Source organism: Aedes albopictus, chromosome 2, assembly GCF_035046485.1.
Source record: "Aedes albopictus strain Foshan chromosome 2, AalbF5, whole genome shotgun sequence".
Taxonomy (NCBI): Eukaryota; Metazoa; Arthropoda; class Insecta; order Diptera; family Culicidae; genus Aedes; species Aedes albopictus.
In genome coordinates this window covers 36,661,297-36,949,654 of record NC_085137.1, presented here as the reverse complement: position 1 = coordinate 36,949,654, position 288,358 = coordinate 36,661,297, and the positions used below count along the sequence as shown (strand labels likewise).

Sequence of the window (288,358 nt, the reverse complement as noted above, 5' to 3'; positions counted from 1 at the left end):
TCCATTCAGGTAACAATACCTAAATGGAATCTGATTGTGTTCAGAGCAGTTGGAGTGTTTTAGATTTGGGATAAGGTTGGTTTAAAGGAATTAAGTTGCAAGTTTAGGGGAGTTTATGGCGTGCTCAGGGTGGGGGGCAATGATGGGGGGGATGGGGTTGGTTTGAGACTGTTTAAGGTTTCCTCAGAACTTTCTTGAGCATAAGCCATCGAATCTACATTCATAACTTGTATGCTTAAATGATTGAATAAAAGTCATGCTTACTTAGCCTCATACAACTTTGTGCTGACAAGTGGTAACTTCAATGTTTGTTTGAGAATATCTAAGAACTCCCTTGAGTATAGGTCATCTACAATCGTATACAGTCTGAAACGTCTTGAATCTCTTCGGAAACCACCTGAAACGTTTAAGAAACGCTTTAAAGCGCCGCTGAAATCTCCCTGAAGCTTACTTAAGTGCTGTGATCCAAAAAGTATATTCAGAAACTGTAGGCCCCCTTAACCCCCCTCAAATCCCACTGTAACACCCCTGAGACCCTCCGAAACCCCCGAAAACGCCTGCATAACGCCTCTAAAATCAGTCAAAAATCCTCTGAAGCATCCGGAAACGCCCTCGAAATCCCCCTGAAACCCCCTTTGACACCATGTAACGCACCTAATACCCTCTGAAACCCCTAAAACACCTACGTAACGCCTGAGTTCATCTTCTTCTTCTTTTTTATGGCTCTACGTCCCCACTGGGACTTGGCCTGCCTCGCTTCAACATAGTGTTCTTTAAGCACTTTCACAGTTATTAATTGAAGGGCTTTCTTTGCCTGCCATTGCATGAATTTATATATTGTGAGGCAAGTACAATGAGATACACTATGCCCAGGGAGTCGAGAAAATTTTCCCGACCGGAACGGGAATCGAACCCGCCATCTCCGGATTGGCGATCCATAGCTATAACCACTAGGCTAACTGGAGACCCCGCCTGAGTAACGCCTCTGAAACTCGCTAAAAATCATCTGAAGCTGTCTGAAATGCCTTCGAAATCCTCCAATCCCTCTCGGACCCCATGTAACACACATGAGACCCTCAAAAACCACCGAAAACGCCTTCCTAACACGCCTTGTTAACGGTTGTGAAACTCACCAAAAATCATCTGAAGCTGTCTGAAATGCCTTCGGAACCCCTATAAAATCCCATCGGACCCCATGTAACGCAACTGACCCTTCGAAACTCCTCGAAAACACCCATGAAGCCCCCCGGTGCATCGCCTCTGACAAACCCCCCCCCCCCCCCCCTCCTGCAACTCTCATGAAACCCCTCTGAAACCCCGCATGGCTCCCTTTAGGGTGTCTCAGGCAGTGGCGTAGCTAGGAATTTGGGGGCCCGGTGCGGAACCAAATTTGTGGGACCCCATGATAAGTCTATCCTTTTAACTCTCAAACGATCACGCCGTTGTATTTTGTACAAAACGTTGAAAAAAATCTCGACTTTTGTATTCATTCAGCATTAGCGTGATACTCGCAGTGGTGTCCAACTATCTGACGGAAGGTTAGTGTATTCTGTATTATAAATTATATTCTATTCTATATATTATGTTTTTTTTTCGGAGATTTCTGCAAGGATACATCCCGGATTCCCATCCACAAGCCTAAGATTTTTTTTTAAGAATAATGTCGAAATTTTTACACATTGTTTTAGGAATTGCATCAAGTTATCCTTTAAGAATTCATTCAAAGATTGCTTAACCGTTTTCTTTTTAAAAAAAATTTTTCTTGAATAATAATTTGTCTTCAAGAATCTTTCAAGTGGTTAATGCAAGGGTGTCATTCAATATTTCTCTAAACACTCCTTCAGGAATTCTTACAGTGTTGTGTCCGAGGATGTACTTCAGAGTATTTCAAAAGATTCTTGCAAAGGCTTCTTCGAGTATTTCTCGATACATTTATACAGGAAGTTCACCAGGGATTCTATCAATAATATATCTGAGGATTTATTTATTTATTTTTGTATTAATTTAAGATCAAAGAATGCTTAGGAAATTTTAGAATAAATCACTATGAAAAATTCTCCAATGTTTATTTCGGAACCAGATATTTCTTCAAGAAATTATATCGGAATTCCGCCAGAGGAAGAGAAGCCCTTCTAGATTTTCTTCAAACATTCCTCCATGAAGATCCTCTAAATATCCCCTCAAATGATTTTTCCACGGACGGGAGTCAAGCATTTGTCCTAAGATTTTTTATCCAGGAGTTTATCTTGGTATTTCCTCAAGTATTCTTCAATGAGTTTTTCTAAAGTTCCATTAAGAAATTCGTCCTAGAAGCCCTCCAAGTAATTCCCAAAGAATCAATTGGATAATTAAAAAAAATATCCTCCAAGGATCGCTACAGAAGTTCCTCTAAGAAAATTCTTAGAGGAACTTCTGTAGGAATTTCTTCCAAAAATCCAAAAATCTGGATATCTTCTCATGAATGATTTAATTCGTTAACTCTAGGAGTTTCCCAAGGATCCCTTTAGGAACTCTTCTAAAAATTTCTATTGCGACTCTTGATAAGACTCCTTAAAATTCTTTCGAAAAACCTTCTGGAAGATCAGTCTAAGTTTCGATCAAGCCATCTCATTTAAAAATTTCTTCAGGGTCTACAATATAATTCCTTCAGAAGTTCCTCTGGAAGTACGTTTAAAAAAACCTCTGAGGATTTCTGGTAGGGTCAACGTGCCTTAGTAATCTTACAAATTCATCCTATTCGATAACAAAGCGATTACAGCACCGATTGATTACATAATATTTGTTATCATTCGTGCCACTTCTAACAAACAAGCGCTTCATTCCTTTGTTTTCAGTAGATGAAAATAGGAGCGTATATGCTTATATAGTAAAGAAACAGATACCTGATTTGACAAGATAAAATCAAATAATTTCATACGAAGTTTCTCAAAGGACTCCTCCTCAGAATTTTCTTCAAGAATTCCTCTGCGAAGGTTTTATGAATCAGATGAAGCACCCCTTGCTTAATTTATTCAATAATTTATCCAAGAGCTCTTCAGAAGAATACTTTTGGGCTTTTTCCAGGGATCGCCTCAGGAATTCTACCATGGTTTTACTCAAAATTCTAAAGATTAATTTTTGCAAGCATTCTCATAAAAATTCCCCAAAGAAATTCAACTGGTATTCCTTCAAACATTTTTGTGATTTTTTTAGGAAATTGTTTGTGAACTTCTTTAAAATTTTTGGCAATTTCTATGGCAATTCTTTTGAGATTTTTTTTGGCCGTTCCATTGTAAATGCTTGTTTTTTTTTTAACTCGCAATAGTGTATCTCATAGAATTTCAAATGTAACAATAGACGGAATTCCGTAAAAAAATATCGAATGAAATTTTCAGAGGAATTACCAAACGAAATTTCTGAGAAACTATCGGAGAAATTTTCTAAAATGTCCGCCTCAATTTACAAACGAATTGACTAAGGAATTTTTAAAGTACCTGCCAAATGGATTTCGGAAGGCAATTTTGGAAAGAACTACAAAAGCAATTGTCAGGTATACTAGCAAAGGGACTGCCGATGAAACTGCCAAAGAAATTGCTGAAGGGAATCCCGCAGGGGTTACCTGATAAATTTCTTAAACTATTGTCCAAAGAATTTCGATATTTTCAAAAATAAAAACCTAAATAAACTTCGAAAATTATTGCATAGAAATTACCGAATGAGTTACCGAACCGAATTTCGAGGGAATTGCCAAAATAGTTTCAAAAAAAAAATGTCCAAGAAAACCACTAAAATAATTCTATTATAGGTAATTTAGGATGAATTCCAATAAAAATGGTCAAAAGGATTTCCAAAGGCTTTGCCAAAAAAAACTCCGCCAAAGGTGATAGGAAAAAAAAAAACAACGAGAAGTTGTAAATGGAATTTCCAAAGAAAAGCCATTGCTGTAGCATTGCCGAGAACTGATATTGAAGAAGTTTTCAAAGGAATTGCCTAACAATTTCTCAAAAGAATTGCCGTAGGAATTTTCAATGAAGCTTGTAACAGAAATGAAACTTGTGACTTGCTACCAAAGGAATTGTAAACACAATAACTGAGACAACTTTCAAATGAATTGCCAAAGAATTTCTTTAAAAATAATGAAGAATGAATTCAGAAAAAAAAACTACTTAAGGAACTCCCAAACAAATTTTCTAAGAAAATTTTCAGGGTAACTGCCGAAGGAGTTTCCAAAAAAAAAAATTTCAAAGATATTCTTAAACGAATACCTGCACGGGTTTCCAAAGTAATTGCTGAAAAAGATCAAAAAAAAAAATTCCGATTGAAAATTCTTATAAAAAAATGCAAGAATTCTCACAGAAATTCGTCCAAGAAATTTTATTGGAACTCTTTCGATAAATTCTTTACGTATTCTTCTATGGTTTCCATCTATTGATACCATTTGAGATTTACTTAGCGATAACACCAATTTCGTCCGGATTTTCTTCACTATGCTTCTAAGATTTTTTTTTTCTAACGGTTTCATCAAGCATTTGTTCCAAATGAGAAACTCGAAGATTTTTTTCTTCGATATTTTTTACGATTCATCTAGGAATCACTTCAAGAACTTCTTTACAAATTCCTCCAAAATTTGCTTCGAAAGTTGCTACAGCGATTGCTTCGGGAACTCCTCCAAGTGTTTCTGAAGCAATTTCTTCAGTAACAAAGAATTTGATAAAGAGTTTCATAAAGATTTCAACAAGCGATTTCTTTTGGGCTCCCCCAGATGATCCGTTGAGCAGATTTCCCAGAGGAATCCTTGAGGAATTCCTTTAAAATTTGTTTCTGGAAATTTCTGCAAGGGTTCATTTTGCAATGCCTCAAATGGTTTTTCTTGAATTCCTTTCAAAGATTTCTTACGAAGCATTGTTCAAGCATTTCAAATATTTCTTCAGAAATTCTTCCAATAATTGCTGTATGAAATCGTCCAAAGATTCCTTAGGCATTTTTGTCAATTCCCCTTTCACATTTCGTTCATGAAACCTTTAAGAAATTCCAGTGAAGACTTAATCTTTTTCTCCAAGGATTTTTTGAAGGTATGTTACAAAGATTTTTTTTAAGGATTTCTCAAAGTTTTCCTTCAGTAAATCCTGAAAGGGTGAGCGCATTCATTCCCAAAGGATTCCTGCACAAATTCCCTCAGAGGGTGTTAAAGAAATTCCCCCAAGGCTTCCAGCAGAAATTTCTCCACGGAAATCTATAAGAATTCTTTTGAAAATTGTTTTTTGATTTGCATCAACGAATTTGAGAGGAATTCTTCGGGGTTTATGCAATTGATTTCTTTGAAAAATAATCTAGGCATTACGTAATTAATTCTTCCAAAAAACCCTTTGCTTTTAAAATTTCTTCAAGAATCGTTTATTTTACGTAATTCCTCATAGTACTTCAAGTACATACATACTTCTCCAAAATCCTCCAAAATCAACCCAATGATTCTTTCCTAATACAACTTGGAAAAGATTCTATAAGGATTCCTTTAAAAATTCCTCCAAAAATTCCTGCAAGCATTTCTACAAGAATTCTTTCGGGAATTCCTCCGAAATTTCCTCAGAAAATCTCACAAGGATCCATTAAGGAGCCATACCTGATCAAGCATGATCTCAGAAATACATCAAAGATATTTTCCATGAGAAACTCCTGCAAGATTCCTTCTTGTAGAAGCCCCTAAAAGAATCCTTGGAGAAATTCCTTAAGGTTCCTCTGAAGGTTTCGATAAAGGGGATGGTAACATAAGGCTGAATTTCAAAAGGCTGAATACGAAAGGCTAAAATTAAGAAAGTGTAACATAAGGCTGAAATTATATAAGGCTGAAAATTGAAAAGGCTGAAAATACGAAAATTCATATGTAAGTTACAGCATTTCTTCCTTTTTTATTTACGCCAAAACTGAGATAAAGCATGTTTCTCAGATTGGTCTATCGTGTAACAGGCACGAAGATACTCAATGCCAAAGGGAATCAAGAACATTTTGGCTCGAAACAATGAAAAGTTCTTGATCCTAACGCGAATCGAACGCGTAACCCTTAGTTACAGCAAAGATATCCGATTAACAATTAGTTACAGCTATTTTTGAAACTGAGTTTAGTGATCCACTTCATGATGATGCATACCAACTAACATAAAAAGGTACTGATAATATTTATATAGTTATTTTTCCTTCTTTAAACATGAGCTATTTTTTCGAGTCATGTTGTTTTGGAGACTGTTGTCATTACGGCTACTAACAATATCATTAGAGAATTTCCCTTCTTTAAAATATATGTTATTCTTTTGAGCAATTCTGTTTTAGTAATGTAGGCGTTCAATAATACATAGGATTATGACCAGTCGTAAAACTTTTCGATACAGAACAAAGTAACTGAAGCATGTTCCCCCAAACATGAACTAGGGGACGGTAGGACGGTCAATCGTCAAGCTCAAGCAAAACCAATGCGAGTGCCACGGCTGGGTAATCGACCAACAAACAAATGTTCAAGGAGACCGTAAAATTAGAGTGATACGTCTGTTTGAGTTGTCTGTGTCCTTTTGTACGTTACCTCGTTAAAAGACTTCATGACATAGTCCTTGAAGGACTTTATGAAGGGATCCGAAGAGGTATTCCTGAAGGAATGCTCGAAGGAATTCATAAAAAAAGTAATCCTTGAAGGAATATTTGAAGGATTCCTTGATAAATTTTTGAAGATATTCCTAAAGAAAATCTTGGAGGTGTTCCTTAAGGAATCAATTCAAGTACATATTCCAAAATCAATGCTTAGAAGAATTTCTGAAGCAATCCATGAAAAAGTTCTTAAGTAAATCTTAGAGGAATTTTTGTAGAAGTCTTTGAAGTAACTGCTAAATAAATCGTAATACAAATTCCCGAAGGAATACTTGAAAAGAAATACATTATGAAATCGCTGGAATACGTTGATCAGGTTGGTAAACTCATTCTCAAAGCACACTCATGAACTGCTCCTGTGTGAGCAAACTAGCGCGCGATTCTGAATCGTTTTCTCACTTGCGAGTTTTTCATGCAAAATCTCTCTCTCACGAGTCAAGCACCGAAATCTCGTTTGCTTATAAAACTAATTGAAATCAATTTGAACGACATTCAATGTTGTTGTACGCTAGATTTGCTTTTGTTCTACCATACATTCCTAAAAACTTCGATGTAAATAGTAAGAAATAAAGCAATGAGTGAAATCACGAGTCGACTCATGCATGATATTTTCGGCGGTGAGTTTGGCGAGTCAAGAATCGTGCGTGAAACAACTCATCCATGAGATTTGAGAATTTGAGCAACAAAACAATCGACAAACTATGGTTATTACGGTTTTGACTTGACATGTGTTCAGATCATAATTTTCATAACTGCGGCCCCTGATTTGCTGCTACCTTAAGCTAAGTCAACAACTATGTTTGGCCCTGTTATTAGGATATCAGGGACCTTTTCACAATGCTCATAAATTTCACTTCCATATCGGCACTGAATTTCGTAAAATTCAATTTTAATTTAGCACATTTTTCTTGTAATTTTGTGGCCATCTGTGTGCCACATTCCAAAAAAACTTTTGATGATCACGAAGGGGCCCCCACTTACCTATCAGCAGTTCTGCGAAGTGTTGAACTTATACTTGTAGGAAACTTTCGCCATTTAAAGAACTTTATTCAAACTAGTGTTAGACACCTTCCTTGATTTGGAGGCCCCTAAATTTGGGGGCCCGGTGCGGACCGCATCCATCGCACCCCCCTTGCTACGCCACTGGTCTCAGGTGTTTTGGACAGACCGTTACGCGTATATAATTTGGATATTTCCATTTGATTTTGCCGTAAATGTCCAAAATCTATACGCGTAACGGTCTGTCCAAATTACCTGAATTACCCTTAATCTCCACCCAATTAACCACGGTGCTGAATCCTTATTGCATGCAGTTATACGGTGAATTTAGTGCAATCATTACTTTACATGCAAACTTAAGGTTGATTTAAAGTGGAAATGGGCAATTATAGAATCAAATTAAGATTATAGGGTTGTAGCATAATAAATGCAACCCTACCAAATTACCCTAAAGTCATTGAGACATACTCATTTCCTATTTTACAACAGTATGCCTTTCAGTCATAAATAATCTCTTACAAACTCACTTCTTGAAAGACCTTCTCAGAACCATAAACTGTAAGCTGACCTGGAAATAAACCACCCAAGCAGCAACCCTGCAAACAACCTTTTCTATATTATTCAAACATATACGCTAAGGCGAGTGTTTGCCAGATGTTTGCCAAATAAGACGACCTAGGCGTCTTCGCTCACGATGCCTCTTTACGCATAACTTTCTTTAAACCAAAATGCAAGAAATAGAAACACATTCAAACTCAAAGTCGTTGAGTCAAGTCACTTATATCCGAAGCCCAATCTCCACATGGCTCACCGTGACTAGTGATTGAACCTTTGCACCGCAAAAACAGTAAAGTGTGACCAAATATCGAAAAAGTGAAAAAGCGCTAAGTGTAAACCAGACAATTAAAAGCGCTAAGTGCCAGAAAAAGCAATCATGGCTTGGTTTTCGGAAACCTTTATTACAAACCAATCAAGTGCGGTAACGGAAACACGAATCATCGCGGGCACTGCACGGTGTCAAAAATTCGATTATTATCGAACATTCATGTACCTCAAATTTTTCTTCGAAAATGATCAGTATTTGGGTTATATATTCATAATCGGAAAACTAGAAAATATTTCATCGGCGAAAAATTTTCCATACATTTTGTATGGGACGTTTTTTGGGCAAAAATAGTAATTATTGATTTTTAGTATGGAAAAAATCCAAAACCTCAGCTAACTCAAATTTTCCCCGATAGAATATTTTCAAATTTTGCATTCATACATTATAGCAGAAATTCTAACATTCTATGAAGAAAAATCCGAGGTACATGAAAGTTCGATAATAATCGAAATTTTGACACCGTGCACTGTACTAGGTATGGCCATACTAGTGACGTTATACCTGTTATTCCGCGTTCTGTATAAGTACAGTAAAAAATCAACTGAAGCCCAAGTCGAGCGGGCAGTGCGACTAAACAATGTCAGAACCCAAGAATAATAGTGCCGAACAGTTCAGAACGATCGCAAATTAATATGAACGATAAAGTGAACTACAAATTGTTACAACGGAACAGAACAATCAGCAGAAAAATGTGCAACGAAATTATGCCAACTACTCGAATATTGAGTGCGCGAAACATATGAAACGCTAAAACGATCGATGTGTTCCTGAAACAACTTTCCTGTGCAGAAACAAAGTGAAGAAATCCAACCACCTAACCCCCGGGAGGCGTGAGTCGAGGCGTAAGTCCATCATTAATGTTAAACCACCAGAAGCCAAGGCGTGCGGCATGCAGTCCACAACATAGATGAAACAGGTATGAGCAAAGCAGATTTAATACAGTGTTTTTCTGCATTAGTAAAAATTGAACAAAATTTACGAAAATCCATTAATCAAAATATACTAGATAATACACTAGAGAAGCATTTAGATACTGCTAACACCTTATACACTGAGTTAGAAAAACTACTAGAAAAACATCAAAAATCGATACCAGATAGGGAATTTTTTAGCTATATAAAACAAGCGAGAAACGCTTTAAGTTATATTACAGAAACAGTTAATTGTCGAACGTCAAGAAGAAAAAGCTTAACCATGACATTACCTACATCTCAAGCGAATAATGCATTTGATGCAAAACTTTCTGCATCGATTCTGACACCCTACGATGGCGATAGTAATAAATTACTAGCCTTTGTAGATGGAGTAAAATTTTTAAAATCTATTACCAAAGAAAGCGATTATCCAATGTTAAAATTTTTCATTATGACGAGAATATCGGGTAAAGCGCGAGACGCTATACCTAACGACAATGTTGAAAGGTCAATAGATCAAATTGTCGACCTAATTAAAGACATTTGCGGAAGTCGGGAAACCACAGAACAAGCCCTAGCCAAGTTGAAAAGTGTGAAAAGAAACGTATCTCGACATCAATATTGTCAAGAGATCGAGGAACTTTGCCATAAATTGACCAGTAGCTATATTAAAGAGGAAGTTCCTCATGCTACAGCAAAAAAATTGGCTACTAAGGCAGCCGTTGACACTCTAATCAATATTGTACCGAATGAAAACGCAAAAATCATATTACAAGCAGGAAAATTCGCATCCATAGAAGATGCAATACAAAAGCTAAATGAATTACCTGAGTCTGAAGGAAATCGAATGATGACTCAAATATTAAATATCAACAGAGGAGACAAACGTTTTTCACAAAACCGACGTTCCTACAATCAAAGAGATAATTGGAGGCAGGCACCACGAAATAATCAACACTTTCGTGGGCCTCAAATGAGCACGCCCCGCTACAATAATCGACCCACTAACGGTAATATGCGTATGCCTCGAAATGCATACAACAGAAATATGAACACTCAAGGGCGACCACCGCATCAAATTTTTTACGCTGGCACAATGATGCCACCTCAATCAGCCCCGTTGGCACACGGACCACCAATTCAAACACACTGGAGTCAACCCAGACTGCCTACGCAGCAAAACCAGGTAAACCCGAGCACAAACCACCCTTTTGTGCAGACTCAGTGGCAGTCTATGCCATGAATATAGCTGCCACTAATTTTGTAATGTTAAATATTAATGTATCAAATAAAATCTGTTCATTCATCATTGATACCGGAGCAGATATATCAGTTCTCAAAACTAACGTATTAAACGCAAACCATTCATATAATTGCAATGACAAGTGCTCAATTTCTGGAATCTCCAATGAAAAAGCTCATAGTTTAGGCACAATTGGAACATTGTTAAATATTAATGGTTACCCTGTGTCAAATACTTTTCATTTAGTAAATGACGATTTCGCAATCCCAACCGATGGAATAATCGGTAGAGATTTCTTAACGACGTATAAATGCGAAGTTAATTATGATACATGGTTACTAACAATACATACACGACAAGCATTCTTGCAGATACCGATACAAGATAATTTACATGGATCATTTATTATCCCCGCACGATCAGAAGTAATACGACACATATCACAGTTGAACATTGAACAAGATATGGTAGTTGAGTCGATGGAAATAGCACCGGGAGTGTTTTGCAGTAATACAATCGTATCAAAACAATGCCCGTGCATTAGATTAATCAATACATCAACACAAAATGTCATTATAAACGGGTTTATACCAAAACTTTCTCCACTACATGACTATCACATACTAAACTTTAAAACAAAAAATAATCCTAAGAATAATAATAGAATTAAATTGCTGGAAGATGAATTGAATTTCGAGTCAGTTCCATCATTTGCAAAATTAGAGTTAACGAATTTATGTAAGGAATTTAACGATATATTTCATTTAAAAGACGATGTACTTACGTACAACAATTTTTACAGGCAAAATATAAATCTGGCTGATCCTTCGCCAGTTTATATAAAAAATTACCGTACACCTCAAGTTGAAAGAGAAGAGGTTTGTCGGCAAATAGAAAATTTATTGCAAAACGATATTGTTGAACCATCGATTTCAGAGTATAACTCACCAATACTTTTGGTTCCCAAAAAATCAAATAATGAGAAAAAATGGCGACTTGTGGTTGACTACCGTCAACTAAATAAACGTTTACTTGCAGATAAATTCCCTTTGCCTAGGATTGATGACATACTGGATCAGCTAGGCAGAGCAAAATATTTCTCTACACTTGATCTCATGTCTGGCTTTCACCAGATCGAGATTGACGAACAATCAAGGAAATATACAGCCTTTTCTTTCGCTGAAAAGGGACATTTTCAATTTAAACGTTTACCATTTGGACTTAACATAAGTCCAAATAGTTTTCAACGAATGATGTCCATTGCTCTCAGTGGACTCAGCCCTGAATGTGCTTTCCTATACATAGATGATGTAATCGTGGTAGGCTGCTCAGTGCAGCACCATCTACAAAATTTACGAAAAGTTTTCAATTGTTTCAGACATCGGAATCTCAAGCTGAACCCCTCTAAATGTATTTTCTTCCAAAAAGAAGTAACGTTTTTAGGACATAGAGTTACAGATTGTGGCATTTTGCCCGACAATACTAAATTCAATTTAATTCGAGATTACCCAGTTCCTAAAAATGCCGATGAAGTAAGAAGCTTCGTCGCATTTTGCAATTACTATCGGAGATTTATTCCGAATTTCGCTCAAATATGCTATTGTTTAAATAAACTACTTCGAAAAAATACAACTTTCACTTGGTCTCAAGAATGTCAGGATTCGTTTGACAAGCTAAAAGTTGAGCTTACAAGACCAAGAATATTACAATATCCTGACTTCACAAAACAGTTTACTCTAACAACTGACGCCTCAAATTTTGCTTGTGGCGCTGTTTTGTCCCAAAAACATGGTGATGATGATCTGCCTGTTTCTTTCGCCAGTCGCGCGTTTACAAAAGGCGAAGCAAACAAACACATCATCGAAAAAGAGCTATCCGCCATACATTGGGCAATCATGCATTTCCGACCTTATCTGTACGGTCGCAAATTTCTTGTTCGTACCGACCATCGCCCCTTAATTTACCTTTTCGGAATGAAAAATCCATCTTCAAAATTAGTTCGAATGGGATTGGATCTCGAGGAATTCGATTTTGAAGTTGAATTTGTACCTGGAAAGAGTAATGTAGTCGCGGATGCGCTTTCTAGAATAAAAATTGATATAGATAAACTTAAGGAAATTCAAATTTTACAAGTGCAAACTAGGTCAATGGCAACCAAACCTAGTTCAGCCGTGGTTAAAAATAGAAACGGTGAACCGGAGCCTGATCAACTCCGAGTCTACAATGCCGTTAGTAATGAACAAATATTCAAAATGAGAAAAATTGCTTTTAACTTGATGCAAAATAATACAATACCAATTGGTTCTTTATCATTATTTGAGAAAAATTTCAAAAACGGTCTGACTCTAGCGTTAGGACTAAAATTGAATCTGACAGAATTACCAAACATATTTAGAACCATTGAGAAGGGTACCCTCAAATTACTAAAACAACACAATCAAATAAGTATAAGTAAAGAAAACGTCGCTATATCAACCAGCGATGTAATCTTTAATTTCATAAGCATCACTGATTTTATATCAATAGGTAATAAAGTTCTAGATAAAATTTCTATTATTCTTTACAATCCACCTCAACATATAACAAATATGCACGAAATACAACAAATAATTATTAAAAATCATAGTCTACCAACTGGAGGACATGTTGGAATTGCTAGACTATACAAAAAATTGAAAAACATGTATACATGGCGTAACATGAAATATACAATATCAAAATTTGTAAAATCATGCGAGCAGTGTAAGGAATACAAGCATTTTTCATCCGTTAAACAAAAATTCGTAGTAACTTCTACTCCCACTAAAGTATTCGACGTGGTATCAATAGATACAGTTGGACCTTTCACTATTTCAGAAAAAGGTAACAGATATGCAGTTACGCTGCAATGTGACCTTAGCAAATTCATCGTAATAGTTTCAATCCCAGATAAATCTGCCCAAACAATAGCCAGAGCAATAGTCGAACATTGCATTTTAGTGTACGGCCCAATGCGTGCCATTCTAACTGATCAAGGTACTGAGTATAAAGGAGTTTTTGACTCTGTTTGTAATCTGTTAAGAATTGATCATACATGTGCAACAGCATATCACCCACAAACGCTTGGAGCTTTGGAGCGAAATCATAGGTGCTTAAATGAGTACCTAAGAATTTTCGCCAATGAAGCTAGAGATAATTGGGATGATTGGTTAAGCTACTATTCCTACTGTTACAACACGACACCTAATTCTACACATGGATTCTCTCCTTTTGAAATAGTTTTCGGCAAAGGACCTAATAAGTTCGAGTTTTTAGATACAACAATAGATCCTGTTTATAACCCTGAACTGTACACAAATGAACTCAAGCAAAAGTTACAAATAATTCACAGATATATTCACGATAAAATTAATAATGAAAAACAATCTAGGACATGCAAAATGAACAAATCAATACAAGAAACACACATACAAATTGGAGATCAAGTTTATTTGAAGAATGAAGGACGTAGAAAATTTGATTCAGTCCAGAGTGGACCATACACAGTCGAAGAAACAGATGAATCTAATGTAATAATTCGAGAAAACAAAACAAAACAAGCAATTAAAGTACATAAGAACAGAATTATAAAATTTATAAAAAAAAAATCAAACATCCATAAACTTAGCAATAAAAACATACCATTATACTTTTTATAACACATCGTGACGAAGGAACCTATGAAGTCTTTAACTTTTGAATAGCTACGCTATTCTTCCTTAAGGGGGAGATGTAGCATAATAAATGCAACCCTACCAAATTACCCTAAAGTCATTGAGACATACTCATTTCCTATTTTACAACAGTATGCCTTTCAGTCATAAATAATCTCTTACAAACTCACTTCTTGAAAGACCTTCTCAGAACCATAAACTGTAAGCTGACCTGGAAATAAACCACCCAAGCAGCAACCCTGCAAACAACCTTTTCTATATTATTCAAACATATACGCTAAGGCGAGTGTTTGCCAGATGTTTGCCAAATAAGACGACCTAGGCGTCTTCGCTCACGATGCCTCTTTACGCATAACTTTCTTTAAACCAAAATGCAAGAAATAGAAACACATTCAAACTCAAAGTCGTTGAGTCAAGTCACTTATATCCGAAGCCCAATCTCCACAGGGTAAACGTACTAATAGTGGTGCTATTAGTAGCTCCTTGAAGTGAAATAATTGAAGAAAATTGATAATACAGTGACCCCACACCGATGAATCACCTTAATTTTGTACACTATTTATGTATCACCATGTTGATCAAATGAGGGATCCATAAACTGTGGTCATTTTTGCCGATTCATAAATTGTTGGGTCACTGTACCACAAAATAAAAAGTCTGAAAACGTTAATCGGTAGTTTTTATTGGAACTTGCTTGGAAAAAATGTAAAAACCATCGTTTATTTCAGTTTTTCTAATAAATCACTAAATAAAGCTTTTAGGGTACCTTTACTAAGACGCCTTGCATCCAGTCGGCCGGAATTGTCGCGGTTTCCCATATATTGTAGAATAGTCGATGCAGTAGTTGTGCAGATACTACGGGGTCAGCTTTGAGCATCTCAGCAGATATGCGGTTGACCCCTGCGGCTCTATTCGATTTCATAATATGGATGGCTGTTTCTATCTCCTGCACTGATGGAGCTTCGGTGTTGACACGAGTAATGCGTCGAACCCTTGGCGGATCATGCTGAGGTGTTGATGGCGTGACCGACACTTGAAAAAGGTTTCCAAAGTGCTCGAACCAGCGTTTCAACTGGTAAGCCGGGCCAGTCAGTAACTGCCCAGACGTGTCTTTCACGGGCATGTAGCATTCATCTTGGCCCCACTAAGGCGACGTGAGACATCGTAGAGGAGACGGATGTCGCCTGTGTTTGCGGCTTTCTCGCCTTCGTTGGCTAGGGAGTCCGCCAACGCTCTTTTGTCCCGTCCACATGAGCGTTTCACTTCCTTCTCGAGAGCCGAATAGCGCAGACGGGCTACGGCTTTGGCTCCTCGTGCTTTCGCTCGCTCTATCGCGGCTTTGGCGTTCCTTCGCTCTATCTTCCTCCAGGTATCATCTGTGATCCACTGCATCCTTCGGGTGCGTAGCTCACCCAAATTATTCTCGCGATGCAGGCGTTCTTGATGGCGCTCCATTGATCTTCTACGCTTCCACCTTCTGCAATATTCGCAGCACGGTTCTCTAGCTCGTCGACGAAGGACATTTTCACCGCAGCGTCTTCCAGTCGGCGTGTGTTGAACCGGCGCCCGATTTTCTCCTCCTGTCGCTGGATCCTTGCAATGCGCAGTCGGATCTCGCCGATTAGGAGATGATGATCGGACGCAATGTCGGCGCTACGTTTGTTTCGCACATCAAGAAGACTCCGTCTCCATTTTCGGCTGATGCAGATGTGGTCGATTTGATTTTCCGTGACGCGATCACGGGAAGCCCATGTCACTTTGTGCACTGGTCGATGATGTCAGAGCGATCCCCCAATCACCATGTCATTGTTGCCACAAAACTCTGCAAACAGCTCACAGTTCTCGCCTATTTCTTCGAAACCATGGGATCCCATGTTGTACTCATAGTCCGAGTTATCGGAACCAACCGTCGCGTTGAGGTCGCCCTCAAGGATTATGATATCACCTTTCGGAGTCTTGTCCACGACAGCATTCAGTTAACTGTAAAAGTTCTCTCTAACTTGCAATTCGGCAGCATCGGCTGGCGTGTAACATTGGATCATGGTAAGGTTTCGAACCCGTGTTCTAAATCTGGCTACAAATATCCTCTCATCAATAGGTTGCTTAGCTAGACGGGAATTAGATGAAACCCCTATCCACCAATTCTTAATTGATTTTAATTAAATTTTTCATTGTATGGTATAAACTACATAATTTATCATTACAAGTGAAAAATTTCAACTGTTTCGGTGTAAGCAATCTTTAGGTAAAAAAATGAGGTCAAATGTTACACCATTCAATCATCGAAACATAAAACTTTCCATTCCTTCTCCACATTGTTCACTAGTATTCTTATATCGCCTTTATTTCACACTCAACACACAATTTATTCAAGGTTCCCCTCTCCATGAAAGAATGTAAAGCTCGTCGAAGGAACCTTCTTCAGGATCCGCGCCGTGGGAACCAGCTGCTAGTCATTGGCATCCCTGACACAGAGGGGCCCGGGGGAGCCCGGAATAAATCACACTTTGTTATCACGGATGGTTACCGAGCGACAAAGCACCGAATGATGACTAGGTAGGTATGCGACGAAGGACGTGGTGAGCACTCCAGCACCAGCCTGAGAAGAAGTGTAAATGAAGTGAGCACATGCATTAGTCCGAGATTGATGATTTCCATATTCCGTAGATCCATCACACCCGTTCTATTGGCTGGCTGATACTGTAGGTACCACAATCCAGAACCAGAACATGCGCTCCGGTTCATCGATCCAGTTCGACGTCGAAACATTGACAGGTTGTGCGACCATCTGCGGTTGGTTGTTACGGTTTTTCCATAACGGTTCAGTTCGGTACTCAGCTCGCTCGTTCTAACCCGGTGTAGGGGAACAGAGCCCAAAATGCCAAGATGGGGTAAAATGGCCCAACGCATAAAACCATTCCTGAATGGGACTTGATCATTGCTATAGGTGAATGGTGTCAAGATACGTTTGCATTAAACATTCTTCTAGAAGCTAGGCCGCCAAACCCACGGAAAATCTTTTGATTTCCCAATGAAAATTTGCAACTTCCGGTTTTTCGTGCTTGCGATTAAGGTTTTCGGGTGATTTTATTACCAGCCAAGTGTTTCCAAGTAGATTGAGGCACCCATGGAGGCGCATGGTTGTTGAAGTCTACGCTATCCATGTTAGGGGTCATTCAAATATGACGACCATCGTTTAGCGGGGAAGGGGGTGACGCTCCTTGTATTGAGTATACGAAAAAACGTGACAGAGGGTTGAGAGTAAGTCTAAAATGCCAGAAAACTGATGGACGTAATTTTTGAATGTTTTCATGAAGTGGCATCTTACCCCATGGCAGATGGGCTTTTTGCACCACTTCCGTTTTACGAACCAGTTTTTGAAATAACAAAAAATCGATGAAAATGCAATAATTTAGTGAATATTTTTGTTGAAGCATCGAGCAAATATTGTCTAGTTGCTGTTACCACTTTGAAAGCCTAACAAATGAGGCTATATATCATTGAAAACGATGAAAGTTTGAAAAATGGCATATTGCCCCACTTTCCCCTACATGGTTTTTCTCCCGGTATGATGGACAATGATGCTTGAAATGTTTTCATTTTTGCTTCGGCTTCCATGATTCCTTTGTGGAGGGAAGTGCTGCCGGTTCGGTAGGTAATAGAAATTTCACACAATAATGGTAGATAACGAAGTTCATCATCCGCGCAATCATTACTAGTGGAATGAAAAAGGTAGAATTTCGAAAAAAAAATACTCTATCAATTTGTCAAATTCTGTATAAAAGTTTTAATGTTTCAACAACAAAATTCGTTATTCAAAGCTATGTATGATGTAACTTTGTTACATCAAAGAGCAAAGGATCTTCAACACATCACAAACATGTGCGATCTATAAGCTATTTCTTCAGCAGCCTGCATACCAGATTTATACCACCAACAACGCATGCAATTTTCCGTCCCATTTGCTGCGCCACCATGTTTATCCCGTTCATAATCAATGAATAACTGCACAACTCCAAATCACGTCCCATAAAACCATTCGCCACCGTGCGGCGTACCTTTCCTGATTCACATTTTATTTTCTCAATTACATTTACGACCATTTGTCTGCCTTATATGTATGTAAGTCGGCAAGAGCTCCTAAGCTCCACGTTGGTACATATGTGTGGAACTGCTTTGCTGCTATTGCTGCTGCACTTTTGCCGAGTGTGAAATTCGATAACAGAACTTGCTCCTTACTTTTTCCTCCTACAACGAACGAAAGACGACGACGGTATGGAAGTCAAAGGTGGGTACTTGACGCGGAAGAAACAACCCGGTAGGTAAGGTACCTTCTGGAAAAATTTACGAAAATTTATTTATTTTAAACTGCTTTCATGGTAGCTCGTAAATTATGGAAGAAGCGCCACTGCCGTGGTGCAACAACGAAAACGCTGTGGTACCGTGGCTTTGGGTGCAATTGATCAGCGGAGTAAACCTTTCCCGTATTTCTGTAGTATCTGTAGTAAACCTCTCCCGTATTTCTGTAGTTTTTGATGACATCGGCGATGGAGCCCCACGCTGAAGATCTATTTGTGAGGTAACGAATTATAAATCGCAGGTATTTATGCATAATAACCAGAAAATGGGCCAAAACGATCAATGTCGCTTACGTCACTTTGCAGAATTACGGCAGTGCAGCCGTTGAGTGTCTACTGATACACACTAGGTTCCACTGGCGTATAGCAACACAGACTTTATGTTTGAGTTGAAAATTTGGAATTAGTTCATTGACTTATCTGACAATTTCATCATGAATTTCTTGAATTCGTAAAAGAAGCCCTCACCTGGAGGAACGCTTGAACGAACGCCAAGTGAATGTTATCAAGGAACTCCTGTAGAAACATTTTGAGGAAAACTTTCAGGAAGAATTCCAGGGATAAATTTTAATAGCGGTGATAGTGCCTTTCTCGTAGAATACGTTCTCCAGCTCCTGCTACATCCATCAGCATAAGCTCGAACTTCTAATAGTTATAGCAATTAGATTCTTTAAGAGCACCGTGATTTCAAGTGAAATTGATCAGTGGGGTGATTCGTCGACGTGAGAAACATTTCTATTTGCCAAAAATGATGCTTTAAAATTAAAATAAGATGGGAAAAACACCATCATCTGACTCAAGGGTTATGGAATGATGAGTTAACAAATGTTACAGCAAATTCATTACTTATTTCTGTGTGAAAGACACTTCAAACTATAATTGTCATAATAATATCGCACATATACATTCGAATCTATGTTACTAGTTCTAAAGACATCGCTTAACCCGATTTTTTAATCAAAATTTACATACCTAAATATAAACATTTATGCAGTAAAGTGAATTATTCAAAACTAATTGCACATTTTCCAAAAGCATTGCATACTTTCAGGCGTTTTCATGAAGTTAATCAAGAATTATCAAAAATTTTACCTAGAACAATAAAACATTCAGTAACTTGTAAGGGTTTTGCGATCCTTTTCGCATTCTGGGATCTCAAATTCAATTGGAAAAAAAATATGTTTAGCTCTCACAAAGCCACTTCACTGACTAATCAATTACACCCCGAAAGCAAAATTATTTCAATTCCGGTAGTAACGCGAATTGTTAAGAAATTTCTGTAAGAAACTACAGAAATTTCTTGTTGAACTCTTGAAGCAATTTGTGGCTAAATTTATGTCGGATCATCTGTAGAATATATTGGAAGAAAACTTTTTGAACTAATTCCAGGGAAAACTTCCGAAATAGCTTTCTTTGAAATATCTGAAGGAGATGTTTATCAAACTCCTGGTGAAATTTATGGCGGAACTCCAAAGGGATTCAGTACATGAACTAATAGAGCAATTACGCAAGGCAGTTCTGAAGAAGTTCCAGGAACTTTTGAAGGAATTCCATGCTTGAAAACTTTCAAGTAGAACTCATGAGATTGACTTCATGAGCTATGCAATTCTACTGCAAAACTTGCAGTAGATCTGTAAAATTCTGAGAATTTCCTAGGCAATACTTTAAGAAATTGCCCCGAAGAATTTTTTATAAATTATTTTCGATCTTTTCTTGGTTACATTAGCGTAGAGGAACTTTTGTAGGAATTGTTGGAATACTTTTGGAGGAATATCTGAACAAACTTCTAAAGGAAGAAAAGCGTTTATAAAAGATATTTCAAACATTTGAAGTAACATATTCATACATTTTAGATATTTTTTTTCGATAAATAATCCGTTGGAAATGTGTGGATGATTTCAATCACTGGTATTCAAGAATATCAGAGCCGAATTCTGGAATAAATGTTTCGTCAACAGCATGATGGAATCGCCTCTAATCGTCGCCCAATCCATGCGACGACGTCGTTGAAAAGAATACTATCAAACAACCTGAGAACTGAAACTGAAAGAGGTTTTAACTACCAATTCCAGAAGATTTCAGATGTTTTGATCATAGCAACTTAAGCTTATACACTCCGTCATAAGTATAGACTCACAAAAAGTATTGCAACAAAATTGCATCACCCTCACTCACCTCGATAATAAAAACAAGAACACCTACAAAAATGACGACTTCACAAAAGTTGTTGCTTTTGGGCTTCTGAATAACTTTGCTGAAGACAGCATCTTATAAGTTCTCTGGTTTTGGAGATATCGAGGTGAGTCAATGTGATGCAATATTGTTGCAATACTTTTTGCGAGTCTATACTTTTGACGGGTAGTGTATCTGCTGCCCTCAAAAACATAGGTCCCCTGAACGTTGAGTGCTCTTAGGTCCTCTTTAACCACAAACAGCCATCTTGTGCGCTACAGAGGCGCCGGCCTGTCTCTGGTTCTCTACTAAATATTATCTTCTCCTGTCGTTTTTTCCGGTATACTTGCCAAGTGCCGAGCCCAACTCAGCCTGTGGTGTTTTATTAGCTTTACAATATGCTTTTTTATATGCTTGGTAGAGCTCTTGATTCATGCGACGTCGCCAAATAATGTTCGCAGCACGTTACGTTTAAACAAAGCAAACGTTCTCCATCCAACTACCCTCAACGTCCCCGTTTCGTGTCCGTACAGCAGAACCGGTAGGATCAGTGTCTTTTTTACCCACTTCGTTTCTTGAACGCTCGATCGTTTATTGACAAACTTTACTGAGCCGAGGAACAATAATAAAAATGTGTTATTCTACAATATTCATAAAACGAACACCAACCTTTAGACGGCGTATATTATGAGCATTTTTGAAATTTTGATTTCGTGGACAATCATCCCGACTTTGGCGGGCCATTTGTTGTTTTCTTCCGACCCAAAGGCAAACGTTTGAACATCGTTCAAATCAGCAAGGATCTGACTAAGCGGCATTCTTCCGTTGTCTCCATTGACATGGTCGGTACAGCTAAGCTTCGGGTGACAGTAGGCGACCGAAAACAGGCTAATGAGATTGTGACCTGTGAGATATTTACGCTTGAGTATCACGTGTACCTTCCAAGCGCCCAGATTGAGATTTCGGGGAAGGTCGCCGAAGGATCTTTGACCTGCGAAACGATCATGCAAGGCTGTGGTCGTTTCCATAACCCTTCTCTACCTCCTGTCCAGATACTGGATTGCCGGCAACTGCATTCGGTCTCCCAGGAGGGCGAGAAGAAGGTTTACACACCATCTAATGAATTTTGTGTGACCTTCTCCGGATCAGCATTACCAGATCTGCCGGCGATTGGCAAACTTCGGCTACCTGTAAGGCTGTATGTACCGAAGGTAATGAATTGCATCAATTGCAAGCAGCTGGGCCATACCGCCCAGTACTGCAGCAATGAACCTCGCTGTGCAACATGCGGGGAGAGACATGTGGACGGTGCGTGTAAAACGCCGCCCAAGTGTGTTTATTGTGGCAGCGACCGTCCACATGATCTCATTGTGTGCCCGAAGTACATACAGCAAAAACATCACCAAAAACGATCGTTGCAGCAGCGTTCAAGGCGAAGCTACGCCGAAATGCTGAGAAAAGCTGCTCCGGTCGTTGAATCGCACAACATCTACTCGTCTTTGTCCCTCGATGATCAGGGCTCTGACTCTGAGGTCGGGAACGGGGTTCCCTTTGTTTTCAAGGGTGAAACGAGGAAACGGATGAGGCTCCAAAGACCCACCAAAAAACCTCGGAATCTGCCTAGCAGTGACCCCCAACCCACCGTGACAAATTCGTGGAGTGTCAAGAAAAGCACCAAACGTTCACCACCTGGATTCAAAATCCAAGACGAGACTTGCCTTCGCTCCCGGGAACATCAAAAATCCCAGATGTCCCACGTTTTTCGACTTCTCAGCCAGAAAGGCGGCATTCGGAGAACCAGGAGCAACCCCTTGGTGTTCCGATGTTTACACTTTCTGGCATAGTAGACATCATTCTGAATCTGTTCAATGCTTCCGACTCAGTGAAAAACATTGTTAAAGGGCTTCTTCCTTGTGTGACCCCGCTTTTGAAGCAGCTGGCTTCTAAAATACCCCTCCTTATGACAATCGTATCTTTCGATGGCTAATTTAACCACCGAGGTCGAAGATAAGATTTCTGTGCTACACTGGAACTGTCGTAGTACTGTACCGAAATTAGACGTTTTTAAATTTTGACTTAGCAATTTACAGTGCGATGTTTTTGCGTTATTTAGACATCTCATTTTTGAACTGTCATATCTCGGAAACCAACGAACCGAATTGAATTAATTTTTTAACGTTTATCAACAATATATTGATACTTAATACGACGTTATAAAATGTGATATTTTCTCACGGCGAATTAAGTTATACCGGATTGAAATTTTTACCCATATAGAGGAAAACAAGTCAAATTTACAATACCACACAAAAATTACTAAATGTGTTCTTCCTTCAATTTAAATAGGCTCTAATATATCTGAATAGAGATAACTTGAGAACAGAAGTGGTAAATCTTTGGATATCAACACTAAAATTTATTGACATTGATGTAAAAAAATTACATTTTTTTGAGAAAAATCCAAAAAGTGTCAATCCATGATAACTTTTTTCAACGCTTAAAAAGTACCTATGTTTTAATAGTTTGTGAAGCATTTACATATGGTAAGTGTAAGTTCAAAAGTTCATTCAATTCGGTTCACTGGTTTCCGAGATATGACACCTCAAAAATCAGTTGTCTGAAAATTAGTGTTTTACCTGAACGGTTCTAACTTTGCGAAATATTAATCAATCGAGCCCAAATTTGTACCAATGATGCACACATAATAGGTTGACAAACAGTCAAAATTTGAGATTTTTTGAAGCGCTCTATGAAAAGTTATAGCTTGTTGAACTTTTTTGTGAGAGAAAAAAAGTTGCCTATCCCAAACATTTTGGCCATCCCCTGTATCTTCCACCGAGAACTGCGATATCTCGCAGGGATCTCGCCCACATCTGCTCGGTTATGCCTGAGCCACGGCTGCTCATGGGAGATTTCAACTCCCATGGTACAGGCTGGGGGGAACTGTACGATGACAGCCGTTAAATTTTGATACATGACCTCTGCGACGACTTCAACATGACAATTTTGAACACCGGAGAAGCTACGCGAGTGGCGCCTCCAGCTAAAGATGGCAGCCCTAGAGACAGCCGATTAGGCCTCTCAATCTGTTCGAGCTCACTATCGCTGGAGTGCACATGGAAGGTTATCCAGGATCCCCATGGTAGTGATCATCTTCCGATCGTTGTTTCTATTACCAATGATTCACATCAACCTCCATCTATCGGCATTTCCTACGACCTCACGAAACACATTGACTGGGGGAAGTACGCGGAAGCAATTATCGACGGTAAGCAATCGGTAGATGTCCTTCCGCCGCAGGAAGAGTATCAGTTTCTATCAGAACTGATCATCAGTAGCGCGCTTCAGGTACAACGTCGACCAGTGCTAGGTCCGTAGGCTCGCAGGAAACCCCCCAATCCGTGGTGGGACAGCGAGTGTACAGAAATCTATCGCGAGAAATCCGCGGCGTTCAAAGTATTTCGGAAACGCGGTTCGATCGAAAACTTTAAGCGGTACGCTTCCCTTGAAAACAAGTTTAAAGCTTAGTCAAGGCGAAGAAAAGCGGTTATTGGCGTCGGTTCGTCGAGGGTTTGTCGCGCGAGACATCGATGAGAACTCTTTGGAACGTCGTCGGTTAACGAGGATCGAGAAAGCTCTCCTCGGTGAAGCAGATGAGTTTTGCCCATGGTGACTTGACAGAGTTTCACGAATTAGCTACATGGGTCTCCCCCAGGGTTCATGTCTAAGCCCCCTTCTTTACATTTTTTATGTCAGAGACATTGATGATTGTCTCATGGAAAATTGCATGTTGGGACAGCTTGCGGATGACTCTGTTGTTTCTGTAACGGGATCAATAGCAGTTGATCTACAAGGACCACTACAGGATACTTTGGACAATTTGTCTACTTGGGCTCTCAAGCTGGGTATCGAATTCTCTCCGGAGAAAACTGAGATGGTTGTCTTTTCTAAACAACACAAACCGGCTAAGTTTCCGCTCCATCTGATGGGTAAGATAATGACTCATACATGTCTTCTCAATATCTCGGCGTCTGGTTCGACTCCAAATGCACCTGGGGGAAGCACATTGTGTATCTGTTGCAGAAATGCCAGAAACGAATCAACTTTATGCGAACTATTACCGGAACATGGTGGGGAGCGCACCCGGAAGATCTGATCAGGCTGTACCAAACAACCATTCTGTCGGTTTTAGAATACGGTAGCACACTTGCTGAAGCTTCAACGGGTTCAGTACCGTTGCATTCGGATCGCGTTAGGTTGCATGAACTCGACTCACACAATGAGTTTAGAGGTACTTGCTGGTGTACAGCCTCTGACAGACCGCTTTGCGGAGTTGTCGTTCCGGATCCTCATCCGATGCGAGGTTGTGAATCCATTGGTCATAGAAAATTTCGAAAAGCTGCTCGAACAGAACCCTCATACTCGATTTATGAGTATGTACTACTGGTACATGATGCTGGAGGTAAGCCCATCTCCGGTTAACACCAATCGTGAAAACTTCTCAAACTTCGACAGTTCCTTTGTGGATTTTGATCTGTCCATGAAGGATGAGATCACCGGAATACCAGAATCTTTTCGTTCCGTGTGTATTCCACAAATTTGTGCAAGCAAGTTCGGGCATGTTAGCGGGGACAGACAGTTCTTCACAGGTGGTTCGAAAACCGATGACTCGATTGGTTTCGGTATCTACAATGAATTTCATAGCGCCACCTTCATGCTTCAAAAGTCATGTTCGGTATACATTGCTGAGCTAGCTGCTATATACTACACCTTAGAGTACATTAGCACTCTTCCACCTGAGCACTACTTCATTTTTACCGACAGTCTAAGCTCTCTGGAGGCTGTTTGGTTTTGTTGTTCGCCCCTGTCTGTCGTCGTCCCCCTTCCGTTTGTCCTCTTCTTGTCGCTGTCTACCGATAAAGTCCTTTATTTTTTGTTCCATTACAGATCTGGACAATTTGTCCCATCAATGTTTTTAGTATAAGTTAGCAAATAATTTAGTTTTAAACCCATAAATTCCTCCTTTCCTTAACCTCGAAACAGCCGCGAGTACTTCGGCTTCCCAAACTAACATAGTATTAAGGCAGTAACAAATTGTAAAATGTAAAATTAATGTAAAAACAATGATTTCGGCTCAGTTATGCCCATGTGGCGCCCGAGCCTTCCAAATAAACGAATATGTAAAAAAAAAATAAGGATTGTTCTGTTTATCTCAAAATGGTTTTTGGAATATTTTAAATCGGATTTACATTTTTTTTAATTTACTGAAAAATTGATGTTTTAGGGTAAACGTACCAATAGTGGAGCTATTAGTAGCTGCTTGTAGTAAAATAATTGAATAAAATTTATAATACCATAAAATAAAAAGACTAAAAACTTTAATCGGTAGTTTTTCATTAAAACTTACTAGGAAAAATGTAAAAACCATTGTTTGTCTCAGTTTTTTCTTATAAATCACTTGCACCAACTATGGGTACACGGTTCCTATAGTGGTGGTAAAATTTAACATTGGTTCCTATAGTGGCGCATCCCATTGAATTCTTACGGGACCCACCACTATAGGAACACTACCACCACTATAGGTGCAAAGGAGCAACAATTTTAAGGAAAATAATTGTTTAAAACAGAATAATTAAAAATAAAATAAAAAATGTTTTTTTGACAATTCCTGAACACAAAACAGAATTAATGTCAATAATTTGGTATGATGTATCGATTAAAAATATAATTTGCGAATTTTTCGGTCGAAATAGTGCTAAACTGCCACTACAACCACTATTGGTACTACCTCCACTAAGGGAGCGGTTACCCTAGTTTCCTTTCAGAAGTCATTGTTTATTTTGTATTAAATCGCTACAATCAACATATTTTATATTTTATCATAGTAAAATAGTTTAAGGGAGTCGAATACACTCTAAAATTATTTTCCTCAAGATTACACGGAAAATAAAATTTATGATGAAAAAAAAAATGATTAGAAATGTTTCAACAATAATCATATAATCTCAAAATGTTTTCGTCCCATAAAATCCGTATCCTAAAAAGGCTTCCAAGAAAAATATAAAAATGTGGGGATATTCAAAAAAAAAAAAATAAAAAAAAACAAAAACCGAAATTCACAAAGTAATTAAAAAGAATCATCTTCCAAAACATGTTAAAATCGATTTTAGGTGACGAAAAATGATATTTAGATCAAAATAAAAAATGTGGGTATTAGAGGGTTAATAATATGTTTTGCGAGCGCATTTCTTTCTCGGGGCAGAACTGGAGCCAGTACCCGAACGAGATGCCGCATATTGAAGCCGGCGCTGTACCGTTTGTGGACTTGTCAGCGCCTCCTGTATCGCCTTGGCAGCTTTTTCCAGTTCTTTAATGCCCTTCCTCTGACAAGTCTCTCCTGCTTCCTCCAGTTTCTCTTCTCCCGAATGCAAAGTCTCACCCATCTATTGCTTCTTCTTCCATGATTTCAATGATTTCATCAACCACTGTTTCCACTGGTATAGCTTCTTTTCTTGCTAAAACGTCACAGTATGTGTTCAGTGTTGTCATGGTAAAATCAGAGCTGGTTATTCAAGGATTTAGAATTTCAGCGCCCCTATACTGGTACGTCCCCAAAGAAATGAGTTCACTATCGCGCCATTTAATATTTTTTCCGGGAAAACCCCTCCATGCATTATTATTTCATGATTTTTTTCTGTAATTGTCGCGAAAGGACTTGCAGGAATTCTCTACGATAGACTCCAGGGATATCGCCAGGAACTCCCTTGGGGATCCAACAAAAATGTTCTGAAATATTTACAGAAAAATCATTCATGCAGATTTCTTTGAAAACTTAGTCAGGGTTCCATCCAGAGATTTTTTGAAGAATTTCCCCAGGAATTTTCCCTAAGACTTCTTCAGGAGTTTCTCAATGAATTTCTCAAAAGATTCACTTTAAACTGCTAAACAGTTTCCTCAGAAATTCCATCCGAAATTCCTGCTGCGATTCCTGAAGGGATTCTATAGGACATTCCATCAAGGATTGTTACAAAAGCTCATGCTTGTTTCCTTCATGAAGATTTTTCTAAAAGAAACTTTTCGGAATTTATTGCTTGCATTTCTTCGGAGGTTCCTCCAAGAATTACTGTATTTATTGAGGGATTTTCTTGGGCGTTTATTTGTATTTCAGATTTTTTTAAAGTTCTCTCAACAACTGCAGCAGAACTTACTCTAGAATCTATTGGTTAGCATTTTTTTTGGGAAATTTTCATTTTTTTTTCTATGAATACCTGTCGGGGTTCTGCAGTTTTTCCAGGTATTATTTCAAAGGTTTCTAAAAAGATCTTTTTTTTATTTCGTCTGTGGTTCTCTAAAGAATTCCTCCAGGGAATGCCATCAGAAATTGTATATGTAATAATCTTTTCTAAGAATTTCTTCAGAGCTACCTCCAGCAGTCATTCCAATGATTTTTTCAGAAAATCCTCCAAAAAACCCTCAGAGATTTGTTGAGTGATTTTTCAGGACTCAAAAAAATATTCAAGCATTTTTTCACAGAAGCAAAAAAGTTTTTTCAGGTATTCTCTTAGGTCCGAGGTTTTGCCCAAAAATTACTCCAAAAAAAAATCAATTAATTTCTTCTCGGAGTAGCCAGGATCACCAGGAGTCTTTAAAGGATTTTGTGATACAATCCTTCAGAGATTTCTTAAAGAATTTCTAAAAACAAACTTTTGTGAATTTCTGCTGGAATCACTGAAGGAATTTCTCAAAGAATTCTTAAAGAAACTCATGGAAGAATTTCCGAAACAATCCCTGTAGGATTCGAAGATTTTTTTTTTGAGAATATCTAAAAAACACCATGGAAGAAATTTTGAAGAAATCCCTTGCTGAATTTTTCGAAAAATCCCTAAAGTTTTTAGGAAATTTCTTGAGATAAATACACACAACAAAAATGAAATGAATGAATGAATGCTTTTGTATTAATTTCTAAAAAAAAAAAAAACGTGGATGAATTATTGTAGCTCTACTTAGAAGAAATGCTGAAAAAATAACTGAGAAAATACAAGGAGGAATATCTGGAGGAAGTCCTGATGGAATCTCTGTATGAACTCCTGCAGAAATCACTGTAAGAATTTCTGCCTAAATCGCTGAATCCTGTAATGCAGTAGTAATGATGGATAAATCCCTGAAGAAATTTTTGGATACATTCATGTGGGAATTTCCAGTGGAATCACTGGTGAACTGAAGAAATACCTAAACAAATTTCTAGGAATATGCGGAACATTTCCGGAATAAACAACTGGAAGAGTTTATTAGAGAACTTCTAAAAGAATTGAAAAAAAACCCTGGAGAAAATTCTGAATCTTGGAAATTTGGAATCCTTGGAGAAATTTCCGATGATTTTTTGTCACTAGAAGATTTTTTAAAATAATTACTAGTGGAGTTTCAGAAGGAATCCACTCTGGAATGGAAGAAATGGAACTCTGGAGAAATTTGTCAGCGAATACCTTAAGGAAGCTTAGAAATATGTTTTAATGAATCCCGAAAAGAACTTTTGAAAAAAAAAGTCGCCGAAGATGTTTCTGAAACAAACTTTTCATAGAGAAACCGGATTCATAGAGTAATTTCTGAAGAAATCCATGGATTAGTTTTTGAAGATTTAGAAGATTTTCTTGGACTTGGATTCCTTGAACAAATGTATGTAGGAACCTCAAATGGAATTTCTTAATGATCAAGAATCCCTGGAAGAGTTTCATAAAGAATCTTTGTAAGCATTTTCAAACCAGCCTGGGGAAGATTTTCTAAAAAAAAAAAAATGGAAGAACCTTTGATTTTCTGAAAGAATCGCTGCAATCGTTTCTGAAGGAATCCATGGTTTCCAAAAAAATCTATGAAGGAATTTTTAAGGACACCCGTGGAAACTTTTCTAGATGATTTTTTTTTTAATTACGATAATTCCGAAGTAAATTTAAGAGGAAGCTCAGAAGCAATCCATGAAAGATAGAACTTAAAAAAAGAATTCCTGGAGGATTCTCTAATGGAATCCCTGGAGAAATATCTGAAGGAATCCAGAGAATATTTTATGAAAAAAGTTCCTTGATTAATTTTTGGGCTAATCTCCAGAAAATTTTGGAGAAAATTCTTAAGGAAACTTAGGATTTTCAGAAGGAATCTATGGAAGTATTCTTGAAAATTTCTCGAAAAAAATATCCCAAGGCATTCGTGTTTTAAAAAACTCCCTGGAAGATACTGAATAAATACCTTGAGGATATTTTGGTGAATTTCTGAAAATATCAATGAGAAGCTGAAGAAATCCCAGGAGAAAATGTTCGAATGAAGCAAAAAACTCTGTGCCCTCACAATTTAGAAAGGAATATGTGAGGTTAGCCTTGAATATATTTCTGAAGATATCTCAGGACGAATTACTGAAAGAATTCCCCAAAATATATATCTTATTTGTGAGCATTTCTGAAGTAGAGTTTTTTATTGTACGTGTGAGGGCAATGAAAATTGGAAAACTCACAAAGAAAACTTAAGTTTCCTACATAAATGAGGTCACAAAAAATCAAAGCCGGGTTTTTATATTTAAGAGGAGAAGTTTCCATTACGTAAGCAGGTACAAAAATGTAAATATTCACCCTGAGCTATTACTCTATGTTTTTGAGAGCGCAGGAAGTTTAGGATGTTTTATATGTGATTGCAGTACATTAAAGACGGCGGAATAAGAGTTCCCTGGTATGAAAGAGGTTATAATTCATACAAATTGGGGAAGTACAACATGTTGAAAAAAATGGTTTAGGTAGCAATTCTTATTTTATGAAGTCGCAAATAGTTTAGTAAAAATATTCACAAAAGCAATCACTGAAGGTAACATAAGGCGCTCTTCCATTATTCTAGAAAAGAGGTTGATTTTATGTGGTCGCAATAATATCTAAAAAAATCACAGAGATGACATTCTTATATGTACATAGAAAAGTGGAAGAAAAAAAATCAAATTCCTAATGTAATGGGGCGCTAAGGACGGAACCAAATCGTAATTTCTGAATAGACAACCGAGCGTGCCGCTGTTGACAACTCAATAAAAAGATGGAAAAAATATCGGGTCATTCTTAATGTGTGCACTATCTAGAATGTGATCAATCCCTCCCCCAACCACGGTACCCGGACGTTCATGTGGAAAGCATGTGGAAAAATGGATTAAACCGGATTTCGAAATCGAGCTCGTGACGGAAAGATGCTAAATTCGGAAACCGTTTCACACATTGTGCCGCCGCCGCGGTGCTCTGCTGCGGAAATGCGCTGGGGTAAAAAGTTTTATAACTTAATTTCGGAATCGATTTTGCCTCCGCCACTGCCTTTCGTCCATCCGTTTGGCCCGGAGATCAACGATTGTACGCGGGGCATCATATGGTTTGTTTGAACTATAAGGTTTTCGACTTTGCTGCAAAGTTCAACCAAGAGAATCGCATTTATTCGTATGGGTCTGTTTGCAGAAGGATTTACGGGAACCTGTGGGGCCAAATCTTGCTCAAAGTTTGCCGCACGTGTTATGGAATTGGGGAGTTCTTCAAACAGAGCAGCGCAGCGCAGCGCCGAAGTGGGATAAAATATCGACAATCGCTCGCAATGGATGGCTCTTTCGAGGACCGACCGGTTCAAGATTGATGGTCGGACGAGTGCTTGAAGATCAATCACCGTGATTTTCGGAGCAAACTGGGTTGGAAAAAACGACGAATTCCGCTTGAGATTCATTCCGGTTATGTCCTGCGAAATTGGTGGTAAATTGAAAAACGAACTGGACAGAAATCAGAAATGCGGAAAATTTCGTTTTATGTCGCACTGTACTGATGGTGAACGCGAACTAGAGAATCACGGGCTACGTGGCAATCTTTCAGGGGAGTTTTTTTTTCGGAATTGCCTGTTTTGTGACGGTAGTTCTTGATGGTAGGATTCCCTCTTTTTATTGTCTGTTGGATTTCATGCAGACGAAAAGAGCAAACGACTGTGGGAGTGTCGCTTGCAGTTCTCCATTGGTCTTCCGTCCCAACCGCCACCGGGCCACGATTGTCTTCAAAAACTAATTAAGGTTCTATTTAAGTTTTGCTCGTCGTTTCAGATACTGTAGTTTTGCAACTGTGAAATGGTGCACATTTTTTCCAAGGCGCAAATAACATGGCACTAAAGGAAGCAGGAACAGGGGTGAACTTGTGGTGGCTATTCTGATTGCGGTAGTACATATTTGCAAGTAGTATATACTTGCAATTGTAAATATTTTTTGCTGTCTTTGTTAAGGCTTTCACAAATTTCGATTTTCTATTATGTCGAAAAAGCCACGGACTGATATGTCGCATGCATGGGTTTAGTTCACTTCTGTATTTGGTCACTTCCGGCGGGATACCTGGAACCGGTTCCGGGACACTACCGGTTCAAATATGTACTGAGAATATTTTCCTGCTGACTGTTCATCAGGAAATCAAAAAAGCCACCATTTGATATGTCGCATGAATGAATTTGGCCATCTCCAGCGGGACATCTGGAACCGGTTCCGGAACACTACCGGTTCCGATATGATCTGAGAATGTTTTCCTGCTTACTGTTGATCAGGTTATCGAAAAAGCCGCGATTTGATATGTCGCATGCATGGGTTTAGTTCACTATTATGTTTGGCCACTTCCGGCGAGACACCCGGAACCGGTTCCGGGACACTCCGGTTCAGATAAGGTCTGAGATCATTTTCATGGTTACCATTCATCAAGTTATTGAAAATTCCGTAGTTTGATGTGTCGCATGGATGGGTTTGTATCGTTTTCATATCTGGGCCCTGCCTGGGGTATCGGTCAGGAACACCTAAATGGCCATAACTCCGGAACGGCTGGACCGATCCGAACCATTTTCAATAGGAAACAATGGGACCAGATTCCGCGTCGAATGAACTGTTGATCATTAAAATCGGTTGAGGTTTACTGCCAAAAAGTGATGTGAGTTTATTTGTACACATACACATACACACACATACACGATTCTACCCCATTACCCCGAATGCCACTACCCCGAACGCCATTACCCCGAACGCCACTACCCCGAAAGCCATTACCCCGAATAAGCCATTACCCCGAAAGCCATTACCCCGAATGGGTCATTACCCCTAATGCCACTACCCCGAATAGGCCATTACCCCGAACGCCATTACCCCGAAAACATATTTTTAAATGAGTTATTCTGATGATGGTTTATATATATTTTTCGTAAAGGATATTGAAAGAGAAGCCATTGTTGAAAAAGAAATAATTCAATAACATTACTGACAGCTTCAATACCAGAAGATACTGTTTGAAAGAATAACCTCAAAACAACATAAAGGAGTTATGCGTACTCTAGTGTGCGCAACTTTTCTTTGGGCTGAAAGTCTCTATAATAAAGATAAATCAATCAATCATTCAACTTTTCTTTTTTTTCTCACTCACTCTCGTAAACAAACACGAGAAAGAAACAGATAAAAACCCAGTTTAATCCACCTAGTGGTGATAGTGCCTTTCTCGTCGAACATGTACTCATGATCTTTCTTTGGTTGGGATACTACTGGGATGATTTTGCTTCAGAATGTTGGCTTCAGCCTTTTGGGGGAATCGAAAACACTAGTTTATGATTTTTCCGACGTTTCGATCTGTATGGAGCCTTTTCAACGGTTCAATCGGTCAAGGTTTCCTAGTCAAGATGGCCTTGCCTAACTTAAAAATGTCATACGGAAGTTTTGGTATTTATTGAGTCCGTCCGGTTTGAAACCGTCGTGATGTGGACAGTCTCCTACCTATCGGGCGGTTTAGAATTCGGTCCCTGTTTTTGGAATCTTCTACTATTGTTTGTTTAGCTAGTTTCTGTGCTAGGGCCATCATTCTGAAGCATGATCTTTCCGTCGACGTAATGCGAACTGTTCCTGAATCCTGAGAATACCTTATTTAGAAAAGCAATAATTTTAATAAAAATGGGAAATTTATTAATTGAACATATTCCGACGTTACGTTAAACGTATAGACTGGGCTGAAAAATATCAGAATTTTCAGTTGACTGCTTGAGCACCTTCACTATCACTGAAGACCGATCAACATCAAGGCGATAATTACAAGCTAGGATATAACGTCTTTCACAATCACAGATGACTTTACGGCAGGCCTGCCCAACCTTTCGTGGCCGCGGGTCACAAGTGATACTCCATACCAGTCGATGGGCCAGACATTAAATTTCGACATCAAATTTCGAAAGCACGAATGCAACAGTGAAATTTTGTACATCCGATTACCCGTTCTCACGGCAAATCACAACACTGACATCATTTGGGTCATAAAAATGTGAGCAAGAATTCTTGATTTTTCGCAAAAATCACCCTGAATACTTTTTTTCTGAATTTTGCCGAACTGCAGGTTGCAGCAAACAATTTGCTGACATTCAGCAAACTTCCCTGATTCGTTCAGTAAACTCTGCTGTTCAGCAGCAACGTTTTTCTGAAATTCAGTAAATTTTGCTGAAATGCTGCTTCAAATTTGGCTGTATTTAAATTTTTTAATCTTTGAAAATTTTTAACAAAACACTCTACCTATTTCGAGTTTATTTTTAATATTAAATTTTATTTAAATATGAAATATCTTCAAATATTTCAATCCTTGGGCCAAGCTTCATTCATCGATTCCACGGGCCGTATGTTGGACTGCCCTGCTTTACGGTCTTCGACATAGTTTTTTCTTCACACTTTAGGCTATATTTTATTATCATAGGTTACCAAATTCATGTAAAATTTGACAAAAAATGCAAGCAAGTGAAATTGCCCATACCAAATCCCATAAAAAAATTCCCAGTAGTTTTAGACGGAAAAGAGGATTGAAAAAAATTTCTCCGGGGTTGATGCGATAATTTTCTTATATAACGTTGACCTATCCTACTGTATATTTTTACACCTCAGTGATTTGATGAGATTGCTTTAGTACAGACAAACAGACATATGATTTGTAACATATTGCTATTATATTCATCGTTACGAAAAAAATAATCGCCAAATGCTAATCAGGTTGCGTTTCACTGCGGCTTGATGTTGGTAGTGAGTAGACGTCAAACGAGCAACAACGATTAATATTTGTTTCAACCGTTGAAAACAAGGAAGATGGAGAGTGAGTAGAGTAAGACGTCTGTATGTATGTGGCCTTAGTTCAGTCAAGATTTTGTTTTCTTACACATATGTATCGCTTGCATTGACTTTGTTCATTTTTGAAGTTCCTGCGAAGCACCCAATGCTGGTTTTGCATCACTATCGGTAGCCTCTTATGTGATCTGAGCCTATTTTCTTGCTAATCGTTCCTCATGGTTTAAAAAAAGACCGCGGTTCGATGTGACGCATGCATAGGTTTGGTTCTTTTTGGTATTTGGCCACTTCCGGCTGGACACCCTAGATCGGTCCTGGAACACTATCGGTAGCCTTTATAAAGATCTCCGTTCTAGTCTGAGCCTATTTTCTGACTAATCGTTCATCACGTTATTTAAAAAGCCGCTGTTTAATGTGCCGCAGGCATGGGTTTTGTTATCTACTACATTTGACCACTTCCAGCGGGACACCCGGAACCGGTTCCGGAACTCTATCGGTTGATCCAAATATGATCTGAAACTATTCTCTTTTATTAAACGTTTATCAGGTTGCCTGAAGAGCTTGCGATTTGATGCGTCGCATGTAAGGGGTTGGTTAACTTTTATACTTGGCTACTTCCGGCGTGACATCTGGAACCGGTTCAGTAACACTACCGGTTCCGATATGGTCTGAGAATGTTTCCCTGCCCACTGTTCATCAGGCTATCGAAAAAGCCGCTGTTTGTTGTATCGCATGCATGGGTTTGGTTCACTTTCATATTTAGCCACTTCCGGCGGAACACCCAGAACCGGTTCCGGAATACTACCGGTTCAGATATGGTCTGAGAATGTTTTCCTGCCTACTGTTTATCAGGTTATCGAAAAATCCGCTGTTTGATGTGTCGCATAAATGGTTTGGTTCACTTTCATATTTGGCCACTTCCGGTGGGTCAACCGGAACCGGTTCCGGAACACTACCGGTTCAGATATGGCCTGAGACTATTTTCCTGTTTACCGTTCATCATGTTTTCGAAAGTGCCGTGGTTTGATGTGTCGCATGAATGGGTTTGTAGCGTTTTCATATCTGGCCCCTTCCTGGGGTACCGATCCGGAACACCTAAATGGCCATAACTCCGGAACGGCTGGACCTATCCGAACCATTTTCAATAGGAAACAATGGGACCAGATTCCGCGTCGAATGAACCGTTGGTCATTAAAATCGGTTGAGGTTTACTGCCAAAAAGTGATGTGAGTTATTTTTTGTACACACACATACACACACACATACATACACACACAGACATCACCTCAATTCGTCGAGCTGAGTTGATTGGTATATGTGACTCGACCCTCCGGGCCTTCTATCAAAAAGTCATTTTTGGAATGAACATATAGCCTTTCCAGTACACTTAGTGTTCGAGAAAGGCAAAAAGGGGACATTTTGCCTCTTCCATCTCGATCTTTCTTGAGTATATCAAAGAGAATGAGCGAGAAAAAAGAAAAAGGTGCGCACGTAAGTGAATGCATGTTAGAGCTGATCTTGCATGAGATATAACGGTCAGCAAAGGTCTGTTAAATACTGGCTGTCAATACTGGCTCATTAGGCCGAAAAGACATTTGGACAAACTATCACTATGCCAAATGATCAAAAGGCTAGATCAAAATAATACCGATCGAAAAATTGGCCTCGAAAGAACAGCCTATACCTAGAAGAAGGCAAAAACTCTTAAGGAGGAATAGACAGTTTGGTAATTAAACTCTGTAACAGTGTAGCTTAAAAAACAACAACACATTCTTAACAAGAGGAAAAATGTGGTTAATAGGTTGGTCGCCCACAAGGTCTGCATGGTTATAACTAGAAAGAATAGCCTATAAATTAAAGAAGGGCAAATCTCCTATGGGTTCATTCATAAACCACGTAGACCAAATTTCGGTCACCTCAGACCTCTTCTCCTCCCTGTCATATAATTTTGTCCATACAAAAATTTAGAAAATTGTATGGTGCGTAGACTATGGATAGACCCCCTTCCTCTAAAACTCTACCTAAGAAAAAAGAAAATCGCGTTAAGTACTGTTCCTTTGAATTCCACTACGAATTTGCATCCTTTGACAGATACGTATTTCGATCTCAACTGTAAGGTCGTATTCAGTGTCTTGTACTTGACTCGAAGTCGAAAGAATAGTCCAATTTTCAAAGAAGGAAAAACACCAGATAGAATTAATAGATTAGTCGTCAATCAACCCGGTAACGATGTAACTAGAAAGAACAGCCTATAAATTGAAGAAGGGCAAATCTCATATACAGTAAGCAGTTCAACTGCCAGTAAACTATGTAAGTGCACCTAGAAAAACAGCCTTTGACGAAAATAAAAGCTACAGTTTAATCGCTAGACAAAAAAAGTCCATTTGGTCCAACGATGCTGGATTTACTTTGCAAGTACTGCAAGTACTAAAATCTTGAAAATATTTGAAAACAGTTTTAAGGCTTGACGTTCCGGAAACTGATCATCAACTGATACAATTAATTAAAATAAGAAACAAAATATCAGATCATGTTTAAATAGCATAGCATAGCATAGCATAGCATGAATACTTGCACAAATCTTGGATGGAGTTGTAAAGTTGAATATATCCATTGACATTGCTGATGTCGCTACTATCTACAGTGTCGGACAAAATAATAAGACCAGCGGTCCTATTTCATACAAAATGGCCAAGTTTGACGATATGGTACTCGATTTCTAGTAAACCGATTTGCCTGAAACTTTGACAGCTGACTTGGAATAACGGGAATTTTGATTTGTATTAAATTGATTGAGTACTGTTCACTACTTCCAAAGTTGCAGATATACGGTGCGACAAAATTCTAACAACAGAATTTTATGATTGTTATTTGTTGCCAATTTAATAAAAATATCCCCAAGTTTAAATGCCATCCTTAATTTTAGTACTTGTTTATCAATCAGCAAGTATCAGATACTCTCAAATATTCTTTGGTAATGGTAATCTGAAAGTGGTCCTATTATTTTGTCGTTTCGTATATCTGTAAATTTTGATGTAGTGAACAGAACTCAATCAATTAAATACAAATCAAAATTCACGTAACTCCATGGCGGCTGTCAAAATTTCAGCCAAATTGGTTCACTAGAAACCGAGCATCAGATCGTCAAACTTGGCCATTTTGTATGAAAAATGGCTGGTGGACTTATTATTCTGTCCGACACTGTATGTATTGTACAATGTCATAGATTCACTCAGCTCCACACACCTGGCCAAGTCCTTGCAAGCATTTATAAATCCCTTCATCAACTTAGAAAGAGCCCAGAACTTAAGCAGCTCCCAATAGATGAAAGGATGTTGAAAATAGCGAATTTTCAACTTATATGCAGTTATATAGCAAATATATACTGAAGTAGAATTATTTATAAATAAATAATATTAGAAAGATCTCACCAATTGTTGTGTGGTTTTTGTGGCACAATGCCGATCATCTTATTGTCTTGATTAATATTCTTCCCTGCAGATAACAACACAGTACTCAGCAAAGAACAACGCAATATTTACTCAAATATCAGATCATGTTTAAATGTACTAAAATTAATTAATATAATGATCTCAGGTTTTCTTAGGAATAAATTTTTCGAAAATATGTGGCATTCTGGAAAATAGTATAGAACCAATTCATCATAGTAGGGCCAATGCATACTGATAGACTCAATCAAGATAATGAGTTTATATGTCAACTGAACCGCTTCATTCTAGCATAGCCATGAACATTGAGGCCGAATAAATTATAGATCGACCGAAGAGCAGGCCTCGGAAGAACAGCCTATCCTCAAGAGAAAAAAAAATTGGACCAATTTGGCCGCCACTTAATTTTCAATAACATAATTTGAAAGAACAGCCTATTATTCAAAGAAGAACAAATCCACTATGGAGTTAGTGGTTCGTCTGTAAATAAACTATATAACACTCAAACTCGAAAGAACAGCCTCTGCTTAAAAGAAGGAAAATGTCTATAGATAAATTACCAGGCTGCCAAACAACTCTGCAAAAGTACACGGTTGGACTCTGCAAACTCAAAAGAACAGCCTATTTTTTAAAGAAGGCAAACATTTGAATAAGTTCAGTTTTACCACTATAGGGAAGGGTGGAGAAGAGTATTCATACACTTGTTACTGATTAGCGTTTTCTAACTTATAACCATCAACTTCTAATCGGCCATCACTTTTTTGGTGATCTCCTGGATGATTGGGGGTAATGGCCCATTCGGGGTTGTGGATTTCGGGGTAATGACCCATTCGGGGTAGTGGCTTTCGGGGTAGTGGCCTATTCGGGGTAATGGCTTTCGGGGTAGTGGCGTTCGGGGTAATGGCGTTCGGGGTAGTGGGGTGGAGCCCACATACACACATACACACACACAGACATCACTTCAATTCGTCGAGCTGAGTTGATTGGTATATGTGACTCGAGCCTCCGGGCCTTCTATCAAAAAGTCATTTTTGGAGTGAACATATAGCCTTTACAGTACACTTAGTGTACGAGAAAGGCAAAAACCGTTGTCTGTGCTTACGTTAATAATATGTACAACTACCCTTACACATATACATCCTAAGATTAGAAATACTATTAGCTGTAATGAATTTGAATTGATCGTAAATAAGTCAGAAGTTCTTGCACCTCCGCCATGGCCGGACCGTTTTTTTATTCCTTTCAAACACAATATCACACAACGTATCGAGGGTCCTATCCGCTGCGCGATCAGCCGTCATTTAGAATATTTTCGGTTGTTATTTTTGAACACCGGACATTTTCTACATATCAAATTTACCCATGTATCATTATTTTAGAGCCTAAACCTCTATTAAACAGCCACCATCTTGATTGTGAGACGCCATCTTGGATATTTTGGTCGATATTTTTTAACTACATACGGGCATCTTCCCGTATACCCATTGAGGTATACGTATACCCATTAAGGTGGCCCACACTTATACATATTTCATATGAAAAACAAAAATTTCGAAAAATGACAAGTCTTACCTCCTAAATTAGTTGTTTTGGACTCCCAGAAGCTACGTTAAAAATTTGAGCAAAATCAATTAAGCCTAAGGGGGTGCTCAAAACGCTTGAAGTTTGTATGGAAAAACTTGGCCAAATGTATGCAGAAATTTTAAATTTTCGAATTTTGCCGCTTCAAGCGTTCAATTATCAAACACTTTGGTATTATTGTAGGTGACTATATGCCAAACAACTTTGTCGAAGACCGCAAAATGATCCAACGTCTGTGAGAAAAGTTATATCCTAGTTAAAGTGAGGATAAACTTTATTGTTGTTTTTCCAATACATGTAGGTAAAGGAAAAATATCAATAATGAAATTTCAATACTTTGCCTCACTTTGCCTAGGGTATAACTTTTTTCACAGCCGTCGGATCACTTCGCGGTCTTTGACAAAGTTCTTTGGCATATAGTCACCTACAATAATACAAAGGTTTATATTTATTGAACGCTTACAGCGCCATCTAGCGGAAAAATTCAAAAACTTAATATTTCTGCATACATTTCGCCAAGTTTTCCCATACAAACTTCTAGCGTTTTGAGCGCCCCCTTAGGCTCAACCGATATTGTTCAAATTTTGAACGTAGCTTCTGAGAGTCCAAAACAACTGATTTAGGAGGTAAGACTTGGCATTTTTTCGAAATGTTTGTTTTTCATATAAGTGTGGGCCACCCTAACCCATATTAAATGGTTTAAGGGTCTGGAACACCATTAAACAACCACCATAGTGAATTTTGAGCTGCCGTCTTAGATTTTAAACCGCCATCTCGGATATTTTGGTTACCATTTTTGGACTCCAGATATCTCCCTCAATTCATATATACCCTAGTATATACCCATATTGTGTGGTTTTAGAGCCTAAAACACCGTTAAACAGTCGCCATCTTGAATATTAGGCTGCAACCCTGAACTTTGGGCCGACATCGTAGAATTTCTGGTCTCCAGTGTTGAATTCCGCACAACATTCGTCAACCAAGCTAAAGGCTACAAAAATCGCCGCAGTTTGATGTGTCACATGATGGGGCTCTTTCAGTTTTATATGGGCCAGTTCTAACGGTGCCGGTCCGGATCACTGAAATGGCCATAACTTCAGAACGACTTGACCGATCCGGTCCATTTTTAATAGCAAACAATGCGGTAAAATTCCGGTCCGATTCGAGCTATAAATCGAATGGGCTATAATCCGGCTATAATCGAGCTGTAATCCGGGCAATAGGAAGTGCCTTAAAAGTGAGTGAATTTATTTTGCGCACAGACATACATACATATACACAAACAGACATCATATCAATTCGTCGAACTGAGTTGATTGTGACTTGTGGGTACATATGATATGTCAAATAAACGTCGAGGAAGAATTTTTAAATAAAGTTTTTCTCATTGAAAAAAATACATTTCTTCAAAAAAATTTGGGAATTTTGCTAAAATTTAAGGAGATCATCCCTAAAACTCGCCAATATCTTGAAATTCATCAATCTGACGCAAAACCTGTATTCAGATGATCGAATGGTATTGTATTCAGCTTTTAATTTATGGAAAAAGATTTAAAATTGGTTGAACAAAACGCAATATATTTGAATTTTAGTAAATTACATATTTTGAAAAGTTGTAAAACTTGATATTGGGCTGAAACTCAAAACCTGTTCTAGTTAAATTTTTTTAAAGATCGAAATCAGCGCTAAATTGTGCTTCAAAAACTTTGGTCGTTGACAGAAGTTCACGACTTTCGTTTTATTTTGTAAACTAGTGTAATGAATGAAATATGCGTAAACATTCATCTTTTTTTTCCTTCGCGATGTGTTTTCTAGTAAGACTTGCAACCAATTTTGTCAAAAAAAATTATTCTATTTCTGACAACAGAAAACCACGGACCGTCTTGATAAAAACGTAACGGAAAAACTCTTCTTAATATTAGGCGATTTTTTTTTCTAACATTTTTTTTACTGACTACTGATAATACTCAATTGTTCTTTCCACGATTGTCCTCGGGTGGACTTCATGAATTCATCTCTCTTTCTCTTAATTTCTCATGTAGTAGTCTAAGGACAAATGTACGGAAGAAATTTTGGAAAAAAGTTGTGAATGAACCTTTGGAAAGATGTTTTCCGAAGGAATTCCAGAAGCGTTTTTCAAAGCAAATCCTTTAGGAGTCGCTAATGAAATCCTAGAGTTACTACACAAGGATTTCCTGAAGAAATTTACAGAAGTGGAAAATCTTTGGACATCAACACTAAAATTTATTGACATTGACGTAAAAAAAATTACATTTTTTCGAGAATAATCCAAAAAGTGTCTACCTATGACAGGGGTTCCCAACCTTTTTGAGGTGGCAGCCCTCTTTAAGAATTGTCAAAACATCTGGGGCCCAATGAACATTTTTAGAAAAAAAAAATATGAATTAAGTGAACGAAACCGATATTTTTGGGTACAGTGACCTAACAAGAAATTTGCTGTAGGGATTTTCAACTATCTATAATACGTTTTTTATTCGACACTCACATTTCGTAAACAATAATACACATTCAATAAGAGTCGTAGCTGAAAAATAGCGGCACAGCCGAAATTTTTTTTTTGAAGGCGTTTTATACTGAAAATTAGTTCCTAAAATTGTGGCGGTATACACAATAAAAAATTGGTATAATTTGCACAAACTAGAATAAAAATTCAACAATTGTTTTGGTAACATAGCGGCCCCCTGGACTGGCTTCGCGGCCCCCAGGGGGCAGCGGACCACCGGTTGGGAACCCGTGATCTATGATAACTCAGGCCGAACATTTCAAAAGGTCCTATCTGCATTTGAGAGGCTCTCTTTGTTCACGTTCTCTTTCAATTATTGCAATGTAATGTTACACTTTTCAACTATTTTTGCAGTACAAATCAAAAGACGATTGTTTTGACTATCGTTCAATGCAAGGAGAGAATCATAATACAAATAAACACCTGAGATATTAACGAAAGAGACGGAAACCAAAGAGAGCCTCTCTTCTGCAGATAGGACCTTTAGACATGTTTGACCTAAACTTTTTTCAACGTTCAAAAAGTATCTATGTTTTAATAGTTTGTGAAGCATTTGTGTATTGTTAGTGTACGTTCAAAATTTCATTCAATTCGGTTCACTGGTTTCCGAGATATGACAGCTCTAAAATGAGTTGTCTAAAAAAATAGTGTTTTACCCGAACGGTTCTAACTTTGCGAAAGATTAATCAATCGAGCTCAAATTTGTACCAATGATGCACATATAATAGGTTAACAAACAGTCAAAATTTGAGTTTTATTTATGCTTTCTATGAAAAGCTATAGCATGTTGAACTTTTTTGTGAGTGAAAAAAAGTTGCCTATCCCAAACATTTTGGCCATCCCCTGTACTAGCACTGATGATTGATTATAAGAACTTCATAAAACTTTAACAAGAATAGCTTGAGGCATGTGATCTTTTAGCTGTCTTTCTCAAAAGTGCTAATATGTAGTGCATAATAAATGAAATCTTTTACCTAGGCATTAACGTTTGCATTAAAAAAAAAGGACTTTTTTCACCCATTTTTCATGAAGTTGTTTTACACTAGAGAGTCATATTTAAAAATTTTCCCCGATTTTACAACTTGTTTACTATTTCCATTCCAATTTTCATAACGATATATGTATTAATTGTGAAGTTATTCCAATAAATCCAACAACTCAGATTAATTGCATTGAATAAACGCAGCATAAACTTTTAATAAAATTTGTTGATGTTATGTGTTGAAAATAACTTCAAATAAGTCTTAAAACTTATTATAAGATTAAATGCCTTAGTGAATCAAGTGATTTTATGTCTATTTTCAAAATTATCTTGAAGAAAACTTGAAAACCGCATATGAACGGAGATTGTTTTTTCTTGATAAAAACAAATATAAGTGTTTCATGAATTCTTCATACTCTTATAAAGCTTCCAGAAAAATAATCAAATCTGAAAAGAATTTAAATTGTTACTTGGGTAGCTAAGTTCATAATTGAAAAAGCCCATAGAATTCCCGCACTTACAACCCTGTCGTGCTGCTCTAGCCAGTCGACCTTCCCTGGTTAGAATCTCAATTTCACTTTACCCCAGTTTTGCATAGTTGGACAACAGAATAATATTCCTGTATGTGCTCGCTCAGTTTGGCCGAACTAGAGGAGACTGTTGCACTGTGAAGAAATAAGGCAACAAAAAAAATGCGCAATCAGGCCTCGCTTTGCTTGCCAGTGCCACCGACAACGCAAGCATTCCGCGGGATGCGCTCTGTTTCCGCTATTTTCTAGCTGACGACTCCTGATGACGACGACGATGCTCTAGCTCTAGCTCCGACTCCAGCTCCATGCAAAGCAATTAAAATGTCTAACATTTTCCAAAGTTGGACAAGTTCTCTTGTGATGCTTTTTTTGTTGTTGTTCTGCTTGGAATGCATGGGTCCGTCTTCGGTACTTAATTAAATCAGCTAGGTTTCTTTCGTTCCGGTGCTGCGATGTTTAACCGTTTGTAATCAAAAATGGATCAAAATAGGACAGGTCTGATAGTTTGCCATTGGACAACCGTAACATTTTGCAAACTGCTGGGAAATGAGCTTCGTCATCCTTTCCTGAAGAAATGGTCCAGTCAAAAAAAAAATGATGGTAACCGTCCGCTGAATGCATTATGCAAGTGTGGTTGGAGTTGGTCGTGGCAGAAAATTGGATTCCTCTCAGCAGGACAGCCGCGCCGGCCGGTCCTGCGTTTAACTGATGCCACCAAAAGTATCCAACAGTCTGTCTACAACCATTTTGAATGGAATCTTCCTACCACTTCTGGGAGACGATGAAATATACTGAACTTCGTTCCGATTGCACTGGTAGTGCAATTCAGTGGAGGGTGTGTGGAAAAGAAACGAAGTAGGAAATGAAAACAAAATAATTACCAAGCGTTTCGGTGGTCTGACAGATTCGGCTATTTTTCTTGATTTTTTGCCTGTGTAATTTTAGGGTAGACTAATAAGTTGTGGATCATGTACCTTTTTAGATTTTAGGTAACTTGGAACGAGCTCACCGATAAATATCTGCTCGAATCTGCTCCAACTACAGACGGCAAACGATAACGCGCACAAATCCCAAAAAAAGCTAAGGCAGCAAGAAGCAACTTAACCTTTTTAATTTAAACTAGACAACATCTCCAAACAGAAAAGCAGTCTGTTTCGACTTGAATGCAGCACATTCTCCATTTTTGGCGGAACTGGAGACCAGCCAGGAGTAGGTCGCAATAAAATTACAACCACAGTGCCAACTCCTCCATTTCCGCGTCGGGTAGTTTGCCTGTCTGGTAGAAGCCTCAGCGTGCGCCGCATCCAGTGCAGTGCTTGCAAGTTGCAACTACGCCTCACCATGTAAAAGTGTAGGTACCAAATAATAGCAGAAGTAATAAAATTAAAGAAACATGCTTCCATAAATTTAACTGTTCATTAAGATATACAGCGCAGCCCATCGTTTGTGGACCGGTTGTGTACCAGACTGTAGTCCGTTTGTATCACTTTGAATGAGCGCCGGGAAAAATTTGAGTTCTCGACTCGCATCCAACAGAAGGTCCTAAATTACACTATTAAAAATGGTTCTTTTTTTGTGGGCAAAAAATAGCGCATTCCAGTTAACTTGTGGCTATTTTTTCGGGAGGCAAAGCTTCATCAACTCCTCCCCTGGTTGATGGCACCCCGGCGATTGTGAAAATTATACCATTCGATTTTCTCGCACTTCATCGCCTTCGTTTGGGAAGTAACCTCCATTCCCACGCCACTTGCCACGAAACCGAGAATGGTGGTGTGTGTGATTTATGGTGATGTGAAAAATTATTATAATAAACGATGTTTGGCGTGATTTTGATGCGCCGCGTAATGAAGCGTGAATAATGACACTTTTATGTACGGCTGGTGAACTGGAAAAAAGGATCCCCCATTGCCCTGCGATGGCACCGTGTGGTCCATAAAAAATATGGAGGGTGTTGCAGGACAACCAGAACGTATTTTTTCCAGATTACGGGAGGCTCATCTTCGTTCTAGCTCCAGCGAGGGTCTCTTAAATATAGACTATGCTCCTCTGGAAATTGAATGAGAATGGTATCACCGATTTACATAGGGAAATAGAAAAAATCTTCGAATTATTTTGCAGAAGGAATTCCCGAAGGAATCCAGGAGGAATATCCAACGGAATTCCTAGACGAAATTCTGAAGCAAATCCAGGAGTAATCCCCGAAGCAATTACAAGAGAAACCTTTACAAGAATCCCAGGGGGAACCCCTGAAGGAGTTCTGGGAGGACTTTTCGAAGAATTTTGAAGGATTTTCATTACGAAACCCCGAAGAAATTGTAAGAGGAATGGGAAGTCCAGGAGAACTTTCCGAAGGAATTCTAAGGGAAATCATAAAAAAAAACCCAGTTAGAAACCCCGAAGTAATTTCAGGAGAAATCCCCCAAGGAATTGCAGGAGGTATCCCTAAATTAAGTCTAGGAATTTCGGTGGAATTTCACTAGGAAACCACGACGGAATATCAGGAGAAATCACGGAAAAAAATCAGGAGGTATCCTCGAAGGAAGTTTAGAAGGAAACCCCAAAAGAAAATCTAGAAAGAATCTCCAAAGGAATTCCAAGAAGAATCCTGGAAAGAAGTCCAGGAGGAATTCCCGAAGAAATTACTGGAGAAATCCCTGCATGAATTACAGCGAGAATTCCCGAGGAAACTTCGGTAAGTATCCCCGAAGGATTTCCAGGGGGAATCCTCGAAGGATTTTCAGCGGAATCTCCCAAAGGAAATCTTCTCGGGTAGGGAGAAGGATTAGCATACCACCTAAAGACTTACTGGAATAATTTCAGAAGGCAATTTTAAATGAATACTTGTAGGATTCCTCTATGAAAAATCCCTCATGAATATCCTGGAGGTATACCTGATTATAATACTAAGGATATTATTGAAGGAACTCCTACAAGAATCCCCGAAGGAACTCCTCTAGGAGTTCCTGAACAAGCTTGTGGAGAAATCTCTGATGTAACTCCTGGCGGCATCCGTGAGTCCTCCTGGAAAAATCTCAAAATCAATCTACAATCTGGAAGACCCCAGGAGCGATACCTGGAAGAACTTCTGGAAGAATCCCTAAAGGAACTTCTCGATGAATCCCCTAAGGATGTCCTGAAAGAATCCTAGAAGCAACTCTTATATAGGAATCTCTGAATAAACCTCTGGGGTCTGGGGAACCCCTAATTCTCCTGGAGGTATCCTTGGATCCTTTTGTCGGCTTTTCGGGTCCGTATGAAATTGATCATTAATATTAACTTCTTTTCCCGATCAGCCTAGATAGCTGTGTAGTGTCGGTAGCGGTTAGTTCAACTGGCTAAGAATAGCACTACGGACCGCCTGTTCCAGTGGTAGGAGTCCACTAATCAGGTGACCCCTAATTCAAGGTGTTATGCGGCTTTCCCGAGCAGAAGAGAATAGCAACAGCATAATAGAATGTGTTATTTTCGAAAAATATCTGAGTAACGGAAAGAGTTATTTTCATGTTATTTACATAACATATCCTGTTATAAACTTGTCTGTCATAAGCGGCAAAATAACAAAAAATATAACAAAAAATGTTCCTGGAAGACCTGTTTAATAGCATATTTTGTTAGTTTTAATAACAACTTAATAACAGCGAATTTTTAAAATATTTCAATAACAAATTTTGATATGAATAAGTTATTGATAACAATCTGAAAACAAAATTAGCTTTTTTCTGTTGTGGATAGGAACTCCTCCAAAGTCCCATATGAATTCAATGAGATACGCAACAATGGGATCTATTGTTAAATGTTTCATTCATAATCGGGACGCTATTGTTGTCGCAAGCGAATCATTATCAAAAACAGTGAGAAACAATAGTTTTCGTTTATTTTCCAAACAACTTAAGATGAAAAACTACCGACGTTTTGAAGCCCTTTATTAGGTGGTTCATTGTAAGATAAATTCACATCATTACCTCATTGATTGACACATTTATCCAAGTGAATCTAAGTGGGCTTGATGCAGTGAAATCAATAAAAATAAAATGTCTAAAAATAATCAATAGAGTTCTTCTTCTTGATGACTTATTTTTTTACATTTTTGTCGAAAATGTGTTGTTCGTCCTTGAATTCCACCAGTTGATCCAAAATGTTTAATAAAATGGCTAACACTCTATTACACTCTCTATATTCGTATTCATACCTAACTGAAACTGGGACAAAAAAAAACAGGTATACTTTTCAAAGTGCTTATAAAACAAAAGGCTGATAAGTTGGCTCTGTCACAGATAAAACGTAATGTCGGAAGGAAGAGGAACAAAATAATATTTTCTCTAACAGTTCCTCAGGGAATGATGTGAACAACGAAAATCTCGAATGGTGTAGCTTTGATTGCAAAGCTAGTTATGTTGTAATAATAATGATCAAATATTTGTACAGCCTCAATGACACAATAATAACTGAACTTGTGCTACAACAAAAAATGTTATTGAAATGTAATTTAAAGAAAATATACCAAGAGCACGATCATAACAAAATAAGATTGCCCAACAGAACATGTTATGGAACGGTGATGACTTAATAAGTTAATGATAACAAACCGAGATATAAAAACAGGTTTTGTGATTCCGTTGTTATTATTTTGATATTTTCCTCTGCTCGGGTTACGCTTACCGTGCCTAGGAATGAATGGTTAGGGAGGTCTTATAAAAACCTAATCGCAAACGGAGCCTGTGGAGTACCAGGGCACCCTCCACAGTATTTTGCCCTTACTGCGCTAACCGGAGCAATGGTGCAGTGGACCTTGTGTTTCTCCGAGACAATCAACTGCCCTTCTTCATTCTCATACTTGAGGCTGAATAAGGGCGGGATTATGAAGATGTTATTAATTAGTTTAAATTTTCACCTATATGGTTTCGCATTATGCGTTTTACACAGTGTATTCTGTGCATTCTCGCCTTTGGCGCACTCAAATCGATACCGATCTGGTTTTATTGTTGCTGTTCTTTTTTGTGCTGTGATTGTTAAGAGTTTAATCTTGCCTAGTTTGGGTAGTGGCTACGGTTAGGATAGCTCAGATCAATCTTCAGCTCAAAAGAACAGCAACGATCTTTGTAGACTTATGCAAAATGGTACAGCCCAAGTGGCGTTAGTCCAAGAACCTTACTTTCGTAAGGGGAATTTCTATCTAGGAAACCTTGTGAATCCGGTGTTTGCTACTTTCAGTAAAATTGAAATGGCAAACTCACGTGTCATGCCTCGAGCATGTGTGCTTGTCAACAACGAAATCGTTGCTACATTCATCTCTGAGCTTACTACTAGAGATGTATGTGCTATCACAATTGATGTATCTGTTGGAAACCTCAACAGGAAATACGTTTAATGTTCGGTTTATTTACCGCATGATGAACCATCCCCTACGGATGCTTTCAAGCAAGTCATTGCATACTGCACTTCAAAAGGCCTTCAGCTAATTGTTGGTAGTGATGCTAATGCTCACCATATAATCTGGGGCAGCTCAGACATCAATTTGAGAGGCTCTAGTTTAATGGAATACTTGAGTAGTACAGATCTTGGATTACTTAACATAGGCAACCACCCAAGCTTCTTGGTATCTGCTAGAGAGGAAGTGTTAGACATAACTCTTTGCTCTAGCAGAATTAGTCACGAGCTGACCAATTGGCATGTGTCAGATGAAGAATCTTTATCTGACCATCGCTACATCTTGTTTGAACATGTGAATGTTACTTCGCAAACTTTGCGTTTCAGGAACCCCCGGTCAACCAACTGGGATCTCTTCACCGATTAGGTTGCAGTCAAATTTCATGGATATTCACCATCAATTGACACTCCAAGTGATTTAGATGAAGCCGTTGATACTACGGCCTTCATCATGGAAGCTTTTGAAGAAGCTTGCCCTCTGCGGTCTGTGAAGACCACAAGAGGAACCCCTTGGTGGAACTCCGATCTGGCGAAGCTCAGGAAACAATGTAGAAAGAGTTGGAACAGACGACGTACGGCTGGTTCAGAAGCTTTCAGGTCGGCTCGCAAGGCCTACCAGAAAGCTCTTCGGTCTGCTGAACGATCCGGCTGGAAAAACCTTTGTACAAATGTTTCCAGTCTGAGTGAAGCTAGTCGATTGAACAAAATCTTTGCAAAATCTAAGGATTTTCAAGTGAACGAACTTCGTTTGCCAAATGGTGATTTCACTTCCTCTGATGAGGAAGTTTTGGAATGTTTATTCAGTACACACTTCCCCGGATGTGTGGATATTACATCTTCGGATGAACCTGATGTCTTTTCTTGTAGTTATGATTCTTTAGCTTCGGCTCGGAGTATTGTAACTATAGAATCGATTGAGTGGGCTCTTAATAGCTTTGCTCCTTTCAAATCTCCTGGGGCAGATGGGATTTATCCTATTTTGCTTCAGAAGGGATTTGATCATTCCAAACATGTTTTGAAACAACTACTTGTTTGCAGTTTTGCTACAGGGTATATTCCCAAATCCTGGAGGGATATTACTGTAAAGTTTATTCCGAAAGTGGGTCGTGCGTCGTATGAAGAAGCAAAGAGTTTTAGACCTATCAGTTTGACCTCTTTTCTTCTGAAATGCCTAGAACGCATTGTCGATCATCACATCCGTGATGTTTATCTGGCCAATGTGCCTCTTCATGTGAACCAACATGCTTACCAATCTGGTAAGTCCACTGTGACTCTTTTACACAAGGTTGTTTACGATATCGAGAAAGCATTCGCTCAAAAGCAATCTTGTTTGGGTGTTTTCTTAGATATCGAGGGTGCCTTTGACAACGTGCCTTTCGATGCCATATTGGAAGCCGCACGGGGTCATGGTATATCTCCAATGATTTCCAATTGGATTCATCAAATGCTCAAAAACCGACATCTCTTCGCGACATTGTGTCAAGCGGCGATTAGGAAATTGAGTGTTTGAGTGATTCCACTGTCGAAATTTCTGCTGCCAGGCGCTGGAGATTGCCAAGCAGTTTGCAGTCGAAATATGCCGTAGCCCAGTGAGGAAACTCTCAAAACCTCACTGGTGGCTTTTTCACTGCTGCTGCTGACGCTCCACACGGCTTGCTAACCGGGTCTCCGCTATGCTGCTGCAACCAAACTGCCGAGTTGTGTCGTTTATGACATCCGTTTTCAGAATGAGCTTCCTTCGGTTCACCCTCTGCTTTTATATCCTCTGTACGCACATTGCGACCAATAGGAAAGGCTGAATGAAGGGGAAATTGTTTCTCCTTAACCTTACAGGACGCGCGCCATAAAGCAACCGAAACTGCATCGCGCTCACGCTGTATACGAAAAGCAAGGTTTTTTTGGTAGTGTTGTACTTTTACAACAGCGCGCGCGCTGAAGGGTTAAATTGCAAGGAAATCAACTTTTTCTCAGTGTTTCTCGATTCGGTTTTAAAATCAATATATTTTAAAGTTGTTTTTTTATATATATTTTTTTATTACACCTGTTTTACTTATATTCTACATCCACTTTTGTGGAATCTCGTAGCAGATACGCTATTGAGGCAACTCAATAATAGCGGTTTTCCTACTTATGGTTTTGCCGACGACTACCTAACATTGTTAGTTGGTATGTGCATCAGCATCCTTTTCGACCTGATGCAAAACGCTCTTCAGGTAGTTGAGGGTTGGTGTCGCCAATATGGCCTTTCGGTAAATCCGAGTAAAACATCTATTGTTTTCACGGAAAAGCGAAACCGTAATGGTGTTCGACCTTTACGTCTCTTTGATTCTGATATCAATGTGACTGAACAGGTAAAGTACGTTGAAGTCATTCTTGATTCCAAGCTTTCCTGGACACCTTATGTTGAGTTCAGAATCAAGAAAGCTTGTATGTCCTTCGGGCAATGCCGGCGAACCTTTGGCACAACTTGGGGGCTAAAACCCAAGTATATCAAATGGATTTACACAACTGTTGTTTGTCCAATATTGCACGCAAAACAAGAAAAGCTACCAAAAATTGAGATATGCCTTTTCTACCAATTTATGTATTAAAAACGTACAGAAAATGTGATAAATCATAATCCATTCGTTGTATTAAGATGCACTACACGGTTCCATAGCTTCCATACCACTACACACAAACACCTCCATTCAAACCCGAGAAGTTGAACCGGGTTGCGTCTAAAAATAACTTTCGCTTCGCTGCTGAGCTTCGCGTCCTATTGTCTACATGGAATTTTCCACTTGCAAACAGCAACCTGCTGGATGCGGGCTTTTCAGTGCACAATGGGTCTAGAGTCGTATTTACGAAGGCAAAAATGTTTCTGCCAAGTTCTGTCATTTCTTTTTTTTCAATATTGTGAAATGATTACGGTCAATCAAGTGTGGCTTATCCAAAAATCTGCTGATTAATTATTCTCTATACAATATCAGAATGTTTTACAAAGTTATAGCAAATTTACAAAAATAACACATTCGATTGATTTGATTGATTTGTCTTTATTCAAAAGACTTTCAGCCCTTGGATAAAGCATTCGAATCATTAGAACTTTTCGAAAAGTTTTCAATAAATTGCAACTTTTTTGCCTTCGGTCATATTTTAGTCGAGTCCAACGATACATGAAGACCAATACATTAGTCACAAACTTTCAAAATTTAATTTAATTCGGTTCGCTTAGTCCTAAGGTACAGTAATTTGATAAACGGAAGTCAAAAACTAGATATAGATAGAAGGGTTCTAATTTCGTGTAAAGTTGAATAATCAATCAAGCCCAAATTTGCACCAATTAAATCAAACTCGTTGAGGAACAAGTAATCAAAATTTGAATAGTTTTGGTGGTCTTTATAAAAGGATACAACTTGCTAAAAATGTTTTAGGCAATTTTTAAAACTTAGCATAAGTCAAGTCAAAGGTTTTTCAAAGAGCTATATATTAGTCATATATGTGCAAAATTTCATTTCATTCGGTTCACTTAATCCAGAGATATAGCAGTTTAACTAAGAATACTCAAATATGAAACATTTTACTAGAGTCGCTCCAACTTCATGTAAAACTATCCAATCGAGCTCAAATTTGTACCATTTATAGCTAATTAGTTGTGCAACTAGCGGATAAAATTTGAGAATATTCCCTACACATTATAGAAAGTTACAGGTTGCTGAATATATTCGAGATAATAAGTAAAAGATACATGCTTCTACTAATTAGCAACTGACGCCGTCTACTGACAGAATCCTGAACTAATCAGCTAATCAACTGAAACGCCTTCATAAACCAAACAACACTGCCGAAGAAACCAACTTTCTAAGTAATCAGAGTTCTGAGATATATGAAATATAATAATTAATTTATCGTCAGTGCTAGTGGTGGAATTTTGAATCAAACGGCCCATCACCAGTAAAACCTTGGCTGGCCTAACAACTTTGCCAAGTATACCGAATATTTAAGTAATCATGGTGCTCAGATGTACGGTATGGAAATTTCACCAGTGCTACGTCTTGCTGTCTGTGATATCTGTCATACCAGAGACAAACCGACGTAACACTGATGAAATGTTTATATTAAATATCCCATCATCCTGGTTACTTAGAGAGTTGGTGTCTTCGGCAATATTATTTGGCTGGTCAAGAACTAAGAAATGATGAGCCGTTTGATTCAAAATTCCACCACAAGGCAGCGCTAGTGAGCAAACAAATATTATATTCCATATATCTCAGGACTCAGATCACTTAGAAAGTTGATGTCTTCGGCGATGTTGTTAGGTTGGTTACGGCCGCTCAGTTGATTAGCTGATTGGTTCAAGGTTCTGTCAGTAGGCGGCGCTAGTTACGAATTAATTGAAGCATGCAACTTTTATTTATTATTTCAAATATATTCAGCAAGCTGTAACTTTTTCAAAAATGCACCAAATATTCTCAAATTTTTCCTGCCAGTTGCACAACTATTAAGCTATAAACGGTACAAATTTGGGCTCGATTGGATAACTTTACATAAAATTGGAGCAACTCTAATAAAGTAGTTCATATTTGAGTGTTCTTCGTTTAATTGCTATATCTCTGGATCAAGTGAACCGAATGAAATGCGACATTGCACAATTATGACTAATACATAGATCTTTGAAAAACCTTTGACTTGACTTAGACACGTTCAAAGAAAACAAGCTTACAGCTTGTTGATTACTTCACGAAAAAATATCAATCATTTGAATGATTTTGCAAATGTGTAACTAGCGCCGCCTAGTGGACCATTAACTGTAAGCCCTTGACTCACTTAACAACGTTGTCGAAGACACCAACTTTCTAAGTGGTGAGAGTCCTGAGATATATGAAATTTAGAATTTGCCGTTTATTGGTGGAATTTCTAATTAAACTATCCATCACCATCCATCATGGCATCGCAAATAAAATTATTAGAAAGCAGATTTTTGAATCAGTTTAACCAGACGAACCACCCTAACATAACAATTATAGGGAATAGGGTCAACAATTGAAAATAAACTTTCTAAAACACAATATGTGTCTAAAAACTTAAAGCTGAAGCTTAAACAGTTTTGTCTTCGCAAATACGGCTCTGGACCCATTGTGCAGTGTGGCGGCTGTATCACTTCCATCACCAAGCCACGTTTGTGTTGATGATGATGGCTTTCAGCCTCTTGTCTTTTCATGTGCAGTTATAGCCGTGCTGGTTAAAGCGCAGGATACAGTGTGTCACCATAATAGTGTCTCGGTTCGATTCCCGCCGCCGCCCGTATTTCTTTTTAAACATGTATTGGTATTTGATGATCAGTCTAAAAATGAGCATGAGCATGAGCATGAGCATAAATGACCGCACAATTCGTAGTTGCTACTCCGTGATTGACCAGAGCAATCGAAATTGCACAAGGAACCAATGAATAGGGCTTGGGACTAGCTTACTATTCTCAATGTACACAGGTCGAGAGCTCTCAACTTTAATAAGGTCAATAACGGCGCCGGCCACGTCCTTACGGTCATCGAGGATGGAAGGGAATGTTAGTAAGACAAACGTTGTTATAAAGACCGGGAATCGCTGCATCTCCACGTTTGTCTCAGGAAGGATTTTTTTGTTAGTAGGGTAAGGTACATTGTCAGTCCGGGAGTCACCTATGGTTGGTGATATGATTTGACAATGGATCAATATACACAAACCGCCGTTAACAACCGACCACTTTTCGACGCAAGAACTAGCCAAAAAGAAAATTCTATCGCGCGTCTCCACTCCACTAGGGAGCAGAAACCTTTAGTCTATTCCACACAGAAATACACTGAACGCAACTCACTTGTCGGCGCCCGGATTTTTCCTCGACCGGCGAACCCGAAGTAACATTTTTCACTCTTTTGTGTAAATGCAAAAAATGAAAGAAAATATTTATTATCAACTAAAAGTGTATTGGAAACTAGCGCCGAAGGGAAGCGAAAAATTCGGAACCGACTCGAACCACGGCGCGCGCACACTCGTCCCGTCTTCGGAGCCCCGCAGAGGGAAGAAGAAAAAAAAAATCGCAAAAATCTAGCAAAGCGAGCGCGCGAAACTTTGCTGCTGCCGAACTACCGCACACTACTGACTGCTTGGCGTCCCGTCGTCGGAGCCCCACAGAGGGAAGAGGAAAAAAAATCGCAAAAATCTAGCAAAGCGAGCGCGCGAAACTTTGCTGCTGCTGAACTACCGCACACTACTAACTGCTTGGCGTCCCGTCGTCGGAGCCCCGCAGAGGGAAGAGGAAAAAAAATCGCAAAAATCTAGCAAAGCGAGCGCGCGAAACTTTGCTGCTGCCGAACTACCGCACACTACTTTGATGATCAGTCTAAAAATAGAACAAATAATGAGAAACCAGTGCGACAGAACACACGCACACATGCGAAATTTTCCTTTTCCAGATTCTAGGAAGCCAATACAATTTTTGGTATACTGCCACCTACCAATTTTTGTATTTGCAAGGCCCTAATACAATATTTGTATATGTTTCATACCCAATTGTATTAGAATCTGCCAATCTCAGGTTGCGTGTGGCGTATGGATGTCTTGTGTGGTGGCAAAAGGGCGAAGTGAGAACGGTCCAATCAAAATTAGGCCATCTCCAAAGGATGTGCCTAATGGCGATGTCTGGAGTGTTCTCTTCAACTCCTACGGCAGCGCTCGAAGTTCTCTTTGACGTTGCCCCACTACACATTCATCTCAAACAAGAAGCACTTTCTTGCACTTACCGCCTATGGGTACTTGGTTTACTAGAGGAAACTCCTGTGAACCGCAGTTCAACACACACCTCGTTGTTTCCACTTTTGGTGAATTGGGACAAAGTTGTCCTTGCTCCAAGTGATCTTACAATTGCTTGTAATTTTCCATATAGGACATTTTCCACGAAATTCCCTTCCCGGGAAGAGTGAACATCTGGTTATCTGGAGAGAAGTATTTCAGACGGCATCGTATGTTACACTGACGGCTGCCTTCTCGAAGGTCGAGCAGGTGCTGGTGTTTATTCTCGTCAGCTAAGGCTGTATCAGTCTTATTCACTTGGTAGACACTGCACCGTTTTTCAGACCGAAATCTTTGCTCTTATGTGCGGAGTGCAATCAGCACTTCAGCAGCACGTAATGGGCAAAGTAATATACTTCTGGTCAGATAGCCAGGCTGCTATTAAAGCACTTGCTTCGGCCAACTCCAGGTCGAAGATAGTTATCACTTGTCGAACTCAAATCGAGGAGCTGAATTCAGCAAACGCTGTTTACCTTGTATGGGTACCTGGCCATTCTTCCATCGCTGGAAATGAATTGGCTGATGAGTTAGCTCGCACTGGAGCATCACATGACTTCATTGGCCCTGAGCCAGCTATTCCGATATCGAAGTGTTGGGTAAAGCTTCAGATTCACACCTGGGCTGCTACTCAACACAGACAATACTGGAATAGTTTGGAGTCATGTCGTCAAACCAAATTGTATTGTACTGAGCCATCTCCAAAGGTGGCGAAGTATCTTACAAATCTGTCAAAGCAGAATTGCAGCATGCTGGTCAAAACATTGACTGGCCACTGCCGACTCAGTTATCACATGGCGAATATTCAGCAAGCTGATTCATTTGCCTGTGATAGCTGTGAATCCGATTATGGAACTTCGTATCATTTAATATGTAACTGTCCTGTTTTTGTGCAATTGCGTTTCCGAGTACTCGGTAAACACTTATTAAGTGAAACTAACTTTAGAAACCTAAATCTGCAGGACATTCTGCTGTTCTTGACCCGCTGTGGTAAAGAGCTATACCCAGGTAACAATGACAGCTGAATAACAGCTTATTCAGCCAAAATTTTCAAAAAGAAACTTAAGAGCGGCCTCTTCAGCTGTTGTACAACAATAATGTTTGTTGGGTAGGCTTTCTTTACGCTTTATGCGATATCACAGTGCCCTTTTCAGGGCGCTGTTTGAACCCATTGTGGTACGCTTATGCGATATTACACTGTCCTTTTCAGGACGCCATGTGAACTCATTGTGGTACGCTTATGCGTGTATGAAGACCCTATTCCGTTACCTGTCCTTTTCCCTGTCCCATCCTTTTTTCCTTCCCTTCTCCCTCAGGTAAATGATGAATAGGCTCGTGTTTATGGCGATGGCACAAATTTCCCAAATGGAGGAGAACGTGCCTCTGGAGCCGACCTACTGATACCTGATACCTGGGGAACCCCTAATTCTCCTGGAGGTATCCTTGGATCCTACTATAAGATTCTCTGTATGAGAATCCTGCAGATATTTCTGAAGGAACTTCCGTAGTAATTTCTGAGAAATTTAGGGGGAATCTCTGAAGAAACATCTGCTTGAATCCCTGAAACTTCTGAAGAAATCTCCGAAGGAACTCCTGGACTAATTTCTAAAGACCTCATGCAAGAATTGCAGAAGAAACTTCTTGCGGAATTATTGATGGATATCGAGGAGGCATTTAGGAATCCTCATTAAAGAGTCGCTGAAGGGACTTCTGATAGGATATCTGAGTGAACTCTTGTTGAAATGACTTAGGGAACTTTTGAAGGAATTCCTAATGAACACCTGGAGGCATCCCTGAATCCTCCTGGAGCTATGAGGGAGATCCCTGAAGGAACTCCAGGAGAGATCACCGAAGGAACTTCTGGAGCAATTCTTGAAAGAACTTCTGAAAGACATTCTGAAATTTTTTCATGAGGAACCCCGAAGTAATTCCAAGAGGAATCCCCGAAGGAACTTCAGTAGGAATTCTTGAAGAAACTCTAGGAGGGATGCTAGAAGAAATTCCTGTAGGAACCCTGAAAATCCTGGAGTGATCGCTGAAGAAGCTCCCAGAGCGATCCCTACAGAACGTCAAGAGAAATCCCTTGTTGTAATTCTAGAGGAATTGCTGAAGAAATTTCAGAAGGAATCCCTGAAGGAATTCTCAGAGTAATCTCTGGAGGGCTTCTTTTTATTAATTCCTGAAGGGTCTTCTGGATTAATCTCCGATGTATCTCCACTGGAGATTCTCCAGGAGGCATCCTTGAATCCTTCTGAATGGATTTCTGAAGGAACTCCTGGAGTTTTCCCTAATGGTAATTGTTTAAGAGTAAGCCCACTTGTTCTGGCTACATCACTGGATTAGATTAGCATCTCACCACGATATCTCTCCATGGGAGAGGAGAAATATTGTGGTGAGATGCTAATCTAATCCAGTGATGTAGCCAGAACAGGTGGGCTTACTCCCAAACAGTAATGCTATCGAGATCTTCCTGAGAGATTTTCAATGCTGAAAATAAAATCAATGATAAAACTACTGGAATAATTTTTTGTAAGAATCCCAGGTGGATCTCCTCTGGAGGCATCACTGAATCCTTGTGAAAGAATATCTTAAGAAACTTCTTTAGAGATGTGAATGATGAATAAAGAATGAAATCTAATGAAAAATGAAAAAAAGCTCAAAGAGTTTTATATTTTAATGGACATCCTGTAATTTCATTTGAATTTTTTCAGAAGTTCTTCATAAGAATCTTCTCCAAAGTTTGTCTAAAACTATAGAAAAAATAGACAGATCAAAGTTCCAATGACCAGACTTTAAATTCAAGTCCAACTTTACCAAACACCGTAACACCTTAACATAGGTAAACAAAAAAGAGATTTTCACATGAGGCGCTAAATTTCGTGAAGGACTACTTGTATCACCAACCTTTGGGGATGATTTGTGGAAAAATAGCCGGATTTTTCCCGTTATCTCGCTTCAGCATACGCGCAGAATCTCGAGGCAGCGTTGCTAAACGAGGGCGATCTCGATGTGACCCCTCTAGAGGACTGCTGGAGAACAGTAAAAGCAGCCATCAACGACGCAGTCGAGAGCACCATCGGGCTGGTGGAAAGAAGTCGACAAAACGAATGGTTCGACGAGCAGTGCAGAGCGATTTTGGAGGAGAAGAACGCAGCACGGGCGGTAATGCTGCAGCAAGAAATCCGGCAGAACGTGGAACGTTACAGATAGAAGCGGAAACAGCAGATTCACCTCTTTCGTGTGTCTGTGCGAGGTGTGCGAGGAAATGGAACTGTTGTGTCGTTCCCTTTAAACACGGAAGTTACCGTGCCGTGAGTCGAAATAGGCAGGGATAAGGACGGAGGTCTCTTGACGGGCAGACGTGAGGTGATGGGAAGGTGGAAGCAGCACTTCGACTAGCACCTGAATGGCGTGGAAGACGTAAGCACGGGAGACCACGACAACGGAGGGAACGACTACGCCAATGGACGGAAATTAGACAACTCCCACGCTGAGGGAAGTTGAGGATGCCATTCACCAGCTCAAAACCTACAAAGCAGCCGGTAAGGATCGTATCTCAGCTGAACTCATCAGCTACCGGAGGAGTGGAAGCGGTTATCTGCCCCATTCGCAAGAAAGGCGACCATTTTGAATGTGACAAGGCGCTGTCCATAAACTACGTAGACTCAATTTTGGCAATCTCAGACCCCTCTCCTCCCCCTCGTAGACTTTCGTTCATGCAAAATTTTCGAAATTTGTAAGGACCGTAGACTTTAGCCAAACCCCCCGTCCCCCTCTCAGAGTCTACGTAGTTTATGGACAGACCCCAACTTCTGCTGCCTGCAAAGTGCTATCCCAGATCGTCTTCCGTTGTCTGTCACCTAAAAATGAATAAATTCGTGCGAAGTTATCAAGCCGGCTTCATCGACGGCCGGTCGATAACGGAGCCGATCTTCACCGTACGGCAAATCCTCCAGAAATGTCGTGAATATCAGGTCACAACGCATTACTTGTTCATCGACTTCAAAACGACATACGACAGTATCGACCGCACAGAGCTATGGAAAATTATGGGCGAAAACGGCTTTCTTGGAAAGTTGACTAGACTGATTAAAGCAACGATGAACGGTGTGCAAAACTACGAAAAGGTATAGGGTGAACTATCCAGTTCATTCGAATCTTGTTGACAAGGTGACAGACCCAGTCAACCAGTGATCGTATAAGGTGTTGCATAAGATGTTAAAGTGGTGGCGATATGCGTACATTTTACATGCACCTAAATGGAGGCATGCACGCATATGGCCTCCACTTTATCATCTTACGCAACATCTTATACGATTACTGGTTGTTTAGGGACTCTCATGCCCACTCTTCAACATCGCTCTGGAGGGTGTAATGCGACAAGCCAGGCTAACAGCCGGCGGGGTATGATTTTTACAAAATCCGGTCATTTTGTATGCTTTGCGGACGACATGAACATTACCGCCAGAACATTTGGAATGGTGGTAGAACTATTAACCCGCCTGAAACGCGAAGCAGTAAAGGTCGGTCTGTTGGTGAATGCGTCATTAACAAAATACATGCTGGCAGGCGAAACCGAACACGACCGGATCCATCTAGGTAGTAATGTGACGATAGACGGAGGTAGTGGAGGAATTCGTCTACCTCGGATCCTTACTGACGGCTGACAACAATGTTAGTGGAAATCGTGCCTACTACGGGCTCCAGAAGAATCTGTGGTTTAAAAAGGTTCACCAACGTACCAAGTGCACCATGTACAAAACGCTAACAAGACCGGTGGTCTTCTACAGACACGAGACATGGACCATGCTCGGGGGGACCTGCAAGCACTCGGAGTTTTCGAGCGACGCGTGCTAAGGAAATCTTCGGCGGTATGCAGGAGAACGGTGTGTGGCGGAGAAGGACGAACCACGAGCTTGCTGCACTCTACGGTGAACCCAGCTTACAGAAGGTGGCCAAAGCCGGAAGGATACAGTAGGCAGGGCCTGTGGCATGAATGCCGGACAAAAGCCCTGAAATGTTGGTGTTCGCGTCTGATTCGGCTGGCACAATACGGCGTGGAGCGCAGAGAGCACGATGAGCGGACCAGGTGGAGCGTTGGGCGTGACCGAGGATGGAGAGCGGCAGCCACTAACCGAGTATTGTGGCGTACTATTGTTGATTATGTCTTATCTTAAATGTGATGTTGAGCAAATAAATGTATGTATTACTAAGGGCACGATGACCCTTTTATAGGATTTATTTTACTTTATCGACTGCCAAAAAAAAATATTCTTTTAAGTTTAATATTTTAATGACCCACACGGTACAACAAACTTTGGCTTCAAGCCATTGGCCAGAGCACTCCGTCCTCGGTTGGACACTCTGCCAGTTCACCACCCACTTGGTCAATGGGCTTCATTATTTTGGCACATTGAGTATGATGAGGGCCCGTCGTGTGTGATTGGGGGGACTGAATACTCCTACAATACCATGCCCTATAGTCCGCTAAAAAGTGGTTCTACGTTGCGTTCGAATGAGTGGCAGGCAAATTAAATCGCTCTTTTGTTATGGTTTTAGGCATTGGCCCTCTTGGCTTGGAGGATGGTTCCGTCGTTGTCTGTTTGGAATCGCTCGAATGAATGGCTTTCGCGGATGGTGCCCTTACGAGCGTGAATGATCGCATTTAGAGAGTTACAATGTGCCAAACATGTGACACCCTGTTGAAGCTGGTGAAAAAGATTCTGGGAAGTGTTGCGTGCATAATTATCAACAAGTATAAGTTACTCTTCTGTAGCGGTTCAGAGGAATTCTTGTATTAGGTTATTTATAAATTTTAGTGTCGAAAGTAATTAGGTATTTAGCAATGTGTTTGCTTTAGGGGCTGTCCATAAACCACGTGGTCATTTTTTTGGGACTTTTCAACCCCCCCCCCCCCGCGTGGTCATTAGTCCATACAAAAATTTTTATTTGTCCATACAAAATGGTCATTGGCCGAACCCTCCCCCCCCCTCATGACCACGTGGTTTATGGACAGCCCCTTATCTGTTTTGCAAGGGTTTGTTGTACAGTTAAAAGCCTTACTTGACCTCACACCTACAGCAATACACATCTATACATGGGACATACAAAACTGGTACCGTCAAAAGCCTAACCATCATCCCGTCCCGTTATCAGTGATAAATTATTTGCACCATCGCACCAACCCCTATTCTGAATGACCACCATGTTCGGTACTCATCTCATCACGGTGAGGTTTTCGCGTAATCGCGAGAAATTATTCCACGTTCCATCCTGGTCTGGTTGGTATCGGTTGGCATTGGCGTAGTTCCAGCATCACCATTAGCTTCCCACATCCCCTCATATTGGAGTGTGACCACCAATAATGTCAAACTCCCAAGTCTACGATCCATTGCGCGAATCTTCAGCGTATGGATGTGAAGTGGGTCCAGCCCACACATGTACCTACCAAGCATTGCGCTGTCGTCATTTCATCGCATCATGTAGTTTCCAGTGTCATCAACAGGATCATGATCACAACACATTGCACTGAGTAGGGGTCAATGTAGTAAAGTGTGCTCTTTTTGGAGAAGAGTTCTTTAATTTCATGTCCAAACGAAACCATATGTCTGCTTTAATGGCTTAAGAGTGCGACATCAGGCTACAAAAAATCCTAAAGGGCATTTTAAACAGCTTTCAAGCTGCTTGAAAGACTCACACTGAGCTTAACTGGAACTTCGAATAGAAAGTTTCAAAAAGGTGCATTATTTGCATCTTAACCTGTTTAAAAACTACTTAAAATTGTCTCTGCAACTTATAATAGCTGGTTTATTTATAAAAACTTCATGGGCAATATTTTTATACTCAATTCCACAAAACAGAGAATACTTGAATCTCTACATATCAACATTAGCTACAGATATTCACATCTTGGAGACGGGTAATTTATCCCATATACCTCTAACACTCCCAACTGGCACCTAGGACTCTTTTGGACTATTTCATACACCGAATGCTTAGCTTCATTTTAAAAGCAAACAGCCTACAGTCGAAGCTAATACTTCAAGAATGCGGGGCAGTGACGACGGCTTTGCCGAGCTTCTCGTTAAACACAATGGTGCGGCTATGTTGCGAATAATGTCGGTTCCACCATATCCATCCACCATCAGCAGCCGCAGCACAGCAGCACACACGTTCGCGTTCACATGATGGGCTTCATGGGTACCCGGCAGGACCAGGACCAATCTCGTTTCCTAGTCGCAGCTGACTGCCGTCACAGCCAAGTCCGCGTTAAAAGCCGCCTGCCTGCCTGCAGGGCCTAGGGCCAGGAGGGCCTCGAAGTGTTTTGTATAATTTTGTCTGCAGCTAAAATCTGTAATGCAATAAATATTATCCTCCTTAATTTGACAGCGTTTATGTCGTTAACACGCTGATTTATTTGCCCACTGAAAGCATCATCGTTGATCTGCGGGGAGGTTCCATCTCATCTCATCGCTGTAACGTAATGGAGCATCATCCAGCAGCAGCAGTTGAAGTGAGCAGTGGGATTTTGAGTTGCTGTTGCTGCTTCTATTGCATTTTGGGTGTAATGGTCTAGCGAACTGATGTGTGTAACTAGGACACGAAATCTGACAAGTCTGTTTGTTATTGCTTGTTGTGCTGTAAGATGATTTATGGAAAAGCTTTTTAGAACGCAATGGAAATGGACAAACATGTTAGATGTATTATATGGAAATACAAGAAAAATTGCCACCTTATTGAGAACTCATAGCAATACAGTATAACCCATGGAAATTCAAAAGTTTTCAAAGACATTGTTCATCTTCTTCAAACCGATAATCCTCACTTTTATCTATTAGAAAACATAATCAAAACCCTAAACTAACAATGAATGGCATGGTAGCATTGACTGATTCAATTCCGAGAGCACTCTGAGTCCCCACGGGTTGTATTTGTTAGAATGGGAACTGGGGTTTTTGTTAGACGGAAAGGATGGGAGATCTGGGAGTCACCGTTGGGTCGGTGATGCGATCCATGGATAGCGGATATTTATGTGTTCGTGAGGTGATAGATTGTGTGGTGAATACTATGAATACTTAAAACAACATTTCCAAGGTTTCCAAGCTCATGGCAATTTTCTATGGTTTTATTCCATCATTAATTCATGAATTCCTTCCCGACTAGAAAATTTTAACAAAAATATAACATAATTATAACAAACCATGATATTTATAACTCATTGTGATATAATTCTATTTTCAAACTATGAATACAATTACTCATTACTGTTTACAAAATGTAAGTGTCCAATCAAAAAAGGTATCATTGACCGTTGAAAACCCCTCCCAGAGACAATTTCTGGCTACGCCACTGACAAGACTAATGGATCGTGTTTCTATAGATTTGAGATACTAACCCGTTAACGACCAAGGTGTCTCACAATTTAAATCTTCAAATAAATTTGTTATCAAAGCTCAAGTTCCAATAAAATAAACATGATTTGATGGAAGAGCTGTACCGCGCTAAAGACACACGAAAGTTCTTACTTACCTTACCGGTCAGGCTAAGGCCGGGGTGGCCTCTGCTGTACATAGTAGCCGCCTCCATTCCACTCGGTCCATGGCTGTTTGTCTCCAGTTCCGCACTCTGCGTAGGGTCCGCAGATCGTCCTCCACTTGGTCGACCCACCTAGCTCGCTGCGCTCCACGTCTTCTTGTACCGGTCGGATGACTCTCGAGAACCATTTTGGTCGGGTTGCTATCCGACATCCTGTTGACGTGACCCGCCCACCGTAGCCTCCCGATTTTCGCGGTATGGACGATGGTTGGTTCTCCCAGCAGCTGATGCAGCTCGTGGTTCATTCGCCTTCTCCAAGTCCCGTCTTCCATCTGCACTCCGCCGTAGATGGTACGCAACACCTTCCGTTCGAAAACTCCAAGGGCGCGTTGGTCCTCTGCACGTAGGGTCCATGTTTCGTGCCCATAGAGGACGACCGGTCTAATCAACGTTTTGTAGATGGTTAACTTCGTGTTACGGCGAACTTTATTCGATCGTAGAGTTCTGCGGAGTCCAAAGTAGGCACGATTTCCTGACACAATGCGCCTCTGAATTTCTCTGCTGGTGTCGTTGTCGTCGGTCACCAGTGAGCCCAAGTACACGAATTCTTCAACCGCCTCGATTTCATCACCGTCGATATGAATTCGGGGTGGCGGGCGCGGTGATTCCTCCCTGGAGCCCTTTGCCATCATGTACTTTGTCTTCGACACATTAATGACTAATCCGATTCGCCTGGCTTCCCTCTTTAGTCGGATGTACGTTTCCGCCATCGTCTCAAATTTACGAGCAATAATATCAATATCATCGGCGAAACCAAGCAGCTGAACGGACTTCGTGAAAATCGTCCCACTCGTGTTTATCCCCGCTCTTCTTATTACACCCTCCAAAGCAATGTTGAACAGCAAGCACGAAAGACCATCACCTTGCCGTAACCCTCTGCGAGATTCGAAGGGGCTCGAGAGTGTCCCTGATACTCGAACTACGCACATCACTCGATCCATCGTCGCCTTGATCAACCGTATCAGTTTATCCGGGAATCCGTATGCTCTAACTGCGCGTAGAACGCTTCTTTCTCGTCATCGGGTCTCCCTTCGTGTGGGCAGTGGACGTTGATGATGCTGTAGTTGAAGAAACGGCCCTTAACTCTCAACATGCACATCCTTGCGTTGATCGGCTGCCACCCGATCACACGTTGTCGCATCTTGCCCAACACTATAAATCCTGTTCCCAGTTCATTGGTGGTGCCACAGCTTTGGTAGAAGGTAGCCGCTCGATGCCCGCTTTTCCACACTTTCTGTCCAGTCCAACAAAGTTCCTGCAACGCCACGATGTCGAAGTTGCGGGGATGTAGTTCGTCATAGATTATCCTGTCACATCCTGCGAAACCTAGTGACTTGCAATTCCATGTTCCAAGTTTCCAATCGTAGTCCTTATTTCGTCGCCTGGGTCTTTGCCGATTGTATCGAGTCGTATTTTCTCCTATGTTATTCGCAATGGGGATTTTTACGGGTGGCTTATTGGGCCTACGCCAACACTCCTGTCTCGCCGGAGGGCCATCGTGCCAGTTCTGTTTAACGTCCCAACCAACACTGGGACGACCACGCTGATGGGGCTACCACCTTGGATCTAGCTGGGCGTGGTGCAGCGTTTCTTACTCAGCCGCTGGATGCCAGAACAGACGCTGTTTGAGCCGCACCTCCTTGGTGAACAGACACTCGGATCGTACCTCCTCAATCTAGCTGAAGTCAGAAGGACAACAGTGCCCAGGCTGCGCTACCAGCTAAGCACACAACTCTTAGCTGGCGGTCTTTGTCATCGTTTGACCCGTGGAAGCATGAGGTAGGAACTTGTGAGGACCAGAGCTATATTGGACGCTCTCCTTATCGACTCACCGTTTTGCAGCCCACACGAAAGTTCTACGAGAAGCTGAACCGCTCGCGCAGAGGCTTTGTGCCACAAGCCGACATGTGCCGAGATAATCACGGGAATATTCTCACGAGCGAGCGTGAGGTGGTCGAGAGGTGGCGGCAGCATTACGATGGGCACCTCAATGGCGACGTTGCAAGTACCGAAGGTGGCGTGGTAGCAGATCTAGGAGTATGTGCACAGGACGAAAGACTTCCGGCCCCTGACCTTCAAGAGATTGAGGAGGAGGTTGGCCGGTTGAAAAACAACAAAGCCGCTGGAGCAGATCAACTACCAAGCGAGCTTCTAAAATACGGTGGAGAAGCACTGGTGAGAGCACTACACTGGGTCATTACCAAGATTTGGGAGGAGGAAGTATTACCGGAGGAATGGATGGAATCGTGTGTCCCATCTACAAAAAGGGCGACAAGTTGGATTGCGGGAACTACCGCGCGATCACACTACTGAGCGCTGCCTACAAAATACTCTCTAAAATTTTATGCCGCCGTCTATCACCGATTGCAAGAGAGATCGTGGGGCAATATCAGGCTGGATTTATGGGTGAACGCGCTACAACGGACCAGATGTTCGCCATCCGCCAGGTGTTGCAGAAATGCCGCGAATACAACGTGCCCACACATCACTTGTTCATCGATTTCAAAGCGGCGTATGATACAATCGATCGAGAACAGCTATGGCAGATTATGCACGAATACGGATTCCCGGATAAACTGATACGGTTGATCAAGGCGACGATGGATCGAGTGATGTGCGTAGTTCGAGTATCAGGGACACTCTCGAGTCCCTTCGAATCTCGCAAAGGTTTACGGCAAGGTGATGGCCTTTCGTGCTTGCTGTTCAACATTGCTTTGGAGGGTGTAATAAGAAGAGCGGGGATAAACACGAGTGGGACGATTTTCACGAAGTCCGTTCAGCTGCTTGGTTTCGCCGATGATATTGATATTATTGCTCGTAAATTTGAGACGATGGCGGAAACGTACATCCGACTAAAGAGTGAAGCCAGGCGAACCGGATTAGTCATTAATGTGCCGAAGACAAAGTACATGATGGCAAAGGGCTCCAGGGAGGAATCACCGCGCCCGCCACCCCGAATTCATATCGACGGTGATGAAATCGAGGCGGTTAAAGAATTCGTGTACTTGGGCTCACTGGTGACCGACGACAACGACACCAGCAGAGAAATTCAGAGGCGCATTGTGGCAGGAAACCGTGCCTACTTTGGACTCCGCAGAACTCTACGATCGAACAAAGTTCGCCGTAACACGAAGTTAACTATCTACAAAACGCTGATTAGACCGGTCGTCCTCTATGGGCACGAAACATGGACCCTACGTGCAGAGGACCAACGCGCCCTTGGAGTTTTCAAACGGAAGGTGTTGCGTACCATCTACGGCGGAGTGCAGATGGAAGACGGGACTTGGAGAAGGTGAATGAACCACGAGCTGCATCAGCTGCTGAGAGAACCAACCATCGTCCATACCGCGAAAATCGGGAGGCTACGGTGGGCGGGTCACGTCATCAGGATGTCGGATAGCAACCCGACTAAAATGGTTCTCGAGAGTCATCCGACCAGTACAAGAAGACGTGGTGCGCAGCGAGCTAGGTGGGTCGACCAAGTGGAGGACGATCTGCGGACCCTACGCAGAGTGCGGAACTGGAGGCAAACAGCCATGGACCGAGTGGAATGGAGGCGGCTACTATGTACAGCAGAGGCCACCCCGGCCTTAGCCTGACCGGTAAGGTAAGTAAGATTTGATGAAAAAAATGGAAGTCTATGGTGTAGTTCCAAAAAAATTCTTCATTGTAGTTCCTCAATATCTGATAATTTTCTCAAGTTCTGTTTCAGCACAACTTCTACGCTATCGTTATATTCTGATCCGTATAGATACAATACAGCTCTAAACAAGTGAGAGAGATGATAAACACTCAAAAAGAATAGAAAAAGTACTTTGGAAAATAAATTGGGGCAGAAATATAATCCGTTAAACGCCTAAAAGTATGCAAGGCATGGTTCTTGTAATTTCATGTAATTTCGACTGCAGTGTTCAACATTTCTCATTTTTTAACAAATCAAATAAAGAGAGCTCACTATGTATAGCATAAGCAAACGTTAGAAATAAGATTTTATACAGATAATGATTTCTAATCAAGTAATTTAGTTTTTCCTTCAGCAAACTCTCTTTACGTACTCACCGTATGTAAACTTTTCAGAAATTTTGGATGTTTTAAAAAGAAAATCGTGTCAAGTACTGTTCATTTTAATTTGTATCCTTTGACAGATACGTATTTCGATCTCAACTAAAAGGTCGTCTTCGGTGTCTCGTACTTACAGGTATTCCACTAACGCGCTCAGTTTCATCATCATTCCATGTTTTGATATGAAATACAAAATATACACGGCTTCTCCACTTATGTTTGTACTACTCCATGATTTTTTATTCGTGAACAATATGTGGGTTTTATGGTGTTATTCTAGGCACTATCAAAGTTATATAAAAAAAAAAAATGTTTCGGCTACATGAATGCCGGACGACAACCTTGCAAAGTTGGTGTTCGGCACTGATCCAGTTGGCACAATACGGCGCGGAGCGCAGAGAGTACGGTGGGCGAACCAGGTGGAGCGTGACTTGGCGAGCATTGGGCGTGGCCAAGGATAGAGAGCGGCAGCCACGAACCGTGTATGATGAAGAAATATTGTTGATTCAGTTTAATCTTGAATTTGATGTAATACTAAAAAAAAACGGAGTGATGATTGGCTCAAATACTGTAGTCCAGACATGTTTAGCTTACAAAATATCACATAAACGCTTTTAATGAACAATACAGTGATTACGGTATTTTAATGTTTTGCTTACATTTCAAATTAGAAATCTGCAAGAAGAACAAATACTTCCTCTCTATTAAATATAATGTATGCAAGTCAATGCAAGCAATGTGTCACTATGTATTATTGACTAATGACTATGCACAAGTTACATGTAGCTTCTGCGACAACTGATCAAACACGAAAAATGTGTATCGGTGGACAGATCGAGATCAGTATTTATCGAGATGGTCTATTCTCGCCTCAGTTCTCTTCAGTATTCGCACTTGTTCAGAACGATGTTCCGAACCACTATCGTATTAACAGTAACTATTCTTCACTTTGCTTCCAGCCACAACGTTCCTCCATGGAATGGATGCTACGCTGTTGGATGCTTAACGCAGGAAGGCTGCTCTCCTTGGAACTTCTATCAATATCGATGCTACCGTACCTGCTACTACAACCGGTATTGTCCACCTTCACCCCCACCCCAACCGAGAAAGAAATGCTACAAGATTACTCACGAGGCCACCGGAAAGTCGTTGGCATCCAGTGAAGTGTTCAATGACACAACAAAAATGAAATATGCAACAGTTTCCAGCAATCCACCCGGCAACTACCTGTGGACAATGGAACCTTCTTACGGAGGCGTTTACTACATCCAAAATTTTAACAAGCTCGAGTTTCTGAAAGCGGATGCCAACGGAACGTACCTAGTGCTCAATGAACCTCTCGATCGTTCTTTCCAATTTCGTCCGATCAATACCAAAGAAGGAGCATCGATGATGCAGCTACAGGCGGCATTGAACAACGGTTTCCTATTTGTCCATACACTTGGTCAAGGCGGTAGCACTGTTCAAATCACCACCGATCCATTCACCAACTATTACCAAACGATCTGGCGGATTATAGAACTTTATTGTTGAAATACATGTATGTGTGTACCCTGAATCTTCAAATCACTGGCAAGTGTATCCTTCGAAACGCCACTGACACTGAGGCAATCCGCATCGAGCCGTAGCCTTGACCTTTCCGTCCACGCCACCACAACAGTTCGCCGCATACAGTGAATACTTCCCAGCGGTGCTCACAATCTCTCCCTCTCTATCGTGCAGCCTGAACTGAAAATCTGTCGAAGAAAGCGCTTTCCCGGTTTTCTTACGATTCGCATACTGTCTCAGCACTGCAAATTCATCATTAGGATCCAGTCCCAAACGCAAGCCGGACTTTCTGTTCACAATGAAGAAGTTCCCTCGCTGCAGCGACACCAGACTCCAGTAGGACGAGTCCGTCCGATTGTAGGACAGCCAAACGTGTCGTCGATCGTCTCCGCGGGGCTGAAGGTACTGATTGGTTTGAACGTTGACAATGTGCCAGCAGTTTTGAGCCGGCGCGAGAGGAATGTAGAGACTGATCGCTATCGCAATAATGGTCCAGAACTGAGTAGGTGAAAAATTAGCCATTTTATGTGAATGTTTGTTGCTGGAACTCCAATGGAAGTTTGAGCCGAAAATGGGACAGACAATACATTTTAAAATATTTGGCCACGGCTGCAACAGTTAGGGGCTGTAGAAGTGAAGTGTTGTACTTTTATGTCTGTAACGTGCCACCGCTTATAGAAGCGATACTTTACCATTTTATTGTTCTATTTTATTTTCCTTAATAGCACCTGTAGACCCAGAAACACTTATCAATTACTTTGTTCATATGTTTACCTAGGCTAGAACAGGCTTCCAGTAGAGAAACCAGCCGTTGCACCTACACATGAAAGTAATCAATTTTGATGCGCTATTTGTTTAATTGCTTGGAACCTAAATAACTCATCGAGAAAACGGACAAAAATATATGCTGAAAGTACCCAGGATCGATACCCTGCCCTATTTAACATCTTATCGTCTCAGTTGGGACGTCAAGCCATTAAATAGAAGAAGTCAAGTCAGAAACTATCAATGTTATAGGTGGATGCCATACAGGCTTTACATAACATATCGGCTTCCATCATTCGTTTACCAAATTTAATAACAGAAAAGTTATTCGCTTCGTCAAGCTTGTCCTTTAGCTCAGGCAGAGGCAAAATTCCAAAATGCGAACTATCAAACCCATCGTTCCTCGCAGAGCAGACAAACAGGACCAAGTTGAGCATCTGATGCTTGCTATATACCGGAAACCATGCTCCCTCAAGAGGCAAACTGTGTAACTACCTTTGGCTGCTGCTGCTGCTGTCGCTACTTCCATATTGCATATTCCATATTGATTGTGATTCACCCAGCAGCGCGCACCCGGCGAAGATGCGACGTTTCTGCATCGCGTATGGTTCTCTGTGGCCCATCAGGTTTGTCATCGCGTTTCGACGCTGCCCCCATCGTCGCCGCCAAACCATCTTGAAGTGTGGGAGAAAAATCTGCTCTTTTTCAGCAGTGAACCATGGTGCAAATAGGGGCATTTGCGTTGTTTTGCTGGCAAAAAAAAGTTATTGAAACGATAGGGTATCGCGCCACTTGGGCGGTGGCTTCCATATTCGTCTGTTTTCCACTATAACTCAGTCAATTTTGAATAATGACTTGAAATGTTGTACACGGGTAGATACTATACCTATCTCACCGCATTCCAAAAATTGTGTCAATTGGTTCAAATTTGACTGAGTTATAGCGGAAAACAGACGAATACAGTAAGGACCCGATTTTGTCAGCCCCATTTCGCGGCAAACTTTTTGCTCTCATTATCTTACAGTCAAATTTTAATTAATTTATTATTGTTTATCATCAACCTACAACTGAGATGCAGAACATACAGGGATGAAAAGTTTGAAAAACTGTTTAAGTTTTTTCAGAGAGCAAAACATGTGTTCCGAAAAGGGGCTGACAAAATCGGGTCACTTATGTATAGAAGCCACCGCCCAAGTGGCGCGATTCCCTAACTGTTGTGCTGCAAGATTATATAGTAAGAAACAAGACGCAACATTATCAGAGTCAGTTAGTTGCCCTTACAAATTTCAGCAAAATTGAAAATCCACTACGAATTAATTTCGAAAAGTCTTGAAAATTTTACTAGAACCTCTTCCACGAATTCCTTCAGAATTTCCTATATATTTTTTTTTCGATTTTTTTGTTACAGGGTCTTTTTGAAAATTCTCTAATTTTTCGATAATTTTTTGAACAAATTATCCACGGGTTCCTTCAGAAATGCGTTCAGCGTTTCTTAAAAAAAAATCAAAAGATCGTTCAGGGATTTCCTTAGAAAATTTCCCTCAGACTCATACAAAGATTCCTTCAGAAATTCATCGAGGGGTTCCTTTAGAAATATCCCTGGAGATTCCTTAAAAAATCCTGATGAGAATCCTTACTTAGATCTTTCAAGCATTCTAACTCGTTTAGAAATTCGATCAGGAATTCGAACTTAGCATCTACCAAGTTTTCTGTCAAAAACTATTTCAGGGCTTGTTTAAGAAATTTCTTTTGATATTCCCTAATGAAATTCTCAAGAAATTTCTCCAAGAATTCTTTTAGGTTGACTTCCTTGGGCTCCTTTTGAAACACCACCAGGAATTTCTTTAGAAACTCTTCTAGGGTTTCGTCGGAAGCTTGTCCAAGGATTCCTAAAAAAAATCAAAGACTGTTTAATAAATTCTGCCCGTGGCTATTTCAGAAAATTTTCCAGAGATTCCTTCAGAATTTTGTTCAGATATTCCTTCGGAAAATCCACCAGGGATTTGTGCAGGAACTGCTCTAGAGATTGCATTGAAAATTTCCGTATGAATTTGTCCATGAGTTTCTGCAGGAATTTATTCAGAAAATTTGGCATGAATTTACCCAGAGATTGGAGCATTATTACTCTCAGGTAAGAATTCCTCCAGCGATTCCTGCAGGAGTACATACAGAGATTGATTTGAGATGTCCTCCAGATATTCTTCCATGTATAACCTCAAGAAATATATCCGACATTGCCTCTTAGTTCCAAAACATTCTCCACGCATTTTTAAAGAAATTTATTTGGAAATATTTCCTGAGAATGTCTACAAATATCTTTCTGTTTCTCTTCAGGATTCTCTAAAGAACTTTTTTAAGAAACTCGTCCAAAGATTTCTCCAGGAATTCTTTCAGAAATTACTTCAAGGATTTTATTAAAAGAATTTTCCTATACTTTCCTCAATATTTGAATTCTAGGAATTTTATCAAGGAGTTTGCAGGTATTTTTCTATGAAGATCATAACCCGTAACGTGGGTAGATCACCTCATAATGGTGCGTTACGGTGTAAGATCTACCACAACACATTTTGAATTCGTAATTCTCCAGCTCGAATAATTTAAATGCAGGAAAATTACAAGATCAAAATTTGGTTTACTTTTTGTGTTTTGTTTTATTCTTGTATTTTCACTACTAATACTCCATTTGTTTCAGTGTTATCGCTTGATTCAAATGATAACTTTAATATAATAACTATTTGTTTCAGCGTTGTTTAGGTAAATAAAGTTGTAATATTGATATATAATAATATTTATGGGCTGAAAGTCTCTTTAATAAAGACAAATGAATCAATAGTATTTATTATTTCAGGTAAAATCAGGTAATTGATCCACTATATAATTAATTATATTCAAATTACATGATACATGGGATTTTGGGAGGGGTAGCCTAAGGAAGCTAAATGAACTGGTTTCTGGACAAATGCTCGTGCTTACCCTGCTACAACAAACCATCAGGTAGATCATTCCCTTCTGGTATGACTTTGCAGCCATAGGTAATCCTTGCGCTGATGGTGGGTACTCAATCATCATCATCATCATTTCTCCAAGAAGTTTTCTCCTAGAATTCCTTTGAGACTTCTATGGATTTTCCTCCAAAGATTCATTCAAAATTACTTCTTAATAGTTCTACTGAAGATTTTTTCAGAAATTCTTTGATGGGTTCTTTCAGAAGTTCTTGCTGGGAACCTGTAATTCTTTTGAAGAGATATTTTCACTTTCTGAGACTTCTGCAGGGATTTCTTCGAAAGCTTTTTCATGAAGTTTCCTAAAAAAGATTATAAAAAAAATATTTATAAGGATTTTTCTTGGAAGTTTAAAAAAAATACTTTGGTGATTCCTGCAGAGGTATCGAGAAGGATTTTTTTTTTAGAAATTGCTGCGGTTCCATCAGAAATATCTCCTGGGATGGCTTCAGAGATCTTCGCAGAATATGTTCAGAAATTCCTCCACGCATTTTCCAGAATTTCATCCAGAAATTGTCCAAAAATTTTTAAGAAATCCCTAATTTTTTTCTAGACATTCCTGGAGATATCTTTAGAAACTCTTAAAATGAATTCTTTAAAAGTTTTCTGAATAACACCTAGGAGAATGTCTGAAGAAACACCTTGAGGTACATTATAATTCTCTGAAAAAATAACATCATGAGAGATTTCAGGAGGAACCCTGTCAGTAATTGTAAGGGAAAATGCTTGAGAAATTCCTGTAGGGATTCCTGGAAAAATACAATACGAATTTCTGAAGGAGTATCTTTAAAATGCTCTATATAATTTCTGGAGAGATTTGTACACAGAAATCCCTTGACTACTACCTTAAGGACAAACGTCTTGGAATCCCGGTTCAGCAGTGCATCAAAACTTCAGGCGCACAAATCTCAAGAAGCAAGCTTTAAATAACAATGAATTTTATTATTCTGTTCTTGCTCACTTGTAATAAGCTTAAAATACGAAGAACAGGTGCGCTGGTTTTGTTTACGAAAAGATTTGCGCCCTCAAAATCGTGAGGAGGTGGCAAAGTCGGCCATTGTGACGGACATATTGAGATTCTAACAAATCTGTCCTTAAGGCGTTTTTGTAGGAAATCCTGCAGAAACAAAAAAATCGGAGGAATTCTATAGAAAACCACTGAAGAAAATTTAAAAAAATGAAGGAATCGTTGAAAAATTTCTAGAAGAACTGCAGGTATTAATAGAGACATTTCATGAAACATTCCTTTACCAATTCTATAGAATTGATTTTAGAGTAATTTCTGCAGAAGTTATTGAGAGAATCTTTGAAGAATTCCTGAGGAAGGTCTGAATAAATCCAAAGCAATGGCTATAGAATACCTGAAGAAACAATTGGAGAAATCGTTGGAGGAAATTAAGAAGAATCTCTTGAGAAATTTGTAGAAGATTCTTTAAAAAGGGCCCTAGAAATATCATGAATAACTAAAGTAGTCCCAGAAGGATACTCTGGAGAAATTCTAGCAATAATATCTAAAAAGTTTCTGGAAAGATTTCTGAACTTCCGAAGGAAAACCTAGAACGGAATTTAATATTTTGTAAATAATAATAGAAAGACAAATCGTTTTCTCTTTTCATGCGCAATCATAATCACCTTAGCTCTCCGATTGTATTAATGATGATCTGATGCCTTTCTGAATAAAAAAAAATGCCACGTCTGATTCGTAAACTGTTCTCAAGAATTCCGAATGTTAGGCCAAAGGCCATTAGACCAAATGTCATTAGGTCGAATAGGCATTAGGGATAATAAACAATAAGCAATTGCTTATATTGCTTACTCCATCAGAGATTCTCCCTTCTTTCAAATAAAGTTGTTCTTTCCAGTAAAATTAATAATTAATAATAGGTTGTTCTTTCAAGACACGCTGTTGAAAATTTTGACTAGCAACCAAACTACTAACCAAATGGAGATTTTTCGTTCTATTACCCAAGCAACACACATGTTATAATAGAGTTACGGCAGCGCAAGTTTTGGTTGTATAGAAGTTTATTTTACGTAATTCTAACATTGTGTTGAAATAACGTAAAATAAACTTCTATACAACCAAAACTTGCGCTGTCGTAACTTTTATATAACATGTGTGTTACTTGGGTAAGAATGGCTGTTCTTTAGAGTAACACAGTTAATGAGTTTTTGGTGGACAGGCTGCTGACTCTACCTTTAGAGATTTATCCTTCTCTAAATCAAGGACTTTTTTTTTTGAGACGCACCGTTAAATTGTTTGTTGGTGGTCTACTGCTAACTCCGTAGGCGATTTGTCATTCTTTTTAACTGTGCTCCCCTTTCAAATCACATTTTCTGGTGACCAAAATGATATATACAATTAAATTTTTTCCTACTTTTGAGAATAGTTTATTTACTTATGAGTTGCAGTGCTACAGTGTTATTTGGTGACCCAGTAACTTGCTCATTCTTATTAGATATTTCTTTCTTTTAACAATAGGCAGATCTTACGATCAAATGGGTCTAACAACTAATCAGCCCAGTGATTAATCACTTCATGTCAATTCAGTCTTATGTGCCAGTATCATAATTTTGGAACTGAACCTGTTTCTCAGCTTCTACACGTCCGCCATTATTGACTGAAAGCATTATATGTTAAAATGTTGCAATTTATATCCCGTGTAACCGCGTAACCATTATGTCAAGTAACATTCCTTAGTGATAATTTTATCAGCTTTCTCTTCTTTTCAATGTTCTAACTAGCTTATACTGTTATAACAGAAATCAATTGATTGATTTGTATTTATTATAGAGACTTTCAGCCCTTGGCTGGTTCGTCTCTCCACACAGAAATCAAAACAATTATTATTTTTGTATCACAGGTTTCCCTATTCATCAAACATACGCTGTTTTTTACAGATATGCTATTATTTCAAATCAGATATTTGTCCTTTTTCTCAACAAAGGCTATTTTTTTCATAAATATTATGCATTATGCTGATTTTAGAATAACAACTGCAAAATTACTATTTTCAGAGAATTTTCCTTCTTTCATACATAAGCTGTTCTTTCAAAATATACCCTAACAAAAAATTGAATTGTTGATATGAAATAAGTTTTAAATCTTAAATCTTATCATGATCAGTTAATTTTTTCTCTATTTTTAACGATTTTCCGTGAAACGGTACATTCCGCCAAATGATTTTCGGTAAAACGGTGCATTCCGCGAAATGGTTCATTCCGCCTAATGTCATTCGGTGAAATATTATACAATCAAAGGGGGTGTCCGATCATTTGGCTGAATCATGATCAATAGAATTCATAGGAAGTTTTTGACATTCCAACTGTCAATATGATCATCAGAATTATTTCCTTCTTTTAATGATAGGCTTTTCTTTCAAGTGTTTAGATTAAGGATAAGATGGCGTTGAAACTCCCAATATTTTATCAAAGATTTTTTCTTCTTTGAATCATTTGGCTGTTCTTTTTGAGGCGGGAAACAGTGACATGGACACTTAAGGACGAGGTATTTGGAGTACATAGCTCAAAATTTCTAGAGCACCGTTTTTTTAGAACCGTTGAACGGATTTGGATGAAAATGCATCACGCTAATTGTTCAGTGGTTGTCCACAGCGTGATGCATTTTAATCCACATCCGTTCAACGGTTCTAAAAAACGGTGCTCTAGAATCTTTGAGCAATGTACTCCAAATACCTTGTCATTTAGTTAATCATTCATTTTCGCTTTACTATTATTTTCGGCCAAACGGCATTCGGCCAAATGACCCGGAACCCTATAGGGATCTCCGCAGGAATTCTGTGAGGAATCGCTAATGGAATTTTCGGAATATTACTTGTAGGAAACTCAGGAGAAATTCCAAAAGAATTCCCGGGTGAAATTCTCAAGAAAATATGCGAAATCAATGAAGAAATCTCGGAAGATATCTGTGAAGAAATCCCTGAAATTGGGAGGAGTCTCGAAAAGAAATCCTGGGAGGTTTCAATGAGAGAATTCGGAGAGAACCCCTAGGAAGAATTTTAAAGGAATTCTTGATGAAATCTTGGGAATAATCCGTGAGCTCTTCACGGGAGCGATCCTCAAGGGAAAACCCAGGGAAATCTCAAAAGGAAATGCGCATCAGATCTCATAGGGGTGCCTGGGGGAAATCAATGAAGATATCCTGGAAGAAATACCTAAAATAATCCTGAGAGAAAATCCTGTTCCAGTCTAGGGGATAATACGTGATGGATTGTGGAAGGAACCCCCGACAGGATTCAGGAAAAAATCTGAAGAAATTCATGATAAAATCCGAAAGGAATCGTCCAATGAGCGACCAATGAAATAATTCAGGAAAAAATCCTGAAAGGAATTTCGGAAGAAACCTTTGAAGGTATGCCTGGAAAATTACAAGAGCTCTGGTGTTAACCTAGGAGACTTTTTTAAATAAATCTCTCAAAGATCTTGAAATTAAAGACGAAATTTCGCTTTCATTGAATAATACGATCAAGCACGGTATTCTCATCAGAATTATACTTTACTCGAACTCGAACAACGAAGGAATAATGAGAAAATTCGAAATAAGTAAAATGGTAAGTAGTTCTAGTTTGACATTTGAGGTCGACCTTGATGTGATGGAATTCGACATTTTTCGCACTGGAAATTCAAAAGTGTTCCTGTCTGACATACACGGTGAAAAAAAAATCACGCAAAGTATGTGTTATAAACTAGGGGCGGGACAAAAGATTTAAAAATTAAAAATAATGTATTTTTAACCTCGGCCAATAAAATCGTCGAAAAATGAGTAAAGTGGTTTGAACCAAGCCCGTGCATAAGGGATGGGTTTTGGGGGTTAAACCCTTCCCATTGCTGATGCCTTTATACACTAGGCGCTTCTCTCCCCGTTGAAAAATTAGGAAAAAAAACCCTCCCTTGACGCCTTTTCTGGGCACGGGTCTGGTTCAAACCAAAAATCTAGATAGGGCTTAGGGAGCCTATTAGTTCATTTTTTTTTCACTAAATAGGGTTTTTGACCCCATTCCCGGCACTACAGGTAATCAAAATTGTGCATTACCTATGATCACAACGCAGGGTTTTTCTTTAATCTGAATTAGATACCTTATTGCGTGAACTTGTTGTTAAGAGTGATTGTTGTGATGATTTTCTGACAGAAAGCTGATTTTGAACGAGTTTACTGCACCTAGCCCAGCGCATATTTCCGGCATCAGTGCCAAACTTCCAGCAAAATCAAATATGAAATTACTTCGGCACCCATCTTTGTGCTGATAAAGTGCACTCGTCTCCGTGTAATAGTTGCTTTGTGCACTTGTTTGGCTTCAGAGTAAACGTGTAGCTAATTGACTGTGAATCCCGTTGCGGAAATGTTGCGGGAGATGATTACACAGCGCAACATTTTTTTGTCTCAAGAGCAAACTTATGTGTCTCCGAAGGATTTTGGGCCGCTGAATCCGAACCCGGGCTCAGATTTGCTCCAACAACAACACGTCACAATTTTGAGCTATACCTCAATTTATAGGGCAAAATATTCGATTTTAGGTTTTTTTGACTGCAAACCATTAAGCATGGACATATTTTTTTAAGCAATCAAAAGGTTAATTGGTAAATTGACATCTAAATTAACGACTCATGCAAAATATTTCGTTTTACCTAATCAAATTTGAAAGATTTAAGCATTTTATGTGAGTATGAAAACTTGCATGCAACTTTTGGAGGGTGACTTGTATGGGAAATATCGTACCTAACAAAAATCGGTTATAATTATCAAATTCGATTTGGTTAAACAAAATATTTAGCATGAGTCGTTAATTTAGATGTTAATTGACCAATTAACCCTTTGATTAAAAACAATATTTCCATGCTTAATAACTTGCAGTCAAAAAAGCCCAAAATCGCATATTTTGCCCTATAAATTGAGGTATAGTTCAAAATTGTGACGTGTTGGAGCAAATCTGAGCCCGGATTCGGAATCAGCGGCCCAAAATCTGTCAGAGACACATAAGTTTGCTCTTGAGACAGACCAAAAGTTAATTTTTGTTACGCTGTGTTACCCAAGGAAGTGCGTGCCGGGAATTGACGCGGGTGCTCAAGTAGTTCGAAACCCTACGTATAAGTTTAGTTCATACGAGTAAAATTATGAAAAAATTTCTCAAAAATTACAGAAATAAGTATTCGAATTAAAAAAAAAGTATCAAACAATTGGCCGGGGCTCTGCTAAACCGAACTAAGCGCCAAAAAGTTTATTCCGAGATAATTAAGCTTAAAGTTCAACCACTCACAAATAAACAGCAGCTAAGATAATTTGAAACTTTTCCACACACATGTAACTCACAAGGCTTTATTAACCATCAGAGATGAAGAATACATGAAAATTATTTGAAATTATTGATATAATTACATATAATTTCTCAGTACTTTGCACTCAGTTCACTCTGGCTGAACAAAAACATTGAAATATGGTATATAGTTCAGTGTGGCTGACTGTGTTTCTTTGTTTCAGAGAAACCCAGTCGGATTGTAAAAAAAAATCTCGATTTTTCATCGTCTGAAGTTGAAGTCGATATCACTCACAATCCTTAACATGAATCAGAGAGGACGCATATAGTATAGTAGAACGGAGGTCTCAAAATAGTTTGAAATATGAACGGCGAAAGCCCTCCCAGCTCAGCAATTGCCACACATGTTTTTTTATAGGCCATGCATTGTGCAGGCACAGAGCAAGAGTGATTATGTCAAATGATGTCCTTGCATGTCCTGAAGCAATTTACAATTCAAATTTATGCTGGTCAAAGAAAACCATAAAAATGTTCTGCCAAAGTGAACCAAGACAAAATAAATTGCAAAAATACGAAAAAGATTCGAACTTGGATCATTTGAGTGATAACCAAGCGCGTTACCTCTAGGTCATTTTACCTACCTGAAGGTCAGTCGATAAGTCAGAATCAAGCTCTAAACATTCTTCTCAAGGATGGTTTTCGTGAAAACGCCATTTTTCGATCAGCCAAAGCGAACCAAGTGTTTGATTTTTTTCAACCTTTATTATTCTTATTATCCTTGTTATTCAATGACGGCTCCTGTGGTAAAGTATCAGTATAAGGTGTATCGACATAACGCAGGTATTCAAACCCAGTTGATTTTTGAATTGTTGAGAATAAATTGATTCTAAAATGTAGTGGATTTGGTTCACTCTGGCTGAATGTGATTTGGAGAAACGGCGATCAGGTTCATCGACATATAATTGGATCCTCCAACACCCGTATTTCTAATTACGTGTTCAATTCTCTCACAGATTGTTACTACGAGTCGGTTAGAAGTTAGAAATCTGACGGCGATGAGGAAAACTTGAAATGTCCATCATCTAGATCAATACTAAAATATTTCGCTGATTCTATGAAATGGTTTACAGTTCACTCTGGCTGGGTGCTATTTCATTTTTTGTATGTTCTGCCAAACAGAAATTTTTAATTTATTCCACGAAGAACTGTAAGAATTACTGGATTTTTACACTGAAGGTAGATCATCATATTCTTCATGCAATGGTTAAGAAAACTCATTTTTTCAAAAAGTGGTCTTTGGTTCGGTTTAGCAGAACCCCGACCAATTGTCCGTACAGCAATTTTTTCGCCAAAATAATGTTTCATTCAAATGTTCATAACTTTTTTAAACGTCAATCAAAAACGCTGAAATTCCTATCATTCATAAACAATATATTAAAGATCCATTGGTAAAACTTTGAACGACATTGAATAAGTTTTCTGAAAGTTATAGAACTTTTAGTTATGCTTGATGGTATATCAATACTCTATATCTTAAAGAATATTGGATGAAATTTTTTCAAACTGTTTTGAAGAAACACTAACACATGAACATTTAATACGCAATCTTGTTAGGGTTAACTTGTTCACTACAAAAAATATGAAAAATCTGCTTATGCAGTTGACGATGTTTATAAATTAACCATATTTTACACATATAATCTGCCATCCGTTTTCCTCTAACAAAAGTGCATTAATTGAACGAAAAATGCTTAAGACCTACTCTGCATATGTAGTTTAGTACATCCTGTATAAAAATATTATATTAAGATTAAGAATATTTAGCACATTACATTAAGAATTTAAAGAAATTGAAAACACTTGGCACTTAAATTGAACAAAATATGATAAATTTCCAAAAACAACTCTGAACATTTACATATTTTTCATATTTTTATATTTTTTGTAGTGACTATAAAACCTTAAACAAAGTTGGATATGAAAGCCTTACGTATAAGCTATATCACAACAAAAAATGAAAAAAATCATAAAGTACATTTTAAGATATAATGTCTTAAAAATTTGTTCAAAAATCTTTACTTTCAAAAAGTTTTACTAAAAGTTCTATACTTTCAGAAATCTTATTCGATCTTGCTCAAAATTTAATCAATGGAGCTTTAATATATTGTTTATGATCGGTCAAAATTTCCGCCGTTTTGATTGATGTAGGGTACAGGTTCCCTTATTAAGCATGTGGCTCCCATTTTAATCTTACGAAAAACAAAGAATTGAAGCGCTGTTTGTTTTGTTTCTTATTTTTGTATTTTTTGTTAGAAGTGAGCATGCATGAAAACAAAAAGAACGGAATCAATCGGTGCCGTAATCTCTTGTTTTCGAATAGGATGAAAATGGGAGCGTGAGATTACTGATGGCACACATACCCTACCTATAAAAAGTTATGAACATTTGAATGAAAAAATATTTTGACGAATAAGTAAAAACGAAAATCGTGTAGCCCAGGTTCATCTTCATTATTTTGACGAATAAATTGCTGTACGGGAAATTGCTTGATACACTGTAGTTTTCGACATTATTAATTTATACCAGTTAACTTGTCATCGTTCCCCTCCGTGCGAAGGGCGAACACGGCAACCAAAAGTGCTGCGGAACATCAGTATCAGCGACAAAATACCGTTTTGTATTATCTTTTAAACTTCAATTTGAATAAATATCAGCTCTATAAAATATGCAAATTATATTTTCAAGATTTTTACATTTAAAATTTCACCCATGTTGTTGGACGTCTTTGGAAGGGGAGTAGTGGCCCGGAAGCACCCACCCGGGATCAGAAGGAAAAAGATAGTAGTGCCACGGTGGCAGCAGCAGCAGCAGCAGTAGTTAAGAACGGTGTGGCGTCTGCGAAATGTCGCCGTTGGAAGCCATTTGAAAAATCGGCAAAAGAACGAGAATCGAGAACGAAAGACAGTTTAGAGGTAGTTCGTCCTCCCCACTACTGAAAGGACTATCCTCCGCTCGCTCGCTTGGTTGCAGCAGCATCGGTAAAGGGACTAAATGGGAACAAAGCGAAATTTTATTTTCTTTAGAATGGAGAATCACTTTAGTCTCAATTGGTGCATGGGTGGAATGCTTAAGTAGCAGCGGATTTCGGTTGGTTTTCACGTAGTTGAGACTGGAAAGCTGGGGCGCTTAAGTAGATCCCCCGATGAGGATTCCGGGAGAAAAGTGATTGGAATGCTGTGACAAGCATGCTGTTCTGCAGTGAACTATCGATGGGATGAGGGGGTTTATGGCGAGTGAAATGCAGGTGAGCGGATACCTTCGAAGGTATTAAAGACGGAGCTTACTTGCAAATTTGTGAAACATTTTTACCAAGGGTTGGTTTTGCATGACTAATAAATTCCTTGTTAGTTTCATATATTCAAATGATAGTTCTTGAAATGGAACGGAAAACATTTTTCCACACGGAACCAAAGTAATTGTTTTTTTGTCTATATTTTGAATCCTTCAATGTATCTATAAATAGCCACAAGATTTTCAGTAATGTTCTTGAATTTCAAATTTTATCCTTTCAACATTCACTCGAGCATCAACGTCCCGCCGAGCCAACATTGCGAACAATCCACCCCATAAACACCCTCTTCATACACTGTGTAGGTATCAACACACCTGTTTCGTCGCTTGACGACCAGCGATTAGCAGCTGGAGCATGAACATGCTCGCTGAATGGTCTGCACTAACAATTTCCTGACCCCCCTCTGTACCCTTAACTCCTGCTGCTGCAGCAGTCTATACGCATTGCCATTTTCATCCTCTGAAAACGATTCCGTTGTAGGTAGAAGCCGCTTTAGTCAAAGAACATCGGCATCACATCGAATTGCCCTCTGACACCACCGGCAGAGACTAACCACCCCCCCCCCTCGTCGCTCTCGGCCCCAGAAAGTTGGTAAGAGGTAATCAAATAGAGTCGAACATAGTTACAGTTTACTTTGCCACATACACTCCTATGGAAGTCTGGAAAGCGGCTTATAGTAAGGTTGGTTACACCAGTCGGCTACCACAGAAGCAGCAGTAGCAGCAGCAGCAGCACCACCGTTGTCATCATTGTGTCGTCGTCCGGATTGGTCAGTTGCTGGGGATTCAATTCAACCATACTGGACAATGATAAGGACGAACACCAAATCCTGGACATCATCGGGTAGGAATACTTCGGATGATGGTGCGGGGAGCAACAGATACAGAAATTGAAGAGTGAAACAATTGAAAGCAAAATGTTGTCAACACGAAACGGGGATTACACTTTAGTTGGAAACCGTAGGCGATCCCTGGGTGGGCAGTGAGGCCGTCGAGAATTGTTGCACAAGATGTCAACAAACCTATCTGATCAAGTAGGTAGAAACAGTTTTAGATTTATCAGTTATCTTGCCCTACAACTCGGTGATATGGCCAAGAGGTATAGATTGTGCCTCTCAATCAGCGGACCGGTATTCGAATCCTGTTAATTATTTTACTTTCATATGTTTCATCTGTCTATTCGGTTTTAGCGATTGCTAGGTCGCCTTTATTTGTGATAGAAGACGTAAATTTGTGTCAAACGGGCCGCTCCTTTTATGTGCATCCAAGAGAACTTAAATTTACATGATTTTTTCTTAGAGTGTAGAAAGCACTTTTTGAGAAATTCCAGAAGGAACTTCTGGAAGAATCCCAATAGCTCTTGATTAATCTTAGAAGAAAATTCTGAGGTATCCCAGACGAAACTTCTTAGATAACCCACGAGGAAAAAAATGGAACAATCATCAGCATCTCAAAAAGAAGAATCTCTCAGGAAGTTTTTTGGAATTCTCCAATTTTATTTTTATTATTATTTTGTTATTGAGAAGAATCCAATAGTTCTCTCTGAACTTCTTTCAGTAGTTGTTTCTTTGATTCCTTTTGAAGTTCCTCATGGAATTCCTCGAACTGTTCCTTCGAATATTTCTGAAGGAGCTTTTTCTTGGAATTCCACCTTTTGAGATTTATCTCAGTGTTCTTTCGGGGATTTCTTCAGAAATACCTTCTAGGACTCAACCAGGAATTCCTTCTCGGGAAAGTATTCCTGGTGGTGATATCCCGAATCGCGTGGAGGTATTCCAGAAATAATGGAGGAATCCTGGATAGAACCTCTTAAGGAATCTCAGAAGAAACTCCTAAAAGAATCCTAGAAGTAGCTCCTGGAACTTCTATTGACTCTTCCGGAATTCCTCCAGGAACTCTTTCCGGGATTTTGCAAAAAAAAAATTCTATATGAATGCCTTCAAAAGGGCATTTTGGTATTCAATGGAAATCCTCATGCAGTTCATTATGCGCTGTCCATATTCGTATATTCATTTTTGGCCATCTCAGACTCCCCTCCACCCTCGTAGACTTTTGATCATACAACATTTACGAAATTTGTATGGAGTGTAGACTTAGGCCAGACTCCCGTCTCCCCTAAGAGTCTAGGTAGTTTATGGATAGGCCCTTATGAAATTCCTCATGGATCAGTGTGTGATGGGATTTCGTCCGGGTGCCGGTGTCGCGCGCTTTTGCTTCGGTCGTTCGATTTTTCTTTTTCCCTATTCGGAAATGAGCATTACGTTGTGTCGCGTCTTTTGTAGCAACATTGAACGATCACCTGACGTGGGTGATCAGTTGTTTGCTTCTCATATGAAGTGAACAATAGTGCGTCAGCTTGCATGTTCGGTCGTGTCATTTGCAGTTAAATATTTGGGGACTAGCTTCCGCGGTTCGATTCGAAATATTATGTGACCACCTGACGTGGGTGATCGATTGTTTGCTTTTTGAATGAAGCGAATAATAGCGTGACAGATTGCATATTTTGTCGCGTCGTTTGCAGTAAATAATAAGCAACCACCTGATGCGGGTGGTCGATTGTTTGCTTTCCGCGTAAAGCAAACAATAGCGCGGCCATCAGCATGTCACGAAGGTCATATTACTTATCAAAGTGAATCCAGACCCAACGATACCTTTCCTACTAACAAACACTCCTTCCTGCAGCCTTTGGTGGAGTCGCAGCGGTAAACGCGGGCCTTCACTTAAGGACAAACGTCTTGAAATCCCGCTTCAACAGTGCATCAAAACTTCAGACGCAGAAATCTCAAGAAGCAAGTCTCAAACAATAGTGCATTTCATTATTCTGTTCTTACTCACTTGTAATAAGCTTAAAATTAAAAGATCAGGTGCGCTGGTATTGTTTACGGAGAGATTTGTGCGCTCGAAATCGTGAGTAGGTGCCTAAGCCGGCCATTGTGGCGGCCATTTTAGGATTCTTACAAGTCTGTCCTTAACAAAGGTTGTTACTAATATTCCTTCCCTCTTCCAACCTGACTGCAAGGACGTGGCCGGCGCTGTTATTGTACTGTTAAAGAGAGTCTCTGAAGCGTGCACAGTGAGAATATTGACCACTCCCAGTCAATTATTCAGTTGATTCATTGTGCAACAGTCATTGGTTCGGCTCAATCACGGAATAGCAACCATAGATGTGTGCAGTCAGTCTAAGCTAAGCTAAGCTAAGCTAAGGCTCTTATGAAATTTCTCATTAAGTTACTTTAGAAGTGCAGTTTCTATGCGAATTTCTTGAGGACCCTCTTCCCGACCGTATACCCCGCCATCTACCCTACCATCTTCCCTAACCCTCTACCCTTCTATTCATCAACCCGGTCGATTGATACCCATATTGCATAGTACGGATACAGCACTGCCTTTAAATAGCATACATTCTCAAATTTTTTACCAACGGCCATCTTGAATTTCAATATATAATTTCATTTATAACAACCTCTGCAACTAAAGGAATGTGAATACCAAATTTGGTTATAATTGATTGAGGCATTCCAAAGTACTGCCGGAACATGCGGACATACACTGTGGTGCATAATTGATCTGACAAACGCCAATTTTCATTTAAAATGATCAATTTTGAGATACTGTTAGCCTCTTAAGCAGCTAGAAAATTCCATTCGAAACTCACAGATCGATAAAAGAATGTAAACATGTATGACAATGTATGACATATGATGCACATGATTGGAGCATGGGATATCACAGAATGACATATCATGTAAATGTCATAAATTATCATGTAAACTTCCATTATATGTCATGTAACTCAGCATGAATCTGAGTGTTTACATGACATATAACGCAAATTTACATGATATATCATGTAAACCATCATAACAGTAAGTTTACACGACTAAAATGAAGTTAACATGACGTGTAAATCTCATTATTTTTATCTGTGCTTTTTCTGCACTTCGTGGAACTTGAAAGCTGCCTAAGATGCTACTCGGAACTTTGTTGGAACATTCTATTTCCTTGAAGTTCATTTCAGTAGCTTGATGTTCTGAGGATTTATTATTGTCATTTTAGCAAAAAAATATCATTAACATTATGCACAGAAAAAAATAATGAGGTTTACACGTCATGTAAACTTCATTTAGGTCATGTAAATTTAGTGTTATGACAGTTTACATGATATACCATGTGAATTTGTGTTATATGTCATGTAAATACTTAGAGTCATGCTGAATTACATGACATATAATGGAAGTTTACATGATATTTTATGACTTTTACATGATATGTCATGTAAACTTCTGTGAAATCCCACGCTCTAATCATGTGCATTATATGTACAGAAATTTACAGTATCTTTTCGATCTGTGTGTATAAGCAAATTTTCATACACAGATAAAAATAATGAGATTTACACGTCATGTAAACTTTATTTCAGTCATGTAAATTTCCAGTTGTGCTGGTTTACATGATATATCATGTAAATTTGTGTTATATGTCATGTAAAAACTCTGAGTCATGCTGAATTACATGACATATAATGGAAGTTTACGTGATATTTCATGAGATTTACATGACTTGTCATGTAAACTTCTGTGGAATTCCACGCTCCAATCATGTGCATTATATGTCACAGAAATTTACACTATCTTTTCGATCTGTGTAGACAAATAAAGCTGCTTAGAAGACTAAGGAGCAACCTCCAACAAGCTGCTTAGCTTATAAAGTACCCTCTTATCTGAACTTTGGGTTACTTGGGTAACTATGGTTTGCTTTGGTGGATTGAGCACAATTTTGACACAGAACTACAAAGTTTAAAATGTTTTCGTTTGTTGGTTTGTGCATAACAAGGCGTTCAAAATGTGCAATTTTGCTATCATTTCGGAGCCACACCGAATCCACATCCCCCCACCAGAAAAGGTGGAAACTGGACAGGGCGAGGACCGTAGCAATCTGAATAGTGGGAAAACACCCTTTTGAAGAAGAAGTATACCGCTCAAATAAAGGTTTCATGGTTGCTATCGGAATCATTATTTTTAAATGCTACACATCCTCAAGATGGATCATAGAGCAGTTCAACCAGATGTTGAACAAGGTGACAAAGGAGTTAACCGATCCAAGACCAGTCATCAGATCTGGCGATTTCAATATTTGGGCGGTCGACTGGGGTAGACTCACAAACCCAAGAGGAAGCAAATCTCTGGCAATACTGAACGTAGACATCGCCAACAATGGTTGGTACATTGTATCAAACACCTATCGCAGGGAAGGTCGACAGTTCATCATAGATGTAACTTTCCGCAGCCCCGGCCTGTTGAGAGCAATAACCAGGAGGGTAAATGAGGAATATACCTCTTTGGCCATCAAGCAATTCGGTACCATATTGGGGCAAGATGCAGGTAGAGTCAAGTGGAACTCAGCTTAACGAGTGGAGGTGAAAGACAACGAACTTCAATTAGAAGATGCTTGGGGAGGCTCTGAGGCTGGAGTAAAACTCACTGAAACTCCGGGCATACCAGACGATAGCGACTCGTCTCTTTCCCGAATGTGTGATGCAACCTGGGAAATCCAAGACATTGTCGACGCCCGTGTCTACTGGTGGAATCCGACGATTGCTGATCTGCGTGCACAGTGCTTCCGAGCCAGAGAGAGGATGCAGAGGGTCAGCAATAATGGTGAAAGGGAAGACCGAACGTTGCTTTATAGAGCAGCAAGAGCTGAGCTTCACAAAGCAATTAGGCTCAGCAAGCAAGCATGTCTGACCACCACCAACAAGAGTCCATGCGGTAGCATGTCTAAGATAAAAAGTCCTCCCACAGGCTCCCGGAGAAGATGAAAATGATCATTGCCCACACCGTACACCGACCAGGGTGTTCATAACGACGAAATCAGGGTAACGAACGAAAAGCTGATCGCAACAGCAAAAAACTCGCCAACAGAAAATGCTTCAAAACTGGATGGAATTCCAAATGTCGCTGTAAAAACAGCAATTTGCGATAATTCTTATACAGAACCACAATATCTAAACCACTTTATTCAGGAGGGTAGTTTTCCCGATATTTGGAAACGGTAGAAGTCAGTGCTGCTGCTGAAGACAAGTAAACCTTCAGGTTACCCATACCGGATACCGTTGGCAAATTGTTGGAGAGAGTGGTCCTAAACAGGCCCACGAAATACACGGAGAGTTGGAGCGGTCTATCAGAAATGCAGTTCGGATTCCGGAAAGGCAGGTGTACTGTAGATGCCATCAGAACGGTGGTGGATGCTTTACAGACGGCGCAGAAGCAACAGAGAAAAGGATACCGTTACTGCGCGGTAGTCCCCCTACACGTCAAGAATGCTTTCAACAGCTCCAGCTGGGCAACTGCTAATTTGGTGCACAAGTTTTTTACAGAATCCGGACTGATCTACGAAACAGACGCCGGGAAGAGCAGTGTGGCTATTACAGCGTGCGTTCCTCAAGGATCTATTCTCAAATTCCTCAAGGATCGACTCTGGAGATACTAAAGCTGAACCTACCCAGAGGAGTGAAGATCGTCGACTTTGCGGATGACGCGGCAAAAGCTCAGGGCACCGCAAAAGGGTAGTAGAAGTACTGGCCACGAAGACGATAGGTGCGGTGGAAGAAGCTTTTTCTAGCTTACCACAAGACCCAGCTGGTTGTCATCAGTAATCGGAAGACAGTGCAGCATGCAGGGATTTTGGTTGGCGAGTGCATTATCGACATGAAGTGCGAGGTCACGTCACGGGATGTTTGACGATCGACTGATCTTCATCAACCATGTTGACTACGTCTGCGAGAAGGCCAGGGTGGTAAACAACTGCGATCATCAGCTGCAAGCGTCTGGATAGATAGATAGATAGATAGATAGATAGATAGATAGATAGATAGATAGATAGATAGATAGATAGATAGATAGATAGATAGATAGATAGATAGATAGATAGATAGATAGATAGATAGATAGATAGATAGATAGATAGATAGATAGATAGATAGATAGATAGATAGATAGATAGATAGATAGATAGATAGATAGATAGATAGATAGATAGATAGATAGATAGATAGATAGATAGATAGATAGATAGATAGATAGATAGATAGATAGATAGATAGATAGATAGATAGATAGATAGATAGATAGATAGATAGATAGATAGATAGATAGATAGATAGATAGATAGATAGATAGATAGATAGATAGATAGATAGATAGATAGATAGATAGATAGATAGATAGATAGATAGATAGATAGATAGATAGATAGATAGATAGATAGATAGATAGATAGATAGATAGATAGATAGATAGATAGATAGATAGATAGATAGATAGATAGATAGATAGATAGATAGATAGATAGATAGATAGATAGATAGATAGATAGATAGATAGATAGATAGATAGATAGATAGATAGATAGATAGATAGATAGATAGATAGATAGATAGATAGATAGATAGATAGATAGATAGATAGATAGATAGATAGATAGATAGATAGATAGATAGATAGATAGATAGATAGATAGATAGATAGATAGATAGATAGATAGATAGATAGATAGATAGATAGATAGATAGATAGATAGATAGATAGATAGATAGATAGATAGATAGATAGATAGATAGATAGATAGATAGATAGATAGATAGATAGATAGATAGATAGATAGATAGATAGATAGATAGATAGATAGATAGATAGATAGATAGATAGATAGATAGATAGATAGATAGATAGATAGATAGATAGATAGATAGATAGATAGATAGATAGATAGATAGATAGATAGATAGATAGATAGATAGATAGATAGATAGATAGATAGATAGATAGATAGATAGATAGATAGATAGATAGATAGATAGATAGATAGATAGATAGATAGATAGATAGATAGATAGATAGATAGATAGATAGATAGATAGATAGATAGATAGATAGATAGATAGATAGATAGATAGATAGATAGATAGATAGATAGATAGATAGATAGATAGATAGATAGATAGATAGATAGATAGATAGATAGATAGATAGATAGATAGATAGATAGATAGATAGATAGATAGATAGATAGATAGATAGATAGATAGATAGATAGATAGATAGATAGATAGATAGATAGATAGATAGATAGATAGATAGATAGATAGATAGATAGATAGATAGATAGATAGATAGATAGATAGATAGATAGATAGATAGATAGATAGATAGATAGATAGATAGATAGATAGATAGATAGATAGATAGATAGATAGATAGATAGATAGATAGATAGATAGATAGATAGATAGATAGATAGATAGATAGATAGATAGATAGATAGATAGATAGATAGATAGATAGATAGATAGATAGATAGATAGATAGATAGATAGATAGATAGATAGATAGATAGATAGATAGATAGATAGATAGATAGATAGATAGATAGATAGATAGATAGATAGATAGATAGATAGATAGATAGATAGATAGATAGATAGATAGATAGATAGATAGATAGATAGATCGATAGATAGATAGATTTCATGCCTAGCATGATGAAGCACGTGGCGGTTCCTATTCAGCCATCGCAAAGCACGATGATGTTGTAGTGAGTATTTTTTGTCAATGCAAAAAATGTTGTATGTAACTCGTTGCAAAACTCGATTTTTACAGCACTCGTCGTACTTGTCCTACTCGGCAAGCCTCATTGGATATAGTAGTTTACGCAACAAGGTGAAGAATGATGATTTTTACAGCACGAGTCGTACATTTATCCAACGAGGCTTGCCGAGTTGGATAATTACGACGAGTGCTGGAAAAATCGAGTTCTGCACCGAGTTGCGTACAACGTTTTTTGCAATTTCATAAATTATCCTCGAGGATAGTTTTCAACAAAATTTTTTCATCAAACTGCACACTGATGTTCATAGCCAATGTTTAAACAAATCTGATCATAATAGGTTATACTGTGCAGTTGTCACATTTTTTCAAAACTGCGTCCAGAAAGCATCAAGAAGTTGACCAAAACTGAAAACAGTGCTGTAATGGTTCATTACGCAACGCAAATCAGTGCTGTAATGAATCATTACAGCACTGTTAATTTGGTGTCGGAAAGTAGGCCTTTTCCTGTCAGATTTGCGTGAGGTAAAACAGCCTATTACGATGAGAAATTGCAAAAAATAACTGTTTCATAAATGCATGAAGATTTTCCCACTTTCCTGGCATCCCTGATCGCATTATGAACGGAACTGCTGCTACAAAGAACGGCTTGCTTCGATTCAACCGAACGAACGCATCACACACGCAAGGCAGCAGATTTGCTGCGTTCGTCGCCACTTCACTAAACAAGCATTTGGAACAGTCTGCATTTGAAATTGCTCGCTCGCCTTACATGCGTTTGGCCGCCTGTCTAAATAAGTTGGAGACGCTTCTCTCCCTACTGAGACTGGACTGAGGAACCGATGGTGCGGTGTTTGGATTTTGTAAATGGCGCGGCCATGTTATTGTTCAAGGAAGCGAAATGTGCATCGACAGTTCACAACATAGGCAGTTTCAGTTGGTCGGTCGGTAGTGGTTTCAGTGGCTGTTGTTCCTGTAAACAGGACAAGAAATGTTATCTGCCACCATGGATGGTCGGTCAGCCATACAGCCTTTTCGAATTAAGCGCAATTTCTTGATGGTTTAAGGGACTGTTCGTTACCTATGTAAACCCAAGCGTAGACCAAATTTAGAAAATTTTTGAAGACCCTTTCCTCTAGACTTTTGCGTAAACGGCAAAAAAAATGCATCGTGCGTTGGCTTGGACCAAATGATCTTTCTTCTTAAATTTTTCGTAGCTCATGAACTGCCCCTAAGAAAGGAGCTAATCGTTCTACTTTCAGCTGATCGGTATCTAAGTTGTAAGCTACTCTCACAGATATGTAGACGTTCAAGATAAAGCAAAAGTAAAACATTAACTTGTGGGTGGGGTTGAATCTCGCGATAGTCATTCTATCCTGGTTTAGCTGCTGCTGGATGTTCATAAGATTTCGTTTTATTTCACCAAAGTGCAATTACCTTTGTCTGTTCTCTGTACTTATATTCTGGTAAGCGGAAGTGCTCATTCGAGTATTTGCAAATAAACGTATGTAATTCAACCAGTTGGGTTAAACAAACATCACCATTACCTACGAGAGATTCCTTTTAGTTGTGGAATCTGGGAGTCTCGTCATACCATGGCGGCTGAGACATTCTTGCCATTTGCATAAGTATCTGGTGCATGATAATTTGGGGGCACGGGCGGGAGTGACATAGCAGTATCTACGAGGGGCACCGTATATTTTCTTTGTTCATCGTGCGCTGTTTGGTTTACTTATCAAAGGTGTACAGGAATGTCAACCATCGGCACCGGAATAGAAGGAGTGAAAGCATGTCGGGCTTGTCAACAGTAGGAAATGTGTTATTTGCCTAAGTGGTTAACAAAACGATTACCATCATTTCGATCGCTCGAGATGGAAGTGATTGCGAACGATAATGTCGATTATTTGATCGGTTTGTTAGATAGGGAGACTGGTAAAGGAATCCCCTTTATGTATTTGATATTTGCTTGTGAAACTTTACTCGAGATTTGTACATCTTTGAATCAGCTTAGCTTTATTATCATTAAAAACGGCTACGCAGTCTCGAAATTAGCAAACGATGTTTATTACTTGCCCAACGTATCGACACGGGGTTAGTGTCGTAGCGTAGCCGTTTTTAATGATAGTTGAAACGATACAGTCGAACCTCCACTAGAATAGAACATTTTTATTTTTCCCAGGAATAGTGCTTAGATAAAGGGGCCCATATAGCCGAGGCGGTAAACGCACGGGTATTCAGCATGACCATGCTGAGGGTGACGGGTTCGATTCCCGGTCGGTCCAGGATCTTTTCGTAAAGGAAATTTCCTTGACTTCCTTGGGCATAGAGTATCTTCGTGCCTGCCACACGATATACGCATGCAAAATGGTCATTGGCAGAGGAAGCTCTCAGTTAATAACTGTGGAAGTGCTCATAGAACACTAAGCTGAGAAGCAGGCTTTGTCCCAATGAGGACGTTACGCCAAGAAGAGAAGAGAGAGAGAGTGCTTAGATAAACTACGAAATCACTCAAATCAATGTTTTGTTGCAGCATTAGCCTTGTTACCCAGAATTAACGCAATTTGGGGAAAAAATTAGTGTACGTCATATCGAAGCACAAAAAACGAAATAACTTTTTCGTAAAAACTCAAGTTTTTCATTATTGTTTTTGTGAATTTCACCGAAATCATTATTTGGGATTAATTTCATGTCGAATACATCAATACTAGCATAAAAATATTAAATTTTTCTTTGCTTCGATATAACGTACAAAGAGAAAACGTTTTTGTACGTTATATCGAAAAGTACCTGTATATGACCGCAACGATGAAACCGAGCATAACATACGTGTTTACAACCAGCGAGGTTGGGGCAGCACTGGCACCAGCGACGAAACAATCTGTGTCGAAAAGGTAAAAAATGGTAATCAATTTAAAATTGTTTTTCTTTATTGACACATAAAGGATTGAAAATAGAACAACTCGTACTTTACTCGGTATACTATAAGCATCGTCTGATATTCAGCAAAGTGTCTAATTTAAGTCATCTGCTGTTTGTTATTTCTATCTCATCCATAAGGCGAATAATCTACACACACAGCGTACAGCATCATATGTATTGTATATGACTGAACATTGGAAAAGCTATATTCAGTAACGTTATTTTGAGTAAATTAAGCTTTTCGATTAACTGTGAGTAAGAAGGTAGCGGAAAAAGAAGTATTTTAGCGTAGCGTACACCACCAACACGGTATCTACATTCAGGCGCAACCATTTCATCGCACCGCAATGAATAGCGCTTAAGCTTTATTGTACGCAACTCGCACACATTTATCTGCATTAAAGTAATTTGTTTGTTTTTTTCGCTTCTTGTTAACTACAGCAGAGTTTATCAATCTATCGATCACGGCCCGCTGGAGTGCTTTTCTAAAATCTTCTGTGTTCGTAGTTAAGAAAATCGAATCAAATATTTCTTCTTCTTCAAGAGACGAACCAGCCAAGGGCCAGACGAACCAGACAAATCAATCAATTTTTCTTCTTCTTTATGGCTCTATGTCCCAAATGGGATTTGGCCTGCCTCGCTCAACTTAGTGTTTTTTGAGTATTTCCACAGTTATTAATTGAAGAGCTTTCTTAACCCGTAAAGTACCAGGACGAACCAAAAATTTTCAAACTGCTCGTTCTCAGCAGTACATTGACCGATTCTCAAAAACTTGGACTTTTATTGAAGGGGAATAGTTGTACTAACTTTTACTTTTGGTGCCGCCCCGCGAAACCCCTCCCCCCTTTCGGGGGAGGCAAATATGTCTGTGTTTTTTTCCTATTCTTCTGCTAGTTTGAGCAAATGCTTCAGGTTTTTCAGTAATTTCGATAACCAGCATCCAAAATCCCACCGGAGAAGTATAATTTAGTTGCATGACAGTGTCCAACATGGTTGGGGACCATTTGGTTTCGATGTAAGAGTACCAGGCCCACCGGAACATCCGGAACATCCGTAAAAATGGCCATTTGATGAAAATTCCTCTAGAGCTATGCGATTTTTTCCAATACAATCAAAATTCTTGGTCTAAGACCATAGTCAATGATTCGTTCCTCTTATGGACCACAGTGGCCACTTATTGGCCCACCGGAAGATCCGGAACATCCGTAAAATGGCCATTTGATGAAAATTCCTCTAGAGCTATGCGATTTTTTCCAATACAATCGAAATTCTTGGTCTAAGACCATAGTCAATGATTCGTTCCTCTTATGGACCACAGTGGCCACTTATTGGCCCACCGGAAGATCCGGAACATCCGTAAAATGGCCATTTGATGAAAATTCCTCTAGAGCTATGCGATTTTTTCCAATACAATCGAAATTCTTGGTCTAAGACCATAGTCAATGATTCGTTCCTCTTATGGACCACAGTGGCCACTTATTGGCCCACCGGAAGATCCGGAACATCCGTAAAAATGGCCATTTGATGAAACTTCCTCTAGAGCTATGCGATTTTTTCCAATACAATCAAAACTCTTGGTCTAAGACCATAGTCACTGATTTGGTCCTCTCTGGACCACAGAGGCCATTTATTGGCCCATCGGAAGATCCGGAACATCCGTAAAAATGGCCATTTGATGAAAATTCCTCTAGAGCTATGCGATTTTTTCCAATACAATCGAAATTCTTGGTCTAAGACCATAGTCAATGATTCGTTCCTCTTATGGACCACAGTGGCCACTTATTGGCCCACCGGAAGATCCGGAACATCCGTAAAAATGGCCATTTGATGAAACTTCCTCTAGAGCTATGCGATTTTTTCCAATACAATCAAAACTCTTGGTCTAAGACCATAGTCACTGATTTGGTCCTCTCTGGACCACAGAGGCCATTTATTGGCCCATCGGAAGATCCGGAACATCCGTAAAAATGGCCATTTGATGAAAATTCCTCTAGAGCTATGCGATTTTTTCCAATACAATCGAAATTCTTGGTCTAAGACCATAGTCAATGATTCGTTCCTCTTATGGACCACAGTGGCCACTTATTGGCCCACCGGAAGATCCGGAACATCCGTAAAAATGGCCATTTGATGAAACTTCCTCTAGAGCTATGCGATTTTTTCCAATACAATCAAAACTCTTGGTCTAAGACCATAGTCACTGATTTGGTCCTCTCTGGACCACAGAGGCCATTTATTGGCCCATCGGAAGATCCGGAACATCCGTAAAAATGGCCATTTGATGAAAATTCCTCTAGAGCTATGCGATTTTTTCCAATACAATCGAAATTCTTGGTCTAAGACCATAGTCAATGATTCGTTCCTCTTATGGACCACAGTGGCCACTTATTGGCCCACCGGAAGATCCGGAACATCCGTAAAAATGGCCATTTGATGAAACTTCCTCTAGAGCTATGCGATTTTTTCCAATACAATCAAAACTCTTGGTCTAAGATCATAGTCACTGATTTGGTCCTCTCTGGACCACAGAGGCCACTTATTGGCCCACCGGAAGATCCGGAACATCCATAAAAATGGCCATTTGATGAAAATTCTTCTAGAGCTATGCGATTTTTCCAATACAATCAAAATTCTTGGTCTAAGACCATAGTCAATGATTCGTTCCTCTTATGGACCACAGTGGCCACTTATTGGCCCACCGGAAGATCCGGAACATCCGTAAAAATGGCCATTTGATGAAAATTCCTCTAGAGCTATGCGATTTTTTCCAATACAATAAAAACTCTTGGTCTAAGACCATAGTCACTGATTTGCTCCTCTTATGGACCACAGTGGCCCCTTATTGGCCCATCGGAAGATCCGGAACATCCGTAAAAATGGCCATTTGATGAAAATTCCTCTAGAGCTATGCGATTTTTTCCAATACAATCGAAATTCTTGGTCTAAGACCATAGTCAATGATTCGTTCCTCTTATGGACCACAGTGGCCACTTATTGGCCCACCGGAAGATCCGGAACATCCGTAAAAATGGCCATTTGATGAAAATTCCTCTAGAGCTATGCGATTTTTTCCAATACAATAAAAACTCTTGGTCTAAGACCATAGTCACTGATTTGCTCCTCTTATGGACCACAGTGGCCCCTTATTGGCCCATCGGAAGATCCGGAACATCCGTAAAAATGACCATCTGATGAAAATTCCTCTAGGGCTATGCGATTTTTTTCAATACAATCAAAATTCTTGGTCTAAGACCATAGTCAACGATTCGTTCCTCTAATGGACCACAGTGGCCACTTATTGGCCCACCGGAAGATCCGGAACATCCGTAAAAATGGCCATTTGATGAAAATTCCTCTAGAGCTATGCGATTTTTTCCAGTTCAATCAAAATTCTTGGTCTAAGACCATAGTCGATGATTGGATACTCTTATGGACCAAAGTGGCCACTTTTTGACCCTTTGGAAGATCCGAAACATCCGTAGAAATTGTCATTTCATGAAATATTTTCTAGAGCAATGCGATTTTTTTCAAAACAATCGAAGTTTTTGGTCTAAGACCGTAGTCAATGATTGAATATTCATATTGATCAATGTGGTCACTTATTGGCCTGCCATTGTATGAAATTGTATATTATGAGGCAAAGCACAATGATATACTATGCCCAGAGAGTCCAGAAAATGCTCCCAACCGGAAAGGGGTCGAACCCGCCGTCTCCGGACAGGCGATCCATAGCCTTAACCACTAGGCTCACTGGAGAGCCCCGAATCAATTCTAGATATTTAGACTTTTGTACTTTACCACTGACCTTACCAGCAACATGCTGCTAAAGACTGCCCCAGAAAGTATGGACGCACCTAGTCTTCAATTGTCTGGGCCTGATCGATGGTTCTTGTTTAGGGCTTCGTTTTGGCTGTTTCTGCTTACAATAGGTTCGAAAATTCAAACGTTCTTTGCCACGATGAACATTGGAATTTGAAATGTTAACTTTTTTGATCATACCCCACTCTGTGTTAGTTAGAAGGTTTTTTCTTGTGCTCAAACACCTTCATTATTTGTTTATCCAAACAAGGGTTAGCAGGATCTTTATTTTTAACCCAATTATTGCCTATGCTTAAACGTGTTATCCCCACCGTGGTTTCTGATTGCTGCTTGTACGATTTCGTCACTTACTCCCACCATATTTTGATCATTTCCTAAGTGACCTTTCAAACTCTGTACAACGTTTGTGTACATTTTCTCAATGATGTTCCGCTGATAGTTCATGTATTTTGAAACACACTGGGGGCTGTCCATAAACCACGTGGACATTTTTTTGGGACTTCTCAACCACCCCCCCCCCCCCCCCCCCGCGTGGTCATTAGTCCATACAAATTTTTTTTTTCGTCCATACAAAATTCTCATTGGCCGAACCCCCCCCCCCCCCCCCCCTCATGACCACGTGGTTTATGGACAGCCCCCTGTTGGAATCGCAAAAACCGCTATACAAGTGCTGAGAAAACAGGTTGATCAACAGGATGTAACTTTCAAAAAGCACTAGTCATCAATAGTTTTGAAATGCCAATAATTTCTAACTGCGTCCATACTTTCTGGACTGGTCTTTAAGTGACGCCCAGCTTTCAAGTTTTTTTTTATCTGGCATGGATGCCTGTTCTCTGTACCTTGGCGTGAGATGTACCGTCGAACACACCACAAAAGAGGAACATTTGAATGGTTTACAAAATATACTATCACTATTACATTTAATTTAGAAACCCCCCCGGACCAAATCCTTGATTCGCTACTATTGGGATAATATTTTCAACAATAATTGCTGTTCAAACTTTCTCAATTTTCAACCGTTTTTAGAAAATAAAAAAATCTGATTTAAATTTTTGATTTTTGAATAAAGATATTTTCAAAGTCACGCAAATTGTTAGTTTTAAGAATTCTTTTATTTTTTCTTCTAAATTTTAATTTTATGGTCCGTTACTATCTTAACTACTTCAACAATTTTAAATCTTCTAGCGTGCTTTTGCAGATATTTTTGTTGTTTAGAAATATTATGAAGAAACTTTCCCATCCGGTCATCAAAAAATACGTCGATGATCTGTTTCTTTGATGATGATTAACCTGGGCTTGTTAGGGGAATATCTGTAAATAAAAGAAAATCGCGTTAAGTACTGTTCCTTTGAATTCCACTAAGAATTTGCATCCTTTGACAGATACGTATTTCGACCTCAACTGTAAGGTCGTCTTCAGTGTCTTGTACTTGACTGTACTTGAGTCGAGTCAAGTACAAGACACTGAAGACGACCTTACAGTTGAGGTCGAAATACGTATCTGTCAAAGGATGCAAATTCTTAGTGGAATTCAAAGGAACAGTACTTAACGCGATTTTCTTTTATTTACTGTTTCTTTGCATACCACAAGAGCTGATACACGACTTTCTTCAAGCGTTTAACTGCTACTACCCCAAACTCCAATTCACGGTGGAGGTAGAAGAAAACCAACAGCTTTTCCATCCTAGACGTGTTAGTCATTCGGCACGAGAACCAAACGTTATTAATCGATTGGCATAAAAAACCGATCGCATCGGGCCGATTTAGGCAACAAAAATGTCTACAAAAGGATTTGAAATTGGTAAAGCAGTCAAAAAGCTATCAAATCCTTTAGCTACATTTTATTTGTAAAATGAAGAAAATTAATCTACGTTCTACAAGTTTATTTGAATTCCAATATTAAAACTAAAAAGATTAAAAATCGGTTTCTGAATTTTCATCCGATTTTCAATCTTTTTATATTTATTTATTTTCAAATTCAAGTTTATAGCGCTTCTAGTGAAAGCATCCCAAGTAACAATGAATGCTGAACAGTGAGAGTATTAGCTGCGCAGTAGTGGCTGATTAGTGGTGGCAGTGGCAGAACACAATGACTGCTGAATATTGGTCTGAAGTATGGCTTTTTCAACTTCTTCAATCAGCAATACATAGATGGCTGAATATCAAGTTGAATAGAATATCCATTCATCTATGTAAGGGGCCGTGCCTAACTAACGTCGCGCTTTTAGTGGGAGGGAGGGGATTTGCAAAACATGAAGATCCTTACAAAAAATGTTGAAGTCCCATACAAAAAGTGTGACATAGGGGGGAGGGGGTTTAAAAATGGTCGATTTTTGCGTGACATAATTTGTGTATTACTCCTAACCAGCTTTAAAGCATACACCAACATGCAGAAATAATCATCTGCTGTTCAGCCTTCAATCAAATAATTTTTGACAGCTAACCCAAACATAATTTTGTGAAGTCCACCCCAAGTAACAATTTCAATTCCTTTTAGATTTGATTATTTTTATGGAAGCTTTATCACAGCATGACCAATTCATGGAACATTTGTAGTTGTTTTTATCAAGAGAAAACAATCTTCGTTCGTTTGCGGTTTTTAAGTTGTCTTCAAGTTAATTTTTAAATTCGCGCATAAAACAACTGAATTTAAGAGCATTAAATTTTATAATAAGTTTTAAGGCGTATTTGAAGTTATTTTAACACATAACATCAACATATTTTATTAAAAGTTTATGCTTCGTTTATTGAAGTGCATTTCATCTGACTAACCTCCTTTAAAAATTTCTTGAAGCCTTCTATTCTTGAGCTAGAGCCATTACTCTGGAACAAGAACTACGCGAAATAATAATAAGACAACGAATTATTTTATCAATCCAAATAATGAATGTAACAAATTGGTTGAAAAACCGCGTTCTCATGCAATTATAAACACATAAACATGTTTACTCACTGATAATTTAGCCATTCTTGTACTAAAAAGTAATCATGTCAACGAAATAATGATTTTACGGCCAATCAAAAATGCGAGTAGCTGGCTGTTGTCGTCCTGCCTTCAACCAGTTCCTTACACAGGCCACAGCTATGCGAATCGAAAATGAAATGGGTACTTACTGTGACTCTGCTCAAGCTCATGCCAAATAGTGTAATTTTAGTAAGTTGCACTTCATTATTCAAATAGAATTGGAGCATCTTGACGCGAAACACCGCGAAATGAACAGAGACAACTTTCTAGCATCGAAAACGTAAACAAACAATTGTCAAAGGCTGTTACTCTTGAGTAAAACGAATAAGTTTCATTTAAGACTAACAAATCTGCCTTAAGATCATAACTAGTAAAAACAATCTTCAAAGAAGGCTGTAGCTTTCATGCAAGGTGACTTGGTTCCATCATTGTTTTGAGGGGGTTTGGATTAAAGGTAATAACAATTGATGGCGACTACATGAGTTTTGTTCGCTTGGAACGGCAGCCATGTTTAGATAAAATTGAAAAAGTGGCGCAGCCTTTTGTTTTTATAGGAAATTTATGTCTTCGTATATTAATGATTGATATTATTTTTGGGGCGCTATCAACGAAAAAGTGGGTATGGCACGGAAAATTTTGATTCCCTGTCATCAATGATCTGTTAGGCAATTTTAATGCTTTAGCAATTTCAGTTTGATGAAAATTAATTTGCAGTTCAATTAATATTTCATCCATGAAACAAAACTTGTTTGCAACTGCATAATGCTCAGGTAAAAGATTTCATTTATAAAGCACTGTTGACACTTTTGAGAAAGATAGCTAAAAGATCAACATTCCTCAAGCTATTTTTGTTAAAGTTTTATGAAGTGCTTATAATCAATCATCAGTGCAAATACATAAATACAACTAGTTTCAAAGCAGTCTTCAAAAGCAGCTTTGAAGATTTCCTGAAGAGTGGGCCAGATTAGTCTTATGGATGTTTTATGCCTATTTTATCTCGGATTTGCAGAACAAAGAGCTTTATTGCTCAGTTTTATTATTCTATCTTAGAAATTACTTCAGGATTGCCACAAAAGTATAATTGTTACTTGGGACATCGCTTGTTCAGCCCTAATACAAGCTTAGTTCTTGACTTTTCAGATACAACAAATAATACTCTTGTTTTCTAGGATACATGTACAATTGTGTGTGGTGTAGATGCTAAGGAGAGTGACTATAAATCAAGAGGTCCGGATTCAATTCCCACATTCCGAAACATCTCTTCTCTAAATAAAAGCAGCTTTTACCGTGAGCTTATGAAAATGTTTTTAATTTTATTTTTACACAATTGATAAATTCAATTGATATCTGATTAAGCACCTATTAAGCCTTAAAACTGCCTTCCAAAGAATCTCAAATCAGCTAAAGGTTGAATAAAATCACCAAAATTAGATGTTGAGGAGCTTTTCTTCAAATGGAGGCTGATCTAAAATAGTTGCAGAAACGTTTGTACAGCATCAAATTGTTACCTAGGATATTTTTGCTACTCGAAAATTCCACTTTGATATGTTTGTACTTCCGCTAAATATCAATTTTTTAGCTCAAACTATGATGATCATCGAGCACATGTTCTGTTGTGCACATGGATGTCAAAAGCATTTTCAACAGTGTAATTTCCCACATGGCTTGGTCAGCCAAAGCAAAATCAAGAAATTGACATTTATGAGGATTTTGTTTTTATGTGGTTCAAATCTAGAGAAGTATATGAATTCCAGGTTTCAACAACTTCCGAATTTTGAAATATAAGCCGCACCCTAATTTACATGTTTTGACTATAAAACTGGTGATAGAGCTTCGTTTTATATTTAATTTTGCTTTCGCAAACAATGTGTATTAACATCTGTTCAAAATTCCAGTTATTTCCATCACTAGTTTTAAAGTTTCAGAATTGACTAGCTTAAATAGGTATTGTACAAATTTCATACAGTGTCTGTGCCACAAAAAAAAAGTACTGCACCGATTTCCATGAAACTTTGCAGGTAAAATATATGCATATCTAACTGCCCCCTCAGAAATCTTTTGAAAAAAACTATCCAACGTTTTTTTTTCTTCAAATAGAGCCTTTGATAAACTTCTGGAATTCCCAGCCAAAGCTGCGGTCTTTCAGAAATTTGATGAAATTGTTTCCAGGGATATTTTTTGATTAATTTTCTCCAAGAATGGCAAAAACGCCTGTAAATTTCCATATTGCCTTAGCAATTCTATAGACAATACAACTAGTGACTAGTGGAGCGGACCTGGTGTGATGGTTAGAACACTTGACTGCCACGCTGAGGACCTGGGATCGAATCCCACTCCCGACAAACTCGTAAAATGTGAGTTCTTCTTTCGGAAGGGAAGAAAAGCGTGGGTCCCGAGATGAACTAGCCTAGGGCTAAAAATCTCGTTAATACAGATAAAAAAAAAATGGTGACTAATAAATTTGGGATGGTTTGCCCAACAATATATAATCAAGAACCTAAATTTTATAGACGTGAAACCTCATTTTCTTTCTTCAAATCTTGTAATTTACCCCGGGGTTTCTTCAGATATCCAGGTTAAAACACAATCTCCGAACGAATTAAGGTTTTCCATTTTTTTTCCAAGTGGTGGACATTTTGTTTTGGCATTTTGATCTTGTTCAAGAAGCTATACAATAAAAGGAAAGGAATGACGGCGTAGGATCCTGAAAATTACAACTAATTTAATATTTTTGTATGATATGTTGGCACGGTAAAGGCTGGGTATGCTGCGCAATACAGATCTCAATGTGATCTGCTAGCCTCTGCCCAGCAACTCCTATCCCTACCTCCTCGTGGTACCAGCCGGAAACTATGAGCAAACTTAGAGAAGATCGCCCAGTAAACCACACATCGTATTGAGATGTGCAAGTGAAGTCGCATCTCGATTCGTCAAAAATCAGAGTCGCTCAATGTGCTTGATCTTGTTGCAAGAGTAATAAAAATACTTGTACCGTAAAACGGGGTATCATTGATCAGCGGGGTAACATTGATCGGCTTGACCGACCTCATGAAATGTTCAAACAAGCATTTTATATTGAATCAGTTTCTGCTATCGAATGGTATATCGTAATTTGTTACTATTTAGCTATCAAATGACATGTAATTCTTGAAAATTGAATTTCATGAACATTGAAATAAATCGATTTTTCAATAGCTGTGTTTGGTAGCGCAATGAGATGCATTGTCATGCATGCATGCATGGCATGAATACTAGAAACAATATGAGGTTCGAAATCACTGTATTACTTCAATATGATATCCTAGAGTTGGATGTAATGAACGAAACTTTTATGAAAATGCTATTTTTCAATAAAATATACGATTTATTGAAAATAGGCTATCAATTCCTTTAGCCATTGCCTATCTTTAGGCGTTATTCGCGGTTTGAAGGATTTTAATCCTAAAATAACTCAAAAAGTACATAACTTGTAAGAATTTAAACAAGCCGATGTAAGAATTTAAGAGAGCCAGTACTTATTTTAAAAATATAAAACATGTAACATTCGCTTTAACAAGAGAAATATTCAAGAAAGTTCGAAAATTCTGATCAATGTTACCCCGGATTACGGTACATATATTAATCACCACTGCGATTTGTTAATGACAATCTGTTTTTAAATAGATTATGCCGTAAATAGCACAGATGAAAATCGCATTTGTTGTATAAGTTGACAGATAGACAGATAGTACAGTGATAGACATTCGTTTAGCCGAGGTCCAAACATTTTCAAAAAAATGTCGGGAAACTCACAAAAGATTTTATGAAAAAAAACTTGTTTTATTGCAGTAATAGTATATCTAGTACTCTTTTATAAAAAGGTGATACATCACACTTACATATACACTGAAACAAAATCGAGGGTAAAAATCCTTCAAATGTCATTTTTTGCCTAGACATTCGTATAGCTGAAGCAAATAAAAATAGTTTTTTTTTTTAAATTTCGTGAATATATTTTGAGGGTATGTATACCCAAAAGCATTTGGGTTATGACGTGTTAACAAGATAATTGACCTTAAAAGTTTTTTTTATTTGTGAAATTCAAAGAAATATTTCAAAAAAATGTCTCGATAAACACTCGAATGTAAGTTTGATAAGTTGATTTGAAAATATGGCACATAATTATCGCTGGAAATGTTTAAATTATTTCATAAAATGTCGTGAGAAAATTAAGTGTATAGATTTTCGGTTAGTTAAACATCACAATGGGATTGATTTAAGCTAAAATAAATAGTTCTGTTTAGAAATAAAGACACATCCTAATGCCTCTGTAGTATAACTGTATAGTACTAGTGTTCAGACCCACACAGATCGAAAAGAGTGTAAAATTCTGTGACATATGATGCACATGATTGGAGCGTGGGATATCATAGAAGTTTACATGACATATCATGTAAAAGTCATAAAATATCATGTAAAATTCCATTATATGCCATGTAATTCAGCATGACTCTGTGTGTTAACATGACATAAATTTACATGATATATCATGTAAACCATAATAACACTAAGTTTACATGACTGAACTGAATTTTACATGACGTGTAAATGTCATTATTTTTATCTGTGCAGGAATGTCGGTCCGTCTGGCAACTTCAGAACATGTTCCACAATCAAACATCAGCTATCCCATTTTGTCACATTAAATAATTGCCCTATCCTTTATCAGCCAAACCTATTAGGTAGATGCAGGTATCCCAAATCAGCTATTGATCGGCATTACTCGTGATAGATATTCACCACTGACCTCCTCGTATCGCCCAGAATACGAGTGGCGGTTTAGTCTAAAACCAACCACTCGTAGTACCGCGTCGCACTCGAATTAGCAATAAATCGGTCGAGTAATAAATTTGTAGTTTTTCGTGCAAGAAGTGGTTTCAATAAACGATCGTTTCTCTGTGCCAAGTATCGTGTAACGAGTGACTGCAAGTTCCGAAGATCTTTCGCCAACGGTCCCGTTAAAGTATAGAAACAACTAGCATTACTAAATGAATTAGAAAACTGCCAAGCGAAAAAAAAATGGATTTTTTTTAATCCTGTTTATTTCACAGCAGATACATACAAAAATGCACGACATGGTCAAAATATTTGCCTATTTCATTCAATCTGAAGCAATATATTATAAATGAGTCTTAGATTTGAATCTTATTAATTTTTAACATGATCTATTTGAAAAAAAATGTCTAAATTATGAAACAAGTAGTTCATGCTAGAAATTTGAGTACTTTGGGTGCCATTTTTCACAATATGAGGCATCCAATTTATGTCATTTCAGCCAGAATACATTCTAGAAGACATTAGGACCTATGACAAAACGTAATAGTAGCTTTATTGGTGTAATGTCTTCATTTGTAAGTTCGCTTGCACACTCAATGCGAAGATTCTGTACAAATCAACGCAACTTGTTGTGACTAATATCCAGTACCCCCAGAGAAATATCCAAACATCCTAGTCTTAAATCACCAACCAAATTACTATGAGTTAAGCCATTTTTGGATGCTGGAAATCGTCATTATATATTATCATGCCGAGGACCTGGGATTGAATCCCACTCCCGACAAACTCGCAAAATGTGAGTTCTTCCTTCGGAAGGGAAGTAAAGCGTGAGTTCCGAGATGAAGTAGCTTAGAGCTAAAAATCTCGTTAATACAGATAAAAAAAAATGAATATCTTCATTATACCAAATATACCTTTGCAATATGGATATGTTCGATACAATGAAGTTTTTTAGAGCCGAAAACTCCTCAAAACAGCCTGCATCTGGGTAACAACTTAAAAACTGTGGATATTCTGGTCTTCAATAATGAGCCCCGCATGATTTGTCAACAAAGCTATAGGATACAATAATCTTTGCAATTTCATATGTCACATGATGGGGTTTGATACAGTTTACACTGGGGCATACCCACCGGTGCTGATCCGAATCTTTGTGCTTATAACGCCTAAATCCTGCTATAAATTTACACCTTAGGAATCTGAAATGGTACGATTTGATGAGATCGCTTTAGTTTTGTCTATATTTTGTTCTCATATATGAGAACTTAGACCTATTCGTCACTGTTGTTCATACCTAAGGGGCTGTCCATAAACCACGTGGTCATGAGGGGGGGGGGGGGGGTTCGGCCAATGACCATTTGGTATGGACAAATAACAATTTTTGTATGGACTAATGACCACGCGGGGGGTCCCAAAAGTCCCAAAAAAATGACCACGTGGTTTATGGACAGCCCCTAATGTTTATCAGGCCATTAAACAAAGCCACGATTTAATTCTCCACATGAACGCTGGTTCTGCTACACGACAGCTAGTCTCTAATGTGATCTAAGGCTATTTTCTTGCTAACCGTTCATTAGATTATCAAAAAATCTGCGATCTGATGTGTCGTATGTATGGGTTAGATTCATTTTTATATTTGGTAATTTCCGGTGGGATAGCCGGATCTCATTCCATGAGTCATGGTTGTCCCAATTATGGTCTGAGAATATTTTATTGCTATTTATTCACCTTTACCTAATCACCGCGATTTGATATATCACATGAATGGGTTTGCTTCCCTTTTACTTCTAACCACTTTCGAAGCCACACTGAACGGCGGCTTGCGGTGAAAATTACTATTCTGAGGGTCAATTTAAATGCACAACGCCACTAAATTTGTGCAGACTAAGTTTCGTTTTAATTCAACAGAATTATGTTTTCAATTTTACCATGGACTCGATTTTCAATTAAAAAAAGTTTCTGTTGGCAACCGGATTCGAACCAAGAATCTTGACATCACCAGGTTCGCACGCTACCACACAGCTATCGAACCGGTTGATGTGAGAAGAAACAAAATGCACACAAGAAGCGTTGGTGGGTCGATGATCATGTTTTGCCATGGTAAATTTAAAAACATTTTTGTGCTTGTCATTACTGCAAGGCTCCTTTCAGTGCACAGCTGAACCCGCAACACTACCGGGAATCTAATGTGGTCTGACCCTGTTTTTCCATCAGGTTGTCGATAATTCGTGATCAGTCTTGTTAGAGATCACAGTCATTTGAACCTTTTCGTCGATATTCGGCCTCCTTTGTCTCCGACATTCGCAACACAAGTAATCAAACTACCGTTCGAAACAAAAATGTCAAACGAATGCACTTCACCACCATAGCGGCTTCGAGAGACGGTTCGGCTTTTGTTATTCCTGTCTTCTTCCATAATAAGAGCTATGTTGCCCATCTGTGTGTCGTATTCAATGCAACATGCAATAATAAACTAATATTAACATTCATAATCGGAATTGGCTGAAAATCTATGCGTAAAGCTAGAATTAGACACATGTCATCGTGTCAGATGACATTCATTTGACGATAGCGCACGAATGTAACAAAGCCGACTGACACCCGACTGCGGCAACGAAATGAAGGTAGTAAAAAGTGTCGAATGTTTACAAGACTGGTCGTGATTTGATGTACCGCATCCATGGGCATTGGCGGAGACAAAGGGGGGCAAGAGGGGGCACTTGACCCCCCTAACTATAAATTTCTGTTTAAATACGCCAAAAAATGTTTCAGAAAAATTAAGAAAATAAATTGAATTAATTTGGCGCCAGCAAATTTCACTAGATACGCCAAAAAATGTTTCAGAAAAATTAATAAAATAGATAGAATCACTTGAGCGTCTGAAAGTTGAACTAGATTTGCCAAAGTAGTTTTCTCAACTTAAAGAAAATATTTGATTTTGGGTCGGCTCGGGTTTGGTTAAATTTTACATTTTACTACCCGGATCTGATTTCTGGTAACTACCGGCTGAACCAAATATGATCTAACATTATTGTCTTGTTAACTGTTCATCGGTTAACCAAAAACGCTGCAAATTGAAGGTGTCACATGCAGGGTTTGACAATTTCGACGGGACTCTCGGAACCAATTCCGGAACACTACCAGTTGTCTTTAGTGTGACGTAAGGCTATTTTCTAGGTAACTGTTCATCAGGTCATCGCAAAAGCCACGATTTGATGTGTCACATGCCTGGATTTGGTTCACTTTTACATTTGGCCTCTTCCGGCCACTCAAAACCGATTCCGAAACACTTGCTGACCGTTCATTAGGTAATGTAAAAAGCTGCTATTTGATGTGTCGCATGTATGGATTTGGTTCAATTGTATATTTGGCCACTTCCAGCGGGACGCCTAGAACCGGTTCCGGAACACTACCGGTTCAGGTATGGTCTGAGATGATTTTCCTGCTCATTATCCATCAGTTCATCGAAAATGCCGTGGTTTGATGTGCCGCATGCATGGGTTTGGTTCACTTGTATATTTGGCCACTTCCAGCGGGACGACTAGAGCCGGTTCCGGAACACTACCGGTTCAGATATGGTCTGAGATGATTTTCCTGCTCATTATCCATCAGGTCATCTAAAATGCCGTGGTTTGATGTGTCGCTTGCATGGGTTTGGTACAATTGTATATTTGGCCACTTCCAGCGGGACGCCCAGAACCGGTTCGGGAACACTACCGGTTCAGATATGGTCTGAGACTATTTTCCTGCTTACCGCTCATCAGGTTATCGAAAATGCCGTGGTTTGATGTGTCGCATGCATGGGTTTGGTTCTTTTGTATATTTGGCCACTTCCAGCGGGACGACTAGAACCGGTTCCGGAACACTACCGGTTCAGATATGGTCTGAGATGATTTTCCTGCTCATTGTCCATCAGGTCATCGAAAATGCCGTGGTTTGATGTGCCGCATGCATGGGTTTGGTTCACTTGTATATTTGGCCACTTCCAGCGGGACGACTAGAACCGGTTCCGGAACACTACTAGTTCAGATATGGTCTGAGATGGTTTTCTTGCCCATTATCCATCAGGTCATCGAAAATGCCGGAGTTTGATGTGTCGCATGTATGGGTTTGGTTCACTTGTATATTTGGCCACTTCCAGCGGGACGACTAGAACCGGTTCCGGAACACTACTAGTTCAGGTATGGTCTGAGATGATTTTCCTGCTCATTATCCATCAGGTCATCGAAAATGCCGTGGTTTGATGTGCCGCATGCATGAGTTTGGTTCAATTGTATATTTGGCCACTTCCAGCGGGACGACTAGAACCGGTTCCGGAACACTACCGGTTCAGATATGGTCTGAGATGATTTTCCTGCTCATTGTGCATCAGGTCATCTAAAATGCCGTGGTTTGATGTGTCGCTTGCATGGGTTTGGTACAATTGTATATTTGGCCACTTCCAGCGGGACGCCCAGAACCGGTTCGGGAACACTACCGGTTCAGATATGGTCTGAGACTATTTTCCTGCTTACCGCTCATCAGGATATCGAAAATGCCGTGGTTTGATGTGTCGCATGCATAGGTTTGATGCATTTTCATATCTGGTCCCTTCCTGGGGTACCGTTCCGGAACACCTAAATGGCCATATCTCCGGAACGGCTGAACCGATCCGAACCATTTTCAATAGGAAACAATGGGACCAGATTCCGCGTCGAATGAACCGTCGGTCATTGAAATCGGATGAGGTTTACTGCCAAAAAGTGATGTGAGTTTTTTTGTACACACACATACACACACACACATACACACACACACACACATACACACACACACAGACATCACCTCAATTCGTCGAGCTGAGTCGATTGGTATATAAGACTTGACCCCTCCGGAGGCTCTATCAAATTTTCGTTTTTGGAGTGAACATATAGCCTTTCGGTACACCTTGGTGTACGAGAAAGGCAAAAACACGGTTAATCTGGTCTAGAGAAAAACGAACTGAACATTCTGCGAAGAATGGTACGGGTTAGGTTAAAATCGAAAAGTGACGCGACCCTATTGAAGATTTTCTGCAGTCCGTTGACACCTCCAAACATGCTAAAGTTGGACCGATGTATTGGTAACCGTAACATATAGTTGTTCCTAAGAGCTCGTGGCTGAACGTTGAGGTTTATCCGTTCCAAAATGGCCGGGCAATCTATATTCCCCTGCAGGGCATCCGAGATAAGTAGTGCTCTGGCAGTATCTCTGCGAACCGTTAGTGGCTCCAGGTTTATAAGCTGGCATCGGCTTTCGTAGCTTGGTAGTCGGTACGGATCCGACCATGGTAACCGCCGTAGTGCATATCTTAAAAACCGTCGTTGCACAGACTCGATCATTTGGACAGCATTGTTGTACTGGGGTGCCCAAACAACCGAGCAGTACTCTAATAAAGAGCGAGAGAGAAATACTTGTACATATATAAATCGCTACTGCGATTAGTTAATGACAGTCTGTTTTAGAATAGGTTATGCCGTAAATAGCACAGATGAAAATCACATTTGTTGTATAAGTTGACAGGCCATATATAGTACAGTGATAGACATTCGTTTAGCCGAGGTCCAAATATTTTACAAAAGATTTTATGAAAAAAAAAACTTGTTTTATTGCAGTTATAGTATATCTAGTACTTTTTTATAAAAAAGGTGATACATCACACTTACATATACACTGAAACAAAAACGAGGGTAAAAATCCTTCAAATGTCATTTTTTGCCTAGACATTCGTATAGCTGAAGCAAATAAAAATAGTTTTTTTTTTTAATTTCGTGAATATATTTTGAGGGTTATGTATACCCAAAGGCATTTAGGTTATGGCGTGTTAGCAAGATAATTGACCTTAAAAGTTTTTTTTATTTGTGAAATTCAAAGAAATATTTCAAAAAAATGTCTCGATAAACACTCGAATGTAAGTTTGATAAGTTGTTTTGAAAATATGGCACATAATTATCGCTGGAAATGTTTAAATTATTTCATAAAATGTCGTGAGAAAATTAAGTGTATAGATTTTCGGTTAGTTAAACATCACAATGGGATTGATTTAAGCTAAAATAAATAGTTCTGTTTAGAAATAAAGACACATCCTAATGCCTCTGGAGTATAACTGTATAGTACTAGTGTTCAGACCCACACAGATCGAAAAAAGAGTGTAAAATTCTGTGACATATGATGCACATGATTGGAGCGTGGGATATCACAGAAGTTTACATGACATATCATGTAAAAGTCATAAAATATCATGTAAACTTCCAATATATGACATGTAATTCAGCATGACTCTGTGTGTTTACATGACATAAATTTACATGATATATCATGTAAACCATCATAACACTAAGTTTACATGACTGAACTGAAGTTTACATGACGTGTAAATGTCATTATTTTTATCTGTGCAGGAATGTCGGTCCGTCTGGCAACTTCAGAACATGTTCCACAATCAAACATCAGCTATCCCATTTTGTCACATTAAATAATTGCCCTATCCTTTATCAGCCAAACCTATTAGGTAGATGCAGGTATCCCAAATCAGCTATTGATCGGCATTACTCGTGATAGATATTCACCACTGACCTCCTCGTATCGCCCAGAATACGAGTGGCGGTTTAGTCTAAAACCAACCACTCGTAGTACCGCGTCGCACTCGAATTAGCAATAAATCGGTCGAGCAATAAATTTGTAGTTTTTCGTGCAAGAAGTGGTTTCAATAAACGGTCGTTTCTCTGTGCCAAGTATCGTGTAACGAGTGACTGCAAGTTCCGAAGATCTTTCGCCAACGGTCCCGGTAAAGTATAGAAACAACTAGCATTACTAAATGAATTAGAAAACTGCCAAGCGAAAAAAATGGATTTTTTAATCCTGTTTGCTGAGATGTACATACAAAAATGCACGACATGGTCAAAATATTTACTTATTTCATTCAATCTGAAGAAATATATATAAATGAGTCTTAGATTTGAGTCTTATTAATTTTTAAACATGATCTATTTGAAAAAAAATGTCTAAATTATGAAACAAGTAGTTCATGGTAGAAATTTGAGTACTTTGGGTGTCATTTTTCACAATATGAGGCATCCAATTTATGTCATTTCAGCCAGAATACATTCTAGAAGACATTAGGACCTATGACAAAACGTAATAGTAGCTTTGTTGGTGTAATGAAGAATTTGTAAGTTCGCTTGCACACTCAATGCGAAGATTCTGTACAAATCAACGTAACTTGTTGTGACTAATATCCAGTACCCCCAGAGAAATATCCAAACATCCTAGTCTTAAATCACCAACCAAATTACTATGAGTTAAGTCATTTTTGGATGCTGGAAATCGTCATTATATATTATCACGCCGAGGACCTGGGATTGAATCCTACTCCCGACAAACTCGCAAAATGTGAGTTCTTCCTTCGGAAGGGAAGTAAAGCGTGAGTTCCGAGATGAAGTAGCTTAGAGCTAAAAATCTCGTTAATACAGATAAAAAAAAATGAATATCTTCATTATACCAAATATACCTTTGCAATATGGATATGTTCGATACAATGAAGTTTTTTAGAGCCGAAAACTCCTCAAAACAGCCTGCATCTGGGTAACAACTTAAAAACTGTGGATATTCTGGTCTTCAATAATGAGCCCCGCATGATTTGTCAACAAAGCTATAGGATACAATAATCTTTGCAATTTCATATGTCACATGATGGGGTTTGATACAGTTTATACTTGGCCAATCCCACCGGTGCTGACCCGGATCTTAGTGCTTATAACGCCTAAACCGATCCAGACCATTTTCAATAGAATACAATCCGGTAAAATTCCGGTTTGATTCGACATAAAATCGAGAGCAAAGTGTTTTCAATATATCTAAAACAAAGTTAATAAGAGCTGTATATATATTTTTTTTTAAATTTTTGTTCTTTTCGTCAGGAGTGAGCCTGCTTGATAACAAAAAGAACGGAAGTAATGGGTGTCTGTTTTTGGAATGGGATGAACATAGGGGCATGGGCTGAAGAAGGGTACTCATACCCTATTCAAATTGTAGAAATCACGGTTCCGAATCGCAATATGCAACCTCCCGATATGCTTCAAGTATATAATTTGTCGCTTATTGATGATAGATCTACTGGTCAAGTGTAGCAAAAAATGAACCACTCCGTATGGAAACTTCTCCATCCTCATTCAAGAACAACATCGAAAGCGGGCGAAAACCCATCCATCATCGATCTCACCCCACAGACTGCTCGCCTGAATGATCCATTCAAATCAAGGCTTTACCGCTCTCATGGAGTGCTGCTGAGTAAAATCGTCTACGTACCACCGCACATCGCACCACCGACCGTAAGGACAACGAATTGGACAGACACGGGTGCCGATCGTATTCGTACACTTCATCAAATCCACCTTTTTCACTGATGCCGTACATATGGGTAGCTCAAGCTGTGGGTCGCAAAGCATCATCATCATCGGCGTCGTCCGCCGTGTGCTCTTGGGCTGCTGGAGAATGAAGAGCAGGAAAACATTTTCTTCGTCCAGGGTTGCAACACTCATCGCCGCGGCATCGAACATCATGCATTAGGTAGATGTCGAGTCGCAGCACCGCAGCTCCGGACATGTAAGGCGAAAGGAATTGATTATATTTGCACGGTCAGAAAGTGCAGCACGAATGCATACCAAACAATGCTCGGTTATGCACTTATCTACGACCGAACAAAAGCGCGGCGTGAAAACTTTCTTCATCATTTCGTCTCATAGAGGTGATGACAGTTGGTGGGTAGTTGATGGAGGTTATTTGTTAAGAGTTCGGGTTGGCTACTGACCCCACAGAGTAGTCTCAAAGATGTTAAAATGTAACCAAACGTATTATAGAATAACAAATAATTCGTCGTATGTTGCATGTAATATAGTTCAATAAAATAATTCCCTGACCATTTTTTTGGGATAATTCTTAGTGGAGCTCTTGTAACAATCATTAGGAGATTTTCCAGAGGACTTCTTAAAAGAACTTCCCAAAGGAATTTTCTGAAAAATATTCAGATACATCTTGGAAAAAAAAATCCCAGAAAATTTCTAGAAGGAATATCCCAAGAGAAATCCTTAAAAATTTTCAAATTCTCGAAGGAGGTTTTGAAAGAATAATTCCCAGAGGAAATCTTGGAAAAATTCCCAGTGGAAATCTTGGAAGAATTTCCAGAGGAATTCTTGGAAAAAACCCAAAGGATTTTTTGAAAAAAAAATAACAGAGAAATTTTTGGAAGAATTTTCAGAGGAATTTTTGGAAGAATTCCCAGAGGAATTCTTAGATGAACTTTCAGAAGAATTATTGGAAGAATTCTCATAGGAATTCTTGGAAAAAAATACAGGAGGTTTTTGGAAGAATTTCCAGAGGAAATCTTGGAAGAATTCCCAGAGGAGCTCTTGGAAGAATTCCAAGGGTAATTCTTGCAAGAATGCCTAGAGGAATTATTGGAAGAATTATCAGAGAAATTTTTAAAAGAATTCCCAGAGGATAGCTTGGAAGAAATCCAAGTGTAATTCTTGGAAGATGCCCAGAGGAATTATTGGAAGAATTCCCAGAGGAATTCTTGGAAGAATTCTCAGATGAGTTATTGGAAGAATTCTCAGGTGAATTCTTGGAAAAATTACCTGATGAATTTTTGGAAGAATTTCTAGAGGATTTTTGGAAGAATTTCCGGAGAAATTCTTGGTAGAATTTCCTGAGGAGATTTTGGTAGAATTCCCAGATGAATTTTTGGAATAATTCCCAGATGAATTTTTGGAAAAATTCCCAGAGAAATTCTTGGAAGAATTCCCAGAGGAATTCTAGGAAGAATTCCCAGAGGAATTCTAGGAAGAATTCCCAGAGGAATTCTTGAAAGATTTCCCAGAGGAACTTATGAAAGAATTCTCAGAGGAAGTCATAGAAGGATTCCCCGCGGAGTTCTTGGAAGAATTCCCAGATAATTGTTTAGAAGAATTCCCAGACGAACTCTTGGAAGAATTTTCAAAGGAATTCTTGGAAAAATTTCCTGAAGAATTCTTGGAAGAATTTCCAGAGGAATTCTTGGAAGAATTTCTAGGAAAACTATTAGAATAATTCCCGGAGGAATTCTTCTTCTTTTTTCTCCCAGAGAAATTCTTGGGAGAATTCCCAGAGGAGTTCTTGGAAGAATTCCCAGAGGAAATCTTGGAAGAATTCCCAGAGGAAATCTTGGAAGAATTCCCAGATGAATTCTTGGAAGAATTTCCAAAGGAATTGTTAGAAGAATTTCGAGAGGAATTCCTGGGAGAATTTCCAGAGGAATTGTTGGAAGAATTCCCTGACGCATTTTTATAAGAATTCCTTGAGGATCTCTTGGCAGAATTTCGAGAGGAATTCTTGGAAGAATTGCCACGAAATTTTTGGAAGAATTCCCAGAGGAATTCCTGGAAGAATTCCTTGAGGAGTGTTTGGAAGAATTCCTTGAGGAATTCTTGCAAGAATTCCTCGAGCAATTCTTGGAAGATTTCTACGAGGATTTCTTGGAAGGATTTCCAGTGGAGCTCTTGGAAGGATTCCCAGTGGAATTCTTGGAAGGATTCCCAGTGGAATTCTAGGAAGAATTTCCAGAGGAATTCTTGGAAGAATTCCCGGAGGAATTTTTGAAAGAATTCCCGGAGGAATTCTTGGAAGAATTCCCGGAGGAATTCTTGGAAGAATTCCCGGAGGAATTCTTGGAAGAATTCCCGGAGGAATTCTTGGAAGAATCCCCGGAGGAATTCTTGGAAGAATTCCCGGGGGAATTCTTGTAAGAATTCCCGGAGGAATTCTTGGAAGAATTCCCACAGGAATTCTTGTAAGAATTTCCATAGGAGTTCTTGGAAGAATTTCCAGAGGAGGAATTCTTGGAAGAATTCCCAGAGGAATTCTTTGAAGAATTCCCACAGGAATTCTTGGAAGAATTCCCACAGGAATTCTTGGAAGAATTCCCACAGGAATTCTTGGAAGAATTCCCACAGGAATTCTTGTAAGAATTTCCAGAGGAGTTCTTGGAAGAATTTCCAGAGAAGGAATTCTTGGAAGAATTCTCAGTGGAATTCATCGAAGAATTCCCAGAGGAATTCTTGGAAGAATTCCATGAGGAGTTCTCTGAAGAATTCCCAGAGGAATTTTAGGAAGAATTCCCAGTGGAATTCTAGGAAGAATTCCCAGAGGAATTCTTGGAAGCATTCCTAGAGAAATTTTTTGAAGAATTCTCAGAGGAATTCTTGGAAGAATTCGCTGAGGAATTTATTGAGGAATTCCCAGAGGAATTCGTGGAAGAATTCCCAGAGGAATTTTTGGAAGAATTCCCAGAGGAATTTATGGAAGAGCTCCCAGAGGAATTATTGGAAGAGTTCCCAGAGTTATTCTTGCAAGAATGCCCACAGGAATTCTTGGAAGAATTCCCAGAGGAGTTCTTGGAAGAATTCTCAGAGGGATTCTTGGAAAAATTCCCAGAGGAATTCTTAGAAGGATTTCCAGCGGAATTCTTGGAAGAATTCCCAGAGGAATTCTTGGAAGAATTCCCAGAGGAATTCTTGGAAGAATTCCCAGAGGAATTCTTGGAAGAACTCTCAGAGGAATTCTTGGGAGAATTCCCAGAGGAATTCTTTGAAGAATTTTTGGAGGAAATCTTGGTAAAATATCTGAAGTAATTTTTGGAAGAATTCCTTGAGAAATTCCTGGAAGAATTCCTTGAGGAGTGTTCGGAAGAATTCCTTGAGGAATTCTTGCAAGAATTCCTCGAGCAATTCTTGGAAGATTTCTACGAGGATTTCTTGGAAGGATTTCCAGTTGAATTCTTGGAAGGATTCCCAGTGGAGTTCTTGGAAGGATTCCCAGTGGAATTCTTGGAAGGATTTCCAGTGGTATTCTTGGAAGAATTTCCAGTAGAAATTTTGGAAGGATTCCCAGAGGAATTCTTGGAACAATTCCCGGAGGAATTCTTGGAACGATTCCCGGAGGAATTCTTGGAAGAATTCCCGGAGGAATTCTTGGAAGAATTCCCGGAGGAATTCTTGGAAGAATTCCCGGAGGAATTCTTGGAAGATTTCCCGGAGGAATCCTTGGAAGAATTCGCGGAGGAATTCTTGGAAGATTTCCCAGGTGAATTCTTGAAAGGTTTCCCAGGTGAATTCTTGGAAGAATTCCCAGGTGAATTCTTGGAAGATTTCCCAGGTGAATTCTTGGAAGGTTTCCCAGAGGAATTCTTGGAAGAATTCTCAGAGGATTTTTAGGAAGAATTCCCAGAGGAATTCTTAGAAGTATTCCCAGAATCATTCTTGGAAGAATTCCCAGAGGAATTCTTGGAAGAATTCCAAGAGGAATTCTAGAGGAATTCTTGGAAGTATAAGCAAAGGAATTCTTGAAAAAATTCCCAAAGGAATTCTTGGAAGAATTCCTAGAGGAGTTCTTGGAAGAATTTCCAGAGGAATTCTTGGAAGAATTCCCAGAGGAATTATTGGAAGAATTCCCAGAGGAATTATTGGAAGAATTCCTAGAGGAATCATTGGAAGAATTCCCAGAGGAATTATTGGAAGAATTCCCAGAGGAATTATTGGGAGAATTCCCAGATAAATTTTTGGGAGAATTCCCAGAGGAATTTTTGGAAGGCTTTCCCATCGGTATTCTTAGAAGAATTTCCAGATGAATTCTTGGAAGAATTGGCAGAGGAATTTGTGGAAGAATTTCCCAGAGAAATTCTTGGAAGAATTCTTAGAGGAATTCTTGGAAGGGTTCCCAGCGAAATTCATGGAAGAATTCCCAGATGAATTTTTGAAGAATTCCCTGATGAATTTATGGAGAAAGAGTTTTCTGGTAAATCATTGGAATATTTTCGGAAGGATTATTTGGAATATATTCCAGAGAAAGTTTTGAAAGAGTACTTGATAAAATTTTCAGAAAATTCTTATAATTGAAGGATTTATGAATGAATTCCTAGCGGAAGTAATGGAGAATATTTCAGAGAAAGAAGTGGCAGAGACATTCCTTAAAAATTGTTAGAAAAATCTTTGTAATTAATTTCTAAAGAATTGTTGAATTAATTTTCAGATGAACTAATGGGTTTTCGGAAAAAAAATGCAGAGAAATCTTTGAAATGTTTTGAGAAATCATTTTAAAAGTTTTAAGAAAAATTAAAAAAAAAACACTGGGGCATTTCAACAAGAAATACTACTGAATATTTTTTGGATGAATTCTCACACAATTTCGGGATTGAAATTCCAGGACTAAATGCCGGATGAGTTCTTAAATGCAGGGTGTGGGCATCGGTTTTGGCCAATCTAAGGAAAATAATTTTAATAAAAATAACCAATTGTTCTATGAATTCTACCAATGTATTAATTGTATTAAAAGTGGCACTGGCCAAAATAGAAGCATTGCCGCAGTTTGGGCCATATTCTCAACTTTGGTTTTGACCAATCACGTGTATTTCTTATGGGAGTAACCAAATTAGAAGCACCCTGGCCAAAATAGATATATGGGAGCTTTTTTTTTAAGGAAATATGTTTTTTTCTTCCAGTTTTCAATCAAAATGTATAGTTTTCACAGCTGTCATCATCATATTGAAATAAGATCTACAAGGAAAAAATAAAATTACGCCGATTTGGAATGCTACAGGCTCAATACCGCACTATGGCCAAAACTCCGGACTGGCTAAAACTGAAGCTTCTACCCTACCGGAAAGTTCTTGGAAGATGAATTGAAAGCGTTTTCAGAAACGCTCTTTCTGAGGAATTTTCAAAGAATTTGCAGAGAGATTTTGCACAGATGAAAGAAATTTCAGTAAAATACACGAAGAATTCCCAATTTGTGAAGTAATTTTGGGAAATATTTCCATAATATTTGATATCATGTTCTTGAAGGTATTTATGAAAGAATTTACTAAGGAACTAGTGAAAATCGGTTCTAAGGAACTAATGAAAGCTTTCCGGATGAACTTGTGGATACATTCTGGTAGAAATATTTAAAAGAATGCCAGAAAGATTTAAAAGAACGACAAATTTTTGAAAAATACCAGAAGATTTCTGGAAAATCTAAAAATAATCCTGAAGCAAAATTGTATTGATTTATTGAATGGATTTAATGGAGAATTCTGCCAAGTATTGGTGAAAAAAACCTTTGAAATTTGTTTTGAAAGGATCGTGAAAGTTTTTCTGGGCAAACTATGAAATTAGTTCTAAAAAATATGAATGCATGTCTATAAAACATTCTAGAAGAATTTTTGCACGAATTCCCTATTCCTTATAATTTTTAAGACGAATCGCTGAGCAAAATCTATAAAAAGGTTACAGAAAGGGAAACAATTTTTTTAGAGTTGGGGAATAGATATTATTATTAGCTTTATTAGGGAGATTTTCAGCCCGAGGCTGGTTCATCTCCAAGGGGAGAATAGATTGCTGAAATCTTTCAAAAACATTCTAGTAAAGTTCTTATAGAAATCATTAAAACAATTTCAAAAGGAGATGCTTTGAAAAAAGTGTTTTCGGAAAATGTCCTGTAGGAGTAAAATTATTCCTAAATTTATTCTGTAATAAGTTGCATTATCTGAAATTCTGTTTATCTCGATGAAATGAAAAGAAAAAATTAGATCACAGAAAAGATTATTTAAATAAGCACATATTTTATTGCAAAATAAATTCACCCATATCTTATGTTTGAAATCATTCAAGTGCACTCTATGCAGTAATCGATTTCTATTCTCTGATTATTTTTGGATTATTAGAAAAAAAAACACAAATTGTTGTGGAAGATCTCACGGTAAAAGTCTGTTAAACAAAACAAAAACTTGTTACTGGCTCAACAAAAATTACCGGATAAAGTTTTATGGACAATTGATTAAAGTAAATGAAAATAAATGAAGAGTAATTCATCAATGCAGTTACGCCCTTATGCTGTTGAAAGTGAACATTATATTATATAATGCATGAAAAGCAAGAAAGTGATTTATTTGCTAATCTCTAAAATAGAGATAGCTCTATCAATAAGAAAGTATTCATTCTTTTCTAGAATGAGCTTGTTGATTTGAGATATACAATTTTAGATTGAATAATAGAATTGTACCACTCACAGCAGCACTTTTTTGTACTTGTTAACACCCTTGTTAACGACCAGTACATCTACTGTTTCTACGTTTCAGCTCAAACTATTTGGGTTTACACCTCATTTACCATAGAACTTTCCAGCGCCTGTGACAATCGTCAATATCCATGCACCGCAAACGCTTTGTGCGTCCAAGAATTTACCGCAATCAGCAAAGAGTTCTCGTTTTTTACCGCCTCCAATTAAACAACCAACCGCCTATATCCGTAAACAGTAAACTCGTCAACATCAATATGACATACATATTTCAACTGTCGTCGCCGCGCACCTGATTCGTAGCTTCTACGATTTAACCGAAAAAACCTGTCCCTAGAAGCGCATGCGCAATGCACTTACACAACTTACAGTGGATCGGGTGCTTCACCAGCCCCGCGAAGCTGAGGACCCACATGGAGGGCGACGAAAGGGCTGGTCACTCGAGTTGAATCATTAACGCGGATCTCGTTCGACTGCCTGCCTTGTCCTTTTCGTTCCGTCCTCGGACCCGCGCGGCATGGCATTGTCTCGCGGAGGTCAGTGCACAACGAACAATCAAGGTATCACCGTGTTGGATGAGGATTGGGGATGTAGCGACAACGCGGAGAAATTTCACTTTCTTTCAGGAATTTTGCACTGTTAAAAGGTTTGCACTGTGAACTTGTTGTGCTGCGATGCAATGAGAAGAAAAAAGGGAGGGAATTTTTCCTGGTCATTCGATCTGGTGCGGTGGCTGGTTGGGTCAGTGCAGGTGGAGGGCTTTTTCTTATGCATCTTACAGTTCACACACAATGCTCGATGATCTCTGATTTAGTAACGACAATCGACCACAGGTAGCTTAAGGTGTTGAAAAGTCAGGGGTAACCGAAGTTGATTTGAAACCAAGATATGCATAAAATGGTTTGGCGAGTCGACCTACGACAAAGCAGGTCTCCTGCTATGATTTATGAATAACTTTTAGTCGACTCTTCAACCTTGATTAGCAGACGTTTTTCATATGTATTTGTTGTATGCATCTTCCTTTCAAATTTCATGAATATAATTGAAGAAGGTTTAAGACTAATTCGTTTATTTGGAAGGCTCGGGTGCCACATGAACATAATTGAACCGAAATCAGTTGTCCATTTTATTTTACATTGATATTACATTTTACAATTTTTTGCTGCCTTGAATACTATGTTAGTTTGAGGAGCCGAAGAACTCGCGGTTGTTTAGAGGTTAACGATTACAAACAAATAAAATTGAAAAGTGCAGATTTAGGGGACTTAAACTGAAGTAATTGAAAACTTATACTAAACAAATTGATGGGACAAAATGTCCTAAACTGTAACGGACCCAAAAATATACAAAATAAGAGGACATATGGAAAGGGAACGATGACAGACAGGGGCAAACAACAAAACAAAATGGCGTACGATGAAAACAAGAAACGTACTACATACATCAAACTCTGACATCAAGACAGTACAAAAACTGATAAATGAGATTCACGTATTCCAAACCAAAGCTAACTAACTTCATTAACAACGGGTTTCTGATGTTTTCCTCGGACCCGGAGAATTTCATGCGTCTCAGGTCTTCCCCATGCGACATACATATTCGATATCCTGGTAAATAAGCCACGCCACAAACACAGATACTGCTTTCCGAGAGCCCAATATGGAAGGTATGTGCATTTGGTTGGAAATGAGCTAACACATCACACGAATGAAATCGCGGCCTAAATTCAACCCTTTGAACCATGGTTTCTTCGACACCTGTGGGATGATAGGGTGCAACCATCTACCCATCTCTCCATCTCTCCATTGGTGATGCCTGCTGATCAAGGTCTCCTCACGGGCCAATGCAAAAATAAATCGTCGAAGGCGATTTGACTCTCATAAATATCGCCTTCGCTAGCGCCCACCTTAGCCAAACAGTCCGCTTTCTCATTGCCCGGAATCGAGCAATGTGAAGGGACCTAAGCTATGGTGATGGAGTATGAGCGTTTGGATAAAGCACTCAAGACTTGGCATATTCCATTCAGGAAGTAGACTGAGTGGTTCATCAGTCTCGTTGACCGAACAGCCTACAGAGAGCTTAGATTGTCGGTAAAAATAAAGGAGATGGGAGAGTGCCACTGTACTCAAAGATGTAATAGACTTTTGAAGCATGGAGGTGGAGCTATGAAATTCGTTATTGACACAAAAATCAGTCGAATCAACGGGGTTTGAAGAACTTTCTGTCCCCGCTAACATGCCCGAACTTACTTGCAAAATAACGTGAAATACACACGGAACGAAAAGATTCGTCATTGATGTTAGAACTTTCCCAAGGTCCCAACATCGACTCAGGTCACTATCTCGAACTCTAGGAACCAGCCAACGATGCGTTTCAACATTCAGCGGTTTTCAGCAGATGGTGCGGTAGCTGATTACACCGGAAGCTGGATGAGCGGATAAGTGAAATCAACGAGAGCGATAAGCTCAACACTCCGTGGGAGTCTACCCGACTAGAAAATCCTAACAAAAACATATCATAATTAAAACAAACCATGATATTCATAACTCATTATGATATAATCATGTTCAACATCTTTGGTATTTTTGAAATACTATAACTCAATTATATCACATTATGTTATAATTGCTGTTTGATAACTCATTGTAATATAATTTAGTTTTGATTCTTTGACATTTGGACAATAATCTAACAAAATTGTATCACATTCTGATATAAACTATCAATCCTGAAGCTAATATTCATATCACATTTTGTTATAATTTTGATCCGATCATAATAAAATAGGTTATTATCCTGATTAGACCAGTGCACTTTTTGTTACAAATTTAGTTATTTTAACATCATCCTGCATCTAGTTTATAACATAATAAGTTATAAAAAATATTATAACATCATAACACAATATGATATAATATTGATATAATTTTCTAGTCGGGTATCTACGGAGCAATGAGTACGGCAGCATGGGCCCAGCTAACACAAAGTCGTAAATAATGGTGAATAGGATGCTAAAGTGGAGGCCATATGCGTACCTGCTTCCATTTACCATTCGCCTCCACTTCAGCATCTTTTTTTTTAAATTCTTTTTATTTGTGAATTTTAACTTAAGCTAATTCTTCACACTCCACTTTAGCATCCTATTCTACATCATATGCGATCGTGTGTTGACTGGGGGAGGTGTTACGCACTGCTCAAAGGTGACCTAGGAACAGGTGGTTCGACGAGGAGTGCCAGAGATTTACGGACGAGAAGAATGTTGCCAGAAGCCAGATGCTGGTGTGAGGGACCCGGCAGAACAGGGAGCGATTTAGGGAAGCAAGAGTAAACTTAAAACTTAAACTTAAACTTAAACTTGATTGACCATCCTCAGATACTATCCAGTATCGCTAGATTAGCTACACTCACATAAGGAACCAATGAGATTGCATCTTCAGTGAGTGTGCGGTCATGCGGATGTCAATTTGTTGATGGGAAATGTTTGTTTTGGCACAGGGTTCATGCATTGGTGCATGGGTGCCAGGTTAAAGTGATAGATTGTGTGAAGATTACTGTGAAGCGGCAAAGTTAGAGTGGTTACATAATTTGTAGGCGTTATATGATAGATGGACACTGTGCTGTGATGAGAGTTGAAAGGAGGGAATACGTTTTTTTAATCCGTTTTTGACCCTAGCGATCGCTACAAACATATGTTGGAATATATATGAGATTTATATGTAGAAGTTAGCGAAACTAGATAGAAAGTACTTCTAGGCCTCAGAAGGGGTTCATGGGTGCTCCAAGGCATTTCAGAGAGTTTGGAACGGTTTCAGAAACTTTAAAGGGCTTTAGGAGCATTTGATAGCATTTAATGGGCAGTTCAGGAAGTTTCCAGGTGCGTTTTAGGGGGTTTCTGAAACCTTTTAACCCTCGAGCGATCGCGCTGTTGTATTTTGTACAACACGTTGAAAAAATCTCGCTTTTTGTACTCAGTATTAGTGTGGTGCTGACGCAGGTAGTCAACCGCGTGAGCTACGGAAGGTTAAAGGCGTCCCCCTGTAATATCTCTAAACCCACCAAAATCTTCTGATACTACCTGAAATGCCTTTGAGATCCTCTTAAAACCACCACGGATCCCATGTAATACACTTCAGCTCCTCTGAAATCAACGAAAACGTCTCTGAAATTCACTGTATAACATCCTGAAATACCATTGAAATTCCTCCAAAACCCTTTCGGACCCCATGTAACGTACCCGAAATCCTCCGAAATCACCGAAAACGCCTCCATAACGCTTCGGCAACTCGCTGAAAATTCTCTAAAACATCATGAAATGCCGCCGTGATCCCCTAAAACCCTCGCAAACCCCATTTAACATACCTGAGACCCTCTGAAATAACTGAAAACGCCTCTGAATTCCGCTGAACATCCTTTCGAAACACCCTGGAGCGTCACAGAAATCCTTTAAATTTTTTTCGTACTCCATGTAACGTACCTCAAACCCTCCGAAACCCCCAAAAAAGCCTCCGTTTCGCCTCGAAAACCCACTGAAAATCATCTGACACATTCTGAAATGCCTCCGAATTCCCACTAAACCACCACGGACCCCATGTCACGCACCTGAGACCCTTTGAAATCACAGAAATCGCACTTATTACGCCCCCCAAACCCGTCGAAAATCTTCTGAAGAACCCCGGAACACCCTGAAACTTGCTCCGAAAAGCAATGTCCCCACATTCTCACACTTCCGGATCTCGAGTTACCCGCATGGCTCTTTCACAGCTCGGAACCAGTGCACTGGAATTCCAGGTCTACATAGCAAAACTGTCATTTCATACTCCTTGATGTGTTGCGAAGATCTGGCTTTCTCAGTCCTAGACTATTCAAAACAGCGTGTTTTACTTTGCCCAACGTTTCGGCTCCTTTATAAGGTCTTTTTCAAGGGGATAGTGTTAGACAGCGATACCCCTAAAACGTCCCTGCAGTTACCCCCTTAAACCTCTTTGGATCCCCTGAAATGCCTCTAAGACTCTCTAAAACGCCCCTGAGACTCCCCAAACACCCCAGAATCTCGCTTTAATGCTCCTGAGACCTTCGTTACCCTCCTAAAACCCCCCTAAACTCCCTGAAATCGCCCATGAAACCCCTCGATCACCTATGCGAAGTGCTGGAATTCCCCTAGAACTCCCTCAGACACGTAAAAACACTCATGGGAAACGCCCTGAAGCTTCCTGAGAAAACCCTGAGGCCACATCAAACGCTGGGGAGACCTCATGGAAATCCACTAAAACGATCCTGAGATCCTCTGGTACCCTGGAACGCCCCTGCAACCTCCGTTATCTCTCCTAGAGCTATAAACGGCCTCTGGTCGCCGTTGCCATAGTTACCGTTATAGTTGCATTTTTGCCTTTCTCGTACACTAAGTGTACTGGAAAGGCTTTATGTTCACTCATAAAATGAATTTTCGAAAAAAAGGCTCGGAGGATCAAGTCGCATATACCAATCAACTCAGTTCGACGAATTGAGGTGATGTCTGTATGTGTGTATGTATGTATGTCTGTGCGCAAAACAAGTTCACTCCCTCTTAGAGACAGACTTGTTAGAGTCCCAAAATGGCCGCCACAATGGCCGACTTTGGCACCTACTCACGATTTTGACGGCACAAATCTATTCGTAAACAAAATTATCGCACCTGATCTTTTTATTTGAAGCTTATTACAAGTGAGCAAGAACAGAATAATAAAATGCACTATTGCTTGAAGCTTGCTTCTTGAAATTTGTGCTTCTGAAGCTCTGATGCACTGTTGAAGCGGGATTTCAAGACGTTTGTCCTTAAGGCACTTCCCATTGGCCGATTTTTCGGATTATGCGTTCCGGAGTTATGGCCATGTCAGTGATCTGGACCAGCACCGGCAGTATTGGCCGTATGCAAAACTGCATCATGCGATACATAAAACTGTGGCGATTGTTGTAACCTTGGTTGACGACTTTTGTGCAAAAATCAGCACTGGAGACCAGAAGTTCCACGATGTCGGCTCAAAATTCAAAATGGCAGCCAAATGTTAAAGATGGTGGCTCCAAATTCAAGATGACGACTGTTCAATACTGATTTAGGCTCTTAAAGCATGTAAAATGGGTATATTTGGTATGAGGAAGATGTCCGGAGTATAAAAATGGTGTCAAGGATATCCAAGATGGCGACCAAAAATCAAAGATGGCAGCTCCAAATTCAAGATGGCGTTTGTTTAATGGAGGCTTAAGGCTCTATACCATGTAATATGGGTATGGAAAAGATGTCCGGAGTGAAAAAATGATTAAGAGATGAGATTTAAAATCCAAGATGGCGGATTTAAATTCAAGATGGCGTCTGTTTAATGGAGTTTTAGGCTCCAAAACCTTACAATATAGGTATATTTGGTGTGGGGCACATGTCTAGAGTCCAAAAATGGCGATGAAATATCCAAGATGGCGGTTTCAAATTCTAGGTGGCGGCTATTTAATGAAGTTTTAGGCTCTAAAAAAATGCAATACATATGAGTATATTTTGTATGAGGAAGATGTCCGGAGTCCAAAAATGGTGACCAGGATATCCAAGATGGCAATCTAATATCAAATATGGCAGCTCCGAATTCAAAATGGCGGCTGTTTAATGGAGTTTTAGGCTCTGAAACTATGCAATATGAGTTTATTTGGTATGGAGAAGATGTACGGAGTCTAAAAATGGCGATCAGGATATCCAAGATGGCGATCTAGAATTTAAGGAGGCGGCTTTTGACTAAAACAATGCATTATTGGTATATTTTGTATGGAGAAGATGTCTGGATTCCAAAAATGGTGACTAGAATATCCAAAATAGCGGCCCAAAATCCAAGATGGCGGCTCCAAATTTAATATGGCGGCTGTTTAATGAAATTTTAGGCTCTATATCCTTTCAATATGAGTATATTTTTCGTAGGGAAGATGCCTGGACTCCAAAAATGGCGACCAAAACATCAAAGATGGCGATCTTTAATCCTAAATGGTGGCTCTAAATTCAAGATAGCGGCTTTTTCTTAAGAGTTTGAGGCTTAAACATTAAATTGTATGAAAGTGCGATATACATCAACATGTCAATTGAGTTTTATTGAAATGGAGTTTCGAAGGCACGAGAAAGGCGCCATCGCCGCTAGGTGGATTAATTAGGGTTTTTATCCACAATATTGGTTCTCAACAGCTCTCTCTCTTTTATGTTTGCATTTTGTATTTACGTCAAAGTCATCAACATATCACTTGAGTTTTGCAAAAGGATATTTTAAGGCACCATCACCACTAGTTAGTTTAATTAGGGTGTGTTACCACTCCTAAGTAACAATCAGCATGCCTTGAAGGTTTATTCATGTTTTATCCTGGTTTTATACGAGCATGTCAAAAAGCTTGTTGTTCTAAATTAGTTTTATGTGGTAGTTTTTTACTTTGAACCTTTGGCGTTCCATAAAACTAAGGTACACCGGGGCAAGTTGAAACGGGTGGGGCAAGATGAAACAGCGGGTTAACATGATGTTTTCTAATGATGACAAACCGTTTGATCTCCATAACACATAGTTTTTGGTTTAAACAATCTTTTAGCGACGGAAAAATTTCCAAATTGAATTGAAATCTATTTCAAAACTTCGTGTTTCATCTTGCCCCACCCGTTTCAACTTGCCCCGGTGTACCTTATCATATAACTTCTGCTATAAATATCTTCAATTAAAGACTTGCAAGTAGACATGAATTGGTTTTATCACTTATTATATACCATTTCAATAAAACTTGCATTTGCGGTTGTTATCGGAGAGATTTTTTTGTAAACAAATACACAAAACTGTGAGGCAATGCATAAAACCAACAAAAGATTTCGTGGCCGTAACATAAACCAAAAAAAATGCTGTGATAAAACCGCTAGTTCTATCATGAGCTCAGTTATGACTACCTCAGGAGAGTTAGCCCTATTGGAGGAATCATCAGGAACACAGAGTTTTATCAGAAAAATATGTCGGCTAGCCGGGATAATTCATGTAAATACAGGAAAAAATATTACTCAATTTTATGATTTCACGTACAGCTTAAGATCAAATTAAACCATACAACACGTTTCCGTCATTTTATTTTGTCAGAAAAATTACATAATGACTTTTAAACTCCGCTGTGTTGAAAAAAACCTTTTTTGCACCCAATTCCACCGAGTAAATTAAATGCATTTAACATCCAAATTATGCATAGTTTGTGTGGCGCACTTAGTTTTTGTCATTATCATTATTATTATCCGTGGCATGTCTCCTGACACGTATTAAATAGGAAAACAAATCTGAATTCCATATCTGCATCTATCCAATTGATGGCTGGATAAACATCCAAGCATAATTTATTCTGACGATCGAACATTGAGAGTGAAAAATAATCAAAACAATCATTTGACAAGTCGGAAGATGGTTTTATTTAGAAGATTGATAAAACTGTGGTACAACCCGAAATCCTAAGCCGGTTTGCATACGAAGTCCTGTAGACCCTAATAAGACTGGGCCAACTAGCCAGAACGTGGGCTTATTGAGGCATACAAGAACTCGAGAGCATTTTCAAGTCGGCATCAATGGTTTTATGTTTAGGCTTTTTGAATCGCTAAAAAACTTTGATAAAATTTAAATTGTTACTTGGGACTATTTACAGATTTTTAGAAAAGCTTACCTGGTTATAATTACTTCACGTTTTACATCACAGATTTTTTTACGGATTTCCTCAGCGAGTTTTCTTAAAACACTCCTCTGAGTCCAGGTTAAAAATCTCGTTGATATAGATAAAAAAAGTCTTCCAGGGACTCTTCCGAGAGTTTACCTTACTGTTTCTTTCAAAAACTCCTTTAAGGGTTCCTTCACCAATGTATCCTTCGAGAGTTTCTTCCATGGATTTTCCCAAGGATTTCCAACTGCTTTGTACATGGCATTCTCTAGAAATCTCTCGAGAAGCTCCCCCAAGGTTTTTTTTTTCAGAGATTCCTCCAGGGTTTTTATTTTTCATAGCTTCCTTCAGCAACTCCTCCAAGGGTCCCTCATGATCCCTCCAATAAATTCTCCAGGAGTATCGTCAGGGATTCTAGCAAATGATTCCTACGAAAATTTCTCTAGACTCCGGAAATCTATGTTTTTTTTTTGCAGATTCCCTCATCAATTATTTCAAGGATCTCACTTTGGATTTCTGCTTATTTTCCTCCAGAGATTATTCTTCAGAGAGGTTCCTCCAGGAGCTATTCCAAGGATTTCCCTTCCATACTCCCAAACTCTTCATGGGTTTCTTTACTGATTTTTTCATGGACTTCTCAAGAAACTCCACTAAAAGATTCTTGCATAAAGTTCTCCTCGGATTCTTTCAAGATTTTACGGAAACAGTAGAAAGTTTTTGCGGATATTTCACCAATGAGTTGTCCTATGGGACTGACGATTGCTCATGGTTTCGCAACGGGTCATGAGGTTGCTCTGCCAAATTCTCCAGTTATTTATCCACGAATCCTTCACGTACTTTTCCTCCGCGAGTTATTCTAAACATTCCTCTGGAGATTTCTCCGGGGATTCTTTCAAGGATTCCTCGACAGATGCCTCGATTGATTCCTCAAGGAATTCCTTCATTGATTGTTGTGTATACTGCTTCACAGGCTCCTACATGAATTCATCTGTTGCCCTATGTTTATTCTATGGTCTTTCAGCAATTCCTTCTACGAAACCCTTTCAGAGATTCCATCCCGGAATCTTTAAGTTTAATTTTTTGTTATTGATTTATTCATAATTTCCTTGAAGATTTCCTCTCTTAACTCTAATGGGATGTTGGGGTCAATATGACCCAGAGGGACACTCTGAACGTACACTACGCCATCGTGGTGCACCTAGCCTAATATCATAGGAGGGTTAAAGGCCAAAATGCACGAGGAACCTCATGTAGCAAATTGCTTTTCTGCAAAAAAAAGTTTTTCTATGCAAGAATATTTTACGCAGTTATCTAGACTGCGGTTTTGACGTTGATCTATCGATGTTTTGTTTGTTTGAGATTTTACCATTGTTGATTTTATCATAAAATAATACATAGCTCAATCAAAAAATGTTTGTAAACTCCAAGTAGAAATTCATGTTCTATCAGTTTAGAATGAAGAAGACATCGAAAAAAAAGTTCTGAAGCTGCAGTTATGAAAATCGAAGCATTGTTGTGAATTTGACAAGGAAAAATCTAATTGCACGCATTTATTGTTGCTAGGAAGTCCATCAGTGCCTCGTCGAGCCCCCTTTCAAAGCCCGCCTGTTGCAAACGGCCCTCACTAATTCAGTGAAGAAGATGGTGGCTGGCTGGCTGGAGGTGGAAGGCGGTAGTGACTCTGACACTGACTCAAGAGCATCCAGCAAGTGCCCCGTCGTCGTCGTCGTCGTCGTCGTCGTCGTCGTCGTCGTCGGACGCGACCCAAGCACACGATGGTACTGAACGGTTTAGCATTGAACAAGGCCCCAAACAATAAACGGCTCCTCTCCCCCCAGGAACAAACCAATCATCCATCCATCGCGATCGTTGTCGTCGTCGTCAATCGGGTGCCTGATGAGTGCGCCTTAGTCAGGTCGTTCAGCTGGTCGATCGGTTTGGTTGGTCGGTCGGTCGGCGTGAGTTTGGTGGTCAGCCTTGCAGGGAAATGCGTTACAGTCTTAGCTGATGCTTGCTCGCGTGCGGATGTTCGCAGAAAACGAAAGTTGTTTGTCGTAGGTTGTTGCTCAATTGTTGTACTAGTGCGGACCTAAGGAAGAAGTGCTGAGCTGTGCGCGTGTCGGCAAGAATTTGCACTTGGCAATAAATCACGGCGGGCGATCGGTTTCGAGTGTGCTTTGAGTGATTGGAAGTGTTGGACTTGGGACGTGGTTCTGCTGCCGGACTAGCTGTTGGACGTCAGGGCAGGATGACGAGCTACGTGGTGTCATTTTCCAGCCAATATGAGAACATCACCAAGGGAGCAGGTAATAATGAAGTGATGAGCAGATGTGGGTGTAATTATTTTTTAAATTGCTGCATTTTGATGACAGGATGACAATTGGTTGAATGTTTGCTGAGAACAATATTTTCATCAATTCGTTTATAACGCGAGCCAACAAAAAGGGAAACCTAAAAAAACTGCATGGCTAAAAAAAAACACGAATAATACTAAATTTTCAGTATAATTGAATCCGACAAATGTACTTTTGGGGAAGATTGACTTTTGAGTGTAGCTGCACAAAAAATGAAAGGTTATGATTCACAATTGTTCTAAAATTTAACAAAGTTTGGCGGGATTGGCTGTCTCACAAGCGCATTACAGCAGAATTTATTTGCACCTAGTTGAATTTCTGCATTAACTTTTTTGGCAACAGCTGAAAAAGCAGAATGACGTGCATTGGCGTAACTAGGATTTTTTTTCCTAGGGGGTGCCAATTGCAGTGAATTCCAGTTTTAAGGAGAAACATCAGAAAATACAAATATGGCTGCAACAACGGCCGTACCCTACTCACGTTTTCAAGGGCACCAATCTTGAAAATTCGTAAACAAACCCTCTCGATTTGGAAAAGCTGCCGCTTTTTGCAAGTGAGCATATCCAGGATAAACAAGTGCGGCTTGGTTCGATGCTTCGTTCAACAGATGTGTGCCTCTTAAGTTTGTATGGAAAATTTCAATGGGATTTCTTGATGTTTCACCTTCATGGATTCCAATTTGCATGTTTTTGCCTTTCTCGTACACCAAGGTGTACCGAAAGGCTATATGTTCACTCTAAAAATGAAATCTTGATAGAACCCCCGGAGGGCCAAGTCTTATATACCAATCGACTCAGCTCGACGAGTTGAGCTGATGTCTGTGTGTGTGTATGTGTGTGTGTATGTATGTATGTGTGTGTGTGTGCGTGTGTATGTGTGTATGTGTACAAAAATGTCACCTCACTTTTGGATAGTAAATATCATCCGATTTCAACGCTTTATGTTTCAATCGACGCGGAATATTGTCCCATTGTTTTCTATCGAAAATGGTTTGAATCGGTCCAGCCGTTCCGGAGTTATGGCCATTTAGGTGTTCCGGACCGGTACCCCAGGAAAGGGCCAGATATGAAATTGCTACAAACCCATGCATGCGACCGTGCATGCGACCCATCAAACCACGGCATTTTCGATTATCTGATGAACGGTAAGCAGGAACACATTCACAGACTATATCTGAACCGGTAGTGTTCCGGAACCGGTTCCGGGTGTCCCGCCGGAAGTGACCAAATATAAAATTGAAACAAACCCATGTATGCGTCACATATAATCACCGCTTTTTCTGTAACCTGATGAGTGGTAAACAAGAAAATAGTCTCTGACCATATCTGATCTGGTAGTGCTCCGGAACCGGTTCCGGGTATCCCGCCGGAAGTGGCCAAATATAAAAGTGAACCAAACACATACATGCGACACATCAAATCGCAGCTTTTTCTATAAAAGCAATATAGTCGTGCACTATATCTGAACCGGTAGTGTTACGGAACCGGTTTCGGATCATATCTGAACCAGTAGCATCCTGAAACCAGTTCCTGATGTCCCGCCAGAAGTGGCCTAATTCATACATGCGACACATCAAATCGTAGCCTTTTCGATAACTTGTACGATCAGCAAAAAAAAAATAAGCAAAGCCCACATTAGAAACTACTGATAGTGTTCCGGAATCGGTTAGAGGTGTCTCGCTGAAAGTGGCCGAATGCAAAAAAAAACAAAAATTCGCGACACATCAAATGGTATTTAAAGTATCGTGATGAACGGTTACAAAGAAAAAATATCTCAGATCATGCTTGGGAGAACTAGTAGTGTCCCGGTGTCCCTCCGGATGTGGTCAAATGTAAAAGGGAACTAAACTCCATGCAAGCGCTTCATCAAATCGCGGTTTTTTCGATAAGCTGATGAACGGTTATTAAGAAAATTAGCTGAGATTACGTAAGAGACCACCGCTAGTGTTCCAGAACCAGGTTTCAGGTGTCCCGGAATTGGTCAAATGAAAAATGAACCATGTAAATTTTCCGGAACCGGTTAAGAGTGTCCCACTGGAAATGGACATATATAAAAGTGAATCAAACCCATGCTTGCGGTACATCAAATCGCTTTTTTGTCAGTAACCTGATGCATGGATAATAAGAATGTGCCTATGTGTCCATAGAAGTTACCACCGGTAGAGTTTTTAATTCCGGGTAACCTGATTAACAGTTTTCATAAACTCAGACCACATTTAAATATACCGGTAATGTTCCGGAATCATTTCCGGGGGTCTCGTAAGCAATACAAAATAGACTGAGACTACATAAGAGACTACCGGTGGTGTTGCAGAAGCAGCGTTGGGTGCTTCAGCGGAATTACGAAAGTGAACTAAATCAATGCAAGCGATGGATATGTGTAAGAGAACCAAAAAACCTGAAAAAACTACAGCGATCTTGTTAAATCACACAATTTTTTATTCCTAAGACGTAAATTTACAGTAGGATGGGTCAACGTTGTATGGAAAAATTAAAATTGAAGCGCATCAGCCCCGAACATTCTTTTAAATCTTTATTTGCGTCTAAAATTACTGCGCAAAATTTTGATGCGACTGGAGGGCGAGCACTGTAATGTTGTTTATATTTGAATGTGATATAGCATTGGCAATTCAAATTACTACATTACAAATTTTACATGGATCTTGTAACCAATGATAATAAAATATAGCATAAAGTGTGCAGATTAAACTTTGTCAAAGTGATCTGTGAAAAAGTTAAATCCTGGCTAGTAATTGTCATCTTGGTATGAATCAGCCTCCAGTGAAGGTGGTCAAGCAGTCAACTAAAAGGTCTTATACTTTCGGCTCTGCCCATACGTTGAACATAACGTCGGAATAAGTGCCCCAATTCGATGATGACCTTGAATTTCAAAATAAAGTATTCTCATGATTCAGAAATTCGTAGGTGGTACAGTCCCAGATCGCCGTTATGAGCATTTCCTCCGTCTCGTCCGTTATCAAAGCACAGAGGACAGAGATTTGGGGCTGATCACTGACTCTAAGGCAAGATTGATTGCGTCGACGGAAAGATTACGAGTACATATTCGACGAGAAAGGCGTTATCACCACTAGGTGGATTAATCTGGGTTTTTTTAAGGAAATACCGATCCACCTTCATTTTCTGAGTACACATAAACTGCGCTGCAGAAAGAACTAGCCCGAACATTTAAACGCAATCGTTGAAAGATATGTGCGACTGCGGCATATCATTTTTGTGTCAACTGAAGTTTGGAAATTCAATACTGTTTTCTGTATTGTTAATTATTCACAAAATAACATATCGTACATGAACAAGCTGTTACACAGCAATTGTGAGTATGGTTCTTAAAAACTAGAACATTTTCACATAGCACAGATTGAACTGAATTATTCTGAGTCGCGTTCTTAAGTTTCACAAATATATATCGTATAAATGAAATGCTGTATAAAGCTGAAATATTGCCATTGTGACACTAACCTTAATTTTTATTTAGTCAAAGCTTCGTACAGCACTTCGTTTGCAAGATGCATGTTTTAAGAAGTTTCGAAACTCGACTCCGAATAATCAAGGCCGTCATGTAATTATAATACAAGAACACTGTGTTTTTGACAAAACAGTTTTTCGACAATTCATCAGGGAATATTTCCGGCAATTTATTTAGAAATTGTTTTGCATTATTTGTTCATTCAGATTCCTTTTGGAAATCCCTCAGCAATTCCTGTGGAATTGGCAACTTCCTTCGGCAATTTCTTTAAGCACTTCTTCAGTAATGTGTTTTGTATTTGTTACAAATACCTTTCGGCACATCCTTTGAAAATTTCATCCGTAATTACTTTGAAAACTTATTTAGCAATTTCTTTATGAGTTTTTCGTCATTTTGTATTTAATTTTTTTTCGTCAAATCTCTCCTTTTTTTGGGACTTCTCATTCATTTTAGTAGTTTCTCAGGCATTTTTAAACGGTGTCAGCAATTCTTTAGATATTTGTTTTTTTAGTCTCCAATAACTCTTCCATCAATTACTCCGGATATTCCTTCGTTAATGCCCTTAGTACTTTCGACAATGATTCTGGGAAACTCCTCGCAAATTTCTTTGAAAATTGATTTCATTGTCTATGCTATTTGGAACATCTTCAGCAATTATTTTATGAATTTCCCTTCTATAATTCGTATGAGATGAGAACTCTTTGGACAATTTCTTTGAGATATTTTTTAGAAATAATTAAAGTAACTTCTAGCAGTTTCATTCGGAATGCCGAAAAGTTTCGGCAAATTCCGATTTAACTTGCCTCGAAAATTTCTATGGGAATTTGCTCAGCAAATCTTTTGGAAGCCTTTTTGATTATTACTTTGGGAATTTCTTGGGTAATTTCTTCAGAAATATCTTTGAAAAATGTTTTTGAAAATAGTTTTAGAATTCTTTCGAAAATTTCTTCTGAATTTGTTTGGAAATACTTTCGGAAATTCTTTTGACGATTTCTTCGTCAAATCCTATAAGAATTTCACTGACATGGTCTTTGGAAACTCATTAACAAACGTAGGGTTTTGGGAAACTCCTAAAACAATTCTTTTGGAAATACCTTACGAAACTTTTTCGGTGTATTTCTTATGAATTACATCGTAAATTTCTTTGCGAGTACTTGCGGAAATGTTTATGGACATTTCTTCGGCAACTCCTGTGAGACAAATTTCGCCAATTTATTTTGGGATTGGATTACGCCAATTTATTTGAAAAGCTTTCATAATTTCTTCAGGAATTCCTTTGGCAATTCTTATAGTATTTTTTTTTTTGGCAAATCCTTTGAAAACTTCTAAGGTAATTTTGATAGAAATTTATCTGGCAATTCCGTTGGGACTTTCTCAGGAAGTTTTACTGGAATTTCTTTTGGTTTTCTTCTTTGAGAATCTCTTGAAGAATTCCTTTTCAAATTGATACGGCAATTCAATTTTTAAGTTTACTATTCTTTTGGAAATCGCAATTCCTTTGTAAATGCTTTCAGCAAACCCAATTGAGAATTTCTGAATTTCCAAAGGAATTGTCCAATAATTTCCAAAGGAATGGCAAAAGAAATAACCGAAAAAAAATTTTCAAATGATATTTTAATGAAATTGTAAAATAAATTTATCAAATAATTGCTTGAGAAATTTACAAAGTAAGACGTGAGGAATTTCCAGAGTTGTTTCCTAAATAGTTTACCCTCCGATATGCAAGTGGTGCGGAGTACAAATAACAATCCCTCACATACTCATGGACTGCAGAGGATACAGCCAAGAACGAATAACCTGTGGAGTCAACGGAACAACTGCAGATATTCTACAACACGACCCAGAAAAGGAAGCAGATCTACTCAAATTTGTAAAAGAAATAGGTCTATATAGTGAAATCTAATCTTCTAAGGAATATTACACTGTCAAGTTAGATTACCCCGACACGAATGCCTACTATGGTAAAGTGTCGTAAATAAATAATAATAATAATAATAATAAATAGTTTACTATGAAATTAAAAAAAAAGATTTGAAAGAAATTACTTGAGGATTTTCCAAACAAATTGCCGAAGAAATTTCCAAAGAAAGTGCTGAACACCAAAGAATTCGCAAAGAGATCACCGAAGAAATTATGAATGGAACAGCTTATGGAATTCCCAAAGAAATTTCCAAATAAATTTTCATAAAGTTTACCGACAAAGTTTATAAATAAATTGCCAAGGCAATTTTCGAAAGCAATAAATATGTGTACAACAAAATGATGGAGAATTTCAAATAAAATTGCCGAAGAAATTTACAAAGGAACTGTAGAAGGAATTGCAGAGGAAAAAGTTGAAAAAAAAATTATTCCAGTACAAATTTCTTAAGAAATTGCCAATTGAATTCCAATGGAACTGCCGCAGAAAATTCTCAAAAAAAAAAAAAACAAACATACTTCAAGGAAATGGCCAAACCAATATCAAAAGGAATTAGCACAGAAATTCTTAAAGAAAATGACGAAGGCATTTTCCAAAATATTTCCAAACGTGAATTTGAAGAAATTCCGAAGGGAATTGACTAACAATTTTCAAAAGCGTTTCTTAGAAAGTGCGAAATATATTCTAGGAGGTGCCCCCCTAGCTACACCAATGATGACGTGGATCATTACAAAGGTGTGTGAGTCGTGACAGGAAGTGATGAAACAATGATAACTTCAGTCAGTTGACACGTGACGCAACAGAGCCCATTGTAACTCACAACAAGAAAGGGTGATAAAACTGCACACGCAACTTCCAGAGATGCACTTTTATTTGCATTCGAATGCGTTGGGTTTTATGATACCGCAATCAACAGACTAGTTAACAACCGACGGTCTAGAAAGCTTCTATAAAATAACGTTTCACACACAGGTGAATTTTCAAAGTAATGTTGTACATCATTGAAATAAACTAGTCAAATAAGCCATAACTTTGCTTTTTTAATTCTAATTTTTGTTGCATTTTTATCGTTTACAGTTCTTAAAATATGCCCACAAGAAAATGCATAATTTTCCACACCGGCGCCGCCAGTTAAATTGACCCGGCGCGCCACTGCACAGTGGTCCACGAACCAGATTTACGAGGAAAGATGCATGCAGCGCCTTCAAATGATTTTTTAGACAAATATGGTCTTCTACAAAGTTGTTCCTAAAAATAAGGCCCTCTTTTCAATATACATGAAAATTAGGGTGGTTCATATTTTCAAAGAAATTGGTGACCAAACTTTTTTTTGCAAGAATAACTGTATACATTCTTCGGGAAAGTTGTAGATCTATCAATTTTGAGCAAGTTTGCCCAAGACACTTTTTATGTAGCCTTAAAATTGACCGATCTAGAGGTATTTTTCTGAATTAACTTAGGGTGGTTCAAGAAAACCCGTTTTTTTGGCGTTAACTTTTTCAGTTTCGATTTTTCATCAAAGTTGCCCAAGAAACACTTGTAGAGCATTTGAAGACGCGTCGTTTCGTGCGCTGAGATGATCGTTATCTCTTTTGGTTCAAAAGTTATAAGCATTTTTCTTTATAAATCATAGTTTTTTTTAAAAGGTGTAATGTCGGGTTGGGGCAAACATAAAAAATATCTTTTGCCCGCATTCAAAAGAAGAAATGTTGTTATAAAACATATTGAAAAATTAGAGAGGTGTTATTTTTGTAACTCAAGTGAAAAATACTTGAAAGTGCCTATTTTTTCAAGAAAATCATCAATATCTTTTGAACGGAATGACGTAGCAACATTCTCAGCGCACGAAAATGCGCGTTTTTGGAAGCTCTAAAAGTGGTTCTTAGGCGACTTTGACGAGAAATTTGAAACAAAGAAGATAAAGCAATAAAACGATTTGTTCTAGCGTCACCCTATGAAAACTATGGGAAAATGATCCAAGTTTGGTCAAAACAGTTTAAACCCTTTATCTTTTTTGTTTCAAATTTCTCATCAAAGTTGTCTAAGAACCAGTTTTAGAACTTTGAAAAACGCACATTTTCGTGCGCTGAAAATATTGCTACGTCATTCGGTTCAAAAGATATTGATGATTTTCTAGAAAAAATTGGCACTTTTCAAGTATTTTTCACTTGAGTTACAAAAATAACACCCCTCTAATTTTTTGATATGTTTTATAACAACATTCCTTCTTTTGAATGCGGGCAAAAGATATTTTTTATGTTTGCCCCAGCCCTTCACACCACCTTTTTAAAAAACTATGATTTTTTTAGAAAAATGCCTGTAACTTTTGAACCAAAAGAGATAACGATCATCTCAGCGCACGAAACGACGCGTCTTCAAATGCTCTACAAGTGTTTTTTGGGCGACTTTGATGAAAAATCGAAACTGAAAAAGTTAACGCCAGAAAACCAGTTTTTCTTGAACCACCCTAAGCTAATTCAGAAAAATACCTCTAGATCGGTCAATTTTAAGGATACATAAAAAGTGTCTTCGGCAAACTTGCTCAAAATTGATAGATCTACAACTTTCCCGAAGAATGTATACAGTTATTCTTGCAAATAAAAAAGTTTGATTACCAATTTCTTTGAAAATATGGACCACCCTAATGTTCATGTATATTGAAAAGAGGGCCTTATTTTTAGGAACAACTTTGTAGAAGACCATATTTGTCTAAAAAATCATTTGAAGGCGCTGCATGCATCTTTCCTCGTAAATCTGGTTCGTGGACCATTGTGCACTGCTCATATTTTTCCACGCCGCCGAACAATATTTCCCACGCCGATGGGAAAATGACGAAATATGTTTTTCTCGCAAGCACTTTACGAACTACCTGTTCAGACCTAATGGCAATGTTTGATGCATTTTGAGATCTGTTATGAATCGTTAACAATATTTTTTATGATTTCTGGTAATAATTTCTTACTGTAATTTTTTAAATGGAGGATCTTCAATATTCTTTGCTTCATTTATTTTTTTCTTCAAAAGAACTTAGCGAGTTTTTTTTTGTAATTCTCACGGATTATGGCAGTATTCTCATGATATGTACATGCACATTCCCCTACATATTCTTGGCATATCTCCTGGGAGGGTGTCCGGTCATTTGACCGAATGCCGTTTGGCCGAATGTCGTTTAGCCCAACTTCATTTGGCCGAATGCCATCTGACCATATGCGGTATGGCCGAATTATGTCAGAAGAATTCAGAGGAAATTTTTGACATGCAAAGAATCCATTCAAAACATTTTCCACGGATTCCTTAAAAAAAAATTTAATGTTTTTTTCAGAAATTTCATCAGTATTTTCTTTAGAAATTCCTCTAGAGGAATCTCCATAAATTTCAACAAGAATTCTTCAAGAAAACCATCCATGCTTCCTCCAAGGATTATTTAAGAAATTTCACCAGGATTTCTTTCAGAAAACCCTCCATGGATTCCAGACATTCTTACAGCGATTTTTTTCTCAGAATATAAAAACTGTAGAATTTTTTGTATAATTTCTCCAGAAATCTTTTTTTAAAAATCTTCCAAATATTGCTTCAGAAATATTTTTAAGGGTTTCCCAAAGTTCCTTCTTAAATTTTCTAAAAAAATTCTATAGCGAACCTCCTTGGGATTCCTTCCTAAATGGCTCCATTGATTTATTAGAATTTTCCTCAATTTCGTCACGCAAAAATTGTCCATTTTCAATTCCACTCCCCCATGAATGAACCCCCCTCTCTTTCCGAAGCGTAGCGAAATTTATGGACGTTCTCCCTTCAGAAATAACTCCTGAAATTCCTGCATAGAGTAATGCAAGATTATTTTCAGGAATTGTTCCGTCATAAATTCTGTCAGCGATTCTTCAATAAATTTCTTCAAGGCTTCCTCCGATCATATATCCCAATAATTTCTCCAGTTTTTTCAAGAGTTTCTTCTTCCATGGAATCTATCAAAAACTCGACCAAAGATTACTTATGGGGTTTTTTTTTTTCTAGTATATTTGGAATAGGGACCTTTTAAAGAAAACTCCTCAGGAGTTCTTTCAAAAATTTCTCCTGGGATGTCTTCAGATGTAACTCTAGTAGTTCCAGAAATGCATCCAGCGGTTTCTTCAAATAATCTTCCATAGATTCTTTCAGTAATTCGTACAGATATCCTTTTTCACTAACTTCTCCAGAGATATCTTCTGGTCTTTCTCCAAGGATACTATTGAAAATTACCACAGGAATGTGTTTTTTTCGTCATTCCAGCAGGTATTTCTCTAGAGATTTCTGCAGAAATTAATACAGAGATTCTTTCAGAAGTTGCTCCAGGTATTTCCACTGAATTCCAATAGGAATTTTTACACGGATTCGCTAATAAATACTGAAATTTCTTCAGAAATAATTCCCAGATATTTTTACAGCAAACTCCTTTGGAAAATTCTCATGAGATTTTCTAGAAATCTTTGCGGAGTTTAAGTGTTTCTCCAGACATTCTTACAGGAATTCCTTTAAAAATACGTTCACGAATTTCTCCGGGATTTGTTTCAGAATATCATCCAGAAATTTTGGTAAGGACTTCCTCTAAATATTTATAATAAATTCTTTTAGGAATTCTACCAAGGGTGTTTCCAATTCCTCCAGGAATATCTTCAGCAGCTTCTTCTAGAATTCCTTCAGGAATTTTCCTGGGATTCAGACATTCCTCCAAGGATAAAAAAAATATCTCCAAAGGATTCCATCAGAAATTCCTCCACGGATTCCTTCTAAAACTGCTTCAGGAAAATCCTTAGATATATCTCCTGAGACTCCTTCAGTGGCTTTCAGATTTTTACAGAAATATTTTACGAAATTTCATAAACAATACTGGAGAAATTATGCAAGAGTTTCCTGAAAGAATTTCCAAAGAATTCCCTGGAGAGAATATAATTTCCTGGAAGAATCATTGAAAAAAAAAATATAAAACAATTCGTGCAGAAATTGCAGTCAAAGGTACTGAAGGAATTCATGAATACATTTTTCATCTCTTAATAAATTTCTATAGGGATTCATGGAAGATGTCCTGAAGCAAACTCTGGCAGAATTGCTGGAGATTTCTTGGAAAAATTTCTTGTGAAGTGGCTGGGGCAAAATCCCTGAAGCAATTTCTTAGAGCTCAGAGGAATTTTCGGAGAAAAATTTAGCAACAAACCTGGAAGAATTCTTGAAGGAATTGCTAAAATCAATTTCTAAGGAAATTGAATTTGATTGTTTACCCGGAAAACTGGAGAATGCTCTGCAGTAATTAAAAAAAAATCTTGAGGTATTCCTGGAGAAACACCAAGAGAAAAATCTTAAAGGGACTTTAGAAAAAAATTATTGAAGAATCTCTGAAAGGATTCCTGAAGAATCCTCGCGATAATTTCTAAGAGAATTCCTGAAGAAAGGTTTCAAAAACTCTCAAGAGAAATATATAATGTAACCCCAGGAGGAATATCCGATAATCTTCTGAGTACCCAGAGGAACCTCTGGAGAGTTGCCTTCAAGACTCTGTTGAGGAATTACTGAAATGGTGTTCGGCCATTTGGCCGAATGCCGTTTGGCCGAATGCCATCTGGCCGAATTGTGATCAATAGATTCAGAGGAAAGTTTTGACATTCCAACTACCAACATGATCCTCAGAAACATTTCCTTCTTTTAATCATTGGCTATTCTTTCTAGTTTTGTAATTCAGGTATTAGATGGCGATGAAACTACCAATATTTTAACAAAAAATTTTCATTCTTTGAATCATTGACTGTTCTTTCCAGTTATACTGATGCGGGGAGCTGTGGCATGGTCACTTGTTCATCTTTTTTTTTCGGCCAAACGGCATTCGGCCAAACGGCATTCGGCCAAATGGAATTTGGCCACATGACCCGGAACCTACTGAAATAATAAATGGAGCAATCTCTGATGAAACATGTGAGTTAATCGCTAGAGGAACTCTTCTTCAATCTGTTTTCTACACGATTTGATTTTTAAAGGAAAATATGGATCATATCTGAACAAACAGCTGGAGAAATATCTTGAAGAGATGAATTCCTGGAAAAATCTTGAAGGAAATTCTTTATGAATTTCTGGAGGTATATTTGGAGGTACTCATAAAAAAAAGTTCTTGTAATAATTTCAGAAAAAGTCGTAAAAATCTCGTAAAAATCTACTAGAGGCGTATCATATCGATCTGCAATGATCGATTTCTCTTCATCGATTTTCTCTTCAGATTATTCCGGGAAACACGTTCAATGTTCGGATGACACTAGTCGACAAAATTGAAACTTTTTTCACGCACTTTGACCATTTGTTCCATTTCTAATGGAATTTGGTCCGCTGATTTCGAATCTGACTTCAGAATTCCTGTGACACGTACAGTTTTTGAGAAAAATAGGATTTCATTCACAAAATTTAATATGTCATAGAAAATAAAATATTGGTATTTTAGTTTTAAATTTTTCATCTGCTCATTATAACTAATATTTATTTTCCATAGATTTTGATCCACTGATTCTTAATCTGACCTAAGAATTTCAGTAACACGTAAAATTTTTGAGAAAATACGGTTTTATTCACAAAATTTTATATTTTCCATTTTCAATGAACTATTGTCTTTATAATTTTATTTTTTATCTGCTCATCTTAAGTAATATTCATGTTTATTAGATTTTCATATACTGATTCGGAATCTGACCTAAGAATTTCTGTAACACCTATTTTTTTTGAGAAAAATAGGGATTTATTCACAATATTCCATATTTTCATACAAAACAAAATCTTGTCTTTATAATTTTGAATTTTTCATCTGCTCATCATAACCAATAGCTATACTCAATTAATTTTGATCCACTGATTCAGAATCTAACCTAAGAATTTCAATAACACGTAAAATTTTGAGAAAATAAGGATTTATTCACCTTATTTCATATTTTCATGGAAATAAAATATTGTCTTTATAATTATATTTTATTTCATCTGCTGATCATAATCAATTTTTATTTTCAATAGATTTTGATCCACTGATTCAGAATCTGAACAAAGAATTTCAGTAACTCGTAAAATTTTTGAGAAAATAGGGTTTTATTCACAAAGTTCATATATTCATAGAAAATATAAGCTATTGAATAAAATAAAAAAAAAAGATATAAGATAAAAAAAAATAAAACTATAAAGACAATATTTTATTTTCTATGGAAATATAAAATTTTGTGAGAAAAATCCCTTTTTCTCAAAAATTTTACGTGTTACAGTAATTCTTAGGTCAGATTTCGAATTAGTGGATCAAACTCTATTTAATAAAAACTATTGGTTAAGATGAGTAGATAAAAACTTAAAAACTTAATTTAAAAAGACAATAATTTTATTTTCCCTGAAAAAATGAAATTTTGTGAATAAAACCCCATTTTTCTCAAAAACTGTACGTGTTACTGAAATTTTAAGGTCAGATTCTAAATCAGTGGATCAAAATCTATCGAATATAAATATTGGTTGAGATGAGCAGATAAAAAAATAATAATATAAAGACAATAGTTTATTTTTTATGAAAATATGAAATTTTGTGAAAAAAAAAAACCTATTTTTCTCAAAAACTGTACATGTTACAGCAATTCTGAAGACACATTCGGAATCAGCGGGCCAAAATCCATCAGAAATGGAACAAGTGGTCAAAGTGCGTGATCCACTGTCGACCAGTGTGATCTCTGAGAGATGGGATCATTCATTTGCAAAGAATTACATTCACTAGCTACTATCTCAGTTCAGAAGCATGCTATCAAAAAACAATGTATGGATGAATTTAACCTTGTAGATTTATTTGAAAGTTTGCCGAATGTCATTAGATTCGCACACGCATACCAAAGTCGTGAGCGAGCTGTGAAGGCAGCTCTCCACGCCGTGAATATAAATTACATTCACGCCGTGGAGAGTTGCGTTTGCTGGTTTCTGTTGACATAATTATTGATGCTTCGTTAGTACATTGTTCTACAAAGTTTTAGGTAAAACAAAAATGAAAATGTGTTCCATACATTGATTTTTGCTACGATGCTTCTGAAGCGAGTCAACAACAAGTGAACGTAACTGATTGCAAATGAATGATCCCATCCATGGATCTCTCTGTGTGATTCGGTAAAGGGCAACTGGGGCTAGCATCTAGAACAACAAAAATAATCGAAAATGCTTTATCCTCCAAGTTATTAACCAAAGAAAAATTGAATAAATCCATGAAAGATCGTTTGAGAGAATGCTTAAAGGAATTTTCAAGGAATTTTCGGAAAAATAATCTAGAAATGTCCCGAAAAAATAGGGTAAATCTCTAAAGAATTTTCTAAATCCATGGAGCAATTCCGCAACAACTTTCTTACACAACTCTTTGAGAATGTTCTGTATTTCTGCAGAAATTGAAAGTTACTGTGGGATTTTCCAATGAAATCCTTGGAAGAATTTCCAAAGTAACCCCAGTACAATTTTTTGAAGGAACTTTCAAAACATTTTCTGAAGAACTCTGAAAATTTTTCTGAAAGCATCATTGAAAGCTTTATTAAAGGAATCTCTGGAGAAATTTCTGAATAAATGTCTAAAGAAATTTCTGAAGAAATATCTGAACGAATTTTTGAAAGAATCCCTGGATGAATTTCTGCTCAAATTCATAGATATTTTTTTTGGAAAAAAGTGGAGGAATTTCAGAAGTACATCATGCAAGATGCTTTGAAGTTATTCTTTGAGAAATTTGTAGAATAAGAGGAATTTCTTAACAAATCTTTGAAGAAAATTTCCGAATGTATCCATGGAAGGTTCTTTAAAAGAATCCGTGAAGGAATTTTCAAAAAAAATTCCTAACAATTGTTTAGAAAGATTTTTTAGTATTACTGACAAAAAAATTGGTAGATTTTAAAGGAATCTCCAATAGATTCTCCAAACGAATGCCTAGAGACATTTCTAAACAAATATCTAAAGGAATTTCTAAAGTAATTCCGGGGCGAATTTTTCAAACAATCTCTGAAATGATTTGTGAAAAACCATGAAGGAATTGGTACAGGTCGGACTCGATTATCCGGGGGTTCAATTAACCGGGGGCCCGATTATCCGGGGCTCGATTATCCGGCAAAAATGGCTCGATTATCCGGGGAAAAGTTTGTTTATGCTTTGTTTACAAGATTTAAGATTATAATATGCCAAAAAATATGTTAAACATCAAAAACAACACCTGAAAATTGGATTTAACCTATTTGAAAATTGTTTTTATTTTTTCATATTTTTCAGCTAAAATTTCATTTCTAAAAAACATGGTTATAATAATACCTGACGTTAAGCTTAGGCACTACAACGTCTTGTATGTTAGCTTCTATGTTTAACGAACAGTTTTTGATTGAAGAACATCAAAAATAAACGAAAAGAAGCATGGCTCGATTATCCGGGTGATTCGATTATCCGGGGTGAAATAATTTTGGAGTCACCCGGATAATCGAGTCCGACCTGTATAGCAGTTCATGCCAGATTTCGTAAAATAATTCTGTCTAACACTTCAAGAGGAACACATGGAAGATTTTCTGAAATAATTTGTAACATGACGATTCGATTTGGGAAGTTTTTTTTTGGAGACCGTCGTAATTAAGATGAAGATTCTGGGTTCACTTACTTTTATTTAACACCACACAATTGCAACAAAAGGCGTCCGAGCAGATAGCGGTGCAAACCTACGTTTCACGTACAGTATTATTTTGCGTTCACCAAATACAGCTCAAACTGTAACCACGCTCTATCAAGTGCTTGGCGCGAATCTATAAATTTCTGAAGGAACCCATTGAGACATTCCAGAAGGGATCCCTGGAGGAATTTTTGAAGCAATGAATTTTGGAATGATTCGTAAAATTCCAAGGGGATAATAGATTATAGTTTTTTTACTATCCTTTATGCTGTAACGGGTATAACAGGACCAATTCACCAAAAATGTAAATATTTTTTTTATTTATATAGTATTTACAGGGTATTTTACACTCTTAACGTTTTTAGCTATTGACGAGCTCCTTTTCTTGAAACGATTTTTACATAATCCGTGTTTGGGAAAGACTGGTTCGAGCATTATTTTTTTTTTTCAATCCACTCTCTTCTTTGTTGCGCCTTGATCGCCGTCGTGTGCGGTGGACGAGTTCGATGTACATATCGTCATCGTCAGACCAGTCGTCGTCGTCGTTGTTCTGCTGCTTTGGGGCTTCCGATTCGTCCACGTGAACGGGAGATGGTGATTTTTGATGGATGTCGTTGATCGGTGGGGAATCGTCCTGAGTGAACTGCCCCCCGGTGGATTTTGATACCGACTATGTTGATGAAGTTTGATTGGTTGACGCCAGGATGAGACGAGTGGTCGCATTGGCGGCATGATTTAGGTTGACCGATATAGGACTGGTGTTGTTTCTTGGCCTTCGACGCTAATGACGGGAGGAATATGACGAAGCAAGTTCCGCCAAAACTTTGCGGAAGACAGAGTGGGGGATTTTATACAGCCATCTTTCTTTAGGGGTCATATATAACCCCTTCAACCCCAAAGGGTTAAATTTAGTGAACTTTTGGGTCACATGGCGTTCGGTCAAGTAGTTTTCGGGCAACAGCCATTATGCCAAGTAATCCGGATCCTTAGGGTTTGAAACTGAGCAGAAAAGTGCACCACCGCAAAACCAAAACAATATTGCCTGATAACCCGGTTTTATGGGGATGTCTTTCGACGAATTTCGGCGATCATTGGTAAAAAAAACTCCCAATTTTTCAGAGTTGCTCACTTTTGCACAGGGTCTCGCCCCTAGTCCGAACTCCATTTGTAATGTTCTATTTTTATTGTTTTATTGTGCCATCCAACCTCCTACTTAATCCATCCGTCCAAACTTAACCTGTTTGATATGGCTACCAAATGTCCAATTCTTGATCAAATTTACAAAACATAGTCCAGTGGTGTCTTCGAGATTACTTCAAGTTGCTCACTGAGTTATCAGCTCTTGAGGTCAAAACTGTTTTTTAACGCCCAGTAAAAGCGCCCTTACAAATATACGAAAAATAACCTAGGTTTTTGTTTTTCATTTTTTGCGCTTTTTAGATTTAAGATTTTTAGATTTTTTTACCCCCTTATAATTTTAGAAAAGTTACCTTTGTAAACATTCCAACTTTCTAAACTTATCCTCCTAAATATAAGAAAACCGCAAACGGTTTTTTGCGCCCTAGTATAATTAGAAAAAGTTATCTTTTTGAGTATTCCATTTCTTTATGCACCCTCACACGTGCAAAACGACTCTAGGATATTGATACTTCTTCCAGGGATTTCTTTTTAGAAATCCCTTCAAATAAAATAAATATTTCAAGAATTCTTTCAAAAATTCGTCACGCTATTTCTTCGGAAATCGGGGGTAGTCACCCCACAATTTCCCCCAGAAATTCTTCTACGGGCTCTTCAAAAAAAAATCTATTTATCAAAGATTGGGGGTTTGTTTAGTTTTGCTTTCGTTTCCTACAGGGACCAATTCAGATATTTCACTAGCTATTACTCCGCAAACTCTCGAGGGATTATTTTAGAAAATCTTGCATGGATTCCATCTGAAATTCATTGAGAGGTTCCTCCAGAAATTTATCGAAGGATTCATTTAGAGAACCACCCATCGATATCTTCAGAAATTTCCCCATGGATTCCTGTAAAAAATCACCCTCCAGGTATTTCTTCTGCAGCGATTCCTTCAGAAAATTTCCAGGGAATTTTTAAGAAATTCTGCCAGGAATGCCTTTGGAGATTTCACTGAGAATTTCTTCAGGAATTGTTCCAGAGTTTCCTTTAGAGAATTCATAGTTTGATACTGGAAATACTTTTAATTATGCCAGCAAATCTGATAAAATGCCAGTGAAGGGCAATATGTATCATTGTACCCTTGCTTGCGTCTATCGGCGCAGTTGGTCGTCAAAGCGTGTGACCGTGCCGGGCTCTCGATGCATACTAATTAGACACCGCAGCAAAACAAACTGCTTAGTGGCTAGGTATGCGCACTGCGAGAGTAAGTCCCGGCTTCATAAAAACAATTCGCTCTCGCTTGTAGTTAGTGGGCACAAGCGCGAGTGTGATGTGGATTGGTATCCAAGCCGAAAGAGAGATGGGTTTGTAAAAAGGAAGTGTGCACGGTGTGGCTTCGGAGTCAGTTTGGCTTTCTATTACCCAGAATCATTACCTATTATGTGACTTAGTTGGTTAAAGCTCTGGTCTAGCGAATACGGAGTCGTGGGTTCGAATCTCACCAAAACGCGATTTTGTTTCACAAATTTCATCTCTAAATTGAAATGTTGCTAATTGGACATTTCATGCCTTCTAATTACAAGTATTTCCAAATTGTTTCAGACATACCACCAAATGTGGTAAAATTCCAGTAAAGGGCAATATGTATCATTAATTCATAGTTCCCTTAAGAATTTTCTCTAAAGTTTTCTAGAGATTACCCCAGAAATAAATTTGAGAACTCCTTTATAAAGCCTTCCTTGGATTCCTTCAGAAATTGCTCTATGGATTCCTCTAGAAAACCATCGAAGAATTCCTTTCAGATAGTCTTCCACGTATTTCCTTTTATAACATTTCCATGGATTGTAACAGGAATTCTTCTAGAAGTTTCTTCAGAATTTCCTCAGAATTTCCTTCATAGATTTCTTAAGAAATCTGTGCAAGAATTATTTCAGGAAATCATCATCAATTCCTCCATAAATTTCTCAAAAAGTTTATTTTCAAAATCTTCCACAGACTCCTTCATAAATGCTATCAGGGATTCTTTCAGAAATTACCCTGAAGATTCTTTGAGAAATTCTCCCTGAAATTCCTCTATAAACTTGTCCAAGGTTTACTTTAACAAATCTTCTATGGATTCCTTCCAAAATTGCTCCACGGATTCCTTTAGAAATTACTCCAGGAATTTGGCCTTAAATCTGCCATGGTTTCCTTCGGAAATTCCTATACCTGTTTCTTCAAAAATCCTTCCAGGGATTCTTTAAAAAGTTTCTCCAGGGCTTCCTTCAGATATGGCTTCAACAATACCTCCGGAAATTTCCTAAAGAATTCTTTAAGGTAGATTTTCATGGGTTTCTTTAGATACTCCTCCAGGGTTTCCCATGGAAATTCTTCTAGGGATTCGATTAAAAAATCCTTCGGATTTTCTACAGGGATTCCTTCAGAAATTCGTACAGGTATCTCTTCAAGAAGTGTACCAGACATTTGTTCAGGAATTGCTTTGGGCATTCCATTGAAAAATCCCGTATGAATGTGGGATTTTTTTCAGGAATTCATCCAAACAATCCTGCAGGAATTCCTCCAGAGATTCATGCATTACTACTTTCAGTGATTCAGGCAGGAATTCCTCCAGAGATTCCGGCAGGAGTTCATTCAGAGATTCCTTCAGGATTTCTTCCGGATATTCCTCCATGAACTTCCCCCGGAAATTTCCCCGGCACTTCCTCTAAGGATAACTATAAGAGTTTCTCCGTGTATTTTCCAAGGAATTTACTTAGATATATTACCCAGGAATTTCTAGGATCTCCAGGGGGGGGGGGGGTGGTTGTTTTGCCATTTATTTCACAAACACGTCTACGGATTGCTCCAGAAATAGTTTCCGAAAATCCTCCAGGAATTGCACCAAGGAGTTCCCAAGGAATTCCTCTAGGTATTTCTCCAGGGAGTTCTTAAGAAATTCCTCCCGGTATTTTTTTTTTTAGATATTCCTCTAGAGATTCATCCATTAGATTTCTTCAATGATTCGACTGCATATTTTTCAGAAATTGCTCCAGGGATTCATTCAGAAATTCTTGCTGGGAACCCTTACGAAATTACTTCAGGGATTCTTTCAAAACTGTCTCCAGAGACTTGTTCAGAATTTTAAGAATTTTTCAGGCACTTAAGCAATGTATTTCTTCAAAAGTTCTTCCATGTAGTTTTTCAGAAATTCCTTTAATTTTTTTTTATATCCTACAGATATATCTTTTGGAAATTCTTCCAAGGATTCCTACAAGAATTTATTGAAAAATTTCTTCATGCATTTTAATAAATTCCTGGACCTATTTCAGGGATTCCTGTAGAAATTGTTTTAGATATTTCTCCAAGTTTTTTTGTAGAAATACTTTCAAAAATTGCACAAAAAATACAGGAAGAATTATTCAAAGAATTCCTGAAGAGATTAAAAAAAAAACAAATCCCTTGAGAATGGTCTGAATGAATCTCAAAATAATGAAACCTTTGGAGGTTCCTATAAAAAAATGTTGAAAATTTTCTGAAGGGATCCCTGGATAAAAAACCCTTAAGCAATTTCAGAAGTTATCTCTGGAGGATTCCCGGATGCATGTCCGGGAGAAAACCTGAAGATGCTCCGAAAAATACCTCCCTAATTCCAAGAAAAGAGACTATAAGAAACTTCTAGAGGAGCTCAGGAAGTAATTCCAAGAGAAAAAAAAAATGATTGAGAAATTTCTGGAGAGATTCCTATAAAACTTCGTAGAAGAGTTTTACAAAAACTGTCTGTAAAAATCCCTGCTGAAATTGCATACAAAGTTACTGGTGGAATGCTGGAGGAAATCCCTCAATAAATATATGAGGGATCCATGGTGGATTTTCTGAAGGTACCCTTGGAAGAACTCCTCCGGAGGAATTCTTCGAAAACAATTTCATACAATTTCTGAAGGGATTAGTACGCAAAACTCCCTAAAGGGAATCTGAAGGGAACCCTGCATAAAAAAAACGTTGGAGGATTTTTTTAGTGAACCGCTGAAGAAATTCTTAAAAAAAAGATTTTTTAACGGAATCTTTGGAAGAATACCTGAAAGAACTGGAGAATCCTCTGCAGGTATCCATAGAAGAATTTCCTGAAACACTCCTTGCCATGTAATTGATGCTGCAGTAATTTCTACGGAAGTATTCTCAGCAAATATTCTCAGCATCTTTGGAGAAATTCTGGAAGTATCATCGGCAAAATTTCCGGAAGAATCCTTGAAGAAAGGTCTGAAAAAAATCCCTCGAGATACACCTGGAAGTACTTCTGGATAAACCACTGGAGGGAAGAAAAATCTCTCGAATTTTCTAGTGGAGTTTCTAAATAAATGCCTGAGAGAATATCTGAAAGTATGGAATAATACCTGAAGGAACCTCTGGAGATATTCCAACAATAATTTTTGAAAAAGTGCCTGAAAAAATTCTGAATTGTTATGGGAAACCCAAGAGGAATTTCTGAAAGAATCTCTGAAAGATTCTCTGAAGTAGAAGGAAAATTCCTGAAGGAATTCCTGAGATAATCTGTGGAGGAATCTCTAGAGCAATTTAAAAAAAAAAAAAAAAAGACAATGACAGGAATGCATTCTAAAGGAATACCTGGAGGAATCTTTGGAAAACATCTAGCTGAAATCTGTCTAGAAAATCCTGCAAGAATCTTCTTTCTATGAAAACTCCGGACAAATTTTGATAAATTCTGAAAGAATCCCTAGAGGGATTTCTGGTGGTGTCCCTGGAAGTAATCGTGGAAAGCGATCTCTAAAGAAGTACATGGGAAGGAATACATTCTATAAGAATTCTCGGAGGAAACTTTGGAAGAATGCTTGCTGAACTCATAAATGAAATTTCTGCAAAACTGCCCCTTTCGCGATTATTACAGAAAAAATCGTGAAATGAAAATTCATTGAGGGGTTTTCCTGGAATAATTCTCAAAGTAACCAGTTCCGATTTTACCACGACAGCACTGATATAGTCGCAAATGCCTACAATAAACCAATGGATATGTAAAACTCTTGTATTTGCCACTTCATTTGGCCGGATGTCATCTTCATATTGGGTCAATTGGCCAAACATCGTGTTTTAGGTATTGTGCTTGTGGTCATAAGCTTTTCTTTCTGATTTTACCGTATGTTGATTTTGTTGCCAGTTACACTGCTAGCAGTTTATTAGAGATCTAACCTTCTTTATATAATTTACTATTTCTTGGAGTTTCACTGTTGTTGAGATCAGTGACATGATTACTTAAGGTGAATTCCTCATTTTTTGATTTTGATAAAAAAATTCAATAACAAAACAATATTTTCAAAATTGTTTTTCGTACACATGTTGAGTATGAATCAAGGCATCTTCTGAATTTTTTTCATGGTGGAAAATATTTTTCGTTTTCACAAAAACCATTTTCAAACAAAATTTGAGAAAAGAATTGTTTTTTTTTTCCAAAACTAAAACAATTTTCCACCAGGAAAAAAACAGAAGATACCTTGATCCATACTCTACATCCCGAGCAGAAGAGCATACCTTACAAATACCATGCGAAGAGCAACATGTGCTCTAATACCTAAAATTGCTATTGCTGCGTTATTCTACGAAATGTTATGAGAACATCACAATAACAGTTGGAGGTATTTGAGCAGAGTTTGGTATTGATGTAGTATTTGTTGGTTTAGCAGTGAAAATAACCAAAGAACAAGATTTGCTATTACATCATGAAGTCATCGAAGAAATGAAACATTCAATAACAATAAATGTTATTAGTTTAATATTCAATAACTTTGGAATAACAAATATAGCAATTAAAATTTTAGGTATGCATTCATTATTGAAATAACAATACTTGTAATTTTCTAGGTGTTATTTATACTAAATTTTGGTATTCATTTTTGTTATTTTGCCTCTTATTACCACCTAATGAAGGGCATATCAAGGTATGGTGGTATTTAAGATAAATACCTTGATATGTTATTTACTTGTTATTTTCTTCTGATCGGTTCTGATCTGATTCTGATACATATGTGTATGAAAACCGATTTTGAAAATATTGTTTCGATATTTAATAAAAAATCAAAAACCAAAAAAATGAGGTGTTGCTACCAGTTTCGCCTTAAGTTCAGTTATCTTTTTAGGTCACATGGCGTTCTCCCATACGGTATTCGGCCAAGTGCCATTCTGTCAAGCAAGCCAGATCCTTGGGGTAAGACAGGTTATGACAGTACAAGTAATTTCTCGCAATTATAAAAGGTCAAATTTCACTGGCTCACATACGGGCGATAAAGGGTTGCATGGCAGCATTTTACTAATGAATGCATTGGGATGTCGAAAATACTGAATTCTGAGGCATCATAAATCAGTTGCTTTCATTCAATGTTCAAGCGGAATTCACTTTGTCAGAATTTTCAACGGACAGTTAAAACTTGTTCATATATCGACATTATTATTAATGCTCTCTGTATTTGATTAATTTTGACTTAAATTAAATCTCATTTATGTTAGGGGTCAAAAACTCGACTGTTATCCTACAAATGCACAACAGTAAATTAGTAAAGAAAGCTCTCGGCTAATATAGAGGAAGTGCTCATTGAACACTAAACCGAAAAGTATGCTGTATCTTCAGGGTAAGAAAAATAGGGTAGAAATTTACTTCGTCATATGCGTTAGTTTTCGTCATGTCATTTGGAAAAAAGCCAATAATTAAAAATATTTCAGCTTACCCTTGCCAATGAATCATTAGATGAAAGCAAAAAGATGTAGACTATCAATAATTAGCCCTTATAGTACTGGAAGTCGAACAATTACGCAAAATTTCATGTTTCAGTTTCACTCCACTTACGACTTTGCAGTTTCTCTCGTTTTGCGTTAGAAAACGACAACCGCACCAAAGCAGCAGCTAGCCGAAGTGATCTTCATCACCGCTCGAATTTCACTTCGTCAGGTCCACTTATTGAACTTATTGAACTTCAATTCACACCCCACAAAAGCCCTGTGGCACTTCAAAGTTGAATTCCACTGCTGCAGTATGCAGCAACAGCTTTCTCAATGTGGAGTGGACCTGGTGTGATGGTTGGAACACTTGACTGTCACGCCGAGGACCTGGGATCGAATCCCACTCCCGACAAACTCACAAAAGGTGGTGGGTTCTTCCTTCGGAAGGGGAGTAAAACGTGGGTCCCGAGATGAACTAGCCTAGGGCTAAAAATCTCGTTAATACAGATAAAAAAAGCTGGCTCAATTATTGAAATCAATTGCTTTTTCCTGTCGGTAAACGACAAGATGTCTTCGTCCCAGGGAAGATGCAGGAAATGTGTGCGTGGATTTTCTGCATACGAAACATCACATTTCACAACCACAGATAAAGATTTCTTAGTTGCACTAGGATGGCGTTATATAATCGGGTGGGCAAAACTATTATCAACTCAACAAAAATATTTTGGTCGTTATTCCAAAGCTACCTCAATTTAAAAGCTTTCTGTTCAATAGTACTTTCAACACATTATTTGATTTCCATTGTGAAGAATTTGACCGTCTTCTCGAATACACAACTACGGCCAAATCATAATTTTTCTCCATCCTATGTACCATAGTGTCACGTAGAAGGTGTCGGGAATTAATTCATGTTGTGCCCGAAATAGACGTGAACTGGACGGAAATAGAATTCAAAGGAATTATTCATTCGTATTATTTTGAGGAAATGGTAGATGTTTTACAATATGTTTTTACATAATATGAAAGCCAATTTATGAATTAGTCAAATCAAACTGGCCATGAGGTATTCGGCGAGGTGCCAAATTAAACTCAATCATTATTGGTCGGTGGTAAGTATGCCGGGAATTAGATATAAACCCTATGTGAAAACTGGACTACAATGTGAGATGAGACGTGTAAATTCGAAGAAGAGAATTAAACATAAAATTTACTGTTTTTGCTGATCTCAAATTAATCACCTAATTTCGTCGCCTCACTTTCATTTCCAGATCCCATCATCGACAACTGGTTCCTGATGAGCAATCCGGTTCCGGTGCTGTCCATTGCCGCCTGCTACCTTCTCTTTGTCCTCCACTACGGTCCCCGGTGGATGGAAAACCGGAAGCCTTTCGTGCTCAAGAACACCCTCATCGCGTACAACGCCGCTCAGGTCGTCTTCTCGACGCTTCTCTGCGTGCAGCCTTTCTTCATCGGCGGTTTGCATCGAGCGCTGAACGTTTCCTGCAATGCCAACGCGGTCGTGGACCGTGATCTTCAGCTGACGGTGAGCGAAACGAATGAAACAAAACAAAACAGCCGCACAGTCGATAATAATTGATCCGGGGCCGCCGCCGGTGGAGATTTATTAGATTATTATTAATGGTTAATTTGCGTGTTTGACGCATGCGGTGTATGCACCCCTTGCGCACTTGTGGTCGAAGCCTTCATTACCTTCATTGGCGCAGCAAGTACGGACGAACTAACGAACGTGGACTCGACACATGACTTCTAACGTCGATCGTCCATCTGTTCTTTCCAGCCTGCGAGCCAGCCGGATGGTGGTCGATGGTGATGGTGCCTTGAAATTAGCACCAGCCATTTGCCGGCATGGCGCGGTGGTGGATTGAAAGTGGTGAATACCTACTTTTTGCCGATCCAAGGTCATGGTCATTAAAGTGATGGAGAGTATGGAACCGTCAAGTAGCATCCGAAAATCATCAGCTACACGAGCACCATGGGGGTATTTGACCGACCTGGCTGTCCAAACTAATTTGTAGTTGGTAGCTTGGTAGTTTAATTTGGGGGATTCTGGAGAGTTCTCGGGGATTACGAGAATTTTTTCGGAGTCTCAGGGAGCTTCTCAGGGAACCTCAGGACGATTCTAGGATGATGTAGAGGGTTTCACTTTCAGGAAAGCTTCATGGGACATTCAGAGGAGTTTCAAGGCATTTTGATGCGTTTGCGAGACTGGGCCCACTTGAGCCTACCGGTCAGGCTAAGGCCTGAGTGGCCTCTGCTGTACAGTGTACATAGTAGCCGTCTCTATTCTACTCGGTCCATGGCTTTGTGTCTCCAGTCTCGCACTCTGCGAAGGGTCCGCAGATCGTCCTCCACTTGGTCGACCCACCTAGCTCGCTCCGCACCACGTCTTCTTGTACCGGTCGGATGACACTCGAGAACCATTTTAGTCGGGTTGCTATCTGACATCCTGATGACGTGACCCGCCCACCGTAGCCTCATGATTTTCGCGGAGTGGACAATCGTTGGTTCTCTTAGCAGCTGATGCAGCTCGTGGTTCATTCGCCTTCTGTAAGTCCCGTCTTCCATCTGCACTCCGCCGTAGATAATACGCAACAGCTTCCGTTGGAAAACTCCAAGGTCGCGTTGAACCTCTGCACGTAGTCCATGTTGCGTACCGGTCTAATCAGCGTTTTGTAGATAGAGTTAGCTTCGTGTTACGGCGAACTTTGTTCGAGAGTAGAGTTCTGCGGAGTCCAAAGTTTGCTCGATTTCCTGCTACAATGCGCCTTTGAATTTCTCTGCCGATGTCGTTGTCGGCGGTCACCAGTGAGCCCAAGTACACGAATTCTTAAACCACCTTGATTTCATCACCGTCGATATAAATTCAGGGTGGCGGGTGCGGCGATTCCTCCCTGGAGCCCTTTGCCATCATGTACTTTGTCTTCGACACATTAATGACTAATCCGATTCGACTAGCTTCATTCTTTAATTGGATGTACGTTTCTGTCATTGTCTCAAATTTACGAGCAATAATATCAATATCATCAGCGAAACCAAGCAGCTGAACGGACTTCGTGAAAATCGTCCCACTCGTGTTTATCCCCGCTCGTCTTATAACACCCTCCAAAGCAATGTTGAACAGCAAGCACGAAAGACCATCACCTTGCCGTAACCCTCTGCGAGATTCGAAGGGACTCGAGAGTGTCTCTGATACTCGAACTACGCACATCACTCGATCCATCGTCGCCTTGATTAATCGTATCAGTTTATCCGGGAATCCGTATTCGTGCATAATCTGCCATAGCTGTTCTCGATCGATTGTATCATACGCCGATTTAAAATCGATGAACAAGTGATGTGTGGGCTGGGCACGTTGTATTTGCGGCACTTCTGCAACACTTGGCGGATGACGAACATCTGGTCCGTTGTAGGGCGTTCACCCACGAATCTAGCCTGATATCGCCCCATGATCTCTCTTGCAATCGGTGATAGACGGCGGCATAAAATTTGAGAGAGTATCTTGTAGGTAGCGCTCAGTAGTGTGGTCATAGCGGGCTCTCCGGGGGTTTCAATAAGTGTTGTATGTTGAAGTACAGAGAAGTTTCGGGGACTCAATGTGAGGTTTAAGAAGATTTAAGTTGGAGTTAAAGGCATCTGATTTCAGTGGGTTTCTGTAGTTTTGGGGGGCTTCTGGAGACCTTTGGGGTTTAAAATCGTTTCAGTTGAATTCAAGAAGAGCTTTCTAGGCGATCCTAGAGGTTTTGAAGAAGTTTATGGCAGTCTCAGGGAATTTTAGAGAGGGTGTAAGACGTTTCACCTTGTTCTGGGGGAGCTGCAGGAGCCCGAGTAACAAGCTTGTACTTAGTTTATATTAATGGGTCGCCCTGAATTAAACAATAAAATACACTACTCATTTGCTGCCATTCTACGCATAGTTGTCCCATGTTGAACAACTTGAAACTGAGAAAAACGCGATTAATGTTGCACCACATTGAACTTTAGTTTTCTAATATGTATTGTTAAAAATCATTTATATTTTCATGCCTGTGGTATTTTAAATCAACAATTCAGATGAATATTGTATTGTTGAGGCAATGGCTCGGGAGTGGTAGGATGTGGCTTCAGGAGGACCCTACTCCACTGGGACGACTCACCATCCAACGGCCAACCAGTCATCGACGCACCAAAAACTGCTTGCAGGAGCTCAAAGGGCACTTTGACAGGTGCTAGGACCACTTTGGGACAATATTCAGCGATCAGGAACCGCACGAAATTGATTAACTCCACTACACTTTATTAATCGTTAAAGTTAAACTGTAGTCTATTCGGGGTTCGACTGTCGGAATTTATTTCAAGTTCTCTCTTTGAGCTTCTGACACGAACTGATTGTATTTCTGACTTGCAAGTGGGTATTTAAATCCAATTAGAATGGACAGCTGACTCGGGCTCTATGTGTTTGTGACAACTTCTATACAATTTGACAGTAGTCGGTCTAGCGAATGATAAATACCCGGTCTTGAACAAGTATTTTTTTTACTAAAAAATATCTAGTGGGCATCAGTAGGTCGGATCCAGAGGAACATTCTCCTAAACTTCTACGCATTTGGTACATGTACCAATAGTGGTGCTATTAGTAGCTCCTTGTAGTAAAATAATTGAATAAAATTGATAATACCACAAAATAAAAAGTCTGAAAACGTTAATCGATAGTTTTTCACTTAAATTTGCTAGGAAAAATGTAAAAACCATTGTTTATTTCAGTTTTTGCTAATAAATCATTTGCACCAACTATAGGTATACGGTTCCTATTATGGAGGTAAAATTTAACGTTGGTTTCTATAGTGGCGCATCCCATTGAATTCTTATGGGACCCACCACTATAGGAACACTACCACCACTATAGGTGCAAGGGAGCAAAATAAAATAAGGAAAATAATTGTTTAAAATAGGTTTTTCGCCAAAACCTGAACACAAAATTAAATTAATGTTATCAACTAGGCATGATGCATCTATTAAAATTGTAATTTGCAAGCTTTTTGGTCGAAATAGGGCTAAATTGCAACTACCTCCACTATTGGTACTACCTCCACTAAGGGAGCTTTTACCCTATCAGTCCCACAAAAAATACTTGTCTCTTTTAACGCTTGATGCTTGGCTTGATGTTGTCTGCTCTGCGCGTTTTACCTATATATTTAAAATAACAAAAACTGTTACCATCTCTTTTATATCATTATATGACTTTCATGCATGTGGCTCAAATGTCTTAAAACAAAGAAAAGAAGAAAGACAACATACGAGTGGCTTCACACTTTAACACATTCTTTATGATCGGATAAAAGAAAACAGGTGCGTGAAGGAGTTGGTGAATGATTTAGAAGGTTAGTGAATTGGTAAGTGGGTGAGTGTGAGCTGCCTCAAGATTTAGTGAGTGAGTGAGCCATTTGCTGACTGAGAAAGTTACAAAGCTTTCATCAGAGAGCTGTTTCGTGAATTTGATTATGTAAGTAAGAGGATATATATGTGATTTGATGAGTGACATGAGTTAGTGAGTCAATGAGTTAGTGAATCAGTGAGTGGGGTGTCGAGTAAGTGAGTTGGTATTAGTGACTGAACTAGTGAGTTATTCAGTAAGTGAGTGATTTAGTGAGTGAATAAGCGAGTTTGTAAATGAGGGAGTTGATGAATGAGTGAATAAATGAGTTAGGTAACTAATGAGGGAGTTAATGAGTGACTGAATGACTACGTTGGTAAAAGATTGACTTAATGAGTGAGTGAGTAAGTTACTAAGTTGGTGTATCGGAAATTAACTGTAAATATTCAAAATGATCTATCTCAAAGCATGGTTGGTCTTTTTATCCCGGTTCTTCTATCAAATCTTCACAATATTGTTAAGCTTAGAACAGCCTGAAGAAATTTGTATAATATTTAGTATTATTGAAAATATGGTTTAATGAGAACACCACACAAAATAACAATCTGTACGAAGTGCATTTTTTTTTAATTTAATGTTTCAATAATTTGTAGCGAAAAAAAAAAATTGTACGGGGAAAAAATCTTGAAAATATTAATTACTAGCTATCCCGGCAAACTTTGTCTTGCCGTCTTGTGGTGGTTTGACAACTGTTTAGCTCAAAATAGCACCGCACTCTAGATTGGTTTCATTTTCGATCGTGTTGATTTCCTTCCCAGCTCACGAAAATCAGTACTTCATCAATTTTCTTACTTTTCTAGTTGATGTTCGTTACTTTTTGTACATATAAACACAGCCAATACGAATACGAACCGAACCGTGCAAGAGTCAAGCTGATCGGTTCATCCGTTCTTGAGTTTTGTTGCCTCAAAGGGACTTCAAACTCATTTTTATATACAGTATCGGACAATAAAAATGCACCAAAACCGTTTTCCCATACAAACTAGTCAACTTTGCATTGCCATATCTCAGTTATGTCACAACCGATTGTTTTCATTTTTCTGTGACGAACTACAAAACATTTCAATTTTCAAAAACTATTGAAAAAGTTCAGTGATAACTATTGATACAAAAGTTACAGATAGGTTGAATTTTGACAATAAAAATGCACCAAGACAAAAAATTATGTAGCCAAAAATGCTGAAGTCAAATCACTATGGTGTCTTCGGCAAATATGTTCCTTGTGTGATGACCAATAAATTTGCTGAAGACACTATAGCTATCTAACTTCAGCATTTTCGGCTACACAATTTTTTGTCTTGGTGCATTTTTATTGTCAAAATTCAACCTATCTGTAACTTTTGTATCAATAGTTATCACTGAACTTTTTCAATAGTTTTTGAAAATTGAAATGTTTTGTAGTTCGTCACAGAAAAATGAAAACAATCGGTTGAGACATAACTAAGATATGGCATTCCAAAGTTGACTAGTTAGTATGGGAAAACGGTTTTGGTGCATTTTTATTGTCCGATACTGTATTTATTATTATTAGCAGCTATGTACACATAAAATATCACTAAATACCTGTTTTTGGGGCAGCAGGGACGGATGTCCTGGGGCCTGACGCACCCCCCCGCTTGCGAGTCAGCCGCGTAGTTGCCGGCTAAGAATAGGACTACTAACCCCATTTCAAGGTGTCAAGCGACCCGTGCCGAGGAATGAGTGATCGAGGGGGTGAAAAAGATGCTCGATCTTTAACGGAGCCTGTGGGGTACCTGGGCACCCCCCACAGTATGCTGTCCCTTACCGCGTTAATGCAGAGCTCTGGCGTGGTGGACATTATTTCTCGTGCGACTCGTGGGAATCAAATATGAGTAAAAATCTTAAAAATCCAAATACAGGTGGAAGTAGCGGTGCGATCAACCCCTTCGCAAGAAGCGGGTTGATGAGGTCTCCTACAAGGAGAAGCGAGGAGTCAGGTGCTGGTAGCTTACGTAGCTCAAGCGTGGGAGCTCCTGTCCACTCCACGGCAAGCCAGCCGGCGGAGGTCATGGACGGAGCATGGTTGCTGAGGGCCATCAGCCAAGTTGCAGAAAAAGGACGGCCCGCATTTGAGGTGGCTGAGCAGCAGCTCGGCAAAATTATCGACTTTGCGACAACTAAGTCGAATATAAGCAAGGACCTGAAAACGGCCTTGCTTCGGCTTAGAGCGTCAGTCGATGAGGCCAAGCAGGAGCACGCGGTCGCGTTGCTGGCTGCGGCAGCGGCGGAACCCGCAAAGGAGAAAGCGTCTAAGTTTACGCAAACGGAGGCCTTCTCCTTCGCGGGTAGTCCGAAGAGAGTGGAAGCGAATGCTCGCGACAAAAGCGACAAGCATTCGCAGAAGCGGGCGAGGCAGCCGTCAGGTGAGGAGCTGTCTGGCGGCGCCCGCAAGGCCAGGCGTATAATAACCCCGAAAGCCGGTGGTAACGCTGGAAAGTCGGACCCCAGCCAGGGTTCCCGGAAAGCTGGGAAGGGTGGGCCTGAAAAGGCCGGCCCGTCCCGGAATGATGGGAACAAGGGGTTGCGACCAATGGTGGGCCCTCAGCAGCCGCAGAGCAGGGCGATCCAAGGAGAGGACCCTCCTTGGACAAAGGTAGAGCGGAAGAGGAAGAAGAAGGGGAATCCGCAGGTAGAAGTGCAGGTCGCCAAGCCAAGGCGTAGGAAGGCAGGTGCCAGGCGCGAAAAAGGTGACGCTATCGTCATCAAGACCGAACAGTCGAAATACTCGGACGTCTTGAAGGCGATGAGGTGCGACGCCAAGCTCGAGGGTCTTGGAGCCGACGTACGCAGTATCAGACGTACTCGTACGGGCGAAATGATACTGGAGCTTAAGCGCCAGAAGGATCACAAGGGCGCCGCCTACAAGAGGCTGGCAGAAGAGGTCCTTGGAGATGGAGTGGAGGTGAGGGCTCTTACGCATGAGGCGACTCTGAAGGTCAAAGACCTAGACGAGATCACCGAAGCGGAAGAGCTCGTCACGGCACTGCGGCAACAGTGCGATGTTCAGGTGGCCGCCACAGCCGTCAGGCTGCGGAAGGGGCCAGCAGGGACACAGATAGCTCTGGTTCAGCTACCTGTGGCGGATGTTAAAAAGTCCGTTAAAGTAGGGAGTATTAAGGTGGGCTGGTGTGTTTGTCACCTGACATTCCACGAGCCACCTGAGGTTTGCTTCAGGTGTCTGGAACCAGGACACAAGTCGTGGGACTGCAAAGGCCCCGACAGGCGCAAACTGTGTAGGCGATGCGGCGCTGAAGGTCATAAGGCCCAAAGCTGCACGAGTCCGCCCATCTGCATGATCTGTACCGGGAAAACCTCGAAAAACAGACATGCGATGGGTGGTCCAGGGTGCCCGGCCTTTAAGAAAGCCGCAGTGAGCAACAAATCACAGTGCAGGTAACGCAGCTGAACCTGAACCACTGTGATGCGGCTCAGCAACTGCTTTGTCAGGCGGTTTCTGAGTGGGAGACGGATATCGCCATCATTTCGGACCCATACCGAGTACCCGCCGGCAACGGCAATTGGGCCTCGGATGGGACCAGGAAAATGGCGGCGATATGGACGACGGGTAAATACCCCGTGCAGGAGTTGGTGTCTACTACCTATGTGGGCTTCGTGGTCGCCAAAGTAAACGGGGTCTTCTTCTGTAGCTGTTATGCGCCTCCGCGGTGGCCGATCGAGCGGTTCACGCAAATGCTGGACTGCTTAACGACCGTGCTAACAGGGCGAAGGCCGGTGGTAATAGCGGGTGACTTTAATGCCTGGGCTGTGGAATGGGGAAGCCGTTTCACGAACCAGCGGGGTCAGATCCTGCTAGAAACACTGGCCATCTTAGATGTCGACTTGGCTAACGTCGGTACCAAGAGTACCTATAGTCGAAATGGAGCGGAGTCAATTATTGACGTGACCTTTTGTAGTCCTGGCCTAACAAGTAGTCCGAACTGGAGAGTAGATGATGGCTACACTCACAGCGACCACCTGGCGGTTCGCTACAGTATCGACTACAACAACAGCAGACAGCGGATAGAAGAAGAGGCGGCTAGGCCAAGGCCAAGCCCTCGTAGGTGGAAGACATCATACTTCGACGAAGAGGTATTTAGGGAAGCGCTCCGCCGTGAGCGAAACTTACTCGGTTTAGACGGTGACGAGCTGGTAGCGGTGCTCTCACGTGCGTGTGATGCGACCATGCCTAGGCGAGTCCACCCTAGAAATGGGAGGCCACCGGCTTACTGGTGGACCGACGCGATTGCGGACCTGCGCCGCGCCTGCCTAAGGGCTAGGCGGCGGATGCAGCGAGCACGATCAGAGGAAGAGCGAAACGAACGGCGGGTGGTGTTCGCCGCTGCAAAAGCCGCGCTCAAGACCGAGATAAGAGCAAGCAAGAAGGCCTGCTTTGAGGGTCTCTGTCAGAGTGCCAATACGAACCCGTGGGGTGATGCCTACAGGATCGTTATGGCCAAGACGAGAGGTGTGATGGCTCCTACAGAGCAATCTCCAGAGATGTTGGAGGGGATCATTGGAGGACTTTTTCCGCGTCATGATCCTAGTCCTTGGCCTCCTTTCGTAGGACAGCCGGGGACTGGGGCTGGCGATGAGGAAAGGGTCACCGATGTGGAACTTGCGGGGATAGCTAAGTCCCTTAGCGTAGGTAAGGCCCCAGGTCCGGACGGAGTTCCGAACCTGGCCTTAAAAGTAGCTATTGCAGAAGCTCCCGAGTTGTTCAGGTCTGCTATGCAGAAATGCCTGGACGAGGGAGTTTTCCCAGAAGCTTGGAAGAGGCAGAGCCTGGTACTATTGCCAAAGGCGGGGAAACCACCCGGAGACCCGTCGGCATATAGACCAATATGCTTGATTGACACGGCGGGGAAGGTGCTCGAAAAGATCATCCTCAATAGAATGTTGAAGTTCACTGAGGGCGTAAATGGTCTCTCGAGCAACCAGTATGGCTTCCGGAAGGGGAGGTCCACCGTAGACGCTATCTTGTCGGTTACAAAAACCGCCGAGAAAGCACTCGAGCCTAAGAGGAGGGGAATTCGCTTTTGCGGGGTAGTGACTCTGGATGTAAGGAATGCATTTAATAGCGCCAGTTGGGCTGCTATTGCTGATGCGCTCTTGCGTCTGGGGATACCGGAGTACTTGTACAAGATTCTCGGAAGCTACTTCCAGAATCGCGTACTAGTATACGACACGGAGGTGGGTCGGAAGTGCTTTCACATAACCTCAGGAGTCCCGCAAGGTTCCATCCTGGGTCCGGTGTTATGGAATGTCATGTACGACGAGGTGTTGAGGTTAGAGTACCCAGTGGGAGTGGTGATTGTCGGATTTGCCGACGATATTACGCTCGAAGTCTACGGTGAAACGATCGAGGAGGTGAAGTTGACTACCGACCACTCGATCAAGGTTGTGGAGGCGTGGATGCGGTCCAGAAAACTGGAGCTGGCTCACCACAAGACAGAGGTGACGGTTGTCAACAACATGCAGTCGGCGCAGCAGACGGAGATCAGTGTAGGAGAGTGCACTATCCTGTCGAAGCGCTCTGTCAAGCACTTGGGCGTGATGATCGACGATAAGCTTACCTTCGGTAGCCACGTCGATTATGCCTGTAAAAGAGCCTCCACAGCTATTGCGGCACTGTCCCGGATGATGTCCAATAGCTCAGCGGTGTACGCCAGTAAGCGCAAGCTTCTGGCTAGTGTTGCTACGTCCATACTTAGGTATGGCGGCCCGGCGTGGGGTACCGCGCTAAGTACTGAATGCTACCGACGGAAGCTGGAAAGTACTTACAGGCTTATGTGTCTGAGGGTTGCAAGCGCGTACCGTACCGTGTCACACGACGCTCTCTGTGTCATTACTGGTATGGTGCCCATCAGCATTCTTATCAGTGAGGATATGGAGTGCTTCGAAATGCGCGGCACAAGAGGCATACGCAAGACTGTCAGGATGGCCTCTATGGTCAAATGGCAGCGCGCGTGGGACAGTTCCACCAAAGGAAGGTGGACCCATAGGTTGATACCGAGGGTAGATAGTTGGATTAATAGGCGCCATGGGGAAGTTTCATTCCACCTGACACAGGTCCTTACAGGTCATGGTTGCTTCCGACAGTATCTACACCGTTTCGGGCATGCGGATTCTCCCGAATGCCCAGTGTGCAATGGTTTAGAGGAAACGGCGGAATACGTTTTGTTCGTGTGCCCGCGTTTTCGCACAATGCGTGACCGCATGCTTGCCACATGCGGGGAGGACACAACTCCGGACAACTTGGTCCAGAGAATGTGTAGGGATGAGATTAGCTGGAATGCCGTTTCAACGGCTATCACCCATATCGTCTGGGAGCTACAAAGGAGGTGGCGCGTGGACTCGGAGAATGGCTAGTCCAGATGCAGTACAAGAGGTGGTCCAGGGGTTCGAAGTCGGCTTCGTAGGTCATACCGGTGCCCTGCGGTCGAGATCGACCCTTACAGCGATTAAGTGGCCGCGGAGAGGAAGTCCCGGTAGCGGTGCTGTCGTGGCGTCGGTCTACTGGGTTGGATCTGAGCCCGCGGTTGGAAAGGGGTCCCCGGCAAGGGTCGGGGTAGGTGAGATCCTGCTGTCTGCAACCTACGGGTGCATCTGATAGGGCCTGAAGGGTAGTGATACCCTTCCTTTGCGGGCAGGTCAGATCGGGTTGCACGTGGGCATCAGTTCTTGATGTCCGCTCAGCAGTAGGGCGCGGGCGGGGTTGACCCTGCCCGCCTTCCGAGGACAAAGGGAGTGGCGAGGACCACTCGGGAAACTGGCTAAGCGCCAGCATGCTATCGTGATGGACTCTCCAGTGCGAGTCATCGATGTTCGTTGCTGCTAGGCTACGGCAGCTAACCTTGAGGGTGCGATATGCACTAGCCCCTCTCTGAAGCAATACCTTCTTGGTGGTTCCGGAGAGACGTAGGGTTTGGCGACCATAGGAATGTGTTTTAGTGGGTCGAGGAGAGAGTAGTCCTGGCTTCTACCGGCATTGTAGAAGACGGCCTCATCCCCACACTACCCTAACCTTCCTGTTAGGGTGTATGATGAGCAGATTTATCCCCCTATGGTTTAGAAGGAAAAAAAAAAAAAAATACCTGTTTTTAAAATTCTCATTTTCGGTAGAAAGCCCCCAACATTTAGAAAATGGTCTATCCCTAAAATCACCAACTTTTTGGTCGAACTTTTACGCTCTGTTTTAAATATCTTCAGAGGTTATAAAATTCCGTTCTCTGGTATAACTACCTCTTCAAAATATTGAAATACATTCCCAATTGAAAAAAAAAATGCGAATTTTCATCTCAATGTATTTTTATTCGAGTAATCGTTCTTTGGGGACGCATAAAAAAGGGTGCGGAGGATTTTTTTCTTAAAAAAAAATAATTTTTAGAAGATGTGCAAAATTTAAATAACATATGTGTAATCTTTGAGATAAAAGTTAAAGTTATATGATTATTTCTGGAAAATCATTATTTTTTTAAGATTTATATAGTATCTCTAAAAATTATTTTTGATAGATTATTTTTAAATCTGTTGTGAGCGTTTATAGTTAATTTTCGATACACTCCTTATATAAGTGAGTTGATGACTTAGTGAGTGTGCGAGTGAGGGAGTAAGTAAAAGAATTAATGAGAATGTTAGTGAGTCTGTTAATGAGCTACTCTGTTAGTGGGTAAATGAGTGAATTAGTGAGCCTGTTAATGAGATAATAATAAGTAAATGAGTGAGTGAGCGAGTGAGCGAGTGAGGAGTTAGTGAGTTAGTGGATTAGTGAGTTCGTAAGTCAGTTAGTGAGTGAATGTGTGGGTAAAAATGAGTATATGAGTGAGCTAGTGCGTGATGTAGTGAGTCTATAATTTAATGAGTGAGTGACTTGCCAAGTACATAAGTTAGCAAGTGAGTGAGCCTGTTGGTGAGTATTGTAGTTCTGTATTGAGTTATGTAATGAATAGTGTAATGAGTTGTGAGTAGTGAGTCAATAATTCAATGATAGTGTGTGTTGCTAAGTGCGTGAGTTAGTAAGTGGGTGAACCTGTTAGTGAGTGATGTAATAAGTTATTAGTGACGCAGTGAGTTGAAATATTGATTAGTAACCGAGTTGATAAGTGAGTGAGCTGATGAACAAGTGAGTAGAGACTGAGCTAGTGAATAAGTGAAGTAGTGCCTGGATAAGCCTGTTAGTGAATGAAGGTGTGAGTAAATGAGTGATGTCCTGAGTTAATAATTTAATGAGTGAGTGAGTTGATTAGTGAGCGGGCGGATGATCGATTGATTTAGTGAGCCAATTAGTGAGTAAGTGAGTGAATGTGTTAATGGCTTAGATCGAATGTGGATCTCATCCGTTCAAACGCTCTGACCCCAGTTGCTGGCAATAATAACATTGTGCTCGTTGGTATGGAGACATCATTTCATTGGTTCAAATGCATGGGATCCAATCAGTCAACTGTTAACAATTCTCAGTATATTGCCCAGTAAACCACACATCGTAATGGGAAGTGCATTCAAAATCGTATATCTCGCGGTCAGAAATCGAAATCGTAAAAACCGTTGAATCTTGTGATAAAATGTAAAGCCCAATTGTATATAAATCGCTGCTGCGATTTGTTTTATAGTAATTTTGTTGTGTATAGAGCAAGTCATAAATAGCGCTAATTGAAGTCGTCGCTGTTTGCCTACGCTTACAAGTCATATGTAATGTAAGTAAGGTTTTGTTGGGAATCGTAACGACTTAATGAATTTCGGCACCGCGACGAGGTTATTGGGTGGTGTTGGATGCAAAATTAAAAAAGCATCCCACTTGCCTTGCTCATCACCGCCTGGCCGCTGATTATGTTTTGGGACTGGAACATTCTGTCAACCAATAATGATATTCGGGCAATCTTTGGGAGTGTTCATAGTTACCGAATGAAGACATTTGTCTCACAATTATTCCTACATGAGCAGTAAATTTTTCCCGCGACGACGACGACGACACGACGTCGTCGAAACGTACACTCGATGCGGGTCTAATGTTGTAAACAGAACATATCGTAATGAGTGCAAATCCAACTCGCTACGAGTTGTATATAAATTGACAACTCATCATTAGGTATGCTTTATATCAGTACAGCATTTTAATAAATGGAATCGTAATGACTTAGGAAAAAAATGCAGCCCAATCCTCATATCAGCATTCATGTAGGAAGACTGGCAAAGGCATGTTTTATGGGTGGTTTAGAAAGCTTAAGTTTATATTGGCCAAAATTTGCACTCTTCTCAAGGCAGATCAGTTAGTACAATGATATGAGCTTAGACTCACAATCTCGAGGTGCCGTGTTCTAGGCTAGGTGTCAACTTTTTTTTATAGCTAATTTCGGACATCGTATTACATATCACCCGAAGTCGTATTTTATTCTTTCGATCGATTATTTGGGACATCGTAATGATGATCATATGAAATCGCTAAATGCCGTTAGAAGTATGTATAAGGCCTCTACTTTGGTACGTATATAGCAGTTTTGTGCAGTTTATACGATTAAAAAGGTTCTTATATAGTAGTGTATAACACAAATTATACATACCAAAATGTTTACTGGGTGGATTTTCATGCTGTACCGCTTCACTTCTGGCTACGTAAAAAACGCTTTTCTTCTGATCCCTGGGTGGTGCTGTCATTGAGATTGAGCAGTATGTAGTGCGATAAAACTTACAGACTCACTAACTCTTCTTCTTTTTCTTCTTCTTCTTCTTCTTCTTTATGGATCTGTCCCTACTGGGATTTGGCCTGCCTCACTTCTACTTAGTGTTCTTTTAGCACTTCCACTGTTATTAAATGAAGGATTTTCTTTGCCTACCAATGCATGAATTTGTACATTGTGTACAATGATACACTATGCCCAGGGAGTCGAGTAAATTTTCCCGACCGGAACGGGAATTGAACCCGCCATCTCCGGATTCGCGATCCATAGCCTTAACCACTAGGCCAACTGGAGACCCCCACTAACTCATCAACTCGATATCTTCATCCCACTCACTGGAATACTCATTCACCAACTCAACAACATGTTCATCAACTAGGTTTCTCAAGAATTGGATGTTATTTAAAGGCCTCGGTGTTTGGTTTTTGTTGTGTATTTTAAGGAAATGTCGATTTTTTGTTGCAGTCTTTCGTGATATAAATGAGTGAATGGATAGGTAAGAATCAATTCACTCACTCATTAATTCACCGCGTTCTTGAAAATTGTACGACAATAAATAGGAAACTTTCATTTTAAAATGCGCCTTTTGCTTGCGAGTTTATTTTATATTTGATCTTATCTGAAAGCTGCAAGTGTCCTCTTTTATGTGCCGGAAAATAGGCAGGCGATTATAATTGTAGGAAAAACACTAATCTACAACTTTGCCGAACATTCACATTTCACACGATTGCCAGGTGATCGAAAACATCCCTGCAGATAGCTGTGAAGAAGCCACAGTTTTCATTCAAGTGGAAAGCAAGCTATGTTCCAGCTGAAACGTCATAAAAGAAGAGCATTTGAAATATTATTGCTATAGAATAAAGTAAGAAACTAACAATATCTAATGCATCGATTTTGCGTATACATTTTATAGTGGGACTGTTATGCGTAGAAATTCAACAGTGGAACAATTTGATTTGACTGCTTTTCATTGATTCTTCGAACAAAGTATGTTATTTTTTTAATGCTACATATATGAAAATATATGTATAAATAGAGCGCCTTGCGCAAAAAATCCGAAATTGTCAAAAAGTAGCATGGGACAACTAATACGTAAAATGGCAGTTGTTACATCACAATGTTAAACATTGACTTTTGACCAATTAATGCCACACAACGCCCATAGGTGCACCGCCTTGAAGCCACCACGTTTGTTTTCGTGTTTTCTTCCCAAATATAATCCAATAATAATTATCTCGCGGAATTATCATTCCAGCCGCCGCGGTGGGGTTTTCCTTTCGCGGCGGCTGCTGCTGAGAGCATTCGAATTAATCAGTGTTATCTTCTCTCGTCCCGCCACAGATTTGGAATGGCACCTGGTGGTACATGGTGCTGAAACATGTCGAACTGATGGATACGGTGTTCTTCGTACTACGCAAGAAGCAGAACCAGGTGTCATTCCTGCACGTCTATCATCACACGATTATGGCTGTGTTCACCTGGGGCTATCTCAAATATTTGCCAGGTAAGGAATTTGGGCAGATGATGCACTAGTGTCTCGTCCTCGAATAAATCCGTCGAAACCAAATTAATGGAACGTTTTTGTCCAAATCCGCAGGCGTCCAAGGAGCTTTTCTCGGAATCCTCAACTCGTTCGTGCACATCATCATGTACACGTACTATCTGATAGCGGCCATGGGACCCCGCTACCACAAGTACCTCTGGTGGAAGAAGTACATGACGACGATCCAGTTGACGCAGTTCGGCATCATGCTGGTCTATCTGTTTCTCATCATCAGCTTCCAGTGCAGCGTGCCCCGATCGCTGACGTTCTTCTTCGTAATCAACGTAACGATATTCCTGTTCCTGTTTTGGAACTTCTATCGGAAGGCGTACAACAAGGAGGAAAAGAAAATGGACTGATGGCGGAGGGGGAGGAGTAATTACCGAATAAAGTTGTTTTCTGTTATGAGGTGTGTTTTGTTTTATTCTTATTGTGTTCTTTGTTTCATAAGCTCCGTGGAATAGTTCCGATAGTGTTATTACTCGAGATCTTATCCGCGTTCAAAAAAGGCTTTTATCACAAAATCTTAAGTTTTTGCGTTTTCAACAACAACACTAATTTACAAAATATGTATATCGAAAGTCATGAACTTCTATTAACGACCGAAATTTTTGATGCATAATTACGGGCAATCTAGCTCCAAAGGGTAAAGCAACCTATCATGCTTCCAGGCACCACTAATTTGTATCGCATGGTTCAAATAGCAATTTGTTTGATCATTTTCCATCAGTTTCCTGATTATCCTAAATTGTACACACCATGAGATATTATCCAAACCCAAGGAAGATGATGCTTAATTTAACCAACAAGCCTGTAATAGAATGCTCCAAAAAAACCTTTTACTTGTGCAGCTATATAGCGACACTGCCGTAAGTTTATATTCCTTTTTTAGAAAATTTGGCAACTTAGGGTAAGGTTTACATACAAACATTTTTCAAAAAGTTTCATTCGAATCATGTTGAAAGTTTCTTCGACTTATTATCTTTCGAATGAGATCTAGGGTTTTGAAATCGAACACAAATTGGTGGAGATATGGGCCTGAAAAATGACATGTTTTGACATGACATGACTTTTGAGTGTCGGTTTGTCCCAACTTGAACTGAATAGGATAAAGATCGTATACCGCGAGCTTGAAGATTTGCCCCCTTGTATTGCGATTTTCAAGAGGTAACTTCGAGTTGCTAATTATTGGATCCCTATGGAAGAATCACGATCGAATAGTTTGATTTTATGTCCATAGTAGTCCGAGTGGAAAAGTACCTACCTTGTTTAGTGTCTCTTTTGTCCGTCAATTCTCTTCTCTACTCTATTAAAAGGTGTTCTCGTCAATCCAGTGGCGTAGCCACGGGGAGTTTTAGGGTTATACCAAAGAGCCAAAATTTGAGGAACTGATTTACAGTATGAGACTATTTCTGACGTATTTTTGTTTTAACTGCCTGCCTACTGCGTTTTTTGGCATACACTTCATAGAGAAGTTCCCACAAATTCATGTGTATGGTATGTAGGTCCTTTTCCAACGATCTGAGACTATTCCCGGTCCTCAAAACCCTCGCATACATTTTTTTAAAACATTGTAGATTTAACAGAATTTCAAACAAATGTTTCTCTTGTCATTTATTTTCTTTAAGCATGTTCTCTTACATTTTTGCAAAAATAAAATAAAATAAAATTCAACCCACACGTCTTAACCTTCGGACCTTTTAACAAGCTTCTTTCTTCTGATTTTGTATGCTTTTGGTCACTTCTGGTTGAAGCGTAGAATCTTTTTTGACTCTTCATCCATTTTCCGACAATCGGCTTTCATTACTTTGAAAAACTTAAAATTATAACACACAGAGTGTTGATTCGTTTGCAAACTGAGAGATGAAACTGTGAACAAAATGACTTTTTGGAGAGATTCGAACCCACGACTCCGTATTCGCTAGACCGGTGCTGTATCTAACTAAGCCACATATAGGTAACGTACTGACTTCATTTTCTCCACAACATTCACTCACCGTCTTTGCCTTTTTTGGCGTTCAGATGTTTGATGAAATGCTGCTTCTATGTTTCGATTACCTTCAGCGGTGGAAAGCATTAGTACTTTACCAAAATAAGTAAAATTAAAAAAGCAAAATCTTTGCACATTTAGAGCCTATCTATAAACTACTTACACTCTTAGTCGGGATAATGGTTTTGACCAAAGTCGATGGTCTATGAACGAATTGCGAAAAAAATCTATGGACAAAAGAGGGATGTGAGGGGGGTTTGAGCTGGCTAAAAATGAGTTATTATACTTAGCTTATGGATAGCGTCTTACTCGCAATCCGATAAAAAGCGAGCGGAACCCGTTACGTCGATATGAGAACCAGAGTCAAACAAAATTTCAGCAACTCGCGAGTCTTATAAAATGCAGAATTATTTGATAGCATTTTGCGAACATATGAAAATAGTTATACAGCCATTCCATAGAAAAACGATATAGTGCATCTCCGATTGTCGTGAAACTTGGTGGGCTTATAGTTCTTCGGAAATAATTAGACCCGTATTTTTTTATTTCGTCATTAGGGTGACCCATTTTCATATAGGGTGGTCCAAAAAATCAAGGTTTTTCAAAACTAAAAATTTTCAAAAAATCGTAGCTTTTGAACCATTTGACCGATTTTAAACTTTTTTTTTTGTTTGAAAGCTATTGAATTGTAGTTTTCAGGAAAAATACGTGAAAGGGGCTTAAATGTAAAGAGTACTATAAAATATGCAAATATATTAGTTTTTTTACGTTTTCTTGGTCTCAGGACCAAAGAGGTACCCTGGTTTTATATTTTTATCAGAAAATTCAGGAAATTTGGCGAAACATATCAAAAAATCAGAAATGTATGTTGTTTTGATTTTGAGATATCATTTTTTGAATTTTTTGGACCACCCTATATGAAAATTGGTCACCCTAATGACGAAATAAAAAAATACGGGTCTAATTATTTCCGAAGAACTACAAGCCCACCAAGTTTCACGACCATTTTGTATACGTATTCCATTACATTCTCAGTTTATACCGGTTGTTTTGGTACTGTCGCTCAAATGTCCAAAATTTAGTTCAATTTGGTTCATTTATTGGACCATTTATAGCTGATCAACTAACGATGAAAATTTCAGATTGTTCGATGCACCTAACGTAATGTTACAGCTAGTTGAAAATGTGTTTAGAAGTGAAAATTTTGCCTGTCCTGTTTATTTTGCCCACTCGTCGTGTTATTTATCGAGAGTGGAATATTTACGCACGATAATCACAATAAGAATTAAATGAAAAAAAAAAAATATATTTCTCTATTAAATGTTTTGAAAATGCATTTGGTTACTCAAATTGATGGACCCCCCGTTAGTTAGAGCCACAACAATTTATGCAGACCCCTCGATTTTGGTCAAATGGTGGCTCATTTAACCCTTAAAGGATGTGGACAACTTTTTTGCATGGTTTTACTTACAGCTTTTGACCCAGTGGATGGATTTTCACAACCAAAATATTTTTATCAAAGGGATTAGTTGTGCTATCATATGCATATATGGAGATTATGTTATGCTAGAACATTTTGGTGATATAGCTGCAAATATAGTGTACACCACTTGTTCTTCACTCGATTCCGCGTTTTATTTCTATATACATGGGATATATTTCAATGGAAATTGCCCAATATTCTTTGTTTGGATTGAAACTGTTAGATAGAAATGTCTTATGTCTTTTTACAGCTGTAACATAGATCTCCAGGTTATCCAAAACGTCCAGAAGTTTTAAACTTTGTCTACTGAATACAAATATGTAGTTGTGTTTATTTTTTAAATCACTTGAACTTGATGAATTACATTCAAATATACATTTAAAACATGAAATGATGGTAGTCATGACCTGGTCATGTTCTAGGAAACTTAAAATAGCTCTGGAGTTCTGATTGTAAGGCCTTTATCTGTAATTGTATATCAAACTAATATATGAATAGCAGAACTGATCCCAGGTAACCAATAAGCATTTGAATAAGCCGTATTTCTGTTTAATATCTGCATTCGGCGTGCTCAGTGCCGCATCATAGCAATTCGACTGCTAAACTGCCCTATATTAACAATTCAAATGCTACTTAAAATCTGACAGCAGTTTCGTAGCATTTTAAATGCACGGTATATTTTGGTCAACAGGCATCATAACTGCTACTTTATTGCCATGAAACTGCTAATTCGCATGAAACTGCATCATTCGTATGTCCAGTCAATCATGTGTAACAACGAATAAAATCAATGGGAAAACATGCATTGGCAAATTAATTCCATGGTTGGTTGATAATTAATAGATTTTATTATCAGCACCTGCCGAGCTCATAGCAGAACGACGCAACTGCCGGTGTAATACTCATGCCTTAAATAGATCACAAATCCAACGCGCTTTATCTAATCATCTATAGCTTACCCTGTAGCGCAGTTCAGCATCATAGTCAACCCGAGGATCGAGGGATCGAATCCCAATTTGGCCGAAAGCAGCGGGAAAAAACAGCAACAGCATTTCAGGACGTGCCTCAAAAGTTCCACAGCAGGAGAGAAAAAAAGAAAAGAAAGGGAAGCCGTGAAATGGGCAGGGGAAATATTTTGTTTTTATTTTTGACAATCTGAGGGATAGGAGGGATAAGCATTTATTCAGCCGTATATCGGGCCAAAACCTGCTGTTAATTAGCACTAATGGCGTATATACGGCAGATTAGCATTTAATGACTTGCTGTAAAGGCTCATATAGTGCCGAATTAATGCCATTTAAACTGTTTATTGGTTACCTGGGATTTCATTAGATCCATACATGTAAATCAGAGTGTGAAAGACTAACTGTACATCAATGGTGATACCTTAGGCCATCCAAATCATTCTGGAGTTAAGGCCTTTATATCTACACCTGTAATAACACACCGGGTGCGTTTCAAACTTGGTATAGTGCGTTTTGGTAGTCATAGAAGATCATTAGAATCATATGATACTTGTACACACATGACAGAGGCATCCTGGATCATCCAAACTATTCTGAAGTTGAGAAATATGGTTTGAATTTGAAATGGTATATCAACAGAAGTGCACAAACAGCAGAGTTTGCCCATTTGATTCATACACATAGTGTAAGCCATGGGGGAGAAGCTTCCTGAGCATCAGAGATATCTGAGGTCACCTTTCAGTATTATGTGGTTAAGGCCTTCAGATCTACACTCGTAACAAAGCTTCCTGCATGTTCAAAACTTGGTGTAGTGTGTTTTAGTAGACATCGATGATAAGTTCAACCATATATCATATAACTTAAAGCTGTTCTAGATCATCCAAACCATTCTGAAGCTGAAATATACGGTTTTCATTTGTAATGACCTATCAAGTGCACTAATATCAGCATTTATCTCATTTGATTGAAACATATAATACAAGTCGTGGGGGACAAATTTTCAATATATCAACGATATCTGAAGCATCATTTTTTTATATTATATGTTTAGACCTCCAGATCAACGCTCGTAACAGAGCATCGGCTACACGTCAAACTCACTATAACACGTTTTGGCAGTCATAGAAGATCAGTTCATTCACATGATAATTGATTATACATCTTAGTAGTTTCCCGGAGCGAATTTTCCACAGTTGTAAGAAAGGCCTGTTGGATAAGCATACTGAGCTCTCAAGGATCAATAATGGGATATACACATTACACGTACATAGTCTTCGGCCATCGGATACACTGAATATCAGAAAAATTGTTTGAATCTGCAACTGCAACCGTCACAGTTTTTTTTAATGCATTGCATTTGCTTCTTCCATTCCCGCGAAATTTTTTTTTTCATGAAGCATAACGTGTCACTGATTATCCCAAAGATTTGCCTTTTCTAACTGATTATGTTTCATTAACTTTCAATAAGTTGTCCACGTCCACTTTTAAGCGATCTCCTGAATGAATCGCCGTAATGACTTTCAGTATACTTTCGTTCGGACTAAAAGCCGAAGAAGAACTTGGCACTGGGTCCTAACACAGTTTTATTAGTTACTAGCTGTCCTGGCAAAAGTCGTACTACCTGACTACAAACACCCCCAGAGAGGGGTACCCTGCATTTTTTTTTTTGATTTGGAGCCACCCTTTCCAAAGGGGGAGAGGTTGTAGACTAGGCCAAGACCGCCCACCCCCCCCCCTAGCTTCCGAATCTATAAAGTGTCTGATAGGCAGACATGAATTCATTTTAATATGTATAGATATTACAAACCATATGGGGATCAAGCCTATCCTTTTTTGCATTTTTCGGGTTAATGTCAATCGAGTAAATGTTATTCGGGTAAATGGTTTTCGGGTCAATGTTATAGAACCGAAAAATCAGCAATGCTAATAAAAACTATACCTAGGAAACAACTCCCAATATCAACATATTCCGTGGTAATACAACGTTTGCTTGATCAAATTACTTTTCGGTGTCCACCCCAGGAAACCAATAAGCAGTTAAAGTGGCATTTATTTAGCATTATATGCGCCTTTACAGCAGGTAATTTAGTGCCAATCTTCCGTATATGCGCCATTAGTGCTAATTAAATGCAGGTTTTGGCCCGATATACGGCTGATTAAATGCTTACCCTTCCTGTCCCTCAGATTGTCAAAAATAAAAACAAAAATTTTTCCCTGCTCATTTTCCCCGCTTCATACCTATTTTCCTTCCTTTCTCTTCTCATTTTTTTCTCTCGCTTTCTTGTGCAACTTTTGATACTTGGGGCACGTTATGGAAGGTTGTTAGTTTTTTTTTTTGCTAATTTCTCCGAAACCGGGATTCGATCCCTCGATCTTCGGGTTGATGATGTAACAGAACCGCGCTACAGTATAAGCTATAGATGGTCAGATAATGTGCGTTGATTTTTTGATCTATATGAAGCTCAACACCAGCAGTTGTTTCGTTTAACCCCGTGCTCGGGCATGTGCTGATAATTAACATACATCCTGGGAAACGCATCAGGGGAGATTTATTTGCAAAAGGCCTTTTTACTTTCATTTTTCACTTTCGTTTGCTACCTATGACTAAAAGGATACCCGAATGATGCCGGTCCTACAGCCATGCCACATTAGAACGTTGTTGTGTTGTACTTTTAGCATCATTCGTCTCTCCTAGCAGTTCTGTGGCATTAAAGTAGCAGTTCACATGCTTATTATCCAAAATATATCGAGCATTTCAAATGCTACGCAACAGCTGTCAGATGTTAAGCAGCAGTTCGATTGCTTATTTAGGGCAGATTAGCAGTCTAACTGCTATTATATAGCAGTAAGCAGGAGGAATGCAGTTTTGAAACTGAAATACTGCTTATTTAAATGCTTATTGGTTACCTGGGTACCATTCCACCAACTGTCATAAGCCCTTAAAAGAACAAAAAAAAACTACATTGCATTATTGGTTTTGAACGTTTTGTCTCTAATCCATTTCCAAATACAATTAGTTATTTTAATAAAAATCTCATTATTGAGTGTAAACTCAGTTACAACTTATTTGAAACGAAGTTTATTCCAATTTTGGTTGCAGGTGTAGCTTGTACATACTCAGATGCAGAAGCAAACTAAATTGGGTATCTGAAAATTAAGGAAGTTGGACAATCAGACACCAATTTCCTGATCATGACAAAATATCCTACTAGCTTATGATTATTACTGCAGCGAAGATTAAAGAAAAAAAAAATACAAAATCTTCCAATGTCATCAGCAATTCTTTGTTCTTGCGCGCATTTGCGCAATCCCAGCCAGCCGGCTTAAAGTAAGGCTTAACCTTCTCACCTTCTGTCAATCTATTTCGGCGCCGCCACGTCAAAATCAAATGCTGCGCACACGAGCGATCCTCTTTTCCGCATTTTTTGATTCGTCATTCCGTGTCTCATCAGTACGATCAGTACAGCCACGGATCACGCGGCTCAATTAAACAATTACCCAATATTGTTCATTAGATACCTACATATGGCAAGCCGGCCGAATGCGATTTGATCTTCTTCGGTGTTCGTTAGTGTGGTAAATGGGATCAAAGTCCATCTTTGCGGGTGTCTGATTGAGTTCCGGAATTATTCCTGGTTGAATGATACTCTTGGAAACAAATGTTGCCAAAGAACCAGTTTGAATTTTGGCACACGCAGCCAGAATCCTGTTTTGCAAAAGTTATTAGCATGGAACGGCATTTTACCAACACAGGAACAAGGCGAGAAGCGGATTTTGGAGCAAAACTGGTTTTCTGGAAATTTTGGAAGAGAATCTTTTTTGGAAATTTACAGTACCGTCCGATTTTGTATTGGGCGACATTTTCGGCTGATGTCATCTTGGCTTTCGGATCGAGAAAGAGGGTTAAGTCTTTTTTGGGATTTGATTTAACGTTCAGCACTTTAATAGTATTTTGTCATTCTTTTATTCGTCTGCTATTCAGATTAAAATCCTCACTTTCATTCAACTAGATTCAAATTAAAATTACCTTACACAGCTAGGAAAAAAGTCCTTCCTTACAAAACGAAGGCTCTCGCACACAACTTTCAGTTACCTTATGAGTAGAGACTTGGTATAGGTATAAAATTAGATGAGCAAGTGAAATGGGTGTTTACTTGTTCTAGGAACGGATTGTGTGTGTATATGGGGGGGAAATGGGAAAACAGGGACAGGGGGAAGATCTCGATGGTGAAATAGCTATTTAAACGGTGGCATCTACAGTTCACACATTACGTACGTAACTTCGGTGGTCACTCTAACCTACGAATCTACAGTTCTTTGTCGGCGAGTTTTCCGTTGGCAGCCTTTAAGCTCTCGAGCTCCTTGGCTTTCCGGAGTTCCTCGGCCTTGGCCTTGGAGGCCGCCAGCCGAGCCGCCCGCTTGACGGTGTAGGTCTTCTTGTAGAAATCGTTGAACAGCATGTAGAAGAAGATGGCATTCGGCAGGGTGAAGCAAACCGACCAACGTGGGTAGCCGCAGTCCGTCCACAGGAGCTGAGCCGAGTGCATGAAGGCCATTCCGAACTGGATCTGGTTTTTTGGGGAACAGATTGAAATTCGAGCTGTTTTGACGGAATTTCCCCAACTTACCATTTGCAGATCAGTGATGTATTTCTTCCACCAGAGGTACTTGTGTAGGTGGGGTCCGATGGCGGCCAGCATGTAGTAGGTGTACATGATGATATGCACAAACGAGTTGATAACTCCTGCAAGAGACAGTTAATTCCCAATCAGTATAGCCACTCAATCGCCCACCATTGCAGTATAGTCGCCGATCAACGAATCAAACCTATGAACGTTCCGTGTCCTCCCGGGAAGTACTTGGTGGCACCCCACGAGATCATCGGCATCACGGTGTGGTGGTACAGATGCAGGAAGCTGATTTGTTTGTCCTTTTTCCGCAGCGTGAAGAACACCGTGTCCAGCAGTTCGGACATCTTGGCCAGGAAGTACACGTAGCAACCTCGGGCGACCTATAGGGTTGGGGAGCGGAACAAAAAAGGGGAAAATTCGCCACATCATTCTTGAAACATAATTTTTGGAACAAAGTCATAATTTTATCCTACCCGCATGGATTGGGGATTGTCCGTCCAGTCCACCGGTTGACACCGCCAGCTGTAGTGTCGCAGCCAGGCACCATCCAAACCCTGGAAAAAAAAATTAAAAAAAAATATTAAAATAAATGTAAAACAAAATAAAACTAAATTTAAAAAAAATCATTAAAAGCATGCAATCTTTGAAAAAATGACACTGAGTAAAAAGTCAAAACAAGAACGTTAAGGAGAATCGTTCTGGAAGGGTTAAGTTCCAGTTCCACTAACCCTCCCTGCACAACTCTAACTGTCGCAAGGTTAGCTAGCTCTCGATTGCCTGAATCCTACACTAAATTTGTCTGTGGTAATAATTTGTTCCTAATCAATGCAACATGAAAAAGTCAACCCTCAGTCATTGGTCCACATATGTACAAATGTTTGCGACTTGCATCTTTTCTCGGTCACTCGGCCAAATGTGTCTTTTGAAATGAAATAAATCTTCACTCACAGCATGTACAGGAACTAGGGGATTTTTGGCGTTAATCGCTGCAGATCGATTAAAATATCCAGGTCACTATACTCAACCCGCTAACGCCCCGGGTATGCCGCGGTGAGTACTCAGAGCGCACTTTTGCGGTCACAGACAGTTTTTGAAAACAGCGGGGTAAATACCCGGATAGTATCATTCAACCCTATTCGTTGCTAGCAGAAATCCCAAGCAACACACATGTTATAATAGAGTTACGACAGCGCAAGTTTTGGTTGTATAGAAGTTTATTTTACGTAATTCTAACATTGTGTTGAAATAACGTAAAATAAACTTCTATACAACCAAAACTTGCGCTGTCGTAACTTTTATATAACATGTGTGTTACTTGGGATGTCAACTGATTTACGAGTATATTACGGCATCATCGCTGAGAGTGGTGAATCAACGAAATTAGATGGATTTAATTATAGAGTTGTCACGACGGTTTTGCTCATCACCATCACGTTATGCAAACACGGTGATAGCATTTAGTAGAGATTGGTGAACTCGTCTTCACATTCTATTGGGGGGAATCCCGGAATGCAATGCGATATACATGACCTTACAAATGTTTTTGAAGGAAGATAGATTCTCTCTTTGTGGCGCTCTCGGCTAACAGGTGTATTAAGAGGTCTCTAAACCCATTTAGATCATCACACGAAAGTAAATTGACGCTTTGCTTTATCACATCGCCTTGGGTTGACTGTGGTGCTTGGGTTGGTGTGGGCTGCAAAACGATGAGTCGATAAGGAGAGCGTCCAACATAGCTCTGGGCCTCACAAGTTCCTACCTCATGCTTCCACGGGTCAAGCGATGACAAAGACCGCCAGCTAAGAGTTGTGTGCTTAGCTGGTAGTGCAGCCTGGGCACTGTTGTCCTTCTGACTTCAGCTAGATTGAGGAGGTACGATCCGAGTGTCTGTTCACCAAGGAGGTGCGGCTCAAACAGCGTCTGTTCTGGCATCCAGCGGCTGAGTAAGAAACGCTGCACCTCGCCCAGCTAGATCCAAGGTGGTAGCCCCATCAGCGTGGTCGTCCCAGTGTTGGTTGGGACGTTAAACAGAACTGGCACGATGGCCCTCCGGCGAGACAGGACAGGAGTGTTGGCGTAGGCCCAATAAGCCACCCGTAAAAATCCCCATTGCGAATAACATAGGAGAAAATACGACTCGATACAATCGGCAAAGACCCACGCGACGAAATAAGGACTACGATTGGAAACTTGGAACATGGAATTGCAAGTTACTAGGTTTCGCAGGACGTGACAGGATAATCTACGACGAATTATATCCCCGCAATTTCGACATCGTGGCGTTGCAGGAACTTTGTTGGACTGGACAGAAAGTGTGGAAAAGCGGGCATCGAGCGGCAAACTTCTACCAAAGCTGTGGCACCACCAATGAACTGGGAACAGGATTTATAGTGTTGGGCAAGATGCGACAACGTGTGATCGGGTGGCAGCCGATCAACGCAAGGATGTGCATGTTGAGAGTTAAGCGCCGTTTCTTCAACTACAGCATCATTTACGTCCACTGCCCACACGAAGGGAGACCCGATGACGAGAAAGAAGCGTTCTACGCGCAGTTAGAGCAAACATACGATGGTTGCTCGCCGCGTGACGTGAAAATCGTTGTCGGCGACATGAACGCGCAGGTAGGAAGGGAGGAAATGTACAGACCGGTAACCGGGCGAAACAGCCTGCACGCCGTATCGAATGATAACGGCCAGCGATGCGTAAACTTTGCAGCCTCCCGTGGTATGGTAGTCCGAAGCACCTTCTTCCCCCGCAAAGAAATCCACAAAGCCACCTGGAGATCCCCCGACCATCAAACAGAAAACCAAATCGACCACGTTCTAATCGACGGTAAATTCTTCTCAGATATAACCAACGTCCGCACATACCGCAGTGCGAATATAGATTCGGATCACTACTTAGTCGCTGTTTACATGCGCTCAAAACTTTCGACAGTTATCACCACGCGTCGAAGTCGAACGCCGCGGCTCAACATCGAGCAACTTCGTAACGTAGAAGTGACTCAAGACTACACGCAGCAGTTAGCAGTGGCCCTACCAACGGAAGAGCAGCTTGGCGCAGCTACACTTGAAGATGGCTGGAGGGACATCCGATCCGCCATAGGTAGTACCTCGGCTACAGCACTAGGCTTCGCGACTCCGAATCACAGAAACGACTGGTACGACGGCGAATGTGAACAGTTGAAAAACGAGAAGAATGCAGCATGGGCGAGAATGCTGCAACACCGTACGAGAGCGAATGAGGCACGTTACAAACAGGCGCGGAACAGGCAGAACTCAGTCTTCCGGATGAAGAAGCGCCAGCAGGAAGAACGAGATCGCGAAGCGATGGAAGAGCTGTACCGCGCTAAGGACACACGAAAGTTCTACGAGAAGCTGAACCGCTCGCGCAGAGGCTTTGTGCCACAAGCCGACATGTGCCGAGATAATCACGGGAATATTCTCACGAGCGAGCGTGAGGTGGTCGAGAGGTGGCGGCAGCATTACGATGAGCACCTCAATAGCGACGTTGCAAGTACCGAAGGTGGCGTGGTAACAGATCTAGGAGTATGTGCACAGGACGAAAGACTTCCGGCCCCTGACCTTCAAGAGATTGAGGAGGAGGTTGGCCGATTGAAAAACAACAAAGCCGCTGGAGCAGATCAACTACCAAGCGAGCTTCTAAAATACGACGGAGAAGCACTGGTGAGAGCACTACATTGGGTCATTACCAAGATTTGGGAGGAGGAAGTATTACCGGAGGAATGGATGGAAGGTATCGTGTGTCCCATCTACAAAAAGGGCGACAAGTTGGATTGCGGGAACTACCGCGCAATCACACTACTGAGCGCTGCCTACAAGATACTCTCTCAAATTTTATACCGCCGTCTATCACCGATTGCAAGAGAGTTCGTGGGGCAATATCAGGCTGGATTTATGGGTGAACGCGCTCTAATGGACCAGATGTTTGCCATCCGCCAGGTGTTGCAGAAATGCCGCGAATACAACGTGCCCACACATCACTTGGTCATCGATTTCAAATCGGCGTATGATACAATCGATCGAGAACAGCTATGGCAGATTATGCACGAATACGGATTCCCGGATAAACTGATACGGTTGATCAAGGCGACGATGGATCGAGTGATGTGCGTAGTTTGAGTATCAGGGACACTCTCGAGTCCTTTCGAATCTCGCAGAGGGTTACGGCAAGGTGATGATCTTTCGTGCTTGCTATTCAACATTGCTTTAGAGGGTGTAATAAGGAGAGCGGAAATAAACACGAGTGGGACGATTTTCACGAAGTCCGTTCAGCTGCTTGGTTTCGCCGATGATATTGATATTATTGCTCGTAAATTTGAGACGATGGCGGAAACGTACATCCGACTAAAGAGTGAAGCCAGGCGAATCGGATTAGTCATTAATGTGTCGAAGACAAAGCACATGATGGCAACCCGACCAGAAGCACCTAACAAGATAATAACAAAATTATAACAACCGTTTTTAGAAATAACAGAATTTGATATAATTTTGTTGTAAGGATTCTTATATATGAATGAACATAACAACATTGTAACAAAATTTGTTATTATTTTAGAAACAAAACTATAACAAAACTTGTATTATTTATTCAAACAGGTATATAACCAAATTTGTTACATTATGCATATTAAAATAATTGCCTATAACATGATTTGGTAACAGATTTATTATAATATTTGCTATGATTTTTGCAACAAAATAATTTCAAAATTTGCTGGATTTTTGTATCGACGCCTAAAAGTTTGATCATTTTTGTAATAATGACCATTCGAACCAAAAGATTAAAAACAAAACGTATAACATAGGTAGCATTCATTTATAACGCAACGCTAAAATCGTCATGTTTTAGCTCCCTGTCCTCTTCCGGTACACTTTTTAGTATGAAAGTCCTAAAGTTTTTGTATTGACCGTATCGCTCGATTGTACTTCACCCTCTCCCTTGAGCGATACGTAATTTGTGGACGGCGTCACTTTTCGTATGAAAAAAGTAACAGAACTTGTTATCATTTAGTTTTAATCTACCAAATTCACATACAAGTAGTGTTCTGAAGCTATCGTTATGCGATATCATTATAGCTAGAAGCTGTAGTAAAAAAACTCTTGTAATATCAACATGGCTTTCTATAAAAATAAACTGTAAGCTGGATATATATCTGCAAATCAAATGATTCACAGGTATCTGTTTTTTTAATTTTTTGGGATTCTTTTATTGCACTTAAATGCAAATCCGGAATAGTTGCTGGATGATATTCCAATCGAATAAGAATCCAACCAACAAAACCGTTGCTTTTATACAGTTTATTTTGTAATGTGGCAGCTTTTGTAGCGTTCTCTAGTAGAAATTGGAGGGCCGGTGGAGAAAAAGGCTAACAGGAAAGAAAAAGCTTCTCTAATGAACTTCGCGTAACTTCGAAACTGTGGAAAAGCAGCGTAGAGAAAGTCGTGTAGAATTGATTGATTGATTTGTCTTTATTAGAGGGACTTTCAGCCCTTGGCTGGTTCGTCTCTAAGTCGTGTAGAAGTGAATCCACTATATAGCAAATCTGCGCGAAATCGGTAAACGACAAACATATTCAGCAATAACAGTATAAGTGATTTTACGTGAGAAAAGATCGTTTGTTTTCGAGAGTAACTTTTGGGATGAACGAATGTTTTTGACATGAATGTTCTTGAAAAACTGTTATACGGAAACACTTCGTATTAGAGAAAAAGTGTCCGAACAAATATGGTAAGAAAACAAATGGACTTTGTGAAAAAAGTAACACAGAAAAAACTTGTTTTACTCATAAAAACATATTTTAGCACAAAAACTCCAATTCCCAAAATACGTATTTTTTAACAGTGTATAATTTTGAAGGAAACTCGGGTTGACAAAATGAAACATGAAGCAAACATTATTAAAAAAAAGCTTTTCTAACAACAATTTTGATGAGTTTTTTGAAAAATCTTTTTCGGTTGATATCGATAAACTCTAAGTAAGAACAAAGAAATATAGCTTTGGAGTTTGATAATCAACTATACGTTTCATAATTTTAAATATGCGGCATTTTTTTGCGTGAGCAAGTTTAAGGCAATGCAGACGACAAAACCCTTATGACGAAAATAACAAACCTGCTGATAATACCCAAAGTCACCCTGTCTAAAACGATGTATTGCATGTGCTGTAATTTCCGACTAGATTAACAATTCTTCCGTTACATGGAACTTGCAATACTTTTGACTTGAATTTTATACAAATGACGTATCTCTCTCTACACACGAAAACATGAGATCGATTACAGAAAATACCAAAACAGTACCACTGCTCACTGATGAAATTAATAAAGTATACCGAGTAGTGAATGTTATTGAACGTGGAGAGCAAAAGTGGAATTAAATAATTATTATCATTAAAAAATGCCCTCTATGTTACTAATTCTGCTCAGTTAATCATGGAATTTATTCAACATTAAGGTGGCCCACACTTATATGAAAAACAAAAATTTCGAAAAATGCTAAGTCTTACCTCCTCAATCAGTTTTTTTGGATTCCCAGAAGCTACGTTCAAAATTTGAGCAAAATCGGTTGAGCCTAAGGGGGCGCTCAAAACGCTTGAAGTTTGTATGGGAAAACTTGGCCAAATGTATGCAGAAATTTTAAGTTTTTGAATTCTGCCGCTAGGTGGCGCTGTAAGCGTTCAATAATCAAACCCTTTGGTATTATTGTAGGTGACTATATGCCAAACAACTTTGTCGAAGACCGCAAAGTGATCCAACGTCTGTGAAAAAAGATATACCCTAGGAAAAGTGAGGATAAACTTTATTGTTATTTTTCCAATACATGTAAAGTAGACCTGTTCACTTTGAAACTTTTTTCCTCCGATTCTCCGTGACACATCAAATTATCAACCCACATGCAAAAACAAGTCTTCAGTCCAAAATTGAGCCAAAATGATAAAGATTAAAAGGTGTATCAAATCGATTTTGTGTTTTTTTAACCGTTTTCACAGAAATTTACCCATTAATCCAGAAAATTGCTCCGAAAGGGTGCCGAAAATACCGTTAGGATATAGTTAGTACAATATTCTACAACTTTGCCGAAGATACTACGGTGTTTAAATTGCTTATTTCGAAGCTATTCAATAATTTTAGTTGAAAAATCACGAAAAAAACACGATATTTTTACGATTTTACATATGAAAGTCATGTAATTTTACATTATTTTACGTGACTAAATTAATTAGCTATTTCTCCTTTGTGTAACGAACATTTCGTCCATACATCTTTTTTGTGTAGGAATTCGTTTTCAATGACTAATTATCAAAAGTATGTCACGTTGATACTAAAAATCGCGTAGAGTTGCCAGCATGAATTAAAACAAAGTTACCCATGATTAAGACGTCATGCCATCGTATTCTAATGTCTTTTGATTCAAGTATCAGAAATGGCGCAGATGATAAGGCTCGAGCCTGCGGATCAGAAGGTCCCAGGTTCAAGCTCAAATACATAATAAACTTTTTTTCTTTCTTTGTAGCAGTTAGGATGATGAATCTGCCATGAGCCATGGCCCATGACTTACACGCAATCTCCCAAATAATGATGATCGGGACCTGCCAATTAAGCCCATTCCAGGACTAGCTAGATATTTAGTTTACTTGTTGACAAGAAATCGTGTCGACGAGATCAGCTGGACGAAATATTGGGCATCTGTTTGATACCGATAAATTTAGCTAAAACAATTCAATACGATGATGGAACTGCTTCTGGATGCAAAATTTATCATACAACTGTGGAGATTACTTGCATCTATCTAGCCACAAGCTACACAACTAAAACTACACGATTAAGGGAAACTTCATTCTTACTATGCACTCTACGGTTTCGAAACAAGGCTATGATGCCACATTGCAATGAGATGTAGAGTGTAGTCTCATTAACTTATAGCTGGATCGAGACGCAAAATAGTTATTTATGCAACAAGTTGCAAAATGATGATTTTTTCAGCACGAGTCGTACATTTATCCAACGAGGCTTGCCGAGTTGGATAAATACGACGAGTGCTGAAAAAATCGAGTTTTGCAACGAGTTGCATACAAAGTTTTTTTGTAATTGCAAAAAAATACCCATCCAGTGTAAATAATCCTTGGTATAATCTTGCTACACGTACATGTATCAATACGAACCACGTGGCAGCATTCATGCGCGTCAGCGTGGTGCTTTTGTTTGATCAGGTAGGCTATGATAGGGTAGGTGTCACAAATTTGCAAACTCCCGTCGTCGTCGTCGTACCGCAACCGCACCATGGGCAAGAGCAAAAGTAGCTTCAGCTGCTGCTTCTACGCCTGATCTGCAGTCTTAATCTGAATCTGGATAGTCATGATTCAGATTCGAGCTCATTAGAGGATGTAGAAGTAGCAGCTGTGTCTACGGTAGCCTCGAAAGTTATCGAAAAGTGGGCTCTGGCAAAGGTGCCGAAAAGTGCTACTTTTCAGCACTCTTAAGAGTGCCGAAAAGCAGTACTTTTCGGCACTTTTGTTTTAGTGAAGAAAAGTAGGCCGTTTCAACGTTACAACCGCGAGTGAAAAGTAGGGGAAAACGCAACGCAATTACAAAAAATCCTTTTCCAGGGCTCGAACCTTGAATCTTCGAATCGGCAGTCTCATGCTCAACCATCTACACCAAATTGAAACTGATGCAGATGCGACAAAGAAATGTAATGACGTTCCAATCATGGGTAACTTTGTTTAATTTTGTGCTGGCAACTCTATGCGATTTTTAGTATCAACGTGACAAACTTTTGATAATTAGTCAATGAAAACGAATTCCTACACTAAAATGATGTATGGACGAAATGTTCGTAACACATAGGAGCAATAGCTAATTAAATTAGTCACTTAAAACAATGTAAATTTACATGACTTTTATATGAAAAACCGTAAAAATATTGTATTTTTTCGCGATTTTTTAACGAAAATTGTTGAATAACTTTGAAATAAGCAATTTAAACACCGTAGTGTCTTCGGCAAAGTTGTAGAGTGTTGTTCCAACTATATTTTAACGGTATTTTCTGTACCTTTTCGGTGCAATTTTCTGGATATTGGAGTACATTTTCGTGAAAATGCTCGAAAAAACACAAAATCGATTTGATACACCTCTAAACCTTTATCAATTTGGCTCAATTTTGGACTGAAGACTTGTTTTTGCATGTGGATTAATAATTTGATGTGACACGGGTAGGTCAAAAAAAGTGAACAGGTCTAATGTAAAGGAATAATATCAATAATGAAATCTCAATACTTTGCCTCACTTTGCGTAGGGTATAACTTTTTTCACAGCCGTCGGATCCCACTGCGGTCTTCGACAAAGTTCTCTGACATATAGTCACCTACCAAGTTTTCCCATACAAACTTCAACCGTTTTGAGCGCCCCCTTAGGCTCAACCGATTTTGCTCAAATTTTGAACGTAGCTTCTGGGAGTTCAAAACAACTGATTGAGGAGGTAAGACTTGGTATTTTTCGAAATTTTTGTTTTTCATATAAGTGTGGGCCACCCTATTCAACATATTTTGTTTCGACCTTAGGGAGCATCCATTAATCTTTCTGGACGCGCGCCAGTTTGATCCTGAAACTGCACCGAGCTCGCGCCGTATTCGACGAGTGAGCTTTTTTGGTGGTGTTATACTTTTTCCAACGGCGCGCCTCCTGAAGGGTTAAGTACGTCACGCTAAAATTGGAAATTTTCAACCCTCCCTGCCTCCTCTAAACGTGACGATATACTTAATGGATGATCACTTATGTGATGGATTTCATTTCATTGCTTAAAACAAAATAAAAGTTTGAATAAAACTAAATTATATCTAAAGTTGTTATCATATCTGCGTATGATGTAATTGTGATCGATTAAAACAAGATCTCTATCGACAAATCAAGTCTATTATGTGTCAACGAGCTCAATGTGACGTCATACTACCCCTCTCGTGTACGTCTGACAAACAAGGTTTGAATGACGGAGCTGGCAGTAGGTAGAACCAATAAAGCTTTTATCACCGCTCTCCTCAAGAGCCGTGATGGCCTCATTGGCAGAGGCGCCACCCGACTAGATGGACATTACAAAATTATAACAAGCTGTGTTATTTTGTTACAATAAATTTTTATAACAAGGGTTGTTATAAAACATGTACCGTTAGTAGTTAAAATAACAAAAATTCTAACAAAATTCCCTCTGAAAAGAACAAAAATGTAATAACTTGTGTTATAATCATAACAACAATATTACAAAATTTGTTCCATGAAATATGATAGAATATGACAAAATTATAACAAATTGTGTTATAATTCCTTTGACACCAATTAGGGTAAAAACTAATTTTTATACTCATTTTTTGGGTAATTATTTTGAGTGTGTTATTCTATTTTTAGAAAATAATAGGGCACGCAAAAAAACTAGTTCATTATAAAACATACATACCCGGACGGGAATTCAACCAATAATCCTACCATTGCTAGATATCAGTCGCCTTTACCAATGAGGCTATCACAGCACCTGAAGCGAGCAATGAAAGAAGCTTTACTGGTTCCACGTATTGCCAGTTTCCCTATTCTCCCATCTCTTGTTTGTCAGTCGCAGAACAAAACAGAGATTTGAATGCAAGATCAAACAATGAACCTCTCTCTCTTACCAACATCCCTATCGCGGTGCGCAGACATGCGCACTGAAACACTAATAACAGTGGTGGCGTGCGCATGGCCCGTCGTCGTTATTGTTGAACAAAGAGAACGACAAAAAATAGCCAGTCGACTATTTATGATTGAGCTTCGTCATGGGGTGCTTTCTGGCGGCGTCAAAGTTGCTGTAGTCGTGATTCTTTACGGACGGTGATGATTGAATTTGGTTTTTTTTTTCTTTGCGCTGTAAGACCGACGATCATACACGTACCTACGTGAGCGTAAAATGTGGCTTTGTTTTAATTGATCACAATTATATCATAGGCTGATATGATAACTTTTGCAGATGCTATTTAGTTTTATTCTAAGATTTAGATTATTTTTGGAAATGAAAAAGTTGATATAATGTCAAAGCAAATATGGTCAAATGATAATAGGTCGTAATAAAAAAAAAAGTTTGAGTAGAGAAATGCAGTGATCAATTGAGCAGAATTATCATTCACACTTGTATTGTTTAGGATTATTTAGTACCGCATTTGCTATCTCCACGCTCAATAACATCCATTACTTCTTAATACATAGTCTGTTCGGTACTTTTTGACGTTATAATTAGAAGTTAGAATAGCAGTACTGTTAATATGACATATAGGTAATCCTTGCGCTGATGGTGAGTACTCAATCATCATCATCATCATCATCAATAATATGATGCAGCAGTCAATAAACTTAAGAAGATAAATTAAGTAATAATTATTGCTGTGGGCATTCGAAATGCAAATATCAAATACGGGAACACCAAAAGATGTGAAAACATGAACAAACATAATAGGAGTTCCCATTAACGAAACAGCTGCTAATATATAGTACAATTCGTAATACTAACAAATCCACAAACCAGCAGCGCCTTGAAGGCCGTTATGCGATATCATTACAGCTAGAAGCTGTACTAAAGAAACTGTTTGTATACCAACACGGCTTGTTGGATGTAAACATTATTGTCAAATCTAACTTGAAGCGGGATATATAGCTACTGCACAAATACTGTGAAATTATTCATGTTGCTTTTATTGCACTTAAATCTAACTCCGGAAGATTTGCCGGAAGATGTGCAAATTAAATAAGAGTCCCAGCCAATAAACCTTTGCTACTATACAGTACGTGTTCATTGATTTTAAAGTAATCATTACGAAACATGTTTCCCGAGAGACCATGTCTTTTCAATACGCTCCAACTACTCCAACTCCGATATTAGAATAGAGGGGGTTAGAAACAAAGGGATGTAAGTGACAAAACCCCACTTTTGAGTAAATGAGGTTTGAAGTTTTTCATCAATTTTTCATCCCATACAAAATGTATGGAGTTTCAAAAATAAACCGAATTTTCTCTGATATATTGGAATTTTTCAAATCATCATAAAAATAATCTTAAAAATGTTCCTGGGAGCTTGAAATCTGAAGTTTTTTTTATATGCTCAGCTCAAAATGGTCACTTTGCATCTGGGCCGCTCAATAGTATAAGGACATGTTCCAGAAAATTTGTACTTTTGGTAATACCGCATGACAAAACCGTTCTATTCGCATAATCAATAATAAAAATAGTTTCTTATTTTAACGAGTCGAAGTTCGGTTCAAAGTTGGAAAAATAAGAGTACCTTTTAGTTTTGAGAGTACTCGGATACGCTTCCGCCATTCTGCGCAGTAAAAAAAAAACAAACAAAAAAACGAATACATAATATTTTTATTTTTATTTTTTGTAATGTATTTAAAATCAAAATTATTTCATATTCTGATATAATTGTGTTATTTTTCCAACGAATCATTTTATTCTGTTGTAAAAATAACAAAGTTTTAACAGAATTTGTTTTGAATCATTTATAACAAAATTAGTTACAAAAGATTATAATATATTTTGTTATAATTTAGTTCGAAAAAGTAATAAACAACCCATGTCATAACAAAATTATAACATAATTTGTTAGTCATATCACAATGAGATATAATTATGATATATTTTTGTTATGATCTTCTAGTCGGGCAGATTGCTACCGATGGTAGATGTCTTGGTTCAAATCCCGTTCGGACCCAAAAATTTTATAACGTTCTGGAAACTATTTTTTATGTTACTTACTTTTTTCTTAAAATAGAAAAACACACTTAAAAATATTCACCCAAAAAATGAGTATAAAAATTAACCCTAATTGGTGTCAAAGAAATTATAACACAATTTGTTATAATTTTGTTATATTCTATCATATTTCATGGAACAAAATTTGTAATATTTTTGTTATGATCATAACACAAGTTAATACATTTTTGTTCTTTTCAGTGGGAATTTTGTTAGAATTTTTGTTATTTTAACTACTAACGGTACATGTTTTATAACAACCCTTGTTATAAAAATTTATTGTAACAAAATAACACAGCTTGTTATAATTTTGTAATGTCCATCTAGTCGGGAAAGGGCTCCAGGGAGGAATCACCGCGCCCGCCACCCCGAATTCATATCGACGGTGATGAAATCGAGGCGGTTGAATAATTCTTGTACTTGGGCTCACTGGTGACCGACGACAACGACACCAGCAGAGAAATTCAGAGGCGCATTGTGGCAGGAAATCGTGCCTACTTTGGACTCCGCAGAACTCTACGATCGAATAAAGTTCGCCGTAACACGAAGTTAACCATCTACAAAACGTTGATTAGACCGGTCGTCCTCTATGGGCACGAAACATGGACCCTACGTGCAGAGGGCCAACGCGCCCTTGGAGTTTTCGAACGGAAGGTGTTGCGTACCATCTACGGCGGAGTGCAGATGGAAGACGGGACTTGGAGAAGGCGAATGAACCACGAACTGCATCAGCTGCTGAGAGAACCAACCATCGTCCATACCGCGAAAATCGGGAGGCTACGGTGGGCGGGTCACGTCATCAGGATGTCGGATAGCAACCCGACTAAATCGGTTCTCGAGAGTCATCCGACCGGTACAAGAAGACGTGGAGCGCAGCGACCAAGTGGAGGACGACCTGCGGACCCTACGCAGAGTGCGGAACTGGAGACAAACAGCCATGGACCGAGTGGAATGGAGGCGGCTACTATGTACAGCAGAGGCCACCCCGGCCTTAGCCTGACCGGTAAGGTAAGTAAGGTTACATAAGAGCAGAGAAAAAGCTTTGATTTGGTGACAAAGAAGCCGCTTGCACAGCATGTGAATGTTGACTAAGTTCGCCAGATTCATTGGTATTCTTCATTGCACCAACAAAGCTAGCCATGAAAATGTTTGACACTTCACAGGTCATTTTGACAGACCACACACATGCACGAAAAAGACGGATCATATATTCTACTTTATCGATCTTGTTCCCGTCCTTTTCAAGCTCATGTTACATCTGTCAATATGACCTGAGATCTGTCAGTCATTTTGAGTTAAGGCTCGTTGGTGTGATGAAGAATAAGGCTTGTATAGAAGCAGTAATGCAGGTACGCAGCTTCAAGGCGTATTGAGAGAGCCTTGTTGACGTTTATACATATTCGCATTGTTGGTTGGGTGGATCATCTCTGCTTGAATCCATAAAGAAATCCATGAAAAAAACCCTTGAAGGGCTTCCTGAAAATAAATGAAAGAATTCCTGAAGTTAACGCTAGCGGAATCTATGGAGGAATTCCGGAAGTGTTCAGAGTTCATGGAGGAGTTCCTTAAGAAATCTATGAATAAATTCTTAAGAAAATCTAGGAAGAAGTTCAGTTTCAGGAAGAACCGTTTAAAAATAATTGAGGAATTTTTAGAGCAATACTTGGGGAAATCTTTGTTTTTTTTTTTATTTTCTAAGGATACGCATCATGGCGGAAATCGCATCAGAACTATTTTTACGATTTTTTTTTTGAAATAATCTTTTCAGATATTCATGATTGAATTCATATAGAAATCCTTACAGGAAACCTTAAAGTAGGAATACTTGAATTCTTCTGTAGGAGTTCTTGAAAGAACAGACATTTTGAAAAAATAAACACTATTATTCAGGAATTTTTAATGCATTCGACATTAGTTTGAATTTAAGTCAAAATCAAACAGATTCAGAGGGTATTACCATAGACAACACCTAATGATGATTTTAGTATGATCGTGAAAGCCACCACTGTTCGTAAAAAATACCCATAAGGTCATTGCTGGCTGGAAATAGCAGACCCGCCTCTTCCAGGAGAAAAAGCGCTACCTGGAAGAAGCGGAGTGCGAAGAAATGGAATTGCTGTACCGTATCCAAGAAACATGGAAGTTCTACCAGAAGCTCAACGTATCCCGTAACGGTTTCGTGCCGCGAGCCGAAATGTGCAGGGATTAGGATGGAGGCCTCTTGACGGACGGACGTGAGGTGATCGAAAGGTCGAAGCAGCACTTCGATCAGCACCTGAAAGGCGTGGAGAACGTAAGCACGGGAGCCCACGGCAACGGAGAAAGCGACGATGCCAGTGCAACGGAGGACGGAAATGAACCAACGCTGAGGGAAGCTAAGGATGCCATTCACCAGCTCAAAACCAACAAAGCAGCTGGTAAGGATGGTATCGCAGCTGAACTCATCAAGATGGGCCCAGAAAAGTTGGCTACCTGTTTGCATCGGCTGATAGTCAGGATCTGACTACCGGATGAGTGGAAGGAAGGGGTAATCTGCCCCATTCAAAAGAAAGGCGACCATTTGGAATGTGAGAACTTCAGGGCGATCACTATTTTGAATGCTGCCTACAAAGTGCTATCCCAGATCATCTTCCGTCGTCTGTCACCTAAAACGAATGAGTTCGTGGGAAGTTATCAAGCCGGCTTCATCAACGGCCGGTCGACAACGGACCAGATCTTTACCGTACGGCAAATTCTCCAGAAATGCCGTGAATACCAGGTCCCAACACATCACCTGTTCATCGACTTCAAAGTGGCATACGACAGTATCGACCGCGCAGAGCGATGGAGAATCATGGACGAAAACGGCTTTCCTGGGAAGCTGGCTAGACTGATTAAAGCAACTATGGACGGTGTGCAAAACTGCGTAAGGGTTTCGGGTGAACTATCTAGTTCATTTGAATCTCGCCGGGGACTGCGACAAGGTGACGGACTCTCATGCCTACTCTTCAACATCGTTCTGGAAGGTGTGATACGACGAGCCGGGCTCAACAGCCGGGGAACGATTTTCACTAAATCCGGTCAATTTGTGTGCTTTGCGGACGACATGGACATTATCGCTAGAACATTTGGAACGGTGGCAGAACTGTACACCCGCCTGAAACGCGAAGCAGCAAAGGTCGGACTGGTGGTGAATGCCTCAAAAACAAAGTACATGCTGGTAGGTGGAACCGAACACGACCGGATCCGTCTGGGTAGTAATGTTACGATAGACGGGGATACTTTCGAGGTGGTGGAGGAATTCGTCTGCCTCGGATCCTTACTGACGGCTGACAACAACGTGAGCCGTGAAATTCGGAGGCGCATCATCAGCGGAAGTTGGGCCTACTACGGGCTTCAGAAGAAACTGCGGTCGAAAAAGATTCACCCACGCACCAAATGCACCATGTACAAAACGCTAATAAGACCGGTGATCCTTTACGGGCACGAGACATGGACCATGCTCGAGGAGGACCTGCAAGCACTCGGAGTTTTCGAGCGACGCGTGCTAAGGACGATCTTCGGCGGTGTGCAGGAGAACGGTGTGTGGCGGAGAAGGGTGAACTACAAGCTCTCTGCACTTTACGGCGAACCCATCATCCAGAAGGTGGCCAAAGCCGGAAGGATACGGTGGGCAGGGCATGTAGCAAGAATGCCGGACAACAACCCTGCAAAGCTGGTGTTTGCAACTGATCCGGTTGGCACAAGAAGGCGTGGAGCGCAGAGAGCACGATGGGCGGACCAGGTGGAGCGTGACTTGGCGAGCATTGGGCGCGACCGAGGATGGAGAGCGGCAGCCACAAACCGAGTATTGTGGCGCACTATTGTTGATTATGTTTTGTCTTAATGATGTTGAACAAATAAATGTATGTATCCTCATAAGATACCCTTACATCTCATCGCAATATACTATGTACTCACCTCATAGAACAGGAACACACTGACCAGCACCTGGATGAAGTTGTACACGACTAGGGTTTTCTGCATCTGGAACGGCTTCCGGTTGGCCATGTACTTGGGACCGAAGTTGAGCACAAAGTACAGATAGCTTGCAATGATGGTCAAACCGGGCACCGGGGACGATATGAGGGGCCAATGGTTCGTCCGCGGATCGGCCAAATCCGTGAAGATGTAGTCCCAGTAGTTGGCCGAAGCCGTGCCATTGATCGCGGATGACATTTTGGTATGTGTGGGGGGTTTATTTGGCTTTTTTTCCTAAGTAGGCAGGCTCACTGGTAAGGTAGTTTTCTCTGGATCGCTTTGGAAGCACGAGGACTCGTCTTAGCTAAGTCGAATAATTGATTACGTTGGGTTTTCGCTAACTACGAGTAATTGACATCGGTTACAGTAAGGCTATCGTGTAGCACACACGTGGAAGAAATCTGTTTCTGGATTCAACTGCAGCTGGGTCCGTTAGTTATCTGAAAAGAGAGGCGGAGAGAAGGTGAACCCGTTAGTGAATATTTAATGACCGAAGCAGGAAGATGATCGGAGTAGGAAATCGGAATCGTGCGCTGGTGTGCAATAGAACGATTAATGTGACAGACTTAAATGAGAGTTGTTTCCTGATTTAGGACAAGTTTCTTTTCCGCAAAACTGTTAGTATTCATGTTAGGAATATTGCTTTCTAAGCGTTGTGTTGACTGAGGAGAAAAAAACTCCTCTTTTCAAACTTAGAAGTAGGAGTCCTTCGCTATACTTGCTATGACTTTCAGTGCGGTCGGTAATAGATATGGATTACAGTGGCATAGTAAGGATTGTTTAAAAAGCGACGTTAATATTTTAGTTTGATTTCCACACTCTTAAAATTTTTCCAAAGATACTTGAAAATAGTTTCTCAGATAAGTATTAGAAATTTCCTGGAGTTAATGGAAATTATATGCCATAATTGTTAGTTTTGAGCAGAAGCATGGCACCCCCATTAGATACGCCAGTGAAATACTGATCTGTGCTAATAGGACGAATGGAGAGTGACTAGGTACTCTCGAAAAGGCATCAGGCAGCAACATACCAATCATACCCGAGTGCGCTAATGTGGTTGGCATTGAACGGAATACCTACACCACAGAGAGCAGAGCCAGGCCAACTAACTCACTGATCGTTCAAATTAGGCTCGTATGTCTTTTTAATGCCAGCATCAAACCGAGCAAGAATCGCACCGCCGGGATAGACGAACATTTCCTTTGCCTGAATCAGCGTGAAACAAGGCAAAAACAACAACCTGCGATTCTAGCTACGACGACCGGCAGTACAGTTTTGTTTGTATTGCGGTTTTCGGTCTGGGTTAGAATCGGTTTATGCGTGTACATATATGGTGGATCGGACGACGACCGACCGACGGACCAACCGGCAAGAAACATTTGCGAGTGCAAACAACTTTCAATTAAGTTCCGCACGGTGCAAGATAGGAGCACCAACCAACCCGACATCAGCGTGGTCAACTCGATTGGATGCAGTTTGGAGCTTTTGCGTGGTGCTTGTAGATGGTTAGACGCGCTTGGCACGTTTATGCTCGGTGTCTTGCGGGGTGGTGGTACATGAGATTGGGGAAGTGGACGTACAAGTTCAATGGCCTTCAAACGAGTGAATAATGGAACGTTCACGATAATATGCTGTGAAGCTGGGTTTGATAAGTTTTTTTCTCTTGTAGGCTATGATTGTTCTCTAATCAGCAGTAACGTTGATCGTTGCATGACCGAATGTTTAGGTAAATCTTCTTTTTTATGCTTTTCACTGTATGTAACTAGTATGCGATCATTTGGGCAGAGGGTGCTATTTTGGGCACTTCCCGCTTTGTGAGATATAGCAGTAAGTGCCCAAACGGCCCCAAACACTATAACTTCTTTTGAACTGATGACCCAGGCAACCAGGAGTTGCATAAGGATGCATGCATACATCGTATAAGGTACTGTTTTAAGTTACTAGCGCATATATGTACGAAGGATAGGCAATTTTCATCGCATACGATGTTATTATTTGAAATCATCATGATGTTTCTGGTAAAGTCGTATAAGAATACAAATGAACTTTCATAAAGTATAACTAAATTGTAGTAAACGGTATTCTGATTTTTTTTATTGCGATGAACTTGTGAATGAAGCGTGCGAGGGAACCCGCAAAGTGTCAAACAAAATCGCCTAATTGCGTACTGCGATGAATATACGACTTCACTTGCTACTTTTCTTATTATTTCTTATTATTATTAGTTTAACTCACATTAATGTGCGAATGAAACCACATAAACCGCATAAAATTAAACAACGCATATAAACTCGTAAAAGCTAGTATCGTTAATGTGGACCTAATGCGAATTGATATGCGATAACAATGAAATAGTTGTTGCTTGACTGCAGATGCAGTGCCAGAAAGCTACAAGAAAGTGAACAGTCATCATTATGGCTATAACGTCATTATTTTCGTTTCGTGGTCCTGATAATCAGCAATGGGTGGCGCTTATCGGAAAGAAGTGGTGGAAGCTGTACGGGAAATCACGCTTCGATGCTTTTAACTCCAGATAGTTCAACATTGTGGTGGCAAGAATTCTTTATTTTTCGAATATTATAAACTCACATAGAATGTTGTATTACGTCGCAATAATGCACACCGTACAGGGGATGGCCAAAATGTTTGGGATAGGTAACTTTTTTTCTCCAACAAAAAAATTCAACATGCTGTAACTTTTCATAGTGTGCATCAAAAAATCTCAAATTTTGACTGTTTGTCAACCTACTATATGTGCATCTTTGGTACAATTTTGGGCTCGATTAAATAATTTTTCGTGAAGTAAGAACCGTTCGGGTAAAACACTATTATTTAGACAACTAGTTTTTGAGCTGTCATATCTCTGAAACCAGTGAACCGAATTTAATGATTTTTTTAACGATCATCAACAATATATTGATACTTAATACGACGTTAAAAATGTAATATTTTCTCACGGCGAATTAAGTTATACCCGATTGAAATTTTTACCCATATAGAGGAAAATAAATCAAATTTACAATACCACACAAAAAATACTAAATGTGTTCTTCCTTCAATCTAAATAGGCTCTAATATATCTGATAAGAGATAATTTGACGACAGAAGTGGAAAATCTTTGAATATAAACACTAACATTTATAAACATTGATGTAAAAAAATTACAATGTTTCGAGAAAAATCCAAAAAGTGTAAATCCATGATAACTTTTTTCAACGTTTAAAAAGTACCTATTTTTTAATTGCTTGTGAAGCATTTACATATTGTTGGTGTACGTTCAAAATTTCATTCAATTCGGTTCTCTGGTTTCCGAGATGTGACAGCTCAAAAATGTATTGTCTAAAAAATAGTGTTTACCCGAACGGTTCTAACTTTGCGAAAGATTAATCAATCGAGCCCAAATTTGTACCAATGATGCACATATAATAGGTTAACAAACAGTCCAAATTTGAGATTTTTTGATGCGCTCTATGAAAAGTTATAGCTATTTGTTGAACTTTTTTGTGAGAGAAAAATAAGTTGCCTATCCCAAACATGTTGGCCATCCCCTGTATATTGCATAAGATATCACTTCAAGTCATATAGCGTACGTATCGTATATGTAACGTATATATTGCACTACATCGACTCCAATTTTGTATGCATATGAAACTTTTTAGCATCTTATGCGTATAACACGGTCATAAACTCCATTACACGTGCAAATTTGTTGTCTGGGAAGCAATTCCCTCAAGGAATTCTTTTTGCTCAACGATTCGAAACTATTTGAATTCCTTAGCATTCCTTAGAACTTGTGATCATTATTTATCCATTTTGTCGTCTTTTTCTTCTTGGCGTGACATCTCAGTAATAGTGACTAATTCTCAACTTAGTATCCTTCCAGGCACTTCTTCATTTGTGACTTCAAAGCTTCCTTGAAACAACAAAAACCTATAATATTACTAGAGAAATTTCCTCACTAGATGGTGCTGTAGTATAATTTATTTGATTTTATTTCAGCTGCACCAAAACAAAGACAATTGTGATGCTTTCTGAAAATAAGTTTATCTTGTCAAATTTGGTCCGGTAAGGCAATTATTAGTACGAAATCTTACTCAGAAAGGGGGTAGTGGGGTAAAACAAAAAAACTGCTGTTGCTAATATCTCATCTCAATGAGTCGTATGAATAAAGCGAACTTTACCACTTGTAGTATTATTCAGAAGTAAGGTCCACAGAGTTTTCTACACACCTAGTTGGTGTGAGTAAAAAAGTTTTCGAACGTGAAGTATTTTCTTTTTTTTTTTTTTCAAAGCATGAGCGTTCACAACATGCGAGTAGTGCCAAACTGTCAAAACAAATCCTGTACGCGTAGTGTTACAGATTCTTGCCGGAAGCTCCGCCTAGAATTTGTATATTTATCCGGATGATTGTTCGGTAAGCAAGTTGAATCCAGTCGAATCTGGATATTCGTATTGGAGGAATAAACATACATTCCCGGCAAGCCCACGATTCCGGGAAAAGGCTGCAAATTTCAAGTGGACGCGGATGATTCTGATCCATTAATTCCATCAGGGATTCTTTATGAAACTCCTAAAGAGATAGCTCTTGAAATGCCTTCTAGAATTCCTTCCTACCTTTCATGACATTTTTCTTAGTATTCCACATTTAAGTCCTCTCTTAGGTTCTGCCAGATTCCTACCGGTAGACTTCAGCTGTTCCTCCGTGCGAACTTTCCAGGATTCGTGAATGCTGACTGGTTTTGCCCAAAATTTCTTACAGATATTGTTGCACGATTTCCGTCATAGGTATAGTCCCTCGCGCATTTTCTCCCTGAGTTCCTGTAGCGTCCAAGAAATTGTCACAGAAGATTCCTCCAGGCTATTTCTCAGGTGTTGTTGCAGGGTTTCTATTAAAGTTTCTTCCGGGATTCTTCTTGTATTATTTTCGCAAATGCTTTCCCAAAAGTTCCCCAAGAATTTACACAGGAGTTTTTTTTTTGAATCTCCACTAAAGCTTCTCCCAGAATTTTTTTTATTAATTTTTTGCTGCAATTCAACCCAGAATTTCTTCTAGAGCTTTTTTGCGGAATCTTTCCTAAGATCCCCCACGGGGTTACTCCCGATTATCTCCTGCAAACTCTTTAAAAAACAAATTATCGTGAGCTATTGTCTAGAGTTTCTTTTGGGTTGTTTCTTAAAGGTTATCCTGGGATTCAACTTGACGTTACCCTTGAGATTTCATTCGGAGTGACTCCTGGAATCTTATAAGATTCCTTTCAGTAATGCTATGTTTTTGGAGGTCTTCTCACGATTTCATTATTCGGCTTTTACAGGCTGAGAGTACTTGGTGTGTTGTCCTAAGATTTGATGCGTTTTAAGAAGTTTCAGAGAAATTCAGGATCTCCAACGTCGCACCTGAAACCCTCTAAGCCCTCCTAAATAGTTCTGCAATCCCATGAAGCCACCTCAGCCTCCCTGAACCGCTGATACTCCATGGAACCCTCTGAAATCTGTTCAGACAACCTGAAATGCCCCTGGACCTTCCTTTAAATGTCCTGAAATCTCTAGAAACCCCCTGAAATCCCCTGGATCATCCTGTGACGTCCCTGAGACCCACTGAATCCCCTCTAAGCCCTCTTGAGATTCCCTTACACGCCCCCGAGACTCCCTTTGATAACCATGTGTCCTCTAATTCTTTTAAATCCTCCTGAGAACACTGAAAACCCCATGAGACCCCGTAAAATTCCACTGAAAAACCCTGGGTTTTCTCCCAGGAATCCTTGAGCTACTTCCCCCCGAGCTTCTTCAGGAATTCCTCCAATGATTTCTCCCGAGATTTTATTTATTGTTTTTTCTTGAATTTCCTTTGGTAGTTCCTCCTCATTGATGTCCCCTGGGATTAGGGATGCCAGATGAGGTTTTGAAAAATCTATATCACTCTTTCAAAAAAAAAAAAAATAAATAAATTGTATTCTATACCAATTTTTTGTGAAAAATCTGTATCCCATACAAAAATAAAATAGCCCCACATGCTAAAAAATCTGCATTTCATTTAAAACGAAATCTGTACGAAAAATCTGTATATATGATAAATCCCTGCCTGGGATTCCTGTAGTGGTTCGTCCCAGGATTCCATTAATGAAACCAAGGGATTTCTCCAAGGAATTTCTCCGGTTTTTTTTCACGGTTTATTCCTGAGGTTCCATCAAAGATTCCTCTTGGATTCTTTCTGGATTTTCTCTCGGGATTGCTTCAGAGATTTTACAGGGATTCTTTTATTTTATAGATTCCTCCCAAAGTTCATTTAGAGGTTCATCAAGTATTCTTCCAGAGATTCTTTGGAAATTCAACCGGTAATTCGTTCCGTAATACCTTAACTGATTTCTCATTTAGAATTTCCGGTGTTTCTTTAGACATTTCTGCTGAGTTTCCGTCAAGGATTATTTCTGGTAATGTTCGTTTTTTTTGGCTCCTCGAGAGATTCTTTTATGCAATCTTTTCGGAATTTTCCCGGGATTCCTTCAGGGATTTCTCTTGGAACACGTCCTAGGTTTTCTGTCAGCATTCCTTAAGGAATTCCTTTTGGGATTCTTATATTTCTTCCACGTTTTCAGGAATTTTTTTCACGAAATTTTCCCGGGATTTCTTTTGGGTTTTTTTTTTCAGGAATTCCTTATTAAGATTGCTTCATTGATTTCTCTCTGAAACTTTCCAGATATTACTCCCAAAGTTTATTTAGGAACTTCTATATATTGTGATTACTCCTGGATCCTTTCAGGGATTCCTTCAGAAATTTCTTCCGTTATTACTCCATTGATGTTTCTCGAGTTTTTTTTACAGGAATTTATGACAGTATTTTTGAGGGGTTCATCCCCAGATTCTTCAAATTATTTCATCAGAGAAACTTTTCTGTGATTCTTCCCGCGATTTCTTCGGAGATTCCTCCAGGCATTTCTTCAGAGACTCCTTCTAGGATTTCCTCAGGTATACGACTAGCTAGATTTCTCCTGGGATTCTTCCCCAGGTTACTTCAGGGTTTTTTCCAGGATTCCTACATTAGTTTTTTTCAATTCGTCCTTCAATAACTTCTTCAGAGTTTCTTCTGGAATTCCTTCGGGAGCTCTTCCAGGATCCATTCAGAGATCTCTCCCGGGATTCTTTCGGGGATTCCTCTTAGATAATCAAACGGATCCTTTTTGTGTCTCTCTCAGGGATCACACCTAGATTTTCTTAGGGATTTCTCCCAGGTTTTCTTTATGGATTTCTTCAGTTTTCTAGATTTCCCATTTATTTTTCCCTACATTTTTTGTACGGGATTTCTTCCAGCATCCAATCTTCCGAGATTCTTTCAAGGAATCGATCCGAGATTCTTTTATCAACTTCTTTAGGAATCCTTTTTGGGATTACTTCATAGATTCCTACCGGAATTGACTTCCGGTGATTATCACTAATGGACCATGTTTAAAATTCGTTTGAAAATTAAAATAAACACTAATCTTGGTGGTAGTGTAGGATAAAAAAAAAAAACAAAATTTGCATTTTTTTCATTAAATTTTTGAATGATTCGACTGGGATTTTTGATAACTATAGGAGATTTTTTTGCTCCAGTTACCGGAAAAGCTTTGAATATTTTATATCTTTACCAACGTTTCGATCATTGGGTTGAATCCATCTTCAGGGTTCTATTGCTAAAATCTCAAAAATCGGTCGCAAAAACTCCACGTGCCGTCGTATGTGTGGGCATTTTTGTAGTTCTCACGCAAACGGGATGCTGCATGATGGTGCTATGATGCAGCAGCCACTAGTGAAAAATGGAAAGATATATTAGCGCATTTGCCCAAAAGTACACGCGGCAAATCACTGAGGAAAGGAACAGCCGCGTTTTTTGCTCCTCTTTTACTCAATTCTTATGGGAGATAACATTGCGGCGTTTCCTCAAGTGCGGTTGTTCCTTTCCAAGAGGATTTGCCGCGTGGAATTTCGTGCAAATGCGCGTTTGGAACATTACAAAGGCCGCGCGGTGTATCATATTCAGCAAACCAGTCAATAATATACAAATAAATTGGTGAGCTCGCTTGATGCTATTATCTATATATATATATATATATATAAATGCAGTGGCATACGTGGGACCGCGCATAACTTGCGAAAGGAAGGTCCGATTTTGGTCGTCTTAGTTTTATTCTGTTAGTTTTCACCCAAGGAAGGTTTATGAGTCATAAAACATGAAAAAATTGAGAGTTTATGAAAATTGAACTTTCATACATTTTGACCGGGGACTTGGTCTTGGCTAGAAACTTCAAACGTCAAAAAACGCAGTAGGCAAGACAAAGTTTGCCGGGTACAGCTAGTTCTATGTTAAAATTAATGGTAATTTAGAAGCTGACATGAATTTCATTAATGTTTTTATTATTGCGATAAGTGTTTGTTTATTCTTAAAACCTATTTTGTTTACCCGAACAGAAGGGCATACCATGCAAATACCGGGCAAAGAGCAACCTGTGCTCTAATACCTCAAGTTGGTATTGCTATATTATTCTACGCAATGTTATGAGAACACCACAATAATAATTGGAGGTATTTGATCAAAGTTAGGTATTGATGTGAAATTGTTGATTTAGCTGGGAAAATAACTGAATAATAGTTGTTATAGTTGTTATTACTTCATGGAGCTCTCAAAAAATGTTCAATGAAATAGCTAGACATGTTATGACTTTGTTATTTCATACCTTCTGGATAACAAAAAGATCACTTGAAATTTATGGTATGCATTCATTATGAAATAACAAGACTTGTTGTTTTTCAGGTATTATTTATACTAAATTATGGCATTTATTTCTGTTGTTTTGCCTCTTATGTGCACCTAATGAAGGGCATATCAAGGTATAATGTTATTTAGGATAAATACTTCGATATGTTATTTTATTGCTATTTTTTCTGCTCGGGTCCGTCGCTTCAAATAACGACATTAACTTGTAATTTGGGAGATCTTATATAAAGTTGATTACGTTTTGCATTTAGAACAGAGAGTGTTTCCTGGAGGCGGTACCATTCAATAGCTAACACAAACTACTTCCCGCAACAGTCGTGGAGAAGTAGAGATAATTTCGATCTCTAGTAGTAACGCACGTCATCCTTCCCTTCTTCGATGACCGCAAGGACCGGTATCATTATTGAATTAATAAAGTTTTGAATTCTCGAAGGTTACATATAATATGAACTACATCAAGAGAAATCAAACCTAAGCCAATATTAGTAACACGATCTAATTTTAGATTTTATAAAACATTGAACTACAAGGAAGAGTCATCACCGGGAAACATGTTCATTTAGAGATCTAACATATAAGTATCCACTTCCAAGTTGTAATTCTGTCAGTCTCAATTAGACATAGTTGTTCATGGATTTGCACTTGAAATCCATAAAAAACAACATCCATTCTTCATCCGCATTTGCGGAGCCACTTGTCACCTAGGTACTATAATGTCATCGTGGTGTATGATCACATTTGACCCGCGCCAGAAGCGCCAATCAAACGGTAGGCCCGGTAAGGCGGCAATAATAAACAGCCAGCAACAGCAAACACACAAACGGTCACGACTTTACTATGGTGTACCTCCACCGACCAACCACCCCACTTTAGTCATCAGTTCGTCACGGTCCGGGGAGATGTGGCGCGCGACCAGCAGCACAACTGCTTCAATGTCACCAGCACCGCATGGCATCGTCTTAGCATGCAGGCAGCCAGCCATAATTTGTCAGCGGCCGGCGTCGTCGCTGCGGCACAGATCATTAGATCATTGGCTTTTTATGGCGCTCGCGCGCACTGCACTATTACCTCTCAACTCAACTCGACCCCATAGCTAAGAAGTACCTATAAGAATTCCGCGATGACGGCGACGACGTTCAATGCGCCGATTAAAACGGCTAAACATTGTGTACACACTAAACGCTTTCAGCAATATTTTGCTGAATTTTGCCGAGCTGAAGGCTTCAGCAAAAAAAATTGCTGAATTTTCAGCAAAGTTTGCTGAATTTCAGCAAAACGTTACTGGTGATCAGCAGAGTTTACTGAACAAATCAGCAAATTTTGCTGAATTTCAGCAAAATTTTTGCTGAAACCTTCAGCTCGGCAAAATTCAGCAAAATTTTGCTGAAACCCTCAATCGATTTTTTGGTGTGTACCTGCCTTGCCTGCCTCGCTTGCCGGTGTAGGCTGCACACGGCGTTGCTTCTGGTGGAGAGTGCTTTTTATTAGTTGGATCGCGCCGCCGGAAGAGGAGCTGCACAGCGTGTGCTTGTTGGTACAAATAGCAATTAGACAGGGCCGGTGTAGTCTAAGAAATTATAAATCGCTAAGAGATTTAAACATTCTATAGAAGTTTTATGAGACTCATTTTCTACCTACCATTGTTAATAAAAATGTTTTGCCTTTCTCGTACACTAAGTGTACTGGAAAGGCTATATGTTCACTCCAAAAATGACTTTTTGATAGAAGGCCCGGAGGGTCGAGTCATATATACCAATCGACTCAGCTCGACGAATTGAGGTGGTGTCTGTGTGTATGTATGTGTGTGCGTATGTGTGCATGTGTGTGAACAAAAAAACTCACATCACTTTTTGGCAGTAAACCTCAATCGATTTTAATGACCGACGGTTCATTCGACGCGTAGTCTGGTCCTATAGGTTAATCCAACGGAAGCTAACGATCCCTCCGCATCTGGTGGCAGGAATGAGATCCCTATGAAAAACGTGACTCATCCAAAATTTCACATGGCGCAGCATAGGCAAAGTGAACTTTTTTCACTTTTTCATATCGAATTCCGCATTGTAGAGGAACAAACGAGCACTTTTTGGAAAGAAAATTTAATTCTCTTTCAGATGTGCTTAGATCCGGTAGGTACTTACGAACAATTTATGTGATTAAATTGAGGAGCTCTTGCTATTACTCCGGCGGACAATCTTCCGGATTTTTTTTTAACTGCCCGATCCGATGTCTGTCGGCGTGGGCACCGAGAATGATGATATTAGAAGCCATTGCCAATGGAAAATAGCAACTATCGGTGCAAAATATGAGTAAATTTTGAAGACAAAAAAGTTGATTTTTTATGTAAACAAACGAATTTCTCCTTATCTTACTCAGCGCCTCTACTATGGGGGACCATTTGGATTCACCTATTGTTTCTTATTAAAAATGGTTCGGATCGGTCCAGCCGTTCCGGAGTTATGGTTCCGGATCGGTACCCCTGGAAGGGGCCAGACATGAAAATGCAACAAACCCATGCATGCGACCCATCAAACCACGGCATTTTCAATTATCTGATGAACGGTAAGCAGAAAAATAGTCTAAGACCATATCTTAACCAGTAGTGTTCCGGAACCGGTTCCGGAAGTCCCGCCGGAAGTGGCCAAATATAAAAGTGAACATAACCCATTCATGAGACACATCAAACAATGGCATTTTCGGTAACTTTCGTTCATCAGGTTAGCAGGAAAATAGTATCAGACAATATATGAACCGGTAGTGTTCCAGAACCGGTTCCGGATGTCCTGCAGGAAGTGGCCAAATATAATAGTGAACTAAACTCAAGAAAGCGACATATCAAACAGCGGCATTTTCGTTAACCTGTTGAACAGTTAGCAGGAAAACAGTTTTAAACCATATCTGAACCGGTAGTGTTCCGGAACCGTTTCCGGATGTACCGACGGAAGTGGCCAAATATAAAAGTGAACCAAACCCATGCATACATCAGAGTGCGGCTTTTTTGATAACATAATGAAAGGTTAGCAAGAAACTAGTCTCTGATCATAGCTGATCCGGTAGCGGTTCCGGATGTCCCACCGGAAGTGGCCATATATAAGAGTGAACCAAACTCATGCATGCGACACATCAAACGGCAGCATTTTCGGTAACCTGATGAACGGCTAGCAAGAAAATTGTCTCAGACCAAATTTGGGACAACAGGTAAAAGTGACTCGAACCAATGCGAGACACCAAATCGCGGTTTTTTCAATAACCTAATTAACAGTTTGTCAGCAAAAAGTATCAGACGCATATTTGGGAGAATCGGTAGCGTTGAAGAACAGGTAACAAGTGCCCCACTGGAATGGTAAAATATAGAAGTGAACCAAAATCATGCATGGGGCCATCCATTAAATACGTCACAATCACAGGGGGAGAGGGTTTTTAAAGTGTGACAGCAATGTATGAAGTATAGGAAAAACCCGTACGAAGGGGGAAGGGGGGTCCAAAATTCCCAATTTCAGCGTGACATGCTTAATGGATGCTCCCCATGCAACACATCAAGTCGCGGCTTTTTAGGCAGCCTGATGTAACTATGGCTGTAATATCTGGGACAACCAGTAGTGTCATGAAATCGGTTCCAGGTGTCCGCCGGAAGTGGTCAAACGTAAAATTGAACCAAACTCATGCGGCACATCAAATAGTGGAATTATGAAAGTGAACAAAATCAATGTGAGCGATAAATCAAATCGTGCCTTTTTCGATAGCCTGGTAAATGTTGGGTACCGCCAGTCGGGGTGCCATTCGCTCAAAATAGGGGTATTAGGGGCATAATGGACACCCGGGGCGAAATGGACACCCCTGTTTTTGCCGAAACCGTTGACTTTTATGTAAAACTTTTAATGCATAAGTGTAAAGGAACAAGTCATTGTTCTATTTTTCAAAAGTACCAGTTATATTCCTTCAAAATAACCAAACTATCATTGAAATTGAAGTATGTTTTTCATATGGTGGATTTCTTATAATTTCGAAGCAGCAGCAAATAAGGTATTACGAGTGTTGGAGTGTGTCCACCATAAAAACAAGTGAATTGTTAGCTTAACTACATGTATACGCAGATTTAGCAATGGATGAAATATTATATTTTTGATCAGAACTTATTCAAAATAGCAATTCTAATGTTGTAGTCGATTCGGGGCGAAATGAACACCGGCAATTATAAATGGATGTACGCGCGTTGCATACTGTTAGGCGTTTTAAAGAGTTTGGAAAAAATCATTCCGATTATTTTAGCCTAAAATTTATTTAATTAACTTTGAGGTTATGTAAACTCGTCTAAGATGGAGTATTATATCTATGGTATTGATCTCCGTAGGCAAATTACTTAACTGGTTGATATTATCAAACATACAGCATAAAATATGCAGGGGTGTCCATTATGCCCCGATGGGTGTCCATTTCGCCCCGTACCTTTCCTGCCAGCCCCAAAAAACACTCGGTTTACAATTCACTATTTCTTCACGATAATGACATTCTACCTGCTGCAAATTATTGAAATACGTAGGAAACAAGTTAAAGTTGTAAACCAACTGATAATATGTTAAGTTTTTGTCTGTTATACAGGCCTAACATACTCATTTGCTTAGGGTGTTCATTATGCCCCTAATACCCCTACTAACATTTATTAAAATGATTATTAAAAAGTGGATAGTATTTGATAAATATAACTTGCGTTGACCATCCGCTGTAGAAAAAAGTTACATTTTGTTGATTATCTATTAAGAAAACGTGATGTGAATATCATGGTTAAGCGTACTGTACAAAATCGTCATTTTAAAATTGCTAGTAGAAAAAGCTGAACACCGATCAGTACGAGAACCCTACAAATGTGAATTACAACAACTGAGAGTATTTATATTATTTTATGGATAATACGGTGTTTGTTTTAGAAATAAATGTAAGATTCAAACTAAATCTATATATTCAATAGTTTTAATTTGCAAGCGATATTTTCTCACATTGAACAATTTTGTTTGACTTTTCGTATTTGGCCCAATGTCACCCCCTAGAAGGGGTAACATTGGGCCAATTTCAATTAGGTTATACAGTAAAACCTCCATGAGTCGATATTGAAGGGACCATCGACTCATAGAAATATCGAGTAGTGGAACAGAAATCCTTTTGGAGACATTTTGGAGGGACCATCATAGTAACCCAGAAATTATTTTTCAGTATGGAAAAATTTACCTCCATGAGTCGATATCGAGTCAAGGAACATCGACTCATGGAGGTTCGACTGTATTATTGTCGAAATTAAAGTTGAAGCATTTATACTTTAACCCTTTGGAGACGGATGGGTCGTATGTGTCCAGCCGAGAAAACCGACCATCACAAACATGTTCTAGACTAGTGATGTTGCACCTAGAGAGGTGAAAATGGCGTCTCCAAAGGGTTAAACGATCCTAAACAACATAAAACTGAACGTGTCTACTAAATTCAATTTTGATTTAGAGCTAAAATATTGTTGTAACGACCTACAAAGGGATGGACTATGCAGTTTTGGTCCAATGACATCCCCACTGACGGTAAGATTGAAAGTGAAGAAATGGTCGTATTCATATATGCAAGAGAATAAAGTCGTGACCAAAGCAATCTCATCAAATCACACCATTTCAAATTCATGCGGTGCACAGTGGTCCAGATTTGAAATATGTGGCAAAAATTGCCAATTCATAGTAGTCTGCTAGTTTTAGCCTAAATGAATAAGGTTCCAGTATTATTAAGACCTCAATTTCATTTTGATTGCATTATCATTATTTTTCGATTTCTTCGAACGAAGTCCGAACAAAATAACTCTTTTTCATACAATTTAACTATATGTCACCATGGCGCTAATGTTTTGGCAGCTTTTTGCACTCGTTCAATCGTTACGTGTCCGACAACCTTTTTCCTTTTTTCTTCACCGTGCTTTTCAAATAGGCGCTGGGTACCCGGGTACCCTGTCAGCCACATAATAGTTAAACTCATTTATGTTCATTATTAAAAATGCTATATTTTTCCATCAGCAGCTACTCAGTACCGTAACAAGATACAAAATCAACATTTTCAAATTCTTTAGAAGCTATTCAATGATTATGACATTATAGACGAGTGCTCGATTACTGTAACCCATTAGATACATGTACAACAATTGAGTTTCTGTCAGCTTTTCCCAAAAACTGGACCTCTGTGCGGTGTTAATATAAAGTAGGATAGATCAACTTATTATGGAAAAATTATAATTTGTCGCATCAACACTGAATAAAGTTTTTCCAATCTCCTTTTGAGTCTAAAATTACTGTGCACAATTCGGGTGCAGCTGGTTGAACCCTCGCTCTTCTCATTGGGATTCAATATTGAATGGAAAATTTACTTTTTCTGCTTTTTTTTCATAAGGTCAAATTATGCATGAATCATATTAGGCGTATAAGTATTCTCAGGATCGGTAAACGTCGACGGAATGATCATGAGTACATATTCGACGAGAAAGGCACTACCACCACTAGGTGGATTAATCTGGGTTTTTTTTTGTAGCTTAATAACCAAGATCATACTCCCAAGAAAATTCAAACTTCACATGTTGATAGGGCATATACGTTCATTTAACAGAACTTATGAATATTCTAACTCTTCTAACAGACTACCATAGCTTAAACGCTGTCTGTAAGCCACGTAGACTAATTTTTGGTCTTTTAAGAATTCTCTTCCTCGGCGTAGTAGAATTTCTTCCCTAACTTTTTTTTTCAAATTTGCATGTACCGTAGCCTTTGGTCCGATGCATCTCAACACACTCTTTGGATGGACGGGCTCTTTTAATTATTGTAATCTTTCAGCTCTCGAAATGGGATTCATTTATCTCTCCAAACATGGTTCAACAACCCTTTTTCATGAACTTCCTCCAGCGTATAAGTTGACTGTTGGTTTGAACGTTTGGAATCCGCAGAAATTCGCGAAGAAATCCTTGAAAGAACTACTGGATTTTTTTTCTGGAAGAATCCTTCGAGGAATCCAGTGTTGTCATGGTAAAATCAGAGCTGGTTACTCAAGATTTCCAAATCTCAGCGCCCCCTATAATGTAAAACCCTCATAGAAATGACTTCAAATTACTGAAATTTTCACGATTTTTCTGTAATTTTTGCGGGAGGGGCGTTCTTGCAGGTACTTTTTCTATGAGTTCATCAATAAATCTTCTAAAGATTCCACCAAAAACAATTTTAGAATTTATTTCTTCTCCTGTTGATCAAGAATTTTCTCCATGATTAGCTCCATGTATATCGCGAGAAATTCCTTTAGGGATTCTTTCATGGTTTATGAATTTTTTTCGGATTTTTTTTTTTTGTAAAAAGAAGATTTTTGCAGGTAGAAAATCCTTAATCAAGCAAGATTTGTTCAGAAATTCATTCTGGGATTCCTCTAGCGATTATTTGGGAATTTCCTTCAAGTGTTGCTACGAAAGTTTGTGCATGTATTCTTTCATGTGTCTCTTCAAATATTTCTGTAAGATTTGTCCACCAAAATTCTTCTGGAATTTTTCAAGAATTCTTGAATTTCCCAAGTTTTTTCAAGGATTTGCTCCAAAGATTTCTTAAAAAGATGCAATTCCCGAAAAAAAAAATGGTAGAGACTCCGAGATTATTTAAGAGTTTCATTCAAAAAATGTTCTAGGATTTTTTTTTTAGAAATGCAGAGTTTCGCAGGAACCCTTCCAGGAATTATTGTTCAAATTTCTCCAGAGTTTCCTAAAAATGAAAATCGATTGAGAAATATCTGAGATATGGCAATCTAAAGTTGACTAGTTTGTATGGGAAAACGACTTTGGTGCATTTTTATTGTCCGATACTGCATCTTAAAGTAGTTATCCCAGATTAGCTTAAGGACTGGAGTTATTCCAAAAATGCTTGTCCAAGAACCGCTCTAGAAAATTTTCCACAATTTATTCTAGAAATCTTCAAAGTTATAACAAGGAGTTTTTTAGAATTTCCTTTAGGAATTTCTCATGAAATTCTTGGAGGAACCCTTAGAAAATTTTCCGAAAGAATCTCTGTAGGACATTTTTAAAGAAATTTTCCGACGAATTTCTGTAAAACTCCATCAAAGAACTGCTGAGGAAATCTCACACTGAAATTTCTTAATAAAACCCTTAAATTCTGATGAAATCTCTGAAGATATTTTTGAATAAATCCTCAACAGAATATCAGAAAAATCCAAGCGGACATTTTGGAAATATCTTTGCAGGATTTTTTGAAGAGATCTCCAGTAAAGTTTCTGTAAAAAACCTCAGGAAGTACTTGCAAATGAATCTCCAGAGAAGTATCTGAAAAAACCTGGTAATTTTTCGGAATATACCAGCAGGAAGTTTTGGGAAACTTTCTAGAGAAATCTCGTGTTAAATTCCCCAGAAAATCAAAGAAAAGTTTGTTATATAATCTTTGAGAAAATATCAGAAGAAATCCTTTAATACAATTCCAAAAGGAGTCCGAAGAATTTTCTTAAAAAATTATCCGAGAAGAAAATTTCCGGATGAATTTTGAACTTTTGATTTTATGAAGAAAAGTGTCCCTTAAGCAATTTGCAGACATATTTTTAAAAAAATCCTGTAGAAATGCTTGAAAAAACACCCAGATAAGCTTTTGTAAATATCTTTTGAAAATCTCGAGATAATAATAAAGTAATTGTCGTAGAAATTTAAAGGAAACATTTCTGAATAAGTTTCTCAAAGAATCCGCCGAGAAATTCTTTGAGTTATCTTTTACGAAAATTTAGGAGGAACTTATGGGGAAATACATGGAGAAATATCTGGAGGAAATCCTCAAGGAACTCTGTATGATCTCCTGTAGTAATTCCTGCAGGAATCTTTGAAAGAATGTATAAAGTAATCCCTGTAGAAATTTGTAAAGGAATCCCTGCAAGAATTCCTAGAAGAATTTCTGAAGCAATCACTGACGGAGTTTCAGGAGAAACTCATGGAAATTGACATAAAATAATTCCTAATTTCTGGAGAAATTATCAATGGTCTTTCTGAAGGATACCTTCTGAAAACATCCATGGATCAATTTTGAAAGCAATTCATAGATGAATTCTTGGTGGAATCCTTGTACAAATTTATGAAGGTATCTCATAAAGAATTTCTGGAGAAATCTTCAGTGAAATTTCTTAAGAAATCTTCGGAACACTTTCTGAAGAAAACTTCCAAAAGAAGTCTGTGAAGAAATTCAAGAATTCCTGAAAGAATTCTTGTACGGAGTTATGAAAGAATTGATGGATGAATATCTGAGGAAAGCCATGGCAGGTTTTCTAAAAGAGTTCTTGGAGAAATTTTTTGAGTATTTTTTAGAGGTAATTCTAAATAAAACTCTAGAGCAATGTCTGGACATATTCATGGCAAATGTTCGAAAAAAAACTTTCAAAAGGAAACCGTAAAAAAAATGCTGGAAGGATTTTTTTTTTAATATTTTCTATTGGAATCCTTGGAGCAATTCCGGAATTCCAAGTAGAAATTTGCCAGGGTATTCCTGTCTGAATTTTATAAACTTCTCTGGGATATTTTCCGAAGAAATCGCTTTGGGAATTCAAGATATATTTTTACAGGAATCCATGGAGTAATTTCTAAAAATATTCATGAAATGTTTTCCAAATGCATCCTTTCATAAATTAGTGGAAGAATCTGTCAAAGAATATCTGACGAAATTCAATGTTTAGTTTTTGAAGCATTTCTTACAAGATTTTCTAATAAAACCTTCTGAGAAATTTCGGAGGTATAGCTAATGAAATATCTCAATACATTCCAGTAAGGAACTCTTGAAACCTCAGGAGAAAATTAAGGTGTAGATTTTTGATAGATTTTTCTAAGTTTTTTCCGAGGAATTTTATGGAGTGGGCGATCATGCTGATAGGATATTAATTTTGTTTTGTTTTTTTTTTTTATCACCAGAGCTGGTTACTCACCAGAGCTGGGAGTAACCTCGTTGACACCACTGGGGGAATTTATGGATCAACTGCAAGAGGAATTTCTGGCAATCTCATAAGTGGGAGATCCCTGGAGAAATTGCAGTGGTCTGTAATCAGTAGAGGGCGCAGAGGGGTGCAGCCCCTGGAAAATCCCAGGAGAAATTCTAAGAGGATTTTTTGGACTTTTAGACACATTCCTTGAGGAATCTTTGGAAAAATGAATAAATGGAATGCCAGGAAGAATTTCTGCGGAAATTTTGAGTAGAAAACAATCTTTTATTGCTACGATTAGCTCTTCATATTATTAGTTTAGGTTAGGGTAAGTTTAAAAAAAAAATCTGACACACAGGTGAAAAATAAAGCCTGTAAAACATCGTTATTGCTATAGGAAATGAAATGTAATTTTGATAAAAGCCTAAATTTATTTTACCAAATTAAGATGGTAGTGTGTAACAATTTACAGAACACCTAGTTTAAGTGTCGATGAATGTAAGAACTGTTTGAGACAAAAATAAAATTTAGTAAAAAAAGGAAAAAGTGACAAAAAGCAGTAAGCAGAAAAAAAGGCCGGGGCCCGAGGCGCAATTGGTCACACGTTTGACCATCTGCTTATGTCATGGGTTCAATCCTAGCCCCGACACTTTCGTCAGTTGCTCTTTCCCCCTGAGAGCAGCTGACACCGACCCTCTTCTGAGCCCATGGCTCAAATGGATCCGGATACTTGAACATCGGCGAACGGCAACCTACAATGGACCCCCAATCGAACTGGAAACAGAAACAATCAACATCCTCGTGCTCATCATTCTTCCATGATAGGGTAGGAAATATAAGCAGCGGCGCGGGAACCAGTTCGATATAGTACAATTAGAATAGAATAGATTTAGGCGCTGTACAAAGTGTAAGTACAGCTTCCAATTGGAATCGCTCACGCAGTGCCCTAGTGGGCAATAGAGCTGTAAATAAGGTTAAGTGATTGAAGAATAAAAAAAAATAAAAAAAACCTAAAGGCGGCCCTGTAAAAAGGGTGATTGATTTGACGATTACCACGCATTGGAGCACAGTAGTGATCGACCGGCAACAGCGGATGCAGTTAATACCCATTAACATGAAAGCATAGATTCGGACACATGCGCTGCGCACACACATTCCTCAGCTGCAACTGCGCGAGGCGCCGGTCAAGACAATTTTGCATATGCCTACATACATATGTGTATCCAATAAATGCTCACCATCGGGAAACAGGTTATGTTGCAATGCGCTGCTTCGATTTGTGGCCACGCTTCGGACCATTTGAATATATGCATTGGCGGTGCACGGTTTTAGCGCAAATGTCAACAAAACTTCAAGGTTAGATGCATGTTGTAGGTGAATGTGGCAGAGAAGAAAAATAAGCGCAGCTTTAGCGTAGAGACCACCGTAGACCGGTAGTGTGTTGTTGATCGACTGGTGATCGATGCTGGATGGAAGATTATGCAATGCAGGCATGTTAGCGGGCTTCCTTCGGATCGGATAACTCTCGTCGTGACCTTCGTCGCACTGTGTGCGGCTGCAAATACGCTACAACCGCGCCGCTCGGTAGGCTACGTATGTGATTTTCCGTAACGAACAGCACGAATTGGCGCAAGGTTGGACGGCGGATTCCTCCGGATCTCTGCAACTGTTCGGTGGCTGCTAGACGCGGTTTCACCACCTGCCGCCGCCGTCGTTGCTAATTCGATTAGAAGCGGTTCTATTAACACTACCGTTAAGATATCATCTCTCACCACACCACACTAGACGGCTACATCGCCCGACGCTACGCCGCACTCGATAAGCTAAGGGTCGATCAGATTACAGCCAGTGCCGAGATCGTGATCGTGATGCCGCGCTTGATTGTTGTCGATTTCCAGAAGGAAACGGAGAACATTTTTGTCTAGATTCACGCTTGCATCGTTGCGCCGCCGGTGTGCGACATGGATTCGTTGGATATGGGCTTGGGCAGTTGAGAACCGTGAACACTTGCACTAGCGGAAAAACACTTGACTGTTTACGCTGCAGAACGATCGTCTGTAGAACATCAGAAGCCCTTCACGCTAAAACTGCTCAGCACTAAAATGTGTAAGACCTACTCATAAGTGCATAATTTCCAGACCACACAAAAATGAGTGACAGTTACACATTCTCAAAAAACAGCTCGTACACTCGTCTAGATGCGAAATGTTGATTTGTTTTTGTTTTCCAAGGTCACTAGTAAACCGAGCTAGATTGGCGTACAAAATTTTTGCGAATTTAACGATTTTGCGGACACTGGAGCTGATTTTGTAAATGTGCAAGGGTTACACATTTTTGGTGTAGTCTGGAAATTATGCACTTTAGTGCTGAGCGGCGTTAGCGTGTTGAGTGGGCTGCAACAGCGGAATGCATAAACACAAACAGTAGCACGATGCGCTTTCCGGTACTAGTTAGAGGAACTAATGGAGTAATTGAAGTACCTCTAATTGAGTTTGCCTATTAGACCCGATCACGCTTAACCATTTACTTCTTCCATCCACTCGATGAAAACATTGTGTGATTTCATTATGCCATTCAGGTGTGACAGAAAACCATAAATACCAAGAGCCTCAACTAAGAACCTATCCTTAAGGTACTTACCTCTGTCTCATATATCCCCTTTCAATAAACATCGAGGATCTTCAGCACACCATCACATTGTTCCGCCGTAGCTGATTAACAGAGCTTATCCAATAAAGCCCCGAAATCAAGACGCTAATTCCGCTATGCTGTGTAATGACCATGAAATGACGAATAGAACCTAATTTAGAACCTTCGCGAGATCTTTAAAGCTATACACACATCATCCCGCGAACGTAAACCACGTTACTTAATCACCGAGGTGCCATCAAGGTCCGTTGCGATTACCCAGAAAAACAAAAACACACTTAATTAAAGTCGCCGCGAAGAACTGCTCCGAAGAATCACTTCCAGTCCAAAGAAAATACCAGTTTGTCCCCTGCCGAAGCTTACTGCCGACTCATGCCGATAATTCTCGGCGGTTTCAACATCGAGTGCTACATATTTCGATTGCAAAAATCCCGAAAACTGCTGTTTGGCGCAGATTTGGAAATCGATGCGTTGCTATAGGTAAGTGTGACACATATTCTTTTTTTTTGCGTTGACGTGCACTCACACACATTCTCCGGACGGACGTTAGCCTCGGATCGCCACAAGGCACGCGGTACGATTTGCTCCGACTCGGGTCGTAATTAGCACCTGAACAAAGTTTCATCGTGTCCCATCGTGGTGTCAAATTTGCGGTGTTAGGGTGACCCTGGTGATGAGACAGCACTTTATATGGAGCATCTAGCGTATTTGTTTAAATGGTGCCCATGACCCTTCCTATCACTTTGATTTTGAACTCGAGTAGAAGGTAAGGCTAATGGATAGATCCAGCATAACAAGCAAAAAGTTTGGCAAATATACCTGATGCTATGGGCACCTATGGGTATAATGAATCTCCCTGTTTCAATACATATCTTTAATATCACATATCACAATACATGTCTTTTGTTTTCGTTAAAAGTCACCATTTTCAACTTTTTCAACACTCATTATAAATTCAATAATGCAAAATGATTTCAAAAAGTATTTCCTTCGGCATAATCAGGAAAATTGCTAGCAATGGGCAATTTCTAAACAAGCAGGTGGTCGAAAATATTTTCATCTTTTTTTTTCGTGTGTTGTGGTCTCTAATATCGAAATATTTTGTAGATTTGCTTTTTAAGTATTTCGAGATTAACTTTTCTAAAGGGCGTATAAACTTATTGATTTAAAGTAAATTGAAAATTACATCGATACCTACTTTGATTGCAAATTAAAAGATTTTTTGTTTTCAAATGTAACTGTTTATTAGACTGGGTCAACTAGGTCGATTTTTTGGACTAAAGCTTATTCCACAGAGAAACAGACGTCAAACTCTCATCGCTTCCCATCGATCACCTTTTTAACGGTTGTTTCAAATATTCAGTAGTAGGTCGATTGACCACTCGCAGCGCTGGTATCGTTTTCGCTCCTGTTTGACGTTTGCTCACTACCGCCATCTAGTGGCGGCCCGGCCAAACACAGTACATTAAGCATTGGGCGATTTTCGTGACGATGTTTTTAATGAAATTTGTTCTAAGTGTGACGTCTGTTTCTCTGTGCTTATTCGATTCCTTTTAGTGTTCATAATAACTGGGCAAAATTTGGAAGCGATTGGTTGCGTCCCAGTATTCCGCATTGCAATTGAAATTTGTATGAGATTTTGTATGGGAAAACGACCTTTTTTGTATTTTTCTCATAAGATGAAAAAAATGTCTATTACCATATAAATTATGAAGTTGAAAATCAAAACAATAGACGCGCGGGTGTTTAGTATCCAGTATTGTGTTGTTCTTTGCTGTGCATGCATCGCTCCTGTAAGGGGTGAGTATGGCAGCATAATCGATCGCGTTCGCTACTGTCTCGAGTGAAAATCAAAACAATAGATGCGCGGGAGTTTAGTGTTCAATATTGTGTTGTTCTCTGCTGAGTATTGTGTTGCTCTTTACATAGAAGAACATTAATCAAGGCAATTAGATGATCGGCATTGAACCACAAAAATCCCACAACAATTGGTGAGATCTTTCCAATATTATTCATTTATAAATAATTCTACTTCAGTATATTTACTTTATAACTGCATGTAAGTTGAAAATTCGCTATTTTCAACATCCTTTCATCTATTGGAAGATGCTTCAGTTCTGGGCTCTTTCTAAGTTGATGAAGGGATTTATAAATGCTTGCAAGGACTTGGCCAGGTGTGTGGAGCTGAGTGAATCTATGACATTGTAGATAGTAGCGACATCAGCAATGTCAATGGAAATATTCAACTTTGCAACTCCATCCAAGATTTGTGCAAGTATTCATGCTATGCTATGCTATGCTATTACCATATAAATTATGAAGTTAAAGTTTAGCCTAGGATATGCCGAAAAATGTTATTGAAGACCGTAAATCGATCAAAGGCTTATGAAAAAAGTTATTCACTTGGAAATATACTGCCCCCACTCGCATATCAGTCCCATTTGACTTTTCAGCATTTTTGAGTTAACCCTATGAATAGTCATCAATTTCATCGTGCTTTTATAACCCATAATAAAAACTGCGGATTTTAATGTCAATGTGCGAAAAAAATACCAAGTCATGAGCGTCCCATATTGAAAGTACCCGCATAACAGTCCCATCATGGATTTGTGTACCTTGTAACACAAAACTGAGCAAATTTGTAGTAAACGTAATATTTTTCATAGTTATGTATTGAGGTGCAGAGCGATCTGTGCAAGTTTCGAGATGATCGAATACATTTTCAAATTATGACTATTTTTCAAAGTTTTATATGGAAACAAGTTTTCAAACTTCAAATGCCGTTTTCTCAATTTCTACTTTTTGCAAATGGGACTGTTATGTGAGTGGGGGCAGTATAGGTCAAAAATTGAGATTTAATAATTAATGATATTCCTTTACTTGTTAAATGTTAAGCACCATCGCACAACCTACACGTTTTTCGTCACGTTTTTTGGTCTTTGACAAAGTTTTTCGGCATATCCAAGTCTATATGTTAACAAATATACTATATTAACAATATAGGTCACTCTTACGATTTTTTGGCGACACCTTTTTAGTGAATGTGGCGCCACCAAGCGTCAGAAGAGGTACTACTACACACAAAATGCATGCGCTATCCGAATGACGTTTATTCTGTCGAACTGTCATTGCATGGTGGCGATGCCCATTTCTTCTGAAATAATCGATTAAACATTAATCGATTTTTTTTCAACTACTCAAATTAGAACAAATTTTATTCTCTCTTCTTGAACAATTTCTGGCGTATATTATCGTCGCAGCACCAAATCGAAATTGCGACATGCGAAGTTGCAGATGAGAAGTACATTTGAACCGATAAACGTACATAACAGACTAAAACACAGACGATCCAAATCTAACTTTCCGTTAGCGAGCGATGAACGGTATTTTCTCCGGAAATTACACAAGAGTTTCCTTGTGGGATCCCTTTAAGATTTGCACCCTGGATTTTTTCTCCAAGATTCCTTCTGAAGCTCTTGGGGGATTCCTCCTAGAAATTATTCTGGAATTATTTTGGGAACTCCTTTCGGAATTGCTCAGGAAAAGCGTTCCAGCGTTCCTCCTCCATCCTCGAACATTTTTTATCTGGGATTACATATCTCCATGAATAAAATGCAATCGGTGAAGTACTAGATTTGTAGTACAGTAGACGTTCGATAACTGTAACATGTTTACGTTTCACTTAGCGAACGAAAAGTCGATAACTGCAACGCCTGACAGTGTCAACAAGCCGTCAATTGACGTAAAATGAACGAAAAATTCATTCGACTGTTCATTAGGGCTAACATGGCACACCATTTTGACGTTTGGCGGTGCGATAACTGCAAATTTGTTGCACTTACCGGACTTGCAGTTAGAAAGCATTGCAGTTAAACCGTTTGCACCGACCGAACGTCTACTGTATAATGATTTGTATAATGAGCAAATAAATTCTCCGTTACTGCAATAAAATGGTAAGTATAATAATGGTAACAAAAAAAAGCAAGGGCTTGACTGCTTGCGTAATTTGATGCTGTTTGAGCAAAACTTTGGGTAACTGTGTTGTTGTAAACTGGTGATTTACAGAGTCACTTTGGAATTTCTCCGAAATTTCAAAAGAAATTCCTTGAAAAATCCCAGAAAACTCGTTGGAAAATTTAAAGGACGGAGTGAATTCCAGAAGGATTTTTTGGAGGAATACTGGTAGAAATCCCGGTTGAAATTCCCAGAAGGAGGAATCTTTGAAGGAACTTTTGGATAAATCCTTGAAACAACTCCTGGTCGTTCTTGCAAAATTTTGGAGGAATTCCTAAAGGGGGGGTAGGTATTCGTAAGAAAAAACTCCTGAGGGAATTGTTGAAGGAGCTGAGCTTCTGTAGGAATCCAAAAAAAAACTCCAAGAAACTCCTATAAAGAATTCCTATAAGGAACTTCTTGACGAATCCTAGAAGAGAATTCTTGAGGATTCCTAGAATTAATTCTTGAAGGAACATCAGTAGAAATTGCAGCAGTAATTTCAGTAGAAACTCCTGGGGGTTCCTCGTTGGAACCTCTGGAGAAATTTAAGAAAAAAAAACTTCAAATCAATCTCTGAAGGTACTCCTGGAGGAATTTCAAAAAGAGCTACTGAATGAATCTCACAAAAAAACTAGAAGAGGAATTCCACGGAGTCATGTCAGTCGATCCTGAGCGACCATTTCAAAAATATCTGAAACTTTGCACAGTTTTTCAATTTCATATAAATAGCTATTTTCGATATTAAACCTTCATATTCACTCACGACTAACTTTCCAAAAGGGTGTATGCGAAAATAGTTCAAAAATATTCTAAAAGCTGGACAGCAAAAACGGATTGTTCGTTTGTTATGAATTTTTCAGCAAAGTTAGATAACTAAATGACGATTCCTTAGAAAATATACACTGTAAAAAAAAAAATTTTTTACTTTAAAAAAATATGATCTTTGTCACAAAAACTCAAGTATCTCAAAACCCTATCTTTTTACCAACGTCAATTTTTTAGGGGAAATGGCCCATTATATCAGCTATCTACCATAAAATTTTGGTGATGGTAAACTGATAAACAAAAAAGTTATGACATTTCAAACATTTCACAATTTTTACATTTAGTAACAAAAAAATTTTTTTTTCGAAATAAAATTATATTTTGATGCTTATTTTATTGTAAAGGCTACCGCCTGAATTAAACAAGTTGTTTTCATGATATTTTAGTATTATTATTCATAATTACTATAGTATCTATTTGAAACTTGGACGCGATCCAGTGTTGTGATCAAAAATATTGAGAGTGTCATACTTTTTATTGTACGTGACTGGTGAAAAAATTCCTTGATAGTGTTGAAAAGCTGTTGATTATAAGAAAAATGGAATTAAACTTATTTTTAAGACAAAAGCTGTAAAATTAAAGTTTTATATACGCGTATATGTCTAGTTTATCTGCAAAAAAAATACCTATTAGAGAACAGACTTTATGATCGGAAGAATGCGAGTAACTTCAACAACAACAAATGCATGAGAGGTACATACCACAGACAAACAGACGAAACGCCTAGAACAATTTTCGTGAAAATCCATCACCCAGTTCACACTACCACCACCTGGTGGAAATGTTTCACGAAACACTGCGTTGTGCAATATCGTCATCAGAAGGCGTTAGTGTGAAACGTCAAACGCAAAGGAAAACGATGGACGCTCTTCTGGTTATGAAAGCCACAACCAAGATTCAAAATGATCGTTAAAGGCGTGGTCAATGAAAATTTTGTCAGTGTTATGTTTGTTTGTCTGTATACATACCATGACAATGCTCACGAAAAAGCAAAAAAAAAATACTATCGCTATGGATATTAAAAATTGTATAGTAAATTTTTTCTTCAGCCACCAACACCAAACTAGTCAGTTAAAACTAATAAGTGATTTTGTTTATTATAATCTAACGAACAACATGAACAGTCGCTTTCTCAAAGGTTTTCAACTCAACGCTCTCTTGTAGACCGTTTGATGAAAAAAATGTTCAAAAGAGTTACGAAATCTCACCGAAAGCACCATAGATAAACTGAAAGAGACTGGTTATGCCCAAATGTCCACATTGTATAAAAATTTACGCATTTGCACGTCCTGCCGTCTAGAATTTGACAAACGAGCCATCTGTATATCATCGGTAAAGCAGGGCGCAGGAAGTTCGAAAACGACAACAACTGAGAAATTGCCAGAAGTGCTAAGTGCAGAGAGTCATGCCACCGTACCATCAGCGACATCTGTTTAAACAATTTAATTACGCCCCTTTTCAAAAATGCTTTGAAATATTCTTCAACATCTATACCCATTTCAATGTTTTTAACGTTGCAAAACACGCTTTCAACATTCATCTTGAAGAAGAGGGAAAACACTTGTCCTCAAATGTAACAGCAAATTAATGAATAAACGACTAATGCGCGGATGGCGTGATAAAATCGGAACATTACTGTACATAGTATATTATATGTATATATAACATATAATAAAAACAACTTGTTTTACTCATGCAAGGCCATTAACAATAAAAACAGCATCGAACTGCGATTTCCGGCCGAAATAATTTACACCAAAAAAAATAATTTTTACTAAATGTAAAAATTGTGAAATTTTTGAAATGTTATATCTTTTTTGTTTATTAGTTTACCATCACTAAATTTTTATGGTAGATTGCTAATACAATGGACCGTTTTCCCTAAAAAAATCAAGTTGGTAAAAAGATAGGGTTTTGAGATATTTGAGTTTTTGTGACAAAAATGATATTTTTCAATGATAAAAAAGATTTGTTTTCACAGTGTATATTTTCTAAGAAATCATTATTTAGTTATTTAACTTTGCTGAAAAATTCATAACAATCGAACAATCCGTTTTTACTGTGCATATTTTTGAATATTTTTGAACCATTTTCACATACACCCTTTTGAAAAGTTAGTCGTGACTCTAAATAAAAATTTGATATCGAAAAATGGCGATTATGATGGAACTGAAAAACTGTGCAACGTTTCAGTTCAATAGAAAATCATGAATTAAAAAATTTCCGTAATTTTGATGCTGTTGCTTGGAATCGCTCAGAATGAAACCAAGGGGAATGACATATCCTTTTCTAATCGGAAAATCCGCATGTATCCGTTCCTAACCGTCGCTAACCGCTGCTTACGGAGCCGCAGGTGTAATTAGACGCGATTAACGATGGTTAGCAACGGATAAACAACAACGGATTTTTCCGGTTAGCAAAGGAAAAGAGAAAACTGAGAAGAATCTTCAGTTGGAAAAACAGAAGGAATTCAATGCCTGACTAAATTTATGGAGGATTACACAGCGCAACATTTTTTTTGTCTCAAGAGCAAACTCATGTGTCTCCGAAGGATTTTGGGCCCCTGAATCCGAATCCGAGCTCAGATTTGCTCCAACACGTCACAAGCTATACCTCAATTTATAGGGGAAAATATGCGATTTTGGGCTTTTTTGACTGCAAGCCATTAACCATGGAGATATTTTTCTAGGCAATCAAAAGGTTAGTTGGTCAATTAACATCTAAATTAACGACTCATGCAAAATATTTCGTTTTACCTAATCAAATTTGAGAGATTTAAGCATTTTATGTTAGTATGAAAACTTGCATGCAACTTTTGGAGGGTGACTTGTATGGGAAATATCGTACCTAACATAAATCGCTTAAAACTGTCAAATTCGATTTGGTAAAATGAAATATTTTGCATGAGTCGTTAATTTAGATTTTAATTGACCAGTTAACCTTTTTGATTGATTAAAAAAAATATTTCCATGCTTAATAACTTGCAGTCAAAAAAGCCCAAAATCGCATATTTTGCCCTATAAATTGAGGTATAGCTCAAAATTGTGACGTGTTGGAGCAAATCTGAGCCCGGATTCGGATTCAGCGGCCCAAAATCTGTCAGAGACACATAAGTTTGCTCTTGAGACAGACCAAAAGTTAATTTTTGTTACGCTGTGTTATCACTCCTGCAGCAGGCGAATTTCCTAGAATCTTTTTACTAACTAATCGAAATTAAATTTGACGGGTTATATTCTCAGGTCCGGTCCCGGAGCTCATTTTTTGTAAGCACGGAACGCTCAAACGTTGAAATTTCGTGCATCTGCCCATTAGCTTGTGCACCCTTGGATTCAATGTCTTGCACTCTGCCACAAGAAATTTGGCGTGCATTTGGTTGGTGATCTTCCGGATTTTTGTAAGGTATCCAATCCGATATATGGATTGTGGACATTAAGAAAGATGATATTAAAAGCCACTGTCAAAGGAAAATAGCAACCACCAGGGTAAAATATAAGTTAATTTTGAGGGTGAAAATTTTAAATTTCGAAGTGAAACGATTTCGGTGACGTTACAATGAGAGAGCATTCAATTTCTTCTACAGATGTATTCGTAGATTTCATCTAATGAAATATAGCGCATTTAGTTCACCACTGGACTATCGCACGAGTTTTAATGAGTGCGAAAACGTAAATTAAAGTGCGCGATAGCAACAAATCAACTCGGTGTGTTCAGAGCACTTATTCAGCATAAATCAAAGAAATAGTGCGCTGAAGACATCATCTGGATTTGATGCAATCGCGCACTTTTATTAACGTTTTCGCACTTATAAAGACCGAGCGCGCAGTCCAGTGGTGAACTAAATGCGCAATATTATTTTGTTTGTGTATATTGTAAATCGATTATTTATTATTCGATTATTTTGGAACAAAAAACTTTGACACCCCTAACATCTTTTTTTCAGAAATGTCAACTTGCACGGTAAACAAAAATTGATCAAAATACAATTATTGACTTTTTCTGACAGCAGGTGGTGCTGTAATCATTCGTAAACGGCGTCTCCATGTCGTTGTATGTGAAAACACGAAGTGACCTATATTGTTAATATAGTATATTTGATGTTAACGTCACCGGGTATATAGCTGACCTAGAAACATGCTAAAAAGTGAGTTTTCCCATACTAAATCCCATACAAATTGGAACCGCAATGCGGAATGGGGAGTTATTTAGGAGGTCAAAGGGAATTAGAAATGCTTTGTTCCGTGTTGGTGCGATCAAATGTCAATTTTCCCATACAACGTTGACCCACTCTACTGTCCATATACTAATTGGAAAAAACATGAGGCGATAAAATTGCCATTTTTAACCTTCTTCGGGCATAAGGAAAAAGTTACGAATAATGCATTGGGGTCATTATGACCCAGAAAATCAAACTCTTATAGAATGATGATTTTTTCACCAATTCAAATGACCAAAGTCTTATTTGATAGATAATTCCGTCAAGAATGTGTTGATATGTTGAAATAGTGGTTCCGGGAACATTGGCCACCGGGAATCTGCTACGCAGGGCAAATGTAGTGCTATCCCACATTTTCGACATGGTGCCCTGTGTAGCAGATTCCCGGTGGCCAATGTTCCCGGAACCACTATTTTATTATATCAACACATTCTTGACGAAATTATCTATCAAATAAGACTTTGGTCATTTGAATTGGTGGAAAAAATCATCATTCTATAAGAGTTTGATTTTCTGGGTCATAATGACCCCAATGCATTAATCGTAACTTTTTTTGTGGCGCTATTTTGGTTTCACCTTAAGAATTTTTTTTTTTTAAAGACTCGTTTCTGCAAAATTTTAAAAGTCAAGAAGTTTCATTACGATAAGTAAACTAACAAAAGAGATATTAATGCTTAAAATCACGTTTTGGGTCATAATGACCCTAATGCACGACGAAGGTTAAATATCAATAGTTATAAAATTGAACTAAAATGGCCTATTCTTTAAAATGCCTAATTTCAAAATTACGCAACTTTTTAAAATTGTTCTTTATTGTGCTTCAGAACTACTGAAATGTGCGCAATTCAGTGCAAAAAAAAGTTGCTGATTCAAATAGATTTCATTTTTGCGTTATATTAATGTTTCAACCCATTGTTGCATATGTTGATTTTTTCAAAACATGCAATTTTCTCACAGAGATTTTGAGATTATTTTAGAATTTTTCTTTGAAAGGTTTCTCAAGAAAATTTTCCAGATGTTCCTCCATGTATAACTCCATAATTCAGGCATTATCTCAGATACTTATTTTGAAATTCATCTTAAAACTTCTCAAACGATTTTTCTGGAAATGGCTTCAAAGGTTTCTCCAGCAGTTCCTCCAGGGATTGCTTTAGGATTTATTCAGACATTTCTTCAGGGTTTCTTTTATCAGATTTGCCGGTGATGCTTCAGGGATGTCATCCAAAGAATAAGCATTTCCCACATAAATATGCACAGAATCTATTCCTTGGCATTTTTAGAGGATATTTTTCCAGATATCTGCCATGATAACCTATGAATTTTCTCCAATTTGTTTTTTTTTTTATTTCTGAAGGATTTCCAGGGAACTCTCAAAAGTTTATTGAGGGATTATTTTGGAACTTTTGACCACCAGTATCTTTGTCTGCAATTTCTGCAGTAATTTCTCGATGAATTTCTCCAAGAATCCCTCCAGAAATTTCTTGTTTCCTAGAAATTAATTACTTCCAGAGTTACTCCAAAATTTTCGATTGATTTTTTCCAGAAACTAAAGAGGTATCTCAAGGAGTTTTTTCAGCTTTTCTCCCAGGCATTCATCCTTAAATTTCTCCAGAGAAAACCAACCTCTTTAGAAATTGCTTCAGAAATTTTCAATAATTCCTTCAGAATTTTTTTTTTAGGAATTCCTCCAGACAATTCTCTGACAATTTTTCTGTATTTTTTGTGCAATTACTGGAAAAAACTTTTTGGAAAAATCCCTGGATGAATATCTGGAACAATCTGCAGGAATCTCTGAAGGAATCATAGGAGATATTTCTGATAAAGCCATTGTAGAAACTTCTGCAAAAACCCTTGAAGTAATTTCTCAAGAACGCTTCTTGGAAGGGTTCCAAAAAAGATGGCTGTGGGATTTTTTAAAATTTTGGAGAAATGCCTGGAGAAACTCTTCGGGGAGCTCTTGGTGGAATTCCTAGAATAGTTTATTGAAGGTTTTTTTATGAAAATTACAGAAGAAATCCTGAAAAAATCGTTGAGCATTTTCTGACGGTATTGCTGGATCAATCTGTGAATGTATTTCTGAAGGAATTTAGGTGGAAATATCTGGGAAAATATTTTCAGAAGCTCTTGTTAATTTCGCTAGAAAAAAAAGCACGCAACAATTTCTTGGTTCAATATTAAAAAAAATCTTAAAATTCTTGCAGAAATTCGTAGAGTTATCAAATGAAATACAGGAAATGCTGAAAAAATTCCTGAGGAAATACAATGGAAGGAACATTATCTGGATCAAATCCTGAATGAATCTATACATAAATTCGCAAAAATTTCTAAATAATAATGCAATAATCTCTGAATCAATTTCTGCAGGATTTCTTTAAGAAATCCCGAAGAAATTCCCGGACACATTCCTGCCTGAATTTTCAATGGAGTCCCGAGACTGAACAAATCTTAAATTCTTGCAAAATTTCCGAAGGAATCTGTGGAAGATTTTCTGAAGAATTTACTGGAAGAATTTTTGAAATCATCTTTAAAAGATTTTGTGAAGGTATCTCTGTACAAAAGAAGGAACAAATGGAAATCTATCTTAAACTAGGAAGGACATTTTTGAAGAAAATTCATCAGAGAATATCAGAAAGAATCCCGGAGAAATTTCTTGAGATAACAGTGGAAGAATTTCTGCAAGAAACTTCGGTAGATTTTGAGACAGAATTCCTGAAATATTTTTGGAGGAATCCATGAAATAACTTTGGATGGACTCTATAGAATATTTCTTAAATGAATCTTTGGAAAATTTTACGGAACAACTGCATTCAACATTTCTGAGGAAATTTTCTGGGGAATTTCTAAAAGAATCCATTGAAGAATTTCTGAAGCTGTCTGAGGAAGATTTTTTAAATAAATCCTCGGGGAACGTTTAATTTTAAGAAGCAATCGCAGACAGCATTTCTTAAAGAATCCATGGAAGAATTTCTGGAAGAATCCTCGTACAGACTTCTATAAGAACCTGAGAAACATATGGAAGCCTTTCTTGAAGAATTGTTGGAGAAATTTCTAGAAAATCCTCAAGAAGAAATTGTAGGAGAAAGTCAAGAGGAATTTGTTAAGTAAGATGTTATAAAAAAAACTTTCGAAAGAAATCCGTAAAAAAATTTCTGTGAATAATTCCTAAAGAACAGTCTATGGAGCTTTTCAGAAAAAATCCAAGGAAGGTTATATGACGAGTTCTTGAAAAAAATCAGCATTTGGAATTGAAAAGCTTAAAAAAAAATTTGCATTTCCTAAATAAATTCCTGGAAGAAATCCTCAATAAAACTGTCAGAGAAATCTTAGAAGATATTCCTGGCAAAATTTAAATAAAAAATTTCCCAGAAGATTCTCTGAAGGAATCACTGAAAGAATTTACGAAGAAATACCTGGAGAGTGTTTTACACGAATCCATTGGATGGCTTTCTAAATGAATATCTCGATAATATTTAGAGGAATCTCTCAAAGAATTTCAAAAGAAATCACTAAAGCATTTCCCAAACAATTCGAGAAGGTAGTTTTAAAGCAAACCTAACGCTCGATCTTCTTAAATAATATTTTGAGTAATTTCGGAGGAATGATATCTTTTTTAATCCAATTAAGAAATCCCCGGTAAAAGTTTCCGAGTGAATTTTTGATAAACAGACCGTAGGGGATTTTTTTCTGGAATTTATGGGGTAAACCTTGGATAATTTCTGAAGATAACCCGGGACGAATTTCTGAAAGAATCCCTGAAATATTTCATTTATTTGGAGCAAGTCCCACTATAACAGAGTTTTACTCTAGAAAACCCTCCAGGAGTTCTTCCAAAGCTTTTGCTGGGATTTCAAATCCCTTCAAATATGTTCCAAAGATTTTTTTCCAAGCTTTCTTCCTATGATGTCGTAAAAAGTTTTTTGTTATGCCTCCGTCCGTGGGATTTCTCCACAAATTCTTGTTAGTATTCCTGCAGGACTTTTTTCAGCAATTTACAAAGGAACTCTTCTGGGGTGTATCGTGAGATTTCTGTAGGGATTTCCCCAATAGTTCCTCCTAGCAGGGATGGCATGTTCCTCAGTGTGAGTGCAAGTGTGCACGGTTCAATATGAAAATGAGCAACACTGTGCACATTTTTAGTGCGGAATGCCATCCCTGCCTCCTATAACTACTTCGAGGACTTTATCTAGAGATTATTTCAGGAATCCCTCTTAGAATTCCTTCAGGAACTTCGATAGGAATTCCTCCAGAAATTCTACCAAGGGCTCATCCAGTGATTTATGAGGGGATCCCTCCAGGGATTTCCTAAAAAAACCTCCTGGACTTTTTCAGTTTAATCTATCGTAATTACTCAAATGATTTGTTCTGGAATTCATCTGAGGATTTCTTCAGGGTTTCTGTAGTAACAATTACTAACGAAATTTTGTTGGGAAATAATGGAGATAAGTCTGTGGAATTTATGGTGTAATTGATTGGAGACTTTCGGCTCTCGACTAGTCAACGTTCCGGTCTGGCTTTAGGACTCGATACAAAAATCAAAAGGTATCCTTAAGAATTCATCCAGATATTTCTCTGAGAATTTACAGTGGTACCTCCAGTAAGCTTTACTAGTATTTCTGCAGGACTTTTTTCAAGAATTTAAATATGGACTCCTTTAGAAATTGACCAATAAATGTTCGTTGGGGTTCTCCAATAATTCCTCCTAGAATGATTCCGTGTCTATGAATTTATCTAGGAATTTTCCCAGGAATCTTTTCAAGAGTTCCTCTTAAGTTTCCTTCAGGAATCCCTACTGGGATTGTTTCAGAAATTAATTCTGCTAATGCTCAAAGAATTTCTGCTACAATTCCTCGCGGACTCGAGCTCTTGCTGCGATTCCCCTATAAGTTCTTGCTGGTATTCCTGGTATTACTGGACTTTTTTTTCAGGAATTTCTGAAAGGACTCTTCTAGTGAATATTTAGAGATTTCTGTAATGGTTTCTCCAATAATTCCTCCTGAGACTACTCCATGAATTTATTCAGGAATTTATCTAGGGATAATTTCAGGAATTACTTTTAGGCTTCCTTCGGTAATTCCTGCTGGAATTCCTACAGAAATTCTACCGAGCACTCTTCCAGGAGTTTCTCCGGGGATCCCTCTAGGAATCTCTTAAAAACCTCTTAGATGCCTTCCAGTTATTTCGCCAGTAAACTCAAATAATTTATCCAGGAATTCCTCTGGATATTTCTTCAGGGTTTCTCCATAGATTTGCCTAAAGGGCTTTGTCTATTGATTTCCCATGGGGTTTTCTTGAGATTCTTCTAGGATTTTCTTTTGGTATTCGTACAGGAATAACTCTTCTAATCTCGGATACTTTTTCAAAACGACGTATCAACATAGGATTTGCGTGTATTGTACGTCGTTTTGAAAAAGTATCCGAGTAATATTGTTTCAGGAATTTTATTTCTTCAGGAATTTGTGCAGCGTTTTTCAGAAGTTTCTGCAGGGAATACGCTTGGTATTCATGTTAGAATTTCCCAAGCTATTTGCTGTGACTCCTTCAGAGATTGCTCCAGATATTTTCGCATATATTCTACAGAAATTCCTATAATGAAATCCTTCAATGATTTTCTTGAAATTACTGCAGGGTTTATATAATTAAGTAATTTCTCTAGAGATGCCTCAAGGGATTTCAATGGATAGGGGCAATTGGGCTCAAAATTGCAACCAGCTTAGTCTGGAATTGCGTGAAACAGCATTTAATAAATTCCAAATTGAATTGACATGAGACACACGGTGAGCTTCATAGCGACTTTTCGATCATTTCACGATTTTTCAAGTTTCTGAAAAGGAAGTTCTTGACTGGTTCAGAGGTTTAAGTCTACTCACGCCTCACATATTTGTTACACCGAACTTGACGAAATTTGCTCAGAATTACCAGCATGCAGTCACGTAATGGTGACTTTTGCCTTGTGGGTTTGTCTAAAGTATTGACCAACAAAGTAATCAACATGCATCCAAGAATCCTAAGGAAGCTGTGGAGGCAAATCTCCACGAAGTGAATGTTAATTACACTCACCTTGTGGAGAGTCGCTTTCATTGTTCTGTCACGACTTTGGAATGCGTGTGCGACTTCCGCTCTATTCGGCAAACTTTTATACAAAACCACAACGCAAAAGTCGTCCATGCATATGTCCTAGACAGCACGCTTCTGAACAGAGAAAAAAGCGAGTTAGTGTAACTGCAAGTAAGCGTTCCCATCCTTGCTCACTGCAGCTAATGTGGTGAATATACGGACCCCTGGCTGTGACTGCTATGAAATTCTTGCAGTGATTTTGGCAAGAGGTTTTTCTATGAAAATTTTCAATAAGATAACTTTAGAGATGGTACTTTGGTGCTATGCAAACGCAAGTAAATTTTATTCCAAAATAAAGAAAAAATATTTAAAAACATGTTTAAAAAAAATCATGTGAGAACTCCAAAATTCTCATTTCAATTGGGTTTTTATCTAATTCCTGTCCATTAATTGGACACGGTGATGGGCTTGGTGGTCTAGTGGCTACCACTTCTGATTCGTATGCAGAAGGTCATGGGTTCAATCCCTGGCCCGTCCCTTCCATCCTACTTTCTATCAACTTTCTCTTTCTCTCTCTCTCTTCTCTACATATACAGCTCATGTATATTGGTATGTTCATAGCCATCGCTAGAACCAGAAACGAATTGCAAAAATACGTTGCCCTTCCTTCCAACTTCCACAGCACAGTGTATATATAACGCCTACACAAGTTATGCAACCAAAGCGAACTGTGCCGCTTGTCCTTCATGGTAATGACCACATCACCTTACGAACACTATAAATATCCCCAATCCATGGATCGCATCACCGACCCAACGGTGACTCCCAGATCTCCCATCCTTTCCATCTAACAAATACCCCTGTCCGTGCTGATTGTGGGGATGCAGAGGTGATCTCGGTCTTTACCCAAGCAGCACCTGCAACATCATCCAAAATGTGGTTTTCTATGCTTTGGTCTAAAAGAGTTGCAATAAAAGCGCACGCAACTTCCATCTTGTCAGTTGAATTGCATTTAAACTCCGAATATTCTTAAGTTGCGGCTTTGTTTCATAGGAATTACAAATAACATCGTATTTAACATCGATTTATGGAGGCGGAGCTTACGTATTCCTCACAAGTGGCAATACAGTCAGCTTGCATTAAATGTGCTATGTAACACACATGAAACATCTTACTCTGGTTTGTTTGTTCAGATTAGGTTCCAAATATGTTGCGGAAAACTTGCGCGTCTTTTCATTTTGACAGCTTTCTAACTTGTGGCAAAGACGGTACAATGAAGTAACGCGTAACTTCAGTAGCTTTTATGGTGCATTGAGCAGCAAATCTTTCACAGAGCTTCTGGTGTAGTGTGTAAGGTGAGTGGTTAATACTCCTGGTTTCCATGGTTCCAGTCTGAATATGTTTTTTTCATTTTTTTTATCATTCCCCCTAGCTCCAGTAGCACAACGATTTAAAATTTGCGCTTTTTGCGTTTCAAAGAAGAAGCAATTGTGTTCTGTTGTCCTTAATTTGAACAGTGAATAAATTGCACTGATGTTGCTGGTACTGGCTTTGAAACAAGTCGTGTTGCTTGGGTAGTAGCAACAAACAGCACACCTAACATTCCTTTCCCTTCCCAACTGACTATAAGGACGCACAGGGCTGCGCCCCATAGACAAAAATGAAAAAATGGACTTTAAAATTTTGTTCAATCTAGTATGCCATGCTGTTCATACATGCTTGAACTATGTTGCTCGATCATTATAAGCTTGAAGATCGTGTTTATTATACCAAAAAAACTTACATTACCAAACAGTGTTTTCGTTGTTCATAGAAAAATAATATTTTATAAAACAGATTCATCTTTGGCCTAGCCCAACATTATTAAACGTTTAAGTTTTCAGTGAAAATCAAAATGGAAGGTCTACAACACATCAGTAGAATCTATTTTTTCGTTTAGCTCGGCAACATGTTTTGATATTTGTGAAAATAACATATCATAATGTAAGTACTATACGGCGTAGAGGAAAAACGACCCCAAAATTCAAATTGATGAAACAAAAAATGACCTCAAAAGATCTCTCTGAATTTTTCACCATGTTTTCTTTATAGTTTCCACTGAATATTAAATTCGACTCCAACTGCTTTTGTTTGCTAATTTGTTAGTAATCGAGCTTTTTCCGAGTGATGTATTTATAGTCAAAATCAAAGATATTTTTGATCAAGTGTTTTTTCTCTGATCGATTCAAACGAAAAGTGTATGAGTTTATGAGTTTATATTGTTCCCTCGTTTTCTTATGAAACTGCTCATTTCTACCAAGAATTTGAGGATAAACTTCAACGATTTCTCCATTTTTTAAAGTATGCAACTGGACAAGAAATGACCAAACGCACGACCTTCAAGAAACAGAATGTTCGGTGAGAATGAAGTTTGGTGAATAAGTCATTCTTGCAATTACCTATTTATTATGATCTTATATGTTTATACAGTTGCCTAAACTGCATTCTAGAAAAAAAAAAACAGCAAGATTAAAATTAATTGGCGAATAAGACACTTAAGCGATATTGAATTATGCATAGGACATTTATGCAAATTGCAGCTTTTATCAAGTTTGTCAACTTCACCGAAGACACTATTGAGAAAAAATGTATGGTACGTTAGTTATGATTTTTGTCCTGCAGTTCCATACATTCGCAGCACTGTGGGACGTGGCCGGCGAAGTTATTGATCAAAAATGCATGAGCTACTTAAATTACTACTTAATTGGACACCGACCACTAATGATCGAGTTTATGCCTGCACCTCGTCTAATGCTTCATGGTCAAATTGGTATCAATTGCTAATTTATAAATTAGCTTCATATCATGTAAAAATATTGTGAAAGAACTACAATTTCCTTAAAATAAAAGGATTGAATTAATGTCTCTTGAATTCTGTTTCCGTCTAGTCCACGTTAATTTTTGGCACACCTTCTACGTGACACTGAGATGATCAAAAATTATGATTCAACTGTAGCTGGTAAAACTATGTGTTCAAAGTACGATTGAGCAGAAAGGTTTAGAATAACGACAAAATATTTCAAATAATATTTTGATCACCAGATCATAATACACCATGACAAAGCAAAGTAGAAATCTTTCTATGTGGTTGTGAAATGGGATGTTTCGTATAAAGGAAATTCACGTACACATTTGCTTGCATCCTCGCTAGGTGAAGACAAGTTGTTGTTTGCATTTAACCGACGGGAACAATGATTGAATTGTTTCATTTGAATCACCCAATTTTGAAGTCTCACAGAGCTTTTTTGAGGTACGACTTAAATGTGAGCTCGATAAGTAAATCTGGTGAAGTGAAAATTGAACGATGGTGAAGAACTTTTCGGCTAGCTGCTGCTTTGGGCGGTTTCCTTCGTCATACGCAAAACGGGAAAAAATCTATGAATGAGTGTAATCAGTTTCGTACCTTTTAATTCCGCCCTATGTTGCTTATCCTTTGACAGATACGCGCATTTCGACTACCACTTGTAATCTTCCTCAGTGTCAGTTATCCAAATGTCAACTCATAAGTGAAGTGAAAGTAAATCGTTAAATTTAGCGTGGTTATTCGATTTCTAGAGCTATTGCGGTTGGTTATTGATAGTCTACACCTTTTGCATCCATCTTATGAGTTATTGCCAAAGGTAGGTCGGAATATCTGTAATGATTGGTTGTTTTCCGTCTGATATGATAGGAACTAGAGCAAATGACGAAGTAAACTTTAACTCTAATTTCAATCGAGTCATTTGATGATTATTGTCCATCAATACTATTTAACTTTACCGAAACTTAAGGATGCTGTGGTAATGATCCCGGAATCATTAAGACGCTGTCTACCAAAATATGTGAAAGATCATTTAATCATGAGACAATTGAATGCCCTGCGTTCCACCATGTTGAAAAGCACAACTGCAACGTCTGCTGCAGCATATCTTCTAACCGAAAAATGATAAAAGAGAAGACATAAAGTTGTTAAAAATCCGAAGATTCCACATATCAAAGTGACTTGGGTAATCACCCCTATCGTTTCCTTACAAATCCAGTCTGATCCGGTTTAACCTAGTGCCTAGGGCCAGGAAACTTCAACATAGCACGAAGCAATAAAACACCGGAGTTTTCCAATAAACACCAATAAAAAAAATGAATTAAAATGAATTTCGGCTTCACTCTAGAGCCGAGCCCTCACCCACGAACACGGGTATTTCATGTGCCCATCAGCTTGAGCCAACGCCGCGCCAGCAGCTTGTTTGGCAAGCCAGTTTTATGAGTTTGGAATTTGAACCGTGTCCATGTCGTCGTCGTTGGTGGCGGTGGCGGAAAAAGCTAGAGGGCTGACGATTGCAACCTGTATAAATTATTCGATCGCGATGCGTCGGTTTTCGTCGGCGATGGCATTTTATGGTCCGTTGATGATGTTTCGATAAAAATGGGCGGAATGCACACTGACTGCGGAGACAACCTACGACTAGCACTCTCACGGGGGACACGTGGAATCGCGACCTCTAGTAAAATTGACCAATTTCGGGTTTCTAAACAGTTCGGATCAAATGGAACGGGTGATTGCGTAAACACGGACTGTTGGTCTTCTTGTTGCCTTTCTGTTCAGGCTGGTGGCGAAAGGGCTGACAGCCATAAAAAATGATTGTTGTTTTAGAGATCCGGTTTTGATGTAATTCGATCACTAGTTATTCCACGGCAAGGTCGACGTTAGGATCAAGACACAACATTGAGTCACACTTCGTCTGACCCACATTCAGCGATCTCTTTTTAAGCCACACTTCACTGGTTTCCCCATAGATTCTTCACACACTTCATTTAATCGAACTTCACCTTTATCCCCGCAGCAAACGGCGCACACACGTTCGTCTCGTTGTCGCACTCCAGGCGAAGCACTACGTAATTGTCACAAGACCCTGCTAACTGTCGCACTGGTCCCGCCCCCCCTCGATCGAAAGAAGAACGTCTGCAAGGCCTAGGTCAACTGGATCTACAGTGCGCTGGTAAGTATACCAGCGCAACCCGCGCTTTACCGTAGTTGAATTGAAACTAGATCGGGCGAAATGAGCGTGGAAAGCATATCGTTTCGTTACCGTATAGTGCCAGCGTTTCGTATCGTATCGCATCGCATTCCGATAATCTAATTGCGCGTACATGCCCTACCCTACCACCCTACACAACAAGTAGGTACCCGATGGTTGTTACGAAGAATGGATGAATGAATGAACGCACGTGGATGACGACGATGGGCTTTCGCCGTGGTTGGCAGTCGGACTTTTCGGCTGGAGGCTAATGCCACGGTCATCTCCAGCCAACAGCTGCTGCCTTGGACTTGAGTGCAAGCAGAGAACCTCGGCTGCCGAGTTAACTATACTCGGATTGATCTACGCTGGAGCACGAGGGGATTCCGTTTGCGAATGGGCCGAAATCAATGCCGTCTAGTGCAGCACTTTGGCTACTTAAGCCAGGTTGGTCGTATTCAGGGGTAAACGGGTCAAAACGCACTTCTTTGTGTTGTTATCATTAGCGGTACATTCAGTTTATATTAGTTTGTTCGGTCCAACTCGACAAGTAATTAAACAAACAATTCAGAACTTATTTTGATTTCTTTGGTTTCTATCGTGTTGTGTAGCATAGCTGTCCCATGTTCTATGGGAATCCCTATTTAACATGGTAAAACCATGCTGCACACGGTAGTATTGTTATTAATCCAACAAGTTTTCAACTGATTTTGAGTATTTTTCTGAACTTTTCGTGTAAGCAGCGCATACAACCCCGATCACCCCACGGCATAATGCACACACTCCACTGCAATGTGCCAGCCGAGAGGTACAAGAAGTTTGTTGTTATGCGGTGTTTATTTTATTTTTCCACGATCTACCTTCTCCTCGTCTTCGCTAAGGCTGTTGCTGGTTTTTGCTGCATTTGATTGCTGTCCGTCCAATGTTGAATGGAAGAACGGTGGCACGGTGCGTGGTCTACTGGTCTGTGGTGGTCCGTCCGTCGGGTGGCGGCTAGGAAGTGTTCCTTCTATTCATTTCGTGATGGTGATAGGTAAATTATGCTCGGGGTGCTCTCTTCCACTCCTACGCTGGTGGTTTCTTCCATTAGGTGTTTGTAAATACCTAACGGGGGTGTATGTGGTGTTCGGTTTTCACTTTCGTTATCAGGGCAATTACCGTGCGAAATTGGTTTTTATGTTTTCATTAGCGCTGTTTCAGTGGATTAATTGATATAAGGTAAATCCATCGATCACATAGTTTATTAGCTTCCATTCTAGTAAAGGAGATAGAAATAAAGTTTTTTTTTCAATGTTAGACTAGCCGATTTTGATTTAATAAAATCAAACCATATACAAAATGCCCCAGAAGATTATATGTACTAAAATGCATACAGTTTGAAGTTTCATTGTAGTTAAATTGTGGATTAAACATTTAAATAAAACATTCCACGTCACTCGAGCTTATTTATAATTCCACAGTAAATGTTCACTATGCCAAAATAATAAACTAACACTTTTCTCTGTATATGTATGTATATGTATCATATAAGTGTGCATGAATAGATTGAAATTTTTCTAAAGTAAAAGAGCTACAGAAGGAAATACCTTTTGTTCCAGGATGAAATCATAGACCTTAATAATGTTAAGTTCCATAGAATAAGTAAGGTGGATAGTTTGCTGTTGGTAGCGTTTAACATACCTGAAACGAGAAAAGAAAAACACATCAATTTTATTTTTTGCGATTTTTCTGAAGTAATGAAAACTATTAGTAGTAAAAATGTGAATTCCTTATTGATTGTATCTTCAACCAAAACTAACCTCCAGATCTCAATGCTACCTGTGATGTTACGCGAAAAGTATTCGGATCCCAGATAAAGTGACTACATACTTTTAAATTTACTGTTCAACACTGCACTCGAAGGAGCGATTAGGAGGTCTAACGTTCAGAGGAATGGCAGTATCATCACACAGTCGCACATGCTCTTCCGCTTCCCTAGTCATATTTTGATGACAAATTAGTCTTGTAGCGGTTTTGAAAACCGTCATAGAACCTAGTATATTTTATTTTGGTTTTATGATGGTCCCAAGAACCTCTTCTAGTCTATTTGACTTAAAATGTTACTTGGGTTTTGCTTCCTGGAATACAACAAGGATGGGCTTGACAATTAACTCGACTATAACAAAGTACACGATTGCTGGTAGCGACAAAGGCAGACCGTTATGGCACAAATTTCCTAAATGGAGAAGAACGTGTCTCTGGAGTCGACTTACTGATACCTGAATTCGTTGAATTAGCTCGGGAGATTGACAAAAACGCTTGATTTTGCGCCACTTTCGCGAACGAGGGACCACCGGATCATTTTAAAGTTTATCCAACCATCTCGACAGCTCTTACCTCAAGGACTTTCTCGAACGATCGCTGGCAGAAATATAAACCCTAAACGTATCAAATCTAATACACAAAAGGTACAAACTTGGGGTCTCCAGTTAGCCTAGTGGTTAAGGCTATGGATCGCCAATCCGAAGACGACGGGTTTGATTCCCGTTCCAGTCCGGAAAATTTTCTCGACTTCCTGGACGTAGTGTTTCATTGTGCTTGCCTCGCAATATACAAATTCATACAATGGCAGACAAAGAAAGCCCTTCAATTAATATTAGGAAGATTAGGAAATTTAATTCTAGTAATACTTTCAAACAGCGCAAAAACAGAATTTCAATTATGCTTACAGTCATACCATACAAAATCGATGTAGTGTATCTCCGAATCATGTAATACTTGGTGGATTTGTTATTCATCGAAAATAATTAGAGCTATATTTTTTATTTCATCACTAGGGTGCCCAATATTAAGATAAAAAGGTTAAAAAAATCCAAAGTTTTTCTAAACCAAAAAACTTCCACAAAATCATATTTTTAAACCAGTTGGTCAATTTCAAGTTATTTGAAGGAAACTGAAGTTAAGTTTTTAAGAAAAATACGTTGAAAAGGCCAAATTGTGTTTAGCTGTTACAAAATAGTAAAAAAAATGATTTTCACATTTACATTTATGGCGGGGCTGCCCAACGTACAGCCCGCGGCATAAATAAAGACTCGGACTTGGCTAGGGACTTGAAAATTAAAAAATAACGCAGTTTTTAAATATTTTCCTTTTGAAGTAAATGAAAAAAAAAATGATAGGGTAGTGAGCTACTCGGGCAGTGGTCGCCCAGTGTGTGGAGGCCATATGCGTACCTGCTTCCATTTAACCGTATGTAAAGTGTACGCATAGCGCCTCCACTTCACCATCCTATTCAACATCATATGTGATCGTGTGTTGACTGGGCGGTAATTTGGGCACTTTTTGCTGGGTTACGTACAAAAGGTTGAATTCAAAAGGCTGAAATTACAAAAGGCTGAAATACGAAAGGCTGAAATTACAGAAGGCTGAATGCATCAAAAGGCTGAAATAGTGATTCGACTTGTTTTCAAATGCACCAGCCTAAATGCTAACCTCAACACTGTAGCAGCCAAAGCATTAACAACTCCAAATCTCCTTGCTACCTTCAGCCCTGGACAACGGTTGTGCAAAATACACTCTCTGGTTGCAAAGAGATTAGACGATTGGAGCACGATTGTCGGTTGGATGAGCAAGGCTTAGCCGATTGCCGTTCAGTGTTGATTGAGTATGATATTGGTTAGCTGTTAAGCAAAGTTTATTATAAGATTTCCTTATAAATTTGAAATAAATAATTCTAACGTAAACGTAGTGTTACAACACTTACAACTCAGATAAACAGATCACGTCAATTGAGAATAATTACATACAATCATTGCACGGTGCTCCTCAGACCTTATTATAAAATAAAAATCTCCATCCAATCGGTGCCCAGCATTCGATTTCCTGCATGTGTGGGCAAAATTTGAAAAAAATCGTAGGGCCCATTTTTGAGTTAGGCCCTTTTGAAGGGCGTAAAGCCATATATTCAAAGTAAAAATCGAAATATTAATGTGATCAGCCATTTTTTAACGATTTTGATGAAATATTTTCGCGAAGAATCGTTTCGTATTGAGTACCAGTAGTATCAAACATAGTTTTGATCGATTTCTACCAACATGCAAAAAGGGCGGAACAACCATTGCACGCCTTAGCTTCTTCCGTCCCTGCGAGGCGTATTTCAATTTATTTATGAAAATATATACCGTTATCAGATACAGGGGAGTCTGCTCTACTTGTTATGGGTCAGAGGTTGCAGATATTTGCATTGATTGTTACGCCATTTTCAAATGCTAGTCTAGATTTTTAGATGAAATTGTGAACATTTGAGTATTGTAATATGGATAAGTAAGAACTATTACGTAAATATTACAAAAAATTCTGAACATATATGTTTGCTTCAACTAAAAATGAAACGTGGACAAAATTACAAGAAAAGGACATCTATGTACCTAATACATGATAAAAGTGATGAGGAAATTTATATAGAATTTCAGGAGTTATAATAGAATTTGTAGAAAAAAGTAAGAGCCTTGAAATTTTATCCATGTTAGTTCGTTTTCACACAATAATGAAACACAAAGTAAATACAGGTATGTTCCGTTTTTGTCACTATCCGTTATTATCACTATCCGTTTTTGTCACTATCCGATTTCGTCAACCTTTCATTCCGTTTTTGTCAACACTAAAGTTTTTGTCAAATTTGTTCCCTCGAACACGAGTTATTTATAGTTTAACATTAATCTTGATATAATGCATTCATAATTGAATTTGAAGCAACCACCAATGATGACAAAGAAGACGTATACGCCTCAATAACTTTGAACACATTTGAAATTCAGCTGTAGATAATGTTAATTCATGCTTTCTCTCACGCATAATTTTACTTCTTATTTGAACATGAGAAAAGTTAAACCAGTTCGATAGAAAAATTACTCTAGCTCTACGTACCAACTGGAACATGACCTGCCTCTTCAAGTGTTCTTCGAGAAGATAAACAGTTCGGGGTTTTGCCCGTCATTGCCTGATTTTTTACACTATAATCTTTTTTACAAACTTTTTTTATGTGCAATAAATTCCACGCGGTTTTTTACACGATTTTCTTGAAATTACGCGATGTGCTGTATTCTTCTCTTCTGGTCGTTATTTCTTTTCGACGGGTCTCAAATTTCAACCAGAGATCTCTCTTGTCATCCTTGATACCCTGTCCAAGTTCTCCCGTCCGAAACTGTTATATTTACTAGGTAAACTGGAGATTCCTATAGAATTTTATCCGGGATTTCATCTTTCGATTGCTCTAAAAATGCAATCTTGGTTTACTTCAGTAATTTTAATTAACGATTCTACCTTGTGTTCCTCCAGATTATTTAATGGTTTTCTTCTGAGATATCGTTAGGAAATAATTCAAAAGTTTCTTTAGGTGAATTAGGAGTTAAGTCTTCCAGACATAAGTTTCTCTAGGAAAGAGGAGTCTAGGAACTTGACAATCGATCTGGGGATTTATCCAGCAACTACTGAAGGGTTCCCAGAAGAATCTAAGGATTCCCAAAAAATCCTTAAGAAATCCCATCAATTCTGAGCTTATACAGGATTCCTAGAAGGAATTTCTCAAGGTTTCCCACTAGGAAGTTCTGGAGGATTCTCAGGAATAACTCCCCGGAGATTTCTACACAGAATCGCCAATATCTTGAATTTCAATCTGAAGCAAAACTTGCATACAGATGATCGAGTAGCATTATATTCAGCTTTTAATTTATGGAAAAAGATTTAAAATTGGTCGATCAAAACGCAAGAAATGTGAATTTTATTAAATTCTATATTTAAAAAAAAAATGTAAAACTCGATATTAAGCTAAAACTCAAAAACTGGTCTACTTAAATTTTTTTGAAGCACGGTGTCGAAATCAGCGCTAAATTGTGCTTCAAAAATTATGGTCGTTGACAGAAGTTCACGACTTTCGATGTATTTTGTAAACTAGTGTGATCTTTTTTAACGAGATTACCATCCCACGGCTGGTTCATCTACTAATCATGGGGAAATAACAAATATGAAAGATAGAATTCTCTTGGAAGTATTCATAATAAAAGTTCCAGTAGGTGTAGGTGTTTCTACTGCGCATAAATACCAAAAGTCCTGTAGGAATCCTTATAAGAAATTTTTGGATGGAGGACATTCCAGGGAAAAATATCATGAGAAACACTTTAAAGAATCCAAGAAAGAACTTCTGTTGAAATTCTAGAAAAAATGTTGAAGGAATCCCAGAAATAAATTTTGGAGGAACCCCAGAATGAACCCCGGGAGAAATATCAGAAACATGTTCTGGAGGGATTTCAAAAAGTAATCTTGGAAGAATTCCCGCAGGAATTCTGAAAAAACGGAGATACTCCTATATTTCAAAAGTAAAATCTTGGTGAATCTCTAAAGCAACTCGAGTAGGATTAACTTCAACTGGATGTCTAGGTTAAATCCCAAAATGATTTTCTTAGCCCACGTTGTGCATTAGGGCCATTCTAGACCCGAACTATACACTTCGTTAGCGAGCTGTTCCCATTATAATGCATAAGGAAGGTTAATAAATTCCATTTCCTGGTTGAATATTTGAAGGGATCCCCAAAGAAACTCCAGGAGAAATAAAAAAAGACATCTAGGTTGATCCGAGAAGGAATTTCTGAAGAAATCATAAGGGACAAAACCTTCTTTAAAAATTCTTATCGAATCCAAAAGATAAACAAGCGGCACGTCACAAGGTAACCTAGAAGAATTCTGGAGGAACTTCTTGGGGAATCAAATATTCTGGAGAATTTACAAGTGCTTCCTTGGAAAAATTCCTGGAGATTTCCTAAAAGAATCCTAGACGAAACTTTTATAGGAATCTGTGAAGATGATGCTCGTGGACAGGGATGCCAGATGATTTTTTGAAAAATCTGTATCATTGTTCCCAAAATTCCGTATCCCATATAAAATTTTAATGAAAAATCTGTATCTCATACTAAAATAAAATAGCACCTCTAGCTCAAAAATCTGTTTTTCATATAAAACGAAATCTGTACGGATGCTCAGAAATCTGTATAATACAGATGAATCTGTGTACATGGCATCCCTGCTCGGCTCCTTTTTTGTTAGGATATTGAAATTATGTTCCTGGAGAATAATAATTCCTGGAAGTACGTCATACATATTTTGAACGTCGATCCGGGTACTGGAACTGTAGTATGTGTCATTCTTGCGTGCAACGAAAATAAATTAAATAAATTTCCAAAAATGTGGTCACAAATATGGTGAAAACCTCTTGTCGGCGTCACAGTCAGAAAACTGTAATTTGAACTGTTTGAACTGGTTGCAGATGTGCTAAAATTCATGTCTAACAATTAAATTTCATAGTAAACACCATATTTTTACTCTTGGAGTGTATTCTACAGTAAAACTTCCAATCCATATTAAAATGTTGCAAAATATTTTGTCAAAGAAAATTATTCCGTTTTTATAACTATTCCGTTTTTGTCAACTGAAAATCACGGACCGTGTTGATAAAAACGGAACATACCTGTATCCAAGTATGAGGCAGAGCAGAGTCCAACAAAAAATCTTTTTCAAAGGGATGGGTTTAAAAATATTTGCTACAATTTCAAATGTTCGTCTAGAATTATGCATTTTCGAATTTTCAGCCTTTTCAATTTTCATTCTTTTGTAATTTCAGCCTTATGTTACAATTTCTTGATTTCAGCCTTTCGTATTCAGCCTTTTGTGTATTCAGTCTTTTGAAATTCAGCCTTATGTTAGAATTCCTTTTTGCTATAACTCAGTCAGTTCCAAATCAATTGACTTGATATTTGGGTTACGTACAAATGGCTGAATTATGAAAGGCTGAAACAACAAAAGGTTGAAACACGAAAGGCTGAAACCTCAAAAGACTGAAATAACATGAGGCTGAAAAAGCGTTTCGACTAGTTTTCAAACGCACCAGCCTAAAGACTAATCTCAACACTAACAACAGATGTATCACTCCTATTGGGAATAATTACATACATACATATATTCATTGATTTTACCTATTTGAAAATTTCTTGTCCGTCGATTACTTAGCCGTGGCACTCGCATATGTTTTAGTTTTGCTTTTGCTTGACGATTTACAGTCCTATCGTTCCCTAGTTCATGGTTGTCCAAACTAATCCATTTTGGGGGAACAATGTTCCCGGAACATGTTCTAAATCAGATTTTTTTTTCGACTGGTCATAATGCTATGGATTTTTGAACGCCTACATCACTAAACCAGTATATTTCAAAAGAATAGTATATATTTCAAAGAAGGGAAATGTCTGATGATATTGTTAGTAGCCGTAATGCCAGCAATCTCCAAAACAACATGACTCGAAAGAATAACTCATGTTAAAAGATGAAAAAATTAACGATATGAATATTGTCAGGTCCTTTTTGTATTAAGCTCAGTTTCGAAACTAAAGCCCATGCTGAGGGTTGCACGTTCGACTCACGTTCGGACCAAGAACTTTTCATTATGAAAATTTTCTTAACTCCCTTAGGCCTTTGGGTATCTTCGTGCCAGTTACACGATGTGCCAAAGCTGAGAAGCAGGCTCGATCTCAGCCCGGGTGTTACTTCAAGAAAAGGACAAAGTGCTATAAATTATATTTGCATTTTCGTATTTTCAGTCTTTTCAATTTTCAGTCTTTTGTAATTTCAGCCTTATATTACACTTTCTTAATATCAGCCTTGTATATGCAGCCTTTTGTGCATTCAGTTTTTTTGAAATTCAGCCTTATGTTGTCATCCCTGAGATTTTGTACACGGCTAGATACTATACGTATCTCACTGCGTTCCAAAAATTGTGTCAATTGGTTCGAAATTGGTAGAGTTGCAGCTGAAAAGTGCCCAAAACAGAAGCCCTGCTAAAATGGTTCTACTTCCCTATTTTCAGAGAGCATATCGAAGTGTGTGTATATTGTTTCAAATACCTACTTGTTTTAATTTACAAATTGCGAGGAAGTATCTGATTATGTCAACATGAAGGTTATGTGAACTTATGAGAACTCTTGCTGATTTTGTAAAATTAATAAATAATAATATTTTCGCAAGACGTTCTAGTAACTTTAGAAATACATAACAACAAACCAATAAAAATTCTCGCGAATTCTAATTTGTCGTCAGAATTCAGCAAGCTCTGATATAAAATACATAGAAAATTATTAAGATCCAACGTTGAATCCTGCTTTATGAATGCTATTGTTTTTCTTAATACTGACACGAATTCCAATATATTCTTTTATTTTTATATATTTAGAGAGCACCAATATATCATTAGAAACTAAAGTGTTTTGAAACAAAAGATTATTTTTCATCTTTAAAATTCTAAAATTTTGGGTTGAACCCATTATTTTGAACAGTAAAGCTCAGAAAAGTTTTTGAAAAAAATGTGTTATCGTCGAATTTCTATTTCTGGCCCGTCAACTGGTACGGAGGGTCAGTTGTGGCCCGCGGCCGGAAAAGGTTGGGCAGGCCTGAATTATGGTCTCGAGACCACAGCGGAAATTCAGAAAATTTGGCATGACTAGGGGGGTTTCTAAAACCGATTGAACTCAAAGTTGGCCTCAAATCTTTAATAATAATACATCATCCTATTCAACAGCATATACAATCGTGTGTCGGCTGAGTTATTAAAGTTCTGATTTTAAAACCGCGATTCTAAAATTTTTAGGTGATACAGTTTTTATGAATTACCTGGAAATCAAATTCTTCCGTGTTCTCATGTTAAAAAGATTTATAAAAATTAATAAATTTAATGTTTTAAATCAACTAATTTTGAATCTTTTTGCATGAATAGAGCATGCAAGAAAAGCAAAGATAACCGTACATATCGTAGTTGCTACTCCGTGATTGACCAGAACAATCGAAAATGTACAGAGAGCCAATGAATGGTGCTCACGACTAGCTACGTATTCAAGAGTTCAACATTTGAAAGTAAATAACAGTGCCGGCCGGCCACATCCTTACGGTCATCGGGAAAGGGAAGCTATTTTAGTTCTACAACCGTTGTTACTAATAACCGTGGAATCCATAGCATCCCCACAGCTGTCTCGGGAAGGAATTTTTGTTAGTAGGTAAGGTAGGGTAAGGAGTGGATCTTGGAGCCACCTTTGGTAGATGATATGATCCACTAGTTAAATAAAGATACACGTTGCGATCTTCATCGCGATTATGATTAATTTGGTCGCGATAACCACCCCACACAATAGTAAGAGTATTGCACTATATGTTAAATATCGTTTAATATTGAACGCGTCGATGCATTGATCGTTTACCTAACAGTAAAAACCGACCTTCTACGAAAATTGTCGCGCGATTCTGATCCCGGAATCCACACACGTGTCCCCATCACCCTACCGAGAAGACAAACCGATCAACGAAAATAGTCACGCGCTTCTCTGAATCTTTTTGCATAAATAGAAAGCAAAAACAAAACTTGGAAAAAAAAGTTTCTACAAAAATGTAAAACATTTTCCACCACGACAAAAAATTAGGAGACACCTTGATCCATACTCTACAATTGTACGAAACTCGATTTCAAAAATATTGCCGTTGTTCAATCAAAAAAATCATGTTTCCAGTTTCGCCTTAAAGAAGTAATTTGTTTATAATATTACTAAAAGAATTACGAGTAGGAGTTTTGGGAAAACTTTCTGTAAGCTCATGAATTTTCTGAAGAAATTTGGAGAGGAATTTCTCGTGTTAACTGTGAGGGACATTTCTGATAAAATTAAGTGAAATAAATAACTCACGAAGCTTCTTAAACTTCTTCTTCTTGATATGGCTTTGATCACCGCTTACTTGATCTCGTTCGCTTTTAATTGGTGTTTCTCGGTGATGTTATTAAATTAAAATCGTAATTTGGTTTTACGTTTCAACCTACTTTTATTTTTCGGTCATCCTCAGAAAATTTCCGCCGCGCCTGCGTTGTTTGGGGCGGCGGAAATTTTCTGAGGATGACCGAAAAATAAAAGTAGGTTGAAACGTAAAACCAAATTACGATTTTAATTTAATAATATCACCGAGAAACACCAATTAAAAGCGAACGAGAGAGAAGCTTCTTAAAGGAATAACAGGATGGATTCCTTGAGAATTAAATAAAATTAAAAAGAAAGAAATTCATATCATTAAGAAGAATTTCCTAATAAAACTACTGAAATTCTATCCTTAAGAATTTCGCTCCCTTTAAATATTCCTGAATAAACTTTTTGTTGAAATCACTAATACATGGTCTTCCAAACTGTGGGTCACCAGCGCTTATCTGGGCATCGCGAGATTTCTGAATAATATTTCTCAAAGACGATTTGGCAAAGTTCTTGGAGGAAGTTGTTTGCGGAAATTCATGTGAGAAGGAACAGAAGTCTTGAGAGAAATTCCTCTATCTTCCAAATATAAACTCTGAAAATAACTGCTGAATACTTTGATTTGCTTTCCAGAATGGAATAATTTAACTGATTTTCAAATGTTGTTCCAAAGGTTGAAAGATTCTCATACTGCTGTTAATGTTACTAATTACGGTCACCGTATACCGGTTCACCAATTATTGCACTTTGTAACATCATCATCAGACACTAACCATCAGCTGCACTCTCGTTCCAGTCGCTAGCTTCAATTCAATACCAATTCGCAGCGCAAACCTATAAAGGCAAGCAAGAACGCAGTAGCACATTACAGTCGTATAACCACCAATTAAAGATCGCTAATGACTTTACTGCTTCTTATGTTCCAATGCTTAGATATATCAATCGCAGCTTTTTTTTGCCTCCCTCTTTCAAGTTCAATTGTTTATTGCCGTGACATGATGGCGGAATTTTTCCACCAATTTGACACAATTTCACACCAGCCAGCCCAGCTCGATTGCAACTAACATATACGACTTTCAATTGCGTTTGATCAATCGCCAAGAGTTATGGTTCGCAATCAAAACCTCATCATCGTTTCGGTATTGTCGTGGAATGCATAAGTCATTAGTAGAATTATCCCGGCGTTTAAACTGATCTACGAAAAAAGAGCCATCTCAAAATTCATTGAGAAACAATCCCAAATATAATAGCGTGTCGCTAAACATCGTTCGTCATCCGAATTAGGTAACAATCATATCCCCCCGCCCCGCCACGGATGATGCGCCGCTAAGCGAGGTTCGTCGCTTCCCCCTGGGCTTTCGCTACAAGTCGTCCGTCGATCGTGATCGTCTTCTCTTTCTCTTCTTTCGGTTCGCGATCGGTTAACGAACCGACCGACCGACCAACATAAGCGGCAGAGACGCGGGGCTACGGTGGCCGGTCGGATGGCCAGTGCGTACCGTCCGAGTCAGGGGTGAATGTGTGTTTAGCGGTCAAGTTCAGTGTGCCACACCAAGTCAAGTGCGCCGCGACGCAGCACAGTCAATCGATACCTACCTAGGCGGTTTGGCCGTTTGTGTCCATTCGGCAGCCGGAGACAACAACAGCAACGACGACGCGGATGACTGATTGGATGCACAGTAGCTGTGGCCACCGAAGTTGCGCGGAGATGTGAAGGTTAGATGTCAACGGCGGCGGTGCCATTTTTGTCATTAATAATCTTTTGAATTGCTAAGGTGGGTAGCTTTATTGCTGTTCAATGGCAGTAAACGCCTTTTCAGGAGTAGTAAATAAAAATAAAGCGCGTTTTTTCTTTAAAGTAGTTTTGTGACGTGTGGCGATAAAAAAACAGTTTGAAATTTGACAAGTCAGCTCAATAAATTACATTGTTCGAGAACAATCATTCAAGTTATAATTGTTATTTTCCGATTATTTTAAATGCGTCGCCAAACAAACCTAAGCCGCGATAATCAATTAATCATGCTTCTGCGTTTGCCGAACTTCTCCCTATAATTAGCAGTTCCTAGCAGCTTCTACCAGCGTTCCAGACATGCGGGAAATCCCCGCAATACGACTGATGTTTTTTCAAGCTTTTGCGAGTGACACAGCTAAATGCTAACGTCACGTCGTCGATGTTACGAAACTTGTGTAGTGGGTTCGGAGACGGCTTTCAATTGAACTTATTCGAACTTTCTTTCAGTAGGTACATGTTACAACAGAGTCGGCGCCTTGCACGCTTACCACATATTACAAGTCATCGCTTGACACGTACCGTTTCTACGGTTGGGGATTTTTTTTATTATCGTACAAATTGGTACGATGGTTCTCAGAATTTGATGAAATTTTTTTCATAGATAGGGTTCATATATATTTATTTATTTATTTTTTTTTCAAATCTGACTATACATGTCAATGGTTGCTCCTCCGTGATTGATCTGAGCTGGTACCAATTGCACTGAGTTCCAAATGAATAAGGGCTGGGACACTCCACTTATTCTCAAAGTTCAATTTAAGCAGCTCATACATTTTTGATCAATAACGGCGCCGATCACGTCCTTATAGTCAGTTGGGAAGGGAAAGGAATGTTAGAGTGTGCTGGTTGTTGCTACTAAAGACCGAGCTCACCTCTGCATCCCCACAACCAGCACGGACTGGGGTATTTGTTAGACGGAAAGGATGGGAGATCTGGGAGTCACCGTTGGGTCGGTGATGAGATCCATGGATAGGGTTATTTATAGTGTTCGTGATATATTGTGTGGTGAATAAGGTGAATAAGGTGAATAAGGTCAAGCGGCACAGCACGCTTTGGTTTCATAACTTATAGGCTTTATATATATACTGTGCTGTGTGTGGAAGTTGGAAGGGAGGGAAACGACTTTTTTCAATTCGTTTCTGGTTCTAGCGATGGCTATGAACATATGAATATACATGAGTTGTATATGTAGAGAAGAGAGAGCGCGAGAAAGTGGATAGAAAGATACAAAGTAGGATGAAAAGGACGGGCCAGGGATTGAACCCATGACCTTCTGCATACGAATCAGAAGCGGTAGCCACTAGACCACCAAGCCCGTCTAGATAGGGTTCATATATATTTATGAACAAAAACTAAATTGATAAAATCAGGGTCGTTTGATTTTCCGGAAAACTTCAGTGGAAAACAAACATTTTCCACAGACACCACCTACTTTGAAAAATCATAACTAAAGAACGAAGCATCATAGACACGATGTTTTTTTTTTGTGAAATCGTAAGCAAATTTTCTCAGCAATTAAAAAAAATAATACAAAATGAAAATTATTTTTCACAAAATTTTCCACTGTTGAGGAAAATCCGTTGGAAAAGTCGGAAAAACTATTTTCAAAACCCGGAAAAAATCCCAAAAAATATATTTTTGAAAGGAAATTTTATAAGCAATATTCCGTAAAATTTTCAAGATGTGGTTTTCATTCGTTCCTGAGTTATGACCAATTTTGTGCAAATTAATAGTAGAGACGGTCGAAAATCAACCAACATCTGGACAATTGATCAATAAATGTTCAGCACAAATACTGATTTTCAGAACAGGCTTGACGTATAGGTACCGGAGCTGATGTTCTACTTCAAAATGGTGGCTTCCAGCTACATAATGCCAAAGATTGGACTTCCTTAACGATTTGGCTATTTGTTTCATAGAAAGTATTTCCATTGTTCTTCCGAGAATTTCTCTTGAGATTTGCACATCTTCAAAGTTTATTTTTCAAAATTTCCATGAAATGCAGTTTCGAAAATTCTGTTAATTCCATACATATTAGTTTAGTTTTTATGCTTGATTCTTCTAAAATTTTCAAAGGCATTAAATACCAAAATTGGCGGGCTAAAATACAAAAAAGGGGAGCGATTTTTTGAATAATTGAGAAACATCAAAGGTAGTGGAATTCAAATCCAGAATGTTAACTAAATCATTAACACCCTGACATTTCAAGATTTTTTGTTTCTAGGATTATTGAAAAATGTCTGATATCGACTAAATTTTACAGAATTTTTGATGTTCATGTCGACTTTTTGGCAAACTTTCAAGCAAGAAAAAAAACAAACAAGACAGCTACACGAATTTCCGAAGGAATTCCTAGTGTTTCTGGATATCCAATGAATAAGAAACTTCTATGTTCAAAATCCATGATTGATGTTTGCCCCAATTACGAAAGGAACTGTTTTTTTTTACTTGATAAGAACGTTTTATTATTTTTATATATACGGTTTTTATGGAAATTTCAATCAAAAACATGAAGTTTAAGATCAATCTTAGAACACTTTTCGGATTAAAATCGTCTTACATTGTTTGAAAATATTTCAGAGAAGCTTCTCGGAGGAATTCCAAACATTGCTTATTACTAGGAGCTATTTTGAAAATTTTCCACAAATTCAGAGTTGAATGCTACTTATTTGACGATAAAAAAGTTCTTCAATTCATAGGAAACTTGCCAATTCGCATCACTGGCTTTTCTTAATTTTCAATTACTGAGCATCTGAATTGACTACATCTGAAAATACACCAATATATTCCTAAGTTGTACTTTTTGCATGAAAGATATTTTTGTAATCGTTTTTCAATTTCTCACCGGTCTTATTTGAGTACTTGTCACTAAACATCTCGCTTGTTAAAGAAGTCTTTTTAAAATCCTGGTAAAACATCTGGTTGAAGGAAACGAGTGATCGTAAATGTTCACCGTTCGTTCTGTTTTGTTCGACTTTGTTCAAGAATATGTAAACCTCAAACATTATTCCAAAATGTATTTTTTTTTTTCAAATGCAGACAATCAATCCATTTTTATAACAACTCAATGAAAATTAGAAAGATACTAATCCAAGTACAAAAAAAAGTACATTGAATACCAGTTTTGGGGATTGTAACATAAGGCTGAATTTCAAATGGCTGAAGCCACAAAAGGCTGAATACGAAAGGCTCAAATCAAGAAAATGTAGCATAAGGCTGAAATTACTGAAATTGCAAAAGGCTAAAAATTGAGAAGGCTGAAAAGTCGAAAATGCATAATTAAGTTATAGCACTTCTTCCTTTTCTTAGGATCGAGCCTGCTTTTCAGCTTTGACATGTCGTATAACAGGCACAAAGATACTCAATGCCAAAGGGGTCAAGAAAATTTTCATAATGAAATGTTCTTGGTTCCAACGTAAATCGTACGCGTAGCCCTCAGCATGGGCCCTAGTTTCTAAACTGAACTTGTAGGGAAAAGGCTAATGGTGCATACCCACGAATACAAAAAGTAACTGATAATATTCATATAGTTAATTCATCCTTCTTTGAACATTAGCAATTCTTACATATAAGGTTTTTACGATTTATTTTTATATTTCCCATCATTAGATTCATAAACTTTTGGACAAGTAAAGTTTTGAAAATATCAAGATGTCAAATCGAAATATTTCCATGAAAATCTAAAATAATTTGTTAGTGTTTCGGGTTTTTAGAGTTTCAAACAAACAAGAGAAAAATATTTAAAAATTTTCACAGTTTTTAAAAACAAGGTCTCTAAAATAATACACTGGATTACATGTATTCTAAAGCTTGCGAAAAACAAGTTATCCACCTTGGTTTTTATTGCACTGTATGTTTTGATTATTCAATCCATTTTTTTTTTAATTTTTTTTTGATGTTTTTTCGTTACGTCGCCATTCGTTACATTTCGCTCAATCCAGTTTAATAGCGGAGGGAAGCTTGCAAACGAGTTCTTATATCAGAGTCGCATCACGCATATACTCCTTCCGCCCACAAAAATCGATAGTCGAACACAAGTTCTGTACGGCAAGTGCATAGTCTACTAGCTTGTCGATCGAATCAGTTCTAATCGGTGGCGTAGCTAGCACCTTCTCGCGCAACGTACTGATGATCATGTGCGGTTGACCAAACCTAAGTTTAAGGACGCTAATCGCATTCGATACCATCGTCGGATGCATCAGAAATCTCCGCACAGAGGCGAACGCTTCGTCTTTTAAACAGTTTCTAAGGCGTATCATATTCTCCTCGTCGTTGTAGCCACACATCCTCGTCGTTCTTTCGAATGCCGATATGAACATCGGCCATTCTTCTGGGCTGCCGCCAAACTTCGGGAGATCACATGGTACAACCTGACGTGCCGCAATCTGGTCGCGGGAAAGCTTGGCACTAAGTCGGGAATGCTTCTCCCGATTTGACGTTCTGGAAGCCCTCACATGTACCGGAGTTGAACGTTTCCTAGGAGAAAATCTTTCATCCTGGTGTTCATCACCTCGCTCGCGGTATGATTCGCATGCTGAGCTAGAATCGTCTTCACTATCGTCGGTTTCCGGTTTCGTTTCGCCCGACGAGTTATCACCTTCGTCGGCCGCATACTCCGAGCTTGATTTGGTATCTCCTTCGTCGTCATCCTCGTCGTCGTCCATGTTGTCCTCCGTGTCATCGTCGCTATCGTACTCATCGTCATCCGCCGCTACTGATTCATTTTCGGCTTGATGCTGCTTCTGTAGCCAACCTTTCAACGTTTCTTCGGCCAACACTTTCTGCATCTGCACTGCAGCTTCACACGCTCAGAAAACCGTTCTGATAAACGTGAACAAACAAACGCAAATATGTATGAGAACAAGCAAATATACACCGTGAACTGGAACTAGTTCCAGCTGTCAATATGGGCGTTCCAGAAAACGTGAAATCTAGTTCACGGTGTACATTTCTTATTGTTGTTATCGTTGCTATGCATAGTTCCCGTTTGTTCCCGTTGCCGTGACTGAGCGTGCACGAATATCGGAACGGATTTTTTTGCGTGCAGCGATAGTGCCGATTTGCACGATGAATTGGACACTACAGACTTCGCTTTCGTCGATACATTCGCCAACTTCTCGATTTCAGCGGCCAACATAGCATCCTCGTTCGCTGATATTTCTGGGGCAGAAGTTTTCGGTTTCTGTCGGCGATCCTTAGAAGTTGAATCCTTCACCGATTTATTTGGTTTACCAGAATCCATCCTCTTAGAACTTTTCCCAACCGGCTTCGTCGGCTGCTCTGCATTGATGGTATTCTTCTTGGACGTCTTCTGGTCATCCTGGTGTGCTTTTGCGGTTTCGCATTTCAAGCAACTCCAGTCGCAATCCGAAACGTCCTGGAAAACTCCTGCACAGCTGACATGGTACCGACAGCCACAAGTTTTACACCGAATTAAAAAAAAAAAAAAAAAAGACAATTACACCGTCTTCGACCTTGCGGCCTCTACAGACTGAACAGTACAAACAATAGAAATACACTAGAACTCTAATGGCGCTGTAGTCACTTTTCTCAATTAATTATATCAATAACTTTAATTGCAATAGGGTAAATGATGATGGTTGGACCAACTGAAAAACTGATCATGGTTGGACCACTTTGGGAAATTACAGATTTGATCAACTTTTTCTTTAAAACTTGAGTCGAAGTCTTACTATTATCAAAACGTAGCCTAATCTGTATTGAAACCAAATGGACTTAATGTAGTACATCTCTAAATCATTTAATAAATTAAGGATTTTGATATGGCTGACTAGAAGCGCAACTTGGACAACAAAATTACTCAAGTTGTAACAGCTGCAATAGAGATATTAAGTTTTGAATTCATATACTTTTTGCGCTATACTTCTGCGAAAATATATGGACGTCAAGATGACATATTTGAAATTAATTATTTTTCATTTAAAATTCAATAAATTAATAAAATTAGACTAAATAAATATGATGATGGTTGGACCACCGAATTATTGTGGTTCGACCTAGCGGTTACCATGTTGGTTGCTAGGACTAATGCAGTTTATTTACTATTTTCTTCGCGCGCGGTGACATTGAACAAGATTTTCGCGTTCCCAAAAAAGTGTACCGATGAGCTGCTGCTCGTACTGCTCGCCGCCGGATACCTAAACCAGAATCGGTTTGCCGAAGAAGTCTTCACCTAGTCCCGTAGGACCGAACGGCTGAGCTTATCAAGACGGCCCGTCGCTTTTCCCTTAGCGCGTCCACCAAGATCCAGATTAAGTTGACCAGAACAGTGTCTCCGGTTGGTTGGCAAACAGCACCTCACCAGTCTCCCACTGAAACACATCGTATACATTTGGGATTTTCGCAGCTACCAAATATTGTCATCATCCTGAATCCACGATGAATCTCTGCCCTACATCGAGATATGGTAGTGAATGCTCGCTCACCCACCAAGAGCTCTGTCCTAGGCTGCGTCTGTGTGGCAAGAATACCCTATGGAAAGTGGGACATTAATCCCTATTTTTCTACCTAAGTATGTAGTACACGCTGGTGATGATTATTAAATCCGAGATTAAACCTATATCATAATAATTTCTAATGTTTATTGTAGTTCATTTATAAGACCAATTAAAACCTATCTGAAATCTTAATCCTACATGCCCCCTTCATTTTCGTCGCTCTGGGGGGTGTATCTCCAGTTTTCTCGAACTTTCAGAGTTCCGAGGTTTTCTTGAACTGCGTGCAGTCACGAAGTCACCGGCTTCTACCTGGTTTCCTGATGAATATTGTTTTCGCAACTCTTTCGTACAATATTTGGATATTCAGACATCATGGTCCAACCATAATCATTTGATTGGTCCAACCAAAATCTGCGTTGGTCCAACCAAGATCAAGATTCTTTGCTAATAAAAATCAAATTATTTAATTATTTTTTGAGTAATTTAGAAATTCTCCGGGCTTTTCGTAAACTAGAGGAGTAGAGCTTTCTGCCAACTACAAATTTGATATGGTATTGAGATTCGATCATACGAAATTCTTGACGTACATGTTGACTACGTATCGAAATGCCCCAGTTGGTCCAACCATCATCATTTACCCTAATTCACTATTTTCAAGTGCCCTTCTTGTAGAGGATCTTTTGTTTTGGTAAACAAAATTAACTTGACACTTCTAGTACCGCTGCTGACGATGTAAGGGCGTGGCAAACTAGATGTTAGTCACATGAACAGTCCCGACATTGAACTTCTGTGGCTAGTTATTCTACTGTACAAACATTCGACAACGGACAACACATATAACACCCAGTGGCCCAGTGGAGAATTTTCCGTTTGACGAAAAGTTTTTCCCGACTGGAGCGGGAATCGAACCCACACTCCGAGGCTTACGAGACACCTAAACGACTGACGCCGCTAACCGCTCGGCCACGAAGCCCACAATTAACTCACCACTTCTACACCCGCGCACATAACAAAGTGTTTTGTGGAAGCTCGAATCCGAGAAGATACTGGTGATTTATTTTCACCCGCGCGCGGTCGGGAACCGGCAGACGTGTTTTTCTTAGCTTTAGGGTCGCGTAGGAGTTCGATGGGGGGGGGGGGGGGGGGTGGGGTCTTTATTTGACTTCTGCTTTCAAGAAGGATGTGTCTTTTCGGGCTTCTTCTTACCTTCAGTACCTCTGCTGGTCGTAGGGTATTTTGCTCGACTGGATTGGTCATCTTCCACCTTCTCCAGTAAACGATATTAAAAGTTGTTACTTTAGCGGCCAATATCAGATGTTTCCGAGATTTCAAATGCCTCTTTATTACGAGGTATTTTAATATCGTATAGTCGAACTTCGCCTTACTTTCTACCGCTCAGAGTCACCCTTACGACCGGAACAGAGTTATCGATTATTCTTTAGTTTGATAAGTAGTAATTTAGTGAATTTAGGCTAAGTGATAATCCAGAATTTAGTTTCATCAAATACTAGCTGTCCCGGCAAACTTTGTCTTGCCAGGTTGAAGTGGTTTGACAACTGTGGAGGTCATTTTAGCACAGCACTCTAGATTGGTTTCATTTCGATCCTGTTGAATTTATTCTCGATTCATGAAAAATCATTACTTTCGCAGTTGTTCTACTTTTTAGTTGATGTTCGTAACTTTTTATTACATATAAACACAGCCACCACGAAAACGAATCGAACCGTGCAAGAGTCATGCTGATCAGTTCAGCCGTCCGTGACTTTTGTTGCCTCAAAGGGACTTCAAACTCATTTTTATATATATAGATTTGATATTATAACTAATAACTAAGTAAATGTGCTTCAAATTTAATAAGTTTCGCACTTTAATTGTTTTTACAAGTTAACTGCACAACACCGAGCATGACTTTCACTTGCAGTCAGTATCTTTTTTCTATACAGTGATAGACATTCGTTTAGCCGAGGCCAAAAAATTACATACATCATACTTACATACTTACATATACACTATATATATTTCAAAAGCCAATCCTATCTGCAGAATCTCTTTGGTTTTCCTCTCTTTCGTTAATATCTCAGCTGTTTATTTGTATTATGATTGTCTCCTTGCACTCAACGATGGTCAAAACAATCGTCTTTTGATTTGAACTGCAAAAATAGTTGAAAAGTGTACCATTACATTGCAATAATTGACAGAGAAAGTGAACAAAGAGAACCTCTCAAATGCAGATAGGACTATTGAAATGTTTGGCCTGATATACATATACACTGAAAGAAAAACGAGGGTAGAAACCCTTCAAATGTCATTTTTGCCTAGACATTTGTTTAGCCGAATTGTACAATTTGGGAAGGTTCATTTATTACGTCCATCGTTGTTTGCGAACAACCGTCTAGTTAACCCCAAGTTGCGCTATTTATTTCTGTATAACAGATTTGCTCTCCTCTCATCTCATTAATTCAAAACGATCGCACCCGATCGCAGGTAGCCAGTAGGCAGAGCGATCGATAGGTCGATCGCTAGGAGATACTTTGAAATATACCTAGTTAGTGTACCACGAAGCTCGGTCCAATATAGTTGAATTTTCTAACCGCGAACCGCAGTCCAAACGTTTTTACTCGAGCGCATCCGAAAGTGCAAGTGCAACTTGTGTCGAAGGAGTGAAGTGTGGCTCTGGACTTGCTTTTTATTATACAGTCCACTAAAGTTTGTGCAGTCCAGAACAATCGTTTTTCGGGATTTCTAGACCCCCCTCCCACCTCTGTCGCGCTATTTTCCTATACCCAATACACCTATACTGTCACACTTTTCTAGACAACCCCCTCCCCCCCCCCCCCTCCCCCCAAATCTTGGACGTAAATTTTGACCTTCCCCTTTTTAGAATTCCATAATAAAATAACTAACAAATTTCGAAAAATATATAACAAATGCATTGTAGATCGGCTTGTAAATAATGAATTTGATCGTTTTCGGAAGTGTTGTCCTATTAATTTTACATGCATCTCATATAAATATGTCATAATATCGTAAATGTTTCTAAATTGAGATTTGATGTAGTTATTTTTATCGGAAGTGTTGCAAAAGACTAATGAAAGTTTCATGACGAGTGCAGGTTGAAAATTTACGAAAAACAATGTTTTTAACAGAAAAAAAGCAAACCATCAAAAAATCGCGTATTTTAATATTGTTTTAATGAAATATGATGGTTTGACTTGCATAAATCACAGCGTTTACTACTTTTACGTCTTCAAATAGCTCCCAATATCTTCTAGACTGTATTTAATTTATAAATAAATCATGTTAAAAATGAATGTGGTTCAAAACTAAGACTCATTTATAATATATTTCTTCAGATTGAATGAAATAAGCCAATTGTTTGACCATATCTTGCATTTTTGTATGAGCATCTGCTTTTAAATAAACAGGGTACAAAAATTCTGACACTTCTTGCAGTTCTTTCACTTAGCAGTCTTCTAACTCATTTGATAATGCTAGTATCAAACAGGTATACTCCACTAGGATTAGGGCACGTCTTTATTTCAACGCAGAACTATTTATTTTAGCTTCTATTAATCCCGTTTTACGATTAAACCAACCAAAAACCAATATACTTATTTTTTTCATGATATTTTATGCAATAATTTAAACATTTCTAACAATGATTCTGTGTCATATTTTCAAAACTGGTAATCCAGCTTACGTTTGAGTGTTTACTTACAGAAATCATTTTTCCTCAATAAATTTGTTTATCATCGCTTCTCCTTATCTGGACCTTTTTTTATAATATTTCTCTGAATTTCACAAATAAATAAACTTTTAAGGTCAACTATCTTGTTAACACGTCATAAACATATGCCTTGGGGCATATCCTCGAAATATACTCACAAAATTGCAAAAAATCTATTGAAAACCAATTTTTCATTTACCTCGGCTAAACGAATGTCTAGGCAAAAAATTACATTTGAAGGTTTTCACCCTCGTTTTTGTTTCAGTGTATATGTAAGTGTGATGTATTATACGAATCAAAATAAAATCTACTTTCGCGACTACTTTTACCCGCAGTCAGAGATACGCGCGAGACAGTCGCCTAAGAAAACAGACCTGTTTTCAAATTTTCCATCATAGCGCTCTTTGATAATTTTTGAAAAAAGGTCGCCACATGGCCGGGTGATATGATAACTGCTGTGACTGCACGTGGCATTTGCACTGCGATTAATTGTTGTCCATCATTGAAGGCCTTGGAAAGTAGTCGCAATAATTGTGTTTTTCTTGCAACGCACAATATTACATTTTTATAAAACAGTACTAGATATACTATCACTGACATAAAAAAGTTTTATCATAAAATCTTTTGTATGAGTTTCCTGACACTTTTTTGAAAATTTTTTGGCCTCGGCTAAACGAATGTCTATCACTGTATCTACCTTATTGTTCATGAAATGTCACTGCTTGTTCATGAGCGAAGTAAATGAGGGCACAGTTTGCAGTATATGGAAACGACATAACACAGTGGGGTTGTAACACCGACAGCTTGAGTTTCGGTAAAATCATTGAGATATGAAATGGGAAAAAAGTAACCTGAATCAATAGTTTCACTACCAATAAAGCACACTACAGAACTTTCACTAAATAATTACAAATGTGTGTGTTATTTTTTTATTTTTTTCTGACTTTAAAAATATCCCTGAAACACGTACCTCGAAAAACCAAATTCAATTTTGTTGTACATACCTGAAAATAGAAGAAAAGAAGACTAATTAGACTTTTCAGGTTTTTCAAATTAGCAAGTTTGGTTGGTTATTAATAATTTTTTCTAGATATTTTTTTACTTGCAAAGTATTGACAAACATATTTCGTGGTCCAATATGTTTTATGTTGTTGTTTCTCTTAGACAATTGTTTTTTTTTAATGAAACTACTTTCGGGCATTCTGGATTTTTGTCGAAATACTTAGTGAATTTCTCTTGAAACCTTTGGAGGTTTCTCACATGATAAAGTTTGATCAACATTTTTCTTTCTAATATTAATAACTTTTTTCTGTAGAAACTCATTTGTTTTCCAAATTGCTATGAGAAAAAAATTATTCTTCCTCACGATCTTCGGCAGCCTCCTGATTAGATCTATGGAGATATTTAGCTCGAAGTCCATTGCAGACGCCAGATTTATTGCGAACAACTGGTTAAATTATTTGATTTAGGGGTACACTCACTAAGATTTGCTCGGTATTTTTTTCCATTTTTTTGCTGAGTTTTCATCAGCTGATTGAACTCGGTATTCTTGGTTGTTTCTCATTCTTGACATTTTGTAAATAAGTTAACGAGACCAGCAAATAGATTGTCAAAAATTATAAATGAACGTTAATTATTGATAACCAAGTATACAGAGTTTAATCTGCTGTTAATTGCTTAGTAAATAGATGGGAACTGAAATCAACTTAAAATATATACCCAGCTAGAACCTCATAATCTAAATGATTAGAAGTCATAATCACAACCAGAACATCAACTTCACCGGAAGCAAGAAAACTTAACAATCTGAGGTAAGTGTAGCGTGAGAAGTGAATAGTTTCCTAGTGACAAGATAACCGATTCGCTTACATTGATCCGTTTCAAGCATTTCATCTCATATATATATATAAATGCATTTCATATATATATATATATATATAAATGCAGTGGCATACGTGGGACCGCGCAAAACTTGCGAACGGAAGGTCCGATTTTGGTCGTCTTAGTTTTGTTCTGGTGGTTTTCACCCAAGGAAGGTTTATGAGGCAAAAACATGAAAAAATGAGTGTTTTGAAAATCGATCTCCCGTACATTTTGACGGGGACTTGGTCTTGGATAGAAACTTGAAACGTCAAAAAACGCAGTAGGCAGTACAAAGTTTGCCGGGTACAGCTAGTCTATATATATAAAAATGAGTTTGAAGTCCCTTTGAGGCAACAAAACTCAAAAACGGCTGAACCGATCGGGATGACTCTTGCAGGGTTTGATTCGTATTCATGGTGGCTGTGTTTATATGTAAAAAAAATTACGAAAATCAACTTCAAAGAAGAGCAATTATAAAATTACTGAAATTGTTATGAGCGGGGAAGAAATTCAAAACGATCACAATAAAACCAATCTAGAGTGCGGTGTCAAAATGACTTCCCAGCAGTTGTTAAACAATCACAATCAAAATGGCAGGACAACGTCTGCCGGGACAGCTAGTTAAAAATAAAATCAGGAAATTTCAAGCTTATGGATGCTTGCGGGCACATATAGTCACAGCTGTAAAGGCGTGGGTATCCAGCATAACCATGCTGTTGGTGATGAGATCGATTTTCAGTTGGTCCAGGAACTTTTCGTAAAGGAAATTTCCTTGAATTCTTTGGGCAGACAGTATCTTCGTGCCAGCCACACAATATAGATACTCAACTCATTCAAAATGGTCATTGGCACAGTTAGTAACTGCGGAAGCTGAGATGCAGGCTTTGTTCCAGTGAGGACGTTAACTTGAAGAAGAAGAAAAAGAAGAAGAAGATGATGAAGAAGAAGAAGAAGAAGAAGAAGAAGAAGAAGAAGAAGAAGAAGAAGAAGAAGGATGCCTGCACTCTAAAATGCAAAGCAAATTCATCGTGGGCACCCTTAAATCGTACAAATTGATAAAGAAATTGAATAACAAAATCTCACCCTTCGTGTGGGGATGGGGATAATTGCTAGCACGCTCGGTTTTGTAACGATGACGTCGCCCAGTGAGCGCATCTTCCCAGTAGTGAATGGAAACTTTTATGACATTTTGTGGTCTTTGTTCCGAGTATCGGGCTGAAAATCTATTTCTACCAATTTGCTAGCGATTGATGCTCATCTGATGTCTAGAAACGGCATTTTTTGATTATTCGATAGTCGATAATTGGTGACTAAGGCATGTGAAAAATCCTGAACTGCAGAAACACACGACCACACATTGGGCCACACGCTAGTGATAGAAAGCGATCGATTCGATCCGAAGGTGTTACGAAATAATCAAAGATCATCAATCATCGTTCTAAGGCGTCGTCACCTCGATGTGGCTGCATCGAGCAGCGAATGCACGCGGAGCAGCGCCAGTGCCGCGGTAGACTAGGCTCAAATTGTAAGCTCTAATGAGACTTTCATTGTAGGTAAGTTAAATTCAACCTGTGAGGGATTGATTAGAATATGCCTCCAAGCAGTGTGGAGTGTAATGTGAATAGCGCACGATTCGCGTCGGCCCGGTAACGCGTTACGTATGGCAGGTCACCACTGACTGTGTAGCTAAGTAATCAGTTGCCTCGGGTGGGGTATGTGAGTATCGAGTATATAAATCTCTCATTCAGGGATGAAATTGCATGATGGGAGTCCAGATTGCGGATTATTTTGTGATCTCGCGAACTTTTCCCGTGTATAATGGCCGGTAATTTATGTGGATCAGATTGCTCAATACGATATTCGTCGATTATTGAGATCGACTTGGGTCACCGATATCATCAAGGTAATTGTTTTTTTTTTGTCGGATCTTTGATGAGATGTGTATTTTTCCATTCAATTTACATGAGTAGAACATTACAATTAACAAACACAATGGTGTAAGCGTTTTCCATTAAGTAGGCTTAAAACTTTCAATTTCATTCATGTGGAGATCTTTTTTCCCATTCATTTAATATCTTATTGTAGCGCATTTGGTAGCGCAAATTTATTTTTTTTTTAATATTCATTCCACTAACGTCAGTAGTACTGGATACGATTTTCATTGATGATAAGCTTCTGTAAATATTTCATGACTCACATTGTTGTCTGCCTAAGAATCTAAGGTTGATAGAATCTTCAATCATTTTGAAAGAATCGCACACCATTTACGTATCTTGAAACTTCTCCACTTCTCAGCAAAAAATGCTGGAAATTTTCACCTACCCCGTACAATTGGAATGCCAAAGGGGATTAGGCTCTGGGAATCTTATTAGCCGGTTTTCTTATACAGGGTGTTAGGCTCCTGAGTACAAACCTTTAAAAGGGTGATAGAGGACCATAAATGGTGAAAAAAACATGTTCTACGCATATGGTCAAATCTCAACCGTTACGTAGTTATTGAACTCCCCATGTTTTGACTCTTAATGCCTTAACTGGCTATTACTTTAAAATGGTCAAACTTATCGCAGTTTTTTACCCTTATTCGAAAGATTTTTGAATTTTCTATCAAATGGCTCTTTCAACCTATTAGTTAAATAACTAAGTTTTCTAGAGCAAATAACTTAAAAGTTGTGTGTTTTAATTTGTGTTTGTCAATTATCTTTGAAAAATGCGTAATAAATTAAAATTCTTCCTTTAGCAAAGTTGTGGCCCCTGTTTCACTCTACAATTCGTTCTTTGACATCAAACTTCTATCTCTTATCGTTTTCTTGCAATTTCGATTTAAACGTGGCATTCATAAATTTGAAATCGTCATGGTGGTAAGCACCTTTTTGCACACTGTGCCGCACATTTAAATCAAAATTGCAAGAAAACGATAAGAGTTAGAAGTTTGGCGTTAAAGAACGAATTGTAGGGTGTAATAGGGGCCACGACTTTGCCAAAGAAAGAATTTTAATTTATTACGCATGTTTCAAAGATAATTGACATAAACAAATTAAAACACGCTATTTTTAGCTATTTTGCTCGAGAAAACTTAGTCATTTAACTAAACCAATCGATTCAAAGATGCCATTTGATAGAAAATGCAATAATCTTAAAAAACTGCGATAAGTTTGACCATTTTAAAGTTATAGCCAGTTAAGGCAATAAGATTCAAAAACATGGGGAGTTCAATAACTACGTAACGGTTGAGATTTAACCATATGCGTAGAACATTTTTTTTCACCATTTATCGTCCTCTATCACCCTTTTAAAAGTTTGCACTCATGAAACTTACACTCTGTATATATATATAATAGTATACAGGGTGTTAGGTTCCTGAGTGCAAACTTATTAAAGCGTGATAGAGGACCATAAATGGTGAAAAAAAGTGTTTTGCGCATATGGTCAAATCTCAACCGTTACGTAGTTATCGAACTTCCCATGTTTTTAACTCTCATTGCCTTAACTGGCTATAACTTGAAAATGGTCAAACTTACCGCAATTTGTTGACCCTTATCCGAAAGATTATTGAATTGTCTATTGAATTGCATCTTTGAATCGATTGGTTTAGTTAAATAACTAAGTTTTCTACAGCAAAATAGCTGAAAATAGTGTGTTTTTATTGGTTTATGTCAATTATCATTGAAACATGCGTAATAAATTAAAATTCTTTCTTTGGCAAAGTTGTGGCCCCTGTTCGACTCTACAATTCGTTCTATAACATCAAACTTCTATCTCTTATCTATCTCTTATCATTTTCGATTTGAACATCGCACTTCAGATTACAAATATCATGGTGAGCACTTTTTTGCGCACTGTGCAGCACATTTAAATCAAAATTGCAAGAAAACGATAAAAGCTTGAAGTTTGGTGTCAAAAAATGAATTGTAGCGTGGAAGAGAGGCCACAATTTGAGAGAGAATTTCAATTTATTACGCATGTATCAAAGATAATTGACAAAAACCATTGAAAACATACTATTTTTAGCTATTTTGCTCTAGAAAACTTAGTTATTTTACTAAGCCAATCGATTCGAAGATGCCATTTGATAGAAAATTCAATAATCTTCCAAATAAGGGTAAAACACTGCGATAAATTTGACCATTTTAAAGTTATAGCCAGTTAAGGCAATAATAATCAAAAACATGGATAGTTCAATAACTACGTAACGGTTGAGATTTGACCATAAGTATGTATAGAACAATTTTTTTTCACCATTTATGGTCCTCTATTACCCATTAAAAAGTTTGCACTCATGAACCTAACACCCTGTATATACTAATGAGTCTGCTTCGGTTGTACTGTCAGTTGTGATGATTTAGGAACCGCCTAACTATACTATAGGTTCCTAGAATCGCCGCTTTCAGGATGCTGTTCAGGTCGTTCTTCAATTCCAGCTCGTTTGGGGACCTTAGGAGAGATTTGTTATAGAGATTTTCAGCCCTAGATTGGTTCACCTCTTGGTAAGAATTCATTGACATGTCATGGTAAATGACAGGAAACTACAATTTTATCGGCGATGTCAAGAACTGTCAACAAAGCCTAAATCCTGACACCGCTGTCTAACAAAACAATATGGGGCATGGTTCAGTTTACCAGCATGCCGGATATTCAGATCTGGATAAACAAATCAACCGGATCGGGTAGGTCTTACAACCCAGCGATTTAGCGTAGCGTTCCGGGACGAGACTGGTAGTTCATGCATATGATAATTCCGAATAAATATAGGTAAATATTTACAGTTAAGTTTGCACGCTATTTTACTAATTACTGCTCCTAATGAAAGCGTCTGAGGGGCTTTTATAGTCTAAAGAGAGTGCCACTATTTGGCGGGAAATCCGAAGTGTTCCGAAGCTCTATAAAATGGTTATTATTCCCGAACTCTTTCACTATTTGAACCTACAAGAATTCTGAATGTATTATAACACAGCGTAACAAAAAATAACTTTTTGTCTGTCTCAAGAGCAAACTTATGTGTCTCCGAAGGATTTTGGGCCGCTGAATCCGAATCTGGGCTCAGATTTGCTCTAACACGTCACAATTTTGAGCTATACCTCAATTTATAGGTCAAAATATGCGATTTTGGGCATTTTTGATTGCAAGCCATTAAGAAAGGAAATATTTTTTTAAGCAATCAAAAGGTTAATTGGTCAATTAACATCTAAATTAACGACTCATCCAAAATATTTCGTTTTACCAAATGAAATTTGCTAGTTTTAAGCGATTTATGTAGGTACGATATTTCCCATACAAGTCATCCTCCAAAAGTTGCATGCAAGTTTTCATACTAACATAAAATGCTTAAATATATCAAATTTGATTAGGTAAAACGAAATATTTTGCATGAGTCGTTAATTTAGATGTCAATTGACCAATTAACCTTTTGACTTCTTAAAAAAATATTTCCAAGCTTAATGGCTTGCAGTCAAAAAAGCCCAAAATCGCATATTTGCCCTATAAATTGAGGTATAGCTCAAAATTGTGAAGTGTTAGAGCAAATCTGAGCCCGGATTCAGATTCAGCGGCCCAAAATCCTTCGGAGACACATAAGTTTGCTCTTGAGACAAAAAAATGTTGCGCTGTGTAATTAGTTCGTAACTGCTCGAATGTTATAATGGGAAGAGCACACTATCAATTTTGGCATAAATTGGCATAAACAAGGAGCAAAGAATAAGAATATCAAGAATGCCCACTCCGCTGATGCTCGGGGGAACACTACCGCAGCGCTATCTGCGGATGAAAGTTCAACCTTCATGCGGTAGTGTGCGTTATTGATTGTATGCGGATACCTAAACATACGCACACCACCTTCTCTTATGACAAATCAGGGGCTGTCCATAAACCACGTGGTCATTTTTTTGGGACTTTCCAAACCACCCCCCCACCGCCCGCGTGGTCAGTAGTCCATACAATTTTTTTTATTTGTCCATACAAAATGGTCATCGGCCGAAACCACCCCCCCCCGGCCCCATTAACCACGTGGTTTATGGAAAGCCCCTCACGAACACTGTTACTGAGAGCTTCCACCTTGATACGCTTAGAGAGCGCCACTTGTCTTGTCGCTTGACGTTTACATAGAAAAAGGCAAGAGAGGGCATTCTTTCTATTTTTATTCTTTGCAAGGAGTCTATGGCAGTGAGAAGCAGGGTTGTGCAGTTTCAGGATGGTTAATGTCGAACGACACTCGTTTTAACCATCACTTGAAACGACAAACGCAGTCCAACAAAACATAATCGATTCACGCAAAAGCCACTCAAGCCAACAATCGTTCAATGCAGAGTCAATCACATCCAACAGCAGCGATCGTCTCTTGCTCTCGAACCACACGATGAAACACCGAAGCGAGTTTTTGTTCTACGCCTTGCATTCTTTTCATAGGGCGTGCTATGTTTGTGTTTGCTGCGCCATGCAATACTACTTAACAAATTGACCTTCATCCTGGCCCTTTCAGATGAGAGTAACCCATCAATGAGTGACATAGCTCTGCGTCGGAACGACTGTTAAGAAGCGTTCGGCTGCTCAAGAAATTTGCAGAGAAAGAGCGTGGCGGCGGCAGCCACCGTATCAATGCGTTCGTCTCGAATGTGTTCGTTAGCAACATAGAGACGGTCGGCTGTAGCGTTGATGGAGGAAGAAGGGCAATGTTGATGTTGCGGCTTTTTTGTGTTATGATGGTGATAAAGACTGGTGAGAAGTAAACAGTGAGTAGTAGTAAGAATGAGTTATACGAGTGAGCAGGACTTTTGAAATGCGAGCAGTGAATATTGAGAAGTTATAAGCAATGTGGAATGTAGCGAGCAGTGAGGTATAAGAAGTGTAAAGTGAGGATTGACAAGTAAGCACTGAGAAATGACCAGTAACGAGTGTGAATAATGGCAATGAGAAGTGAATATTGAGGAATTAGCAGTGAAGAGTGAGAAATGTACTATAAGATATTAACAGTGAAGCCTTGACTCCCACACATCTTATTTTGGATTTTTTAACCTCAATCTGGTTTCAGGTTCTTTTAAAGATTGATTCAAGGCTTGGTAAGCGCTTCATCAGCAATCCATTAAATTTATATAAAAAAAACATTCGTACGCTATTTTTCACCATTTTTAATTTTCAACTCCAAGACGAAATGGTTTAAAATATATAAACTATTCCATGCGAAAAACTGGGAATTAAACCAGAGCGTTAATGATTAATCATAAATTTAATCATGATTAATGATGAGAGCGTTAATGATTGATCATACCCAAGAAACAGAACTAGCTATATAACGGTTTCTTAAGCTAAAATTTGTTTAAGAATGGTCTCTTTCACTCTTATACAGCAAAACTGTTTGTTGGGTAAATTTAATCATGATTAATGATTAATGATAAATGATTAAGATTAATCAAAATCATTAATCATAATCACAAAAAAATCTTATTTAATCATTAATCATTAATCTTAATCAGTTATCATAATCATAAGAAAAAATATTAATTAATCATTAATCATTCATCATCAAAAATTATTCATCATATAAAATATATGATCCAAATTAAATTGGTTCAAATGCTGTTCTAAGTAATATAATTAATGATTCTTTTTTTTTAAATCTCGCGGACAGAGTTACCTTTTACTTTTGAAACTTCAAAAACATGTTTAACAATAAATATATTTTAAGCATTTCCAGTTTTTTGTGGTTGATTAAACATGATTAATCGTGATTTTTAATGAATGAGCCATTTTCAATCATTAATCTTAATCAATAATCACAGATAAAACCAAATTTAATCATTAATCATAATCTTTAATCATCCTAAAAATCAAATTAATCATTAATCATAATCAAATATCATCAAAATTGGAATTTTAATCATCAATGATTAATCATGATTAAAATTTTTGTTAATCATGAACGCTCTGAATTAAACTGTGACATCCTGATCTACAGTCACTCACCACAGCATCGACGCCACCTACAATTATTTAATTGTATACACAATCTCGAAAATGAATGTGAAACATTTGTTGTTTCTGGATAATCAAGATCATTAGTTGAACTAAGCCTACATATATTGAGGCTGAAGATCTGATGTAGGCACTACGAAAATTTGCTTGGGTCAGCTGTCAAAAATTGTTTGATTAAAGGCTAGAAAAAGATTGTTTAAAAGCTAATTACACAGATGGAGAATATTCTACTCAACTTGATATTCAGCCATTCACGCCTTACTGATTAAAAAAGGTGATCAAGTCATATTTCAGACAAATAACCAGTAGTCATTATGTACAGCTACTGGCACCATTAACGAATAAATATTCAGCTAATACTATTACTGTTCAGCTTACCTTGTTACTTGGGATACCTTCGAGTTGGTATACATTGAATCACTGTTGAAGAGCTACCATCAAAAAGTTTTGATTTTGTTCACAATAATTCATTATTCACGAGTTGAAAAGCACGCAACAACCTAAGCTTCTGTTTGTCCCAGAGCAACGGAGATTATATCATCACCTTATCTATTGATGTTGGAACAAAGAATAAACTCGGTGCCTTCTCTGGCGTTAGTTTTATACCTTTTTTATCCGACAATTATCTACTCTGAGTGTGAGTAATGAGGACCAGTGAGAAGTAAGAGGTGAGTAGTGAGGATGAGATATCAGTGAGTAGTTAAGAGTGACCAGTGAGAATTAGAAATGAGGATTAGATAGTGAGGAGTGATAAATGAGCAGTGAGAAAGGAGGAGTAAGCAGTGCATAGTGAAAATCGAAAAAATGAGAAATTAGAAGTGATCAGTGAGTAGTAAAAAGTAAGAAGTGAACTAAAAGGAACGAGTAGTAGAAGGTAGAGATTGAGGAGTGCAATGAAGTAAGGAGTGACGGATAAGGAGTTAGTGCGAAGTAAGCAGCAGACCCATTCATAGAAAAGGCGACAAGGATGTTTTTTTTTCTTTATTTTGACAAAGGGCGTATGGAACATCGCCAATGAGAGGGGTTTAACCCCCAAAGCCCCTACCTCGTGAACGGGCTTACTAAGCAGGAGTGAGTATTGTAAAGTGAAGAGTGGGTAGTGTTAATCAGTGAGGAGTGAGAAAAATATTATTAAGAAATAGAAGAAGTAATCTGAGTGATGCCAAGCATGTTTTGTTGAATATGTATTTCTAATGAGCTTATACTCAAATTAGGTAGTATGCACAGAATTCAAGCCTATTCATAATGGTTTTCTAATCAGCTTTGTAGCGTAAAGAAACATTAGCCCAGATTGAAAGATAACCAACATCCATCCATGATTGTCGACGATTAAGTCGCATCCTGGCTTTAAATATTTCTTCATAAAACCGCACAGCAGACAAGCTGTGTAAATCACACGAAATCTCTCTTCAATGTCATTATCGTTTAGCTTTGACCCGACCCATTCAACGCACTATATCTCAAAGGTTTCGTTACGTTTGCAACACTTTGTGCGACTGAGCGTGACAAAAATGACACACGCTGTCTACCCAGCAGCCAACAGCACAACGGTAGCGAGCAGTAAATGACAGATTGCTCGATATTTACCAATCTGCAGCTCCTCTCGCTATGAAGTTTTACTTTGTACGAACCAGCCTCCATTATTGGGCCCCTGGTCTATCTCGGGGTCTGGCAATGTGGATTCAACCAGACGAAACGCACTCCACCTGTTGTCTGTCCGCTACGCGCGGCGCGGAATTAGAGAGGTAAACACACGAAAAACTCTACGACACGCAATCGGCTGACTGAGTGACTGTTCCACGCCGTGGTGGCGGTAGTTCTGTTAGAGGTCAAACGTTGGCAAAATCTGAGAAAAAAGTGTGCATTTTTAATTCCCCGAATGAAACAACATATTTCTGATCGATTGTGTTCGGATGGGTTGCTGGGAACGCGACGGAATGCACAATGGTCTAAGCCGAGATCTGAGCAAGTAAAAAAAATAGTTGGAGCACGTCTGAGTTCGATTCCTGATCGGTTTAGGATCGTTTCAGGATACACAGGCTGTAATGTCACACATTATACGAGTGCAAAAATGTTCACTTGCGAAGTAATCCCCTTAACAAAATGCACTTTCAAGCTTCATAAAGTTCAGATAACGTTCTAAACAGAGCTTTTGGTCTGTTTATGAAACTAAAGCTTAATCTTGTCAGAACTTCGCACAAAAGTAGCTCCTTGGAATAGTCGGATCTTTAACTTTCCTATAAAGTCATTGCACTAGCTAAATGTTCTAACTTCTGAGGAATCGTAAAGTGTAGTTCAAAAAAATGAACCTTTTTGGAAGGCTACAGAACAACCTCCAATAAACTGCTTAGTTAAGTAATCTTATCTGAATTTCAGGTTTTTTGGGCTCTCAGTGAATAACTGTGGAAGTGTTCGTATATATTAAGGCTGATAAAATGATTTTTCCCCATTCAACTTGTCATGTCAAACCATTTGTGCCACTGAGCTCTAGACGGAAAAAGCGGTCCTACTAAGTCGCCTTTGTCAACCTCACCAATCCGTTGTCGTATCCACATGCGTTTTTGTCGTAGTCTAAGCTACTAAGCAGTCCGAAACCTGTGACTCTGACACACTTTTCGGTTTTCGGTTTCGCCGGTCCGATCGTGGGTTTAACGCACACTGGTTTTCCTCCTCTCGATCATTTGTTTTTCTGATCATTTTACATAATACAGCGACCGGTGGTGGTGGGTTTGGAACTATCGATGCCGATGTATTTTTTCTTTCTTCTGTCTGGCCCCTTTTATTTTGACAGACGGTGCTTTGACACTGGATCTTGCAGTAAGACTGGACCGTGCGGTAGATCGGGTAGTTTAGCGATCAGCTTAGTAGCAGTTTCCAACCGGTCAAGGTTAAACTAGCTAGTTGCTATAGATGATCGATTGGGGCGAATAAGCTGACGGCGTGGAAATGTGATGAAATTGCTCCGTTGGGGATTGGCTTAGGTATAAATTGACTGATTAATTTGACGCGATTGCACAGCTGAGATGATTGATATTTAGCCGTGTGAAATTAGTTTCATTTTTCGTGATAATACTGCATCATTCAACAATCACCGAAAATTGTTTTAACTGAATGTAAAGCAAAAATAGTACACCTATAGCCTTCGAGTGTTTCACACAGTTGTTCTTTGTGATGAAATACGACTTTTCCTGCTTTTTCTTTCACATTTGGATAACGCTCCAAACGGAACAAAGCCTGAATCTCAACGAAGAAATCCTAAAAATGTTTCCCGATGAAGTCCTTGGAGAAATTCTTGTTTGAATCGCGGGAGGAAGCACGGGATGGGTTCTGGTGAAACTTCTGGATGGAACCTGGGATTTCTTCTTGGAATAACTGACGGCTAAGTTACAGCTGAGATTCCTGCAAAAATTTCTGCTGCGATACCTTCAGATTTTTTTAAATTTCCTGATGGATTTCTACCAGGCTTTTTCCAGAATTTTTTCTTAGAATTTTCCCTGTAATTCCTGTTGGAAATCCACTTGAGATTCGTTCAGGAGTTTTTCGAAATACTCCAGGAATACTTGGAGAACTCTTAAGGGCAAGAATATTTAGAGAATTTGCACCAGGCATTGGAGAAGGAATTCCAAAAAAAATGTCTTAATGGATTCCTTGAAGTGTTCCTGTTGACATTTCTTTGCGAATTTCCCCAAGTGTTCCTTCAGGCATTCCTGTACGAAAGCCTCTAGGAACGCTCACTGGAATTCCTTCAGAAGTTTCTTATATGTGTTTCTAAAGATTCATCCACAAATTTCTCTTGGAAGCACCCAAAGAATGCCTGCTGGGTTTCCTCCAGAATTTCCTTATGTAGTGCCTCCATAGATTTTCCGAAATATTTCTCCAGCAATTGTTCTTGGAATTCATTCAAGATTTTTTCTGGAATTACCTCTAGAACTTCCTGCTGTGGTTCCTCCAATTATTCTTAATGGAGTTCATCCGGGAATCCATACTTCTTAATGGATTCCTCCAGAAATTCAGCCAGAGATTTTGCACGAATCTTCCAGGAATTTCTTTTCGAATTCTCATAGGAAATCCTCTTCAAATTTCTTCGTCAATGCTGCTGGGACTTTTCCAGAAAATCACGGTTATAATCATCCAATTAAAAGTAGGTTTAAGGTTTAGGCGTCTTTATTAGAGATATTTTCAGCCAGAGGCAGTTCATCTCTTTGCAGAAAAAATTCCAGGGCATTCTGGAGGACTCCTAAGAACAATAACTGCAGAAATACTATCTGGAAATGCTTGAGATAACTCCGCAAGAATGTTTGGAAAAGGGCTGGTTGGAGATCTTCAAGGAATTCTAGCAAGAGGTGTTCTGAGAAGAATTTCTTAAGAAACCCTTGCAGTCATTTCTGAAGGCATTCCAAGAGGGTTTCTCGAAAGTAGCTCCTTGAATTCATTCAGGATTTCCTCCTCAGATTACTCAAGGTAGTCCACATGCAGTTCGTTCAGATATTCCTGCTATAATTCCTTGAGAGATTTATTCAGAGATTCCTCCAGGAGTTTCTCCAATTACAGTTGGGGTTTCTTCAGGAACTTTTACTAGAATTCATTTGGGATTTTTTGCCAAGAGTACTCGAGAATTTTCAGCATAAATATCTCAAATTATTGCTCTGGAGATTCCTCCAGGAATCGCTCGACGATTGCCTGCATGTATTACATAAGAAATACAAAAAAATGGATAATGCCAACCAGAATTGTCTAGAGGAATCCCAGTAACAATCTTGGAGAAATCCTAAAATAATCCCATGATTCCCAGTTGGAATATCAAACTGTAGAAATAAATCCATAAATAACAGCAAGAGATGCTGGATGAATCCCAGCAAGAATTGTTTAGCTATAATGTCATACTATTCTTGAAAATTTCCTTGCAGAAATCCCAAGAAAGTCCAGGAGGAATCCTTGGAAAAAGCTGTGAATGGACCATGGGTGAAATTTCTGGAGGGATCCATGGAGAAATCGCTTAATATGTCCTCGAAGAATTTCTGCAGGAATCCCAGCAGGTATTCCTGAAGGATTCCTGAAGTATCCATGGAGAAATAATTAGAGGAATTATTGCGGGATTTTTCGGAAAAGCATCCGTAAAGGAACTTATGGTATAATTCTCGGACAAATAATTGAACGAATCACAGTAGGAATTCTTGGAGGAACTTCAATTGGACCCCCTGGAGGTATCCAAGGTTGCAACCATTCATTTGCAAAGATTTACATTCATTTGCTATTATCTCAGTTCAGAAGCATGCTATCGAAAAACAATGTATGGATGAATTTAACCTTGTAGTTTTATCTGAAAGTTTGCCGAATAACATTGGGGTCGCACACGCATTGCAAAGTCGTGAGCAAGCTGTGAAGGCAACTTTCCACAGCGTGAATGAAATTTACATTCACCGCGTGGAGAGTTGCCTTCACAGCTCGCTCACGACTTTGGTATACGTTTGCGACCCCAATGTTATTCGGCAAACTTTCAGATAAAACTACAAGGTTAAATTCATCCATACATTGTTTTTCGATAGCATGCTTCTGAACTGAGATAATAGCAAATGAATGAAAATCTTTGCAAATGAATGGTCGCAACCTTGGAGGTATCCCAGGAAAAATTGCAATCCCAGCAGGACTTTCTAGAGAATCCCAACAGGCATTCCTGGAGATATTCCGAAGGAAAACTTTGATATCTCTTACAATTCCTCTGCGGAAGCTGATGGGATTGTTGTAAAGATTCTTGTTGGGATTGCTTAAGAGTTACATATCCTTGCTGTGATTCTTCCAAGGATTCCTTTATAAATTCTTTTTGTGATTCCTCCAGAGATTTCTTCAAGAACTCCTCCAGAATTTTCGCTTTGAGTGTCAGCAGATATTCCTACTAGGATTCCTTCAAGAACTCTTGAAGGGATTTCTCAAACATTTTCAGCCAAGATTTCTAGAATACCCATCAGGAATACCAGAACTTTCTGAATAAATCTCAGCAGCATTCCTGGATCCCAGCGAAATCGTAAGTGGGATTTCAACAAGAATTCAAAAACAACAAGAAGGGATTTTCAGGGATTTCCCAAGAGATTGTAATGAAAATTCCCACAGGAATATTTCTAAGAATTTCTTCATGGATTTTCTACACGAGTTCCTCCAGAGATTTTTGCATTATTATTTTTAGTGACTCCATCAGTAAATTCTCCTGCAAAAAAATCATTTAGAGATTCCATCAGGGATTCTTCCAAGAATGCTTCCAGGGATTTTAAATGGATATTGATTGGAGATTTTTTCAGAAATTCCTACAGGGTTTTTTTTATATGCTTATCCACAGATTTCATCTGAAATGTCGTTAGGAATTCCTTCAGAAATATATTCAGAAACTCCTTAAATGCTTAAGTATTTTTCAAGAATTTCATTAATGGATTTCTTCAATGATTTTTCCATGTATTTCTATGGAAATACCTATAATAAATCGTTTGAAAATCATTCTGATATCCATGTAGAAACTCTAACGAGCATTCATTTTCAAAAAGCTGCTATATTTCTACCAGAAATATTACTTCACGGATTCACACATTGCACAAAAAACAACTGAATAAATTGTTGATGGAATCCTTGAACAATTATCTTAAGGAATCCCTGGAAGAGCTCCTGAAGATTCAGAGATTTTTTTGAAAATCTTCTGGAAGGATTGCTGGATGAAATTGCCTGAAACAACATTTGAAGTAATTTCTGGAGTTATCTGGAGGAATTTCAAACAAAATCCTTGAAATACCTTTAAAGGAACTATGGAAGTAATTTCAAGGAAAAGTTCCTGGGAAAATGTCCAAAGAAGTTTCAGGAGAAATTTTCATTAAAAAAAAAAATCTGAAAAGATTTCTAAAGGACATCCTTGGAAAAAATCCGAATAAACCCCAAGAGATTTTTTTTTGATTCCCAAAAACAAAAACATTGAGCTGGAATATCTGGAGAAATTGCAGACACAAAAGCGAAACTCTTGACAAAATCTTCTATTGAATTTCTGAAGGGATCTCTGGAGGGTTTTTCTAAAGAATCTTAAACAACTTCTAATAGATTATTTTGAAAAAAAAAAAATCTGGAGAAACACCAAAGAATAAGTTTTTTAAAGTTTTTTTTGTATTTGTGAATTTTAACTTAATGCCAAAGAATAAGTCTTTGAGTAATATCTGAAAGTGAAATTTCTGAATGGAACCCGTGAAGAATTCCTGGAGAAATTTTCAGAAATTTTTACATTCTGTAGAATAACTTCATTTTAGGAATGCCTGGATGGATATTCTTTGTATAACAATTCCAGAAAAGAGAACTAACTCTAATCCAAATAATATGCATAAAGCCTAGCATGTCACGTTATTTTAATGAAGACGAATTAGTGTAAAGGGCGCTGAAATTTGTAAAACTTGAGAAACCAGCTTTGATGTTAGCATGACAGCACTGCTATTGTTTGTCAACGAAAATGACTGAAAAAAAAAGAGAAAGCAGTCTATGCTAGTGACTGCAATTACAAATGGTGTTCCAACAAAAACTTTTGCACGAATTTTTATGTTCCGTCCAGGAAACACTCTGAAATTCTTGGGTTCCACTTGAATCGTTATTCCAGTAAAAAGGAAAATAGCAGAAGGAAGCGTCCCAGCCAAAAATGTTGTTGCTATATCGAAATTGCAACATGATCTCAAAAACTATGGTTGGTGACAAATTATTATTATTTATAGTATTACATCAAATTCAAGATAAAGCTGAATCAACAATATTTCTCCATAATACACGGTTCGTGGCTGCCGCTCTCCATCCTCGGTCGCGCCCAATGCTCGCCAAGTCACGCTCCACCTGGTCCGCCCATCGTGCTCTCTGCGCTCCACGCCTTCTTGTGCCAACCGGATCAGTTGCAAATACCAGCTTTGCAGGGTTGTTGTCCGGCATTCTTGCAACATGCCCTGCCCACCGTATCCTTCCGGCTTTGGCCACCTTCTGGATGCTGGGTTCGCCGTAAAGTGCAGCGAGCTCGTGGTTCATTCTTCTCCGCACACCGCCGAAGATCGTCCTTAGCACGCGTTGCTCGAAAACTCCGAGTGCTTGCAGGTCCTCCTCGAGCATGGTCCATGTTTCGTGCCCGTAGAGGATTACCGGTCTTATTAGCGTTTTGTACATGGTGCATTTGGTGCGTGGGTGAATCTTTTTCGACCGCAGCTTCTTCTGGAGCCCGTAGTAGGCCCCACTTCCGCTGATGATGCGCCTTCGAATTTCACGACTCACGTTGTTGTCAACCGTCAGTAAGGATCCGAGGTAGACGAATTCCTCCACCACCTCGAAAGTATCCCCGTCTATCGTAACATTACTACCCAGATGGATCCGGTCGTTTTCGGTTCCGCCTACCAGCATGTACTTTGTTTTTGAGGCATTCACCACCAGTCCGATCTTTGCTGCTTCGCGTTTCAGGCGGGTGTACAGCTCTGCCACCGTTCCAAATGTTCTTGCAATAATGTCCATGTCGTTCGCAAAGCACACAAATTGACCGGATTTTGTGAAAATCGTTCCTCGGCTGTTGAACCCGGCTCGTCGCATCACACCTTCCAGAGCGATGTTGAAGAGTAGGCAGGAGAGTCCATCACCTTGTCTCAGTCCCCGGCGAGATTCAAATGAACTGGATAGTTCACCCGAAACTCTTACGCAGTTTTGCACACCGTCCATCGTTGCTTTAATCAGTCTAGTCAGCTTCCCAGGAAAGCCGTTTTCGTCCATGATTCTCTATAGCTCTGTGCGGTCGATACTGTCGTATGCCGCTTTGAAGTCAATGAACAGGTGATGAACCTGGTATTCACGGCATTTCTGGAGGATTTGCCGTACGGTAAAGATCTGGTCCGTTGTCGACCGGCCGTCGATGAAGCCGGCTTGATAACTTCCCACGAACTCATTTGTTTTAGGTGAGAGACGACGGAAGATGATCTGGGATAGCACTTTGTAGGCAGCATTCAAAATAGTGATCGCCCTGAAGTTCTCACATTCTAAATGGTCGCCTTTCTTGTGAATGGGGCAGATTACCCCTTCCTTCCACTCCTCCGGTAGCTGTTCGGTTCAGATCCTGACTATCAGCCGATGCAAACAGGTGGCCAACTTTTCTGGTCCCATCTTGATGAGTTCAGCTGCGATACCATCCTTACCAGCTGCTTTGTTGGTTTTGAGCTGGTGAATGGCATCCTTAACTTCTCTCAGCGTGGGAGTTGGTTCATTTCCGTCCTCCGCTGCACTGGCGTCGTCGTTTCCTCCGTTGCCGTGGGCTCCCGTGCCTACGTTCTCCACGCCGTTCAGGTGCTGATCGAAGTGCTGCTTCCACCTTTCGATCACCTCATGTCCGTCCGTCAAGAGGCCTCCGTCTTTATCCTTGCAGATTTCGGCTCGCGGCACGAAGCCGTTGCGGGATGCGTTGAGCTTCTGATAGAACTTCCGTGTTTCTTGGGAACGGCACAGCAGTTCCATTTCTTCACACTCCGCTTCTTCCAGGCGGCGCTTTTTCTCCCGAAAGAGGCGGGTCTGCTGTTTCCGCTTCTGTTTATAACGTTCCACGTTCTGTCGAGTCCCTTGCTGCAGCATTACCGCCCTCGCTGCATTCTTCTCCTCCAAAACCGTTCTGCACTCTTCGTCGAACCATTCGTTCCGTCGATTCCGTTCCACGTACCCGATGGTGCAATCGGCTGCGTCGTTGATGGCTGCTTTCACTGTACTCCAGCAGTCCTCTAGAGGGGCCTCATCGAGCTCGCCCTCGTCTGGCAACGCGGCCTCGAGATTCTGCGCGTATGCTGAGGCGACATCCGGTTGCTTCAGTCGCTCTAGGTTGTACCGTGGCGGTCGCCGGTACCGTACATTGTTGATGACGGAGAGTTTTGGGCGCAGTTTGACCATCACCAGATAGTGGTCGGAGTCGATGTTGGCGTCACGATATGTCCTGACGTCGATAATGTCGGAGAAGTTCCGTCCGTCAATCAGAACGTGGTCGATTTGAGATTCCGTCTGCTGTGGTGATCTCCAGGTGTAACGATAAGGGAGGCTGTGTTGGAAAAAGGTGCTACGTATGGCCATATTTTTAAAGGCGGCGAAATCAATGAGTCGTAGGCCGTTTTCGTTCGTCTGCTGGTGGGCGCTGAATTTACCAATCGTCGGTCTGAATTCCTCTTCCTGGCCTACCTGAGCGTTCAAATCACCTATGATGATCTTGACGTCGTGGCTTGGGCAGCGATCGTACTCACGTTCGAGCTGCGCGTAAAATGCGTCCTTGTCATCATCAGTACTTCCGGAGTGTGGGCTGTGCACGTTTATTATGCTGAAGTTGAAGAATCGGCCCTTGATCCTCAATCTGCACATTCTTTCGTTGATCGGCCACCAACCGATCACGCGCCTCTGCATATCACCCATCACTATGATAGCTGTTCCCAGCTCGCGTGTGTTGCCGCAGCTCTGGTAAATGGTATGATCACCTCTAAACGTTCGCACCATGGATCCTGTCCAACACACCTCCTGCAGCGCTACGATGCCGAACGCGCGGTCCTTCAGTAGATCGGCGAGTATGCGGGTGCTCCCAATGAAGTTGAGAGATCGGCAGTTCCACGTACCGAGTTCCCAATCGCAAGTCCTTTTTGTTCGCTGGGGTCGTTGCCGTTGATCTCGGTTCGTATTATTCTGTTGTTGATTTTCCGCTACAATGTTTTTCACGGCTGGCTCGTAGAGCCTTACACCAACCCCCTACTTTCCGGAGGACCATAGTGCACAGTTGAGCTTAGAGTCCTTCCCTGGCACTCGGACGTTGATCAGCCGCCCCTAACATGGGCATCAGACGCTGTTGTTAGCCACTCCTCCTGGAGAACAGACGCTTAGGTTTTCCGAAGCAACCCCCCGTTCCCTGTCAGCCTACGACCAAAGTTCCCACCGGGGTTGGTTATCCGATCTTCCCTAAGGTTGCTCATAGTTTCCGGCCGGTACCGCGTGGAGGTAGGGATAGGAGTTGCTGGGCAGAGGCTAGTGGATCACAATGGGATCTGAATTGCGCAGCATACCCAGTCTTAATCGTGCCCTGAAAGAATCCTAAGAAAAAATCTTGAAAAAAATATCTAGGAAAATTGCTAGATATTCATTAGTATGCTGGCTCCAAGGGTACGTTCTCTTCCATTCGGGAAATTCGTGTCTTCCGTTGATTTATTCATGGACTAATGCACGGAGTAATTCATATAGTAATTATTGTGGAAATGTCTACAGAATATTCTGAATACATCACTAGAGGCGTTCCTGTAGAAATTACTGGATAAAGTCCTACAGGAATACCAGCAAGAATTTCTGGAGGATTCTCAGTAGGATTTCCTGAAGGAATCCCTGGGGTTAAGGTACACCGGGGCAAGTTGAAACGGGTAGGGCAAGATGAAACACAAAGTTTTGAAATAGTTTTTAATAGAATTTGGTTATTTTTCATGTTCGACTGTTTCATCTTGCCCCACCCATTTCAACTTGCCCCGGTGTACCTTATCATAGGAAGAATATGAATAAGAAAGATATGTATGGAGAAATCCCAGCGAGATGTCTTGAATGACTCGCTAGAAAAATCGCTGGATATATCCACGTAGCAATTGTAGGAGGAATTATTAGAGAAATCCTTGAAGAAACCCCTGGATACATCGCTGTAGGAGTTCATGTGGAAACTGGAAAAAGTCCTGCAGGAATACCAGCAAAAAAATTAGAAAAATCCTAGCAGGAGTTCCTGCATGAATCTCAAGAAAAGCTTCTGAAAAAATCACAGGAGGAATGCCTGGCAAACATCTGAATGAATCGTTATAAAATCCCTGAAAGAATTCCTTTAAAAACTTCCGGCGGAATTCTTGGAGAAACACCAGCAAAATACTTATAAGAAATCAAGCAAAAATTCTTGAAGGAATCGCACCAAGAATTTCTGGGGGAATCCCAACTCTAATTCCTTATGGGTTTCTAATGGATAAATCGCTGGAAGAATCCCGACAGCAATTTTTGAAGCTATCCAAGCAGGAATTCTACAACACAAATCTAATAATAAATATCTGGAGCAATCTTAACAAGCAAGTATCGTAAAGAAGAAGTAAATTGGTTGACTTGTAAACACAACAACAGGCAACGTTTATTGTTTGTTCTGTTCCAGAGGAAATGAAGAAGAATAGTCTTTAAGCCTTTGGAGCCGAGGGACAGCATGTATATGATCCCGGCGTTGAAACGGATCATATAAAACGTGTTCGAAACCAGCGAGGTTGCAGCCACACACTAGAAAAACACTCTGGCTCCAAAGAGTTAAGCCCATATAGCCACATCAAGCCCACGTGCAATCAGCAAAACCATGCTGAGGGTGGCGAGTTTGATTCCTTAGAATCCGTTTCATAATCGACATTTCCTTAACTACCTTGTGTATAAAATATCTTCATGAATACCATAATAAAATATGTATACCATGTATAAAATATCTTCATGACTACCGATATACATATGTAAAAAAAATCATTGATCTCAGTCAAAAACTGTAAAAGTTCTCATAAAAACTAAGCTGAGGAGCAGGCTGTGTCCCAGTTGGAACAATACGCCAAGAAAATAGAGAGCTGAAATCTTTTAGCAATTTAAAGCAATATTGGTTTAAAACATTAGCCAGGGTTGGGTGCTAAAATGACATAAATGTGTTTGTTTGCAAAAGTTACACGAGTTTTGTTTATTGCGTAATTTTTCTATGACATCTAAAGATATCAACTACATTAATATTTACTATAAAATTGAAATCCTGATTGTTAGTTAGTTAGTTTTTATTTTTAACCAAAATTTAGAAAGAGGGAAAAGCCCCTTTGAGTGATTTCTTTTTTCTAATGAAATCGTTCTCAAAAAGGCATAAAACCTCATTTTCTTTTCGAAAAACATTTACAAACGTAATATAACTTAAAATAAAGGCTCAAACGGCATTCGTCCATAGCAGAGCCAATGAAATCCTGATTGATAAACACATTTATTTTTCTACTTCAAAAAAGGCTGACAAATCGGGTCAAAAAGCTGACAAAAACGGGTCCCCACTGTAATTGGTGTTCGAAAAAATATTGAAAAATTCTGTTCAAAACTATGAAAATAACTCCGAAAGTAAACAAAGAACACATGCAGTGAATATCATACCAATACTGGTTTAGTTATTGCAAGCTATTGTGTATAAATAGAACAGTTTGCATCACCACACTTTTATTACAACTTTTAGCGAATGAACAACAAACTGATTCTGCAATCATGATAGCCAGACTGTTGCTGCATTGCATCCCACGATTTATTGATGCATCAGTTAACTACTACCTGCTGGTACTTATTCACTTGTTCCAGCATTCAATGCATTTCTTCTACACTTGCTTAGAATTTTCCACCTCTGTCACGTAACGAAACCATAACTGTCAGTCCACCCGGATGTAACATATCACCAAGAGAAACAGCACCAACTTACCACATTGAGAGCACGCAAACAGTCACTTCTGGTACTACCCTTGGGCTGCTAGAAGATTCCACACACCGGTTTCACAAAGTTTCAGTCTTTTTTCTTGTGCTTCTTGAGCGAATTCCAAATTCAGTTCTGCCCCGCTAATCAATTCACTAAACAAAATCGCACATTCGCAGCAACTTACACCAATGGCTACACGCGTAGAAGACACACAGAATCCTCCACGGTTCACGGTCCGATGCACTTTTGTTCACGATTCTGTGGGGTGGCGGTGGCACACACTACCAGGCCAAATGGTGTTTGGCTATTACTGCGCAGCTGCGAGTTTATCCTTTTTGGCACTTCCGCTGGTGAGAACAACAACAACGACAACTTCTGTCAACTTCAACCGGCAATCACTGTGGGGTTCGGGGGTGGGATGTTAAGGAAACGAAAAACACCTGCACTGCGCTAGAAATCAGCTGATCACCACTTTTGCTGAACGGGGGGATGAGTTCACGAAGATGTATCTAGCAAAGTGCGAAAAACGACGACGGTTCCTATCCGGTCAACCTGCCGATCACTACTGGCTGCAGGAGCTGAGTTCTGACCGTATTTCCACAACACCCCGACACCAACACTCACTGAACTGTTCTGAATATCAATCGGTGCGAATCTGGTTTGTGTAGATCTTCGTCCAAAAAAAGCAGAAAACAGGATTCGGACGCTGCAGCAGCCGTATTGGTGCGACTCGCGCTCTTAGAACACTCTCTTCAGGGGGTTTTCTTCAACCTCTTCTCGGACGAAACGCGCGGTATAGAACGGTGCTGTGTGCGAAGGAATTTTTCGCGGGGGCTTTTCGCAAGATCCGCGACACGACCCGCTGGAAGAAGCTCAATAAATTAACGTACGGATAAAAACAACATCGCACTTTATAAAAGCTCCCAGCAGTTCAGGTGCACCCGCTCTGGGGTTCTCTCTCACATACACACTCCGGGGGGTGTTCTCTCACCCGATGCCAAGGGGGTAGTTTTGCTCGCGCTTTTCTACTGCTGCTCACTACACGCTGGCGCTGCTGCGACGGGATGCAGAAGGGGTTGCTTGAGTTGCCTTCAAGAATAAACAGATTGACTGCACGCGCGGCGAGTTTTTCGCTCCCGCCGCCGGTTTCTCTCGCTCAATTGACCTCAGACTGCTCACACACGGAAACACATATGGAATTGGAAGTGCACCATATACTGACGGTGTGACGTCGTCGACTCGGATCTCGAGGTTCTGGCTGATCGTCAATAACTCCGCTGAACAAGCTACCGAGAAAAGTCCTCGACTGATAACTCCAATCGATTAGATTCGCAAGAAAAAAAAAATAAAAACAAGAAACCGACTTAGTCGCTCCGACTAGCTTGGCTCAAATCTGTTACTAAACTGAGGCGGTGCGCGCGTTGGGCGACGAATTAAAAAGCAATCATTAGCAGCAACAGCATTGGACGGGACCTGAGCCGCAAAATCAGAGCGATGGCGATGGTGTGACCAAGTTGGAGGAAAACGGTAAAGATACGAAAAAATACAAAAATCACTGACCGGTGACCGAGAGCCTTCGCTGAAGCGCAAGTTGCTGCGACACCGCGACATGGTGGATGATGGCGATGATAAAGCCTTATGGCTTATTAAGTTTGAAGATGTTTATTTTTGGATGGGTTTTAAAAACTATTTGCCAATTATTGTCATTTGTACCAGAAGCGGATCCTGAAAAAAGAACTATTATTAGGCCTATTTGTTTGGTTTGCGATCAAACAAAAACAACAATCAAGGTTCATATTCAGTCTTTTCGATGACAAAATGGCCATTTCGTAAATTGTAATTGCGAATATATTATATGTAAGTTTATCGCCAAATGTTAACTTAACAGGTGAATAAAAATTAGGATTCTATATGAACTGGTTTCCGGACAAATGTTCATGGTGTGGCCAGACATTGGTCACGAGAAAGCAATCGTCTTGGCAATCGTCATGTTGTATTCCGAAGGTCTCCAGTGAATTAAGCTTACCCAACTACAACAAACCATCAGGTAGGGTCTGGGAGCATTTGGACAGGGGGAGCCTTTTCTAAGCACATGCTGCTATAACTCAGTCAATTTCAATCCGATTGACTTGATTTTTTTTTATCATGGCTAGTACTGTACGTATCTGATCGTGTCCCAAAAGTAAAGTCAATCGGTGAACTGAGTTATGGCAGCAAGTGCCCAAACAAATGGCCGGAGTTCTGCTAAACCGAACCAAGAGCCAAAAAGTTTATTC

General features: G+C 39.0%; 3 protein-coding genes across 4 annotated transcripts; 2 read left to right on the top strand and 1 right to left on the bottom strand.

Moving 5' to 3' along the window:
- Nucleotides 1–69,689: 69,689 nt before the first annotated feature.
- On the top strand, nucleotides 69,690–70,506 carry LOC109622325 (uncharacterized). Its single transcript, XM_020076585.3, has one exon. It carries the CDS (start codon nucleotides 69,796–69,798, stop codon nucleotides 70,471–70,473), a length of 678 nt encoding a protein of 225 aa, XP_019932144.3. The 5' UTR covers nucleotides 69,690–69,795; the 3' UTR covers nucleotides 70,474–70,506.
- A 62,057-nt stretch (nucleotides 70,507–132,563) lies between these two features.
- On the top strand, nucleotides 132,564–173,078 carry LOC109622324 (elongation of very long chain fatty acids protein AAEL008004). The gene is made up of 4 exons (XM_062849472.1): nucleotides 132,564–133,082; nucleotides 157,273–157,547; nucleotides 172,472–172,634; nucleotides 172,728–173,078. Exons 1-4 carry the CDS (start codon nucleotides 133,025–133,027, stop codon nucleotides 173,030–173,032), a joined length of 801 nt encoding a protein of 266 aa, XP_062705456.1. The 5' UTR covers nucleotides 132,564–133,024; the 3' UTR covers nucleotides 173,033–173,078.
- Nucleotides 173,079–181,031: 7,953 nt separating this feature from the next.
- On the bottom strand, nucleotides 181,032–287,488 carry LOC109622323 (elongation of very long chain fatty acids protein AAEL008004). 2 transcript variants are annotated; one of them, XM_062849470.1, is made up of 7 exons: nucleotides 239,814–240,146; nucleotides 219,872–219,999; nucleotides 198,472–198,971; nucleotides 182,216–182,296; nucleotides 181,939–182,122; nucleotides 181,740–181,855; nucleotides 181,032–181,679 (listed from the first exon to the last, which is right to left on the bottom strand). In XM_062849470.1, the coding sequence occupies exons 3-7, from the start codon at nucleotides 198,727–198,729 to the stop codon at nucleotides 181,419–181,421; spliced, it is 900 nt and encodes a 299-aa protein (XP_062705454.1). In that variant the 5' UTR covers nucleotides 198,730–198,971; nucleotides 219,872–219,999; nucleotides 239,814–240,146; the 3' UTR covers nucleotides 181,032–181,418. The 2 variants fall into 2 exon arrangements, with proteins under 2 accessions (XP_062705454.1, XP_029732580.1); XM_029876720.2 differs by lacking the exons at nucleotides 219,872–219,999; nucleotides 239,814–240,146 and adding an exon at nucleotides 286,089–287,488.
- Between the last annotated feature and the right edge of the window lie 870 nt (nucleotides 287,489–288,358).

Excerpts from the sequence above, each read along its gene's own strand:
- LOC109622325 (XM_020076585.3), top strand. The coding sequence starts at position 69,796 with ATGGTCTATTCTCGCCTCAGTTCTCTTCAGTATTCGCACTTGTTCAGA.
- LOC109622324 (XM_062849472.1), top strand. The coding sequence starts at position 133,025 with ATGACGAGCTACGTGGTGTCATTTTCCAGCCAATATGAGAACATCACC. Across the intron at positions 133,083-157,272 it reads GAACATCACCAAGGGAGCAG|ATCCCATCATCGACAACTGG; the intron begins GTAATAATGAAG and ends TTTCATTTCCAG. Across the intron at positions 172,635-172,727 it reads CTATCTCAAATATTTGCCAG|GCGTCCAAGGAGCTTTTCTC; the intron begins GTAAGGAATTTG and ends CCAAATCCGCAG.
- LOC109622323 (XM_029876720.2), bottom strand. The coding sequence starts at position 198,729 with ATGTCATCCGCGATCAATGGCACGGCTTCGGCCAACTACTGGGACTAC. Across the intron at positions 182,297-198,471 it reads GTGTGTTCCTGTTCTATGAG|GGTTTGGATGGTGCCTGGCT; the intron begins GTGAGTACATAG and ends TTTTTTTTCCAG. Across the intron at positions 181,680-181,739 it reads ACATCACTGATCTGCAAATG|ATCCAGTTCGGAATGGCCTT; the intron begins GTAAGTTGGGGA and ends CCAAAAAACCAG.